The sequence below is a fragment of the Kogia breviceps genome, chromosome 8 (assembly GCF_026419965.1).
Source record: "Kogia breviceps isolate mKogBre1 chromosome 8, mKogBre1 haplotype 1, whole genome shotgun sequence".
Taxonomy (NCBI): Eukaryota; Metazoa; Chordata; class Mammalia; order Artiodactyla; family Physeteridae; genus Kogia; species Kogia breviceps.
The window spans coordinates 71,959,385-72,191,447 of record NC_081317.1 but is presented as its reverse complement, the minus strand read 5'-3'; the positions used below and the strand labels follow the sequence as shown (position 1 = coordinate 72,191,447).

General features: G+C 41.2%; 2 protein-coding genes across 2 annotated transcripts; one reads left to right on the top strand and one right to left on the bottom strand.

Annotated features, from left to right (window-relative positions):
* Nucleotides 1-26,213: 26,213 nt before the first annotated feature.
* TMEM252 (transmembrane protein 252) lies at nucleotides 26,214-29,907 on the top strand. The gene is made up of 2 exons (XM_059072758.1): nucleotides 26,214-26,491; nucleotides 29,670-29,907. The coding sequence occupies exons 1-2, from the start codon at nucleotides 26,214-26,216 to the stop codon at nucleotides 29,905-29,907; spliced, it is 516 nt and encodes a 171-aa protein (XP_058928741.1).
* A 7,494-nt stretch (nucleotides 29,908-37,401) lies between these two features.
* On the bottom strand, nucleotides 37,402-225,097 carry PGM5 (phosphoglucomutase 5). The gene is made up of 11 exons (XM_059072728.2): nucleotides 224,448-225,097; nucleotides 199,879-200,041; nucleotides 192,734-192,880; nucleotides 189,253-189,378; nucleotides 185,099-185,289; nucleotides 184,346-184,500; nucleotides 109,494-109,609; nucleotides 92,682-92,817; nucleotides 88,674-88,857; nucleotides 72,673-72,807; nucleotides 37,402-38,916 (listed from the first exon to the last, which is right to left on the bottom strand). Exons 1-11 carry the CDS (start codon nucleotides 224,706-224,708, stop codon nucleotides 38,827-38,829), a joined length of 1,704 nt encoding a protein of 567 aa, XP_058928711.1. The 5' UTR covers nucleotides 224,709-225,097; the 3' UTR covers nucleotides 37,402-38,826.
* Between the last annotated feature and the right edge of the window lie 6,966 nt (nucleotides 225,098-232,063).

The window sequence follows — 232,063 nt, the reverse complement described above, 5'->3', positions numbered from 1 at the left end:
ACTACTAAATATCTCACACCTGAGAACCCAGGTAAGCTTCATTTCAGTCTCCCATGACCAACACCTCACACCAGCCTTTACTCTCCAAAATTACATGGCAGGTTGTTGAAAGCTAATTCCTGCTGAAACTCTGTGGTAACACTAAAATATGTCCCACGAGCTCTTTTAAAAGTTCAACTCTAGGGGCTTCCCTGGTGGCGCAGTGGTTGAGAATCCGCCTGCCGATGCAGGGGACACGGGTTCGTGCCCCGGTCTGGGAAGATCCCACATGCCGTGGAGCGGCTGGGCCCGTGAGCCATGGCCGCTGAGCCTGCACGTCCGGAGCCTGTGCTCCGCAACGGGAGAGGCCACAACAGTGAGAGGCCCGCCTAGCACCAAAAAAAAAAAAAAAAAGTTCAACTCTACACACAGATTCCACTTTGTATTTCCAGATATTTGCTTGTTTAAGAAGACGCCAAAGTTTGCCCTCATCATAATGATGCTCCATGTGAGTGAAATATGTGCTAAAAGTCCCTGGACTTTTCTTAATAAGCTTAGTACTTGGTAAATGATTACTGAAGCAATCTCCACAGCTTGACGACTGTTCTAAATTTTTCGTGGGTGTGTGGATAAGGGGGGTGGCAGGGGAGCATGTTAAAAATAAAGTGCTTCAAAAGCTGTAAGTTCCTTGGAGTCATAAACACAGCATGAATTTTTAAAAGGTAAATTGCATGCTGATTACAATAAATTACAGTAAAATTTTCCCCACACTCTGCAAAATTTACAGAATAGTGTGGAACTAGGTATGGCTTTTACCAATGAATCTGTGTTTAAAAGTTGGATGTCCCTGGTTGTCATTGCTTTATCTGCCTGCATTTCCTCAGGAGACACACAAGAACCAAATGAAAATCGTCTCTAAATGTCACACATTTGCATTATAATAACACTGGCTATCACTCATGTAGAGTTTACTGTATCCCAGGTGCTGCTTTATGCCCTTGACATAGGTTAACACATTTAATCCTCACAACAACCTTGGGAGGTAGGTGTTATTCATATCCTGGTGAAACTGAGGCACAGAGATGGTCAGAAACATGCAAGGTCATACCCGCATGATATTTGCTACAGCCAATACACCTCAGCTATTAGGTACTGAATTTTTTTTTAACTTGATAAAGTTTTTTTAAAACTTAAGTTTATTTCAAAAGGAAACTTCCTGTCTCTAACTATAGCTGGAAAATCAGTATCACTTGCCATAAATAGCAGGTAACTACGAAAACGGATAGAATTCATGCCAAACAATGTTATTAACTTCTAGCTTGATTCTCCTGCCTGCCGAGATCAGAGATTTGCTTTCTCTTTGTTAAGAAGGAGCAGGGGAGTGGAGAGCAGCAGGTGTTACTGAGGTGTTAAAAATATATTAAAACCAAAACATAAGACAAAACAAATAACAAAAAGTAAAATTTAAAGTATGCATTAATGCCAGAATAAAACTTAACTTGACTTTCTACTTAACATAATTATAATGAATAAAAGACTCTCAAACATCATTTTCTTACTATGTGCTCTGGATTCCAAATCTGATTTTGTCCCTTCCTTGCCCTGTGTCATCTGACTGCCCTGAGCCTCAGGTTTCTACCTGAAAATGAGAACAACCTCAGAGATGTAGACATCACATATACACAAAGCCAGACACACAGTAGGCACTCAATAAGTCACTATGATCAACGGTCACTTCTTAAAAAGACTATAGTTCTGTGCTTGAAATAAAGCACAGGTGTGGGATCTCATTTGTCCTTGCTTCAGCAGAGCAGGGGTGGGCTAAGCGTCAGGTGGGTGTGACAATTCAGCAGAGGCAAGGTAAAGATGCTTGGAGGGCTACTGATCTGAGGAATCTGCTTATCTGCTAGAGGTCCTAAGGAGTAGATGGTAAGGAGAGATGGGAAAGTTCTTTTTTATTTTATTTTTTTGCAGTATGCGGGCCTCTCACTGTTGTGGCCTCTCCCGTTGCGGAGCACAGGCTCCGGACGCGCAGGCTCGGCGGCCATGGCTCACGGGCCCAGCCGCTCCGCGGCATGTGTGATCCTCCCGGACCGGGGCACGAACCCGTGTCCCCTGCATCGGCAGGCGGACCCTCAACCACTGCGCCACAAGGGAAGCCAGAAAGTTCAATTTTGAATATCTTAAAACTGTTGGAAAACAAGGGAGATCACAGAATCCACTCCCCCTTCGGGTCATGGGTCAGGACACCGAGCCTTTGGGTTGCAGGACCCTGCCCATGGAACCTAAGCAGTGAGGGGCAGCCAGACCTAGGCTCCTCCAGACACTGTGCTCTAACCACCTGATGCCCCATCGGCCTCCTTCTCCTGAACCAATCGGTGGCTCCAGGCTCTGAAAGCTGGAAGGTTCTGAAGACCTATGACCCATATTTCCATAGTCTGGGTCGCAGAGTTTTGATTTCCAAAATGATCATTGGCTCCAATGCTATCTACTAATTTGCTAAAACGTTTGTAGCCTTTCTTAGAAAGCCAGAAAAATGTGACTTTTTTGCCAATTCCTGATCACATCAATTTTCAAAATAAACAAAATAAATCCATATCGGGAGGAAATAGTTCCACATGGGGCTTTGGTCCGTCTCAAGACAATTTGGATTCCCTCAAGACAGCATTTGCTGAGTCACATGCTGTGAAAAACAGCCTGGCCTTACAGCTCCTCCTTCAATGGACAAAGACAGTGAGGGAAAACAAAAGGGGAGGGTGAGGGACAGACAGGTTACAAACCCAGTGCTGGGTGGTACAACCAGGTTCCAGAAAAATCAGGACTGGGAAGCCCCCAACCTTCTCTCAGCCAGAGGGGCTGGGTGAGGGTGCCTATGGACTTGGGGAGAAGACAGGGGAGGAGAATTTAGGCCCAGGAAAAACATCATGTAGTGGTACTGGCTGTGATTAATGCATGGAGCATTAAATTCCATGCCCATACTCATTCCTGGAACTCCTCAAGAAGATGTGGATCCTTTGGGGGCAATAGTATTTTCATACAGGGGTAGCAAACAGAAGCCCACAAGGGCCCAGCTGGGAAGGTAAATGAGTGAGACACTGGCCAGGTGGGATCAGTGAACTGGAGGGCACCTCACCTGTCTCTTTAAAATGGCAGCTAAGGGCATTATTCATAATAGCTAGGACATGGAAGCAACCTAAATGTCCATCAACAGATGAATGGATAAAGAAGATGTGGTGTATATATACATACACACACACACACACACACACACACACACACACACACACACACATATACACAATGGAATATTACTCAGGCATAAAAAAGAATGAAATAATGTCATTTGCAGCAACATGGATGGACCTAGAAATAATTGTACGAAGTGAAGTAACCTTCTTTAGAAGGAATCTGGTATATGATACAAATGGACTTATATACAAAATAGAAACAGACTCACAGACATAGAAAACAAACGTATGGTTATCAAAGGGGAAAGGTGGTGGGGAGGGATAAATTAGGAGTTTGGGATTAGCAGATGCAAACGACTATATATAAAATAGAGAAACAGCAAGGTCCTACTGTATAGCACAGGGAACTATATTCAATATTTTGTAATAAGCCATAATGAAAAAGAATATGAAAAATATATATGTATAAAGGAATCACTTTGCTGTACATTGGAAACAACATTTTAAATCAACTATACTTCAGTTTTTTTAAAAAGGCACCTGAGGTGCAGCTCCTTGATTGTTACCATGCAGGACCATGGATGCAGAATCGCCGTGATATGTCGGTTGTTAAGCTATTATCTATTCCTCTACATACAGTTTAGCGATGCTGGGGCCTTTCTCTTTTGTCAACTGCCTTCCTGGTAGGATCTGCCAGCACAGGGCACTAGAGGGAGCCTGGAGATAGGAGGGAGCAAGTCCCTTGTACCTGTTTGCTTGTTGGAACCGCCAGCCTCACTCCAACAGTTACCTTCACGCCAGCAGCAACATCTGATTTCAGATGCCAGCTTTCTTTCCCACTCCCAGAATCAGCCTCTGTCCCCACAAAGGAACCAGCGGCTGCCCCAGGGGCTCCCACCTCCTCACAGGGGGCTCCTCCTCCTCCCCAGCTCCACAGACCCCACTTCTCTGAGCCCATGGGTTTTGATAACCCCTGTTTATTCCCTTCCTTCTGCCAACCCCAGGAGCAGTGGCTCCTTCCTGCAGTTACTACATGCGGTTACCACGATGTCCCCCATTTTTACTCCTCAGCCTCCCCTACACTTGTTTAATGACCCCACTACATTCAATCTCTGTTGAAATACCCAGTGTGGGTTTTGTTTGCCTGACTAGACTCTGACTGATTCACCGGTTCTTTTGACTTTAGGAGAAGCTACGTATCTAGATTATTTTATGGAATCACTCATTTTTTAAAATACTGTGGAAAGAAAAACATGTATCTGAAGACCAAATACAGCCTTGGAGCCAATGCAGTGGTATTCCCTGAGATGAGGGCTGCCGCATCCCTTGCCAGTTGCTGGGATTATCAGCTATGGGCAGCTCACTGCTGTCCCCACCCCCAGGAACTCCCCTCCGCTGAAGGGAACTACCTGACCTGGTCCAAGAATCACCCCTTTCCCAAGGACAGCCTGTGGCCAGTGACCGGCTGATATAGGGAAACAGAGGCCTGGCCCCTAGCTTCCTTTTGGGACACCTCTGGAGGGCCATCCAGCTGCAGAGATCCCTGCAGGATTGGCTAAGGCCTTTGGGTTGCAGTCCCATCGTGGGACAGCTTTTCCCTTTGCCCAATGCTGCCTTTTTCACATCCTTACTTGTACAGCCCCCCTAGAGCACTCCCTAATGAACCTGCATGCAGCTCTCCATCACAGAGCCTATTTCCAGGGAACGCAAACTAAGCCAAGGCTGCATTAGTTTGGTGTACAGAGCATTGCACTCACACAGGAAGCATGTGAAGACAGAAAAACAATCAATTCGCCAAGACATATTCCACTGGAAAGATAGCAAAGTAGAGAGAGAAAATAATTAGAAGAGTCCACATAAAATAAGATGTGGACTCTCACATGAGTGAAGACAAGGTGAATAGTCCCCAGAGGCAGAATGGTCATTAAGAGCGTGATAGGGCTTCCCTGGAGGTGCAGTGGTTGAGAATCCGCCTGCCGATGCAGGGGACACAGGTTCATGCCCCGGTCTGGGAAGATCCCACGTGCCGCGGAGCAGCTGGGCCTGTGAGCCATGGCCGCTGAGCCTGTGCATCTGGAGCCTGCGCTCCGCAACGGGAGAGGCCACAACAGTGAGAGGCCCGCGTACCACAAAAAAAAAAAAAAAAAAAAAAAAAAAAGAAGAGCGTGATAACTTCCCTGGAGCTTCTTTGGGAACCATAGCAGACATCCTTCCCCAAAGCCAAGAAGACACAGCAGCCAACTCAGACTTTTCTGTCTCTGAATGGACAGAGAAGGCAAAACACTGCCAGGGACTTTATTTAAACACAGTTTGAACTCGCTCCACCAGCAGAGGTCTCTCCATAGCCTAATGGGGGAACAAGTGGGTGTTTTGCATCTGGCCAGTGGCTTGGAAAGGTAGGAAAAGGCCTGTGCTTCCTCTTTGTTGAGCAGTGCTGGGGCTACAAGTGATGGAGACACCGGCAGAGTCCCCACACGTGTTCAGGCTCTTCACCAGCAGCGGGAAGGAGCCTCCCCTTTCACAACTCCTGCACTGGTTGATGCAGAAGGGAAGATGGACCCCGAGTGAGGCCTGGCCTTTGTAGTTTCTACAGAATGCAGTATGTGCGCCTCCATGGCCTGTCCCAAGGTAACTTTCTTGGGAACGTGAAATGGCTGTTGTTGTTTTTTTTTAATTAAAGTATAACATGTCCCTTTCCCTGCTAACTCCCTTCTGTAGCTCACCCATGTTTGTCTGATCAGCAGGCTGGTCGGAATCACGTCAAAGGGGAGATGTCGGGAGGCAGGGGTCAACCACACTGTAATATTTAACTATATTACTTAAAGCAACCGGAGAAAACTCATTTTAATTTTCAACTTCAAAGAGAGGCCAAGACCAAGGGGATGATTGTAGTATCCCCTGGGGACAGACTGAGGAATAACATGTTGAAGGGCATGAAAAGTAAAACAAGTGAGGCCCCCGTTATCAGGAGTCAGTGGCCTTGCTGGCTCCTCTCTGTCTGTAGGCCCGAGGTTGGCAGGGGAGCAGAAGAGACAGAAAAAGAATGATAGGCCGTAGAAGGCAGAGAGAGAATCACTCCACTTCAGGTGTCACTAAGTCACATCTCTGAACATGTGTTCTGATCATTAGAGAGACAGAGAAGTCCAATAGGGATGAACGATTTCATTGCAGGGATCTGATTAGCCAACAACTTACTGTCAGATGAGTAGCACAGTCAGACTCCTGGTGAACTCATGCTTCTGTTAGACAGATGAAGTTCAGCTGGAGTTGATAGCCCTTATCTGGAACATCAAAGAAGTCCAAACCTCCCAGAATAGGTCACATGGCAACGTTCCACTTTCAGGCAATCAGGTGTTCTTTTGAGGATGTAACATCACAATTGGCCACCATAATTATTTAAAGAAATGTCTTAAACACAGTCTTCTTCAATCTATTCAAAAAGAATGATTGAGCCACTACTGTATACCAGACCCTGGGCATGGCAGAGTGGTTCCAAGGCGAAGAGGCACAGCAGATGCATTCTTGGCCTTGACGGAGCTTAAGAGTCTCATGGGGAATATAGACCTTAGAACAAGTAAATAATTACAATTGTGCTATGTGTTATGTTGGAAGGAACTAATCTTACTCAGGAGCCAAGGAAGGCCTCCCTAAGGAGGTGACAGCCTTCTGAGACTTCAAGGAATAAGGGAAGGTTGGCTACATTAAGAGATGAGGGGAGAAGAGGGCTCCTGGAAAGAAAAGCATCTCCAGAGACCCAAACATGAGATGGTATGGTACATATGGAAGGCTGAGAGCAGCCCCAGATGGGAAGCTATGAGGGAGAGACAGGGGAGATGGTCAGGGACCAGTTACGGAGCACCTTTCAAGCCAGATTGATTTGTGGCTTTACCCTTCTATCTTAGTAGGGCGATGACACGGCTAATAGATTCCTCTGTCTGCAGAATGAAGAATGGATTGGAAAGCGCCAAGAGATGTTGTGGAGAGGCAAGTTAGGAAGCAAATGCCCTTGTCCAGAAGGGAGATGACAGTAGTTTGCATCAGGATGGTAGCATGTAAGGGAGAGGGGTGAAAGTTATTGCAAAAATACCTTTTTGAAAGGTATACAGGCATGAAATAAAATTTAGAGACAGAGAATGTAGTGTGTGAAGGGCCAAGAATGACTCCCAGGGTTCCAGTTTGCCTAGTGGGTAGATGGCCATGAAAGATGGGTAGATGGCTGCTGAAAGAAACAAGGGAGGTTTGGAGCTGGCAGTGGGGTGGGGATGGGAGCAGGCCTGGAAGGGATGATGGCAAAAGGAGCTTTGACTGTGAATTGCTCTGTGCTTTCTGAGGGGACATGTTAAGCAGGCAGTTGAAGATATGGGTTTGGAATTGATATAAATAGACAGGTAAAAACAAAGGTTTGGGAGTCAAAGAAATAATGAGACCATATACACCTGTGGCTCTCAACCTTTTTTGATGAGGATCTACAATAAGAAATGTATTTTACATCACACACACACACACACACACACACACACACACACACACACACCAGAAACAAATCACCCTGAACAATTCTCACCTCTGCCACGCCTGATGTCCGGTGATTCTCTGTTCTTTTTCCCTGTGCTGGTCAAAACTTCTATGCTGATTTAATGGCCTTACAATGGGTTACTACCCACGTTTTGAATACTCTAATTTAGAGAACATGTGATGAGAAGAAAAGAGGGTCTAAAAAATCCTTCAATGCTTTGAAATCCTTCAAGCTTTTAAAGCTCATCTGTATTCTTCTCTGCAAAGGTTTCTGTAGTCTCACCATTTAAAATTAATCATTCTTTCCTCTGTGTTCCTCTAATGCGATGCTTATACTAGTTTAGAACTTATTTTCCTTTGCCTATGGTTGATTTTTCGTATGTCTCACACTAAATTTTCTAAGGACAAAGACCACGCCTTACTCTCTGTGCTCCCCTCAGCACCGAGGTGCAAACCTGGTAAGAGTTAATGCCACTCACCAAATATTTCTGGCTATTAAGAGTCTTCAGGGTCTATAACAGCTTTTCACTTCTTGGTCCCCTATGGTTGGTTGGGGACATGTGGCCAATTAGCACCAATGAGTTATAAGTAAAGTGACGTGTGACACATCTGGGACAAAATTTAATCACCAATGCAAGAACCTTTAGGTCATCTTTCTTCTTGGCTGTTGTGACTGTTCATGCTCTAGAGAATAGTTCCTCCCTCACCTGGGATAATGTCAATTTATAAGAGAGCCCCAGCTGATCTATGATGGCTCTGGTGAGTGAACAAGAAATAAACTTTTGTTATTGAAAGTCACTGAGATCTGGAGGTTTCCACAAAGCAAAGCCTACCCCATCCTGATTGATACCCTTGTAAATGGTAATACTGTGAGTCTAGAATTTTTACAAAATCCATTAGAAGCAGCAATCAATGTCTATCACTTGTAAATTAATCAAGTAAAACCACCAGACTTAAACGGAGCTGTCAAGAGAGGCACTGTGATATACAATGAAGAGTGTAGGATATAGAGCCCATTAGGGTTTGCAGACAGGCTCTAAATGACCTTGGTCACTGATTCTCTCAGAACTCAGCATCCTCCGATCTCAAATGGAGCTTATGATATTTACCTTGTGGTATTGTTGCAAGAATTAGAAATAGTAAATGAGTGGTACCTGGTACATGGTGGTACTCAACAAATTGTTACCACAATTGTTTTAGGTGTTTTCCATGTTGGACCATAAGATGTGAGAAACTATACATATTTCAATTTAAACCAAGGTATTCACTGCTAACTCTTTCCTATTCATCAGCAGCAAGTTGTCCTCACCAATCTTCTTTCACTCATCTTTCAAAAAAGAAATAAGTTTGGGCCCCTATTGATTTAAAAATCTATGAAACTATTATATGTGAAGAGATGACAATTTACGTATAAACATCACTTCTCATTTAGAGAGAGGAACATTTTAATAAATTATTCAACTTTATGCTTGCTAGACACCAATGACTCATAGCAAATAAACAGATGCATTGAAAAAAGGGAAAGAGGGACTTCCCTGGCAGTCCAGTGGTTAAGACTCCACATTTCCATTGCAGGGGGCACGGGGTCGATCCCTGGTCAGGGAACTAAGATCCCACATGCCTCATGGCATGGTCAAAAAAAAGGGGGGGGGCAGTGGGTGAAAGAGAAAAAAAAATAAGACTGGATTTGCTTTTCAGTTTTTGTGGATAGAAAATCGGACTCATCAGATTTTGAGGCTCCCAGTTATATTTATAAAATTTGAAAAAATAATCTAGGTTTGATGATATGTGAGTATAATGTTGTCTTATGCCTTCTTGGTTTGATTTCCAATACTTGTTCAAGTGTAGTGAACTATTCATTCCAATACGTTTCCATAAAGGTTTCTAACAATCTGAATGTCACAATCCCATGAGAGTTTACAGTTCCTATCATGGCATTTTCACAACTTGATTACACTCCTGGCTGTGAGGAGACGTGACTTCAGCCTCTCAACATAAACAGAATGACTCATCCTTCTGAGGGAGAAAATAGCAACTTGGGTAGATCAACGCCATCTTTATACTTCTTACTACACCTGTAACTTAGCACATCCCTTCTGGAGTATTTTATACATATTGTGATATGTGCTGAAAGAAACATTGTGCTCCAAAGATAAGTTCTTATTTCTAGGGCTTTAGAAAGAGAGAGGAAAATCTCAACATCCATATTTCCCAGTCCAACAAAGGATCAACTTCTTTTTCTTTTATTGAGGTAAAATTGGTGTATAATATTGTGTTAGTTTCAGGTGTACAGCATAATAATTTTTTTTTTTTTTTTTTTTTGGTCGTACGCGGGCCTCTCACTGTTGTGGCCTCTCCCATTGCGGAGCACAGGCTCCGGACATGCAGGCTCAGCGGCCATGGCTCACGGGCCCAGCCGCTCCGCAGCATGTGGGATCCTCCCGGACCGGGGCACGAACCCGTGTCCCCTGCATCCGCAGGCGGACTCTCAACCACTGTGCCACCAGGGAAGCCCCAGCATAATAATTTGATCTCTGTATATACTACAAAGTGATCAACACATAAGTCTAGTTGCCATTCTTCACTATTCAAGTGACACCCTTCACCAATTTTACCCACCCCTTACCCACCCACTTCCCCTGCTCTGATAACTACCAACCTGTTTTCTGTATTTGGGTGTTTGTTTTGTTTTGTTTTTTAGATTCCACATGCAAGTGAAATCACACAGTATTTATCTTTCACTGCCTGACTTATTTCACTTAGCATAATACCCTCAAGGTCCATCCATGTTGTCACAAGATTTCCTTCTTTTTGTGGCTGAGTAGTATTCCACTGCATGTGTGTGTGTGCATGTGTGTGTGTGTGTATATATATGTGTGTGTGTGTATATATATATATATATATATATATCTCTCACATACTCTTTATTCATTCATCCATTAGTGGACACTTAGGTTGCTTCCATATCTTGGCTACAGTAATTAATGCTACAATGAGCCGAGGAGTGCATATATTTCTTCAAATTAGTGGGGGAGGTTTTCCCTTTGGATATATTCCCATTAAGTGGAATAGCTGGATCATATGGTTGTTCTATTTTTAATTTTCTGAGGAATCGCCATACTATTTTCCATAGTGGCTGTACAAGGATCAACTTCTGCAATAGCACAGAAATGTAGGAGAGGGGGAATCAAATAGAAACACAGGAACGCACACATTTAGTGTTCTCTGTTCCCAAATCAACCTTCCTCCCTGCTTTCTCTCTCTCCACCTGCTACCCCAAGTCTCTACATTTGTTCTCACCTGTTCAACTGAAGAAAAAAAAAATCAGATTGAATCAGGAATGCTTATGAACTGCTACATGCCAGACATTTCAATTAGTCTTAAGGATCTACAAAGCTGACATTTTTCTCTCTCCTCAAGGACCTTATGATTTAGTGGTGAAGAAAGAGAAGAAAATTAGTATATATACTCCAGTATGATGAACTATGAAGGCTCATTCATTAAAAATAATGTTTTCGAAAACATATGTTGCTCTACTCATACACTCAGAAAAAATATGGGGATCAAATTGGCAGGCTGAGCACACCTGTCTGCTTTTGCTTCCCCACTAAATTCCACTGAAATACCAAACAAGAAAAGTTACAATCAAAGATCAGATAATGTGAAGTTATTATCCTGGAAAACAGAGCAAAGATAGAATTGGATCGAAAGAGCAATAAAAGGACACTGCAAAGGTAACAGCTATTTTGTGCACTAACTTTCTAGAGGAACTTCAAGCTCAGGGTTAACAGTACAGTGTAGGGAGGGGCCTTGTCAATAATTATCTGGTAAATAAACTAAAAGATTGTATTATGAACTGAGGGGCTTATCATGATCCACACATGTGCATCATATGCTGAAGTTCTGGCACGAATGACGTCTGCTCCTATGTTAAAGCCTCAGCAACTGCTTCAACCAGTGAAGCTGGGTGGTCTCCTATCAGAAGGGCTGACTCTGGACAGAGAAGTAGGGCAGAACTTGATAACTCTACCCGTGTAACAATAAGAATTAGAGTGGGAAGAGGTGACAAGAAAAAGAAACCACAAGATGCTTCTGATATAAGAGGTTCCCAGACCTCGAACGCTGGGGAGAGGCATCTCCCACACGAAGATAATCTACCTGCATATCTGCAACATTCTACTCTACACACCCTAGAAGCTGGCTCTTTAGTCAGAACCTTCATTCACTGGGATGATTATTGCAACCATAAAATAGAAAAGCAGCCTTGTGAAAGAAATACACAGACTTCTGGATTCCTGAAAATAGAATCACCATTACTTAAAATTGGGCTGAATATTCAAACGAGCTGTTGAGCAGCACCCCGCAGGCCTAGAAGGCCTGTACTCACTCAGCTTGAAGACGGAAGAAAGAGCCCGGGGTCAGTGACAGAGACATCAACGGTTTAGCAGATGGGGGAGCTTACTTGTCTGAAGCAAGGTCCTGGAGTGACACCCCACTATGTGCGGTCAATGGCGGGCAGGACAGTATGGCAGGCTTCGCTCCCGCGGCGGGGCGGGGGGCGGGGGAGATTTCCAGTTATAGGGGAACTGACAGCAGGTGCGCTCACTCGTTACCAGGGAAACCGGCAGAGGGCACGCCCCTCACTGCCCTCTTGATAAGAACAATCATCAGCTGGGGCCTGAGGCGAGTATGTAAAAAGGAGGTCAGTCAAGTGAGTAGCAGCGTGTAGGTGAAGCTGGCATCGGTCAGGCAGATGTACAGAGAACGCGAGAACAGCCACCTTGGGTGGCCTGACCATACATGGGCACAGATGAATATTATTTTTTTTTTTTTTTTTTTTTTTTTTTTTTTTTTTTTTTTTTTTTTTTTCTTTTTTTTTTTTTTTGCGGTATGCGGGCCTCTCACCGTTGTGGCCTCTCCCATTGCGGAGCACAGGCTGCGGACGCGCAGGCTCAGCGGCCATGGCTCACGGGCCCAGCCGCTCCGCGGCATGTGGGATCTTCCCGGACCAGGGCACGAACCCGTGTCTCCTGCATCGGCAGGCGGATTCTCAACCACTGCGCCACCAGGGAAGCCCCAGATGAATATTATTTTAATGAACTGCCACATTGGGCCGAGGAGCTCTTTCAAAACAGTGCAAAGATATAAAGATATTTCCAGAAGCTACTACATCTGTCTAGAGAGTTTTGTAATGGAGGGAACAAAGGCAAAGGATGGAATGGCATTCAAAAGTCAGAGAGCACTATTTTTCACAGCTGAAGAATACTATGAAGTCATGGGTTTTTATGTAATTTATTTGTTTCTATTCATTACAGTTTTTGAAACTTTGGGTCCAAGGTTGCCCCATCTTGGGCTAGTGCAGTGGTTCTCAACTAGGGACAATTTTGATCACCAGGAGACATTCACCAATGCCTGGAGACATTTTTGATTGACATGACTGAGTATCTAGTGGATAGAGGTCAGGGCCGCTGTTAAACCTGTGTACAACAGGGCACAGGTAAGCCCCCACTGCAAAGGATTATTTGGTTCAAAATGTCAATATGTAGTGCAGAGGATGAGAAACCCCAGGCTAGTAAGGCCCCCTTCAGGTTTGCTCCTACACCTCTTAGGCATAACTCCTGCAGTTTTTGTTAGTTTCCGTGTTTTGGGGGTCACTGTTATATCTCTTAGGTCTTCTGCCCAAGACCTAGAATCAACCGTTTTTTTACAAAGATGGTTGGTTTTTTTTTGTTTTGTTCTGTTTTGTTTGTTTGTTTTGGTGAGAGACCACAATCTGAGTGCTTTGGATGCTCTTTGCTGTTGGGTTGTCATTGCATCTAAAAGCCTTTTCAGTGCTAGATTATATGCAATTTTCATAAATAGCAAAATAAATCATGAATTCATATGTGCTTTTTCAAGCTAAAATTTAAGACTATGCAGATCTTATTCAACTTTGATTTTTATGTGCATCTTATGCTGAAATTTTTGTCCACACTGACATTAACCTGTTTGGCTTATCCTACCATACACATATAAAAATTTGAAAATAATACTTTATATTCTTACTAACAATAAGAGTACTTAATACATATTAGGATTTATTCCTAGGTTTTGCTTTTGTTTTGTTTTTCATTAAAGTCTTTTCCACTCACTAAGTGAAAATACTGCATTTTAAATTTACTTAAAATAATTATTTTCATTAAGGTTTGTTATCAACTTGATCAGGAGTTAGGTTTATTTGTTTCCTATTTCTTTTTTCTAATTTGTAGCTAAAAAATATGCCCAGATGTATTTGTTTGTTTGTTTGTTGGCATTTTCCTGCTTGGTGTTCTCTGAGCTTCCTGGATCTCTGATTTGGTGTCTGACATTTAGAGAAATTCTCAGTCCTTATTGTTTCAAATATTCCTTCTGTTCCTTTCTCTCTTCTCCTTCTGGTATTCCCATTACACATACCACACCTTTTGTAGTTGTCCCACAGTCCTTAGATAGTCTCTTCTGTTGTTGTTGTTTTTTCCAGTCTTTTGTTCCCTTTACTTTTTTTTTTTTTTTTTGCGGTACGCGGGCCTCTCACTGCTGTGGCCTCTCCCGTTGCGGAGCACAGGCTCCGGACGCGCAGGCTCAGCGGCCATGGCTCACGCGCCCAGCCGCTCCACAGCACGTGGGATCTTCCCGGACCGGGGCACGAACCCACGTCCCCTGCGTCGGCAGGCGGACTCTCAACAACTGTGCCACCAGAGAAGCCCATCCCCTTTACTTTTTTATTTTGAGGATTCTATTGATAGATTCTCTAGCTCAGAGTCTTTCTTCAGCTGTGTCTAGTCTACACAAGCCATCAGTCATTCTTCATTTCTACTTCTGTGTTTCTTATCTCTAGCATTACTTTTTGGTTATTTCTTAGGATTTCTACCTGCTTATATTGTCGACTATTCTTGCATGCTGTCTGCTTTATCCATCAGAGCCCTTAGCATACTAATCATAGTTGTTTTAAATTCCTGGTCTGATAATTCCAACATCCCTACAATGTCCGGTTCTAATGTTTCAAATACTGTTTTTTTGCCCTTTGGTAGGCCTTGTTTTTGCTTGCTTGTTTGTTGACAGCTGGACATGATGTACCAGATAAGAGGAATAGCAGTAAACAGGCCCTTAGTAATGTGGTGGAGAGGTGGTAGGGAGGAGAAGTATTCTGTAGTGCTATGGGATGAGAATGGCTGTGTCTCAGGTTTTTAGTGAGCTTGTGCCCTCTGGACTGTGAACTTCACAAGTATTCTCAGTTTTTTTCTTGTTTGTTTCTCCCCCCCTCAGTGGGACAGGATGGCTAGACGGGATGAATTTGGGTATTTATCTTCCTCCATATCAAAGGCTAGAGCCAGCTAAAGTTGGGTATGTCCATTCTCCCATATTGGTTGGGCTCCTCTTAACTAGTTTCTCCTGAGGGCAGGCCTCATTAAGAAGAACAGAGTGCTCAGGGATATTTCAAAATGGTTCCTTTTCCCCTCCGCCTGCCAGAAGCATGAGGGGATTTCCCCCCAGTATTTACTGTGGGAACTTGATCGAGCTCCTAGAAGTAAATCTCACAATATTGTGCAGGGGTCCACATCTGACGGGGCCCCTCTGGAGTTTTTAACTCTCAGAGCTGTCCACAGGGAGTCTCCAGCAATTTTCAACTACAGTCGTGTCTTCCTGCACTGGCACTAGTCCCTACCATGGTTCCTGGTCTCGAGGGGCTCCAGGAAGCCATGACTCCCTGTATTCACCTGTCAGTCCTTCTAATCTTGGAGGCAGTGGTTTGCCTTGTGTCCTCCCTGCTCTCATGGATCCAAGAAAATTGTTGATTTTTCAGTCTATTTAGCTCCTTACTTGTTAGGATGGTGTGGCAACTTCCAAGTTCCTTACATCAGAACCAGAAACCTTAAGTCCTTCATTAAAAAAAATATTTAGGGATTGCCCTGCCTTTCAGTTTTAATTTAGTTTTGTTTTAATTATATAAAGCGTGTATACAGTTCCAATGTCAAAACTATTTTTAAAAGGCACATTCAGACAAGTCTGTTTTCCAATCTTGTCCCTCCTACACTTTTATCTCCCTCTTCCTAAAGGTAATCATTTTTTAAAAAATTAATTTTGTTTGATACTTTCATTGTTTCTTTTTGAAAATATACAGGCATTGATGCATATATATTTTTATCGCATTCTTTTATAAAAATGACTTTATTTAATAGACTTTATTTTTTTAGAACAATTTTAGGTTCATAGCAAGATTGAACGGAAGTGCAGAGATTTCTCATATATCCCATGCCACACTCACATGCATAGTCTCCTCCATTATCAAACCCCACAACTGATGAACCTATAGTGATAGATTATTATCACCTAGAGCCCATAGTTTATATTAGGATTCAGTCTTGATGTTGTACATTCTATGGGTTTGGACAAATTTATACTGGCATGTATCTACCATTGTTTTATCAACTACTCCTTTTTTTATACTCTAAACTCTGTTGTTTGCTTTGACTTTTTATCCTATCAATATATCCTGGATATCATTCTACAGTAATATAAAAATATTACTCATTCCTTTACAACTGTATAACACTGTATTATGTGGATGTACCTTAGTTTTTTTTCTAACCCATTATTCATAGCCATTTGGGTGTTTCCAGTCTTATGTAATTATAAACAGTGCTGCTGTAATGAGTGGATGTATGCATTTACACTTTTGGGTTTTTGCCAGTGTATCTTTGGAACGAATTTCCAGAAGTGTGATTTCTGGGTCAGAAGAAAAACACAAATGTAATGTTGCTAGATTTTGTGTTCCCACGAGTAACATATGAGAGTGAGTGCCTTTTCTTAAGTCTTACCAACAGAATGTGTTGTCAGACTTTGAGATTTACCAATCTGAAAGGTGAGAAATTGTATTTTAGTGTTTTTCCTATTACAAGTAAGGTTGAATATTTTTTCATTATTTAAGGGCTATTTTCATTTCTTTTTCTATCATTTATATATTTAGATATTTTGCTCATTTTTATATTAGGTTAAATTACTTTTTATTTGGAAATGAGTAACAATATGAGCGTGGCATATAAAAACTTGTGGGATTTAGGCCAAAGTGACACACAGGAGAAAATGTGTAGCCCTTATTACATTGATTAGAAAACAATTAAAAAGGTAAATAAATTAACTAAGCATTCTATGGAAGATACTACAAAAAGAATGACAAAAACAACCATTAAAAGTAGACTAAATAGGGGCTTCCCTGGTGGCGCAGTGGTTGAGAGTCCGCCAACCGACGCAGGGGACGCGGGTTCGTGCGGAGCGGCTGGGTCCGTGAGCCGTGGCCGCTGAGCCTGCGCGTCCGGAGCCTGTGCTCCGCAACGGGAGAGGCCACAACAGTGAGAGTCCCGCGTACTGCAAAAAAAAAAAAAAGTAGACTAAATAACTTACTAAAGATAAAGAGCAGAAATTGATAAAATATGAACCTAATATGATAAATGATAAAAAAGTAAAGAACTGATTTACTGAAGACAAAAGAATGACAAAGAACACTTTAAAAGTATACTAAAGATCTTATTAATGATAAAAGCAGAAAATTATGAAATATAAAACAAAGTCCTTTTTTTTTTCCGGTACGCGGGCCTCTCACTGTCGTGGCCTCTCCCGTTGCGGAGCACAGGCTCTGGACGCGCAGGCCCAGCGGCCATGGCTCACGGGCCCAGGTGCTCCGCAGCACGTGGGATCTTCGCGGACCGGGACACGAACCCGCGTCCCCTGCATCGGCAGGCGGACTCTCAACCACTGCGCCACCAGGGAAGCCCCAAAGTCCTTTTTTAAAAGGCCTGAATAATAAAACCAAATGTGCTGACTCTTGGAAAAGATCAGTACATGAACAAGTATCTTTGAAAAAAAACTAGTAAAATAGCTTTCTTGTCTCATCAAGGAAAAGTGTAAAGACACAAATAGCAATATTAAAGAAATGGAAAGGTGACATACCTACAGAATCAGAGGAGATTTTAAAATTATGAGTGAAACATATATATATATATTCTATGTGCATTTTCTAGGAAACTGTACATTGCAAAAACTGATTCAAGAAAAGGAGATAACCCTATGTTAATCCCTAGGAAACTTTGAAAAAGTAATTAAAATTGACCCATTTAAAAAGATTGTGCCAAGGATGGTCTGCTTCTGCCTAGAATGTGGAAAGCTGGAAAGAGCTTTGTTCTCACTCTCCCAACAAGAAAATGTCTGATAACTTACAAAACCATAATTCTTCCTGAATCCATCAAAGAGCTGAAGTTAGAGGGAAAACAGCCTGAAGACCAAGGAAAGATAGGAGCCTCCAAGGGAAGCTGGGACATGAGCTCACTTGTGGTAGGACACAGGAAGAAGAGACAGAAAGAAGAAGAGACACGGAGTGTCACACAAGCCGGTAGGAAGAATCCAGTTAACATTTTTAGTGAATTGTTAAATGTCAAATGTGGGCTAACTTGAGAGAAAAGAACCACTGGGAGCTGAGGGCACAAGGGGAGTTTGCACCTACTTTTCTAGGTTCTTTTCCGTGGACCTTCACCAAGCTGCTACATGAATGTCAAAACCCCACCTGACTTTGTTAAGCTGCAGCTTGGGGAGAGAAGGGCAGCAGAACCTCTTCCCCCAGGACAGAGCTGAAACCCATGTAGCTGGGGTCAGTGAAAAGGAAAAAAATCCCTCTACCTCAAGAGGAGGGGCAGGGAACCATCCTGAGGCCAGATCTTTAGAGGAGACTAATGTTGGAGAAATCGTGGGACCACTGAGAAAGCCCTCACCCCCAAGACCCAGGACCACAGAGCCTGCCTAAGACTGAGGTGGACAGGATAACAGAGAAAGCCCCTGACCCCACCACCCAGCTAGCAAGCACCAGTCTCAAGCAACAGCAGTCTACTGCTGAGAGAATAGGTGAGTGTGAAGACCCCTTGTGGGCACACAGTGAAGCTCTACAGTTGAGAGCAGAGGAGGAACACTGAAAAAAAACCCTCCAGCAACCCAACCCTCACCCTAAGCACCAGTTAACACATGAGGAATTGGAAACCAGTAATGCACTGAAGGTAACCATAGTGACAGTGATACGCAAACTCAGTTCAAATCTTGACTAGATTCACTCGACCCAGTCCACTGATAGGTGAGCACAGAAGGAGGTGTTCCCATTTCCAGGCATGGCATAAATACTACTTATCTTAGACTCTACTATCATATGCATACCATCTGGCATTCAATTTTAAAAAAACAAAACTGTAAGATATAAAAAAGTAAGAAAAAATATGTCTTGGATCCTGTGGTTTTATGAGTGAGTTCTACCAAATCTTTGAGGAACATATAATTCTGCTATCATTTAAGTTATCCAAGAGTATTAAAAACCAGGGAGGTAGGAAATAGAAGATCAATATTAAAGAAAATTTCATGAGGTGGGATACAGAACCCACTTCATATTTACAAGTCACTGGCCATCACACCAACTGGTGTAACCTAGGCGGTCAAAGCTGCCCTGGCTTGAGGCTTCTGCTCCGATCCAAAGTGGCCACAGAAGTGGCCTCCTTTCAGTTTTCTAAGGATCCATAAAGAAATTGAATCTCTTCTGGCTTGTTTCTGGATTAAATTGGAAGCTGAGCTCTCTCTAGAGCACAATTTGTCTTGTTTGGTCCACAGACATGACCCAATTTCCTCACCAAAACTTTACTTACAGAAACAGGGGGCAGCTCATAAGACATATTTGCCAATTTGATTTTTTAAACATTGTTTGAAATTCTGATTTATCTTGAGTACTGCTTTCTGGTGCCCCCAGAATTCTGTACTGTAGTTGAGTGCCTCATGGGCCTCACCCTGTTCCAGCCTTGCTCAGAGCCCTCTGTCCTAGAGACTCACTAGGTTCATTGCAGGGGGAGTGTGAGACCTGCGTGCTAGTCTAATATCTCCTTACCTCACAACACCACACTTTTTCTCTGAAGCTGTTTGTCCTCTGCTAACCTAAAAACGCCTTCATTTAAATCTTCCTGAGTGAGTGAGGGGAGAAAAGAGAGGTGGGGGAAAGGGTCAGAAGCAAAGAAAACAAGGAGCAGGAGGAGGAAGTGGCCAGTGCCCAGTGAACCCACACGTGTGAAAGGCTAATCCAGAAATCACTCAGTCATCACCACCATGAAATCAGAGCAGGTGACATCGTTCACTGCACAGATGCTCACCTTCCCCACCTCCCACAGAGCCTCACTTCCTAAACCCAAGTGACCTTCTGAAATCTGGCCACTCTGTCCCAGCTCTTGGCCCCATGCCCCTCCTACTCAACACCCTTTACACACCATTAGCTTCTTTCCAAAGTCCCCATCTACTTCTCATCCAGGGCAACATGCCTTTCCGGCTTTCAAGAGAAGGGTGCTGGCCCGTGTGCTCAGTAAATAAAGACGGGAATGCAGAGGGCTGTTAGAAGTTCCAAGACACATCTTAACACTGGAGAGTTTGTAAAAAGGGTGAGGTTTTGGAGGCTCGGACATAGAAGGCAGAACAGTGCTTGGAACTCACCTGCACTCAGTGTTCAGAACAGCACTGGTGGGTCAGTCGTGCTCAAAGGAACAGAGTGTTGAAAGAGTGATTACGTTTTAAGATAGTTTGGCTGTCAACCAAATAACATGTTACTGCCAAGTCAGGCACTACTGTTGATTGGTGAATTTTAATGAATGATAATAATAAATAAACTGGTTTAGAAGGAAGACATCATTTCTTAGGTGAATCTCTTGTGGAGGGGATGGGAATTGAGATGGGGGGATCTTGGCTTCCACTAGGTCCCAGAACGTTTCTTTGTAGAAGGTGGGCCTCTGTCCATACTCCTCCCAGAGTATCCATTTTCAATCCCATGCTGACCATATTAACTTAGATGAGTCATCCATCTCTCCCTCTTGTAGTTTCTCTGCCTGAAATGGAGTCAGTATCATTGGCTTCTTCCCCACACACTCAGTGCTGGCTAAGCGGCAGGGTGGGCGAGCACAGGAAAGGAGGCCTAAGAGTGAAGGCAGAGCCGGAAGACAGGGCCCAGCCTAAGGAAGGCCAGCCAGAGGCCCAAAGGTCTCCTGAAACTGACTCTTTAAGGTGATATTTTGGGTGTTTGGCTCTTTATTGGACTCTTTTCATTTTTCTCCAGTTCTGAGGATCTGGCCTGCTTTTCTTCCTCTCTATTATTACAACTGCTCTTCTGCTGGGGTTTCTGCCCCTTCAAGACTGATGAAGACCAGGAGGCTTCCTCTCCATGTTTGTGCTACTTTATTATCACACAAGCAAGCACACACCTTCTTTCATTTTTCACTTTTCAAAAATGTTTACACTGCTAGTGATTGTGGGGAAAGAGGGCATACCACAGCACAAAGAAACAGGGAAACCACAAGTAATTAGGATTGTTTAAAACTACAAATCACTGGTTTTAGTTATCCTTGGTCATTTCTGAGGTATCAAAGGGGAATAATGCTCATAGAGCAGTGATGCACGTGGTTCAGAACTGAAGCAGAATCACAGTTTTAAAACAATTAATAATTTATATATTTAATTGTAATAATAAACACAATCATGCAAAAATAACTTCCACATAAATCCTTCACTAGTATGTCTCAAGAACCATGAAGGAGACACAGTTCTCAGAAATACTTCATATTTCTTTCTTTCTTTTTTTTTAAAGTTAATTAGTTAATTTATTTATTTTTGACTGTGTTGGGTCTTCGTTGCTGCCTGCAGGCTTTCTCTAGTTGCGGCGAGTGGGGGCTACTCTTCGTTGTGGTACACAGGCTTCTCATTGCGGTGGCTTTTCTTGTTGCAGAGCTCTGGGTCTAGGTGCACGGGCTTCAGTAGTTGTGACACGCGGGCTCAGTACTTATGGCTCACAGGCTTAGTTGCTCTGTGGCATGTGGGATCTTCCCAGACCAGGGATCGAACCCATGTCCCCTGCACTGGCAGCCAGATTCGTAACCACTGCGCCACCAGGGAAGTCCTAATACTTCATATTTCTATACTGATTTTTGCCTCACCTGCCCTTTCTCATCTACTTTCTTCATATGCTACAGATTCTCCTATACTTCCTCCTTGGGGCCCCATCTCATCCCAGATAAACTCCTTAAATACTCTGAGCCCAGGAACTCTTTATTTTATATAAATTTTATGTAAAATAACTAAGATCTTCCACCCTTCTGCCACTTCCTGGATCTTTCTCTTTCCTATTCAATTTCTCACCAAAACAAAGAAGCAAAAAACCAACCACCACAACAAAATACACTGCTCTGAAATGACACACACCTCCTTAAAGGGTGTTGGAGAGGAAGAACCTATCTGACAAACTATAAGGCACTAGTTACCTTTTATTGGAACTAGAGGAGAGAAAACATAGAGATACTTCCTTACTCAGATATTCATGTGATCACAGGAACTAGGCCTGACCTGTCATAATGCCCAGCCTGACTAATCCTCAAGTTTTGGTTTAAAACAAAGAAGCCCAACCCTATGAGCGCTAGGGCAGTTCTCAATGAGAATGTTATCCCTCTTTACTCTAATACTTAATTGTAGCTCGGGGGCTCTACCATTTACCTGTTCTTGGGATCTAAGTCCTAGTGCAGACCTTTCAGTTGGAAATCCTGGGTCTTCCCCACTGTTTTGGATTTACAGCAGTGATGATAGTGATGATTATAGCTGACTTTGATAGGGCACTTTCTATGTGCCCGGTACTGGGTAAACACATAAAACCAATTGTCTCCTCTCCTTTCCAAGTCCTAAAGAACTGTTGTAGTTACCCATTGTTGCCTAACAAATTGCCCTAAAACTTCGCAGCTTAAAACAATACACACTTATCATCTCACAGTTTCTGTGGGTCTGGAATTTGGCCATGATTTAGCTGGGTCCTTCGTTTCAAGTTCTCTCAATCAAGGTGTTGCTTAGGGTCTGGTCATTTCAAGGCTCAACTGGGCAAGGCTTTCATGTCGTTGGCAGGATGCAGTTCCTCACTGGCTGGGGGACTAAGAGCCTCAGTTCTTTACTGACTGTCAGCCAGAAGCTGCCTTGTCATGTGGGCTTCTCCAATACGGTGGCTTCCTTCTCAAAGAGAGCAAGCCATGAGGGCAATAGAGAGAGTCTGCTATCAAGACAGAGGTCACAATCTTTTGTAAACTAATCACAGAAGTACCTTCCCATTGGGCTTCCCTGGTGGCGCAGTGGTTGAGAATCTGCCTGCTAATGCAGGGGACACAGGTTTGAGCCCTGGTCTGGGAAGATTCCACATGATGCAAAGCAACTAGGCCCGTGAGCCACAACTACTGAGCCTGCGCATCTGCAGCCTGTGCTCCGCAACGAGAGGCCACGATAGTGAGAGGCCCGCACACCGTGATGAAGAGTGGCCCCCGCTTGCGACAACTAGAGAAAGCCCTCGCACAGAAACAAAGACCCAACACAGCCAAAAATATAAATAAATAATTTTTTTTTAAAGAAAGTACCATCCCATCACTTTTGCCATAGTCTATTGGTTAGAGTCAGGTCATTATGTCCAGCCCACACTCAAGAGGACATGGATAGCAGGAGGGAGGGATCTCCAGGGGTCATTTTAGAAATCTGTGAACCTCAAGACCAATTGGATCTAAGAACTCCTCTGTAAGCTTAATTGAAAGTGCTCAAAGAATTGCACATTGAGGGATGTACAACATTCTTTATGCTAATAATAAATATATTGGACAAAGGATTAATCTCCAAATATACAAACAGCTCATGGAGCTTAATATAAAAAAGACAACCAATCCACTTAAAAAATGGGCAGAAGACCTAAATAGACATTTCACCCAGGAAGATATACTGATGACCAAGTGGCACATGAAAAGATACTCAACATCACTAATTATTAGAGAAATGCAGATCAAAACTACAATGAGGTAACACCTCACACCAGTCAGAATGGCCATTATCAAAAAAACTAGAAACAATAAATCTTGAAAAAGGGTGCGGTGAAAAGGGAACCCAGCTGCATTGCTGCTGGGAACGTAAATTGATACAACCACTATGGAAAACAATATGGAGGTTCCTTAGAAAACTAAAAATAGAACTACCATATGACCCAGCAATCCCACTACTGGGCATATACCCTGAGAAGACCATAATTCAAAAAGAGACATGCACCACAGTGTTCATTGCAGCTCTATTTACAATAGCCAGGACATGGAAGCAACCTAAGTGTCCATCGACAGATGAATGGATAAAGATGTGGCACATATATACAATGGAATATTACTCAGCCATAAAAATAAACAAAATTGAGTTACTTGTAGTGAGGTGGATGGACCTAGAGTCTGTCCTACAGAGTGACATAAGTCAGAAAGAGAAAAACAAATACCATATGCTAACACATATATATGGAATCTAAAAAAAAAAAATGGTACTGATGAACCTAGTGGCAGGACAGGAATAAAGATGTAGACATAGAGGATGGACTTGAGGACATGGAGTGAGAGGGAGAAGCTGGGGCGAAGTGAGAGTAGCAGCGACATATACACACTACCGAATGTAAAATAGATAGCTAGTGGGAAGCAGCAGCATAGCACAGGGAGATCAGCTCTGTGCTTTGCGATGACCTAGAGTGGTGACCTAGAAGGCAGGGAGCGAGGGAGACACAAGAGGGAGGGGATATGGGGATATACGTATGCATTTGGCTGGTTCACTTTGGTGTACAACAGAAATTAACACAGTATTATGAAGCAATTATATATTTATTTTAAAAAATTAAAAATAAACATATATATAAATTGGCATGTTAGATACTGGAAGTAAACATACATTTCATTAAAATTTTGAATATGGCAAAAAAAAGAAACAATTGGAGAAAAAGGGAGACAGGGTTGCTTTAAGGCTACAAGGATAATATCAAGATTCGAAGATGAAAGTAGGTGAGGATAAGGATTGAAGCTAATAAAGATAGAAGTTACAAGGTGAAATGAGGAAGGACTGTATATTCTTTTTTATCTGGTGACTTTCTCTCTTTCTCTTAGCCCATAACATGAAAGTAGAGCTGAGGAGGAGGTAGGTATGAGGCTATAAAGGGTGTACATGGAACTTCTACTAGGGCACTGCACAAAGAACTGCTTTCTCCATTGCGATAGTAAATGGAAAAGAATAGTAATACAGTAGTGGAGTAGTGGAGTATCAAAGAGGAACTGAAGATAACCTTTCTGGACAAAAGTGATCCAGAGTCCCTCTGGGAGGAGACTTTTGGCAGGGACATGTCAAAGCATCGAATAAAAAAGGAAGGAATCAGAGCATGAACCTGCTCTGGAGTAGGGTGTCTAAACTAAAGACAGACAAGAAACAAATTCCAAACAGAAAACAGAAGGCTGGTTCTGGAAAGATTTTTTTTAAGGCAGTGCTACATAGAGCAATGGTACAGAGGAGAGGACAGGGAACAATTTTTAGCAGCATCTACCGAAACAAATTTCATTTAATATGTATTTTGTGAGGGGAAAAAAATTGTAGGACTTTTCAGATCCTTCAGTATTTTAGTGCGCTCTGTGAAACCCTAAGATATGTTGGGGGGAGGGTAAGGATTGAACAGGCAGCACTTCTCATACGTATTTGTTTTTCATGGAGGTGGAAACATGCTACACATGTTTAGGGAATGCTCTTTTATCAAATACCTGTGGCCTTTTTGAGAGCAGGAACGGTGAGATCTGGTTTAAATACTTCTACTGAGCCAAGTCTGGTGGCCAGTGGTTGAACAATAAGCAAAAAAATTTATCTAACACCTATGTATGAACAAGAAATGACCCTAGGATTATTTCAACATTCGGGCCTGACAATGGGAAAGATACAAAATCAGACTCAGAGCAGGAGTCACCAGATTATTACCATTTACAACCATCCTGAGAAATCCCCTCACATTCCTGAAGATCTGTCGATTACAATCCTTCTCAATAGCACTTTCTTCCCCCTGCGCTGACACTCCTCTTTGAATCAGGAAGTTCACCCCTGGGCTTTTTTCTTGGAATCTTTCCAACATTATAATGTGAGGGCAATAAAGGGAGATTCACTGAGAGAAGCAAGACAAATAAGGTAAGAGCCTTAACAATTTATCTTTTTAGGACAGAAGAAGGAAGAAGCAATTAGGAAAGGACTCCCTGCCAAACCACGAAGAAGAGAGTTCAGCAAGGAATGCTAATTTCTCTAGCATTAGTTTGGAATCACCTGCGATGGGAATCAAGAGACCCTTTTAATCAAAGGATGAGAGACCTTCCCTCAAATAACTGGGGTCTGCCTAGGGTCCCATTCAGCTCAGAAGAGCAAGAGAGCTATGCCCCTCCTTTCTGCAGTACACAATGCTGTGCTTTTAGGTTAATCATCCAAGGATATTACAGTGACTTTCAATGGTTAATGAATAGCTTCTAAGTGCCTGCTTCATTTAATTGTCCAAAGGCCGGTTGGTCCCGGAGCATATAAAGCTGACAGCTGGCTAATGAGAGCATTCTCTCTGAGCAGGAGAAGCAGGGGAGTGGCAGGGTCAGGAAGCTGGGTTCCAAAGGAGCAGGGATGCAGAACAGAACCTGTCTAGTTCTCTGTGCCTTTGCCCTCCTGACGGGCTTCCTGATGATCTGCCTGGGGGCCTTCTTCATTTCCTCGGGCTCCCTGTTCAACTGCCAGGGGAACCTGATCCTGGCCTATTTGCTTCTGCCTCTGGGGTTTGTGATCCTTCTGAGTGGAATTTTCTGGAGCACCTACCATCAGGCCAGTGAAAGCAAAGGGGTGTTCAGCCATGTGCTCAGACAGTACGGTGCTCAGGGAGCTCTGCCCCTGGCCGCAGTGGACAGGTACGTGCTGAGAAGCCAGAGGACTGGGGAGCACTGAGGTGGGGCTGAGTTCCGGAAAAGGTCAATGACTTCTAATCCACTGGGGTGCAACTCACACATCCCATGGGGCTATGTGTCTACAACTGAAGCTTTATTGTCAGGGAACTACTCTGGGCTTAGACATTAGGAAGAATGGTGCTGCCTCTGGGGAAAACTATGAAGTAGAGGGGATTTATGGCAGAGAATAACCACCCTTCTCCCATCGCCACTGAAAAACCCAGCAAAGCCAATTTAAGAGGCCAAACTCATTTTCTTTTGTTGTATCATGGGAGCTGTCCTTAGAGGCGGGTGATGGTTAGTTACTCCTCATAACCTGGCTACTTGTAAGGAAAGCAAGTCCCAGACCAAATTCCGTCACACAACAAACGAGCGAGCAAGCATAAAATCAGCTATATAATCTCTTCATGAACTCAGTGAAGTCCCAGCTTTCTGTACTCTTAGGTGTTCTGATCACACATTGTGTGAAAGATTTCCCTGAGACAAGACACTCATATTCCAGAGCTAATAATTGGTTAACCTTACTACCTCAGACCCATTAGGATGGCTATTATCAAAAAAGCAGAAAACAACAAGGTTAGCAAGGATGTGGAAAAACTGGAAAACTTGTGCACTGCTGGTGGGAATGCAAAATAGTGCAGCTACTCTGTGGTATGGAGGATCCTCAAAACGTTAAATATAGAATTACCACTTGATCTAGCAATTCCACTTCTGGGTATATAGACAAAATAATTGAAAGCAGGGACTTGAACAGATATTTGTACACCAGTATTCATGGCAGCATTCTTCACAATAGCCAAAAGTGGAAATAACCCATATATCCATCAGTGGATGAATGGATAAACAAAATATGGTACGTACAAAAGATGGAATATTATTCATCCTTAAAAGAAAGGAAATACTGATGCAGCTATAACACGAATGAACCTTGAAGACAATACGCTAAGTGATATAGGCCAGAAATAAGCCCTAAAGACAAATATTATATGATTCCACTTATATGAGGTACCTAGAGCAGTCAGATTCATAGACAGAATGTACAGCAGTGGTTACCAGGTGCTGGGGGGAGGAGAGAATGGAGAGTTACTGTTTAATGAGTACAGAGTTTCAGTCTGGAATGATGAAAAAGTTCTGAAGATGGATAATGGTGATGGCTGCAAAACAATGTGAATGTATTTAATACCATTGAACTGTACACTTAAAATTGCTAAAGTGGTAAATTTTATGTTATATGTACTTTACCACAATAAAAAAATTTCAGTTAACCTTATGGTAAGTATCGGACAACCAAGAATCTCCTAATTTTTGGCTGAACACAGAATCACTTAGGGATAAAACCTCAGGCATCATCCTTAAGGTACAGTCTGCAAGACTCCATAAATTCTTTTGTTGTCTTCACCTAAGATATTGGGTCGGCCAAAAAGTTTGTTCAGGTTTTTCTGTAACATCTTATGGAAAACCCCGAATGAACTTATTAGGCCAACAATATTTGAGCTACTCCATGTACCTTGAATATAAGTGATTTTTATCCATGACAGTTGATTTTTGACATGAGTATGCTAATTAATAAGGCACTAATTACAATGACCAAAGCCCATTTCCAATGTTTATTATACTAACTGCAAGGTCTCTGGGTTTGATAAAAAATTAAAGATTAACTGAAGTGATTGTAGAAGATGCTTCTAGAGTGATGGTTTTCTTTCTTGCTTGCTTTCTTTTTTTTGGGTATAAATGTTAGATGATTGCCTCCAGAGTGTAAATTCCTGATAAGAATAACTGATTGCCTTTAGGATGTAGCTTAATTTACTAACACATGCATACTATTTCACAGTCTGTGCCGAAATACTTTAAACTATGGTATCACAACACCTCCCTTTTACTGCCTCTTTCTGTTGCCTCTAATAGATGCCCAGCCCGCTCAGAATGGCTAGTAAGTCAGTAAATGGTTAAGTTACATTTCTCGGAAGCATTTGCATTCAAAATGGGTACCCAAAGGGGTCTGCAATGGTGGAATTCAGAACACTGGGAATGTGAAGCAGTGTGGGGAGGCTGGGGGATGGGAGAAGTGGACGGGACATGGGGGCAGGCAGCAGTCATCCTGGAGCCCCTCAAATCACTCCAGGGAACAGCTCAACTTTCTGTCTTCAATGCCTTTACACATGTGCCCCATGGCACAGCCTTGGCTATTCTGAGTGAAGGCTGAGATTTATGCTGTACAGTAGATAGCTCCTTCAGCTCTTTGGTTTTGGGCCTGGTAACATTGGAATGGAGCTGTGGCTACAAATGGCAGTCCCCGTTCTGTTGTGGTTACCTACCAGAAACACTCCCTGTAGGCACTGGAAGGACTCACTCTATAAATACACAACTAAATCAAGCTCACCCTCTCTCTTCTTCTCCTCCACACCATCCCCAATCCCATTCACGATGGAGAAGCCAGAGGATTTAGCAATCAACAACACTGGGCAAGATTACCAATGAGTACATCAGCTCTGGCATGAATGGCTCCTTTAGCCATTGGCCTTTTGGCATGGAAAGGGCCACTACTGAAATCTACATAAAGTTGTCAGTTGAAATAGTTTGAGAAATAAGTATGGCGGCAGGAGGAGGGGCAGACTAGCTGATTGAAAGAGCAATAGGAAAGAGAGAAGCATCTGATATAGTTCAGGAATCTTCATGGAGCTGGTTTTCATTCACCATTTTGTTGGTTGTGAGGATCTGAGACGGTGAGTGCAATCGAGTAGAAGATGATGTGTGTGAATGGGGACAAAGATGTGAATGAACTAAATAACTGGATAGAGAGATGCTCCACAGTCAAGGCCCCCATGTCCCCCGCCCCTGATAAGGATCTCACACTGAAAGCCCCTGGTTCCAATGAGTAAGAGAGAGGGAATAGTTTGGAATAACCCAATGGGAAAAATATGAGTATAGAGGCACACGTCCAACGGCTGATAAAGAGGGTTTTGCTGGAAGAGCAGCACATTTTTAAAAAACTGGTGATGCCAGGGAAGAAGAACATCTGTTTCAAAATCAATGTTTCTTAACAGTTTAACTTCACACAATGTGATTTGAGAGGCAGACATATGCCTCTTTGGCATTAACCACTTAAATAACACATGTATGTTTGTGGCATTTTGTCCCCCAGGCCAGATTTTTACCCTCCTGCTTATGAAGAGAGTCTTGATGCTGAAAAGCAAGCCTGTCCTGCAGAGCAAGAGACCTCGGGTGTTCCTCCACCTCCGTATACAGAGATGGGCCTCGAATTTGAGGATGAAGGTGATGCCCACCCAGAGGCCCCACCATCCTATGACGAGTCTGTAGCAGACAGGGTGGAGGCAGCAATGCCACTGCAGGATGCTGAAAGGCAAAACCAAGAGTGCTGAAGCAGGGGAAGCTCTCCAGCCCTCATGACGTACCCTCGTGGGATGCAGCTGCTAATAATAAACCCAGGCAGGGACTGTGGGAGGAAAAGCCACATCAGTGATCCCACATGAGAGTTTGCAGAGGGGATGCTGTGTGTGACAGCAATGCTATTCCGCACACGTGCTTGGCCTGCAAGGGCAGAGGGGAGCCCTGGAAGGGTGTGGTCAGCACCAGGCAAACGTTTCAAAGGACCCCAACCCAGGTGAACTTTTGGACTCTGCAAAAGTGTTGTGAGAGCTCTGCTCCATAGAGAGCTTTTCTGCTCTCTCTCAACTCCTCTCCCATCACCTACACCCCCAAAAGGGAGGAACAGATGCTGCTTGGACACCACGTGCCTTCATGTACTGCATTACCAATAATCACAGAGGGAAAGCATGCTGGCAATGAAGGGTCATTATCATTTAAATTGTGGGTTCTGCTGGCTGGCTTTGAAGTTATCCTCATTTACCCGTATTACTAGAGCGACACAGTAATTCACACTGTTAAGAGATTTGCCTCTGGAACCCATGAATGTTATTTTGAATGACTTTAAGTGTGTGTATTTTATTTCTATGTGAAAGGAAAGTGACTTCAATATTTGCTTTCAAAATGGTTCAAGTACAAAATCTTAAATGAGTATTTTAAGAACGAGATGGTTGTACAGGCATATATGATAAGATTTCTTAAAGACTCAAGTTGAATAAAGAGAATACTTAAAAATTCATAATACACAGGATTCAGGAAAAAAAGAATTTGTACTAGCCATAGGTTGTATTAATACAGTATTGGACATAAATCTTGAAAAGTTTTAAAATACACATATATTTCAGTGAACCCCCCTGTAAATCTCTAGGATTTGAAAGAAAGGAGACTATATTGTAGTACCTTAATCATTAACAGAAAATTCTTTGTGTCTCAAGATACAGATCCAGGCACTTTTAGACTTAGGACATCTATTTTAAAGCCCAGTGATTCCTCTTCAGCTTCATTATATCTTATTATAAGTTTTAATACAAGAGGACAAATCAGGTGGCAAAACGGTGGGAGGAGATGCAGCCTGATGCGTTAGAGCTTGAGCAAGAAACTTCATCTCTCTGGGCCTCAGTTTCCTCCCCGATCAAGTGAGGATTTTATGTTGGGATTAATATCTAACAATTGGGGAATGCCTTTTTTTTTTTTTTTTTTTTGCGGCACGCGGGCCTCTCACTGTTGGGGCCTCTCCCGTTGCGGAGCACAGGCTCCGGACGCGCAGGCTCAGTGGCCATGGCTCACGGGCCCAGCAGCTCCGCGGCATGTGGGATCTTCCCGGACCGGGGCACGAACCCGCGTCCCCTGCATCGGCAGGTGGACTCTCCACCACTGCGCCACCAGGGAAGCCCTGGGGAATGCCTTTTATATCACAGGCACTGTGTAATGAACTTTTTACGCTTTTTATTTAGCCCTCATTATAGCCTTCAGAGATAAGTGCTATGGTTATTCCCATCTTACAGATGCATAAATCGAGACTTTGAGAAGTTACGAAACCTTCCCAACATCATACAGTTATTTCCAGGAGGGTGAAGAAAGGTTCCTAGAGGTGCATGGGAAGACATATTGACTTCACCTTTTGTGCTAGGTTGTGCTAATCCTGTCCTACTTCCTCCTCCCAGGGAACAGTTTGGACTTGTCTCCCACTTGAGGAAGTGGAGCCCCAGGGTTGCAGCAGCATTACCTTAAAGAGAGGCAGCAAAGGTTGCTTCAGGGTTAACAGTCTGGCTGCTCTTTTAAAATGTAAATAAGCCCTCCATTTTCTGCCTAGGAGCTTGGCCCTCACCTCCTGGTGTAATTTCCTTTCATCTGATTTTTATACTGATGATGAAAGATGGTTCCTAATGATAACAGACAGCCTTGGTGAATGGGCACAGGAGGAGAGCGGTGGGAAGGATGGAGAGATTTCAAGAGGATAAGGGTTGTAGAGATGGGACGGGGCATCCGTAGCCTCCTCTTCCCTGTTATTGCTGAGTGATCAGATGAAGCATGTCCTGACAAATACACAGGAAGCCATAAAAGGAAATCCTAGTTCCTTTACACAAAGCAGGACTCTGGGCATCTGTGATTTGAATCCTTGACATCAAGAACATAACTGGACATGAAGGTCACTCATGGTTGTCCAACAGGAAGGCGGTCATTTATTAGCAAGGCGATTTATTATTTCTCTCTTGTCATCTCTTTCTAGTCCTCTACTGAGATGGTTATCCTGAAATTTTCCTTGGGGTCTGAGCACATTCACTGACCTGAACAAGCTCTATAACTGGGCTATCGTCCAGAGTTTGAATTTGTAATAGATGGTTTTTCCAACTACTGGTAGTCATGTGAGACAAATGTAATTGTGGTTTACATAAGAAAATTGTTTTAATCTCTTTCCTGCAATAAATTTTATACTTAAACTTTCCCCTTTTTTGCTGTTTTGTATCAGAATAAAAATCAATAGAGGAGCGTAAGTCAAAATTTTATTCTCCATGTGGAACACAGCATCCAGATGAGTTAATCTTTTTGCAGAGCCTAACATCATTGAACATCAACTATTGAGTCAGAAAATGAGCCATGTGCCTTTCATAAAGAAATACGACTAATAGGCATTTATTGCCTTTTTTTAAAAACAAACAAACAAACAAATGTACTCTGAAGCAAGCATCAGAAACATGGTTATTACCCACAACAAATCCTGCCTTTGAGAGGCCTACCAATTAAAACCCACTGGGCGAGTCAGACAAAAGTGTCCTGTTGCCCACAGATTGGGAGAAAATATTTGCAAATGATGTGACCGACAAGGGATTAGTCTCCAAAATCTACAAACAACTCATGTGGCTTAATATCATCAAAACAAACCCAGTCAAAAAATGGGGAGAATACCTAAATAGACATTTTTCCAAGGAAGACATACGGATTGCCAAGAGGCATACGAAAAGGTGTTCAACATTGCTAAGGATTAGAGAAATGCAAATCAAAACTACAATGAGATATAACCTCACACAAGTCAAAATGGCCATCATCAGAAAATCCACAAACGATAAATGCTGGAGAGGGTATGGAGAGAAAGAATCCCTCCTACACTGTTGGTGGGAATGTAGATTGATACAGCCACTATGGAGAACAGTATGGAGCTTCCTTAAAAAACTAAAAATAGAACTACCATATGAACCTGCAATCCCACTGTCGGGCATATATCTGGAGAAAAACATGGTGCGAAAGGATACATGCACCCCAACGTTCATTGCAGCACTGTTTACAACAGCCAAGACATGGAAGCTACCTAATTGTCCATCAATAAAGGAATGGATGAAGAAGAAGTGGTACATATATACAATGGAATATTACTCGACCATAAAAAAGAATGAAATAATGCCATTTGCAGCAACATGGATGGACCTAGAGATGTCATACTGAGTGAAGTAAGTCAGACAGATAAAGAGAAGTATCGTATGATATTGTTTATATTCAGAATCTAAGAAGAAGTGATACAAATGAACGTATGTACAAAAAGAAACGGACTCACAGACTTAGAGAATGAACTTATGTTATGGGGTGGGGGGAAGGGTGGAGGGGAGGGATAGTTAGGGAATTTGGGATTGACATGTACACACTGCTATATTTAAAAAGGATAACCAACAAAGACTTACTATGTAGTACAGGGAACTCTGCTCAATGTTATCTGGCAGCCTGGATGGGAGGGGAATCTGGGGGAGAATGGATACATGTATATGTATGGTGGAGTCGCTTTGCTCTGCACCTGAAACTATCATGACATTGTTAATCGGCTATACAATATAAAATGAAAATTTTTTTAAAAGTGTCCTGTTGTGATTGAGAATTCATTGGCCACCGCTGGAAGATTCACTCAGGGGAAGTAGACATTGTATCCCTTCTTCCTCCTGAAGTTTATGATAAAATTAATGGTGATGAATTGAGAACCATGATTCTGTGAATGGCAGGCAGGGCACTTAGACTGTGAGAAAGTGCAGTCTTTACCCATTACCTCCTCTGAAATGTGAACAGCGGGGTGGGGGGGCTCACATGCCAACAAGGGAAGACAAATTCTCAGAGGTGATGACTCTCCAGTGTTTTAATCTTATCACGTCTAAGGAGCCACCTCCACCCCCCAGAAGATGAGCATGACAAGGTCAGTTATAGAATACACTGTGCTGCATCTTTTGCACATCTGAAATGTAGAGTGTATACTTTTGGCCCCTCCACTCAAAAACTCTCACTCCTATCCATCCTTTAAGATTCTACTTAAGCACACTGTCTTTGGTGAGGTGTCTCCCCAGCCCACCTATTTTGTAAGGCACATACTAGGTGCCGCATCCCTTCGCCATATTCTATGCTCCACGACATTACAACTTAGGCTGACGTACATACCAAGTGGGTCGTCAGCTGCATGAACCATCCACTGATGACGTTTCCAGCTGGTCGGAGTGAAGCAGGCATTCTGCTAAGCTCTGCCGCCTCTGATAATCTCTTGCTGTTTGTAACTTTTGAAGGGCCAAAGACTGATTTACTGGGAGTTACCTCATTTCCAAAGGCATGTGATTTCTCAGCCCCTTCACCACTCAGGAATGGAAATCTCTTCAAGGCAGGTGTCTGGGATATCAGGGTCCACGTGTTTGGCGAGTAGCCGGTGGGTAATCAAGCAATAAAACGGACTCATCTGTTATATCGCTACCAGTTCCCGCAGGTGCATTTCAAATTCCCCACACCGGCCACAGGCCATGGCTGACGGATGTGTTGCCAAGGTAAATCCTGTGCCTGACACTGAGCCACGCTGGCCAATCAGAAGTCACCATGCCATTAACCCCGTCATTGCCTGTATTACCTGCAGAGAACACCGGCTCACTGTGGCCAACTGTCAGCCCGTGTGCCACCATGGGATTGGTCATCAATCTGAAGCTTCCTGTGCAGAAAGCCTTCACGTCTTGTGCAAGCCCTTCAGCCTGCAACGTCACGCAGCACTATTTGCGCCAAGAATGTGGTAGATGCAGGCTGCACCTTGGATCAGTAAGATTGATAAAGGATCTCATTTTAATAATGGCTGTCGGGCTTCCCTGGTGGCGCAGTGGTTGAGAATCCGCCTGCCGATGCAGGAGACACGGGTTCGTGCCCTGGTCCGGGAAGATCCCACATGCTGCGGAGCAACTAAGCCCGTGAGCCATGGCCGCTGAGCCTGTGCGTCCGGAGCCTGTGCTCCGCAACGGGAGAGGCCACAACAGTGAGAGGCCCGCATACCGCAAAAAAAAAAAAAAAAAAAAAAAAAATGGCTGTCTATCCATTTCCAAGGTCAGTCAATAAACTCAAGAATCACAGATGAGGCAAAACAACTTTTTGATCTAGGGGACTGGCTGACACAGCAGCATATTTCACATCCTTGGTCCCCTCCCACTAAGCGCCTCCCTGGCACACATACACACACATTTTCAAACACTCCCTGGGCAGGTAGTGGCACTGCCCTCTTTGGGAATCACTGCATTATATACACTGGTGCTTCTCATTGCTCTGGAAGCACGTGGTGCAGCGAGTGGATACCTCAATCCTAGCCGATCACAGGAGTGGCCTGACAGCTGCCGTACTCTGTCCTGTGGTCCCCACAACATTCGTGGACCTCTCCAGTCATCTACTCCTAAGAGAGGCTGGTGGCTGAAGCTCTGTCTTTAAGAACCAAAGAACATTATGTGCAGAAGGGTGGCTTCCCACCTTTCACTTCTCCTGGGGGTAAGGCAAGAGGATGTGCGTGTATAGCTCAGCAAGAGAAGCTTGAATTTTACGTAAAGCAGAATTCATACCTTGGCAGCGTGATCTGAAGCAGGTTCCAGAGGCAGGCTGTGTCCTGAGCCACAGGAGGACCTTCCATTTTGCAACCTCGCTGAGAAAAAGCTCTGTAAAAATAGATGACTATGCAGCTGCTTCTTTCTGTAGCTGGGCCCAAAAATTTGCTTCGTCTGATATTTATAACGTTGTGTCTGCTTCAGCCCCACTCATGCAAGCCAACTTCTCACTAGACCCAAAGCAAGCCTCTTCTCCAGCCATCCTACCCCTCCACTTCTAGTCTTAGTTCTTGCTACATTCACCCCTGGTGAAATTATAGAAATGGTTACCACTCTTTGGGAAATCCCTTAGGTGCTAGAGCCTTGCATCTCTGAGTCAATCTCTCTGTGTATTCCCACATCTGGTTGCTTGTACCGCTGCTGTAACCTTCATGTCTACCTGATTCGTTGTACATGTTTGCCATAGCCTCCTGTTCCCAAACTACAAACTCACAGGAGCAGGAATAATACTTTATGCATCCGTTTGCTGCACCAAAAAAACCCAGGACTCTGCATAGAGTAGCTGGTGTTTGGTGAATGAATGAATGAATGATATTTGTGTTGAGGGACACACATGACTCCATACTGAAATAAAGAAACAGGATTTTATGGGCTTCCCTGGTGGCGCAGTGGTTGAGAATCCGCCTGCCGATGCAGGGGACACGGGTTCGTGCCCCGGTCCGGGAAGATCCCACATGCCGCGGAGCGGCTGGGCTCGTGAGCCATGGCCACTGAGCCTGCGCGTCCGGAGCCTGTGCTCCGCAAAGGGAGAGACCACAACAGTGGGAGGCCCGCCTACCACAAATAAAAAAAAAAAAAAAAAAGAAACAGGATTTTAAAATGAGGATTAATTTACATTTGAACTTCGAAGTTCGACATGATGAAAAGTTCAGCAACTTGAGAAAAAATATTGAAAAATAGGCTTAGCTGTCTAAGCCTGAGTGTATCTAGTCGTGCTGTCATCAACCTCCACTTTCTTTTTTTTTTTTTTAATAAATTTGTTTATTTTCGGCTGGGTTGGGTCTTCGTTGCTGAACATGGGCTTTCTCTAGTTGCGGCGAGCGGGGGCTACTCTTTGTTGTGGTGCACGGGCTTCTCATTGCGATGGCTTCTCTTGTTGCAGAGCACGGGCTCTAGGTGTGTGGGCTTCAGTAGTTGTGGCACGTGGGCTTAGTAGTTGTGGCGCACGGTCTTAGTTGCTCCGCAGTATGTGGGATCTTCCTGGACCAGGGCTCGAATCCGCACTGGCAGGCAGATTCTCAACCTCTGTGCCACCGGGGAAGTGCCATGGACCTCCACTTTAAAGATGATGAGAACCAAAGCCACAAGGCAAGTTGTATTCCATTGCTGATAAACTTCATAACTAGTTCCTTAGAATCTCAGCTCAAAGCCACCCTACTATTATTTTGAAATGAAGACACTTGTGATGAAAGGTTAGATGCCATGTTCGTTTCTTCTGACGCCCAAAGGCAGTTTTGAGCACTTCGCCTTCTCTGTTCCGTTTATTTACTAAATTCCCAAGATCATACTGATGAAAACCAGCCCTTGCGAGTGTTCTGCAAGGCAGACTTATCAGAAGGGTGACCACTACTGGAGTTTCTCAAATGGCAAGACAAACAAATAAGCAAAAACCCACAATTCTTGTGTAAGGTTGAAATCAGAAATTTCTTTTTTATTAGCTACTAAAGGTCCTAGCAAGTTTCTGACAGAAGCATAGATAGAAAATGGAAACAAATACCTTGCTGAGAATGTCTCCCTGCTTGCCCTAATCTTGACTACAGCAGTAACGCGTTGCTGAACGGTCAAAGCGCACCATGTTATCTGTGCCAATGACATGATAAGTGGGTGCGTTCCCAAGGAAGCAAAACATATGCAAACAGGTCCTGTGCACCCAGGGTTCTGGCTGAGGACTGACGGAGGCTGCCAGGGCCACAGTATCTTTTTTCTGGGCAAATAAAGCCAGCTGTGACCCTCTGCTTTCCAGGAGGGGACCCCACCCTCCCTGCCATCTCGTCAGGCCCATCACTGTGCCACCAGCAAGGTTCCCTTCCAGCATCCACTTCATCTCCTACTTTTACAGCATTTCACTGTCTCCTTTTACAGCCATGACAAGTAAGATCTGAACTGTGTCCAAACAAGTGCATGAAAACAGGCCCTTATTGGGAGATAAGTTAGCAGAGCGAGAAAGTCAGAGAGACAGCCGACATGGTGGTATTTTGCCTTCTTAGCAGGAATTAGTATCAACTCATGTACCAACCCACGTGATATAATCAAGGCAGGGCCGAAAATGTTCCGCATTCATTCTCAGAGTCCTGATAAGAAATGACCTCCCACCTGTGTAATGAATGGCTGAATTTGAAGGAATGCAGCCTGCTTAATAGCTAGTATTGATATTATTTACAAAATAAGAGAGAAAAACACCCTTTGATATGTTTTGTTGAAAGTGTGTCATTGTGGTTTGTAGAAAGCTCTTGAAGATGTGAAGGGGGTGGCATGGGGACTTTGGAGATGGGAAGGAGGGTAAGTGGCCATCAGGGGGTTGGTGGGCATGCAGTGGGCTATTAGGAGTTCTACAACTTTCATCCATGGGAGACCTGACCTGGGATGAAAAGTTAAATTCTCCCCCTGCTGAGGAGAACCTTCTTAGGTCTGTCCAGGAGCACCTGGGGCTTAGGGTCAGCTGACTTCTGGCATTGCACTCTCCTCCGTTATTCCAGAACCTTCTCTCACCTGACACCAATGATGCACAGATGCCCTGACTATTCCCAGCCCACTGATTCTCTCTCAAAAGGGCAGCTTCCCTTGTGTGATAAAGCACAGATATCAGATGACAGTGCAGCTTTCAGAGACAACCTAAGACCCTGTTGCATTTGCAGAAACTGACTAAAACCCAAACAAAACAGACTTTTTTTTTCTTTCCCCACCTACCCCGCCCACCACCAAATCAACCTTTGTTTTTTTTTTCAAAGTCATAAGAGGCACAAACAGGTAGCAAGAAGGCATGAGTGAAGCGTCCCCCGCCGAGCGCGTCCTTTTGGCTGTGGTGAGTGATCTGTCCTCCATTCAGGTGATGACAGTGGGGCCCCTCCGGCCGGTTCTCTCGTGAATCTGGGATATTTTCAGCGCGATGGCTATGAGAGGGCTCAGCACTGCCTGGAAAAGGAGGAAGAAAGTCTGTGAACAACTCGAGTCAGTCACAGGAGGGCCGCAGGGATGGGTTTCTATTCCAAGCATCTGAATTCAGTTCTGATTTGCGGATCCGGACACCTGTTCTCTGGTCCCTGGTTTCCTCTTCCGAAAGAGGAGACTCAGTGGGCTGGGGGTTAGGGGGAGGAGAGGGAGCAGTTGATCTCCAAAGTCTTACCTGGCTCCCAAAAACATTGCTCTAAGGTAGGAACTTGCACAACCCAACTACGAGGGTATTGAAGCATTTCAGGAACAGAGCGCTGTGAATCAAGGAAGTTCAGAAACCACCCCCCCCCAGTCTTCCTCTGCTACATTCCCTCCCCAACACATACCCGGGCCCCCACCACACACACACATGCGTGAACTTGAGGAAAAACACTCATTCTCCATCCTAAGTCCATGGACCTGATGAACCTACTCTCCTGATGTTTTGGAGAAGACAGACCAATCCATCAGCTAGTGCTGCAGAAAATAACTGCTCATTTCTTCCCATCATGTAACACAGTGGCTCATGGGGCACCTCAGCATCCCCTAGAAGGAGGTGGGGAGGTTTGGAAGTCTAGGGAATAGATTCTTGGAAAGGTGAAGGACATGAAGGGGAGTAAGAATCACGTCTTTCCCTTTAGCTGCTCATCATTTCATGAGACTCAGGCAGTGTTTTCCAAAGTGAGGAGCCCACACCACTCAAGATGATTTTAGGTGGTGCATGGGCATGGCACCAGATCACTGAGAAAGTCAGTCTATTTTCCATTCTTCTTCAATCCTCCTGATTTCATCAAAGAGAAAATCCAGTTGCTGCCAATCTTTAACACTTTTACCAGGACAGAGCATGCCTCAGGCAAGAGTTACCTAGATTAAAGGTAATATCATTGTATTTTTTATTGCATTTATTTTTTATGATGAATTTTATTTATCAAGGGATACTGTTTTATTTATCAAGGGAGTTTACCCAGAGATACTGTTTTTTTCCATAGAGAGCACTGATGTAAGCTTTCTATAATAAAAAAATAGATTTAAGTGAAAACAAAGTTAAGTCCATTTAAAGACGAATACTAATATAGGGGTACTGGCAGAAAAGAAGTTTGGGAAATACTGGCCTAAAGGGGGAAAAGATATCATATTGAGGAAAATAAAACCTGTAGTTTTGGAGGGGAGAGGAAGATTCTATTACTTGCAACCTTCACGTATCCCTAACAGATAGAGGGATGGAGGGAATGCATGCATTCTAATCAGACAGCAAGAGCCCAAGCAAACACCCAGGACACCAGAAGCACAAGTAGCCCAGTTGTCCTGAGTGGAGTGTGGACACAGGGCATTCCTGAGTCATAAGTGAGCAAGACTTGTTTGGAGAGATCTAACCACCAGGGCCAAGTGTAAGGTTTTAATTCATTAGGTAAGGGGAGATGTTGGAGGTTTCTGAGCTAAAAGGTGACAGTGTCAGGGCTGTGCTTTGGAAAGAATGCTCTAGCAGCAAGTCTCATAGTTTAATACATTTATGGCTAAATGTATTACATTATCTCACTCTATAAAGATGACGAGATGAAGCGGCGCAGATGTAATCTTGGAAGCCAGAAGAGAGATGAAAATCTAGAGCCTCTTCACAACGACACAAGCAAGTGCTGCTTCCTTCTGGTTCCACGTCCATAAACTTGATACACAGAAACAGAAGCATTTCTTTTCCTTTTAATAACTAACCCAACTGGTGCCCAGAAAAAAATTTCCATTGGCACATTTTGCCAGGCCCTGTTCCACAGGATGCCCATAGGGCAGCATCTGGATTCTTTAAGAGCCAAGCACCCACTTTGTATAGATGTCAGATTATTAGCTTTCCTCCTCTTCCTGTCTTCTCTCCCCTCTTTCCTTCTTCCCCCCTTTTCGGCTATCTAAGTCTACATAACACCTATAAGAGAGGTAAAGTGAGGACAGAGAAAGAGAATAAAGCTAAAATGAATCACTTTGAGGTCCTGGAGGATGAATAAAGCTAAAATATCCTATCAATTTAAGAAAATGCAGTGAAACTGAATTTGAAACCCTAACCCTCACTTTCCTTAAACTGAAAATTAAGACCTATTTTGTTTGACAGCATTGTAAGTTTCAAGATTAAGGATTTTCTACTCTTTACCTTTAAGTGGTGGTACCTATTGGCAAGAGGGTAAGGGAGCACAGTTGTAACCGATACTGTAAACACTGCAGGTGTTCTCTTCACTGATCTCTGCTGAACTCTACAGATGAACCTATGCTGCCCATTTCTTCTGTAAACCATCCTGACTGAGGTCCACTGCACACTGGATGTCTGTGACCAACAGATGACTCTCTAACATGCTCACCTACTTCTGCCTCTAGCAGTTACGTGCTTATTAGGAGTCAGTTACGTTTGTTCCTAAATATGTTAATGCCTGTTGTACTTGTTATTGAAACTATGAATTTATTAAATTATATGTAAACCAGGGATATGTGAGAATAAACAGGAAGAGTTCTTTCTATGAAAATTAAGTTGAATGTTTTGGAAAGAGTTAGATAATGGTGATTAGCCATGCCTGTCCAAATAGATGTTTGTGAGATGCTGTAAAGTACTGGGGAGAATATTTTAAAGTATAGAAAGTTCTTTTTTCAGATTGCCTCACAAGTGGCCTTAAGTTCCCACTGACAATAAAGAAATTAAAGGTGAACATTACAGATGATGAATTATGAGTGGGAATCTTTTGAAGAAAGATAATCACAACACCAAAGAGTATGCTCATATTCAAAGAAAAGGTGTTGGACCAAAATTAAAAGATTGACAAACAAACATACATTTATATGTTTTGTGCTAAAAATAGAATGGTCAAGATATGTGTACATTTAATTACCCCTTTTAACTCTCTTTTTGGAGTAGTGAATTAAGTACTTGTCCCTTATCCTGACCATGTCAGAGAAGAAGGCTTCCATGGTAATTATGCAAACTGAAAGGAAGGAAACACATTTTTGGAAATTCTCTATGAGGAAGACCTTGAACATGGTCTGACCCTGAGCAAAGAGTTCCAGGCCAGCCTGACACAGAAGCTGTGGAACAATCTGCCCTCAAGAGACCGTGAGGGTTTGGGAAGAAAAACATCAGTGATGATCACCATGGACTGACTACTACTGAGGTCCTTTCACACATTTTTCAGGAACCCAGAAAGTCTTTAGATGCTTGTAGGATCCAAGGGAATTCTGGGAGAGATCCCTAAAAGTGCCCAACTTTGAATTTTTTGCCAGCCTTGTGAAATGGGAGCTTCAAGTCATAATTTAAGGATCATAAAGTATTTTTTTTTCTCGCTTGAGTGTGCATGTGAATGTGTGTGTGTACACAGAATGCATGGTCTAGAATGAATGGTTACACCATGAGAGCAGGAGCTTTGTCTAATTTAGGGCTAGAAAGGTGCTGCTACTTCGGAGGCATTGAATAAATATTGGTGGAATAAAAGGATGCTATATCAGTTTGATGAAAAGAAAATGATGAAGCTGATATAGAGACTTCTGTGGCCATTCATGAAGGGCACTCTGTGTAAGCCAGAGGGTCAGTAGTACTGAATTTTTACTGTCATGTTTTTCTTTAGAAATCACAGCTTTGGTACATGTGACTCCCAGATACCTTTTTTTCATTTCATCAACCGTTCATCATGGAAAAGAGAGAGAGGGAGATTCATTTTTCTGAAGCAATTGGAAAGGCCCTCAGACTGGGGAATGAGAAGAGGGGTGAAAAATTAGAAGCCTGCGGATGTGAAATTTCTGAGGAGGAGCTGGACACAGAGCTTAAGAAACAGAGAGGAGCATGGGATGATCTAATTTGATTCTTTCACGTGACAGATGAGGAAACTGAGCCCAGAGAGGAGATGTGATTGGCCCAGGGTCACACATCTGTTTGGTGGCTGAGCTGGGATAAGAACATAGTGATTCTTCCTCTACTGCTCTTTCCATGACACAATTCTGAACATGAGACCCGTAAAGGACAAGGAAAAACAGAGCGGACAAGATGAGCCTAAGAGGAGAGATAAAGAAAAAGTAGGAGCATCATTCCACTGTACTAGACCTGTCCCACATCAGATGAGGGGTCAGATAGGACTGATTAGCCATCCCCACTGACCAAGAACACATGCACAGTGGGGAGAAGAGCATTTCCGGTTTTATGAATGTATTAGACGTTCCAAGATGACTCTTGATGAATGAAGTAAATAAACGAATAGAGACTATAATCTATTAGAAATATAGCATCTTTTTTCTAATTCCAGTGCTTCTTAGAGTGCTTGACATAGCTTTTCTACACTCAAGAGTAGGACAAAGTGAGTGCTCATCCTGCAGCAAATGGCATTGGCAATGCCTCCAGTCGAGGGTACTCACACCAAGGCTCCACACACTCTTGGAGGTTTGGGTGGCTTTTGCTGTCATCTCAAGTTAATCAGCCTAGAGAGGGAAATGGAGTCTGTCTCTATTTAAAATTCTGATACTTAGCTTCTCATGGATTTTTTTGCATTGGTTTTGATATTTTAAAGTATTGCATTACAATATTTACCTTGAGTACTGAATTTTTTGGCACCCCCTTAAATTCTACACCCTGATAACCTCAGCCTCATCCTAGCCCCGTGTTAGGCTTTAACCTGTTCATACCCTGCGGAAGGGAAGAGAGGGTTTCTTCTTTCCCTTTCTTTTTCATCTTCTCTCTTGTTCTATATTGTTGTTGTTTTGATTCACATTCATGTAAATTGGAGCCATAAAAACAAGCCCCTAACAAATGAACTTCTTACCCTGACCGGCAATAGACAGGAGAGGTGTAAATGATCTGAATGTCACAAGACTCAAAGTAAATAGTTAACTGATTTTTTTGGAGAAAAACAAATGCTAACCAGAAACACAATCACTTATTAAGTAAAATTTGTTCGAATCTGTGGAGGGAGCCCAGGGCTTGGCTGGTCCCAATGAGGACTGTGCATTAGGAGAGTCAGAGAAGTATCCATGTGGGAAGGAGAGCATGGGGAAGACAGTTCTTATCCTAGTTCATGGTTTGAGGCAGGTAATAAAACTTGGAGAATGAAGATCATTCAACAACATAAAACACTGACATTCTGACATCCATAAAAATAGGGATTTACAACAAATGCCACATTCACCTGATGCTTAGAGGCAACTTGCATCAACACTCCTTCTTGGGTTAAAGACGAACCACCTTTCTCTCATTTCATTCAAACATTCATTTTTAGTCCGTGTGCAGTCTGCTTAGTCTAAGGCAGTGGTTCTTAAACTTGAATGTGTATCAGAATCACCTGGAGGGCCTGATAAAATGCAGACTGCTGGACTCCTCCCCTGCAGTTGCTCATTTAGGACATCTGGGTTGGGGCCCAAGAATCTGCATGTCTAACAAATTCCAGGTGATGCCGATGCTGCTGGTCCAGGAATCACACTTTGGGAACCACTGTTCTAAGGAACTCCCGTGAATGTGCCTGTCAAATTCCTTGCTCCAGGGGGCTTCCCTGGTGGCGCAGTGGTTGAGAATCCACCTGCCAATGCAGGGGACATGGGTTCGAGCCCTGGTCTGGGAGGATCCCACATGCCACGGAGCAACTGGGCCCGTGAGCCACAACTACTGAGCCTGCGCGTCTGGAGCCTGTGCTCCGCAACAAGAGAGGCCGCGATAGTGAGAGGCCCGTGCACCACGATGAAGAGTGGCCCCCACTTGCCGCAACTAGAGAAAGCCCTCGCACAGAAATAAAGACCCAACACAGCAAAAATAAATAAATAAAATTAATAAATTCCTTGCTCCAGATAGAGACTAGGTTGCCTTGTTTGTTCACATGATCCCACTCCTTGGCCATAGCTGACTGGACCAGCAGTAGGTCCCTGACCTATAGGCAGCTGATCCATAGGCTGGTCAGTGACTGAGCAATAATAGCCTGAGGCAAAACTTGAACCAGCTGATCAGATTTTTTCTGATCAATTTTTTTAAATTGGTAAGTAATGAAAGAATAAGCCAGCCAGCTTATTCTTTAGTGGGAGCTAAATTAACCACGAGGTTATAATTCACTAATCACAAGGGCATAAGGCGCCAGGGTAATCCAGGATTACGAGAAAGCAGAGATTCTGAGAAATATGAAAAATTCTAAGAAATTTAGAAAAGATCTTGGAGAAATAAAAGTTAAACAGAGCAGAAGGAAATAATAAAGAGTTGGTAGAGAGAAAAGGATGGTGTACGTCGCAATAATCTCAAAAGTAAAGATCCACTAACTCCTGCCAGGCGGGCCTGAATCGATAACTTGCTCAAGGTCTAGTGTCTGAGACCTGGCCCTACTCTTGGATTTCTTGTTACCTTTGGTCTGTTTGTGCACTAAAATAAATCAAAATTTTAAAACAAAATCACACGAATAAACAAACCCCGAGTATGTTTTTCTTGGATCATTTGGAGGAAGCATCATTATCCAGCTTTCTATCACCAGTGAGAAAAAGCTTTTTTTCCTCATAAAACTCAACCTCTTGCAAATTGAAATTAACATCCTCACCAAATCAGCTCATGGCACCACCTTCCCCTTTCTGCTACTAGCAGATCCCACCAATCTCTCCATCAGCTGGGCTGGAAGTGCACTTTGGTGAGTCTTTCTCTCTTTTCGCCACATCTAAGCAGTCACCCACTCCTTCTCATCCCATGGCTCCTCCCTGTAACACAGTTCCTTATTACCCCTGGCTTGCAGGAGTCTGCTAACTCTTCTCAGGCTCACCAGAGTGCGCTTTTAGGAACCCTAATGTAAAAGTCCTGGATGGTTTCCTAAGCCTAAGGTCTGCCCTCACAGTATGGCTGTCAGCTTCTGGACAGTTGGGTCTTACCCTCTCTGGTAGGCAGAATACTATGCCTCAACCCACTAAGACATCATGTCCTATCCCCTGCAATCTGTGAATGTGACCTTATATGGAAAAAGGGTCTTTGCAGATGTGGTTAAGTGAAAGATTCTGAGATGACAAGATTATCCTGGATTTTCCAGCTGGGCCCTAAATGCAATCACAAGAGTCCTTATAGGAGAGGGTCAGAGGGAGATCATATGCACACACACACAGGAGAAAGTGATGTGGCGATGGGGACAGAGATGGTGGGTCACCAGCCAAAGAATGCCTGCAGCCACCAGAAGATGGAAGAGTGAGGAAAAGATCCTCTCCCAGAGGCTCCAAAGGTAGGGTGTGCCTGCCGACACCTCGATTTCAGGATTCTGGCCTCTTTAACTCTGAGGGAATAAATTTCTATTGTTTTAAGTAACCCAGTTTGTGGTAATTTGTTACACAGCAGCCGAAGGAAATGAATACACCCTTCCTTTCCACAATCCCTCCCCAGTCTTCTGCCTGCTCCTTGTTTCACCCCACTGCACCCCTTGAACAGTGACCTCTCAGCCCACGCTCTTCTCCACTTGTACATGTGTTCTTTCATTTTGGACCGATGCTGAAATCTCACCCATCCCTCAAGGCCTTTTTCATGAAATCTCTCTGACAGTCCCAGTAAGGATCTCTCCATTCTCTGACCCCTTCACTTGCTTCTCTGATGACTCTTTTTTATCTTGATTTACAGGAATTTGTAAGGGTTTTCTTTTCTTTCCTCTATCACATCTCAACTAAACTCTAAGTTACTAGAAGGCAAAATTTTTCTTAAATGTGTGTTTCCCTCCCTATACTGTGTCTTGCCCATAAGAGATGCTGAAAGAAATGGTGGGCTTGGGATATTGTTTCGAGTGTTTAGTGCAGTGGGCGGTATACTGAGAAACTAACTTGTGCTTTGCACCTCCTTCATCAGGAAGATTCACCAGGACGAGATGAGACTCCTGCCTCTTCCTCAGCCCAAGGGGAAGCCAGGAACTGCTCTGCCTGTGAAGGGTTAGCAGGTGCTTGGGTGGTTCTAATTAGCACTAACTACTAATGTGGAGATAGGGTTGAATGAAACCTTCACAGTCCAGAGTTCAAAGAAAAGGAAAGCTGTCCAATCCAAGAAAGCAAGAAAGGGAAAAGAACTCTGAGAAAAGGATAGCCTGTGGCACTGGAAAGGACTATTAGGGAAAAGACTCTGTGCCCCTGCCCAGAGCAGTGCCCCAGACAGAGGACAGGACAACAGCAGAGGTGAAGGCAACCACAGAGACCTGCACTCTCCCCCAGGACGGCGTGTGCCCTCTCCCTGCTCCATCCCCTCTGAGCTGTTTTGCATGATCTGGAAAAGGGAAGGAGCCCCAAATGGCTACTGCTGAGCTTCTTGCCAATTCAGACGGGAGTTAGAGATCCATACAATACAGAAATGTGACATTTCTTGCATCACAGGAGTTGTGGAAAAATCCATACCTGCTATAATTGTAAACTTGGAGGCATCCTCTGGCTTTGTTTCCAATACATCTCAGCATTGGAGAAAGTTTCTTTCTTTTTTTTTCTGAAGTCTTTTTTTAATTGAAGTATAGCTGATGTACAATGTTGTGTTAGTTTCAGGTGTACAGCAAAGTGACTCAGTTATACATATATAATTCAGTTATTTATATATATATTCTTTTACAGATTCTTTTCCCTTATAAGTTATTACAAAATATTGATTATAGTTCTCTGTGCTATACAGTAGGGAGAAAGTTTCTGATTACATTGCCCTTCAAATCCTGAACACTTACAAAATGTAACAGAGAGAGCCAAGTATAGGAATCTGTAACTAACTGTCAGGGCAAATTTATAAGGCCCCTGCCCAAAGAGGTAAGCAGGGATGGAAATCTATGCCAGATTCTCTCAGCAAGCCAGGCGTCCTGGCAAGGGGCTGCATTTTCCCAGAGGAAGGGTGCCTTTGTCTTTTCACAAAGATGCCATCCCCTAGTCTCACCACCCTGTGCATTCCCACTAAGAGAGCCTTTTTCTAATTTGCACAAAGGGGCCCTAGAGGTGAGATGCTGCCCTGTTTACAGAAGCCCAGATTTTGGGTAACAAAGATGACTAGCTATTTCAAATCCACCTGAGAAGTGTCTAGAAGAGAAATTGTCAAAAAAAAAAAATCAAATACATTTGTTGCTAATAAAAGTTAAGTGAGGGCTTCCCTGGTGGCACAGTGGTTAAGAATGTGCCTGCCAATGCAGGGGACACAGGTTCGAACCCTGGTCCGTAAGATCCCACATGCTGCGGAGCAACTAAGCCCTTGAGCCACAACTACTGAGCCTGCGGAGCCCATGAGCCACAACGACTGAGCCCGTGCACCACAACTACTGAAGCCCGCACGCCCTAGAGCCCATGCTCCACAACAAAGAGTAGCCCCCTCTGGCTGCAACTAGAGAAGCCCTGCGCTCAGCAGTGAAGACCCAATGCAGCCAAAAATAAAAATAAATTAAATAAATAAAATTTTTTTTAAAAAGATTAGTCCTTAAAAAAACAAAAAGTTCAGTGAAAATGCTAAACACTGCAAACATTTTGCTCTTTAATATCATATATACAACCATGGTCCTAACTTTAATTCCCTTTTCACGTAATAAATCTATTTATCCATCTTGATCCACAATGGACCTAAAATTAACCAAAATAGAGAATATGAAAAATGACTGTAGATAAATCTGAATTCCGAGCCCAATCCCGAGGGAACCCATCTATTTTGTGAATGTCAGAAAACAGGCCTCCATAAAAGCTCTCTTCTGAGGGGGAGAAAGCCATTCCAGGATATATGCGATGAGATACTCCCAAAGAAGTTCAATCAAAGCAAAAACTAAGCTAGCGTTCTGGGAATGCAGTGACGATCCTAACAGAAACCACACTGACCAGGCCAGCTGGGCCTCCTTCTCCACAGCCCTCCCCACCTTTGCAACTGACTTGGGACTTCAGGAAGCAAAAGGCAGTGCTTAGGTTGCAAATCCAAAATAAATCAGAGGAGTCATGAAGCCATTTTTACTATTTATTCCTATAAATTGGAGCTGCATTCGGTCCCTACTCAGAAGTACCATGTTGGGCTGAAGAAGGAGAGAAAGCAAACATGCTGGCCAGCATTTGGGGGCACAGCCAAAAGGCACTAAGCAGAATCTTGGGGGTGGCCTTTCATTGTCCTGTCATGCAAACACAGGCCAACCTGCAAGAGTTCACAGCTTCCATTTTATAGAACCACTCCCCTGGTCACTCTTTCCCTTTTCCTCTTTCCTCTCTTCTCTCTTTCTATCCCCTCATCTGCCACCAAAAACATTGCAGAAAGGTGGGAAATGGCTAACTGATTCAGATCGCCACAATTTCTGCCTTCCTCCTCCAATGTCCCTATCGTGTCTTCACGTTTCAACTCCACAGCAGACTTCAAAGGTTTCCCTGATGTAGAATGCACTTTCCAGTTTAGAGGGAACCTAGAGGTGCCCACCTCCCTACCGCCACTTGCAAAACTGTTACCAGAAACATAACTGCAAGACTGAAAGCAGAGGTTTAAAAAAAAAAAGAACCACTCTCCAGTTCAGGTTCTCAAAGGACTCTCCTTGTAGCTATGTGCCTCCTCTTTTGAAGCCAAGGTCTAGGTTATTAGTAGTGATTTTTAAAAAACTAGGTTCCTAGGGTTGGAACAATAATGTGATTCAGCTTGGCTTTCTGCGTATAGATCCCAGAAAGCCTGGCTCCTTAGAGATGGATTAAAAGCGTCAGCAGAAGTCTCCCAAAGATTGGTCAGCAGACTGCTACCTGAGGACGAGGTAAGAATCACCTGGGGATGCTGTTGTGGGCTCCCATTATGGAGATGCTGTTTCAGTGAATCTAGGAACCAGGAAGGGAATGTGTAGCTCTACAAGCTCCCATAGTGATTCTGGTGCATACCCAGGTCTTGAAAGTACACTAGATTCTAGAATCTGCAGTGAAGAATGGTGGCTATAAGCATGGACTCTGAAGCCAAACTGCCTGGCCCTACCCCTTATGAGCTGTGCAAGCTTGGGCACACGCCTTAACCTCCCTGCACCTTCATTCTCTTTCCATGAAATAGGGAACACTTACCTATTGTGATGGGGCTAGACTGGGGCATGCAAACTGGAGATCCATGGCCACCAGATCCACTCAACCATCTCTTATTTTTGCTGGCACAAAATTAATATGTATTTTTAAAAATATGAACTGAATGCCTTTAGATGGCATGCCAATTCTAACTAACAACTTCCTACTGCTCTATGCCCTGCTGCCCTATTCACATTGGTGAGTTATCTGCCTGTCATTTGAATTTCTGACCCCAGGCTTTGCCATGGGGTGCATACGATGTAGTCACCCATCCCTGTCACAGGAAGCTGTCTGCTGTCAGCAATGTGGGTGGTGGGTGTGTTGGTGAGAGGATGGTGCACACCCCCAGGGCTGCTCCTGAGGGTGGCTTCACATGGGGAAGAAGAGACCTAAGGATACAGTACCAAAAAGCTCCTGACTGAGTTTCAAGGTGTCCTGACCCCAGATCTTACACCCTCTCCACCCTGGTAGAGCACCTGCAGCCAACCTGGGTTTAGTGGCTGTACAGCTTGAGGCCCAATATGGAACGTCCATCAGGACTATAGGGTATCCCTGGAGATCTGTGATTCTTAGACATAGGTGGTCAAAGGTTTTTCCTCAAGGTGCACTTTAGGATCATGAAACCAAGCTTGGAACCTCAGCCAGCTTCCCTATATCTTCCTCAATCTGCAGTGTCCACTGGACTTTTGCATTTGGTTCATTTAACAGAAATTGAACACGTTTGTACACTGTTCATATTCGTCCAAACTAACTCACCTTTCCACACTTCCAAAAGACCAGTTACAAATATTTGGTTCCAAAGCCCTCATAGGTCTAGGCTCAGAAAGACTATTCCAAATAATACATTTAAGCTTCCTTTCTTTCATGGCATTACTGGATCACTGTGGTGTCATCAGTGCCACACACCGATACCTAGTGTTTCTCTCCTCTCTGCCACAGAAGGCTGAGCTTCCAGGCCTTCTCATGGTCAGGCAGGGCCCTTTGACGATTTCCAGGCAGTGGGTTAAGAGCAGAGGAGATGTGGTCACTTTCAGCCAAAGCTCTTCCTCTCCTTACGGTAACCAGCTGTTGGGGAGCAAATCTGCCCCTCCAGAGTGTCTCTTTAGCACGTAGGTTATTTCAAGCTGAAAACAATGAAGGCCCAAAAGACTCAGGAAGAAATTTTGACTTTCCCCCTAACTGCCTAAAAAATAAATTAGATAGAGGGCCTGTTTCCAGAATAGAGCTTTCACCAGAGACATCTGCAAAGAATATGGGCTTGCTGTCGGGGGAGAAACAGGGCCTAGAGATGCATCTACTATAAGTCCCATTGTTTCTGCACAGCCCAGAAAACATTTATTTACCAAACATTTGCTTTTCCATCTCCAGGTCAACTGCCTTCCTCCTTTCTGAAGTCCCAAGCCCTTACAACATCTTTGTTTATCTTTAGCTGAAGATGGTATTTAAGGTGAAGGTTTCAGCCATTTGGGCGAGTTACTCAGTTTTTCTGGGTCTCCCCAATTGTAGACATGTTATTAAAATTTTGTTTCATTTTCTCCTGTTAATCTGTCTCACATCAGTTAGACCAGCCAGAAGAACCTAGAGGGTAGAGGACAATTTCTCCCTCCCTAACACAGCGATGTTCTTGACACCTGTTCTGTACACTTGGACCCTGGAGTGAGAACACAGAGGCAAGCACCCAGCCAAGCTGTGGTGAATATATAATAGGAATCAGAAGTAAACCTTATTTTCAGTGGTGGTTTTAAGCCAGTGAGATTTTGGGGTTGTTGGTTACCATGGCACTGGTCTAGCCCATCTGGACTAACGAAAATATTATTCACTAAAACGAAATGGGAAATGCCATTTCAAAACCGTTTTCGAAATCAGAAGGTGTGAAGAAAGAGAATATGTCTTGGAAACTCTATAGTGCTGAACTATTGTTTGCTTTTAGGCATTAGGCCTAAAGGCCTTTATTATATTGGATATTCTGAAGCCAATTAAAAGGATAAGAATGATGTAATAGTTTTCAAACATGGCTGCAAATTCTTTGGGATTCTTTCCATTAAGAGGTGGGTCTAGTCCCTCTCCCCTTGAAACCTGGCAGCCTTATTCAACCAATACAGTTTGACAGAAGTGCTGTTCTGTGACTCGTGAGCCTGGGTCATGTAGCCTGGCAGCTTCCCCACATTGCCCTCAGCAATGTTATATGCAAGAAGAGTCATCTCGAGGCCAAAAAAGGTAAAGAGGCCTCCAGAAGACTCCAGCACCCAGCCATTTGAGTCACTCCCAGTTTTTCTAGTTTTCCCATCAGAGACCCCAGACATCAGGGAGCAGAGGCAAAAGCTATCCCACTGTGCCACGTCCAAATTCCTAGCCTACAGGGTCCATGAGCGGGCAGAAATCATTGTCGTAGGGTGCCACCAAGTGTTAAGGTGATTTGTGAAGCAACAATAGGCAACCAGAGTGGGAAAGGTGAGCCGTCTAAACAGAACTTTAGGCTGATACATTGCTTGACCATTCATGAGGTGGGGAAAGAAGTTAAGGCTTAAGTACAGTGAGAGAACTTAGAGTATGTTGGTTGAATGCATGGATCCATTAGGCTTGGGCTTAATTCCATCTCCAGCACTCACTAGATAAGGTTCTTAATCTCTCTGTGCATCCTTGTATTTTACTGTGCATCAATTCTGAAACTGGGATGCTAATAATTGTTCCTGCTCCACAGGGTGATAAACATGAAATGAGATACAGCATGGCCCTCAGCAGCATCCCCAGCCCTGCACTTGTGACTCTGTCACTGAAGGCTGCCAGGAGGCCTCACCCTGCTAAATATGCAGCTTGCACATATGAACATCAGATAATTCCCGCTCTTGCCTAAGCAGTCTTGGAAGCCAGAAGATGTTATGTTTCCTGGCTGGGTTTAGGTCACAGACAATAGAATTGGCTACACAAGAAGACAGAGAATTGATTTACTGGCTTGCAAAAGTCTTGGGAAAAGGAAATTCCTTTCCTTGCTCTCATCTATAGTTTGTGCCTCGGGTTCTGAAGTTTTAATTCTTCTTCAGCAGTTTTTAATAGCTGACACTGAATATGTACCATGTGCCAAGCACTATTCCAAATTCATGCGTTGAGTTAATCTTTATAATAGATGGTTATATTTTATGTAATCTGTAACAGTTATATCTATCATGTGAGGGAGGTAGTATTAATCCCATTTTACAGATGAGAAAACTGAGGCTCATAGGCATTACATCACTTGCTCAAAGACACACAGCTGGTAGGTGGCAGAGCTGAGCTCTGAACCCAGTTGGTGCCATGATTTTAACAGCGAAGCTGGGCTGTATCTCACTACCCTAGATTGCCCTTCTACTGAGGGAAAAGTTTCCATTTTCAGAATATTTAAAATATTTGTCTTCATGCCTTTACTGTAAAAGGTTTCTCTGTTTCAAGTACGCTATTTGAAAACTACCTTTTTAAGAACTGTGAAATGCAGCAATCACAGGGAAGTGCATAAAAGTTACATACTTGAATTACATGTAAAGCTGATGCTTGTACTTCCGAGGCCTTTGAGCATTTGAGTTCTACATGAACTCATCAAATTTTTTCCCTAGTTAGCATGACATACTGTCAGCACATACAGCCCATGTCCAAGATTTTTCTTTAGCAATGTTCTTTATGAGATTAAGGGACTTCCTTTTGATTTCTGTCTGCAGAGTTTTTATCATGAATAGATGATTTAGGAAAGCATTTTATCAAATGCTTTTCTGTATCCATTTTGTTATTATTGATACTTTCTAACTTAATTGCCCTTGTGATAATACTCTGCATTGTTTCATTGCCTAGTTAATTTTTATACGTAGCTAATTTTTATAGTGAATTTTTATACATGTCCCCTGTGTCATGAAAACAATTTATATGTTGAGATTGTTTGCTGTAGTATCTATATAAGTCAATTAAATAAGGCATGTTAACAATGTTGTTCAAATATTCTATAGCCTTATTAATTTTTCTATCTCCTTGTTCTAATAATTCCTGAGAGGGCTGTTAAAATATTTCAGGGCTATCGTCAGTTTCTCTATTTCTTCTTACAGTTTTACCAATTTTTTGCTTTATAATTTTAAAATTATTAGGTCTTCCTGGGGGGAGTTAAAGTTTTGATCCCTTTGAAGAGTCCCTCTTTATATCAAGCAATACTTTTGACCTTTATCTGAAACTAACAGAGTCAGATTTTTGGTTGTTATTTGTATATATTTTTCCATTTTTTTAACTTTCAAATTTTCTGTATTTTTGTACAAAATGTGTCTCTTATAATGAGCTTATATTTGTCATTTTAAAAAAATCCAAACTTTGTCTTTTCCCTGGAGCACTTAGTTCATCTATATTTAAAGTAATAACAAATACATTTGTGCTTAAATCTACCATCTTATATGCTTTTTATTTGACCAACCTGTTTTTCTTTCTTCTCTTGGATTGATCTTTTAAAGTTATTCTCTGTTTTCCTCTCTTAGATTGGAAGTTATATTCTTTTGATTTTTGTGTGTGTGTCTGTGATGGTCACCTAGAAACTACAACATGAATCCTTGACCTCTCAAAGTCTAATAATGATCCATAAATTTACTTTCTTCCAAAATATCTAAGGATCTTAGTATATCTTAAGTATGATTACTCTCACAGTTCTTAGAGCTATTATGGTTGTATATTTTAATTCTTTATAATATTAATATGATAAAAATTTTCAGCATCATAAGACATTACTATTAATGTTTTATACAGCTAATGTTCACAAAAACCAACCCTTATTTTAAATGTTTATTTGCTTTTTATTCCTTGATGCACCTCTGAGGTTCCATGGGGGATAATTTTCCTCCTAACTGAAGAACATCTTGGAGAATTTCTTGCTGTATGGGGCTGCTGATAGCCCATTCTCTCAGTTTTTGTCTGTCTAAAAACATCTTCATTTTGCTTTCATTTTAGAAAGATCGTTTCTAGACTGTCAGTTATTTTATTTCAGCCTTCTGATTTTCAATGTTGCTGTTGAAAAATTAGTTGTCAATCAAACAACTTGTCTTTGATCTTCTGTAGTTTTAGTCTGATGTGTCTAGATGTGAATTTATTTTTATTTACTCTGCTCAGGCTTCTAGCACCAGTGGATTGCTTTCCTTCATTGGTTCTGGGAAATCCTCAGCTATCATCTTTTCAAGTTTTACCTCTACGCCAGTCTCTCTCCTCTCCTTTTGAGACTCCAATTAAATTATGCTAGACCTCAACGTATCCTCCACGTGTCTTACCCTCTATTCTATATTGTCTATTGATTCTGGTGCACACTGCTTTGTCTCTTCAGGTGCTTTGTAACCTTTTATCGTTTGCTGGCCATTTTGTTTGAAAAAATTATTATAGAAATAACTTGAGACCTAGGATATTTCTAGTGTCCTTCATCGCCTCCTGTGAGATGCCTGAGGGTGCTAGTAGTTCAGAGCCGTGGCTTTATAACCCCTGGATTACAGTCTGTAGTCTACCTTTGGAATGATTCCCTTCAAATTTACAATCTAGAACAGGGGTTACTGTACCAAGATCTCTGCCTTTGGTGAGTTCTTAGCTCTATTTTTCCTTCAGCCACAGAAATGTGCCACACAGGTCTGCCTCTTAGCCTCCTTTGGTTTGGCCTTTGTGTGGCAGAGGCAGGTGGAAATAGACCAGGTTCTGCATTGGACCTGATGCCTGTCACCTACACCTTGAGTAATTTGCCAAAAGCAGCTCTTCTTAGCCCTCCGCTAGGCAGATGCCCTGGGATAGAAAGAGCTCTGGCTCATTTCCCTGAGCCCCAACCTCCTTCCTATTCATGTTGCTATCTTATTAGGTCATTGGTCATTGATGCTTTTCCAAAGATACTTTTATAGATTTCTTTCAGCTTTTCTCTTTTCAGACGGAAGGTTAGTTTGAATCATCTAGCCCACCCATACTAGAAGTCCTTCACACAGACAGGATTTTGTTTTTGTTTTGGTAATCGTTTTCCTGCCAATATTAAATTTCATATGAAATCTAGATTTCTGAAAATTCGGGGGATCTGGCAACCCTGGGCTCACAGATTAACAAGGCAATAACTGGAGAGAGCTGAGTGTCACCAGAGTTCCCACTGTGCTCTATGGTCTTACACTAGCCCCAGTCTAGAATTTGCTGCCTGTCTGGATGGGCATCTGAATTGGCTATCACTGAATAAGCAATAATGAAACAGAGGCAATTAGATGATTTCAATATTAATGAGGATACATCTTACCTGGATAGTTCTATATCCAGGAATCTAGGACATTCTAATTTACATGTTTTTCCTTTTCTGAAATAGGCAGTCTCACTGTGAGGGGCTTGACGACTGTGAGTGAGGGCCGGCAGATTTGCATGAGGAACCCAGAACAGTTTTGGGGAATGAAGGGGCTGAGGTCATCCCCAACCCGCAGTCTCTGAGATTCAGATTCTCCACATGGACTGAGCTGACCATGACTAAGACACAGGACTGGAATCCAGGAACTGTCTCCTCTCAACCCAGCCCTCCCAGGGGCACTCCCGAGGCTGGCAAAGCAGCGTGCAAAGGAAGCCACAGAGAGAGATGAGGAGACTCTGGGTCCATTTTGGCAGGGAGAACTCCTGGCTGAGCACAGTTCTGAGAACATGGGCTCTTTCCCTCTCCCACCTTGAGAAACCACCGAGGCCTAGGGGGATCTTCAGTGGCCTAGCCCACCGTCTCCTTTCAGGTCTACCATCGGGGAGCCCACCCTGGGGTGGTGATACTACTTCTCCAGGGGAAAAGTTAACAGTCTCTTTGCATGTCCCATAACTGCCAACCCCCAGCCCACTTGATGTAACTGGTCACAGGTAGCATTGTGGTATTCTCTAGCCTCTAGAAGGTACAGCCTTCTAAGAGAGGACTAGTTCTTTGGAAAGGATTTGAGGACATAAACAGGGGTAGGAAGTCTAAAGGAGAAACTGGACTTCCCACTGCTCTGGAATTGTGGGGCTCAGGGGTTGCATCTGAGAACACTCTTAGAGGCTTGGGAGCATCAGTGATATGCCAGGCTGAAGACGCGCACCCTGATTACTCAACTCTATTTTTTCATAGCTGGGTGCACATCCCTATATTTTTTGATACCACATAGCACAGCACCCTAGCTAAGACCACGGGCTCTGGGGCCAGAGCTTAGGTTCAAATACCAGCTATATCATTTAGAAATAGTAGGTTATTCAAATCCTCAGGGCCAAAGTTTTATCATTTGCATAACAAGAATGGATGAGTACGTATCCCATTGGACTGTGGTGAGAATGAGATATAACTCACACAAAACACTTCGCATTCTACCCTAACCCAATACAGGCAGGCATATAACACAAGCTAATGAATATATTATTATTGCTGTTGTTGTTGTGGTCCAGGAGGATCCCACATGCCGCGGAGCGGCTGGGCCCGTGAGCCATGGCCGCTGAGCCTGCGCGTCCGGAGCCTGTGCTCCGCAAGGGGAGAGGCCACAGCAGTGAGAGGCCTGCGTACCGGCCAAAAAACAAAAAACAAAAACCAGACGGAACAGACGGGTCTACACTCAGAACACATTCCCTCAGGGTGTGTCTGTGTCTAAAGCAGCAAGTTAGCAAGGACCACCGCAGGGAGCAAGAGGGACAGAAGCAACAGGGAAAGAAAGAGAACTTGTGCCGTGAGGCTGTCGGAGCGGGGGCAGTGCAGCGAGACCCTCAACGCCAGGCTCTAAGGTGGCAGCAGCGAGCCCCCGACTCATGGTCTTGCCTGCGGTATAAAGACCGCGTGTGGAATTTATGGACGCTGAATAGACATTTTGTGAGTGCGGTGACTGGACGTTTCTCCCACTTTTGACAAAAGAATATGTTCTTCCATGGACTTTGCCTCTGTGGTGCGACTGCCATATTGCCCTTAAGTCCCTGAAGTATGTTGTTGGCCTTTTAATCGAAGTAGTGCTAGACTGTCTACCCACAATTTTGGCAAGGCTTCCTATCTTTGTAAAATCAAATCAGAACTTTCTTCATCCCCAGGTTATTTTGAATCTCTCAGTTTGACTAGCGTAATACTGTGAAGAAAACACAGTCTAACACTACAGAGTTGATACTGAGGTAGGGTTTCTATGGTGATGCAAAGTAAAACTGATTTTCTTGTTTGTTGTTTTGTTAAGTTTCTGAGAAGTGGAAACAGGTCTTCAAAGGTCTAGGGACATTTGTCTGGGTTATTTTCTGCACCTTTTGTAATTTTCCAGGAGGAGAGAACAGCAGCGGCCAGTTACCCCTATAAATGCCTCCTAGTGGTTTGGCTTTAGAGGGATTTATCTGGTCTGGAGGGAAAGTCAATCCTGCCAAACAGAGGTGGAAATAAGGATGCTGAAGGTTACCAGAGCAGGAACGCTCAGACCTGAATGTGGACACAGATCCCCTGGGGAGCTTCTTAAAATGCAAAATCTGATTTGGCAGGTCTGGGGTGGGGCCTGAGATTCCGCATCTCAGAAGCAACCAGGTGATGCTGATGTTACTGAACCAAGGACTACTACTCTTTGAGTAGCAAGAGTTTCAGGTACTGATAGAAACAGTATAAATTATATCTGCTTTTAAACTGCTTAGTGAATCGTATTCACTACATGGACGGTGAATTCATCAGGACTGCAAATTCTGAGCGGTATCAAAATGAAATACCCTATGTTGATGTAAGTCTGGGTCAGTAGTTGGATTCACCAACAGAGAAATGCCCAGGTGGTTAAAGACAGTACAAAATGTACAGCTGGAAAATCTTAGTCAGTTATCAAAGCATCTTAGCCTTTGTTGAATACCATACTGCCCATCCTCATTGTAATACCTGAGACTGTAACTAAAAGCAAACCAAGAACAAAAAGCAACAATAGACTTGGCTTCCTAAGCGATGTGGGGCTTCTGTGGGCGGTGGGTTTGAGGGTCACTGAGAAAGCATCTGAAATGCAATCATGCCTTGTTGGCCACTCCTGGGAGCCCCATTCACACCAGAACACAATGTCAGGGCACTCCTGGCTTTGCACAAGTAGAAACGGCCCACACTTGCTGCCCACGCGTTCTAAGTACTGTCCAGGACTCTCTCTCATACCTTTCTTTTCCATACCATTTATCCACAAGTTCCTCCTGAATAGTTCTCCTTTGTCTTCCAACAGAGTTCGAGTACTGCTCATCTGAAAATCATTTGTAAGCAATTGCTTTAAATAGAAAAAAGAAGGAATCCTTCCTATAAGAAACCAAACACCTGAAAAAGGAGTGCGATTTCATGAAACAAACACACTTGAAGACATTTTCCTTTCAGGTTTTCTTGCCATCAGATGCTGGGGATTCAATCTCAGAAGGCCAATTCTGGAGATTTCCAGGAACATTTGATACTTGTTTTGAAAACGTTAAAATTCATCTCTCTATATAAACACACATGTGAATACGAATGCGATTGTACCTTCTACAAAATGTATTGTTGAGCCAAAATTATTCGGATGTACACTTGCCTGAATGTAATCAGAAATTGTGCATAATGTTCAAAAAGGCCAGGGTCAGCAAACTAGAATCCTCGGGCTAAGTCTGGTCTGCCACCTGGTTTTTGGACAGCCTGTGAACTAAGACTTACCTTTACGTTTTTAAATCATTGAAAAAAAAAAAATCAGAAGACTATTTTGTGACATGTGAAAGTTATATGAAATTCAAAGTTTAATACCCATAAATAAATTTACTTATTCATTTATGTATTGTCTGTGGCTGCTTTTATGCTACAGTGGCAGTTGAGAAGTTGCAACACGGACGATATGACTAGTGTTATGGGTTGACTCGTGTCCCCCACTCCCACATTCAGCTGTTCCAGTCCTAATCCCCAGTACCTCAGAATGCGACCTTTGGAGATAAGGTCTTGACAGAGGCAATCTAGTTAAAATGAGGTCATGAGGGTGGGCGCTACTCCAATATGCCTGGTCTGCTTCCAAGGGGGGAAATTTGGACACAGGTACACAAAGAGGGAAGATGATATAAAGAGACAGAGGGAGAAGACAGCTATTTACAAACCAGGGAGAGAGGCCTGGAATACATCCTTCCCTCACAGCTCTGAGAAGGAACCAACTCTGCCAACACCCTGATCTTGAACTTCTAGTCCCCAGAACTGTGAGAGAATACATTTCTGTCGTCGAAGCACCCAGTCTGTCGGACTGTTACATCAGCCCTAGCAAACTAATACAGCGAGCAAAACTTAAAGTATTTACTATCTGGCTTTTACAGAAGAAGCATGCTAACACCTACTCCATGGGACTAATTTTGAAAAAATTTTTATTGGAGTATAGATGATTTACAATGTTGTGTTAGTTTCAGGTGTACAGCAAAGTGAATCAGTTATACTATATCAATACATATATCCACTCTTTCTTATATTCTTTTCCCATGTTGGCCATTACAGAGTATGGAGTAGAGTTCCCTGTGCTATACAGTAGGTCCTTATTAGTTATCTATTTTATATATAATATAAAATAGTATATGTCAATCCCAATCTCCCAACTCATGAGACTAATTTTTTGCATTTAAGGCTTTGAAGCCAGCAAGCACATGCCTCATAACAAGCAACAGAGACCCCAGAAATCCTCTCTTTATCTCACACCTACCCTAGTCTTTAAATACTTTTTCTCTGGCAAATGAATTGGGAACAACCAACCAACGGCACATTATCTTGGATAAAACAGAATTATTGAACAATCCCAACTCAGTACCTCTTGCTTCAAGCCAGGAGGGCAGCAAATTTGTTCCACTAGCTCCATGGATGTGAGAATTGGAGGAGTGAGAGAAGGAAAGGAGAATGCAGAGACAGGAAGAGAATTTCAAATTCATTTTTGAACCTTTCAATACAGTATTATGTAACTAAAACATTGTGTCACAGGGCCCCGGCACCCTCTTATAAGACCAACATCTTTAAAAGCTGCCACTTCTCTTGGGATATCTCCCATAGATCCAGTTGGCCCTCAGATAATTTAATGGAAGATGATAAGACAAGACAGGTTAATTCCATTATTGCTAGTTAGTCTGGGACTTTTTGATCCTCACATGATCAAAACTCTGGTCTACATTGCTATTAATAAAAATAATGGCAAGAACGAAATTATTAATGACAACAAACATTTAGCGAGCATTTTTTATGTACCAGTCATTGTCCAAAACACTTTAAATGAATTATTTCATGTAATCATCACAATAATCCTATGAAATAAGAAGTTTTTTTTTTTTTTTTTGCAGTACGTGGGCCTCTCACCGCTGTGGCCTCTCCCCTTGCGGAGCACAGGCTCTGGACACGCAGGCCCAGTGGCCATGGCTCATGGGCCCAGCCGCTCCACGGCACATGGAATCCTCCCAGACCCGGGCATGAACCCGCGTCCCCTGCATCGGCAGGCGGGCTCTCAACCACTGCGCCACCAGGGAAGCCCAATAAGAAGTATTTTTATCCTCATGTGACTGATAAAGTAACTGAAGTTTACAGAAATTAAGTTGCCCAAGATAACAGAACTGGAAAATGGCAGACCCAGGGCTCAAGACCAAGGATGTGGGATTCCAAAGCCCAACCTTTCAATGTAGGCCATGTGGCCTCAACGGTATATGAAAAAAAGCAAAATCTTGGTGCCTCTACAGTTTTATTCACCTGAAAAAGTCACTGTGTTTTCTTCCTGTTTGTATTAAGCATGTCTTCCATTCTGATGCTTTGACATTTGGGACCTTGCTGACCCTGGAAGGGACTGCTCCTTCAGGATTAGCTGATTTCTAGAAAGAGCAGAGAGCTCCCCTGGGAGCACCCCCCCCCCTTTTATAATTAGAGCAACGAATCCAGAGTTCACTCCCCAACCACCTGCTTTGTTGGGCTCTCACACTCAAGACCACTATCCACCTGCCCTAATCACCCCAGGGCCAGGTACCCGACAACTATGGAAGCCCCTATGCCCCAGAGCCTGCTGAAATTATTCAGACTAGCTAATCCTAAACCTACAAACCCTGCCTCCCTTTTTCCTTTCCATGGAAACCACAATAAAAGCTCTTAGCTACATTTCCCCCTATTTCTTCTGCCTCATAACCAACCCTGGTTCCTCCCCCCGGGGCACTGCGTGGAGTGACTTGTCCCACCTCTTGGGAATGGTGAGTAACAAGCTACCTTTTCAATGACAATCCTCTCCTCACCTACTGGCCTCACCATACCCAAATAATAATAAAACCTACATTTTAAAACACTCTTATAGCCTCATCTACCTCCTGTGCCCCTATAATTAAGTTTCAAATACCTACCAAACAATGCCTAACATGATGACTTCTACCAACAAAAGTGCTTGGAAATGAAACCAAGCAACCAACCACCAGCTCCCCCCCTAAAAAACAAACAACAAAAAACAGTAAAACAAGAGTTTCATAAACCTTTCCTTGTTTTCCCTCCTGCCTAAGGCTGAAGCATTCTGCTATTGATAGGCCGAAGTTTGTGTCATACCTCCCAACTTTTCTGGGAAGCAAAAACAAAGGATGCAGAACTCGCCCGCCTGCATCTTGAATAGGGTTTCTCTTTGGGGGATTAGGGCATCAAACTTAAAATCAGCCAAGAGCCGAGAGGAGAGCTAAAAACAGCCACATTCCTCACCTCAACTGCCCACCTCCTGCATTCATCATGGGAAAAAAGCGTGACCATGGTGGGGAACCCAGGCAATGCCTCCTCCTCCTCAGGCTGCTTCAGTGCATGGTCTCATCCTGAGCCTTCTTCTGAAGGTCACAGGCAATCTCAAGATTCACCATCAGTGTTTATTTGCCAAGGTACACTCTTAACTTATGAGTAAAGCAGAGGATTTACTATCCACCAAAGAAGGGCACTCATTCAAAGAAACCCTGAATCACCGCCAGCCTATAAGCCTTCAGTAGCTTTCTGCTGAAAGGCATGGAAACTTGGTTATGCTGCGCGTCTGGGCTGGAACAAAGAGGATGCTGGGAAAGCCAGATTGTGCTGGCCACAGCTTGTCAAGCCCATTCATCTGGCGAGAAGAGTTATGGCCAGTGACCCTCTGTACTTGTGTGACCAAGGCAAATTCATTCATGCTCCCTTTTCAGGCTGAGTAAACAAGATCCAGCAAGACTCTAGGTTAACCAATAGCTGGTTAAGTATGTGCTTTGGGCACAATAAAGCAGAAGCACCAAAATAAATAGCCATGTAAGGAAAAAACATACCAAAGTTTTGTTAGATTTCCTTACCTTTATTTTTAAAGCTGATTTTGTTTTTATTTTGAATGACACGCAGGGACGTGGGGAGAGGAAATATAACTTTTTTTCAGAGCTTTGGGTCTGTAAACCTTAATTCAAAATTGACCCAGAGCCAGGATCAAGGCATGACTTTTAGCTGTTCTACTTCTTAAGACCACTAGGTTCTTGGGATAAATTAGCAATATCAAGACAGTCTGACAAGATTTGGAGCAACGGTCTTTTTTTTGCATATACTGCAAACAAAGGAGGATTTAAGATGGGCCCTATTTGTGGGATTGACATGAGTGACGGCCAGCTGTCATCAAGGCACACGCTTTCCCACTAGTCCCAAAATGTCCACAGTGTGGGTGGACAGGGTGAGTCTCTGTCCCAGGCCAGCACACACTCAGTACCTTAAAGGGAGTTGTGACCCCAGCAGAGGCCGAGGGAAAGGCCCATTGTCATTAAAACCCTAAACAGCCCTGGACTGCGACAGTCACTAGCCCCTTAGAAACATCTGCCAAATTCCCAGCCCAAGGGAGTTTATCACACACCATCAGATGACCATCCCAGGAAAGGTCCTCAGTTGCAGGCAAAACAATCCACAGTCATAGCAGAGCGTGAGTCCAGATTTCAATATCCAAGTGAGAAAAATAAGAACTGTTTGCCCTGTCTTTTTTTTAAGGGGCAATTCACCTAAATGAGTAGAAATAAAGAAAACCCATATATGTTTGCTTCTTTCTCAATTTTAATTCAGCTCCAAGTGACTCTGATTTGTGAAAACAGTTGTACTAAATACCTTTCTAGGCCACTAGAGGGAAATCTAACCCACCTCACCAGAATTTGTTTCTTTTCTTTCTTTTTTTTTAAAGTTAATAAACACAGAACCAAAATTTTTAGGCTGAAGAATACGTTGAAATGTTATCGTTCTCTGTCCCTTCCACCCTTGCCCATATTTAAAAATTATTTGAATCTTTGTGGTCATGGAGACTTTCTAGAAAAGCCCAAACCAGCCATCTTAAGTTGGGAAATTGTTCTAACAGGCAATCTGAATCACTTCCAGTTCAGCTTGAATTTATTTCCTCAAATTACATATTCATAAGTTATGGAGAACAGCTGGTCATCCCTCTCTGCATCACATTATTCTTTAAATTCCTGAAGACCTCCAGGTCACGCCTCTCTTTCAAGCAAAATGAGCCAGCTCTTCAACTTGGCCATGGGGTTTACATCCCAACCCTTTAACCATGTGCTGCTCTTCTCAGCTCTCTCTACATCACTCCACCCTCCCCCATACCTCCAAACTACAACAATACAGACTAAACTCTGAGGAGAAAAATGAAGTATTTCATGGTTTTCCTTGCATGTATGGCTATTAATATATCTGTGTGCTGGTTTTCTTTTTGAATACGACATACTGTTTTTGATATATATTTATGCAGTATGATTCCAAAACCATGTGTATATATGTGTGTATATGTGTATAAATATACAAACACATACATACATAAACACACACATATGTATACATACATATACATATATATTTTTTCACCTTGTTATGAAAATTGAATGCCTAAATTAATGCCCATTTATGTGTCACTTCTGAATTCCATTCTATTTCCAAGTTTTCCACGTCACGCCCATTATTTCAATATCTAACTTTATTCTCCAACTTTTTAACCATTTACTTTAGATCCCTATTATCTATAAAACATAACTGGTATGTATTTATAACATTATTCTTTTAATAATTTTTAATAACCTATTCGTTGCTAATTCAAATTAAGGAGGAGAAAACTGGTTGTTTTCAAAGCACTCACCGTTATCAACATTTATAAGTGCAGTATAATAAAGAATATATTTGGTCTTTGTCCCTGGTACAGAACTTCCAAAATCCTTTGAATCTCCTGAGCGATAGGAGTGTCAATCGTAATAAGCCCATTTCAACCGTACCTGAGTTTATGTTAAGGAGATGATTCTTGGTGAGCCCCCAGAGAGCATCAGGATGAGGACTGCAGCCCAAGGAACCAACCAGGTGATGAGAGGACTGGAGCCCTCCACCCAACCCCCATGTCCCAGGAAGGGGGAGGGGCTGGAGATTGAGTTCAATCAGGAACACTCAGTGATTTAATCAATTGTGCCTAGGTAATGAAACCTCCAAAAACTCCTAAACAACAGGGTTCAAAGAGCTTCTGAGCTGGCGAAGACCTCAGGGCGCTCCGACAGCAGCCTACCAGAAGAAGGTGTGGAACTCTGAACACCCTTCCCCGTGTACCTAGCCCTGTCTCTTCCATTTGGCTGTCCTCGAGTTGCACCCTTTATAAAAAATCACTGATAGTAAGTAAAGTGCTTTTTTGAGTTCTGTGAGTCATTCTAGCAAATTATCAAGCCTAAGGGGGGAATCATGGGAACCCCTGAATTTGTAGTCAAATGGGCGGAAATGCGGGGGGCCTGGGTGCCCATTTGCAGCTAGTGTCTGAAGTGGGGGCAGTCTTGTGGGACTGAGCCCTTAACCTGCGGGTCTGGGCTAACTCAGCATAGTTAGTCTCAACTGAATTGAATTGTTGGACACCCAGTTGGTGTCTAAGAATCAGAGAATTGGTTGTTGGTGTGAGAAAAAAGTCTCTCAATAAGTAACTCTGAGCCGAGGCTCCAGGTGCAACCTTGGATTCAAGCACAGTTAAGAAGAAATTCTCTCTCCTCAGGACCTCAAGAGTTACCATGGAAAACACGGGTTTTATTGAGACCTAGTATGAATCTCCAATCCAGACCTTACCTGATCCATGGGGCTGAATGTTCCCTGACTCAGTTTACTCACTTGCAAAAGCGGGACGATAATTCTACTCTGGGGGCCACTGGAACCATTAATAAAATAATGGATACATCTAAAATACTGGGTTGGCCAAAAAGTGTGTCCGGGTTTTTCCATACAATGTTTTGCCCTTTTGGCCAACCCAATATGTAGAATGGTGCCTGGCACATTGTAGACCTTAAAAATGACAACTGGTTTTATTCAAACCCTCAATCACAGAAGAAAACCTGATGGTAGCACCAAGGTTCATACTGAGTACAGTTTCCTGTGTGATATAATCAGTGTGAGATATTCCAAAATAAGTAACACTGAATACAGATCTTCCTTGATTTACGATGGGTAACCTCCTGATAAACCCATCTTAAGCTGAAAATACCGTAAGTCAGAAATGCATTTAAGACACCTAACATATGGAACACCTTAGCTTAGCCTAGCCTACCTTAAACATGCTCAGAACACTTACATTAGCTTACAGTGGGGCAAATTCATCTAACACAAAGACTATATATTTTATAATAAAGTGTTGAATGGCTCATGTAATTTATTGAATACTGTACTGAAGTACAGGACAGTATTCTGAAAATCAGAACGGTTGTAGGGTTACAGAGTGGTTGTAAGTTTATCCATTGGTTGTTTTCCTTTGAGATTGTGTGGCTGACTGGGAGCTGTGGCTCAGGGCTGCTGCCCAGCATCACCAGAGAGTATGGGACCACATATCGTTAGCCCAGGAAAAGATCAAAATTAGAAGTACGGTTTCTGCTGAATGCTTATTACTTTCACACCATCAAAAAGTAGAAAAATCAAGTTGAACCATGATACGTCGGGGACTGTTTGTATTTCGTTCATTTGGCAAAATCGTACTGGACATTTGCCGCATGCCAGGTGGTATTCTGTGCATTAGGGACACAGTGAAAAAAAACTAAGTGCTGGCCTCCTGGTGTTTTATTCTACTGGGTGGAGACAGACAATAAAACAAATAAACAAGTAAATATATATGTGATGGGACTATGTACTATGGAGAAAAGTAAAGCAGGGCAAGGGAGCTAAGTCGCACTCGGGTATGAGGGCTATTTTATGTAGAGTGGCCAGAGTAACCCTCATTGAGAAGTGAGGGGGAAGGCCATGTAGCTATCAGAGGGAAAAGCATTCCAGGCAGAGGGAACAGCCACTGATAAGTGCCATGAGGCAGAGTATTCTTGGCATGTTCACCAAACAATGGCTGGAGTGGAGAGAGAAACAGGATGAGAGGTAGGAGATGAAGTCAGAGGGAGAAAAGGGGCCATTTCCAGTTGCGTTTGAGACCACAGTAAGGGTTTCGGCTCTTCTCTGAGTGAGCTGGGGAGCCACTGGAGGATTTTGGAGTCATGAGGTGATCTAACATGTTTTTTCAAAAAAGTCTTCTGGTTGCTGTGCTGAGACTAGGGTGTGGGCAAGGGAGTGGGCAAGAGTGGAAGGAAGGAGGCCAGTGAGGAGAGCACTGCAATCATCTAGAGAGGACAGTAGCTTGGCCCAGGGTAGCAACGGTGGGGATGATAAGACGGGGTCAGACTCTGGTTGTGTTTTGAAGGTCAAGTTGATAGGATTTGCTCTTGGATGTGGGGTAGGAGAGAAAGAAAGGAGTCAAGGATGAATCTTAGATTTCTGGCCGAACCTACTGGAAGGATGAAACTGCCATTTACTGAGATGAAGAAGACACTGAAAGAAGCAGGGTTTGGTGGGGGAGGGGAGCCGAGCGCTGGCAGGCGTCAAGTTGGAGAGCCCTAGAAGACATTCACATGGAGTCCAGTGGGCAACTGGGAAGTCTAGAGGACAGCGGCCCATGCCTGCAAGGGCACTAAAAACAGGTGTTGCCCCTTCTACCATTTTAAAGATTTCAAGGTCAATCAAATATAATATTTTTTTAAAGTTTAATTTCTGAAAATGGAAAAAGTATTTAAATAAAAACCAAATTTCCCCCTTACATTTTTTTTTTCAAGGTCCTGTTTTCAGGGCTTCACAGTTCATCTAACTCTTTGCTGTTCAAAGTGTGGCCCCTGGACCAGCAGCACAATATGCTTCGGGGCTTCTTAGAAATGCAGACTCTCCAGGCTTCCCCAAACCTGAGTCAGAATCTTCATCTTGTACTCCAATAAAGATGTTTAAAAAAAAAAAAAAAAAAATCTTCAACTTGATAAGATCTCCAGGTGATTCATATACACCTTAAAATCTGAGACACACTCGTCTAATTAGAATCACCTGGGTAGCTTTTGCAAACTATAGGTCCAGGCAGAATAATTAAAGTCAATCTCTGAGAGTGGGCCTGGGCGAGTTATACTCACCAAGGCCCCCAAATGGTTCTGACGTGCAGTCTGGGTTAGAACCACTGATCTAACTCTTCCCTTCCTGGCCTGCTCTCTCTGTACTACTGGGTTTATATTGCTGATGCTCTTAGAAACCCACCTCCAAAGAGGTGTGCAGATCTCAGAGAGCAAGAAGGTGTGTAGCTAGAGTAACCATCTGTTTATCTGGGATCAGTGCCCCCTTTCACTCTCAGAAGTATCGTGGTTTAGAAGATAAATTATATGTTCTCCCAGCACAGTGCAAAAGGGCTCTGGGCTTTATATTTCTGGATTATAAAGTCAAAATAAGAACAGCTAGGACAAAACACCAGATGGCCTTTGGTTTGACAGATGAATCCAATGTAGAGAGACTTCTGGTGCTTACATATTAGTTTTTAAGGGGTTCTATGTACAGCTTATCAGAAATACATACATAAAATCCCTCAATTTGTAAGGAGGGTTAGAGAAAATCAGTCTCCTTCCAGGGGCTGGATGGGGTGGAGCGCGGTTACAATCTGCAATTAAAGTTCCAAAGCCAACTGCTGATTAGCAGGGAACTGATTATCAGCCTGTGATTACCCCAGGCCTTAGCAAAACTTCTCCTTCCTTTTCCTTTTGGATCTTTTATTGTTTATTAGCTATTCCACCCTCAGGCTCAAAGGGGCAAGGAAAGAAGGTGAAGGAAAAGTGAATTTAGCAGCCCTGCTAATAAGCTTGGTGGGAAAGAAAATGGAAATAACTGGACTGTTTCTGGTTACCTGTGAATTTAAATTCTTTTGGCTCATTCCTTTTTCCAAATTATTTCCAGCTGGTGTGAGGGCTCATTGAAGGCCTACTGATTGCCAGTAAAATTAAAGTAATCTTGTATTTTGAAAACTATGTAATCTCCCAGAAATAGGCCTTGGAAGCCTTCCTTCCTAATTTACCAAGGACACAGGGTGAGGGCAAGGCAAGCACCTCTGCATCTCATCAGAGCCCTCCCCACCCCCTTCCTCCCCTCACCACCAATTCTTAGGTGCACATGAATAGAATTTTTTAAACAGTACTTTCTGATGTAGATAAGAAATTATTTTACATCAGCTTAAGACAAATAGCATAATCACTGTTAGACAAAAGGACACAAATGGAAAATCTACACTCAGGAGTAGAGACTTATGTGCATATAGATTGTATCACAAGTTTTCCTAGTTGCATCACTAGGATAGTTATGAATACTTCCACAAGGCAACCACAGTATAAATGTTTAAAACATGTTCTGTTCACATGTGTCTAAAATGTCTGGAAAAGAAACTATCCATGTGCAAAGTAGAAGAGCCAGATGCTGATAAGCTAGTTAAAGGGAACTCTTGTTAAATAACAGTAATAAGGGAGTCTTCTTGTTAAATAACTTGTTAGGGTGGGTAAAACATCCAAAAATACCTGTTGAATTAGAATAAGATTATCAATGGAATCTCTATAGACCAGAGAGGTACTTTTATGGGCTTCTGAGTGCAAATGGGAGTGTGTGTGGGGAATCTGTTCTCTGCTTTCTGGGCTCTCAGTCAGAACAAGATAAAAAGGTGGAAGAGGGGCTTCCCTGGTGGCTCAGTGGTTAAGCATCCACCTGCCAATGCAGAGGACACGGGTTCGAGCCCTGGTCCGGGAAGATGCCACATGCCGTGGAGCAACAAAGCCCGTGCACCACAACCACTGAGCCCGTGTTCCTAGAGCCCGTGCTCCACAACAAGAGAAGCCACCGCAATGAGAAGCCCACACGCCCCAACAAAGAGTAGCCCCCGCTTGCCGCAACTAGAGAAAGCCCACGGCGCAGCAACGAAGACCCAGTGCAGCCAAATATAAGTTAATTAATTAATTTTTAAAAATAATAAAAAGGTGGAAGAGGTCTCTGTAGCTAAGAAAGCACCACAAGCTGGTTTTGCCCTGGCAGGCCCTGGACCAATAATAATATTAGCAGCTTGAGCAGAAGGCCTTATCTCTGATCTCTGTTAACAGTTAACCGCAGGCTTTCCCTTCCAGAGCTCTTGGAAGGCAGAAGCAGATGGTCCTGGAAAGCAGTGCTGGAAGGAGGCCCCCCAGTGGTTAAACTTAGATGCCTAGGGACAGTTCAGCAGTAATTGAGACAGGTGGGCCTGTTGAGAGATGCTGCTTCCTTTTCCTTAGGGGTTTAGATGCCTTTTAAAATCTTACTCTAAATTATATCTTGACTAAAATATATTACACAGTACGGCTTAAGATGATGAGTCAATGATGTCTGGTCTTTGAACAAGGAGTTATATTTTAATCTAAAATTTTTAGCTAGATCATAAGCTAAATATTCTGAGGCCCACCTAGCTAGGTCCGGCAAAACCCTCACTTAGGATTACAAAGGGAAGGAATATCAGCTATCAGAAGAAACCGTTCAAAGTGGCAAACTTTTTAAACCAACAGGATGGGAAATACACAGCAATGGCGACTATAACCAGCATTACTCATGGCTTTTGTGAAGTATATACTTACCACACAACCTTCTAGCAGCAGACCTGTGGTGGTTTTCAACTTCAAAGTAAACCTTAAAAAAAAAGTGGTACCACTTGGCCTTTGGGGACCACCTCAGAGAGAGACTCATGTGTACAGGGTATTTTTACATGTGTCTAATGGCCTGGACATCATACTTCTGCAGTTAGTGCAAAGGTAAATAAAAATAAGCAAACATCATAACCACTTAGCCCGTGCAAATAGGGAAAGGAATGTTGAGGAAAAAATAGCCTCGAATCAGAGTGAGTCACAGTTGGTGAGGCCAGGAATATCATTCCTCACCCTGTACGTAGCTCTGGACTTTCAGGCCCTTTTGCTTTAATCTCACTTCCCAACATGAGATGTAGAAGAGTTTTATATGGAAAGACAGTGTTCGCCTCCAATTCTTGCATGATTTGGTACTATCTTGGGTGAAATGTACTCAGTAACAAATTATGTTGGCAGAACATGGCACATCCCTGCATGGAGAGCCTGGGATCCTGAGAAGGAAAGGCCAAAAGTCTCGATGCTGCCTTCGTGCTCTGCCCCTTCACACTCTCAGTGACCCTGACAACAGAAGCCTCCCAGGCCTCTCCTTCCCAATCTGGGGTAATTTTACTCCAGATAGATCCACAGGTTACAGAGTCAGGAGTAAAGTTCTATGGTACCATTTTCATCAAGTTCTTTGAGACCCTCCAAAGAAAGATACCATTAAAAACAAAAACAAAACCCACTAAATTACTTAACAAAGAAAGATAACCCTCCCTGGTATCTTATTCCACCCATGGCACAACTTCGGCAAATTACACCTGAAAATTCTGGGCAACTCTACACTGAAAAGCAGTGAGTTTTTCTTTGTTCTCTACTTCTCCACAAAAGAAGCATTGCAGATGGAACCGATGGTTTCATCTCAAGGAAACATTTCCTCAAGGACTCTGCTTGAAAACCCAGGCTGGGGCTTCCCTTGTGGCGCAGTGGTTGAGAGTCCGCCTGCCGATGCGGGGGATACGGGTTCGTGCCCCGGTCCGGGAAGATCCCACATGCCGCCGAGCGGCTGGGCCCGTGAGCCATGGCCGCTGGGCCTGCGCGTCCGGAGCCTGTGCCCCGCAACGGGAGAGGCCACAACAGTGAGAGGCCCGCATACCACAAAAAAAAAAAAAAAAAAAAAAAAAAAAACCCAGGCTGAACTAGAGACCAAGGCAGGGAGGGGCAGCTAGCAGTGTAGATGGAAGTGCCCAACATTATAATGGGTACTTTCTGGTATTAAATAATGTTGCCTGGAGCTTTAACAAATACGGGGGTGAGGATATGGTTGTGCTGTTGCTTTTCGAAGTGAGTTTTTAATTAGCTCTGTGCTGACAACTTGAGGGGGCTCTGCCATACACAGGCCAGCCCAGCTGTGTCAGTGTCCTCCCTTCACTTTAAATTCAGACAAGCCATGGCCCCTCCTCTCACAGTGGGCCACGCAGCAACCTCAGAGAGGAAGCCCAGGGCAGCATCTATAGTGGCACCTCACGGACATGGTCCAACCCAGAGTTTTCCGAACACTTGGGAACCCATCATTTACATGAGTATAGACAAGGCTCTGAAGAGTTTGACCCGCTTGACTCTAACTAAAAATTTCCTTAACTGGTGTATACAAGTTGCCTCTCTTGAGGTTACCACAATCAACAAACTGCAGAACAGTCAAGAGAGGCAAGTGGTTTCGGAAATGCTGGTCTAAACTCATAGGTGCTTGAGAGCAATTTTTCTGTTTCAAACACAGCAATAAATGAGTTAAATCTGCTTAGAGTCACTCACAGTTTGTCCTTGATAGCTGGAGCTATCAATTCACCTCTCTAGAAAGTAAAATCACCCCCACTAAAGCTCCTTAAGTTTTCCAAGAGCAGTAAGACACACAGTGCTGAGAGCACAGCTCCACTCAGGTACCTGGGGCTCCTGGTCATGACCACTGGGATCCCTCTCATAGCTTTCTGCATACAGTCTGATGGTGGCCCGCACACCACTGGAGGAACTGAGCCGGAAGATGAGCCGAGATGCATCTGAGAAAATGATCCTCAGGCCCTAAGAACAAGAATATCAAAGGATGATCAGTGAACAAATGAATACACAGCTAAAAATGATGAATACTGACCTTAGAGATTAGCGTATTCTTATCATCCAAAGATGCTTGGCTTTGTGACAATTTATAATTGCCTCTCTACACTCACCAAACAGGACAGTGAGGTAAACCTAGAAGCTACTTAAGGTTATCTATTTGTCTCTGTTCTATTTCTGTTGCCTTCTGGTTCATGTTGGGGGAGGGTTAGGAGCAAAACTATGAACAGATGCTCAAGTTCCCTTGGTCTGGTGATGTGGAAATCAGAAAGTGGTAAAGGTAACAAGGATGGGGTGATATTTAATAAATGTCCCCAGGGTAATACCTAGGAATAAACCTACATAAGGAGACAAAAGACATCTATGCAGAAAACTGTAAGACAGTGATGAAAGAAATGAAAGATGATACAAACAGATGGTGAGATATACTATGCTCTTGGATTGGAAGAATCAACATTGTGAAAATGACTATACTACCCAAAGCAATCTACAGATTCGATGCAATCCTTATCAAACTACCACTGGCATTTTTCACAGAACTAGAACAAAAAATTTCACAATTTGTATGGAAACACAAAAGACCCCAAATAGCCAAAGCAATCTTGAGAAAGAAAAACGGAGCTGGAGGAATCAGGCTCCCGGACTTCACACTATACTACAAAGCTACAGTAATCAGGACAGTGTGGTACTGGCACAAAAACAGAAATATAGATCAATGGAACAGGATAGAAAACCCAGAGATAAACCCACGCAGACATGGTCACCTTATCTTTGAAAAAGGAGGCAAGAATATACAATGGAGAAAAGATAGCCTCTTCAATAAGTGGTGCTGGGAAAACTGGACAGCTACATGTAAAAGAATGAAATTAGAACACTCCCTAACACCATACACAAAAATCAACTCAAAATGGATTAAAGACCTAAGTGTAAGGCCAGACACTATCAAACTCTTAGAGGAAAACATAGGCAGAACACTCTATGACATAAATCACAGCAAGATCCTTTTTGACGCACCTCCTAGAGAAATGGAAATAAAAACAAAAATAAACAAATGGGTCCTAATGAAACTTAAAAGCTTTTGCACAGCAAAGGAAACCATAAACAAGACGAAAAGACAACCCTCAGAATGGAAGAAAATATTTGCAAATGAAGCAGCTGACAAAGGATTAATCTCCAAAATATACAAGCAGCTTATGCAGTTCAATAGTAAAAAAAAAAAAAACCCAATCCAGAAATGGGCAGAAGACTTAAATAGACATTTCTCCAAAGAAGATATACAGATTGCCAAAAAACACATGAAAGGATGCTCAACATCACTAATCATTAGAGAAATGCAAATCAAACCTACAATGAGGTATCACCTCACACCAGTCAGAATGGCCATCATCAAAAAATAAATGCTGGAGAGGGTGTGGAGAAAAAGGAACCCTCTTGCACTGTTGGTGGGAATGTAAATTCATACAGCCGCTATGGAGACAGTATGGAGGTTCCCTAAAAAACTAAAAATAGAACTACTATATGACCCAGCAATCCCACTACTGGGCATATACCCTGAGAAAACCATAATTCAAAAAGAGTCACGTACCACAGTGTTCATTGCAGCACTCTTTATGATAGCCAGGACATGGCAGCAACCTAAGTGTCCATCAACAGACGAATGGATAAAGAAGATGTGGCACATATATAAAATGGAATATTACTCAGCCATTAAAAGAAACAAAATTGAGTTATTTGTAGTGAGGTGGATGGACCTAGAGTCTGTCATACTGAGTGAAGTAAGTCAGAAGGAGAAAAACAAATACCATATGCTAACACATATATATGGAATCTTAAAAAAAAAATTAGTTCTGATAAACCTAGGGGCAGGGTAGGAATAAAGATGCAGACGTAGAGAATGGACTTGAGGACATGGGGAGGGAGAAGGGTAAGCTGGGAGGAAGTGAGAGAGTGGCATGGACATATATACACTACCAAATGTAAAATAGAAAGCTAGTGGGAAGCAGCAGCATAGCACAGGGAGATCAGTTTGGTGCTTTGCAACCACCTAGAGGGGTGTGATAGGGAGGGTGGGAGGGATATGTAAGAGGGAAGGGATATTGGGATATACATGTGCATATAGCTGATTCACTTTGTTATACAGCAGAAAGGAACACAACATTGTAAAGCAATTATACTCCAATAAAGATGTTAAAAAAATAAATAAAATAAATGTCCCTGGGGCCAAAGTTTGTCCCCTATGAACCTGCTGGATGCAGTCAGGTAGGCAATTTGTCTATTACAGTATGACAAATTACCCATGTTAAAGCTACCCCCACGGATGTTAGACTTTAAGTTCCTCTCTGTTTCTGTCCTGATTCCCACATTTCCTCTGGTAGCCATGGAAGCCTACAATGAAATGCTCACGGCTGGAGCATCTGCCGGGTTCTGAGGGTTTCTGTGTACGTCCTCATCCTCTTGATTCTCTCCTTCCTTCCTACTGGTAAGACCTGGCCACCAGGGTGGGGTCGGGGCAGAGCTGTGGCAGCACCTCACACTGCTGCCCAGGATCTGATTTTTGGCTCGGAACATCACTATCCTCTATGCATCTCTTCTCATTAGTGGCAGCGACATTTTAAAAAGTATGACTGTAAGATCATGTTGTGACTTCTGTTGAAGGAAATTGGTTTTCTTAAGGCAACTGTTAAAGTTATTGTTATAAATAAGCATACTGGCAGGGGCCAGAAGAAAGAGAGCCAGGAACAAAATAATATGTCTGGTCACTTGTTACTTCTGAAAAAGTAGAAGTCTCAGGCAATTTTGATACCAGTCATTTTCCCTAAGAAATTTATCCTGGAAACGTCTCTGGCCTCAAATCCTGCTTGTTAAGAATAGCATTATTTAAAATATTCATACATGCCACGTGAACTTGATCGCTAATCTTACCCCCTCCCCCATCTGGTGATATCTGCTGGGAAACACTACGATTCCAACTGTGTGGTTTTCTGCTTTTTAAGTTGTGTAGGCATAGTTTGTTCCAATCCCCCCCCCCGCAAAAAAGCTTAGTCTCTTTTGGAGTGTTCAATGTCTGCCACAATTTGTGTAATAAAAAGGATCCATGTCTTTTCCTGGCAGCCCATCACTCTGTGACACTAGCTATGCAAACAGGTTGATTTTGTCTGGGATTCATTCATTAGGCACACATTTTACAGCAACCCTTAGGGATCTGGTATGGGGCTAAGCACTGGGTATATGAAGATAAAGACAGTATTTGCTCTTCATAAGCCTGAAATATTCTATCACAATGAGCAAAATTATTTTCTTAACCACCTTATGCTGCTGGAGAAGTGAATAGTTAGGAAATTCCCAATAGAGCAAACAAACCAATTCCCTGCTATCCAGAAAGTATGGTACCAAATTCTGTTCAGACTGACAATGAAGCCCCAAAGGTTGGTTCTACCATTGTATTCACAGCCATGTTTTTACAGACTTTAAGGCCGAAGCCCTAAAGCACCTGTTGTTGCAGATACTAAATCACCTGAAGCCACCTCTTCTGAGAACTTCCCAGACTTAACCCTTTAAAGTAGCTCCATTACACGATTAACTTCCCAGATTAGTTTATGGCCAGTGGGGGGTACTTAAGAATTCAGGCCATGATAAACCCTCAACATGTATTATATGCTCATAGCTAAGCCCCTTTTACAGTGAAATCATGTTTTGTTTTGCTCTGTTTTTTCACTGAGTGTAGCCATATCTTTGGCTGTACTCATGGAAGGTTGGTTAGAATCCGAATCGGGTAGCCTGGAATAGATTTTGCACTTGAAAAGATGATAAGGGAGTGAATAGCACACATCAGCCTGCTGGAAATAATCCAGTGTCTCCTCTCTTTCCTAAGGAACCATGAGATCTTAATAGAGAATCCATGTTGCTTTGTGAGACCTCCCAGTGAAGAGCATAACAATTTTCCTTCTCCACATGGAACAAAATATGTTTAGACCCCCAGCCCAGCTCTCTGCTGCAACAACCCTAGTTCCATGTCTGCTGAGCGTCACTTGGATGGGTGAATAGTTGTACTGGATTGCTTTGGGGTCTGCATGTTGTTCCAATGAGCTTAATGAGTCTGTAACCTCAACATGAACCATGTTCTCTCCAGCATGTATCATCACCTGCTATCAACTAAATAATAAGGCCAAAGTAACCACTGACCAAGACTTGCCAAGTTTCAAAATGTTCCATAATTCCAACAAAAGAATACCAATAATATACTTGGATTTAGAAAATATTTTAGGTTAAACCAGGGGTTGGCAATATAGTTCGTCAGCCAAATTTGACCTGCCACCTGTTTTTATAAATCAGGTTTTACTGGAACACAGATATGCCCGTTCACTTATGTGTTGTCTGCGGCTGCTTTTGTGTTACAACTGCAGCACCGAATTGTTAGGACATAGATCGTCTGGCCCACAAGGGCTAAAATATTTACTATCTGGCCCTTTACAGAAAATGTTTGTTGACCCCTGGTAAAAACTATTCCATTATCCACAACATGGAACACTTACCCTTCAACTCTACCCCAGAAAATGAAAAATGTAACCATATGCCTATGGAAATCCCAGTAGAGAGAAACTATGAAGCCTGTTATAAGGGTGTCCCCCAGGCACTGCACCCTCCAGTCATAGGTTCATCTGGACATATATTTGGCCCAAATCAACTTACTTCTGATCACCTACTCATGACAGAAATAGATTTATTAAATGGCATTTTAGTTTTATATCCTCACTTTTATTGCAGGGTCTGCAAGGCACTGTTATAAAATCCATTTTTTGCAGTCACTATAGGAGACTGTATGAAGCTCCACATTAGACATCTCCTCAAGAGCCAAGTTGTTAGGAAAGCCTTTCCTTCCCTGAGGAACTGGTATATTTTTTTCTTTCTGACAATAAGAACTTTATAACTAACCATAGTTTCCTTTTTAATATGGCTGCCAGGACACTTAATGCCAAATTTGAGGTTCAGCCCAAGTGGATCCTTATGACTTGCATAATTTAAAATTTTTCTTCTTCTGTTCTTGACTCTCTACTCTTATTTATATTTTCCCTAGTCTTGATTTCTGTTTCTTATTTATATTCTAACAACTTCATTATGTGTGTTTGCTGCCACAAATTCTCTTGAGGAAACAAGGCCCAGTGCAAATGAATAAAATAAGTTCCCTTTACACTCTTAACCCTAAAGTGTTGGAATCACTGAATTATGTCGTTGGGTCCTTCATTAGCTGATAAGCTCTGGGAGGGAAAACCCTTACGTTCCTTGTTCACCATTTATTGATACAGCCTAGGACAAGCCTGGTACACAGTAGGCCCTCCATAGACACTTGTTGAATGAATGTCATTACATGTCCAACAGCTGGTGTGAGCATCACTGGAAGGCCTCCTTCCATATGTAACAAGGCCAAATGGAAACACACTCATATTCTTCACTAATGAACTGGGCTACATATTCACCTTGAAGGGTAATTATGAAAGATACTATGTCTACTCATCCTTCATTTTTAGGGCAAAGGTCGGTTTTAGCTAAAAACAGTGGAGTTGAACCATGGTAAGTTCCTGTCCCCAGCTGTGTGATCTTGGACAAATCATTAGCTAGCCTATTAATTGCAAAATTTACTGCACACTGAAATCAGCTAGGGGTCTTTAAAAAAATAGTGGTACCTGGCTCTCACTCCAGACATTGTGATCTAATTTGTATGGGGTGTGACTTGGGTACTGGGATTGTGGAAGCTCTCCAGGTGATTCTAACGTGTAGCCAAATGTGCACAGCACTGTCGTAGCCTTTTTTTTCTAGGTCACCTCCCTCATGAACCGAGTGACTGACTATACCACATGTCAGTCTTAAGGAAGATGCCTTTAAGAGCTGAGGTTTCTTGCATATACTACCATCAGACTGGGATCTTAGGAGGCCATAACACAGGGGCCTAATAAAACATCATGTTGCTGCTGAGTCCTGAAAGCCTCCTCCTAGTGCCTTGTCAGCAGCAGAACCACTAGAAGCATCTCCTCTTGAGCATCTGACATTAATTGTTTCTAGCACAATCTCCTAAGGAATTCCTGAAGCAACAGTGAAGGAATCCATGATACCACTATAACCATAGCAGCAATAGGAGCGGGAATTTCCAGGATGACACAACAGCCCCAAGCTCAAAGAAGGGATGAAGATGCCCTCCTCCATTAGAAGATAATGTTAAGTATGGGGTGGGGTTCACAAAGGGCACTGCACTTCCAGCCCAGGGGAAACCCTTTGAGTGTCCATAGTTGTATGCCTCAGTGACCAGGGTAGGGTTTTGCCCACCTTAGCTCCGTCCCAATGAGAAAGAATTGTTAAAGAACTGCTCCACACAAAAATCCTGCAATCTGCGTCCAGTTATCTCTGTAGCATTTCTTTTCTTCCCCAGATTTGCCCCCTCTTTGGTTTGCCGTTTGTGGAGTTTGGAAACAATATAGGAATAACTAGAGAACTGGGCTAAAATTCTGGCTTGGCTTGTTAGCTGGCGGTCTTGAGTAAGTCATTTAAGCTCTCTAAGCCTTAGTTTCCTAAAAAGCAGATGAAAAATAATACACCCTGGTTTACTGGATTATTGTGAGCATCAGATCAGAAAATGTATGTGAAAAGTACTTTGAAAATTATAAATCACTATATAAATAGAATTATTTTTCTTATGTTAAAACTTTTAGTGAAAATGGTACTATGCTCTAACTTGTCTAACTTTCCAGATTTTGCAAAAGATTGCTATATAAAGCCTAAATGGCGATGGTTTCTGGTACAATGCTACATGCATATTTTTAAATTAGGCAGAATTAAGATTAATTTTATTTTTAAAAATTTGCCATGTCCTCTGAAATCACTACTAAACACAAAGATCTGTTACCATTTATCTTCTCCATATCTCCCACTGAACTGGCTTCCTGGCAATAAAATTCTCCTTCCTGGCTGGTCAATTTACAATCTTCAGGTCTTGAAAGGAGGACCTTAGGGTCATCCAGGCCATCTCCTCCTTTTACTGAAAAGAACAGGGAGGTCAGAAAACCTGCTCAAGGTAACACAACCAGTAAATGGAGAAGCCAGGGTTTCAGCCTACGTCTTCTCACTGCAGGCTTATAATTTTAGGTTGAACCATATGAAACCTCTGATAGCCATACATTGCTTCTCATGTGAAATATTTGAACAATATCTCATATGTTTTGTATGGTCCTGCAAACTGGCACAGAGCCTTTTGTAGAGTAGGTATCTGATAAACATTTGATAAATGAATCTTGGGTTGTGTTTTTTCTTCTTTTTTTTTTAAGGCCTTGTGTAAATCAACGCAGGGAAATCTGCAAGTTGCTAAGTACAAGCAGAGCTGCCAGATGTGAGTTTGGAGACTATAGGACATGTTGCAGCCAGGCGGGGAAGGAGGAACTGTACATTACCAACAGTTATTTGGCAGCATCTGACCTAGTTGAATACCGACTTAGGAAGAGTTCCAGGGGAAAACAGCATATGGCTCTGAAATCTGGTACAATGTCACATATACAGTCAGTTGGCCACCCCAGGCATATGAACCTGGAGACAGGACAGGCTTGGAAGAGAGAGACTCTGAGATTAACTCAGATGTTATCTCCCACAGGAAATCCCAAGGATTTATCTGGAACGCTTCAAGGTGAAAATATCGCTGTGTAACATCTGAACCATATTTTGTAGAAGAAAGCATGCAGCTTATAAAGCAGAAGATTTGGATTGGACAGACATTTCTTGCCACGAAAAAAATCACCTAGAATTACCCCATTTTTCTTTGTGTAAGTCACAGAGTTAGCTGTGAGCATGAGTTCACAAGTGGCTGAGCTGGGCAGCTGCTAGTCCATACCATGCCCTCATATAAATGATAAGCAATGCCCTCTCTGGGTGGACAAATTACAGAAAAGCATCTTTCCTCTTGGCTGGTCTGGATTTCAGCTTCTGCTCCAGCATTAGGCCCGTGCCTTTGTGCAGTGCACTGACTACACAGCCATACCCAGCTGCCTTACCCTTGGGAGCAATTCTCATCTAGCCTTTTTTACAACCAATCAGCACTCTTGGGAGCCAACAGTTGCAAATAATTATCTGGGGAAATCAAGGTCAAATGGCTTCTTAAGTGCACTTTTACAACACATATCCAGCAAAAACCACATTAGGTGATGAGAAGTGAAGTGGGAAGTGAAGACATAAACAAGTCCTCATCCAGATTCCAACTATCAAGTCTGGAACAATGGAACTAGGTCACACATGTTCCATTTCCCTGTGTCTTTGGCCAAAATGACCAAAATGGCTGCTGATGCCTGTTCACTCAACATCAGGCCCGGTTCTGGGATATTTTGGATTCAGACATACTTTACCCAGACAACAGGGGTAGTTTCCTCCCTCAGTTCCTGTGATAGTTTGCAGCTTTTTCCTTTAATATTTATGTTTCCTGGTGATGGTTGCCCTCCTGACTACACATAGACATCAGTATTTCAGTAGGAAGTAATTGGGATGCCATTCCAGAATGCTTAGATTCTTACCACACATCTTATCAGGATTCTACTACCAACATTTTAGAAGATAGCCCTAAAGCAATCTATTATGTCAGGAGAAGGTAATTCATTATAACAAAACTCCAACAAATCAGAAGCAGGGGAATCAGAACTTCCCAACTAACCAAAAACAGTGTCTCCCTCTCTCTGTTTCCAAATCAGCCAACAGGTCATTACAAAGCACTGAAAATATGTTTGGTCCTTGGAAGGCAAATAGGCAAAATCATAGGAAAAGTAGCTATTAGGAAAAAAAAAATTAATCCATAGTTTTCAAGGTATCCTACTAAGAGGCCCAATTGCCTCTATTTCCCACAACTACAAGTGTTGTAGAATGAGCACTGGAGTTGAGAATCATAATCACAGCTATTGTAACATCCCATGGGGAATGCAATTGCCCTTAGGAAACCCAGCTCTTTCTCTGGAAAGCTAAACAACTGTATAAGTACATATGATGGAAGAAAAGCATGTAGTCTGATAAGACAGTTTCGCCGGAGCCAGCTTCCAACCATTCTTCAGGACCCAGCTTAAGTATCATCTCCCCATGGAGAGCTTTCCAGAGCCCTAGTCTAGGTTTGTTCCTTCTGCTATGCACTTCCAAATAAGTGATTTCTCTGTAATATTGTTAAACAAACTCTGTAGTCATTACAAGTTTAATGTCAGTCTGCCTTCCCTGCTAGCCTGTCCTGTGTGCTGTTTTATCCTCAGTGCCCAGGAAGCTGACTGCATGTGGTAGGTGTTTGGAAAATAGTCATTAAATGGATGCAGACATGAATAAATCAAACTTCTACTACCTTCACCATGTTGTACTAAGGTGGGAAAGGAAGGTGTATTTATTAAGGGAAATTTTTTTAGACATCACAACTTGCAACGTAAAAAGGATTTTTTAACCCAGTTTGATCACGGTATACATTTAATGATTACACCTCACTCCCTAAACATTTCTGTTACTCAACACAGGAGAACTGTTAATAGGTACTAACATTCAGATTTAGCTAAATTCCGTAGGTGGGATAACCAGTCTGACTGAAGTGATTTCTTAAATTCTACTTCTAGATGCCCAAAGCACACTCTAGCAAATGGCATATTACAGGACAAGGATTGTTAATATGACAGTCTCTCAGTTGGTTCATTGATTGGAATGTAATAAAAGTTGAAGCTTGAAGTTAAAGGATGACCAGTTAACTCTGAGTAGAGAGCTCCTCTGGGGCCCCAGATTTTCCAGCTAAGACTATTCAGTTGCCTTCATGTGAGGCCACCAGAGACGAGGCCTCAGTAAACTTCTCTATATCTGTTGACCAGGAGTTGGCAACACCACAGTATGTATTGAAGCGCCACATGTCAGACTGAAATGTGATTTCAAGATTGCCAATTCACTTTCTTTATTATTTCTAAATACCAAAATTAAGAAGTACAGACACCTTCTTGTATATTAAAATAACAACACTAAAAGCAAATGGACTTCAGAATCAGTCTTCAAAGTGTGCTTTTTCTCTGAACTAATTTCAAATGGTTCTTTTTTCCAGGTTAAGGACAACATCAAAATGTTTCCACACAGCCTGCATAACTTGAAGAGGTATTAATAAGCTCAAAGTTAGTCTGACATAATCAAATTGGATTTGGTTTTCCACATCAGCTAACTGGTATGCATTTATTTACATCAGTTTTTTTTTTAATATCAGCTGAAGGCTTTTACTTGCAAATGACTTCAGCACTCATAGAATTTAATGATTTTTGATCTTATTAAATAGAAATAAAGGACTTGGATGAGACATAAAGAGAGACTTGTTTGGTTAAATATTGCTCCTGAAGTATCAAGGTTTCTCATTTCAAAGCTAATTTTCAAAATACAGGTCATAGTTCTGGACTGATGCCCACCCTGGTGGCAATACACCATCACTCAGTGCTGGTACCATTTGTGAAGTTGTCTTTCTTTCACAGCACCAGCACTGGAGCATCCCTTCTCCCAAAGCCAGGAGAGTCTCATAGTCAGGGCTAGAAGGATAAGATGGGGAGGACAACACTAACAGATGATCTGGGAATCGATAATGTTCCCGGGGAAAGTGATAGCTGAGGGAAGAGAGAGCGCACCAAGCACCATGGAAGATCTTGATATTTGCACAATGAATCCATCCTTGAGGAAAGATGGGGCCACCCTTCATGCCTTAGGAGCTGTCTAACCTTTCCTCATCTCTCCCATCTCTTTGTAAGGCATAAATCAAGAACCTCTTAAATTACTCAGCAGTTTGATCCAACTGCTCCCCTACTCTCACAGTAGCTACTGGCTATTTTTCCCACTCGTATTTGAAGAAACCATCATCATTCATTCATGTGACTAGATTTTACCAGAAAATAACAAGTGACATATCCTCATGGGGACCACAGAAGGACGAGCTGCAATTGTTGAACCACGCCTCTCAATTGCTATTTCTAAATCAGAGCCTCTCTTGGGCTCTGTTTAATGGAAGGCACACATCAACTTTTCTCCTGGCACCCAAGGTCACAAAAATATCAGACACTTGGAGGCAGCCATGGTAAATTCCATGAGACCTGACAGGCCACAGTGAGGCCAGTGAGGTCCCTGGGAATTCACATCAGGGGATGAGTACTTCAGGGAGTTCCTTCTTGCTCTTTGAATGACCTCCACAGGATCTCACAGGCAGGATAGATTTTGCTGACCATTTCCATAGGAGTGGAGTAGATGGTGGGTGCGGGTGGGAGGGATGGCTTATCACCAGAACAGAATTTTCATTTCATTTTGGATGGAGAAGCATTTCTTCTTTATCTCTAGAGATACATGTAAAAAAGCTCCCCCCCCACGCCCCCCCCCACGCCCCGTCTATTTCCTGACTCTGACCTCAAATCAAGGACAAAAAGGGGACAGAGCTGCCTTAAAAAACCTTTTTCTTTCTGAAGCAAAATGTATGTGTGATGGAGGGTGGGGGGCTGTGGGGGGAGGCAGAGAAATTGAGTTTGAATCAATTCACAGATAGCTCAGAAACTGACGGGGCCTTCCTGTATCTTTGTGTGACACCCTGCAAAGTTGTTGTGTGCTCTTCCCCCCTGCTTTGCTTATCATTTATGGTTCATTAAATGCCAAAATCTTTCTTTCCCAAGGATGCTCTTTTAACCTAACTTATTTTAGTTAACCAGTTATTAATGTTTATTAGGTACTAGGACTTTATATACATTATCTGATTGAAGTCTCCCAATGGCCGTATGAGTTAGCCACAATTACTATTCCTATTTCCACAGACAGGAGACAAAGTCACAGGGAGGTTGAGTAACTTGCCTAAAATCACCCAGCCAGGAGGTGGCACAGCTGAAGCTCAAATCCAAGACAATCTGACTTTCAGACTATACACTAAAATACCACTCACGCCTTTTCCTCAGACTGATATGCAGTCAAGTTAAGGATTCTGATAAGGGGGAAGGAACTGATATTTCTTGAGCATCAAATGAGTACTAGCTACTGTGCCTGGGGGCTTTGTAAGTCTTTCTCCTAAAACCTTCTCCATAACCCTATATGGTAATTATCAGCATGCCCTCCCCCTCCCCTTCACTGTGTTGAGGTTCAAAGAAGTTAAGTAACATGCCTAAAGTCACAAATCTAGGCAGTGACAAAGTCAGCCTTCAAACCTATGTCTGTCTGACTCCAACATGACAGAACACTGGAGAAACCATAGCAATCAGCTTCCGACAGCAAACAGAGATGGTACATTATTATGTTTCCTTTCAGTTTTGCTAGGTGAAGCATACTTCTGTTTCTCCTTGTGGAGGTTAAGCCTCCTTGTATCTTACTTTTGAAATAACCCATAATATAGTAGACTATTTTTAAATTACAGTGGGATTCTATAATTCTATAATTGAAAAAACATAATAACAAGGGTTGGTGAAAGTGTGCAGAAATTGGAACCCGCCAGTAGGAGTATAAAATAGTACAAGTGTGTTTGGAGACTATCTGGCAGCTTTAAGGTTTAAACATAGAGTTAACCATTTGATCCAGTAATTCCACCCCTAGGTATGTACCCAAGAGAATTGAAAACCTACGTCTACACAAAAACTTACATGAATATTCACAGCAGCATTATTCATATCAGTAAAAAAGTAGAGGGCTTCCCTGGTGGCGCAGTGGTTGAGAATCCGCCTGCCGATGCAGGAGACACGGGTTCGTGCCCTGGTCCGGGAAGATCCCACATGCCGCGGAGCAACTAAGCCCATGAGCCATGGCCGCTGAGCCTGTGCGTCCGGAGCCTGTGCTCCGCAACGGGAGAGGCCACAGCAGTGAGAGGCCCGCATACCGCAAAAAAAAAAAAAAAAAAAAAAAAGGAGAAACATCTCACATGTCCATCAACTGAGTGGATAAACAAAGTGTAGTTTATCTACACAGTGGAATTATTATTTGGCAATAAAAATGAATGAAGTAGTGATATATGGTGTAGCACGGATATACCCTGAAGACATTGTGCTAGGTGAAAGCAGCCAGTCATAACGGACCACATATTATATGATTCCACTTATGTGAAATGTCCAGAATAGGAAGACCTATAGAGACAGAAAGTAGATCATTGGTTCCCAGGGGTTAGAAGGGAGATGATAGCTAAAGAGTAGATGGTTTATTTGGGGGGAGCTTGATAAAAAAATGTGTTAAAATTGATTGTGGTAACAATTGCACAACTTTCTCTATGTACTACAAACCATTGAATGGTACACTTTAAATAGGTGAACCGTATGTTATGTGAATTATATCTCAATAGAGCAGTTATATATTTATATTAAAAAACTGCACCATGTAAAAAACCAATATTATGCATTTGATAGGCTCTCAAGAAATACCTATTGAATGAATAAACCAAAGCACTTTATGACTATTTAAAAATAATACTAGTTTATTTAAATTCAAATATGTCTTTTAGGAATGGATAGTTTATTTTGCAACAACGTTGCATAAACTATGCCCCAGACTCAACTGTGCCCGGAGGTGAATGCTGATGATACTGACATCCCACGAGTGCTGAAACATGGTCTTCAGTGGTGAACGTTTAGCAATGGCCACACCTGTGGAGGAATTTCCCCTCGGTTCCAACAGGACCAACTGTGGTGAAAGAACCATCTGTGGCTTGCTGACAATAGGGATGCCACTGAGTGTTAACTGATCTCCCAAAACCCTCACTGAGCCAAACCCAGACCAGCAAGAATCTCTAGTGTGACTCAGGGCCACCAGCTAATGAAGGTATCACTTGGGTCCTGGAATCCAGGAAGATGAACAACTACCCTTCCTTTGTTACTTGAGAAACTCCCAAGAGCAGGTCCTGGTAGCACTTATCTATTTATGGTCAGCTTTGAGGACAGATGAAAAAGTATGGGGAAAATATCAATAAATTCCAGAGTAAAAATAGAAACCAATATTCAGGGTTGAAGGGGAGGAACACAGAATAAATCAAAGTCCAAACTTGAGATCCAGTTGAGGAATTAGCCTGGTGTGAATGATTGAAGAAAAGCCAAGAAAAAAAAAGCACCCAAATGCTGAATGCATTGAAGAAGAAACAAGGTAGAGTATTAGTAGACTTAACGGCAAAACAAATGAGCTCAACAAACAAGCTCTGCATGAGTTGATATGGTCCAGAACCTACCAATGACTAGACATTCCCTTCAAGGAATAGTTTTCAAGCCTTCCTCATCAGGGAACAAAAAACCTCTCAGGGATACTTTAGAAAGCATGTATTTTATGACTCTTAAATTCTACACTAACAACAACAAAATAAGTCTTGGATTAGGGAAGTTTGTTCTGAGGACCCTGTGTGAAACAGAACTGAAAATATGGTACCAAACTGGAATAGATTATCTGAGACATGGAGGCTCAAAGATGCACATGTGCTGTGTGCTGGCTTCACATCTCCAGGGATTCACTGGTACTATTTTGGAGAGAATTCAATCCAGTCTACAAGAAAGCATCCTTGTGCAAAACAAATCACAACTACAAAGCCTTGCATAAAAGCTAGGAGTTTTTATATATTCTATTTCATTCTATTTCTAAAACAACTCTGTGAGATAGATGTTTCACAGATGAGGAAGAAACTGTGGCTCAAAGAAATCCAACAACCTTCCCAGCTAATAAGTGGCAGGGATAGGATTCAATTCTGGGTCTTCAAACTTCTTAACCACTATTTTCTCCACTACCCTACACCTTTCCAAAGTAAGACTGTAAGGAATTTGTCCAGCCATGGAAGGCCTTCTAGAATGAAAGACTGACATTTTGATAGAGATGAAAGATCACTACAAAACTAAGCAGACCAGAGGGAGAATATCGCAAGAGTAACAGGAGGGTACTGGGCTTTGGAACATCGGCAAGTCAGGGGACCCTAGGGCAAGGACTATGTATGAAACACTAGTCAAAATAAAAATAGCAATATCTACCGTTACATCTAGTCTTCTAAAGCCTAGTTTCTGATTTATTTTGTTGTCTGTACTTGGTGAAGCATGTATAAGAAGATAAGAATTTGGGGATTTTAGAATGGAATTTCTCTTAACATTACTCAGAGTGTCTTATTTAGACTATAAATTTTAAAATGTGCTCCCAGAGTGGCCAACATTGCCATAGCCAATAAATAAACAAAATCGAGAAGAAAAATAATGGTAATAGCTTTCAACATGTCTTATACAATTCACAGAGATGAGATCATAATAAAAGTTGTGGTTGATTTTGCCACTCATCTTGCATTTAATATAATGCTCAACCATAAATCTTGCTTTTGGGTTTCTGGGGCAAAATTTCCAATTGTTTCTTCCCCTACCAGGAGTAACAAACCCATCTGGCTACGCTCCTATCATTGACATAAGTTAATGACATAAGGTAATAAAAGGTGAAACATCCCTGTACCTAGGGGTCCCAAGGAAAGGGATCCCTTGCTCTTGGAAACCTTTCTGAATCTGTCACCAGTCATGGCCACTATATAGAGGGACTGCAGGCTGCAAACATTTCAGAAAGAAATGTTGGGTCTAAATCTATTTGTGGTGTTGGCCCATCAGTTACCAAGCGGAAAGAATACTGGACAGAGAGCCAGGACCCTGTATTCTAATCCACTCTCTGCCATTAAGTAGGTAGGTAACCTTCACCGAGGGCTTTCCTCTCTCCTGGCCACAGGGCTCTCATCTGTAAAATGAAGGGCTCAGAGTAGAGCATCGCTGAAGATCTCTCCAGTTGTAGGATATTCTGCATCCCCACCGCACACCACCCCTCCTCTGCTTGATAACCTGTTCTGGCGATTTCATAGCAAGTACCTGTTTCTTGGTCACAGTGCCATCCACGGGGTCCACATATTCAAAGCTGTCTGTCTTCGCCACACTGTAGACATGGCTCCCCACAGCAAACTGCTGGCCGATGAAGGACTTGTCTGTGACCAAGGCCTCCAGGTCCCTCATGATGTAATAGGTCGTCTTGGTCTCTAACCCCTCATAATCAAACCTGGTGAGGGAGGAAAAGGACACAGGATAAACACAAATCTAATCAGAGAACCAGCACGTGGGTGGGCCTCTCAAGGTCATTTAATCATTGGTTTTGTTTAAAGAAGAACAGCACTTGGAAGAACATGGAAGAAACATGGAAGAATAGCACAGAGAAGCATCTGCAGCTGGTCTCCCCTCTTCCCCCTGCCAGACCTCCATTCATTCCTCACACAGCAGCCAGCATCATCTTGTAAACATCAAATCGTGCCAATCCTTTCCTTTAAATCCCTCCAAAAATGCCTGTCATGTTGAGAGCAAGAGTCAAAACCCTAACCACAGCCTATGAGGCACTGTGGGATCTGACCTGCCCACATCCTTGATTTGACTTTGTCCCACTCTCACTCTTGTTCAATATGCTCCAGCCACATGGGCCCCCTCCTCTCCAGTCCTCAGACACACTTTGCCCTTTCCCTTCGTTAGGCCTTTGCTCTTGCTATCTGTTTCCTTTCCCTGGTACAATCTTCCCCAGGCCACTCAAATAGCTGACACATTCCCTTCCTTCAGCTTTCAAATTTACTGTTACCTCTAGAAGGTGACCTTCTCTGACCAGTCATCTAAGGCAGCTTCCCTCTATCTCTCCCCACCTCTTATCATCCTTTATTTCTTCTGTTGGTAGTTATCCCAATCTATATTTACTTTGTTTAAATATTTGTTTCCTTATTTCTTGTCTTTGCCCTTGAGTACTGTAAGCTCCAGGAGGGCAGAGCTCTTACCTGTTTTGTTCTCTGTTGCTTCTGACAAGTAGTGTTTTTTGTAAGTAATGGAATGAAAGATGGGAGGAAGTGAAGGAAGAAAGGAAGGAGAGAGAGGAATCAAGGCAGGGGAAGAGAGAAGGAGGAAGGGAATTCAATGTACCATAAAACTCTCTTGGAAACTTGGAAGAAATATCACAATTGTTCCATTAAAAAGAGGGTCCCCCTAGCCAAGAACATCAAATATAACAATGGGGCTGGGAGGTGATTAGGGAAAAAAAAAAAAAAGACTAAAAATAACCCTTATCTCATTTGTTGTCGTGGAGTTTAAATATGATAACGCATACCAAGTAGTTGGCACAATGCCCGACACCAGTGCTTAAAACTATTAATTACTTTTATTCTTAGTCACTACCATAAGGAAACTGTAGGGTCTTTCCCGATGTCAGATGGTTTTGACCAAGTCCTTATGGCACACGCAGGGGGCTCTGTTTAATAAGGAAGCCCTAGGTGGGGCAGCTGTGCTCAAGCAGCTGTGGTGGGATCTCTGTAAACAGGAAAGAAGGTGAGTTCTCAGAGTGAACTAAAGAAGGAAGATCTGAATAGTTGTTACTACTTTTTTCCACCCAAGATCTTTTGTGACTTCAGCAGACAACAGGGTATTAGCCAAAAGGAATGATACCATGGCTAACAATAGGTCCCCTGCACCCTTCATCCCCCCTCTCTTCTGTTCTCTCTTACACAAGGTATGTCCTCCCAGCCTCAGAAACAAAACAAAAGGGAACTCTCTCAGAACATTCCTTCTCAGTAGTGTATGTGTTCTAATCCTAGATTCTCTTTAAAGATAACTTTTGGGGGGCTTCCCTGGTGGCGCAGTGGTTAAGAGTCTGCCTGCCGATGCAGGGGACGCGGGTTCGTGTCCCAGTCCGGGAAGATCCCACATGCCGCGGAGCTGCTGGGCCCGTGAGCCATGGCTGCTGAGCCTGCGCGTCCGGAGCCTGTGCTCCACAACTGGAGAGGCCACAACAGTGAGAGGCCCGCGTAACGCAAAAAAAAGATAACTTTTTGGGAAGGTAAAACCCAGCCAAGCAGAAAGGGGCAGGAGGTTGGGATAAGAGGGTGTAGCAGGAGAGAGAGGCACTGAAAGAGATTTAGAAGTTGAGAAAATACACTAATGTGACAGGTCACATCCAGTCTATGGCTGAGATCATCAGACCAGCTGCCCAAATGCTCATCTATGAAGACACATGCCGATTCTAGTACTACCTTCCCCTCGCTACCCCAAAAAACGCCCTCTGACCATCACCACCACCAACACACTTTTGAGGAAAGAAATTTCAAAATGGAGAATTCCTTCTGGCGTCCACTCATACAAGGAAAATCATCTGGGTTCTCAGGTACAACTTCAGGCTCACTATTAGTTAAACCAAAACTGTTTAACTATCTCCTCCCCACCAAGAAAACAATCAGGCTAGAAATCATTTTCTTTCACAAGCACTTTTAACCTACCTTTCCCAGAGGCTGAAGGAAATGTTTATGTTCATTCTACCTTTTCCCTCCTCCCTTTTTCTTTACCTCTGTGATCTCCTTGTACAGAAATCTGAAACATAACTCAAAGTCCTACAAGAATTTATATATCCACTGCATTATATTCTCTAATATGGTATTTGTTATGAAAAAAGTAATTGTCATATAACCTCTTGGCCATAAAAAAAATGAACTAGATTATAAATACACTTATCATATAATACCATGTCTTCAAAATGCTGGAAGAAAGCTAGATAATCATTCCACAAATAATGAGGAACACATCCCTGACTCAAAGCGGTCTCATTAAGCCAGAGGTTGGCAGTCATAATATATTTTGTCAGGTTGGATGTTTTGGAGCAGTTTCAGGCAATAAAAGGATTTGCTGTGCCAACTGGTCCCTTTGGTATGCCAAAAAAGCCCACAAGAATCAGGATTTTTGGCAATTGTTAGAAATACTAGTGAATAAAACAAGTTCCCACCTGCCTCGAGAGTCCTTATTTTATAACACAATGAATAATTTGAGGTGATTTCCTGGCTGTCACATCCTCAGTCTTCCTAACTGAACAGGAATCAAGAATATGATGGCGCTGTCTACATTTCCCAGAGCACTGCAGTCTCTTTGATTTTACTGAAAACTATCACAGGCTTCCTTATTCTCTGGTATTTATCTAAGTAAATGACCTCTTAAGAGAAGAAACAATCACCTTATAAGGGAAGTCTAAAGCTTTCTTTCTGTCCCTTAAGCTCTTGAAACGCAACCAAACATCCAAAGTAGTTAACTATTCATAAGCAAAGCAAATGAGGCACCATCTCTGTTTTTAATACACAGAGAGCCGCTGAGACTACCCAAGGATCCCCTGCCCTAGTCCCACATTCTCCGCAGTTAACATCCTTTCCGACCACTGCTCCCCCTAAACCATGGCTTGGTACTAGCATATCTAGCAGGCAGCCACACAGCCAGAAGACTCTGCCCCCATCACTTGCTTCAACAACAGGAAAGCAGTAGAAACCCCCAACCCTAAGCTCTTTGCCACTGACCTTTCCCCTCCCTCCTTCCCAGGGTAATATTTCTTTTTTCTGTAACTCCTTTCATGCGGACAAGACTTGAGCAAAATCTGGGGCTCCTGAGCCATGTGGTCCCTTCAGAGGATGCCAGCTCAGGCATCTTGGTCACGGTTTGGACCATTAGTGGGAGCTTCTGTCTTTGCCTCCCTTTCCTTGATAATTATGGGTGGAAAGCCAACAAGGAAAGCCCCCGGTCTGACTGTGCAACTTTCATGGCCACCAAAGGACCTTTCAAGGTTCTGCAGTGCAGATTCCGTCTGCGGATGGTCGCCCACCGTACAGACAGGATGAAAAGATGACAGAGGGGTGTCACCAGGGGAGGGGTACTCTTGATACCACTCCTACCACCTCTCAGGGTTATCTGGCTCTAGCGTCTGTGCTCCTCAGATCTTCCTGAAAGATGCCTCCCCCCTAAGGTTCTAGCCCACTTTAAAAAAAAAAACTTTCTCTAAGAGCAGTTTCCCAGGGTCCATACGGAGACCCTTGCCCTTCTCACCTGCAGTAGTAGTGGCGGCCAAATTTGGCCCAGTGATCTCGGACAATTTCCTCCACACTCTGCTTCCGGGCAGCGATAATGGAGAGCCAGACCAAGACAGCCCAGAGGCCATCTTTCTCCCGGAGGTGATCAGAGCCTATGGGAGAAAGGAATAGTCTGCTGAAGATTTGTTCATGGGGGAAAAGTTAAAGCTAAATGAACTATGAAGACCAGTTAGCACTTGAGTGTTACACTGAAATGGTAGGATATATTTATCTATTGTGTTAAAAACATGTCCCATAATAAACTTGCATTTCTAAAAATATGCAACCGAAATTCAAATAACATAAAACAATTTCAAAAAGTAAAATAAAATCCTGGAAGTTGTTGAAAGTATCCAAGAGCCAAGTTGACATCACATTTGACTAATGGTATCGTTCATTCACTAAATATTTGGTGATCCTGACAGTACAGCAAGCACCGGTCTAGGTACTAGGGATATGGCAGTGAACAAGATAGCTCTTTATTCATCAAGTTTGAATTCAAGTAGGCGGGGAGGCAACAGAAAAGTAGATGAAAGAACAACATGTGTCAAATAAGGACAAGAGCTATGAAAAAAATTAAACTGGGTGATAATGTCACAGAGTATGATATCAGCAAAGACTTCTTTACTAGAGCAGCACAGCTTACCTAGAGTGGGGTTGAATGGTACTCCCCAACCCCACTCCACCCGCCGAAGATATGGCCACCCAGAACCTGTAAGTGTGACCTTATCTGGGGAAACAGTCCTGAAGATATAATTAAGTTAAGGATGTTGGGGTGAAATCAGTCTGGATTATCCAGGTGGGCCCAAAATCCAATGACAAGTATTCGGAGAAGAGAAGACACAGAGAGGAGAAATCCAAAGGAGCAGGTTATGTGAAGACAGAAGTGGAGATCAGAATTATGCTGCCACAAGCCAAGGAAGGCAGAGAGATGCCAGAAATTGAAAGAGACAAGGAAGGATTCTCCCCTAAAGACTTCAGAGGAAACAGGGCTCTGCCAACACCTTCAGTTTAAACTTCTGGCCTCCACAACTAGAAGAAAGTTAATTTCTGTTGTTTTAAGCCACCCAGTTCTTGGTAATCTGTTATAGCAGCATTAGGAAACGAATACAGGTAGTCAGGGTCAGCCCCACTGAAGTGATGATATGTGAGCGGATACCTGAGAAGAAGGAGTCAGCCATGCAGAGATCTGGGGACAAAGCACAAAGTCCCTGAGGCAGGAAGGAACTGGGAAGCTTATTCCTCTAGCTATTTACATAGAAAGAGAGGCAGCTCATATTGTGGCATTTACACGATAAAGTGTGCAGGCTAAACAGGTAGCTTCCTGTGCAAAAAGAACCCAGAGGAATATGTTGGAGGCTCATTTAAGCATCTGTCTATTGGCCAACTGTAAGCTCTGTCCTGAATACAAAGGAATGTGTTGTAGTGTAAGAAAGGTGATATAATGGAAGAAGCATGGGGAAGGCTTTGGAATTAGGGTTTAAAACTAAACTCTTCTACTTCCCTGGAATGTGAGAAGTTATCGCAAAGTTGTTAACCTTTCTGAGTCTCAGCTTCGCATCTGTATAATGGGGACACCATCACCCATCTTGTTGGGCTGACATATGAATTTAATCACACTCAGTGGATAGGCTCTGGAGTCAGATTGTTCACATTCAAATTCTGGCTCAGCCACTGACCTTTGCGTGACTTGTTGTCCTCATCTGTAACATAGGGAAATAATAGCCCCTACCTCATGGGTTACTATCATGATGAAGTAACTAAATATGCCCAGGTATTTAGATCAATGACTGGGATATCACAAGTGGTTGTCTTGTTGTTGATCTTATTGGTAATTCACATAAAGTACCAACCTGGTGCTGATTCCTCAGTACGTACTTTGAGGCAAACTGTTCTCAGTCATTCATTTAATTTTATCCTCTGACTCTAGCTACGGCAATGTCTTAAGACCAGGAGACTGGGACCAGGGGTTGGATCATTTCTTCTTGCAATAGAGCAATAAGAATGGACAACAGTACTTGGGTTTCAGGGCTATGAAACATAGAAACTCAGAAAGGAAGACCCAATGACACAGAGCTGTTTAAACTTTGAAAATGGACTGAAACAATACCTTAGTTAAGTTAGGCAACTTTGAGAACTTCTCACCAAAGCTATGGACCATTTATACTTCTTGGTACATTTGCAGTGTTAAAATGTTAAATGTTTTTCCTCAAAAAGGAAAACATACAACCTTGAGAGGACAGTGAAGATACTTAAAAGGAGAAATGATAAAGTCTGGCTCCTCCATACACTGGTCAATGGTCTGCTGATGACACTTTTAGATGTCTGGTTGTGGCTGTCTCTAGCCTGAGAAGACCCTGGGCTTTTAATCATCACAGCATGGAGTGACTCTAGTCCCATCCAAGGAACTCTGCACACTGCTACAAAAATGGAAGAAATTTGCAAGATGCTGGGTTGGCTCCATGGCCTAGTGCAAAAAAACAAGTCTAGGAAGCCCTGCCCAGTGGGATAATTTCAAAATCCTTTGTCCTTTTACAGCTGAAAAAAATCACTTTTATTTATTGGCTGGAGAGAAATACCTTTTTGTTTTAAAACATAGGCTTTGCATACCTTGAATCTCCAGCTGGATTACATTACCTAGAGATAGACCCATTAGATGATAAGTCTGACATCTGATAAGATGTCATAATTTAGGGGAGAGAGACATAAAGTTATTTTAGCAGAATCAAAAAAAAAAAAAAAAAAACCCACACGAACCCACCTCAATCTGTTGTCGCCAACCACATAGTAAATTGTGAACTGGCTTGGATATTCTCACCTACAAGTTAAACATTGCCCAGACTCATAAGGGGCCAATGATCAAGTAAAATTCACTGTGCTCCAACAGTGAGAGGCCGCATACTGCAAAAAAAAAAAAAAAAAAAAAAAAAAAAATTCACTGTGCTCTTTACTGCTGTTTGAGGTGGGGATAGAGACACTGATGACTTGCAATTACACACACATGATTCCACTGAATTCTCATAATGTGCTTTAGAGGGGGCTTTGGGGAAACAACTCTCCTTTTAATAACTTTAAGGCAAATGAACTATAATGCTGTATCCGTGACAGATAAATTGAACAGGAAATGCAGAAAATACAAAGGCATCAAATGGTTTCCTAAAACCCCACTATAAACAGAGTGAAAATGGATGTGAGAAATGCTGACACTATATATGACAGGACTAATAGACTTTATATTTAAGATGTTTTTATAAGTTAATCAGAAAAAGAGGAACCCCAATAGATAACTGGGTGGATAGGCACAAATGAGCAATTTTCAAGAGAAAAATATTAAGTCAAAAACATCTGAAAAAATGTTCAATCTCACCTCAGTCAAAGAAAAGTTCATAAAATGGAATCCCATTTGGGGACTTTCAAATTAGCAAGCGTTCATTAGGGGCAGGGGAACACCTAGTACTAGCAAAGTACCAGTGTAAATGTGTACAGTTTGGTGGAATAATTTGGCAACAATAATCAACAGCCTTAAAATAGCAACCAGCTTTGGACCCAGCTATTCTATTTCTTAAATTTTAGTCAAAAGGACATTCACTAAAGCAGCTTAAAGAAGAGGGAAAGTTGAAGAAATAATAAAAAGGAAAATAAATTGTTTTTAAAAGAAGAGGGAAGGTTGAAAAATGAATACTAATTGTTAAAGAATAGGAAATTGTGGAAAATACATACAAAAATTTGCGTAGATAAAATATTGAATAAGAATCTTTGGTAACACATGGAATGATGTTCATCCAATTTTAATAAATGTTAAAAAATCAGGTTACCAAAAAAGAGTATTCGGTATTTTTTTTGTAGAAAAACACATTTAGATATGTATTTATGTGTGTGCACAGGTTATCAACAGGATACACACCCAGCTGTTAACAGTGTTATCTCTGAAGCAGTAGAATTGCAGATGTTTTGCTTCTTTTTCCTTTGCAGTATTTCCACAATAAATGTATATTATTTTCATTATAAGAAAAAAATAAAAATTTTAAAGTTGTCAAAGGTGTGTACAAATTCACATTTGAAAACATGAAATCCCATCTACCAAGGGTTAGCTGGGATATTAAAGGGATCAACACTGCTGATGAACAAGTGATGAATTTTGAACCTATTGCTCATCCCATTTCTTAGATTGAGAAACAGCTATTTAGAGCATAGAGACTGAATATGACTCCCTCATGGGGCTCACAGGTTTGGGGATTAGGATCAGGATGTCCTGTAAGGCTTTAGGACTTGACAGAAAATGAGAACAGGGAAGGCAGTGCACTGCTGAGCTGTCAACATTAGCCTTGGGGGAAGCTGGGTTTAGGGGATGTGTTTTGTTCACCTCACAGGGAGACTCCACTAGCAAGGACAAAGCTTCAGATTCATCCCAATAACCCCTAGGGCATTTCTACTATTGCTGACCGGGCACGAAGAGGGGCTCACTCAGCCTGTGTTTCACCCCCTATCTTCCCAGGCAAAAATCCCTACACTCTGTGAACAGTTAAACAGTTGTTTGGGAAAAAACAAATAAAATAGCTCTTTCACTTCCTCATTTCATATATTCACAGCTGCTCCATCTTTAGAACATGAGATTCCAGAAAAAAATTCTTCGACACTAATATTTATACCTGCATACTATTGCCTGTACAATTTTTAACAGATTTTATTTTTTAGAGCAGTTTTAGCTTCATAGCAAAATTGAATGAAAAGAACAGAGAGTTCCCATAAGAGTCCCTGTCTTCACACAAATGCAATCTCCCCACCATCAATATCCTGCACCAGAGTGGGATGTTTGTTACCAATGATGAACCTACACTGACACATCATCACCCAAAGTCCATAGTTCACGTTAGGGTTCACTGACGGTGTTGTACATTCTATGGGTTTTGACAAACATATACCCACCATTACAGTATCATACAGAACAGTTTCACTGCCCTAAGGCTCCTCTGTGTTCTGACTATTCATCCTTCCCTCCCTCATAGCCCCTGGCAACCACTAATCCTTTTATTATCTTTATTGTTTTGCCTTTTCCAGATTATCATATAATTGGACTTTTTAGTTTGGCTTCTTTCACTTAGTAATATGCACTTAAGGTTCCTCCATGTCTTTTCATGTCTTAATAGCTCATTTCTCCTTAGCATTGAATAATACAGTACAATTTTTGAAGTTTGCTTCCTCTGGACTTCTGGCTAGTGGTGCAGCCAGAGCTTGCCACCTGGTTCCGAACATTACAAGAAGCTTTAACCCATGTTTCCAAAGCCTGTAAGTACCACTCAACTGTCCTTCCTCTATCCAGGCTAGCCCAGCCCAAAGCCTACTCAGACTTGTTTTGACCAGCCTGGAAAAGCAGTCATCCCCACCCAGATACCAGAAGAAAGGGGCTCAGCTCTCCCTGCCACAACTCCAGGAAAAACTGACACCAAAAACAGGTCTATTTTTTTCTTATCAGAAACATCCATACTCTTCTATTCCCCAAAACTAGACTTTGAATTTTCTCAAGCTTTAAAACCATATTACTTTGAGCTAGGCAGTACACCAGTAAGTATACTGACATAAAAGAAATGGGGAGAAAAAAGTGAGTACTCAATCTCAAAGGAATTTTCCTCAAATGGAAATGCCAGCACGGGCAAATCAACTCAATAAAACACCACACATGTTACTAAAAGATCAAGTCATCTCAGCTGAAACTCAGATCAGGAAAGTCTGAATTTGTCATTTGGGGAAATATAAGTCATTATGCACCTGTTGCCAACTCCAAGAAAGAAATAAGTTAGTGGTTCTCAACCCAGGCTGCCCATTAGAATCTCCTAAAGAACTTATTAAAAATACCAATGCTCAGGCGCACCCCCCCCGCCCCCGGACCAATAAAATCAGAGTTTTTGGCAATGGGACCCAGGCATCAGTATATACATATTTTAATTCCTTGGGTAATTTTTATGAGCAGCCAGAGTTGAGAACCACTGTTTTAAGAGAAGCCTACTCAAAACAGTCCCATATCAGGGGCAGATTACTTAGGGGTAGTGAATTAGGCCTCTTCCTCTATTTGCTCAAATTTGGCACTAAAGGAAAGTGGTCATTGGTCTCTATTTCGATGGATGCCCCTGGCCCTAGTCGGGGGGGCCCTCTCACTGGAGCCAGCTTCAATATCATGGTTTTCCCCCACCCCTTTTGTCTGGAAATCTTGCGAGGGTCTTGCCAAATTTGGGGTAACCAACTCATCCTGGTGTGCCTGGGACTTTCCCCATTTTAGCAGGAAATGAACAATATCCCAGGAAACCTCTCCATCCCATGCATACCAAGGTGGCTGGCCAGCTGATAAGGAAGGCCACTTGCTCAAAGAGGTTCCTGACAGTTTTCAGGATATGTGCATATACAGCACATACCTAAGCACACATATTTCCTAGAGCCAGAAACGACAGGAAATATATCTATATACTTGCTCTTGATGCAGAATTACACAGCAAGATAAATTCCATTTTTGGAAGAATAACAGCAAGGCACCAGGCACTTCACTCAGTACTTTATACATCTATTATCTAATTTGGACAATTTGATAGCTTCTCTTTACAGATAAGAGATTGAGGTTAGGTCATTTGTATGAAGTCACATGGCCACTAAGGGGTGAAAAGAGGATTCACACCTGGGCAGTTGACACAATAATGCAGCAGGGCTCTTGGCTAATATCCTGACCGTTGCAACACCCTGTAAACTCCACGAGGGAAGGACCTGTATCTGAAATGACTCCTCATTCTATCCTGGCCCTGGCTCATAGAAGGTGCACAGTAAACCTTCACTGAATGAGTAAATGAATGATTAGGTGAAACTCTAGTACGTAGTGTGAGTCATCAGATTCACTCCTCACTAAAAGCTAGAAGCAACCTGAAAAGATATATGGGAAAAAACTTTATAGATGATCCCACTGAACAGATTCAGCTTATAAATGAGGAAACTGAGGCCCAGAGAAGTGATCTGTGTAAGGAAGTTCAATGACAGAGAGGGAGAGTCAAGGTCTAACTGGGTCTAACTGGGACTGTCATCTCCTGGTGCTGTGCTGCTTACATGACACCATTCTCCCACGTCCCCGGCATGCATCCCATCCCCATCTAAAAGAATTAACCAGATGGGAGAAAAGGACACCTTTGGCATGTCCTTAAACAGGAGCAGCAGAGGAGGACTGGGTTTGAATCCTGGCTCTGCCATGTGAACTTGGCCAGTGGCTCGACTTTCCTCTCTAAGCCTCAATTACCTTATCTGTGGTCATTATGGTCCCTAGTTCATTTTAGAGTCAAGAAGTCTCAGTGAAATGACATATAGGAGGCCCTAAGAATGTACTTATCACTCAAGAGATGCTCAATAAATAACAAGTATTAGCACTGTTTCATTAACACAGGCCCTACAGCAGCCAGGCCATCTATCCCATCTATCCCAGAGGAGGAGAAAGCGTTAACTGCGTCAGGGCTGGCCAGCTGACGCTCGTCCCTCACAGGAGCAAGCCAAGGTACGGGACAGTGGGCCCTCCTGACTCGTATGTCCCATGCCATTTCTTTGTCTCCGGTGCTGATGGGAACAACACAACTCTCTAAGAATTGTTCCTTGCTTGGTCATAAGCTGAACCAGAAATCTCTCCAGCAGGTTTAAAGCCTGCACCACAGGGTTGAGGACCTGTCACTCTTTGGGCATTGTACTTTGTTCTCAGTGGGGCTACAGGGTACCTGGGAGAGAGCAGCAGGGGAAGCCTCAAAGCACAACTTTAGGGACTGCATCTTAAATACTAAGGGATGGGCCCCCTTGCTAAAAGTCCCCTAGTAGACACTGTGAAAGGAAAGCCTTAGTCTGTTTGGAATTCTTCAATCCGTGAAGATTGAAGAATGATTTCCCAGGATTCCCAGTCCCAGGATGCACTGGTAAGGGTGGACACAGCCTCAGAGGGAGGCCCCATTCCTTTCTTTCTGCTCCACACTTTGGTGTCACACAACACGCCCTCTTGCCACTTTTCATCATTGAAAGGGTCAGTGGAACTGGAACTGTGGCGACCCCAGGAAAAGGTTTTGTTTTGTTTTGTTTTTGATGGAGACATTCTTTCCACTCCAGGTGGGAGCTCTCTTTCCCAGCACAGGGGTTGAGAGTTTGTAGAGGGTCCAAAAGAGAGTTTCAGTTTTCAGAGTTTACAAGGAGGCTCCTGGGGAGTGTCAATCACAGCACCTCTGTGCTCTGGCCCAGCCTAGATTGAATTGCACATGTGCACACAGCCTGTTTCAACTTGCCCAGCAGAGAAATTGCTCTCCTAGTGCTGATAATGCTGTCATCACAGCCTCCTCACGTCACATCTGCTACCCAGCCAAATTTACAAAAATCAGCCAGAAATAAGAGATAGAAATGTGGTAGAACCTCAAAAATCTGAAATTCACAGATATATGGGCCTCCTTCTCTGGCCTAGAGACTGGACAGATGTGAAAACTGCCAAATGTAGAGTTAACGATTATCTAAATAGGGAATGAACTAAAGCTTTCCTTTATTGTACCTTAAAAAAATCTGGTATTAAATAAAAATAACTGTATAAATAAGAGACAGTTAAACCTATTCAATATTCAACAGCACTCCTATGAACCTAATCTTGAGTGAGGATGTACATAGTTCATGTGTGAAATACAGATGAAGAAGCAGGTATGGAACTTTAAAGTGTTATATACTGTTTAACTGTTAGGGAAAATAAAATGTCCATTCACAAAGCAGCCAGAGAGTAAGTCAGTAATATAAACCATAAGACAATAGAGCAGAGAATGTCTCTGCTAAAGGCTGTAAGAAGATCTTTATATACAAAAGATCACTAAAGCTGTAACCTACCCGCTATTGAACACGGCTATTTACAGGTAATTGTCAGCAGCCTCCACTCCCCCCCAGGAAATAAATATGTTAATAAAATGAATTATAAATATTTAACAGGATTTAAATTTTTTAATCTGTTCATTAACACAGGTCTTGGGAATGAATTTTCCTAGAAGCACTTTGTTAGCTATTAATTTGTGCTAATAATGATGTGATGATTGAAAGTACCAAAAGTTTATTTCAAAATTTCATATAATTCCAATTTTAATATCATTCATAAAATCCTTCCTCACCACCTTCCAACTGGTCTATATTTATGTGGTTTTGTTTTTATGAATTCTTCCAAATCTTGGGATACTCTAATGCCCAGATTTCGAGAAATACAGCCACTCAAGAATGATAAAAATATAACTACTAACAATGCAAAGAAGAAATACCAAAATGGAAATTCTTTGTTTCTTCCTCCCTTCTTTCCTTCCATCCATCTACCTTCCATCCATCTTTCCAGCCTTCCTCCCTTCCTCTCTCCCTTCCTCCCTCCTCCCTTCCTTCCTTCCTTCCTTCCTTCTATCTTTCCATCCAACCCACAATCACTCAAAGCCTATCATATATATAAGAAATAGAGCTGAGCAAGAGAGACATGGCCCCTGTCCTCAGGGCATTTACAGTTGCATGGCAAGCAAAGGGATACAGAAAAATCTCAAAAGACTGGAAAGATACTTGAGACTTCCTGTGAATGAAACACATACATACTCTGGGCCTCTTCCTTTTGTGCTAGAGACTGGAGAGATATAAAAATAGCCAATGTCAAGAGCACCAGACTGTACTCCAGAGTTCACAGTGAAAAAATTTGGTGTGACAATGAGGGACAAGCCATGTTGGTGCCAGGACACCTGGATTCAATTCCAAATTTGCAGAAAGAGACGGATGTATACAAAAGGCTTAGCAATGCCCCCAGCACATACTAAGTGCTCATTTAAAAAGATAATTGTTATTATTGTGAAGAACTCAACAGAGAGCACTGTCTTGGAAAGAGAAAACATTGTTGTATTGCCTGATTTTATTTGGCAAATTTGTAGGGCTATTGACATTAACCTTTTAAAAATACATAACAAAAGTAATAGTAATACTCAAGATGGTGGTCAGCTTGGAGGTCTTCCAGGCATTCACAAACAGAGCAATTCTTTATGTTACCTGTAAAGGGACAAGCTTTGGTGTGATAATTCATACATTCCCCAGATGGTATGACTTTTTACAAAACTGATGACAATGATGGCAACCAATAGAGCATCATCAACAAATTGCCCCCAAACCTCAAAGTTTTTGGTTTTTTAGCTCTTAGTTTTAGTATTTTAGTAATCCCCTTTTATGTATGGGAACAAGTCCAGATTCCTTCCAATTTGAAACTTGAGAAAATTAGCCAGAATGCCATTTAGATGAATAGTTTTCTTCTGTTGAAGGATTTGTAAAATGTTCTCCTTTCTTTCGGAAAAGAGTTTTTCAAAGTCCTTCCCAGGAAGTGGATGAATATCTGGTTCTAGCACAAAAGATGATTTGGCTTCTGAAATGACCTTGGTTCTTTGACAGAGCAATAAATATAGGCTTCCTATTGTCCAGGACATGCACCTTTCCACAGGAGAGAAGCCTGAACTCTGATCCTATCACCAGCTTGTTACCTTGAAAAGTTCTCGGAGCTCAAGATGCAGGCAAGGGAAATTTCCACTCAGGGTATATCCTTCTCTTGGGCAAAAAGCTTGGCATTCCTGAGCCTGAGGCAGATCCATATTTTCAAGGTTTCTTGGCACTAAAGTATGCTCTCCTAGTTGGTAAACAGCTCCATGCCCCAGGGGCACTGAAAAAGGCCTCCACTAGAGAAAGCTTTGATAAGTTTTAGAAGTGTCTCCCTAGTCTCAGGTCTAAACTCTTTCCATCTCTCTGCTTTCTCCTTCCTTAATTAGCTCACTTGATTTTGAGAACTATATCCCGAGGTAGATGGGGAGCTCCTGTGATCAGCTGACTTTTACAGGCTGGAATTGTAAGGGGTCAGAGAGACCATGTGGCTTGTCTGTAGGTGTCAGGTGAGGGTCTTGAACGTAATCATCAGCCTCACATACCAGGCCTCTAGACTTCCTGAACCGAACTTGGTGTGGCATCTCAGACACACTCTTTCTACCATTCCTGATGAAAAACAAATACTGGTTTTCACTAGAGCAATGTTTCCTACTCCTGACTGCACATCAGAATTACATGAGGATATTTATTTAAAATGCAGACTCTCAGGCTCCACCTTGCCAGGGACTCCAAGCAAGGGTAGGATAGAAAATCTATATTTTTAGCAAGCTTCCCAGGTGATTCTTACATATTCAGCTCAGTGCCTCTCCAAGAACTGGCATTAATAAGGAACAGCACAAGGGCTTCCCTGGTGGCGCAGTGGTTGAGAATCCGCCTGCCGATGCAGGGGACACGGGTTCGTGCCCCGGTCTGGGAAGATCCCACATGCCGCGGAGCGGCTGGGCCCGTGAGCCATGGCCGCTGAGCCTGCGCGTCCGGAGCCTGTGCTCCGCAATGGGAGAGGCCACAACAGTGAGAGGCCCGCGTATCACCAAAAAAAAAAAAAAAAAAAAAAAAAAAAAAAAAAGGAACAGCATGAATCCACTTTTTCCTTCCAAGACTGAGTGGTCCAGTTCCTCAGGCCTTCTAACAGTCATTCACTGTCGGGTGCTGGAGAGATGGAATTAGCCATTGCTTTCATCGGAAAGACTGATCAGCACAGTGGAAAGCAGCATACACCGCAGGGCAGGAGACCTGTCTTTTAGTTCAACTGTAATTTAATTCAAGTGGAGGCCTTTTCCAGGCTCTAGGGCCCTGGGTGAGTCACTTAACTACTTCTTGGGTTCAAGAGCTTCATCTGGCAAATCAAGCCAATGTCACCAGAACCTGAAGAATAGCGGGGGTGGGCAATACCTTTAGAGCTCTACACATTGAAAAATCTCTTGTGCTCCTTGAAAGGAAAATGGCAAGCAAATATAACAGTGACAGGCTTTTAAAAGTCCCTTCTAGGGCTTCCCTAGTGGCGCAGTGGTTGAGAGTCTGCCTGCCGATGCAGGAGACATGGGTTCGTGCCCCGGTCCGGGAGGATCCCACATGCTGCGGAACGGCTGGGCCCGTGAGCCATGGCCGCTGAGCCTGCGCGTCCGGAGCCTGTGCTCCGCAACGGGAGAGGCCACAGCAGTGAGAGGCCCGCGTACCACAAAAAAAAAAAAAAAAAAAAAAAAAAAAGTCCCTTCTAGTCCAGCCTACATGTTGCAATCAGCATAACAGTCTGAAAGCAAAGCTTGCTGTAAAGTAGCTGCAAGCAGACCTCCCCACTGTGAAGACCATGGTTTCCTACTTCCAGTTGAGTCAAGTCTCAATGTCTAAGCTAGGCAGGCAAAGGGCTTCAGAAATGAGCCCCTCCCCACTGGTATTTCCAAGACTGTTTCTTGATACTCCCTTCTCTACCCTACGCTATATGTCAGAGGTTAGTGAACTACAGGCCATGGGCCAAATTTGGACTTAGGCCTATTTTTGTAAGTAAACTTTTATTGGCACACAGCCATACTCATTTATGCACTGTCTATGGCTGCTTTTGTGTTACAATTACTGAGCTGAGTAATTGTGGAAGAGGCTGTAATAGCCTCTCAGTTCACAAAGCCTAAAATATTCACTACCTGGCCCTTTACAGAAAAAGTTTGCCAACCCCGGATATAGACCAGTCTTTTTCAGACTTTTGGCCATGACCCACAATAAATACATTTTACTGTGAGATCTAGCAAACACATAGATACCTGTGCACATATTTACATATAAATATTTCTCAAAATAACATTTACCTTTCCTAAATACAATGCATCCTGATAGTTTCTAGCCTATTATATTTTCTTTAAAAGCTGTTCATGACTATACCAACCTAATGACCCCAAATTAGTCTTGATTCATATTTGGAAAATACTTCTCTAGACAAACTGAGCAGCTGGCTACTTACAACACATGGCCCCTACTCTCCCACTTCTATCCCTTTCTTGACATTGCTGCCCCCATCTGACAAGGCTCTGTCCTTTCATCTTTATGTGTGCAAATCCTTACCATTCTTTAAGAACTACCCCAATTCCACCTCTTCCAGGAAGTCTGCTTTGAGCCTCGAGTTCCAAACCACTTTCTCCTTTTCTCATCTCCCACAGCACTTTTTCTATTCCTCTATTGTGGAACTTTAAAGTTTCTGCTTTGTAGAAAACTCACCTGTGCATCTTTCTAACTATGTACCCTAAAGATCTTGAATTTCTTAAGGGTATGGTCTTTTTTGTATTCTGCGTACCATCCAATACAGTGCCTTGTACTCTGTAAGTACTGAATAAATGTTTATTAAATTGAAGTCAGCAAACATTTGTTATTAATGGTATAATATGGTTTATACATATAATATTTTATCCTTTAATTTTAAAGACTATAAATTTATGGTCTATTGTAAGCACTATTATTATATGCAATATACAATCCCTGATTTTTTGAGTCACAGTCACTGGTTTAGACACACAGAACACCAAAAAGGATACACAGAACACCTATTTTTAGGGCCTCAGGAGGGAAAAAGTATAACGGTTTCAACTATCCCAAGCAGACCTGCCATCCATAAGTTCTGAGATCAAACAGTAGTAATTGAGAGAGCTTGATATGATCTCTCTTTTTCCAAGGAGAAACAGGTGCCTGCCAACCCTTCTGCACCATTAATGCTATTAGAATCTAGCTGATCTCGGTAAAAGGAGAAAATTTCCCAGGAGAAAATTCCTTCAGGAACCCTGACATAGCCTGAAAAACTGTCATTATGACTAGTTAGAGTGGTTTTACTGCAATCTGTTTAAGCATGACCAAATAAGACTTATTCATAGGAATTCAAGGATGGTTTGGTATCAGCAAATCAATCATATTTCATTACATTAACATAATAAAGGAGAAGAAACATTAATATATCACTTGATTCTGAAAGGGCACCTTCCATCAGCCATTTATAATATGATTCTAAGAAATATTAGAATAGGAAAAAAAACTACATAAGCATGATAGGGATTTTACCAATATTAAAAAGCAATCATCAAAATAGATGGCAAAATAATGACTTGATTTCCATTAAAATCATGAACTATCACAATTGTTATTTAATATTATTTTGAAGATTGCAGCCACTGCCATAAGAATATGAAATAAAAGATCTAAATATTAGAAAACACAAAAAATCTTTAGTCATAAATTATATGACTGTATACCTAAAAATATAGACTTTTTTTTTTTAATGTAGACTTTTTAGAAAAGAAAATGTCATAATTAATGATAGAATCTGTTAAGGTGGTTGTGAACCAGAGAAAAGGCATATTAATCAAGAGCTTTTCTTTATCTGTTATATGTTATGTAAACAAATTAGAAAGGAAAATGAAGATATTAAAATCAAATCTGTTAAAAGCTCTATAGGACATATGACACAGTTTCTTCAATGAATAAATTAGAAAGAGAAAATGTAGAGGGGAGAAATGCAGATTAAAAGAGACTTAAGAGATATCAACGAGTTATGATGTAAGATCTTTTGGATCCTAACTGTAAAAATTTATCAAGGAGAGGAATGTTGAGAATAGGAGAAATTATTAAGAAATTACTTTTGGAGTTTCACTTCTGCACTTCTGTTTAGGATGTGGAAATCTATAAGAGAATGTCACTCCCATCCCAGTAATAAGAAAAGGCCAGGAAACTACAACATAACTTAAAAAAAAAAAAAAAGATCTAAGGTCACAGGAAATAAAGTGAATTCCAAAGAGTCTCAAGGCAAGACAGGACACAAACCATCTCACCTTCAGCAGAGCACAGGAGAAAGAGGATGCTTCCATACAAGTGAATAATAAGAAGTCACATAAGAGTTTTAAACATTCTTAAAGGCCAACTATAGCCTATTATGACAGTTTTAAATTGCCTGGAGTCCCAGATATGAAGGGCACATTCCAAGTTATCTCCCATAGGCTCCACTGGGTACTCACAAGAAAGACTGGAAAAAGAGAGAGAGAGACTTGGTGGTGCTGACATGCAGGAAATGATCAACTCCTGCCAAGAGATAAGCCTGAAAACCTTCTAGCTCCCCAAAAATTTCTTTCATAGGAAACAAAAGCCTTAAGCTCCTGGATGAATGAACTTCAAACCTTCTCATCCCTAGGATCCAGGCAGAGGTCCACTGCTTCTGAAATAGGGGTTGAAGTAAAAACTCTCTGTCCCTGGACAAAGAGTAGGAAACCTTGGGCCCAGAATCCTACACCAATACTAAACAGACAACTGCTGCCACTAGAAAAGGGTCAAGTACCTAATAATAGAGGTCTATTTTGTCTCACAGACATGTAGTAACTGCTGAAACCTGTGAATGCAACAGAAACACTGAAAAATCTCCTCCATCTCCCCATCATCACTTTCAGTACATAGTAAAAATATACCACTACCGGAAGAATTTGAAGCCTGTGATACATTGATATACTAAAGATTATAACAGAAACAATAAAATACAAACCCAGCTCAACTCCTGACTATATCTAATGTAACCTTGCACACTAATGCCCTGAGAGAAGAACAGGTATGCCCATTTCTGTGTATTTTACCTGAGTCTCTACTGTTCTTATATACATACAGTCGAGCATTCAATGAAAAATTATGACATGCAAAATCAAGAAAGAATAAACCATTGCTTTATCAAGAGACAAAGCAATCAACAGAACTAGAGTTAGAAAATAACCAGTTATTGGAACTATCAGACAGAAAGTTTATAATAACTATGTTTAATATGTTAAATGATCTAATGGAAAAGATAAACAACAGACATAAACAGATCAGGAATTTCATCAAAGAGATGAAAATTATTTAAAAAGAGTCAAAGAGAAACACTAGAAATAAAAACTACAATATCAGAGATGAAGAAATCCTTCACCAGGCTCAGTAAAAGACTGGACACAGCTCAGGAAAGAATTCATGATATGCCAATAGAGATTATCTTGACTGAAACACAAAAAGAATAAAGAGTAAACAAAACCTAATAGTGCATGTAAGAGCTCTGAGACAACATATGGTAACAAATTATCTAACATTATGTAATTAGAGTCTCAGAGGAGAGGAGAGAATAAGGAAAGAGAGATATTTGAGGAGATAATGGCAGAGAATTTTCTAAAATTAATGAAAAACAACAAACAACAGATCCAAGAATCCCAAAGAACCCTAAGCAGGGTTTAAAAAAAAATACATGTACCTATACATATTATTAAACTGTTAAAAACAAAAGATAAAAAGAAAATGTTGAAGCCAGCCAGAGGTGGGAAGTAGGCGAAATTTAAATACAGAGCAATGGTGGTAAGAATGAGCCGACTTCTTGGAAACTATGCAAGCCAGAAGACAATGGTGTGACATATTTAAAATAGTGAAAGAAGAAATTATTTTTTAACATTTTAGGTGTGATAATGGTACTATGGTTTTATATATATATATATATATATATATATATTTTTTTTTTTCCCTCAGTACCCCTTATACTTAAATATTTACACTAAGGATTGCTTCACAACAATCAGAGGGGAGGGCTCCTCTTGTGGATGAAGGTAGAGATACAGTAAGATTGACCAGGAGTTGATGATGGTTGAAACTATGTGATGAACACATGAGAATTTGATATATTTCCTCTCTCCCTCTCTAAAAAGAAGAAGAAATGGGCAGAAGACGTGAAGGTGTCATAGCACATATCCCACTAGGTTTCTCTGATTTTTTTTTTTTTTGCCTCTAACTCTTTCACCAGCCTTTGATTCACAGTGGACTCACAGGTCCCCAAACTAGGGTCACAGAGTTCTGCAGCCACCCTCTCCAGTAACACCAACCCAATAAAGCCTACCAGTGCCAAAGCTCTCTTCTCCACACAGAGAGCACCGGCCTGAGTCCATCAAATTTGAGAAGAATCTCCATCCAGCTGGGGTCTCATACACAGGGACCTTCATTGATTTGGCCACTCTGAAAAATGAAATTCGAGGCAACAGTTAATTCATAGTTCTCGTTTCCTTTCTTTTTTCTCAGCACATAAGGAAGTCTTTAACATCTGTTAGTGCCATAACTAGATTTTAGAACATCCTGAACAATGTGGACAGTTTTCAAGATGTCAAGCCGTAAGGTAGAGAATGATAAATAGCCTATTCCAATGGTACTCAATTTTGCTTGCCCCTTAATATAGAAGATGTTCAGTTAATGTATAGCATATTCTCACATTTATGTTTCACTTCTATATATATTCCTTTATCTTGGTGCTAAGATCCCAGTTGGGGAATCTCAGAATCTAAATTAAGGTGATATTTGGGTGCAAACATTTTGGAATATTGTTTGACAGTATCTACTAAAGATGAATATACACATATCCTATGACCCAGCAATTCAACTCCTAGAAATTAATACTAACAATGTAGTAGACACTGTGGTGCACTGCTCAGCTTCACCTTCAACACGCGCGCACACACACACACACACACACACACACACACACACACATTTTAGGACTTTTAGGACTGGAACACTCACTCTACCAGCTTCTAGGAATGTTGATGGCTTCTAGGAATGGTCCCTTCCTTGGGTCAATCCACAACCAATGCCTGGCAAATGAGAGATGTATTAAGGGTCTAGGCTGCTTGCCCCTATTTGGCACAACTCTGTAGGGCCATTTCAGCTCCAACTTCTCTGTCTGATCCTCCTTCCTCACTCCCCCATAGGTATTGCTCTTGAAGGAAACTTTGATCTTGATGGCAGAAAGGAATAAAGTTTCTGCAAGTGAGTCTCTCTCAGAGCTGCTTCCTGGGGAACCCAGCATGTGACATTACTCAACAGAGTATGTACACAAGATTTTTTTTAAATGATCATAGAATCACAATTGGTAATAACTGAAACAAAAGTCCATCAAAGTATAAGGGACAAATGATTTGCAATATATAATGCAATAACATCAATTTCATTGAACAAACTAGTGCTACATGCAACCACTTGAATGAATCTCACAAACATAATATCACGTGAAGGAAACCAGTATCAAAGGAATATACACTATACAGTTCCATTTAGATAGAATTTAAAAACAGCTAAAACTAAGCTCTACCGTCAAAATTCAGGCTCAGAGGACCCAGAAGGTCAAGTATTTTGTTCAAGATCTCACAGAGATAAGAGGCAAAGCTAGATTCTGGACCCAAGTCTGCTTAATTTCTGTCCATGTTCCATTTCTCTACACCATGCTGTATCCCCAAATGTTTTAGTGCTTCAAGACATATACAAACCTCAAAGTTGGCTGGGGAATGAGCTGCTGCCACAGACACTGGCCTGAAGAGTTTCATCAGCCCCACATGGAAGCAACGCAAAGAGAAAAACATCAAATGCCTGCCACCAGCAAGGTTTAGTTCTTTGATGACTGTACGTGCAGAAGGTGACTATGGAGAGGAACCAGTGAGGGTATCTCGATGAAGAAGAGGAAGAAAAATACACATAGGACAAAGGACACAATGTAATAGTGATTTCTTTAGGTTTGTTTTGTGGCCACCTAGAGGAAAAAATATCTAGAACTTTTGCCAGAGGAACATAACACTTCTCTTTCCATTGAACCCAAATGTAATTAATGTGCTCACAATCTTGATAAAACTGTGTGCCAAGTCTCTTTCAAGTTTGCTTTGAGGGACTTCCCTGGTGGTGCACCGGTTAAGAATCCACCTGCCAATGCAGGGTACACGTGTTCCATCCCTGGTCTGAGAAGATCCCACATGCCGTGGAGCAAATAAGCCCATATGCCACAACTACTGAGCCTGCACTCTAGAGCCCGCGAGCCACAACTACTGAGCCCGCGTGCTGCAGCTACTGAAGCCTGCATGCCTAGAGCCCACAGAGCCCACAAGAGAAGCCACTGCAATGAGAAGCCCGTGCACCACAACAAAGAGTAGCCCCCGCTCGCTGCAACTAGAGAAAGCCCACACGCAGCAATGAAGACCCAACGCAGTCAATAAATAAATAAATAAATAAAGGTTCAACTTTAAAAAATATATATGTCTTTAAAAAAAAGTTTGCTTTGAAAACAAGCACCTTTTGGATGCTTGGGTGTTACATCAAAGGTTCTCTTTTCCCCAGTAGTCTAAGAAAGATAAACAATCATGTTTACATCCTGGTAGGAATAATGAAATAAATCCTCTCCAAACTGGAGAGCAAAGGTAAGCTTTCACAGCCATTAATTTATGGTCAGAAGCTCAAGGAAGGAGAAATCATTCACACAGAAGCCTTCTAGGGCAGCGCATACTAAAGCAGGGGTCAAAATTAATTTAGCCAAAGTGAATGCATAAGATTATGAAATAGAATATGCAACATGGGGCAGAGGTGAGGGTAAGAGAGAGGCTAGAGCGTGTGGGCCAAACATTCTTGTTGGTTCAAAGCCAAGTTGGCAGAACTGAAAGGAGGGGAGAGGATTTCCCCAGCTCCACCCTTCTCAGCTGATCACTCTCAGGAGGTCATCAGGCTGAAGGCTGAGGCTGGATTTTAAAGGACTGGATACTTTTATAACTATGAGCCACATTTGCAGCTGTACAAGCTAAGATAACAATATGGGTAATTAAATTCCAGGATCCTGAGCATGAGTTGATATGTCCTAGAGTCAGAAAGGAATGCCCCTCCCTTCTCCTTCTACTGAACTTGGGATCCATCCCAACCATAGCATTCAGCAGATACCAGGCTCTAGACTGGTTTTTGGCAGGAGGCCCCAGTGGAGTCTCTGGTACAAAAGCTAAAAATGAAGCTGCTCATGTTGAGGGTCTGCACCCCTCTCCTTGACTACCACCACCATGTGTCAGAGACAAACAAAACTCACTTTCTAGGAAAGACCAGCATATGAAGGAAGAGAAAGAAAATGAATCTGGGCCACAATTTTCCTGCAAATGGGAGTGAGCCTTGGTAGTCAAAACAAAACAACAACAACAACAAAAACCATGGTGGATATAGGCTTCTTAGTGTGGATTTTAAAACCTCTAAAAATGTGGCTTCAAGTTGGAAATAGCCTCAACCTATTTTGTCAATACTTTCTCCCATGATACTCCCCATATGCCCCTAAAAACTGAACCATCTCTTATTTTCTAAATATGCTCTTGCACTTTTGTTGTTGTTTTTTACTAGTCCTTCTTTATGCTTTTCATATTACCTGGATTAATCCTCCTTTCCAATCTCTCTCAAAATACTTCATTTTGCTTCAAAACCTGTCTTAAATGCCCTGCCATCATGAATCCTGTGGCAAAGGCTGCTAGTGGTCAACAAAAGTATCTTTTCCTGGACACACAGCTGGACTACACTTCCCAACCTCCCACGAGGTTCACTGTGGCCACATGCTGAGTTCTAGCCAACGGAACTCTGGTGGAGACAATGCACACGCTTTTCAAATCTGGTTACTACAATTTCCCATCCTCCATGTTCTTTCTCCTTCTGCCAGCCTAATGTGGACAAGCCCAGCAATCCTAGAAGCCACATGTTGAAGATGGGGGACCTACAAGTTGGAAGGATCTGGATCTCTGAATCACCATTTGGAGCAGAATTAGTCACCAATCAGGAACACTTGTTTTTAACTTCTGATGACTGAGAAATAACCTCTTGCCATGTTTGAGCCATTGTACACTTTGGGATTAGTTCTGTAGCACCAGCTCCATTATCGTAACAAATACAATTCTTTTTTCATTGCCGTTATCAATCCAAAGTAAGCCTTCCTACCCTAGGCTTCCTTTCTTGGTAGGGGGTTTTTATGTTCACATTGTCATTGTATATGTTGTTACCTTCTTAACACTCTCCCTCCACACACAGATACTACCACTACAACCACCAGTGTGTTAGTTCTTTGAGGGCAGGGGCTGTATCTTATATACCTTGATAGCTCTTCAATGTCTAGGATAACATAATACCTTGTCAGACTTGCCCTCAATAAATTCTGTATGATTTCAGTTGACTAATATCTATTATTTAAGGAGTATTGTTGAATAGCAAGGGGAAAAGTATCTCTATTTTATGGTCTTTTCTCATTGTAGGTTCCTTATATTATATTAAGAAATAATTAAGTAATTTCTGCATGTTTTATTTAAATTAGTCATTTTGAGCAAAGAGAATTTCTCCAGGTATTAATTGGTGGGGCTATCAGGATAAGACAAAGGCATTTCTTGAGAATAAAGATTTTACAGAATTAGGGCAGTGAATATATGAGAGTCAAAAGTCTGAGAAGAAGAAGGACAAATTATTTCTATTTTACCAGTCTGGTGGTCGCCTTACCCTCATGTGCTCAAACAAGATGACAGATACAAAAGCATCCTGAAACATTCCTAAAAGCTCACTACACGTAGAGGTGCTAGCACACCCACCTTTGCACCTCCTGCATCCAGCGCCGTGCATGCCCACAGTAGGTATTAAAATATATACTAACTTAATTATACAGTACTACATCATTGTATGCGACAATATTCTACTGGAATGCCAACGGTTACTAATGACTCTCTTTTACCTTGCAAGAGTACAGCCAAATACAAAATGACTAATTATATCGAGTACATGAGGCAGCATCAGCTACTCTTGGAATTCTACTTTAAGAAAGTTCCAATAGATGTTAAAAGGACAAGATCCAGGTCGCTCTTCCTTCAATTTATCTTCAAACATCCACTTTCTTAAGAGCTGAGCACACCTCTTGGTTCTATTTTCTACATACTGAACTCTCAGTCCCTTTTTAAAAAGCCTCCATCTACATAGATTAGGAGATATCTGCATGACATATATCCAAAAAAAGACTTATACGTAGTTTATATGTAAAAACTCCAACAAATCAATAAAAAAGGCAGATAGCCTTTAAAACATGGGCAAAAATCTTGATTAGGCACTTTATGAAAGAGAATATTCACAACCCACAAAATGAAAAGACAACCTATGGAATGGGAAAAAATATTTGTAAACCCTATATCCAATAAGGGGTTATATCCAAAATATATAAGGAATAGCAAGAAAAAAAACAATCTAACTTTTTTTAAATGGTTAAAGGGTCTAAATAGGACAATAAATTTTTCTGAAGAAGACACACAAATGACCAAGAGATAGATGAAAAGATGCTCAACGTCACCAATCATCAGAGAAGTGCAAATCAAAACCACAATGAGATATCACCTCACACCTATTATTGGGTTTTTAGCCAACCTGACAGAATGGCTATTATCAAAAGACAAGAGATAAGAGAGCCAGTGTGGATGTGGAGAAAAGGGAACACTTGTGCACTGTTGGTGGGAATGTACACTGGTACAGTCACTATGGAAAATAACATGGAGGTCCTCTCCTCAAAAAATTAAAAAAGAACTATCATATCATCCAGTAATCACACTTCTAGATATTTATCCAAAGGAAATGAAAACAGGATCTTGAAAGGATATCTGTACTCCTATGTTCATTGCATCATTATACACAATAGCCAAGATACAGAACCAACCTATGTATCCAATGACAGATAAATGGATAAAGAAGATGTGGTATATAAATACAATGAATATTACTCAGCCATAAAAAAGAAGAAAATTCTGCTATTTGCAACAACATGAATGAAACTGGAGGGCATTCTGCTAAGTGAAATAAGCCAGACAGAGAAAACCAAATACTATAAGGTATCACTTAAATGTGGAATCTAAAAAAAAATAAATAAAGCTGAACTCATAGAAATGAAGAGTAGATTGGTGGTTGCCAGGGACTGAGGTGGAATGGGGAGATGGTGGTCAAAGGGTACCAATCTCCATTTATAAAATAAACAAGTTCTAAAGATGTCTGTATGTGTATAACTGAGTCACTTTGCTGTACAGCAGAGATTGGCACAGCATTGTAAACCAACTATTCTTCAATAAAAAATTAAAAGATAAATAAGTTCTGAAGATCTAATGTACATCACAGTGACTATAGTTATTAACATGTACTGTGTACTTGAAATTTGCTGAAAGCAGAATTCTCACTAAAAAAACTATGTGAGGTGATGAATGAGTTAATTAACTTGACTGTGATAATCATTTCACAATGTCTATCAATATCAAATCATCACGTTGTATATTTTAAATATATTATAGTTTTATCTGTCAATTATACCTCAGTAAAGCTGGAAAAAAGTAACCAAAAAAGCTAGTCACTGGTGACAGAAGTCAGGATAGAGGTTATCTCTGGGGAGGAGGGGGAGGTAGTGATTGGAATGAGGATCGAGGGAGCTTCAGGAATGCTGTTCTGTTTCTTGATATACAATGGTATTTACATGGGTGTGTGCACTTTGTAAAAAGTCCTTGAGCTGCGCATGAGATGTGCCTTGTTAAATATAAATTATGCTTCATTTAACATTTATTTATTTATTTTTAAATAGACGTTTACTGGAGTATAGTTGCTTCACAATACTGTGTTAGTTTCTGTTGCACAACAAAGCGAATCAGCCACATGCATACACATGTCCACATACCTCCTCCCTCTTGAGCCTCCCTCCCATCCACCCTATCCCACCCCTCTAGGTCATCGCAAAGCACCGAGCCGATTAACCTGTGCTATGCGGCTGCTTCCCACCAGCTATCTATTTTACACTCGGCAGTGTATATATGTCGATGTTACTACTCTCACTTCGCCCCTGCTTCGCCCTCCCACCCCATGTCCTCAAGTCCATTCTCTATATCTACCTCTTTATTCCTGCCCTGCAACTAGGTTCATCAGTACCATTTTTTTTTTTAGATTCCATATATATGCATTAACATACGGTATTTGTTTTTCTCTTTCTGACTTACTCCACTCTGTATGACAGACTCTAGGTCCATCCACCTCACTACAAATAACTCAATTTCGTTTCTTTTTATGGCTGAGTAATATTCCATTGTATATATGTGCCACATCTTCTTTATCCATTCACCTGTCAATGGACATTTAGGTTGGTTCTATGTCCTGGTTATTGTCAATAGTTCTGCAATGAACACTGTGGTACATGTCTCTTTTTGAATTATGGTTTTCTCAGGGTATATGCCCAGTACTGGGATTGCTGGGTCATATGGTAGTTCTATTTTTAGTTTTTTAAGGAACCTCCATACTGTTTTCCATAGTGGTTGTATAAATTTATATTCCCACCAACAGTGCAGGAGGGTTCCCTTTTTACCACACCCTTTTCAGCATTTATTGTTTCTAGATTTTTTGATAATGGCCATTCTGACCAGCATGAGGTGATACCTCATTGTAGTTTTTTGTTTTTGTTTTGTTTTGCTTTGTTTTTGCGTACGTGGGCCTCTCACTGTTGTGGCCTCTCCCGTTGCGGAGCACAGGCTCCAGACACGCAGGCTCAGAGGCCATGGCTCATGGGCCCAGCCGCTCTGCGGCATGTGGGATCCTCCTGGACCGGGGCACGAACCCGTGTCCCATGCACCGGCAGGCGGACTCTCAACCACTGCGCCACCAGGGAAGCCCTCATTGTAGTTTTGATTTGCACTTCTCTAATAATTAGTGATGTTAAGCATCTTTGCATGTGCCTCTTGGCCATCTATGTCTTCCTTGGTGAAATGCCTATTTAGGTCTTCCACCCATTTTTTAACTGGATTGTTTCTTTTTTTGATATTGAGCTCCATAAGCTGTTTTATTTAAAAGAAAAAAACCCTGTAGTATTTATGACTGAGTACATGTTTAAATTAGCCTTATTTACATCATCCCAAGAAATAAACTACTGGAGATGGAGTTTAATAGCATTCTGGACATGCTGGTTAAGGTCTGGTAGACATGGAACAAAACTGCCTGCAAGTTTGTCCCCTAGTATTTTCACATGGATGAGTTCACTCCCAGATCCCTTCTTTGATATCTGGCACTGCTGGCGGGAGCTGCTCTGAGGTAAAAGGCTTATGTGAGTTTGCATTTTAAATGCATTTCTAAGGCAGCCTACTCAGCTCACCAATAAGAATTAAGCAGAGTTCAACTAGGCCTTGTTTTCTAATACCAATCTCAAAGTTCACTCTTTCCTCATCCTTTGAATGGAGCAACTCACACTTTCGGGTAAAATAAATATAAAACATGAGGCTGTCACAATAAGATGACCACAAAAGTTTTTCAACCGTATATATAAATGTTAATATATGTCAACTTCAGCAGCGAGCTGCTTGTTCCTGGGGCCTATAGTATCTCAGCCTGGTCTAAACCTCAAAACTCACATACTAAATAACACCTCCCTTGCCTGTCTTATCAGGGAAGTCATAAGGATCAAATGAGATGGTATAAAAGGAAAAGAAAGTGCTCTAACAACTATGAAATGTCCTACGGTATTACAACACTATTACTGTTTTGGGTATTGGCACTTTCACTTAATCCAAAGGGAAATGGACATATCATTTAAAGAATATTTATTTTTTGAAAAAAGCAAAATATAACTGTATGTTTCATGCTCCCTAAAAAATTCTAGATTTGGGACAATTGTAAAACAAACAAAGGTGGACCCCAAACCCAGGGGCTTTTGCTGCTCTATCTAAAAGCTTCTGTACTTTCATTTTAGGTAAGTGTTACAGAGGAAAATAGGATCCTTCCCAATTAGATTTTAAGTTTTGTTAGGAAACATAAGGCAGGCATATTTCTGAGGATGTTCACTTAAAAGAAAAAATTTGGCTTTGGACTTGGACCAAAGGTCCAAGAGAAAAATACGTAAAATTGAAAGAATCACAGGTTCACTCTCTTAAGCTAGCAAATACTTGGGAATCCTATGTCTGGGAATCAACAAGTGCCTATGTTTACCATCTTGATGCTTGAGAACTTTGATGTAAATTGTTCCTGGTTCTAATTATTTTCAAAGAAGAAAAACTGTTGAGGGGCTAGGGCTGGCAAATATTAAGCCCCGAGTGTTCCAGTTAAGCTGAGACATAAAGAGAAGGCTGACTGTCAGCTGTCCTTCAGATTCCCATGAGATTGCTCCCTGAAGAGCAAAAAGTGAAGCTTCTTGTCTTTTTGTTTTGAATTTTAAAGTATGTTGACACCTTACTGAAGTTTTTTTAAAAGCCTATATAATACCCTTGGAAGATTTATTTATTTATTTATTTATTTATTTATTTTATTTTTTTGTGGTACGCGGGCCTCTCACTGTCGTGGCCTCTCCTGTTGCGCCGCTCCGCGGCATGTGGGATCTTCCCGGACCGGGGCACGAACCCGTGTCCCCTGCATCGGCAGGCAGACCCTCAACCACTGCGCCACCAGGGAAGCCCTACCCTTGGAAGATTTAGAATCAATTCCTTTACAACTATAGACAAAAAGTAGTAAATACTAACTGATGTGACAGCTCTAATCCAGGAGATAAAACATCTCACTAAACAAAGCTTCTCTTTCTTAAAACCTTCTGTGTTTCCTCTTCTGGATTCAATCAGCATCTTTTCCTGGATGGTATTAAAGAATCTTATTGCTCCTATGTCATAAAACAGGAGAAACGGGACATCTGGGCATGGAACATTAAATAAATATACAGCGGCTGTAAAATGATACTCGTTTTAAAGGAAGAACAAAACCCAGAGAAAAGAAGTATTTGTGTAATGCTGCATCACCATTCTATGGGTAATTCCATGAGGAGAGGTAAACATTAAAATATCATGTCATTATCAGTTTTCTCAAAGATCTGTGGCTTAATGTATGACCCAGTTCGCTGTTTCCTGGGAAGTCAGGTCAAGTCATCAGGCAGTCATCCCTAAATGGGCTCTGAGAAAATGAGTATTTATCAAGGGACACAGAAGCACCCACCTCAACTGAAAGATATCACATATTCAAGGCTGCACTTAACCTTCCAGGATGTCCATCCTTACTCAGGATTGGGTTTAATTTTGCTGATAAATATAAAGAAAGCTCGTGCCACATTAATTTATCTTTTTAAAAAGTTTTGACTTAATAAGACATAGTTATGTGGAAAGAAACTATTGGAGAAGTTGTTGTCCTTTTGTGGGAAATGATGTTTACAGCACAAGGTAAAGCTGAGTGGACAGGAAAGGTAGGCAGACGTGCACTGCTGTGGAATCAAGTCCAAACACCTTTGCGCGGACGAGAGGATGGACTCTGAATTCTGACTGCCTGAGTCCCCACCCAGCTCCACCCCTTCTTGGCTGAGTGACCTTGGCCAAGTTATTTAAACTCAATAAGCCCAGCTCTTTCACCTGTGAAATGTAATAACACTGAATATTCTTATTCAGGGAGGACTAAATGGGGTGATCCTTGGGAAGCCCCAAACATTCAGAGAAGTGCACGGACAGCAGCAACAGCTGTTAGCATTGTTGCCTCTCCAGCTGCTGCTTCCTGCATTTCCCTCTATCCTCCTGCCAGAACACACTGCTATTTTGGTAGAGCCTCCTTAAAGCACCATGCAGCTTCAGATCCTGGCACACATAGTTCACATAGATGGGGATACTCTTCATATTAATTAGGGTCCCAACAGGAATAGATGACACACTCAAATTGAGCAATTTGAGGAGAGTTTAACACAGGTGCTGGGCTTTCCTGGTGGTGCAGTGGTTAAGAGTCCACATGCCAATGCAGGGGACACAGGTTCGATCCCTGGTTCAGGAAGATCCCACATGCCGCAGAGCAACTAAGCCCATGTGCTACAACTACTGAGCCTGCGCTCTAGAGCCCACGATCCACGACTACTGAGCCCCACACGCTGCAGCTACTGAAGCCCATGCACCTAGAGCCCGTGCTCCACAACAAGAGAAGCCACCGCAATGAGAAGCCCGCGTACCGCAACCAAGAGTAGCCCCCGCTCGCTGCAACTAGAGAAAGCCTGTGTGCAGCAACGAAGACTCAACACAGCCAAAAATAAATAAATAAATACATTTTAAAAACCAAAACACGGGTACTATTTACGTAGGTGTGGGCAGTGGAGAAGGGGAGCACAATGGATAGTACAGTACCCCAGGGCAAGTAACATCAGGGCGAGCATTACCCGACCCCCAGACTCATTCCTGGAACCAGAGACAGAGCTGGGTGGAGAGGGCTGCCTGGCAGGAGCCATGACCTTCAGAAGAGACACGCTGCCAGCCCATAGGAACCCATCAAGGAGAGAAATCAATTCCTGACCCCATTCTCCTCCAGCTGCCTGATATCTGTAGTGCTCCCAATTGTCCAACCCCAAATGAAATCAGGAGGGAAGATGAGCCAGTTGATACAGTCCATAGAGGTCAGCCTGAGGGACAGAGTGTAGGGAGAGAGTGGAGAGGCATCCTGGGGAAAATGGAATATACCCAGCACTTTTTTCATCCAGCCCCCTACGCTCGGGCTATTTCGACTATCCAGGTCAATGTGTCCAGTCCCTTCTTTGCGCTGCCACAGGAAACCCTACCAATTACACACTCAGCACAGGTTATTGCATTAGATGTTGGGACAGCTGACTGCCTCTAATCTGTGAGCCCCCGGAGGGCAAGGGCTCTGACCGGCACAAAGCAAGTACTTAACGACATTTGTTAATTCCATGCAAACACTGTGGGCTCTATCAGAACACAGACTTCTACATGGGTACAAACGTCGTTTAGATTCCAGAACTAAGTCCTTCAAATACCAGAGGGAGCAAGTACATGAGACCATTGAAAGCTCAGGATAAAATTAAGTTACGGTGGATGAACTTCCACGTGGAATTACGTACAAAGAGTTGGCTGAAAAGGTTGATAACCTTACTTCTAAATAAGTGTATGTTAGTTTACCAAGTCCACTGCTGTAAGTTTATTGTGAAAAGGTAGGAGATTACGGTAAAACTGGTCTCTCTACCTTTGCGGCATTTCTCAGAACTAAATGCTCATTTCACTGTAAAACTTTAAAGACAGGGAAGGGTGCATATTTCTCATGTTTATAAGTAGCACCTCGTGGGGCTGACGTTTCAGGCAGCACATGCTGGAAAACACTGGTTAAGATAAACCAAGAAATATATCCCTTATATGACTATAGCAGGGGTGCGCTTCAAAGGACTTTACTCCCACTGAACACTTTTAAGAGCAAGGGAGAAGGAAGATGTCAAATAGTCTGGAATCACATCAAGGATTCTCAGGAGGATGCCCTTCCCAAAGGGGCTTGAGAGACGAGTTAACTGGAAGGGCATCCCCGGGAGGAAGGGCATCCCCGGAAGCGGATACCCTCCTCCAGGTCCTGGACAGCATGAAGCTCTGGGCTCAGCAGAGAGAGGCAGCCCAGGGGCAGGGCCAGTGAGGGTGATTGACAGCAGGGCTCTTCGCTATCTAAATCTGGTCCTGGGGTTCGGTCCCTAGGGAGGCAGTAGGGGAAGAGGAAGGAGATGGGGAAAGCAGCTGTTTGCATTCAGGGTGACCCATGCAGTGGGATAGACTCTCTCTCAGAGGGCCTAGTGGTCTCTGGAGGACGGGGACCAAAATAGCTTTGTGAGAACACACAGTTCCTGAAATTAATTGAAGTAGAGTCTCCGTGGGGAATTAGAATGCCTCTCAACCGTTCTTTCCCCCTTTTCAGAGACTGAGGCACAGAAATGTTTCTCTGTGTGGATCCATTCCATGTTTTCGGCTGATTGCTGGGCCTAACTGGGGACCCACAGAGGAGGGACAGGGTCAGCAGAGGACACGATGGCTTCTGGGCATTGAGAACCACTGCAGGGGCACAGTCTCCTGTGAGAGGAACTGTTCTCTTCAGGTCAAGACACCACTTCCTACGGTGAAGGGATGATACAGATGAGTGGAGAGGTTAGGAGCACTGCCTTTTCCATCAGCCCAGGCTGCAGCTCAAGCAGTGCCCTGGTGCTAAAGGTACTACATCATCTTTGAGACCCAATAATTTCCAGCTTTCAAAAAAGTGTGGTAGCACACTGCTTTTCTTAGAAGAGAGAACTTTAATGCCACCTGTGAAAACACTGTCATAATAAATATTTAAATGTAGGTGTCCTCAGTATGAACATTGCCCCCTTGGAATGCGGGGCCCTTACACAATGCACAGCCTGCAGAAGCTCTCCATCAGTTTCACCTGCATGTAGCCAGAGCAGAAGTTATGGCTCTCAAGTCCCTTAAACACATTCCTGGTGTAGCAAGGGGTGGATCACACCCTCCCCAATGGTCCTATGACTAAGGGTGGACCCTAAAGCCTTTTGCAGTCTTTGGATTATTGAAGAAACAGCACATTTTCTTTTTCTCCAACCATATGCCCTACCCAATAGCATTCAGAAGTGGTGAACTCTGTGAGTGTGCATGTGTGGGTGAGGCCTCCACCCATATCATACCAACCATATTAAAATATATCTACATCTCACATAAAAACTGACTTCTTGCTTTAAAAGAATCTTGAAAGGATTTTTATAATTTTGTTTTTGAAATGAGGCTACAAGTCACTCAGTTAACTATTGACAAGATTTCTCACCTATCATGCACAGTTGGGAATCCTTTCAAAATGAGAAAATACATACTACAAATTATTTTCAAGTGTTGACTACTTGGATACTAAATTTAATAATAAAGTGACAAAATGTTACATTTTTACATTAAACTAAGCAGTTGCTCATGTTGATGTTGCAGTTTTCTTCATTTTGGAGTTAATACAGTTGACCCTTGGACAATACAGGGGTTAGGGCCACCTACCACCTGTGCAGCTGAAAATCCTCAAAGAACTTTACAGTCGGGCCTCTGGATCCATGGCTCTGCACCTGCAGATTCAACCCATCTCAGATCATGTACTACTGTAGTAGGTATTTAGTGAAAGAAATCTGTATATAAGTAGACCCGTTCAGTTGAAACCCATGTTGCTCAAGGATCAACTGTAATTGTTTTCAGGTCTCTACTTTTAAGGCTATGAATATCAAAGGCCCTAGGTAAGAAGCTGAGGACGCCAATAAGGGATAAAATGACCCAAATGCATGTGGGCATGTGTGTGTGTGTGTGTGTGGACATGTGGGGGGGGGCATGTGTATGCGTGTGTATTGTGTGTATGAGTGTGTGTGTGTGTGTGTGTGTGTGTGTGTGTGTGTGTGTGTTGGGGGCAAGGGAAAGTGGTGTAACTCTTGTCAGAATCTTAGGTAGTTTCTTGCACAATAAGGTTTTGGGGAGAATGCTTCATCTTCTCCTTCACTTTATCCGCACCACATTCTGCATATACTATACTTATTTTCAGCAGGTCCTACAAATTTATTTCTGAACATTCCACCCCAGAATTCTCTCAGCCAGCTCCCATTTTCTCTGCCAATATCCAATGCAGTTAATAATGCCCATCTGGAAAGCCAGATATGGATGCATGCAACCCCAGCACACTAACCTGGCACTAGGCTACTGATTGAGTTTCTTGGAAAAATCTCAAGGCAATGCTCCAAAGGTCAGAAAACAAATATGGTCATTCACTTGTAACAGACTTTCTAGCTGGATGAAATATGACAGTTGGGGTTTTTTCCCCTCGTGAAACCAAATGTGCATATTCAACTCAAATAAAAGTAGCAAAATGACTTCCTATGATGTAAACTTTTATAAACTTAGAGTAAGATGACATCTATGGGGTACCCAGATAGTGTTTTTAAAGGCCTCACCTGGCACACAGCTTGGATGAGTTTCCCTCTTCTTTTGTCTAGCTGGTGGTGCTTAATCACTCAGTTTCACAGAAGAAGCCAGTGCTTCCCACACTTTCTTGATAATAACAATCATCTGGGGTACTTATTAAAGATACAGATTGCTAGGCCCCTCCACAAGTATATCTTGAATTAGTAGGTCCTGGTGTCTATACTTATAACAAGTAGTGTTTCTTATTTCTAGAAGATTCTTATTCTAGAAGGGTTTATAAAAAGCTGTGAGTGAAGACAAACTATATGCAAATGATGGTGATCAATTAAGCAATGCAACCATATATATATATATATATATATATATATGTATATATATATATAGACTTTGGGCAAGATAAAAACCTTTATTTACAAACATTCTATTACTTTAAAGATATATACAGAGTAAAGGATTTGGATTAAATATGACAAATATATATATATGATATATATACATATATATATGTGTGTATTCAAAATGCTAATAACCAAATTTTGATGTACATATTGCACAATGTTTAAGGAGTCCTCAGAAGATATTATTTGATTGGGAGTCCAGACTCAGATTGGCATTGAACATCAGGGTTAGCCTAGATGTGAGTCTGTCTCAAGAGAATACGGAAGATGGCAATCAAACCCTGGCAGGCTGGGCTTCCCTGGTGGCGCAGTGGTTGAGAATCCGCCTGCCGATGCAGGAGACACGGGTTCGTGCCCTGGTCCGGGAAGATCCCACATGCCGCGGAGCAACTAAGCCCGTGAGCCATGGCCGCTAGGCCTGCGCGTCCGGAGCCTGTGCTCCGCAACGGGAGAGGCCACAACAGTGAGAGGCCCGCATACCACAAAAAAAAAAAAAAAAAAAAAAAAAAAAAAAAAAAAAAAACCCTGGCAGGCTGAGGTTCAGCTCTCGCCGCACCATGGCACTTTTCCGCAAATGTGAACAGGACAACCAGCCCCCTAGCCTATACGTACCGCACTCTTTGAAATCTGACAAGCCTGGGTTCAAAGTGCAGCTCATACTTTTCATCCTGTGACCCTCATAGGCCACTTATCCTCTTTTATCTGCAGTTCACATCCAAGAAACTGGAATAATAACAATACCTGCTACTGAGGGCAGTGGGTTTACTTCCCCACTCACTTCTCCTGTAGTGCTCTAGCAGCAGTTCCCAACCTTTTTGGCACCAGGAACCGGTTTTTTGGAAGACAATTTTTCCATGGACCAGGGGTGGGGTGATGGTTTGGGGGTGATTCAAGCTCATTATATTTATTGTGCACTTTATTTCTATTATAGAAAGGCCTCAGATCCTCAGGCATTAGACCCCGGAGGTTGGGGACCCCTGCTCTAGGGACACTGGGCAGCAGAGTGGAACCAGCTTGGGCTTCTTGGGTGGACCAACCTGGATTAAAATCCTGACTCCATCTTTCACTAACTTTTGTTGGTAAGTCGCTGCATTTCTGTGAGTCTCAGTGTCCTCACAGGAAGAGAGGGGGTGTTCATGACACAGTAAACATACCAGAGAAGCAGCACAATTTAACAGGCAGAAATCCTCACCCTCCTTGGGGTAAGTGGGTCTTTTGAAGGCTTCAAAGAAAAGTGACTCATCCATTGGCGATAGCCTGCAAGGAAACAGGGGCTGCCAGAGGGGTTTGAACCTGAGAGATGGCTGTGTGGGATTGGGACCTGCCACCACCCCACTTCCCTCCACTATGGACTGGCACAGAGTGTTTCCTGGGAAGGTGCTGCATGGGAACTAAAAGGGCTATGACCTTGGGGGCCCCAGGGCACTCCCAGCCAAGCTTGACATCAAGGGAAAGAGTCTGTCCTCCCTTGAAGAAATACTCTCCAATTTTACCTTCCAGGGACTCCAAAAACTTGCAGTTTCCAGATAAGCCATGCATTCTGTCCCCCAGGACTCAGGAATACAGCTTCTCTCACTTCAGCTAGCTAACTCTTAAATGTCCTTTAAGTCTCAGTTTCTGGAAAGAACCTCCAGACCCGCAGAGGTTCCTTGAAGGCAACAAGATCACCCCATCACAGGTGTCTCTTCTGCTTTCCCATAGCCTCATGCAAAACATCATTGTCCTGGTCCATCTCCTCCAGCAGCTTCGGGAGGACAAGGGCTGTGTCCTTCTCTGAAGACCAACTCCTAGCACAGGGCCAGGTACTGAACAGGGGCTTGAGGGATGTCTATTGATTGAAAAACAACCTCTGGGCTACATTCTAACAGGGTCAGGGGGGATTATCAGAAGCTCAGAGGTGGGGAGATTCTACCAGGCAGAGCTCCAACTGCTTGAGAATCACTGCAGGGAGGAACAGGTGCTTCTGATGGGAGCGGGTTATGCCCGTGAACAGAAAAGCAGTTTGAGAACCTCTGACCTAACCCAAGAAGAGAAGTGAGGTTTGTTAATGAAATTGGCAGGGGCCCCTGGGGTACTGGATAGAAGTCTCTGGATGGGACCAGGGCTCTGCCTTGAAGGTTCGGGGGCATCAAGGGATGTCCCGTGCAGGCTTCCCTAAGTGTTCTCCCCAACACCCCCCTGGCCTGCATGATGTAGCTACCTGGTTGTCCTGGCAGTGTGGCTGACGCTGGACCTGCCTGAACAGAGGGGCAGGAGTTTGAAGGAGACCCACAGTCGTGTTACTGTTCTTTTGACCTATCCTGAAGGACTGTTTCCTGTGAAATGTAGCTCAAGCGGGTGGAATTCAAAGAAGGAAGTGAGTGTGATTAGCTGCACCAGAGGAGACAATCTATGTACCTCCAAGTGGAAGTTCCCCCTCCTCTCAAGGCCTCTCTTTCTCTTCGCCAAACTTAGCTATCTCTTTCCCTTTGAATTCTAACCCAGAAGTGACATCAGTGCTCTTTCCTCTCCCCATCTTTGGTACTATGGCTCTAGGAGTGGAGTGCCTACTCTTGGGGAAGGGAGTTAGGGATGCAGTGGGACAGAGCGAACACTTAGTGAGCGTTGACTAGTACCAGGCACCACGGGTGCTTCCTTACGGTAATGCATTGACTCCTCCCAGCAATCCCACGAGGCATTATTATCCTCCTCCTTGTGCTTCATTACTTGCTGCCTCTTCCAGAGAAAGTGCCCCCAGCCCAGAGGTCCTGTGGCTGGGGTGATCTGAGCTGATGGGACCAAGGCTGAACTGGGTGTCCACCAGGTGGACAGAGCCCGAAGAGACCTGAAGGAGCAGAAGGGCCTCCACCTCGCTCACTGTTGGCTCTTTTTTTTTCTTTTTTTTTTTGGCTGTGCGGCATGTGGGATCTTAGTTCTCTGACCAGGGTTCGAACCCGTGCCCCCTGCATTGGAAGCACAGCACCTTAACCACTAGACCGCCACGGAAGTCCATCCACCTTGCTAACTCTCAGGACTGAAGAGCCCTCCAAACTGCAATTTATTTCCGTGAAATCTCTAGGATTGCTATCAACCCTCTTTGTCCTGGTTCTATACTTGATTCATTTCTGCCCGTGGCAACCAAAATACCTGGATTTAAACAACCATTACTACCAGACTACAGACAACAAAACTGAGGTACCAAGAGATTAAGTCATTTGTCCAATGCTGTAACAGATAAGTGGCTGGGCAGGGTTTCAGGCCCTGGCCTGCCTGATTCCAGAGCCTATTCTCTGTACAATGAATTGTGCCAAGACATTCTTCAGGGCTGCTAAGAAGACTTCTGGATGTGTTTTGAATTCACAGAAAATGTTGGTAGAAAGAGTGCTGTATCAGAGCAGCGGGCGCTATAGGAAATTCTTGCTGCAAAGAGTGGAACTATAGCTCTCTTCTGGCAGCAATAGTTTTTTGTTGGGTTTTTTTGTGGTACGCGGGTCTCTCACCATTGTGGCCTCTCCCGTTGCGGAGCACAGGCTCCGGACGCGCAGGCTCAGCTGCCATGGCTCACGGGCCCAGCCGCTCCGCGGCATGTGGGATCTTCCCGGACTGGGGCACGAACCCGTGTCCCCTACATCGGCAGGCGGACTTTCAACCACTGCGTCACCAGGGAAGCCCATGGCAGCAATAGTAATAATAGTAACAGCTAACAGGTATCAAGCATTTACTTACTATGCACCAGGCACTGTGCTAAACACTTTAAAATATATTTTACTGCCTTTATCTTCCCCATTTTTAGATAAGGACGTTGGGCCTCATAGAGGTTATGTAACGCGTCCGAGTTCTCAGAGCTAGGAAGAGGAAGCTCTGTGGTTCAAGGTCAGCCTCTCTGAAGTTGAGACCTCATGCTACACGGAGACAAATGCTACAGTGCAGACAAGACTCATCTGAAATCTTAAGGAAGCCGTGGTCACCTCACTGCAGCCATCATAATAATTTGTAACAGGGAGTGGGGTGAGGGGTATCCAAACGAACATCAGGATGTATAAGTTGTGAAGTTCTCACTACAAGTCAGAAGGCCAAGTGGTGAGATAGGCTTTTAGTAAAAATGAAGAGGCCAACAGCACTAGGCAGCGAGCGTGGTCCTCCAAGGTTTTCGTCCCCTGAGCTCAGTGCCAGCAACCCCCTGTGATTTATGCTTCCAAGTGACACAGAGCTTGCCGGCACCAGCCCTGCAGTAGCGAGGAAAATGGATGGACTGCCTGGGGATGTTTCCCCTGCACGCACCATGTTCCCTTAAAAGGCCTTGAGTGTATATACAGTTCTGACATGAGGGCAGAACCAAATAACATGGGGCCTCTCTTTCCCTTATATGGTCAAGTATGACAATAGCACCCTCCCTCCTAATTTATGAAGCGTACAAGTGGAGGAATGTCGATCAGGAGACATGGGGAAGTTTCACCAGAGAGAAGATATAAAGCTCATCTCGCTGGCAAAGGACTTCCAAGACCAAGTGGAACAGAATGCATACTTGCTGAGGTTTTTTTTTTTTTTTTAACTCTGAAGAATAAACACTTTCATTCCTCTTTCAAATATCATTTCTTGAAGCCAAAGAATATGCTGAACTCCCCTCAGAATCAGATAGAGAGAAAAACAAAGCAAGAATTAAAACTTGTAAAATGTATCCTTTATGCATATACCCCCTCCTGCCCTAGCCTTTGTTTCTCCATGCAACACACACACACACACACACACACACACACACACACACACACGGCATATACACAACCAATCAAGTATCTGAAAAGAAAGGACAATTTCATTTGAAACATAACACAGAAATGGGACACAGTCCTATTTAGGAACAGTCAGCTGCAAATACAGAGAGTTCTTATCTATAAAGGGCCTTAGCCATTTTGTTAGAAGTTACAGACCAAGTTTTCCCATCCAATCTCTGTCCTAAGATAGGAACCAATGAAGACAAGAGGATGTATCAAGTGGGAATTATGGGAAAGTGCTTTGTACATCATAAATCATATGATACCCACAGTTAAATACTGTGTTAATGTCCTCATAGCGTTGTTATTTTAAAATCACTATTATTTTGTGTATTACACAAGTAGGTTTCTTGGATATAACCAAGAATAAGTTATATCACAACTTAAACTACTTTCACCTTGGCTATACTTCACTTTCATTTGGCCAGGACTCTGAATCTACTTGGAGTACAGTCTGGTCCACATGACCAAATTCTTCTGCCTCAAAAAGCCAAGAAACCCTTGGATGTCCACTATAGATTTTAATGACACACTGTACAAGCTAGTAGAGAAGGATTCAGGCATTTTATACACATAAAGCATATTCCTTCACCATTTACAAATGACATGTATGCATGGAGCACCTTGAGTGAAATATTCTTAAAAAGCACTTGGAGATCCCCAGACAGAGGGTGCAGTACAAATTATAAGACTCAAGAAAACAGTGGACTGTGCATCCTTCAACATAACTCCCCACATGAGATGTGTTTAATGTGAAAGTGTAGCCTGGAGGTTCAACTTCTGAAAACAGAAATTTAGAAATCAGACTCTGCTGACCCCAAAACACATGTCCTCAACTAGAAAGGTCTATTTAAGAGCCTCGTACAATAAGGAAAACTCTCAAGGTACTCATGGCCAACTCTCTACCCCACAGCTTTATTACATGGCTACACTGGAGGCAAACAGAGTGAGAGGCCTGAGGACAAAATGCAGGAGCCCTGGGTGGTTGTGACTCTTGTGCTCCAATGCAGAGGCAGTAGAGTCCCTGGCTACCCTGATGTCCACTGTCTTCCCAGCATCTTCACACTATCTAGGGGGCTTAACAAGGGAGCTTTCAGGGCCTTGCCTGTTGCCCTACTTCGAATATTTTGTAATACCTGCAGCTCCAACTGAGAAGGTTCCCGTTTGTTTCACTGAAAACCAACCAGTAGGTATGCAAGTCTGCAGGCTTGATCAACTGCATCAGAACTACCTGACCATTTCGTTTAAAATGTAGATGCCCGGGCTCCACTCAGCATGGCTGAATCCGAATCTCTGGGGACAAGGCTTTGGAATATGCATTGGAATAAGGACATCTCCACCCACCCAACCTCCACAAAGATTCTTATGCATGCTAACATTTAAGAACCACTGTTAGGGGCTTCCCTGGTGGCGCAGTAGTTGAGAGTCCGCCTGCCGATGTAGGGGACACGGGTTCGTGCCCCGGTCTGGGAAGATCCCACATGCGGCAGAGCGGCTAGGCCCGTGAGCCATGGCCGCTGAACCTGTGCATCCGGAGCCTGTGCTCCGCAATGGGAGAGGCCACAACAGTGAGAGGCCCGCGTACCGCAAAAAAAAAAAAAAAAGAAAAAAAAAAGAAAAAAAGAACCACTGTTATAAGCACTCAAAATTTCCTGTTGAATTTAACACAGTCTTATACCCAGCTAAGGAATAGTCATGGCCCTGGCCCCAAAATATACCTCTCAATATTTGTAGCAAAAAGAGATCTTAGGGAACAGCAAATCCAACCTCTTCATTCTTTAAATAAGGAAAGCAGAAGTCCACGAAGAGTAACTAACTTGCCATGGCATCTTATTGCCACCTTACGGCAGAGTCCTTTGGGAGTTCTGATCCTGGTCCAGTTCCTAGACTACTGCTTGCTCTGCCGTAACACCCAACACCTTCCCCACCCCTCCCTGCACCATACCCACACTCAGTCACACACTCTCCAGAGCTGTTTAGTTTAAAATGTAGAATGCCCGTACTCCAATAAAAATTAATTTTTAAAAATGTAGAATACCCCACCATGGTGATCTGGAACCTGTTGTTTCTGTCTGTCCAATATCCAACCCCGTCTCAAGGAAACACCTTTGGTAGACCTACCCCCTTCCCCACTGCATGTCACTCAAGGTGACCCCCTCTTCCCTGGCCAAAGAGCAAGCATGTGACTCAACCTAGACTGAGCTCTGAGTGAAGTGAAATGGGGAAAATGTATAAGGTTTCTTCCTTGATCTGGAAGGCAATCCTCTAACAAGACTGTCCATATATAACTCCTGGCACCCAGGTTCCTATTATTTTTTGTTGTTGTTGTTCTTTAATCTGTAGATTTTTTTCTTTTCCATCATAGTTTATTACAAGATATTGAATATAGTTCCCTATGCTATACAGTAAATTCTTGTTGTTTATTTTATATATGGTAGTGTGCACCTGTTAATCCCATACCCCCAATTTATCCCTTCCCCCTTCCCCTTCAGTAACTATAAATTTGTTTTCTATGTCTGTGAGGCTGTTTCTGTTTTGCAAATAAGTTCATTTGTATTGTTTTTTAGATTCCACATATAAGTGATATCATATGATATTTGTCTCTCTGACTTCATTTAGTATGATAATCTCTAGGTCCATTCATGTTGCTGCAGATGGCATTATTTCATTCTATTTTATAACTGAGTAGTATTCCATTGTATATATGTACCACAACTTCTCTATCCTTTCATCTCTCTCTTTTTTTTTTAATGAAAGCTTATTTATCTATTTATTTTTGGCTGTGTTAGGTCTTCGTTTCTGTGCGAGGGCTTTCTCTAGTTGTGGCGAGCGGGGGCCACTCTTCATCACGGTGCATGGGCCTCTCTTGTTGTGGAGCAAAAGCTCCAGACGCACAGGCTCAGTAGTTGTGGCTCGCGGGCCTAATTGCTCTGCGGCATGTGGGATCTTCCCAGACCAGGGCTCGAACCCATGTCCCCTGCATTGGCAGGCAGATTCTCAACCACTGCGCCACCAGGGAAGCCCATATCCTTTCATCTCTTGATGGACACTTAGGTTGCTTTCACATCTTGGCTATTGTAAACAGTGCTGCTATGAACATTGGGGTGCATGTATCTTTTCAAATTAGAGCTTTTGTCTTTCTAGATATATGCTCAGGTGTGGGACTGCTGGATCATATGGGAACTTTATTCCTAGTTTTTTAAAGGAATCTTCATACTGTTTTCCATAGTGGCTGTACCAATTTACATTCCCACCAAACGGTTCCCTTTTCTCCATACTCTTTCCAGCATTTATTATTTGTAGACTTTGTAATGATGGTCATACTGACCTCAGGTTCCTATTATTTTTGAGACCAGATTTTCCTTTGATTCTGAGAGTTACCCCTTATTCTTCCATTGCATTCCTTTTAAGTTGGTCTGTCACTAATATGCCAAGAACCCTACTTGACCCCTGCTTCCTTAACCCAAAACCATAAATGGGCAAGCATCTGATTCAATTCTATGGAAAGGGAAGTTGGTGTTAAATATCTCTTTGTTGGAAACAGAAAGGATATGAGACTTTGCAGTTGGATGAGTGGGGATGCAATACTGAAAACCTCTGTCTCCATCAATAACCACCACTCTACTCTTTCAAAAAAGCCTAGTCTTTTGCCTTTGATCCTCAAACACTCCATCTAAACTAAAGGGCTTAAGATACTATCTGTACAGCTGAAAATAGAAATAGTCATGAACCCACAACTGCAAAGTGATTCAAATGACCCTGCTAAGTAGTGCACTCAATCTCAAGATCCAGTGCCAAGAAGTTATTGGGCTCACCGCATCTACACAAGTAGATTCTCCTCCTTGTCAGTCTGGGTTTTATCTTTAATGTCCTCTCCCCAGGGCAGCACTATGGTCCCTGACATGCAGCACATTTGCGTGCAATTTCCACATAATAGGAGCAAGGCTTGTTATTTTAAAGCCGTAAGTGCCATTAAGAGGTCTTTCTGCCAAAACCCTTATGGCACTTTTGTTACAAAGCTATACAAATATTTGTGTTTTCCTTTTGACTTGGCAGCAAGGCAAACTTTCAGATTCTTTACTGCTCTTACGTTGAAATGTCTTCTTGTCTCCTTTTGCAGGTTATTTACTATTTACTGTGATTCTCTAAAATAAGTTCTAAGTTTTTGAAGGAGAGTTCCAAAACTGTTGTTTAAGAGGTCCATCATTGGGTAGTTGCTCCAGAGAAGTACTGTTCAACCCAGACAGCAATTTAGCATTAGGAGGAAAGATTTTTAAATATATTTTAATTTTTTAAATTAACCCACAATAACATGGACTTTCTGGTGTGTTTTGATTTTTGACATGTGTATAGATTCATGTAACTGGCACCACAATCAGGAGACAAAACATTTCCATCACCTTCAAGAAACACCCTCATACAGTCACACCTATCACCCACCCTGGCCCCTGGTAACCACTGCTCTGGGTTCATCTCTTTAGTTTTGTCTTTTTGAGTACCATATAAATGGATTCACACAGTATATGACATTTTGAATCAGGCTCCTTTTACTCAGCATAATCATCTGACAGTCATCCAAGTTGTGTGTACCAGTAGTTCCATTTTATTGCCAAGTGGTATTCCACTGTATGGATATATCACAATTTGTTTATCCATTCACCTGTTGAAGGACTTTGGGTTATTTCCATTTGGAGAATATTATGAATAGAACTGCTATAAATATTTGTGTCCAGGTTTCTGTGTGAACCTAAAGTTTCAATTCTCTAGAATAAATACACAGGAGTAAGATTACAGTCATACGATAATCATCTGTTTAACTTTATAAGCAACTGACAAACTGTTTTCCAGAGTAGCTGTTATGTCCCATTTTGCATTCCTACCAACACTGTATGAGAGCTCCAGATGTGCATCCTCATTAGCACTTAGTATTAGCAGGACTTTTTATTTAGCCTTTTTAATCATTACGTAGTGCTATCTCACCCTGGTTTTAATTTGCATCTCCTAAAGGCTAATGATGTTGAATATCTTTTAATGTGCTTATTTGGCATCTATACATTCTCTGTGGATCAAATTTTTTGCCCATTTTTAATTGGACTGACATTCTAATTCTTCCAATGTGTTTTAAAAATTATACTTTCTTCTATGGATTGCTTTAGCGCTTTGGTCAAAAATCAACTGGCCATATTTGTTAGGGTCTCTTTCTGGACTCTCTATCATGTCTCATTGATCTATATGTCTGTCACTTTGCCAATGCCATGTTGCTTTATGCTAATTAGAAAATGTGATTCCTCCAGCTTCATCCTTCTTTTTCAAAATTGTTTTGCTTGTTTTAGTTCCTTTGCCTTTCAATATAAATTTTAGAATTGATCTGTTTATATCTACCAAAATCCTATGGGAACATTTATTGGAATTTCATTAAATCTAGATATTAATTTGAAAATAAATGACACCTTTGCTGTGTTGAGTTTTCCAATCCATGGACATGGTATGTCCCTCCAATTTAGGTATTTTTTCACCAATGTTTTGTAGTTTTTAGCATATAGATCCTTATGTGCTTTATTAAATTTGTAACTAGGTATTTTATGTTCTGAGCATTGTAAATAGTACTGCTTTTTTTCATTTCGGTTTCCAACTGAACATTGATAGTATAAGGAAATATGACTGATTTTTGAGCAATGACTTTGCATCCTACGATCTTCCTTTATTAGTTCTGGGACTATTTTGTGGCTTCCTTGGGATTTTCTATGTAGACAATCATGTCACCTGTGAATAGGAATAGCCTTATTTATTCATTTCCACTCTCTATATGCCTTTTAATTCCTTTTCATGTCTTATCACATTGGCTAGGACTGCCCGTACAATGTTGATTAGTAGTAGTGAGGGTGGACAACTGTGTCTTGTTCCTGATCTTGAGGGGGGAAGCATTCAGTTTTTCACCATTAACTATAGTTTTAGCTGTAGGTTATAATGTAGATGCCCTTTATTAGATTGAAGAAATTTACTAGACTGAAGATTATCAATTTTATTCATCTTTTCAAAGAACCAGCTTTTGGATATTGATTTCTTAAATTGTTTTACTGTTTTCAATATCATTAATTTCAGCTCTAATCTTTATGATTTCCTGTCTTTTACTTGATTTGTATTTATTTTGCTCCCTTTTTTCCCAGATTGTTAAGGTGAAAGCATAGATTATTGATTTAAAAACTGTCTAATTTATCTGCATCCCACAAATTTTTGTGTTGTGTTTATTTTCATTTAGTTCACAATGCTTTAAATTTGCCTTGAAACTTTCTCTTTGATCCACAGATTATTTAGAAGCATATTGTTTAAATTCCAAATATTTACAGATTTTCCACTTACCATTCTGTTGCCAATTTTTAGTCTAATTCCTTGACGGTCAGGGAACACACAATTCTTTTACATTTTATTATTTTTGTTTGTTTTAATGTACCAGGATATGGTCTACCTTGGTGAATGTTCCATGCACTTGAAAAGAATACATATTCTGCTGATGGTAAGAGTGTTCTATAAATGTCAATAACACATAGTTGATGGATAGTGTTGAACAGTATTTCCATACCCTTGTAGATTTTCTGTCTAATCTATCTGGTTTTGTCTGTTCTATCAGTTTCTGGGAGAAAATTGTTGATTTCTCCAACTAGAATTTTGAATTTCTCTATTTCCCCATCTTGTTCTGTCCATTTTTGCATCATATACTTTGAAGTTCTGTTATAGGAGCATATACACTTAGGATTATATGTCTTTTTAGTAAATTGGTCTAACATAATTTCAGTTTTCAAAAACTCTGCAGTACTGCTGAGTTCTCAAAGCCAATGTGTACAGTTTAGGGTCAGATCCATGCATGCTCAGCTCAGAAGTGAACCCAGGAGTTCATACACATAAATTGAGGGTCATTTTTCCTGACTCCACCCTCTTTTTGATCTCCCTGATACTTTCCAGCTTTTCTGGAGCTCTTTTTGGTATTCTGACCAGAAAGTTGGCACTTTATTTACTCCATTGTGCCACACACTTCCCACGTCTGCCCCTGTTTCTGGGGATAGGGAGAGTCAAGAAGTGGGAAGACAGAGAAGAAAAACAAAGCAATGGTGTTTCTCTCTACTCTCTTGGAACTACTTCTCCAAGTGAGAGGAATGTTTCTTTCCCCCTAAGCTTTAGGTTCCTGCTGGTCACCTTACTACTATTGCTACTGTTACCCCTGAACTTCTTGGGAGCTATGGCATGAGAGAATGGAAAAAAGAGAGGAAAAAAAGAAAAACGGGGAAATTCCTCACACAAACTCTTTGCATATTAGGCTCCTTGAGCCAGAAGAAGAGGACTTTTCCTGGAGTTCTGTCTGTGCTGATGTTCACTTCCAGGTTTTAGACTGCAATGAGTTCAAGCTGGAGGATACTAGATGCACACAAAAGGTAAACTCATTACCAGTTTGGTGGTACTTTAAGTTCTGGTCTTCCTCAATCTGTCTGCTACTATTTACTTTTCTGAGTCCTCAAACAGCAATTCCATACTCCTGTCCAGATTTTATAAGCTGCTTTCTGTGGAAGACAGGGTGTATAAAATGTGCTTACTCCATCTTACTTAAAATCAGAAACAAGAGGAAAGCTTTTTAAACCTTCAGATTCCCTGGCTTCACACCAGACCTAAAGGCTCTTAAAGGGGAACTGGGAAGTGGGGGACAAAATGTAGATTTTTGGAAAGCTCCACAGGAGATGTTGATGCACAACTGCTGTGGAGAGCCATTTCTCAGAATATGGTCAACCAGCTACAGATAACCTGCAGCTGCTCAGATTCTACTCCAGATCACTCTGATAATGGCTAAAGTTTAAGAACTCTGGGTCCTTAATCAAAGATTACAAACTCAAATGCCTCCACAGGCCACACAGGTTAAGAAACCAGTTGGACCTATGATACCAGAGAATTATGGGGACCGTGGTGAACTAGAAAGTCCATGTCTGGCTAGGGGTAGCCTCCAGTAAGCTCCAAACAACTACTCCTAAGGGGGAATGAAGGCCCAGTAGCACCAGAATTGCAATTATTCAATAAAACAATAACAATCTGGATTTTTATACAAAATCTACCAATTTTTAAATGGTAGCAAAATAATTCAAAAATGTAACTGCAGGGCATCCATTTGCTCTTTTTGGTCTAGAGAGAAACTGGTAGCATTTCTATAAAGTAATTTGGTTGTGCATTATATAGTATATGTGTGTGTGCATGTGCGTATGTGTGTGTGTGTGTGTGTATTCCTTTGAAAAATTTGATGTCTGTCCTTGAATACCTGGAGATCCCCTACATGTAGCCAAACTATTCATTGTTTGGAAACTTTGTGGTGCAGCCACATGTGTAAAGTATAACACTCTTTGGAAAGAGATATTTACCAATTTATAGACTGCTGCCCATGAACTGGGCTCCCTGGGGTATTACTAAGAATTCCTTTTTCTTTAAGGCATATCATTTAATGGAACTTGCCAAGCTTCCTTTTCCCCCATTAAGAATATTTTTTAGCAAAGCCTCTTCTTTCAACAAGAACCTGGAGTACATGAAGCAATGGGAGGAAATTAGTAAAAGAAAGAAAAATCTCAAAAATTATTGAATTTATGTTGCCAAGAATTTTTAATTTGCAAGTTACTGAAGGGTATGTGACATGTCTCATTTGATTTTAATTTCAAAGTGATGTGACCTGACAGAGATAATGAAGTGAAATGTATGCTACAAACATTTTTGTATACAAACCAGTTCTCAGTTATTGTCACTACTAGAAAATCAGGAGTTAGTTATGCATAAATATGACACCATATTTAATTTTAGTGAATAAATTCATTAATAAAGATGAATTTATACCTAGTTCCAAGCTGGTTCACTTAACTGGTGAAAGCATATTGCTATCCAAACTGAAGTTAAACACCTGAATGTCAGGAAATATATGTGAGTACACAGTGTGGAGTAAAAAGATTGGGGCTTGGAGTCAAATAAAACACAATCTAAATTCCAGCCCCTTAACCTACTAGAATATGACCTTGAGCCTTGGTTTCTTCATCTGTAAAATGCAGTTAATAATGAAAGTTTTTAACTTGCTTTTCTGGTTTCAAGGAACAAAGTCTCAATTCAAGTTAACCTCAAATAATAGGGTAGGATTCTATGAGATGAAGTTGTTTATATACATTGCAGAATGAGAACACAGATATTTTGACCATGAGGCCAAGCTTTAAAAGAAATCCAGGAAACACTGAATAACCAGGCTTCACAAACATAACATTGTTCAAAAGCCAAGGAGGAGATATGGCTTGTCATGTGGCTTGTCACCACCCTGACCCAGCTATTCCTTCTCACTGGCAGCATCATCTTCCATTCTATATGTTTTTTGTTTCTTGTTTTACTTTATCTTCTAGGTTCTGTTTTCTCATTACTCTGGGTCTGGCTTACCTCTAACTTCCACTCACTCATGACTGTCATAGCCCCACCAGGTTCCTCTACCTTATGACCTAAAAGATTCTGCTCCTAATTAAGGAGGATTCCTACCTGGTTTAGTCACATTCACAAGACTAAATTCAAGATTACTAAAAAAAAGAATCTGATCGTGTTATAATTTCCTGTTTATGAAGACCTTTTTCTCTATTTCAAGGGACACTGACCAATCTGTGAATAGGCCACATTTGAGCTGATCAGCCATCCTTGGCCTAATCTGTTATGGTTCAAATTCATTTAAAAATCAAGGTAATACCACTCTTTGGCAAAATTTGTGATTCTCGCTCACCCTGGTTAGGTTCCAACATCACAGAGAAATCAAAAATTCTAACACTAGGTTTCAGACCTTTGGCTAACTAGCACATGGATTACTACAAACAATCTCCCGCAGAGTAGGCATAAATGTATCCCACCAACGCAAATTCTAACCCATACCTGTGTTGGTTTGAACAGATTTCAAATCCACTTTGATATCCGCGGTATTAAACCAGGACTGTTTCCTTGAGGGACTCCTAAGAACCGGTGAGTAATATATTTTACAGAGGATGGTTCCAAACATCTGCAGACTTGTTCAGTTAAGTAAATAAAGAGTAAAATCCCCATCGTTCTACCTTTCCCCTTCTTTTGGCTCTGAGCCCTCAAAAAGCAGAAGGTTAAAAGAAACCAAAATAACATTTTTCCCAACCTCCTCATTTTATTTATGTATTTGATTTTTACAAGGTTCAGTGAGCAAAACGTGGCCTTTAAACAAAAGATTACCATCACATGAGTGCTATATCTGACTTGGAACTTGATTAAAACCAAATCTGTTCATCGACCAACAGGTCAAATGTGCCCGGTCCAAGTACTGGGGAATGTTTAAGAGCACACATAAACACACAGCCATCAAACTGATTTGAATTGGACAAAATAAACAAAATCTAGCCTAAATAGGAGTTTTTTCAGTACTGTCTCTCAGCTTTCAAAAAGCCCTGAAAGAAAAATTCACAGCTTGAATGTCTCAAAAGAATCCTCCAGCGGGTTAATGGATTTGTTTGCTAATCAAAGCCAGTTCAGAAGGAACTTAAATTACCTTTGCTCTCAGCAATCTTTTAAAGAGGAGATTTTCATATTGGCTTGGGACTGTCCTAAATAATTCTCTGAAATTAGGGAACATCAATTTATAAATGTAAAGGTTCATGGGTTACTGGAACTCAGAGATCGTCATGTGGTCCTCTTCCCTCACTTCACTGAGAGGAAGCCAACACAGAGGAGGGAAGAAGCAACTTGCTCAAAGTGCACGAATAGGGAATAGCAGAATTCAGATTAGAACCCATGCCTTTGGGGGCAAGTTTTTTCTTTGGAGAGGAGTGTTAATTCTGCAGCAGCAAGTACAATTTTGAAAGCGTACTCTCTTTGACCTAGAAATGACACTTTTAGGAGCCAACAGTATAGAAATACTAGTAAAATGTACAATATATATATTGGTGCAGGATATGGTGCAGGATATCCACTGCACCATTGTTTGTAGAATGAAAAACTGAAAGCAACCTACATGTCCAACAATGGGTGAATTATTGAGTATAAGATTTCATTATCATGCAATGGAATAAAACAGCTGTTAAAAACTGTACAGTATATTTAAATGTTCTGCCATGGATATTTGTGAAAAACTGTAAAGTGAAAAGGCAATTTTCAGATCAAAGAGCAAGTATGACCTCATTTTTTTGTTTGTTTAAAAAACAAATTAAAACTGTATGTGCATATGTGCGTTTGTGTGTGTGTATGTGTGCATGTGTGTGTGTACAATGTCTGGAAAGCCACACACCACAGTTTAAAGTGGTTATGTATAGAGAGAGGAATTTTAAAAAACAAAAAGCAACACAACACAAAGGCTCCAACAAGAACAACAGAATAATCTAAAAATATGTTAGTAACCTGAGGCATACTGCATTCAGGAAAGACTGCTGGGCTGCAAACAGCTCACACATGAGCAGTAGGAACTCCTAGGGGTGGACTGGATGGCAGGGGTGGGACATGGGGTACGCAGCTTTGGCACTGCATTGATCTTCAGTAGCCACCACCACCCCTGCATTCTTTGATGTGAAAAATGTCGTTCTCTCCATTTTGTATAAAGTGCTTTTCAAACCTAAGTTTCATTCTCCCCAACACTCACCTTCCAACCAGCTGCCTCCTTTACCTATTCCTAGAGGGAAATTCTGGAAAACCACAGCACAGAATCCTAGAAAATCCACCCTCCTTATGAGATGGAATAGACTCAGACTCTTAATAGTGCATTTCGCCTCCATATCTGTTACAGTTCTAGAAGAAGACTGTAAATGTATTATCAGGGGTTTCTCTGAGCACACACTCCATTGCCACAGGATTGAGAACTGTGGACAAGTTGCCTGTTATGGAAAGCTTAACCTAAGCTAAGTAAAGCAAGAGCTTTAATAGCTATATTAAATCCTTGTGTCCTTTTTTAAAATGCTTTTGAGACAGAGACAAAATTTATTATTATGTGAGTATTCCTAGCCTCACTCTGAACCCTGGAGGCCTCTGCTCCCCAGTAAAGATAACATTGTCTCTGCCTGCTTAGTGTCTCCTCTTTGCCTAGCCTCTAAAGAGATTTTTTTCTTATCTTACCAACTTAATTGCTGGGTTCCTGTGACACAGACTAAGAAGAATGGGAAGAAAGAGGTAGGACTAGAAAGACAGAATCCAAGAGGTAAAAAAAAAAAAAAAGAGTGGAGAGCACTGGGGAGTCATGGAAAAGAGAAAGTAGAGAAGAAGGCTCCAGGCGGTCTACAACAATAAGGAAATGGAAGAACAGGGTTATGAGAATCTTAGGCAAGATCTGTACATTGGACCCCCTTTACCATGTTCTGAGAACTGCAAGCAAAATTTAGAACCCATTTGCTTTTGGTTGTTTCTTTGAATGTCACACTGCTCTGAGATTTAGCCACATAAGGCCAGAATTTATTCAGGATATAATACATTCCAGGGAAACAGGCAGGTATGATATTCATAGAACTGTATTTAAAAGAACCATGGTGAGAACCAATAAGGAAACAGTGGATTGAAACCATACTATAGAGCAAATGCACTTAACAGACATATATAGAACATTCCATCCAACATCAGCAGAATACACGTTCTACTCAAGTGCACATGGAACATTTTCTAGGCAAGATCATATGTTAGGCCACAAAACAATCCTAAACAAATTTAAGAAGACAGAAATTACATCAAGTATCTTTTCTGACCGCAATGGTATGAAATTAGAAATCAATAACAGGAGGAAAACTGAAAAATTCACAAATCCATGGAAATTAAACAACACACTTCTGACAAACATTAAATCCAAGAAGAAATGAAAAAGGAAATTTAAAAGTTATCTTGAGATAAATGAAAATGGAAGCAGAAAAAGCATTTTTAAGAAGAAAGTTTATAAATGCATACACTAAGAAAAAAGAAAGTTCTCAAATAAACAACCTAACATTATACTCCAAAGAATTAGGAAAAAAAAAAGCAGCCCAAAGCTAGCAGAAGGAGGGAAATGATAAAGATTAGAGCAGAAATAAATGAAATAGAGAAAAGGAAAACAATAGAAAAGATTAACAAAACTAAGAGTTGATTATCTGAAAAGATCAACAAAATTGATAAACCTTTAGCTAGACTCACCAAGAAAAAAGAGAGAGGAATCAAATAAATAAAATTATAAATGAAAGAGGAGACATTATCAGTTGATACCACAGAAATACAAAGGATCATAAGAGACTACTAGAAACAATTATTTGCCAGCAAATTGGACAAATTAGAAGAAGTGGATAAATTCCTAGAAGCATACAAACTACTGAGACTAAATCATGAAGAAACTGAAAACCTGAACAGACCAATGAGTAAGGAGATTAAATCAGTAATCAAAAACCTCCCAACAAAGAAAAGCCCAGGACCAGATGGTTTCACTGGTGAATTCCACCAAACATTTAAAGAATTAATGTCAATCCTTTTCACATTCTTTCAAAAAGTTGAAGAGAAGGGAACACATCCAAACTCATTTTATGAGATCAGCATTACTCTGACATCAAAGCCAGATAAGGACACTACAAGAAAAGAAAACCACAAGCCAATATCCCTGATGAATATAGATGCAAAAATTCTCAACAAAACAGTAGCAAACCAAATTCAACAGCACATTAAAAGGATCATGCACTTGATCAAGTGGGATTCATCCCTGGGACACAAGTATAGTTCAACACATGCAAATCAATGTGATACATCCATTAATACAATGAAAGACAAAAATAATATGAACATCTCAGTTAGATGCAGAAAAAGCACTTGACAAAATTTAGCATCCATTCATGGCAAAAACTGTTAACGAACTGGGTACAGAAAAAACGCACCTCAAAGTAATAAAGGTCGCATATGCAAAGCCCACAATTAACATCACACTCAACAGTGAAAGGTTGAAAGCTTTTCCTCTAAGACAAGGAACAAGACAAGGGTGCCCATTCTCACAACTCTAATTCAGCAGAGTAGCTGAAGTCTTATCCAGAGCAGTTGGGCAAAAAAAAGAAATAAAAGGCATCCAAATTAGAAAGGAAGAAGTAAAATTGTCTCTGTTTGCAGATGACATTATCTTAAATATAGGAAACTTTAAAGATTCCACCAAGAGTGTATGAACTAATCAATGAATTCAATAAATTTGCAGGATACAAAATCAACAAACAAAAATCAGTTGTGTTTCTAAACACTAACAATAAATTATCTGAAAAAAAATAAAGAAAACAATCCCATTTGCAATAGCATCAAAAAGAAAAAACATCCTTATTTGTCAAACCTTAAAAGAAGAAACCATTGAAAGAGAGGTAGATTGGTGGTTCCAGGGGTGCGTGGAGGGTTGAGGGAAATGGGTGATGATAATCAAAGGGTACAAACATCCAGTTAAATATAAGTAAGATAAATAAGTTCCAAGGATGTAATGTACAGCATGGTGACTATAGTTAACAATACTGTGTTGTAGACTTATAAGTTGCTAAGAGAATAGATCTTACAAGTTCTCAGCATAAAAAAAAGGTAACTACATGTGGTGATGGATGTGTTAACTAACCTTATTGTGGTAATTATTTCTCAATATATCTGTCTATCAAATCATCACATTTTGCACCTTAAACTTACACAATGTTATATGTCAAATATATCTCTATAAAGCTGGAGGGGGAAAAAAAAGAGCCATGGAGTAAAATCCATTGCAAAAACTATTTACTGAGAAAATTTAAATATCTGATGCTTATGTGCATATTATGATTGATTATCCTAATTTCAAAAGACAAAGGACATGAATTCAAGGAAAGAATTAAGTGAGAAAATAATATTCTAATTAGAAAAGAACAATAACCTAGAAGTTTTCAAACTTTCTGGCTGTCTTTATTTCTGACCATAAAAGAGACAAGATATGGAGAACTCAAGTATATACACATACAGGTATGGGAAAGGAAATCTGAGATTTCCCTTAAAATGAGAAAGTTGAAGCCATTTTTACATCTGGAAACAAGGGTTAAAAGTCCTCAAATTAGAAATAACATCCAAGGAAATTTGATTCCTGAGAAGTTGATGGATGAATTTAATGTCATTGGGTCTTGAGAAAATCAGGACTAAATAAGGACATAAGAATATGTGAAGGTCAGTGAGGAAGGTATATAAATGCTCTCCTAATTTTGCTCTAAATTATTTACCTCTTATATTAAGGATATGCTAGAAGAGATTAAAAACAATGAAAATATCTGTAAGTAGAATTTATTTTAATAGAGTAAACATTCTGGAAAGGAAAAGCATGAAATGTATTAATTTGATTATCCATGAGACATGGAGCAGTGCAGGCCCAGCTCAGGGCTATTGCTCATGCACATCCACTGCAAGCACAAGAACTGGAATATGAAACAAAACTGTAACAGCCACTCTAATCTGGGCTGGAAAATTCAACCTGTAGAATGATGACAAATATCTCAAGGTTAAATTTCAAAACTGTAGAGAAGACAAAAGGAAACTGTATATTTCCAAAAGTATTAATTTTTGAGAGCTATTTCAATAATGTATGCTTATTTTGCAGAGTATTTCTACATTTCAAATGATATATCTCAAGATAACAACAGAAGTTTTTCAATTGGGTTTTGCCTTTCAAATAAAGCCGAAGGGTGTTAAGAGAATAAAGCAAATAATAACCAACCTCAAGTACCCAGATACTGCTCCTCCTCCCAGCAATAACAACACTGAGTCCTATTCTAGATCACTGGCATTCTTCCCTGTGTAACAGGATCATGATGTTCAAGTCCATCCCTGGCTGTTGTTCAAAGGATGAGTGTGGAAGATAGGATAAAAAGAAACTGTCTTCAATTGCAACAACATAGATTATCTCTCAGAAAAAATTCAGAACTGTGATAGCCATTAAACTCTGGGATGGAGGCCTGAGTACAACTGTGGCCTGTCCTTCTCCAGATGCTGAGACAAATAAGATGAGTGCTCTTTAATCCAAGACTGTGTAATTCCTAGGAACCAATGAAAAATTGTATTTTGGGGAAACTTTTCACCACATTTCATTCCAAATATATTTTATACTATTTCATTCCAAAATATACTTGTTTCATTTAACTTCCAAAAACACTGACAATGAACATTGTCAGGCAGTGAGTTTTGTCTTTCGTGGGATATAAGAGCAACAAATACTTCTTGAAGGGAGAGTATTAACTGGCAATTTGGATAAACTCTTTGAGGTAAGACTGTGTTTTAAGAAACTTGTGTTAGCAGGAAGTGCAGTTAAGTGTCACTCTACTGCTTTAAAATCTGAATTGATTGGTTTTATTGGTTTTGTTGGTTGGTTTTGTTAGCTAGTTGGTTGATTATTTTTAACAATTGATTGTATTTACTCTTGCAGAAATTAAGAAAATGTAAACTCCGCACAGCAGGCATGCATTTAGTTTAATTAGAGTTCTGTCTCATTTCAGAGGCAGAGCATTAATATTTTCTTGAGACCCTTAAGGTGACAATGGAAACTAATGCATACTAAAAGCCTATCATGTGCTAGGAACTATTCTAAATGTGTTTTTTTTTAACATCTTTATTGGAGTATAATTGCTTTACATTGTTATGTTAGTTGCTGTTGTATAACAAAGTGAATCAGCTATATGTATACATATATCCCCATATCCCCTCCCTCTTGCGTCTCCCTCCCAATCTCCCTATCCCACCACTCTAGGTGGTCACAAAGCACCGAGCTTATCTCCACGAGCGAAGTAGCTGCTTCCCATTAGCTATCTAGTTTACATTTGGTAGTGTATATACGTCCATGCCACTCTCTCACTTCCTCTCAGCCTATCCTTCCCCCTCCCTGTGTCCTCAAGTGCATTCTCTACATCTGTGTCTTTATTCCTGTCCTGCCGCTAGGTTCTCCAGAACCTTTTTTTTTCTTTTAGATTCCTAATATATGTGTTAGCATACAGTATTTGTTTTTCTCTTTCTGACTTATTTCACTCTGTGTGACAGACTCTGGGTCGATCCACCTCACTACAAATAACTCAATTTCACTTCTTTTTATGGCTGAGTAATATTCCATTGTATATATGTGCCACATCTTCTTTATCTATTCATCTGTTGATGGACAATTAGGTTGCTTCCATGTCCTGGCTATTGTAAATAGAGCTGCAATGAGTGGTACATTACTCTTTTTGAATTATCGTTTTCTCAGGGTATATACCCAGTAGTGGGATTGCTGGGTCATATGGTAGTTCTATTTTTAGTCTCTTAAGGAACCTCCATACTGTTCTCCACAGTGGCTGTATCAATTTACATTCCCACCAACAGTGCAAGAGGGTTCCCTTTTCTCCACACCCTCTCCAGTATTTATTGTTTGCAGATTTTTTGATGATCGCCATTCTGACAGTGTGAGGTGATATCTTGTAGTTCTGATTTGCATTTCTCTAATGATTAGTGATGTTGAGCATCCTTTCCTGTGTTTGTTGGCAATCTGTATATCTTCTTTGGAGAACTGTCTATTTAGGTCTTCTGTCCATTTTTGGATTGGGTTGTTTATTTTTTTGATATTGAGCTGCATGAGCTGCTTGTATATTTTGGAGATTAACCCTCTGTCAGTTGCTTCGTTTGCAAACATTTTCTCCCATTCTGAGGGTTGTCTTTTCATCTTGCTTATAGTTTCCTTGGCTGTGCAAAAGTTTTTAAGTTTCATTACGTCTCATCTGTTTATTTTTGTTTTTATTTCCATATCTCTAGGAGGTGGGTCAAAAAAGATCTTTCTGCGCTTTATGTCATAGAGTGTCTGCCTACATTTTCCTCTAAGAGTTTCATAGTGTCTGGCCTTACATTTAGGTCTTTAATCCATTTTGAGCTCATTTTTGTGTATGGTGTTAGGGAGTCTTCTAATTTCATTCCTTTACATGTAGCTGTCCAGTTTTCCTAGCACCGCTTATTGAAGAGGCTGTCTTTTCTCCATTGTATATTCTTGACTTTGTTATCAAACATAAGGTGACCATATGAAACTGTGATCATAATCACAGTTTCAACTTCAGTGCTTGTGATTGGGCTGTTTATATTTTCTATTTCCTCCTGATTCAGTCTCAGAAGATTGTGCTTTTCTAAGAAATTGTCCATTTCTTCCAGGTTGTCCATTTAATTAGCATATAGTTGCTTGTAGTAATCTTTCATGATCCTTTGTATATCTGCAGTGTCAGTTGTTACTTCTTTTTCATTTCTAATTCTATTGATTTGAGTCTTCTCCCTTTTTTTCTTGATGAGTCTGGCTAATGGTTTATCAATTTTATCTTCTCAAAGAACTAGCTTTTAGTTTTATTGATCTTTGTTATAGTTTCCTTCATTTCTTTTACATTTATTTCTGACCTGATCTTTATGATTTCTTTCTTCTGCTAACTTTGGGGGTTTTTTGTTCATCTTTCTCTAATTGCTTTAGGTAGTTTATTTGAGATTTTTCTTGTTCCTTGAGGTAGGACTGTATTGCTATAAACTTCCCTCTTAGAACTGCTTTTGCTGCATCCCATAGGTTTTGGGTCATCATGTATCCATTGTCATTTGTTTCTAGGTATTTTTTTATTTCCTCTTGATTTCTTCAGTGATCTCTTGGTTATTTAGAATCATATTGTTTAGCCTCCATGTGTTTGTATTTTTTACCATTTTTTTCCTGCAATTGATATCTAGTCTCATAGCACTGTGGTCAGAATAGATACTTGATACGATTTCAATTTTCTTAAATTTACCAAAGCTTGATTTGTGACCCAAGATATGATCTATCCTGGAGAATCTTCCATGAGCACTTGAGAAGAAAGTGTATTCTGTTGTTTTTGGATGGAATGTCCTATAACTATCAATTAAGTTCATCGTGTTTATGTGTCATTTAAAGCTTGTGTTTTCTTATTTATTTTCATTTTGGATGATGTGTCCATTGGTGAAAGTGGGGTGTTAAAGTCCCCTACTATGATTGTGTTACTGTCAATTTCCCCTTTTATGGCTGTTAGCATTTGCCTTATGTATTGAGGTGCTCCTATGTTGGGTGCATAAATATTTACAATTGTTATATCTTCTTCATGGATCGATCCCTTGATCATTATGTAGTGTCCTTCTTTGTTTCTTGTAATAGTTTTTATTTTAAAGTCTATTTTGTCTGATATGAGAATTGCTACTCCAGCTTTCTTCTGATTTCCATTTGCATGGAATATCTTTTTCCATCCCCTCACTTTCAGTCTGTAAGTGTCCCTAGGTCTGAAGTGGGGCTCCTGTAGACAGCATATATATGGGTCCTGTTTTTGTATCCATTCAGCCCATCTGTGTCTTTTGGTTGGAGCATTTAATCCATTTACATTTAAGGTAATTATTGATATGTGTGTTCCTATTACCATTTACTTAATTGTTTCAGGTTGTTCTTGTAGGTCTTTTCCTTCTCTTGTGTTTCTTGCTTAGAGAATTTCCTTTAGTATTTTTTGTAAAGCTGGTTTGGTGCTGCTGAATTCTCTTAGCTTTTGCTTGTCTGTAAAGGTTTTAATTTCTCCATCAAATCTGAATGAGATCCCTGCTGGGTAGAGTAATCTTGGTTGTAGATTTTTCCCTTTCACCACTTTAAATATGTCCTGCCACACCCTTCCGGCTTGCAGAGTTTCTGCTGAAAGATCAGCTGTTAACCTTAGGGGGATTCCCTTGTATGTTACTTGTTGCTTTTTCCTTGCTGCTTTTAATATTTTTTCTTTGTATTTAATTTTTGATATTTTGATTAATATGTGTCTTGGCATGTTTCTCCTTGGATTTATCCTGTATGGGACTCCCTGTGCTTCCAGGACTTGATTGACTATTTCCTTTCCCATATTAGGAACGTTTCCAACTATAATCTCTTCAAATATTTTCTCAGTCCCTTTCTTTCTCTCTTCTTCTCTGGGACCCCTATAATTCGAATGTTGGTACACTTAGTGTTGTCCCAGAGGTCTCTGAGACCGTCCTCAATTCTTTTCATTCTTATTTCTTTATTCTCCTCTGCGGTAGTTATTTCTACTGTTTTATCTTCCAGGTCCCTTATCCGTTCTTCTGCCTCAGTTGTTCTGCTATTGATTCCTTCTAGAGAATTTTTAATTTCATTTATTGTGTTGTTCACCACTGTTTGTTTGCTCTTTAGTTCTTCTAGGTCCTTGTTAAACGTTGCTTGTATTTTCTCCATTCTATTTCCAAGATTTTGGATCATCTTTACTATCATTACTCTGAATTCTTTTTCAGGTAGACTGCCTATTTCCTCTTCATTTGCTTGGTCTGGTGGGTTTTTACCTTTCTCCTTCATCTGCTGCATATCTCTCTGTCTTCTCATTTTGCTTAACTTACTGTGTTTGGGGTCTCCTTTTTGCAGGCTGCAGGTTCGTAGTTCCCATTGTTTTTGGTGTCTGCCCCCAGTAGCTAAGGTTGGTTCAGTGTCTGTGTAGGCTTCCTGGTTAAGGGGACTGGTGCCTGTGTTGTGGTGGATGAGGTTGGATCTTGTCTTTCTCGTTGACAGGACCACGCCTGTTGGTGTGTTTTGGGGTGTCTGTGACCTTATGATGATTTTAGGCAGCCTCTCTGCTAATGGGTGGGGTTGTGTTCCTGTCTTGCTAGTCATTTGGCATGGGGTGTCCAGCACTGGAGCTTGCTGGTCATTGAGCGGAGTTGGGTCTTAGCATTGAGATGGAGATCTCTGGGAGAACTCCCGCTGATTGATATTATGTGGCGCCGGGAGGTCTCTGGTGGTCCAATATACTGAACTCGGCTCTCCCACCTCGGAGGCTCAGGCCTGACACCCAGCCAGAGCACTAAGACCCTGTCAGCTACACGGCTGGAGTGCCTTCAGAGTTGGAGAAGCTGCCCTGCAGTGGCTGTCCTTCTGCGCTACACATTAGAATCACCTGCTTCTTCCTTGTTTTGCTGCAAAGGCAGGGTTCCACAGAGAAAAACAGTAGCCTTGAAAATAGTCACAGCCCTGAGATGGCTGCCTTTTTTCCTTTGTGCTTAGTTGGGTTTCTCTTGCTCATAGGAGGGCTATGTGCAGAGGCCTCGTGCCTGGCTCTTCAGACCCTAAATGTTTTAGATTATCATTTCATATAATACTTGCAGCAAGACTGATATAATCCTTGCAATAGAACAATTACTGAAGCAGACCCTAGAGTGTTTTATCCGTATACCTTGAACCACTGGATAAGCCTAAACCAGGACAATGTTCATCTTCATTTTGCAGATGAGGAAAGCAAAGGACAGAATAGTTAGAAGATTTGTCCAAGACTACGCAGCTAGTAAGCAATGGAGTTGGCATTTGAACCCAGCCCTGCACCGTGGATTCCACCTCCCCAGTTATGTGACAATGAGTGTATGCAGGAAATCTGAATTGTGGGGATCGTTCTCCAAAACACAAATACTCAGAGAAATTCCACCAGTTGCATCGGATTTCTGTGCATGTAAGGTTGCAGAATGTGAAAGACAGAGACAGCAACCTCCAGGGGAAATTGGGTCTCCGGCAGCTGCTTTGAATTAACATTAAGAGCCAACATTAAGAAATGAGAAGCACAGCGCAGAGTGTCCTCTAACAGACACTCCTGGAAATCCTGATTCCATACATAATCACAAACTCCAGATCTATATTTCCATACTCCTGACAGGTTGTTAGCTTGCAGCCGAAACACAAGATGTGATCCTTGCTCAGGGGAAACAGGAATTAGCACGCCTGCCTGAAAGCTAGTCAACAGGGGCAAAGCAAAGAATACGCACAGGTACTTTTGAAATAGGAGCTGAAATCAAAACGTTTGAAAGCATTTGCTCATGAACATAAATTTGGGATAAAGAAATCATCTATGGGTGGTCAAAAGTAAATCAAACACCTACCAAACCTCTAACTACATCTGCACGTATGAAATTGCCACCCATACCCCACGCAAGACAACTGTGCTAGATCCATCTCCCTTTTGACTTTTAAAACTGGCAGATCGTTAATACTCTGTCTGAAACATAGAAAAACTGTTTAGTCCCAATTGGTTAAGTGACAATCTTGGGCAAATAACATCTTCCTGGTCAAATGAGAACATTAATAAATATTGCCAAATTGAGTTTCATCTGTATGTGAGGTCCAGTGCATTTATTTTTACCAAACTCTACAGATGACTGTACTACAAAGCATAATAAAGTGTATAATTTTTAGCCAAATTTGGGGAGCTCTTTAACAGAATATTGTAAAAGGAAAGCCCCAATGTTCTATCTCATAAAGAGAACTCCAAGTCATTCCTCAATAGTGCGATGTCCAACATGAAACAATCTGTGGTCTGAAAACTGTATCAGAGTTCCCTGAGGGTTTCCACAGAAAACAACAGTAATTAGAATTCTGGAGCAGAGCTGCTGTCTTTGACAATCTCTGCCCTCAGAGTTCAAGCTGAGCCAACACTACAAGAGGCTTAAGAGTAGACCCAAGATTGGCTTTCAGCCAGCCTTCAATAAATTACAGAGACTCCGGAGGAATCAGTTGCAAAACAACCCAGAGTCTGAGGCCAAGGCAAACTTTTCCGAACTGTTTATCAATTTCTACTCCCCTTATCAAAGTTCTCCAGCAATAAGCAAGTGGTATACACATGATATTTAGACATGGACTTATTCATATACAAGTCAAAAGCTCCGCACTCTGATCCTCCCTGAATTGGCCAGAGACCCCCAGCATCCCTGCCCACAGCAGGTGGCCGTATGATGCTCAATAGGATCAAACAGGGATTTTCTGCTCCAGTGGGGATTTGGAAACCCTCCCTAGCCCTGCTGTGTCAAGGAACTCTGTTTTCACAGCCTGGCTCTTACAGCGCAGTCTGGAGTTCTCGGACACAAGATATGGTTATCAAGCAACACAGCAGAGGCTCCTTCTGTCATCTCAACCTCTGTAACAAGATCTTGCTTACAGAATGACGGATATTAGGGGGAGATGATTAAAATATTTGACCAGAGCAAGAGCCTTCCCTGAAATCATGTTACATGGGTCAGGCCAGCTCCACCCTTTAACCCCTTCTTGGGGAATTCGCAGACTGAAGACCAAAGTCTTCCACTCCCACCGGGAATTCTGCTCTTAGGGCAATAAGGCCACCTGTGCTACATTTGCCTCTCTAGCTCCAGTTTCTAGCACCAGTGTCTGGCATTTTTAACAACTCTTTGATGAATGAATGTTTTGGCAAGTCAGGTGACTGTAAGGAGCCTATCCTGCATTAGCCACCTGCTCAGTTTATCTCCACTGAACAGTCACTCATTGAGATCTTATGACAGGCCAGGCCACGCTAGGATGCAAAGATGATTAAGGCACAGTCCTGCCCCGGAGGACCAAGTAGTCTAGGGGAAGACCTTATAGTTGAATCGTTTTGATAGAGTTTGAATATGGAAATACGGCCACCAAATGCAGATTCTGAATCCTGCTGGCTGCTTTCAAGAGGGCATTTAAGCAGTCTGACATTCTAGGAAAGTTACCAAAGGGAGGGGTATTTGGATGAAGGGAAAAGCTCAAAAGACAGGATAGATTAAAAAATGTTCATTCACTTTGACTCCATAATCCCTCCTCTGGAACTAGTCCCAGAGCAATTGGTCAGAAAAAAAGCTTATATGTACAAAGATGTTTTTCACCATATTATTATAATAGGGAACAACTGTAAACCATTTAAATGTCCATCACTAGAAGAAAAGCCAGTAAATTACAGCACAACATAATGTTAGATTTAAAAAGTAGAACACAAATTTGTATAAGGTACTGTGACTGGAACCATTTACACATAAACAAAGACCAGAAAGGAACTAAAAGTGATTACACAGATGTGTAAGGAACCTGAAAATTGCAAGCTGCTTTTACATATTCTCTTACTGGATACTCCCAACAACCCTGGGAAACAAGTAGTATGATTATGAAGCCACTTTTTTTTTTAATGCCTAAGGAATGGAGATCCGGAGGATAAGTGACTTGTCCAAGGTCAGAACAGAAAACTTAAAACACTAGAAAGACATCTACTCTCAAAGTCTTTCTTTCCATTATATTACTCTGTTGCTGGAAAATGCAAATCATTGTTGGGCTAGTATAGGTGAAATATGTGCTAGTTTTTAATTACCAATATACATCTTTAAATAATTTAATGTGCTTTCAGTAGTAAATTTAATTTTAAAAATATATCTAGAGTAGCATAGCGGGGTTTCACACATCAAACAACAGCAATAAACAACTTTGTTAAGAACCAGGAGGTGTTTCTTTTTTTTAATCTAAAACTGGAAATCAGGAAAATTAGAATCCTAGTCTTCTTTCAATACAATTCATCTTGATCCCAGTTGTAGAAAGCCACTTTGGGCATCCCTTGTCATTTTTTGTGTCCTGGTTTTACTGCAGTGAAAGTTAAAACTTTGCTTTAATTTATAAGTCAATAAAAGTTGCTAAGGTTTTATCTTACTGTTTGACCAAGGAATACAATTGCTTCAAGATGGTTTCCCTCCCACATGCCAAGCAGACAATCTTTTAACCTGAATGTCCAGCACTGAGCTGAACTCTATATTAAAAATATTTCTGCAATTTAGTTATCTTAACTGCAAAATAGGACAATGTTTAGGATAGGATTTGATTCAACCCCAACATTCTCTGAGAGTATGCTCTTGATTTTCTCTCTCCATTATGTATATTAAGGAGTGTAATATCAAATATACATTTGCAAAATTCCAAGCCCACTTCCCTCTAAGATACACACACAATTGAAAGCTTCCACAACTCCTGTTACCAGCAGAGTACCTTGGAATCTGCTTTACTCTACACTTCACCTCTCCCCATTTCATGGTGGATTGGATTGTTATGACATCATTAACCATATGGGACACTGTCACCATGAGCCTTGCCTGTCATCTTTTGAAAATAATGTAGCTATTTGGATGTTTCTACCACGTCATCAAGGGAGTTGCCTCTCTTGCCTTCCTCTTGCTCTTTTTTTTTCCCACTGCTGTAGAAGTTCTGATACTCTGGATTGTTCCTAAGCTTGTCCTTTGCCTGCCAAGGGCAGAAAACAGGATGAGGTGACCTTAACTACACAGAGCATACAGAAAAATCTGCAAAAAACAGATCTCTCATTAAAATTTAATTACTTATTTGGAATAAGAAACTTCATTTTTTTAATGAACAGCAAATTAAATGAGATTTATATCAAATTTGCCTTGCTAGAAATATGTTTAATCACATAATAACATTAATTTCAGATAAAGAGAGAAGAAGGTCAATTTTGGACATCAGAAGACATGTCTGAGTAGGGAGGGCAACTTGAAATCAGAGTGTCAGATTATGGAAGGGATCTTTAAAATTAAATATTTCAACCTCCCTCCTGTAAAATCTATGACAATGGAGCTGACTAGCTTCTGTGGGTTTCAGAGCTTCCATTTCAAGCATGTCCATTTAACTCCTTTGCAGAGCAGAATTAATAATTAAAGTTTCCCTTATATTGAGTTAAATTTTGTCTCTCCCTAAAACTTCTACCAGCATCTCCCCTCTGATTAAATACAGAATAAACCCATTGCTTTTCCACTTAGTGGCTTAGGTTAAGATTTCTCCCAAGTGGTTCCCAAGGAACCCTAGTTCCTAAGAGATGTTAATAGGTACACCTGGGTTGGGGGTTCTTTTCTCAAATAAGTTTGGGAAAAACTGCATTCTTTACCCCTCTACTGGAGAATCACAGCAGCCTGTTAAAGGCTGTGAAAAGTTTTTCTAAAAACAAACAAAAAACTCTATTCTATCTTTATTTCCTCCCTTTTCAAACTTATTTTGTCTGTGGAACCCCTCTGCCTTGCTTTGGAACACCAATTAACACTTCTCAGGAGCAGTGTTGTTGAGAAACACTGTGGGAATTACAAGGCTGAGTCTTGTCTTTGCTGAACATCTCTGGTTTTGTCAAGAGCTCCACATGGGAAAAATTTGAGACACTTCGCCCTCCTTGTTCATCATGAGGTCAGCGGTGCCTGAAGGGCAGATCTGGGGAGGGAGGAGTGAGGAGTTCTGAAATGTTAGTAGAGAAACGGCCACAAACTGCATCTCCTTCTAATTTTGTCAAGGGACATGGTGGCAGTGATATCTGGATGAGTTTGAAAATAAAACTCAGCCTCCTCAAATTCAGCCCCATCTTCCCTATCTGGGTTAATTCTGTCTCCCCAGTGCTGTCCTGTTTCCCTATCCACTTCCTGCTCCTCCCATGGCAAGGAGAGAAGAAAGAGAAGGAAGTAGGATTATGTATCTGCACACCACACTTCGCCCACTCCAAGTGTAGTGTAGAATTATTAATTAATTCATGGAATGCTAATGGATCTCCAAGGACCTCAGCCCCTGAAGAAAAGGGAGAGTGAGAGAAATGGCCTGCCTGAAACTGTTAGCATTCCCATATTATTCCTGATTCAAATCGTAACTGTGCAAAGCTTTGCAGTCCTGCTCCTTAAAGCCCTCTCCCTTCAAAGGACCTTTGCCACCCTAAGAGCTTTGCTACCCTTAAATTCAAATTATTGTGCATGTTTTTAAAATAGTTTTACCTTTGCAGAATGTTTTTATCCTATTACTGATTGTCCTATTAGTATGCTAATTTATTTTATTTCCTTTAATTACCTCATCTACATGTTTACCTTTTTTACTCTCCTAAATGGGGAAAAGGGAGCAACAGGGCATACAGAGAAGCTTGAGGATCAGTGTGTTACCAAGAGGGGAGGGGGGGGAATTTTGCCCCACTCTCATTATCTCCTTCAATCCCTCCCAATAATTTAACAAAACGTGAACAAAAACTGAGTTCTTACTGTGCCAATGGAGTTTCAAGACAATTCCTCTAGACCCCTTCCGAAAAGATTATGATGACTAAAACCCTCCTATACAGACATACTGGAACCAATTGATGTTATTAAATACCTTGTCAAGTCATCAAATCATTATTTTATTGTTGTTGGGGATTCTTCCTCTTACTTATTCTGTCAAAAGTTAGGAGAATTACAGTAAGTTTTCTCACTTCCATAGAGTTTCTAAAAAAAATTATTGCATATTTAAGATATTTATATATTCTGATGCTGATATTTAATACATAAATATTTATGAAAGCTATTTTAAAACAATAAAAATGATCTTCATTACTTGATCATTTTCTTACCTTGCTTTTTGTTTTTCTTTCTTTTTTTCTCCTAATTTTTTTATATATCTTTGCCTAACAATTTACTTTCAACCATTTAAACTCCATTCTGAGAGTCTTTGTCCTTTAAAAAGATATATTAATTCATTTACATTTACAATCCATACATGGACACAAATCAGGGACTTCCTTCTGTCATCTTGCTCTGTACTTTCTGTACTTCATACTGGTTTGCTAATTCTGTCTACTGCTATAGTGACTCAATTTTACTGCTTTATATTTTCTTCAGTGATTTGGCAGGAGTATATCCCATCCTTAATTCTATTTGTGGTTTATTCACTCAACACATATTTGTTGAGTACTTACAGTATGAAGGTACTGGACAACCTGCTTTAAACTTCAAAAACATTATAATCAGTGTGCAATGTTTTGGTTTGTTTTGTTTTTTAGCGGTACACAGGCCTCTCACTGTTGTGGCCTCTCCCGTTGCGGAGCATAGGCTCTGGACGCACAGGCTCAGCGGCCATGACTCACAGGCCCAGCCGCTCCGCGTCATGTGGGATCTTCCCGGACCAGGTCACGAACCCGCATCCCCTGCATCGGCAGGTGGACTCTCAACCACGGCGCCACCAAGGAAACCCATTGTACAATGTTTTAAAATAAGGTTAGGAGTAATTTCTTTTACACACTTATACTTTAAAAGTTTGGTGTTTTGATCATTTAATCACAGCCTTTAATTGCTCATTTTCATTCCTAATATGGATAATGTAAACTAAGTTAAAACACATCATTTGACTCTCATACTTGTTCTGAACCTCAATACAGATGTTTAAGTCTTTTCCCAGATGTATCTGAAATGTTAAGATCTGAGGGACAAAAAAAAAATGTAGAACTGTCTAACTTTCTAAGATTCAAAGAATTCTTTACATGCTTTTTCAACTGCCTTTTGAAATCGGAAAGCCCATTAATCACACAGTACAACACAGTCATTTAAAATCATCCCCAATCCCTCCATGACTAAGAACTTGGGAAATTATATCCTATCCTTAATTTTATACAGACACAATGACTCAAATATATAGGATAACATATAAGCGGAACTCAGAATTAATCATATGTAAATGCAATATTGATGAACCCAGATTTAGATTACAACCTATCTCAGCATGGTTTCTGTAAAATCAAGCTTGAGTTTTTATTTCATTCATGTTTATTACATGATGATATAGCTCTTATCCCAATTTATAGACCCAAGCTGAGATCTGGCAAACTCAGGCACCATAAAATATCTGGTTGATTACTCTAAGTTTTAAAAAAAGATTTTAAGGGAAAAAACTTTTGTTAACTAAATTTTCAAAAACTCTGCTCCAGAATATTAGATCCCAAACTTTGCTAAACTGCTTATTTTAATTGTCTTCAACCAGATTCAGGGTACACTCAACACAGTACCCTGTTTTAAAATAGGGTAACCAAATTTACAGACCTATAAGTTTGCTAAATATTCATTTAAAATTCTATATAATCTTTCTTCACTACAAATTGCTGGTACCCATGTCTTAATCTAATATCCACCTGTGAAGCGAATATCTTGTATCAGCCAGGGTCCAATCAGGAAAGTAGAATCAACTCTAGGTATTTCAAGCAGTAGGAACTTAATATGGAGAATCAGCTACCCAGGAGCTAGAGGAGTAAGCAGCCAAAGAGAAGAGAGTGAGACCACCAGAGATTTGCAATATCAGGAAATGGTCACAACCTTCAGGGCTACAGAGGCAACAAGAGGAGCCCAGATGCTGCAGCCATTCAAAAGGAACTAGCTCCTCACCTCTGGGGTGAGGTAGGAAGCTGGCAGTAGTCAGAAACCTAGGGAAACGTAGCTCCCTGAGATGTAGGGCCAAAGAGGGGAAAAGCAGTGAATGGATTTAATGCAAAAGTGAAGATGACCAGGACACAGGCACCCACGTGTGTACATGTATGCACACACACACACACACACACACACACATTATTCATTCATCTATCTTTCCTCAGCTTTGCCTTCCAGAGAAGAAACCATCCATGACCAAAGCAGGAATCCCAAGTTAATATAACTTCTTTCAAAGCTTCTATGATCATCATAATACCTTACACTTCTATAACACTCCACTGCTTCATAGCACATTCAAAACCATCCATGCATTTTTATTTTAGTTTTCACAACCACCACATGAGGCAATTCATGTATTAACAGCCTCATTTTACAAATGAGGAAATTTAGAGAGATTAGGGTATCTAACTAGTACACTGCAGAATTAGATCTAAGTCCTGGATTCTCCAGGCACCAAGAGCAGGCTCTTTATCTTCTGCCTACTGATGAGTGCCTGAAGGTCACAGGTGAGCAAAGTAAAATCTCTAGGCTTTAAGTCACCACATCTGGCCACACACTAATAAACGAGACTATATTAAGTTAATCACAGGCAACAGCCTCTCTTAATCAACTTTATGCTTCAAGTTACCCATTTTAAGAAAAATTCATCATGGCAATAATTTGTATAGTGCATGACTGCTTATAAAGTGCTCCCCATTTCCCCATGTGATATAATAATATTCATGAAATACATCATGGTACCTAACTCATATCTAATCTGCAGGCATTGTAAGTGAATAAGCTCAAGGTCAGTGAGGTGGTTTTTTTTCCTCATAGATAATATGAATCTTGTGACCTACTGCATGAATTCAAAGAGATCCATTTCCTTCATTTGTACTCAAAATCACAGTTAGAGGACTTTTCTTCAGATGTGACCTATTTCTAACTATTTCCCTGACCCACAAAATCACAGACAACAAAGCAGCTCTGTCTCTGTTTGGAACACACCACACCTCAGAGGTTTGCTTCTGGGAGTAACAGAGTTTCAGGGTCTTCAGAGTCCCAGAGTCCCAGAGGGCTGGGCTATGCCTGCCACCAGTAAGGCAGGAATGGCCAATCCCATTAGATATCTGGGATTCCTCCTGGTGTACCTTTGCACAAAGTGCTGGATGGTAACTTGATCGAGTCTGCAAGGAGTGACAGCTCCAAATACCTGAATCAAGGCACTTTCCATGCATTTGGCAACTATCCTTAGCCAGGACTACAGATGAAAAGCAGCCGCACCGTTCAGTACAGAGCATCACAACCTGATTGGAATCTGATTGTTAACAGCAGGGCTAGCACTCAGCAGAACAAGGATTTCCAAACAATGTCAGACCCTGACAGAATTCTCACAAGAGGGGAAAGGGCCATCTCAAAAAAGACACAAAGCCTACCCTAGTTGTGACACCAAAAATTCTCTCATTTCTACCATGGAAGTGTTCTGTTTGGGCTCTGAGAATATGCAGAGGGCATGGTTCCCTATGGGTGACTGACATTTCCAGACCGGGAGCATTTAAATGCTACATAAAAAGAGCAGTGTATACTGGTTCCCAAGAAATGCTTCTAAACAAACCTAAGCATTGGAGGAGGAGATGGTTTGCAGAGGCGCTGTGGGAGCCTCTTGGATCCCATGTCCTCTCCCAGATCCTCTCAAGTATGGCTTAATCCACCTCAGCTTCACAATGCCCAGCTGCGTCAGAAGCAATACCCACTCTGGCCGTGGCGGAGGCCAAAGCACCCCAGGCAGGGCTCCACCTACAACCACTCTTCCCAAGCAGGGCGCCCTCCTCTGTCTGGACGCCTGGCTGGTGGTAGAAATGGAGGAGTAGGAACAGAGCTGAGGTCTGAGAGCTGATCATTAAATCTACGTGTGTTCTCAGACACAGAAAACAAACTTACGGTTACCAAAGGTGGGTGGAGGCAAGGGGTAAATTAGGAGTTTGGGATTAACATACACACACTACTGTATATAAAATAGATAACCAACAAGGACCTACTGTATAGCACAGGGAACTCTACGCACTACTGTATATAAAACAGATAAGCAACAGGGACCTACTGTAGAGCACAGGGAACTCTACTCAATATTCTGTAATAACCTATAAGGGAAAAGAATCTGAAAAAGCATAGATATATGTATATGTATGTGAATCACTTTGCTGTACCCCCGAAACTAACACAACATTGCAAATCAACTATACTTCAATAAAAAATAAAATAAAATGTAAAGATAAATTAAATTTAATTTAAAAATTAAAATATACTAATTAAGTAAAAAAAAAATCTATGTGTATTTTGCTGTTTTGCCCATAAAATGTCCAGTGATGGGTGCTCCACATATTTATGGAAAACTATGAGCAGCCACAAAGCTTTAAAACTTTAACAAAAGCCCTCAAGACATTATCTTCAGTTCATCTTCTTCTCTCTCAGACAATTGAAAGTACACGTCATAGTGCCTGTATCTTCCTCCTAATTAAAGAAATTATAATATGCTATGGAACTGAGATCAATTGCATGTTACATTAAATCATATTAATTTCTTAAGTCTTCTTTAATATGATTCTTTTCTGTCAAAATCCCAAAGCGGAGGTTTATTTCTACATACACCGTGGGAGGTGGGGGGAGATGCCTGGTAAAGTATTAAGTAAAAGTTACAGACATTTTAAAACAGGCCACCAAATCCTTACCACATTTTCTTTTTTCAGTCGACTCTAAGCTCACATAAGCCTGGTTCCTCAGGCTGTATCAACCTCCCTTCTGAACTTCCATCTCCCCCACACCTCCTTCCTCCCTCGGACTCTGACACCCAAATCAAGAGGCTGTGGGCTGGCAAGAGGGGTCCAGGCACACGACCTGGAGGGAGGGGTCCTGAAGGCAAAGAGAAGAGGACCCTGACAGGGGTGCCAGCCATGCCCCCCTCCCACCAGCCAGTTGATAAAACCGACTCCCATGGGCTCGGACGGGATTAGGTGAGATGCCATCCAAGGCGCAGCACCTCGCAGGGCAGGCGCGTCAGGAGCAGTGAGTCATCTGGATAAAGAGCGGCGGCAAGGCGAGAGAAACAGAAGCAGCCTGCAGTGGCCACGCAGAGCCCAGTTCTCTTCTTTCCTGAACACAAGGTATCCTTTCTTTTATCGCCCTTTCAGTTCAGGACAAGCTATCAGTGACAGGGTCTGATTTCCAAAGCACTTCTCTCTCACACCCTCAATGCGACAGGATGCCAACTAAAAGGTCTGTAAGCTAAAAATAAGACCACTTGTCTGTCAAGTCAAGCACAGAGCCGAGTGGGTTCAGAGCCTAGGAGGCCTTTGTCTAAGCCGAGGCAGAGTGGGAGGCGGCAGAGACCTCATGGGGCAAATTCTCAGGGGACTCCTTCCTCTGAGTTCACAGAGGTAAATATAAAAGGCTTCCAGTAGGTTTTCCCAGTGGAATGGGGCACTGGGGTTTGGCAGGCAGATCTGACCTCTGGAGTTCATATAAGCCTGAGATGCCTTTGGTCAAACTCAGCAAACAAAACGTGGGACCCTGCAAGCAGGTGAGTGTGAGAAGACCATAAGACAGGGACGTGACAGAGAGAAGAACAAAGCAGAGAGGCCCTCTGTGACCCTAAGAAAAACAGCTCTGGCTCTTGTCAGAACAGAAACAGAGCAAAAAAGGAGAGACCAAAGATGGGAGAATTAATTCCCTCTCTCCAGTGGTATCAGAGAGGGCTTTGGTAACTGTCTCAAATGAAGTGTAAAATCCCACTACTGGGCATATACCCAGAGAAAACCATAATTCAAAAAAAGACAAGCACCCCAAGTGTTCACTGCAGCACTATTTACAATAGCCAGGTCATGGAAGCAACCTAAATGCCCATCGACAGACGAATGGATAAACAAGATGTGGTACATATATACAGTGGAATATTACTCAGCCATAAAAAGGGATGAAATTGGGTCATTTGTAGAGACGTAGATGGACCCAGAGACTGTCATACAGAGTGAAGTAAGTCAGAAAGAGAAAAACAAATATAGTTTATTAACGCATATTTGTGAAATCTAGAAAAGTGGTACAGAGGAACCTGTTTGCAAAGCAGAAATAGAGACAGAGACATAAAGAACAAATGCATGGATACCAAGGGGGAAAGGGGTGGGGTGGGAGGAATTCGGAGACTGGGATTGACACATATATATTATTCATACTATGTATAAAATAGACAACTGATGGGAACATACTGTATAGCACAGGGAACTCTACTTAATGCTCTGTGGTAACCTAAATGGAAAGGAAGTCCAAAAGGGAGGGGATATCTCTATGTGTATGGCTAATTCATTCTGTTGTGCAGTGGAGGCTAACACAGCATTGTCAAGAAACCATAGTCCAATAAAAGTTAATTTTAAAAAAAAGAAGTGTAACAGGCAGGGAGCAGTTACTGCCAGAGGTTCCATAACACAGAAAGTGAAATTCAAGTCCCTGAGAAGCCAGGGGCAGTGGAGAGACATGGTTCAACTGAGGCAGAGCTAAGAGGCTTCCCCTGGCTTCCTCCAAAGTCTGGCAGATACCATCAAATCCCGGGAAATGTGGATGTTAACACTGAAAAAAAATCTTTCTTGATGGCCAGGGAAAGAAGGCAGGCCTCAGTGGCTACAGCTGAAGTCAATAGGTTTTGAAGACAGATTTTGACCCCGAATTTAGCAGCATCTATATGCTTTCAGCCTCTTCTTGCCTGATTAGGCATATAATGTACCTTTTCCAGAATTCATTTCATTTCTCAATACACCTTTGTGGTTAAAAATGCCTATCCTCTATTTTGGATATTGCCCTGAATGATGGAAATGAGAGGATGTGTGACCATGAAAAAAGTCATCCAGGTACTTGATCAAAATTCTCCACAAATGGAGATGCAGCACAAGCATTTCACTCTCCCGCCAGGGCCCAGGAGAGTACACTCCCTCGTTCTTTGACTCTCACTGCTTCTTCCCAGAGGTCCCCCAGGTTTGGTAGAAATCTTGGAGTGAGTGAAGAGCTATCACATACGCTTCTCAGCAGAAGTAGCCTGAAAGGCATAACCCACTGTCAAAGAAGGGATTCCAAATATAGTCTGTCACTATGTCTCACTGTTTTCTGACAAGGAAATCCTATTTCACGGGAACCTTCTGCTAAACCTAATTTAAAAGCTGTATCTACTTTATCCATCTTTGCAGCAGACACTATAAAGACACCAGCAGGCCTGTATCCCATCAAGCGGGTGGTTATCTTATCAGGATGGAGGACCTAGCAAGAGGATGGCTACTCATGGGACCCGAGCTTGCCCAGTCTTCACACCTCCCGTTGGTATTTGATCCTGGCTTTCCAGCCAACCTGTTGAACCCCATGAGGAAAGAAAGAATCTGTCAACATTCAGAGCTGAGGAGGAAATAGCATTTTTGAGATAAAATTCCCTTTGTGGCAGATGTATATTTTTCTAGCTTTATCTAGTGTCTTTCCTCAACAGAGTCGCACAGCAGATTTCATAAAATAACAAAATCATACATAATCATGAAAGCTAGAAGTACCCCCCTTTGAGATTTCCTGCTTAGAGGGGCCTGAGATAAAGTTCTAGAGCTGGGCACATTTCTGAGTTATCTCACCATAATTGTGTAAGGTTTCTCTGTGTGCCTTAATTTTCTCATTACCTGCTTTTCATAAGCCAGGCACAAATAATTGGATCTGCATATTCGGGGAAAATTTAGGGCTTTAAAATATATCAATACCAAAAGAGAAGAAAGAGAATAAATATTCCTGACGTCCTAGTTTGGGTACCCCAGGAGCAGGCTCGAATCCTGAAGCAAGGATTAAAGTGCACACATTGATCTGTGGGGGAAGGAAGGAAGTGGAAAGAGCACAGGTCGGGAGAAGGGAAGTAAGACACAGGAGGGAAGAAAGTTAATAAAGGTTGGGTTCTCAAGCCAGTTATCACAGTAGGTGACTGAAACTTAATCCTGCAAAGATGCTCTAGGAACCTGTGAAAACACATGCCTCAGGATCCTGCTGAGGGGCAGGGGAGCTGTGGTATTTATACACCAACTCTCTTTGGGCACTAGTGCAGCAATCCTAACAGAGCCATCCATAACTCCTTGTGTGGACTCCCTTGGACTCAAAGTACGTCACCTAATATTTAATTTTTTCTTACTATTTCAGTGTGGGGTTTTTCAAAGATAGCGCAGAGTCATTGGCTAACCAATAATCAGATAGGCAGAGCATTTGTAGAAGGAATTCCTCAGATCTTAACATCTTCCTAGAAGCATGCACAATTTATTTCAGACCTGATGGCAATTCCACTCTCTTTGAACTCTCCAGAGACAAACACCAACTTTACTCTTTTGAATAATGTCAGTTATTTTTGAACAGTGTCAGATACCAACTTTACTCTTTTGGATATTGAAAAATGAGGCAGTTTTCTCTGCAAACCAATTCGAATGCTACAGTAACAGCATCTTTATTAGTTAATTCTAGGTAGTAATCCTGAAGGTGGGGGAGTGGAGGCAGATATATCTTAAGGGGTAGATGACAATCTCTAAAATTTTGTGAGTGTGAGTGGATGTGAGTGTGTGTGTTTGCATTCTTGTTTCTGAGATATTTTGATACGTTTGGGGAGAATCTTCCTCCACAGGGAGCCATTCTTACTTCTGAGAGAGAATGTGGTGTAGAATGAAGGTTGAAAAGTGTACACTCAGCACTGAAACCCAGAATAGAAATGTAATGAGGGAGAGAAAACATAAAAAAAAAGAAAGAGGGCTTCCCTGGTGGCGCAGTGGTTGAGAATCCGCCTGCCGATGCAGGGGACACGGGTTCGTGCCCCGGTCCAGGAGGATCCCGCGTGCCGTGGAGCGGCTGGGCCCGTGAGCCATGGCCGCTGAGCCTGCGCGTCCGGAGCCTGTGCTCCGCAACAGGAGAGGCCACAACAGTGAGGCCCGCATACCACAAAAAAAAAAAAAAAAAAAAAAAGAGAGAGAGAGTGACATGAAGAGAGAGCCAGACAGGTTAGAAATGGTTTGCTTTAAATAAGAAATAGTCTCAGGATTCTCTCAAATAATGTCGCTTGTTACGACCATATTTTGACAAATGGAGCCACGTTGTGCTGCCTGTCCAAACAGTCCTGATCTCAGGCCCAGCCCTGGCTTGAGAAATGGAACCCACACAGTCACGACAGGTTTCCTACCACATCACTCATGTTGATGTTGGAGCAGATGAAGGCAGATGTTTCCTGTCAAACTGTGAATCTCTCCCCAAAGAACACATCAGTGTCCTCCATCTCTTCAAGCCACACATAAGACCAGGGGCCTGCATGCAACTGGATTTCTCCTTAACCTCACTGTTCCATTTCCTAGATCAGTTATCCCTAAACAACATGCTCTGGAATTCTGTGTTCTTCTCATAAATGGAACACGGCACCAAGTTTTATAAAAGGGAGAAACTATTAAGAGAATAGCCCCCAGAGCCAATTAGAGGAAATATAGTCTCTGACATGCAGCTGCCATGACTAGTTGACACTCTTGGCTTAAAAATACCTAACACCTTTAGGGGATGGAGGGGGCACCCAGAGCATGAGCCCTGAGATCTAGAAATTCCTGTGGAAATGGGTCCAATCAACAAAGTGTGATTTCATCAGTTAAGGAAAACCCAGCCACTTGCGGAGAAAATTTGGCAACTCTTCAGCAGTGCACCCTTTCCTATTTTAGGAAATAGAGAACGCTGAATAAACAGAACGTAGGAAATACTAGCATGTGATATTTGTCAGAATCACACTATAAATGTCTGTTAACTCTATGACTCTCAACTAAAGTATCAGGAAGCATAATATGCGTAAGGCTCACTTTCAGTTGCCAGAAACATTCTGATTGAGGGAAAGAATTTTCTTCAACAAACAATTCAGTGAAACTGAAGATTTAGATGAGGGAGGAAAAATAAGGTAGAAATAAGGTAGACTATGTTACTAAGTAATAATAACAGCAATATCCACTGAGTGCTTATTCTCTGCTGATCACTTTACATGTATTATCCCATCTGAGTTGCACAACAACCTAACAAGGTTAAGTACTCTATTTTTTTTTTTTTTTTTTTTCAGTTCCCTGACCAGGGATTGAACCGGCGCACCTTGCAGTGGAAGTGCGGAGTCTTAACCCCTGGACCGCCAAGGAAGTCCCAGTACTCTAATTTTCATTTAACAGATGAGAAAACAAGCACAGAGAGGTTAGGTAACTTCCCTACATTTACACAGCTAAGTCACAGTAGATATCTCACACTTGAATTCAGGTCTTCGTGAAACTAAAGCTCTTACTCTTTATAGCCACACTGTAACACCTTTTTTGCTCACAGTGGATGGTTTGCTCCAGAATATTTTCTGTTTTCCAGATCTGACTCATCCCTGCTTACCACCATGAGCGACTACTATGGTCAAAGCATTATACTCAGACTTTAAAAGAAAGATAAAGAATAAAATGTGGTCCCTGTTCTCAAGGAGGTCATTCAAGGGCTTCCCACTAGAGACATTCATAACCTAAGAGAAGAAAGTTCTATTACAGCCACAAGTCTTGATCCTGGTCCAGGCCAGCGTAAATGGTTTCCTCTCACCACTTTCATGGCTCCTAGTATGGCATTCCTCACGTTGCATTGTAAGTGCTACTCAGGATATCTGTCTCTCTCACTAAGTCATGAATTTTTTGAAGGTAAGCACGAATTGTATTCACTTCTAACACCATCTCACCCGGAGAAGGTATTCAATAAATGTTATTGATAAGTAAGTGAACAAACTGTAATAAGCAAGTGAAATCAAAAGCAATGGCATTTTCAGGAAACATCCATAATTCTACAATGTCTTTTGACACTGGGGAAACACTTTAAATGAATTAGCAGCTACTGACAGTTGCCCACCCAAAGTCATTCACACCGATTTACTCATTAACAGAACAATGACTTTATTATTTACCCTCAGCAAAAGTGAATGCACTATAAAAAAGAAAAAATACAGCACTGGATGGTTTCCAGAAAAGTTTCCTTGACTTTCAAAAGACACATAAATAAAAGGCAGTCCCTTTTCTTCCATGAGACCACATCATATGTAGGGGAAATATCTAGACTTGCTGGAGCTGATCCATGAGGAAAGCTCACCAAGAACAAAGACCACACCCTGAGGATGACAGAACCTAGCTCCTTAATGATGAGACCAAGGCAATGAGTTAGCCCCCTCCCCCTTGGAGTAGTTCCTTCTAGACATTTTAATATGTGAGCTACACCTTTCCCTTACTGTTTGTCATTTAGAGTTCAGGTTTCTGTTACTTACAACTAAAAATCACCTTGTTTCCTTCCCCAAAACCTTGCTTCCCAATCTTTGTTGTTATATCGTAATTCCACAGGTAAGGATCAGTGTTAGTGGGCTTCTTCCATTCTGAGCATCAATTTACTTATTTATAAAATTAGGGAAATAAGACTTTTCTCATTCAGTTGTCCTTTCGGTTTATCTTTTCTTTGGTAGATAAGGAATATCATATCCTCTTCCTCCTCATCATCATTCATATCACCATTTATGTCATCATACTAACTTCTTTAGTAAAGAAAAGAATAAAAGATTTTCACCATGTCAAAGATTAGAGAAAATATTTTATAACTGCATAGATTACAATATTCCATACAGAATGTTTAGAACATCACCTAGATTAAACCCATGGCAGAGACTGCTAGTTGTCCCGCTATAACTATTCTCCCCTTCCTTATTGATAGAAAACCTTTGATTTTGAGCTGTGAACATGGCCATTCAGAGTGAAGACTCCATGTCCCAGCTTCCCTTGCAGCTAGGTGTTGCCATATCATTAAGTTCTGGCAAGTAGGATATAAGCAAAAGCATCAAATATCTACGCTGTGAAACTCTTTAAAAAGATCGTGTATCAGGGCTTCCCTGGTGGCACAGTGGTTGAGAGTCCACCTGCTGATGCAGGGGATGCGGGTTCATGCCCTGTCCCGCGGGCCATGGCCGCTGAGCCTGCACATCCGGAGCCTGTGCTCTGCAACGGGAGAAGCCACAACAGTGAGAGGCCCGCGTACCACAAAAAAAAAAAAAAAAAAAAAAAGATTGTGTATCTATCTTTGCTCTTCTTTATTCTGTACTCCAGTAGCTGCATAAAATACAGACATGGTAGTGGGAGCTCCTGCAATCTTGAAACATGAGGGCACAAGCTACACCCACACGAGGCAGAGCAATGAGCTAGAAGGAGTGTGAGTCCCTGGGAGCTCTGTGGAGAAGGGCCACTATACCAGCCCTGACTACTTCCCTTCTAGAAGGGGAGAGCCAGGCTTTGAGAAATGATAAGAATCAGTAGTAAAGTCAGAAGTACCAACATGCTCACACACATATCTCCTTTTCTGTTTGATTCTACCATATCTCCGTGAGAGCTCCCTCTAGTCACCCCACCCTGGCTCGATGTCATGCCCACCCAGAGCCACAACACAGCCCCTGATCTCTGACCTACTTTAGGAGTTCGTCCTCAGATGGAAATTTCCACCAAAAATCCAAACAGCCTTGTCCAAATCAACTCTCATTCTCAAATTTCTCATGCTCCTGGCACCCACCTGCTTTGATAATATTCACGTAAATATACCTCATTTGAGGGGGAATATTTACCCTTCCAACCCCCCAAGCCTCTCCTTAGTGCACCAGAGGTCTTGGCTAATGAGTCTGCAAATAAATGGACTACAGAGGAGCTTCTAAACTTTTTAAAAGCCATTATAAAAGCAGGAAACAACCATTACAACAATAAATTGGGATTGAGATGCTAACTGTTAAGAAAGGAAGTAGCTAGTGGTATATTAATAACAAAGAAAGCCACTTTCACAAATCTCTCCTCTGTCCTCTCCGCCCCACACATGGGTATATCACAGAGCAATTCATTTGGTCATAATGTTTCTCTTATTTTACCTTTTTAGCTCTTGGCTGAATACTGAACAGATTGTGAAATGGGCAAGTGCTTACATTACACACACAAACCACATTATATATTTTAATGGGATGTATATATAAAACAACACCAAAATCCTAGCATCAGAATTAGCAGTAGGAAAAAAACTTTGAACTCTGTATGGGGGCTTAATGGTTCTGGCCAAAATACAGACAGACACAGGTGTGTTTTAAAAGAAAAAAAGAAACCCTATGTTTTCCCATAAAGACAGCTTTTCTAAAGAGATGGGATTTCCAGGGTCCAACAGTCCGGGGTCCAAGTGCTTCTATGAACAAAGAACTTTTCATCTGTAACAATTTTAAAGGATATTAATAAAAAGGCAAAGGATCAATTGGCAATGGGTCTAATCCTGGATCCCTAGTTGAAAGGTTCCATTTACACACAGAGAAGAGCTAAAGAAAATTAACAATCATTACTTAAAAAGTAATCTGAAAAACTACCAAATGCAGATATTTGAGGGTCACACAGCAGTCTTCTAAAAGCTTGTTGTATTGTCAAAGGTGAGGGACCCATAGAAGGAACACCACTCAGTAACTGTTAGCTACATGGGGGATATAGGCTCTAAGTTTAGTCCCAGTTCCTTAGTGTGGAAGAACTGCAGACTAGTTATTAGAATCCACTGCCCATTCTTGAGTTTGTTATCTTTAAAATTCCATCATCATGATAATAACAGCTAACCTTCCTGGAGCTCTTACTGTGAATGGCACTCCTCTAAGCACTGTCCATACATTACCTCATTTATTCCCAATGAGAATGATGCTGTTATTATCTCGTTTAGCAGGGAAGACCCTGATTAGGGAACCAGCCCAAAGTCACAGAGCCAGAGAGCAGAGGATCCAAACCCAGGTAGTCTGAATGCAGAGGCCAATGAAAGTCAAAGAGTACCACGTCCCACTCCATGCATGAACACATTTGGGTACCCCGGCAGGCAGAAATATTTGCACTCCTTAACCTATGTCCTCTTTTTCTAGCACACATACTCTCTTTTCTCTCCCACTCCTAAAGTTAGTAGAATCTGTGTAAGGCAATCTGCAGGATACAACGTCATGATTTGGAAACACTCTCCAAGTCTATCATTAACATTCAGATTGAAGTCATGAGCCTTTGTGAACCTAGTAGAATACCTTCCATGGAGAATATTAATAAATTTTGTTGATGGTGATGTTTGACAAAGGAAGAAAGGGTGTGGAAGAGGATATGAATTTCAGCAGTGTATCCAGCACCTAGCAGTGTGCCTGGCACACAGCAGCTGTTAAAAATGGGTTTTGAAGAATGACAAAGTGGAAGGTAGGTAAGGAGACAGGGAGGGAATAAAGGAGGGAGAAAAGAAGGAAGCAAGGAAGGAAAGAGGGAAAGAGCAAGAGAGATGGAGGAAGGGAAACAGAAAGGAAGGAAGCATAGAGAGAAGAGGATGGGAAAGAAGGACAGATGAATCCTTGAGCATATTAGAGGGGTGGCAAGCACCACCCCTCTAATTCTAACACTGTTGTCAGTTACGTAAGTAGCAGAGGATCGGCTGGGGTATGAGGAGGTAACAAGAAAAAGGGCCTCTTGAGTTCTTAACTAGGTCCTGAATTCTCCCTCCAGAACTGCACCCCAGTGCACTCACCCAGCTCACATCCCCTTGCCATCTATTGGGTCCCAAATTGCTAATACTACTCCTTCTGGAAAGAGAAAGAAAAGATCTTGCTTTGGAGGAAAACTGCATCCATTCTCTGTCATTTGGTATGGGAAGGAATGACTCTCCTCCCAGCTCCACTTAATAAGGGGAAAAGGCTTAAAACTTTCAGCTTCTCCCACCCTTCATGGCCTCAGTGAACCGATGGATCAGAGATGATAAACCCCAACCAAAGTCAAAACTCAAGGACATGTTCTTAGTTGCTTCTTTCTAGAAAAGCTTTATCACACACACATACACACACACACACACACACACACACATACACACACACAGAGTTTTATCCTCCTAGTTTGGGATTAACATATACACAATACTATACATAAAATAGATAACCAACAAGGACAGGACCTACTGTATAACACAGGGAACTATACTCAATATTTTATAATAACCTATAAGAGAAAAGAATTGAAATATATATATATATATATATATATGAATCACTGTGCTGTACAGATGAAACTAACACAACATTGTCAATCAACTATACTTCAATTAAAAAAACAACTCTTGTAGTGAGGTGGATGGACCTAGAAACTGTGATACAGAGTGAAGTAAGTCAGAAAGAGAAAAATAAATACAGTATGCTAACACATAGATATGGAACCTAAAAAAAAAAAAAGGTTCTGAAGAACCTAGAGGCAGGACAGGAATAAAGACACAGACATAGAGAATGGACTTGAGGACACGAGGAAGGGGAAGGATAAGCTGGGACGAAGTGAGAGAGTGGCATGGACATATATACACTACCAAATATAAAATAGATAGCTAGTGGGAAGCAGCCGCATAGCACAGGGAGATCAGCTTGGTGCTTTGTGACCACCTAGAAGGGTGAGATAGGGAGGGTGGGAGGGAGACACAAGAGGGAGGAGATATGGGGATGTATGTATATGTATAGCTGATTCACTTTGTTATACAGCAGAAACTAACACACTATTGTAAACCAATTATACTCCAATAAAAATGTTAAAAAAAATTAAAAATTAAAAAAATTTTTTAAACTCCTCTTAGACAAGGTAGTGTAAGAGCATGAGGCCTAGAAATCCTGCAGACATTTGCTCCACCAAAGGAAGAGCCTGGAGAGCGAAAGGCAGGGAACACCTGAGGATGAAAGTAATACCTCCTAGGCAAAGCAGGGAGAAGGGAATATTCAGGTATCACTAAGCTGCTGGATCAAGGTTCATCTGAGGCCAAATCTACTTTCAGTTAATGTGGACCAAAACATTCCCTTTATTATTTAGGTCCCATTTCAGCTAGTTTTCTCTCATTTGCAGCACAAAGATCCTGACTGATACAATCTCTCTGTGAGTCCTGGATGGAGAACTTGCATTCTTAAATACAGGCAACAACTTACCAAACAATTTTCCTCCATGCTAGGGTATAAACCACTGATGCAATCGGGGACTGTAAAAGAACTTGGAATTCCAAATAACAAACTTAAACCTCAGATAGAAACCTGATCAGAGATGAGATGAGTGGACTCCCAGGTCTGAATTCTATCCTCACCTGTTTAGGGCATACAGACAGGAGCTGACACCATTTCTTTTTCTTTTCATTTTCTAAGCATCGATATCTTATATACAACTGCCAGCACATTATTTACTAAAAGATCCCATTGTATTTAATTGGTATCTTTTATGTTTCTGCTCATCAGTGTTGTTTGCCTAAGATTAAAAACTCTTAGAAGGAATCGTATCAGCTTCACCCACTTTACACAGAATGTTATGGAGAAAGGCTGCCGAAACCTGATAAAGGGTTTTTCGTAGAGCCACTGCTGATCTTACTACTGAAAGCAAATCCTGAGGTAAGGGTATAAAATTCAAATGCTGCCTTGAACTCCAGTCAACATTTTCCTGGAAGTCTTAAATTAATGCCAAGAACTGCTTCTTCCAGAGCTTTACTAAACAGTAGTGATGTTCAAGGTCAAATTACAAGACATCTTGGGGTTGAAATTAATTATGCTTGTCTGATGTCATCCACCACACACATAGGTCCCCCAACACAGACACACCCACCAACAGACACAAATGACATTCTGATATAATCAGAAAGCTCTCCTGCTCTCAACAATAAGGAACAGCAAAGAAATTATGAGGCTTAAATTAGACAATCTGGCACCAGTCTTGACTGCTTCCTTCTTGATGGGCAACTGTAGGCAAGTTACTTAATCTCCAAATATTATATTTTTTCTAGAAATAAAATTGATAATAGCACTTGATACAAATACTTCTGAGGGTTTGTGTGAATATCAAACAAGATACTGTAATGGAATCCACTGTAAATAAAAATGCATTCCCTCTTACTCTGTGTTGAGCAGGCAAAACTTAGGGGCAGTTTCTTGATTCCCCTGTGCATGTTTTTTCGATACTATTCTTCCCTCAGCCTGATGGGTAAGTGAAATTGATGATATTTAGCAATTTAAGCAGTGTTCCAACAGGTTCAGCTTAACACTACCCTAACAGGTTGAGGTTTAAAATCCATTAGAAAACATTTTTTGGCGAGAGTTACAAAATTCATTTCAAAATATAAAGCAAATACAAAAAGTCCATTTTTTTTGTACAAAAAGCTCTTTCACTCCAGGAGGATCTTCAGGTCTGAGATGATTTATCATTACCTTCCATCATTTAAAAGCACTGTCAGGTGCCAAGCTTCTCTGGCTGCTTGACAAAGCATACCAGTTACACTGACCAAGCAAGAGTTACGCTGGGCTATCCTGTCTTCCTTACATATTTACGTCACTAAGAAATTTGACTAATGACCTTGAAATCTTAGAACTTTCAACTCTAAATGGAAGTCTTTTGCAAGACAAGCCTGCAGGTAGGACACTGATGTTCTGGCTCACCACAGAGAAGGAGACAGTGTACAGCGATTCCAAAGACCACTGGACTCACCTGAACCAGCCAGTGTTTACTGACGGTCTGGTAAATGCAAGCCTTGATGCTGGGATGTGGGGTCATTCAAACAGAGTCATGATCCATGACCCCAATCATAAAGGAAGACCCAAGACAAGTTCTTTGTTTTGCTTTCAAATAAATAGGGTTTGATTATTTTTATCACTTTGATCAAGGTATAACTGATATAAAATAAAATTCACCAATGTTAAGAGTATATAGTTCCATGAGTCTTGACAGATAGGTAGATAGAGTTGTATTACTACCACCATAATAATGATATAGAACATTCTTATCAGCCCCAAAAATTACCTCACGCCCCTTTGCAATAACGAGTGGGATTGATTTTTAAAGTGTATAAATATTTTAAGTCACCAAAAAGAAAGGGGGATATTAACCAAATGCACCCGCCAAAAACCAAAATTGAGATAATAAATAAAAGCAGGTCATGAAGTCAACATTCCCATTGGAGACCAACTGCATTCCACTTAGCTCTAGACCGAATGGCATTGAAACCCCTGCTTAAAATGATCTTTAACCCCCAATCCCCAATCAGAGTGGTGTAAAGGAACTTCTTTCAGTACTGGCAGAACCCACCAATGGTCAAAATTACTTGCCAAATGCCAACAAGTGCCAAGTCAGTGGAAGGGCTGAGAAAAGGACGCTGGACACCATTAACAATGACTATGCCTTTCTAGAAACAGAACCAGACAGTGGCAAAGAGTCCTTGCAAATATAGCAGGCCAGAGAAAGCTGATTTCTAAAAATGGTTTGTCTGCGTTCACATGGAAGGGTGATGATGATTACATATTTTGGGACTCAAGTCACTTAATGCGCATCCAAAATTGTTTTTCTGATCAACACAGAGAGCAAAACCCCAAGACAGCTCTGAACAACTGACAAAAGATGGTTTATCCAACATCTCCAAAGCTCCTGCAGCCTCTAGTCTTAAATGTTACCAATTTATTCCTCTCACTTTAGCTAATTAATTTATAACTGCCCTCTACTAGACATAAGCATGAAATTGCTTTCTTATCTGACACCAGCTCTCAGAAATACTGACAAGCAGGCTTGAATCATTGCCAGCATCCCCTCCAATAGGTGAACACAAAAAGCATAGAGGAAGGCAATGCTAGCCATCCTCAAACTGTCCTACGTAGCTCCTCACTCCTCACCCTACTTAGCAGGGCAAAGAATTAAAAAACCTGAGCTTAAGTTCAGGCTGTGGTTTTTAGTTATTGACTAGGAAATGACTGCTGTGTCGTTGCTTCCTTTTATCTCATTTTTATTGTTATAATCAACACCCACATATCATTACTAAAATCCAACTCACTACAAACTTACTTAAATGTAAATTAAAACCATAAGTCAGGCACAGTTTTATTAGACCCAAAACAAAGACTGTGCAATTATACATCATTCATTTCCTTCTTATCATTCAGTATACTTACTTTCCTGTGCAACCAGGTGATAGCATCGACAAATTTAATTTGTAAAAATGTCCAAAGGGGCTTCCCTGGTGGCGCAGTGGTTGAGAGTCCGCCTGCCGATGCAGGGGACACGGGTTCGTGCCCCGGTCTGGGAGGATCCCACATGCTGCAGAGCGGCTAGGCCCGTGAGCCGTGGCCGACGGGAGAGGCCACAACAGTGAGAGGCCCGCATACAGAAAAAAAAAAAAAAAAAAAAAAAATGTCCAAAGAAGCATGTTTGTTCGTAGACCTGTGGCATTCTAGTTACTTTTTCTCCCAAATAAAAAGTATCCAAAACAGGAAAAAAATCTCATTCATTCATTTAATAAGCGCATACTGAGAACCTATTCTATGCCAAGCACTGGCTAAAACCTTCAACTTTGGGGGATTTACAGGACATTAGGAAACAGACAAGTACATGTTTTCAATGTCTGTGACAATTGTGATAAAAGGATCTCTAAAGAGCAAGTTCTATGTATTGCTTTGGGGTAGAGAAACATGACATCAAAGGAGTACTTACTAAGAAGGTGATGCTGATTCAAGTCTTGAAAGATCAGGAAGAACATAGTGGGGTGGGATGGGGCAAAGGGAACACATTTCAAGGAAAGAGAGCAGGATATGCAAAGGCACATTAGTGTGAGAGGCCATCAAATTTGGGAAACTGTAAGCAGCATAACACGTCTAGAGGGCAGGATAAAAATGGTAGGCAAGAGTGACATGTAAGTAATCCAGAGATTATGTATGTTTTAGAATCAGGAGATAGGATCTCATTCTGCAGGCTTTTGAAGCCACCAAGACATTTTAAGCAAGGGAGGGATGTGCATGGCTCTCTGCCTTAGAACAACCGCTCTTGAGGTGTTCTAGAATATGGAATAAAGAAGAGGATGTCTGGGGCCAAGGAGACCAGTTCCCTGACTATTGTGATAGTCTAAGCAAAAGATTATGAGAACCTGAACTAGGAAAGTAAAAAATAGGGATGGAGAGGAAAGAATGATTCAGGAACTATTTAAGGGATTTTTCTAACAGAACCCAGTGACTAATGGTGTGTTGGGAATAAGGAAGAAGTAGAAATCTAGGATTATGATAGGTAAGTCACTCAGATAATAAACATAAAAAAGAACAATTTTAGGGAATAATTTTTAAAAATTGCTATTTACACATAATAAATTTGAGTTGTATATAGCAGAGCTGTCTAATGACAGCAATTTGGATATAGAACACAGGGGTTCATTTCTGTCTGAAGAAAAAAGATGAAAATTAGAAGTGCCTAAAATTAACAAGGGCCTAATATCCAGAATATACAATGAACTCATGCAAATCCATCAAAAAGGGGAGAAAACCCTAAATAGAAAAATAGGCAAAGGACAAGAAGAGACAATTGATAGAAAGGAAATCCCCAAGTATCTCAAGCATCTGAACAGATGCTCATTAGTAATATGAGAAATGAAAATTTAATACAGCAACAGTATACTACTCTCTATCTATTCTACTGGGGGAAAATTAGAAAGCTAGGCAATAAAAGTATTGGCCTGGTCTTGAAGATGCAGGAACTGGTGGGCAAAGCAGGCTAGTGAAGCCATTCTAGAGTACAATCTAACACAGGATTTGGTCAAATTAAGTATACACACTGCCTCTGACCCAAAAATTCTGCTCTTGGATACACATGTCAAAGAAATTCTCACATAAGTCCCAAGGGGCTATTCATTGTAATGGGAGGTAAGAGGCATCCTGCGTGTTCAGAGCTGAGGAAACAGAGGTGACCTGTGGATACACAATGGACTACTATGCAGCAGTTAGAAGCAACACACTAGATGCACACAGAGCCACTGAGAGGATCTTAACATTAAGTCTTTAGTGGAAAAAAGAAACCAAATACAATCTATTATACAGTACTAGTCACAATCATTTAAAATACATGCAAATAAAACAACATACACAAACAAAAGGACACCCAATAAACACACATTTGTGGTTGTCTCTGGGGGGAGAGGTAGTCAAAGAAAAGAGAAATATATTAATTTTTTAATAATAAGAAATGTCTCCCGTTGGACAAATTACAAAAGGATTATTCAATGATGAGCATGATTAACTCAACTCACTATGCCCGAGTTCCAAAAAACTAGGACAAGGATAAGACTGGGAGACAAGCAGGTAGAGATTACCAGAAAGACTGGCCATTGTGCTGGCTATGCTGCTTATTCTTTGTTTGCCCCCTTCCACCTTAAGAGTCCCCATTACATTCTATGACCATCTCTGCCCTATTCACTTCCCTAGGAGGCTGAGCTCCACAGGTTACCCTCTGTCTTCCAGTTGGGTTTGGTCAAGAGGAGGTACCAGCAGGAAATCAGAGGGTGGGAAAAGAGAGAAGTTGGGGTATTTATACCTCCCTGACAAGCTCAGTCCCTGACAACTCCAAACCTCACCAGGCTATGGTTACCCTGATCCCTCCCTTGACCCTTTAGTCCTGGGAGAATTAATAGCTTTTTGATACTGTGAGTCCTGGGATACCTCTCCATCACTTCTTGATTTTTTTGGTTTCCTTCATTATCTTCACCCATACCTCTGTGAACCAGGTCATTAAGCTACTATTACTAAATTCTTTTTAGCAAACCCTTTTGAGGGTGCCATCTCTTTTCTCCCTTGACCCTGACCTAGATAGCTATGGAGAGTTTTAGGGCAATAAGTACTCCAATAGATGTTTTTTTCTCTCATAATTCCTATCACTCTATAGCACAAGGGATGTATGGGAGACTGAGTAATTACATTTTAGCTCACAACACTATCTCTCCCCTTACTGCCGTGTATCCCAACTGATCTTGGAGACAAAATAGCACAGATCTAGAGGATGTAGCAAGGACCAAGGTCATCGTAGATCAGTAGATACTCGCATACTTTCAGGATTACACTGTTTGGATTCCAATGACCACCTGAATATGTTTAAGATAAAGCTACAGTACATATTTCACATTGGGGATTGGCAACAAATAGCTGTAGACTACATTCTGAAAACATAAGTATTTTCACATGTGTTATGGGCCATTTCTAATCTCAGCATCAAAGCCAGGTCCATCTGCACATTTCCAATCTTTGATCCTACCCATAACCTCCTCAGAAAGTCCTTCCCTGGCTACCTTATCTTAGTAGGATGTTCCACACCTGCCCATTATTACTACACCAAGTTCATTTCCCCTGAACATGCGTTACAATTTGTGCTTATATTTTTTTCTTTACTTGTTATTACTCAAATTCTCCATTAGATTGTAAGTTCCATCAGGGCAAGGGACAGTTTTCTAGGACCTAGAAGGCCCTTAATAAATATTTCTTGAGTGAATAAATGGTGAACAACAGGAGTGACACAAAATGCAAAAAGAGAGTAGAAGAGCACTAATTCCCTGCAGCATCATGTTTATGGGTGGTGGACCTTATATGGTGGACTTTGTAGTCAAAACTTACTTTTCAGATCTTGCTCCCTTGTAGTGTATACAAGGATGCTTGCTGTGTTTGAGGCTCTAAATATCTAAGTATCTAAATATCTCTAATGAGGAGACTTCAAGTCTGAGTGTGTTTACCTTGCTTAAAACAGCATTCAGCACAGCCCCAAACACAGACGGGCACTTCATAAATATTACTGAAGAATGATGACACCGAGGATTATTTAATACCTCCTCATGGGGTGGAGACAGACCTTGAGCCATAAATATTCCTTGAATGTGCTTTACTTCTCAAATTATTTGAAGCAAAATGATTTCAACAACACAGATTCATCGGCAACCACAAATCAGACACATTCAGAATGACAAAGCCCCAAAAGAATGCCATTTTCAAGACTGAAACTGTATTATTCTGGGGTAAATGGAATCCTTGTTTCAGTGATACTGTAAGAGCAGAAATTAAAGATACTGAAAGTCTTCCCTCAGGGAACAACAGTTATCTGTGAACAATGAAAGTCTGTCTGAATAATTCATCAGCTTCAACTATGCAGGCCCCCCTTATTCAGGAATTCCAGGAGTTTGGGCAAGTGCATCATTGAATGTGTCTCAGCCACTCCGTTAACATTCTGCCAGGGACTGGCATTTATGGGTACATTCCTATGATTTTATTAATTTAAAAAAATAACCTATATGGGAAACCACTCTCAAGATAGAATTTTGAGGGTGCATTTATTTTACTAAGAAGATAGAAGCTTATAAAGTGTCCATCATGAGAATCCACCTGGGACTCCACAAGAGATCACATACCCAAAACAAATCACCACGTCAGAGCCCCACAGAATTCTGAATCCCAACCAGCAAGCATGAATAATCCTTTTAAATGGTCACTTACATATCAGAACAGGTCCTTTGTGAAATTTCTAAGCAAGGCCTCTGGTTTCTGACCGAAACAGAGATTTATTGGGAAGGGGGGATGAAGTGAAATCAAGAACTACTGGGAAATTTCCACGAGAAAAGAGGACAAATGGTTTTTGTTGTCAGAATAAAACCAGCCTCTCCTGGCCAGGGTTCAGAAAGCTGCTGACTACCCCACAGGAGAGTTGAGCAATATTTTCAACTGGTTTCTCAGGGACCATCTTGATTAAGTTGTAGTTATGGGGCAGATGCAATAGTTTCAAATCCTGGGTCACTGTCTTATTAGCTGTGTAACCTTGTACAAGTCACTTAACCTCTCTGATAACTGGTTCAACATCTTTAATATGTAGAGAGTTAATGCCTACCCAATTACCTTACTAAATTATTGCAAAAGTCAAGTGAGTTCAAATTTCTGAAAGTTCTTTCTAAATTATAAGATTCTGTATAAGTGGAAGGTGTTATTAAATATGCTCGCACAATATTAAATACCCCAGATAGGACTCCGAAGCCTCTATGACTCTGGGTTCTCCATTTCTAGAGATGGTCTGGTTTTTGCTTTGCTCTCTACAGTTTCACTGATTCCTTTTTTTTTTTTTTTTTTTTAAAGAAAGATATAAACAAAGGCAAAGGGGAAAAAAATGGAATCATACGTCCTACTTTTTGGTGCTGCTAGGCAAGAATTTTAGGCTGAGGCTTGGTTCATTACCATGACTTGATATCAATATCACCTGAGGGATAGAAGTAAAATAGGGAGCATCCAAAAGGCATGTGATTCATCTCCCCACTGATGGAAGAATAAAACATCAATTTACAGGAATCAGTTATATTTCTAATTACTAGCAGTAAACAACTGGAAAACTAAATTTATAAAACTATTCCATTTATAATAGCATGAAAATATATAAAATACTCATGAATCAATTTAACAAAAATTGTGTAAGACTTCCACACTAAACTACAAAACATACGTAAGAGAAATTAACCTAAAAAGTATGCAAAAGAAATTAAAGAAAACTAAATAAATTGAGAGATATATCACATTCACAGACTAGAAATCTCAATATTATTAAAATGCAATTCTTCCTAAATTGCTCTATGGATTCAACACAATCTCAATCAAAATCTCAACAGGCTCTCAATGACAAGTTGACTCTAAAATGTATATAGAAATGCAAAGGACCTAAGATACATAACTTTGTCTATATGGAGAAAAAGAAAATAGAGTTGGAGGAGTCACCTGATTTAAATATCTACTTTAAAACATCAATAATCAAGACAATGTAATATTGGCATAGGGATAGACAACAGATTAATGGGACAGAAGGGAGAATCTTGAAATAGACCCACATATATATGGTCAACTGATTTTTAACAAACGCATCAAGGGAAAAGTAAATTATTTTCAATAACAACTGGATATGGGGAAAAAGTGAACCTCACACAAAAATTAATTCAAAATCAGGACTTGCCTGGTGGCACAGTGGTTAAGAATCTGCCTGCCAATGCAGGGGACACGGGTTCAAGCCCTGGTCCAGGAATATCCCACATGCTGTGGAGCAGCTAAGCCCGTGTGCCAACTACTGGGCCTGTGCTCTGGAGCCTGCTAGTCACAACTACTGAAGCCCGTGCACCTAGAGCCCATGCTCCACAGCAGAGAAGCCACCACAATGAGAAGCCCACACACCACAACAAAGAGTAGCCCCCACTCACCACAACTAGAGAGAAAGCCTGCACGCAGCAACGAAGACCCAATGTAGCCAAAATTTAATTAATTAATTTTCAAAAATTAATTCAAAATCATCATAGACTTAAATGTAAAAATTAAAACTACAATGATTCTAGAAGAAAACATAGGAAAAACATCTTTTTGACCTTTGGGTAAGCAAAGATTTCCTACAGAGAATAAAAACAGTATATACTAACTAGGTAAGAAAAAAAATTAGCCATCATCAAAATTGAAAACTTATGCTCATCAAAATACACCATTAAGAGAAAAAAAAATGGTTCTTAAGAACCTAGGGGCAGGACAGGAATAAAGACACAGACATAGAGCATGGACTTGAGGGGGAAGGGTAAGCTGGGACGAAGTGAGAGAGTGGCATGGACTTATATCTACTACCAAATGTAAAATAGATAGCTAGTGAGAAGCCGCCACATAGCACAGGGAGATCAGCTTGGTGCTTTGTGACCACCTAGAGGGGTGGGATAGGGAGGGTAGGAGGGAGACGCAAGAGGGAGGAGATATGGGGATATATGTATATGTATATGTATAGCTGATTCACTTTGTTATAAAGCAGCAACTAACACACTATTGTAAAGCAATTATACTCCAATAAAGATGTTAAAAAAATAAAGAATTTGAAAAGGAAAGTGACAGACAGGGAGAAAATGTTTATAATACACATATCTGACAAAAGACTTATTATCCAGGGAAATCCCTGGTGGTCCAGTGGTTAGGACTCTGCACTCTCACTGCCAAGGGCCTCCTTTCAGTCTCTGGTCAGGGAACTAAGAAAGATCCCACAAGCCAGCAATGTGGCCAAAAGAAAAAAAAAGACGTATTATCCAGAATATATAAAGAACTTCTATAAATCAATAACAAAAAGACAAACAGTGCATTTTTAATTGAGCAAATACATTTTGAACAGGTACATAACAAAAGAGCTCTCAAATGGACAATAAGCATATGAAAATGAGCTAAACATCACTAGAACGATGTAAATCTAAACCAAAATAAGATAATATTTTGCACTCACTAGAATGGTTAAAATAAAAAAGACTGATGACACCAAATGTTGTTGAGTATATGAAGCAACTAGAACTCTCACACATTGCAAATAGGAGTACACGATGGAAGATAGTTTGGCAGTTTCTTGTAAAATTAAACATGCATCTACCCTACAATCAGGATTCTACTCCTAGATATTAACTAAAGAAATGTAGATGTGTCCACAAAAAGACGTGTAAGAATGCTTATAATGGCATGATTCATGGTAGCTAATAAATGGAAACAACCCAAATGTTCATCAACAGGAGATTGGAAAAGTAAACTATGATATATTCATCATACATTGGCATACTACACTGCAACAAAGGAGAATGAACTAGTGACAGATGCAATGGATGTGGATGAATCAAAAAATATATATTAAATGAAAAAACCAGTAACAAATGAGTACATAGTATATGACTCTATTTATGTGAAGTTCAAGAACAGGCAAAACCTAAATATGGCAGCAGAAATTATGACAATGGTTGCCTAAGGGGCATTGCAAGGAGGATGGGGGAACTATAGGGGGTGATGGGAATGTTCTATATCTTATTCTGGATGGTTGTTACCCAGATGTATACATTTTTCAAAACTCATTGAATTGTAGCCTTAAGATTATTAATTTCACTGCAAATAAAATTTACTTAATGAATGATTGAATGAATGGTAACACCATGCGGAGATAACCACACAAATCCAGAAGGTGGGATTCTGCAGGACAACTGGGCAGGTCTCTTCAAAAATTACTGTCATTAAGTAAAAGATAAAGGGATTGTGGTAGATTATAAAAGACTTAAGAGACGTAACAACCAGATGTAATATGGTGTTAGACAGGATGCTGCTTCAGGCAAACCCTCTATTAAAGACATTCTGGGGACACTCGGAGGAAATTTTAATATGATCTTGGTTTTAGATGACATAAAAATGTATTAATACAAAGTGGGAGATTGCTGATAGAAGAAAAAAATAAGTTACAAGGCAGTATGCCCTTTCAGATCTCCTTTTGGTTTTTACAAAAAGGTAAATATATATTATATATTGTGTATATTATATATGATTTAGAACTATGTGTGTATATTATATATGTATATAAAGAGATCCAATAAGGAATATACATTTCTCAATTAACATAAGTAAGTCAGGCAGAGATATGATGTTTACATTTTCTTATTTTTCTGTGTTTTCTAACTTTCCACCATAAACAAATACTGCTTCCACAATAATATACGTTGCTTGAAAATATCAGTCTCTGAAATTCACTGTTTTGTAAGACAAAGTAAAAGATGGATGGATAGGGCCAGGAGAAAGAAACCTCAGACTGTTCTATCTACTAAGTGAGTCTCCTATTGGGCATTTTCCATGCGTATCTCATTTCATTCTCACAACAAAACTATGATGTATCTTCCCTGTTTTTACATAACTAATGATGATACAAACGAGCATTTTAACATAATATTACCTGACCTCAAGACTCATGCTCTTTCCACCTCACTTACATATTTAGTAAGTTTTCTTACTAAACATTTGTGAAGTATTTACTATGAACCAGGCATTCTGTTACATGTTTTACAAGAATCACCTCAATCCTACCTCATAATAATCCATGTAAGGATGATACTATTATAATCCTCATTTTAAAAATAAGAAAACAGAGGCACAGAAATCAAATAAGTCCCCCAAAGAGGCACAGAAATCAAATAAGTCCCCCAAGTTCCCAACAGCTAAAAAGTAGCAGAACCAAGAATCAAGTTCAGGCCATCTGATTCTTCACACGCCTACCCAGTATACTATAGCATGTCTCTAAGTTCCCATGCTTTCAACAAGTTCCCAGTGGAGTAGGGGAGTATGAGTGACAGCTACCAGCAAAGGGAACACTGATATCAGAGGCCTGCCATGAAGGCTTTCATGGTGACATCCTTGCTTACCTGTCCAGGGCTGTGCTGGTGGGCATACTCCTCCCAAACCCTCGGACCCCCATCTGACGGAAATACGGAATGCAAGAGAGGTTGGCAGCAATGATGGCCAGGGAGTCAGAAGGGCTCACGAAGAAGCCATTTTGGCCTAGGATCATATAACGGTCCTGTGGGAAAGAATGTGTGAAAATGTTCAGGCAAAGGCATCTGCCGCCAGCAGCCCATTCCCATCATCATTACAAGCCACTTTACTGCCATTCCACATTTAAACAACATAAAACAACTTGAATGAGGCCAAAGAGGGCATGGGAAACCAAAATCTCTGAATATTATAGGGCCTACGATCTTGACACGACTAGGAATATATCCCACCTGTCGAAATGTGGATGACTTCCTCAGGCTTCAGTAGCCTCTATATTCTTAATTCACACTTTCCCCCAAACATAATGGAGAACAGAGAGTATAGCTAAAATAGCTCGCTTCTTAACATGGTGATTTCAACAAAACCAGCCATAATAAAGATGTATTGCATGAATTTTTTTTAAAAAGAAATAACCTCTTTATAACATAAGCTTACTTGAAAAAAGAAAAGTAATGGCTATCTAAGTGCAATTCTTGGCCATTAGATAGAAGGGCAGATGCAGAGCCAGTTAGGGTTCACATGCCCCATTAATGTCAGCCCCAGAGGTATCCAATACTCTGGTTTCCAGTGCTTGGCTCATTATATAGCAAAAGGATCAGTATGTAGAAAACTTTCCTACTTACCCCATCAGCATCAAATGCAGCTCCAAACCCATATTCCCCTCCTTTCATAGCTTCCAGAAGGGTCGTTGCATATGTCAGGTTGGGGTCAGGATGCTGCCCTCCAAAATCTTCCAGGGGAACACAGTTGATTGCAGAATTGGCTGGGGCTCCCAGCTCATCACACAGGACTTTTCTCACATAGGGTCCCATAACTGAAAAAGATACACAGCAATATGAGATCTTTGCAGAACCTCTGCCCCCGCCTCCGCAACCAAGGGTGTTTTGCTCTGCTTAGAACAAGAAGGTTACTTAATAGCACAAGAAAGAAAAAAGATAAATTCTACAAGTTTTCTCAAGACACAACACAGAATAATATTTATTTCAACTACTACTCATTGAGCATCTGCTATGTGCCAGTGACTGTGTTAGGCATATAGAAGTTGTATTCAATAATCCAGTTCCATGAAATTTCTCTCCAAAACTTACCTAAATATTGCCAGAAATAAATCAACTACCTAATAATGATTTATTGACTGTTACTTTTTATGTATGAAAAGCTTTAGCTGAATATATGCAAAAGCACTAATAGGCTCTAGCAACATTCTTTGTCTCTACACTTGTTTTAACTCTGCCAAGTGTATAATTAAACACTGTAAAACACTAAAGCATATAAAACTAAGCACATTTTACAAAATAAATGTTAAGGAGTTGTGTTTTCCAGTTCAACACACATTCGTGGAGTGCCTAACACAGAACTCCTATGTGATTAATGGAGGGCATCGAGGGACGCAAAGCACCCAATTCCAACATTACTGGGCTCTCAATCTAGCAGTGGATGAGTCAAATCTACAGGTGAGTGACTGCAATGGTAAGACTAGTTCTGTTCAATGTATATTTATGAAATAATATGATCCAATAGCTTGAAAGAAGAAATGACCACAGGCAAGGCTTCAAGAAGAAGGCAGCATTTCTGGGAGGACTTGGAAGAATATAAATTTGACAGGAGTGAGGACGCCATCCAAATGGAAAGAACACTATAAGCAAGGGAATGGAGCCTGTGGTAGAACATACAGCAAGCACATTTGGGGATCAGCACATAATCCTGTTGGCTGAAATATATCAAAGTACTGCTTTCCATTTATTTTCCACTAATACAATTCAAACCTCAAATAGTGAACATCTTTTGATTTTTCCTGCCCAGCACCCATTTCCCCTTCCTCCAGTAGCAGCATCTTGGGTTTCCTTTGGAGATCCAATTCTTTTCCCATCTCAGTTCATGTGATCAGGATATGGCTAAATCCTACTTACCCTAAGGCTGGGGAGGTGACCTAGGTCTGCCAGTCAGTATCCTCCATCCCTCAACCAGAGTGACTGATTCAGAGATGAACACACAGTACAAGCTAGGCAATGAGGCTCAAATCCAAAACATTGCTCAAACTATTTGGAAAGAGAAGCTGTCTTCCCTCTAGGCCAGATAAAGCTAAGGTAAGAAACTGAAAGAGGCTTTTCTGGGGAAAAGAACCAGCCCAATAGGAAAAAGCAAAACAGCCCAGCCAGAAGACCTCAGAGTGAAGCCCTTGGAAGATAAGTTCCACACATGGGCTCAGAGCTCCCAACAAAATTTTTAGTACCTCACTCTTAAACATGCCAGGCAGCCAAGGACCACCAAACTTTTAAGGAATACATTTAACATGAGACCAAAACAAAGAGAGTAAAGAGCAACCTGGAGAAAGGAGAAACTACACAGAGAGAAAAAATATTTTAAAGTATATTTCAGTCATATCCTAATAGAGATCAACAAGATGTGACAGAATGGCTAAAATTGAAGAGACTGACAATACCAAGTATTGGTGAGGACATGGAGAAACTGAAGCCTTCATACTCTGCTGGTATTGCAAACAGTACACTTTGGAAAACAGTTTGGCAGTTTCTTATTAAGTTAAACATATACATCATATGACCCAGCATTCCCACTCCTAGGTATTTATCCATCCAAGACAAAGGAAATCACATATCCCCATAAAGAACTTGTTCATAAATCTTTATAGCAGCTTTGTTTTGTAGTAGCCAAAACGTTAAAATAACCCTAATTGTATCAACTGGTGAATGGATAAACAATATGTAGTACATCCTTACTATAGAATACTACTCAATAGTAACAAGAAATAACTACTGATATATAAACGCCATGAAGGCATCTCTAAAACATTTATGGTGAGTGAAAGAAGCCTGAAGAAAAGGGCTACATATTGTATGCTTCCATTTATATGGCTTTCTGGAAAAGGCAAAACTGGGGCAGTTGGGGGGTTGTGGTGGACAAAAAGCAGATGAGTGATTGCCAGGGACTAGGGGAAGGAGGAGGGGTATGACTATAAAGAGCCGCAAAATAACATGTGGAAGTGAGAGAAATATTCTATATCTTGATTGTCAGAGTGGTTACATGACTATATATGTTTGTCAATCCTCATGAAACTGTATACCAACAAGGTATCAGTTTTACTACATATAAATTATATACCTCAGTAAACCTGACTTATTAAAAAAAGATATGGCATTCATGAAAGATGAATAGGAAGCTATTTTTAAAAATATGATACTGGAATGAAAAACTTAATGGAAGGACTTGGAGATAAAGCTGAGGAAATCTCCCAGAAAGTAGCAAAAAACAAAGAGAAGGAAAATGGGTGGTAGGGGAAAGAATAGGATAATTAAAGGATCAGTCAAGTAGGGCCAATATCTAAACAATAGCCATTCTTGAAAGAAAGGAAAGAGAAAATAATGGAGGAAATCAACCAAGAAGTAATGCAAGAAAATTTCCCAGAATTAAAGGACACAAGTTTTTAGATTAGGAGGATCCTCCAAGTTCTCAGCACAATAGAGGAAAACAGTCTCACACTAAGATTCATCATTGTGAAAAGAAGGAACACTGAAGATAGTAAAAGGCCCTAAAAGCCTCCAGAAAAGAACAAAGAAAGATTTCATACCATAGATTAAAAATCAGAACAGCATCAGATTTCTCGAGTTCAGTAGTAATAGCTAGAAGACAATGGAGCAATGCCCTCAAACTTCTGAAGAAAAATAATATCCAACCTAGATTTCTATATCCAGATAAATAGCAATTCAGAGTGAGCACAGAAAAAAGGCATTTTCAGATATGGAATGACTCAAAACATTTACCTTCCATGAGCTTTCTCTCACAGAGTTCCTGGAGAACCTGTTCCTCCAAAATGTAGGAGTAAATCAAGAAAGTGGAAGACAAAGGATCCAGAAATAGGAGAGTCAGCATAAGAAAGGGGTAAAGGGAATTACAGGATGATGCTAAGTGGAGATTCCAGGACAACAGCAGCTCACAGAGCAACCAGTGCAGAGCAGAGGAGATCCCAGGTCTCCAGGAAAATGAAGTGAGAGAAGATTTAGACACTGGGAGAATATGAGGGTTAAGAGTTGTAAATACACTTCACAAAACCTAACAGTGAGAAAACAGGACAATTACTAATTCCACAGAAGAAGTTGTTCTGTTAGGAAAATATAATTACAGTATTTTTCATGGCTCAGCAGTGTTATGATAATGTAGACAGTAGATACTGATCTTCCCAAAATGATGATATAATTAGTTTAAGGAAGTGTGCTTGGATTTAGTGACTGGAGAGGGTGAAAAAGAGCTACAAACTCATCTTCCATGGTATGAAGTCAGTAATGCCCCAAACTGAAAAATCAACAAGGAGCATTATATTCATAGTATTTAGTAACAGGAAGATCAATACTTTAAAAAAATAAACAAAAAAAAAACCACTGAAAGAGTTTAAAAAGGTAGCCTCTGAAAAGTAGGAAATTGGGGGAAGCAGTTGGGAATGGATTTTTTCACAATAAACTTTGAACTATTTGACCTTTTAAACTGTGTATGTATCAAAAACAATTTTAATAACTACAGTTTTGCTATCTCCACTCTAACAGGCATAGCCTCAAAACCTTTTGTTCAAGCTTTGTTTTCATTTGCATCAAAAGAGAGAAATTAGAGCCCTGAAGTTTTCCAGAGCATCCCAAATACCTGAACACACACACACTGTATGAATATCTATAAGTCCAGCCTTCCTCTTAATCCCAGAAACCCAACACACATTGAGGTCTACTTTACCATTTCTTGCCCACCACTTCGTAGGAGAACACGCATTTACCTCCGTGCATGGCATCAATTCGGATCTTCAGTTGGCTGGGCCCAGTCAGCAAACTCTTGATGGCATTAAAGTCAAAGATGGTCCGAAGGAGGTTGAGATAGATATCCACTGGGTCCACTATCTCCACTAAGGATAGGAAAGCAAAAGGAGACACCAGTGACTACCCATGAAGGATACTTGGAAGCACAAAAAAGCATGAAATTAGGATCACAATCACATCATAACCCCACACATTTACGTGGGAAGCGAAGTATCCATTTGCAGACAAAATCACAAATTAAAGCACAATCAAGATGCTGCAAAGTTTGCATGTGATCAAAAGGTGTAAAAAATCTCAAGTTATAAATTCTTCTTTGCAAGTGAAAAAATCAACCACAAGAATAAAGTAGTTAAGATAAAACTATGCCTATTGTCGCTACTCCCACATCCTTTCCCTCCCCCAAACTGCAACACCTCAATGCTAAGAGGCATCTTGGCACACCTGGTTGCCTTTCCTGTGGGGAATGGCCAAAGAATGACTCAACTGGCCTGAAACAAATCAAGAAGTGACCTCTGCAATGACCCCTACTTTCCAAATGCCATGGTGCCAACCAGATCCAGGTTCTGAATTGGTGATGAAGGATATTTTTCTGAGTCTGTGTGAAGTCTCCTGCATGCCCAATCTAGTACCAGTTTCAGGGTTAGTGCCAGATATTTAGAAATCCTCATTAAACACAAATGTTCTCCAGTGTCCTGCACCACCCAATGACCAGGCATCCAAAACAAGTCTTTTCCACTTATTTCACAGATTCATAAAGCCCAGAATACATCACATTTTTCAACCTTGGCAATCAGTACATAATTAATACTCAGAAAGTACTTTTCCTAGAAGTAATAAATATTTTATTTTAGCACTAAAATTTGTCCACGAATGCTGCTTTTTAAATTTGTAGTTAAATTTTGAAACTTATGTATGCTGTTTCTCAAATTTTTCAAAAACATACTACTTTAGAATCCTGAAATACTTAAACCTGCACTAAAGATATTACCAATCCACCTTTAATAATTTTTAGTAAATCCAGGTGCAATATTTGATGGATGAAATTTTATATGTAATATGAAACTGTCCCTTTGTCTAGTCAAATACACGTCTAAAAATATTTTTTCTTGCACTTAAATCAAGGTAGTATGTGTGTCCATTCAAATATAATGTAATTACCATATATAGAACACAGATAGTTTTTAATCATTTTTTGATATTTGGAGGATATTAATCTATAAAATAAATTTAAAGTTAATCTATATGAACTGTACATCTAAAAATGATTAACATGATATACTTTACGTTACATATGTTTTACCACAATAAAAAATTAATCTATAAAATAAAAGGTTATGGCCTGAATATGTTTGAAGTTTTACTCACTCTACAATTTAGGATAATATTTTTGGCAATTATTTCATTCTGGTTCTTTTCAGAAATTCCTGAACCACTTGTCTAAATACATTTGGTATTTATAGCAGATAACACATAGTACCAAACAGAAATGTAAAAAACAAGGAAGCAAGTAGAATTCCATGAAAATGGAAAGTTCACATCACATAGTTCATGCTCTTCATCCTTTAAGGTGAAATGTCAAAGACTGATTTGTTTCCAATTAACTCAAGCCTTGCTCAACATTTAAAACAGCAAGAACACAGTACATAAATTATCCCAAATAATTATCTCCAAATTCTTCCTGGGAGCCAGGGAATGTCTCTATCTACCTCGTGGTATCTGTAGCATTGTAGAAAACTCATCAAGCTAGCAATGTGGCTGGAGCAGTGGGCCTGAATCTGAGCTCACCAAAGAACTGGGTCTCTTGGACAACATATACAATTGTGAAGATACCATAAATAAATAAATAAAATTTCTTCCTGATGGTAATACCTGCTTTTTCTTAGTCATCTTATTTGCCAGTCCTTCTAAACATATGTAATCAAGTACATTTAAATCATTTGTTTAACATAAAGTATCCCTTGTGGACTTCACTGGTGGTGCAGTGGTTAAGAATCCTCCTGCCAATGCAGGGGACACGGGTTCAAGCCCTGGTGCGGGAAGATCCCACATGCCACAGAGCAACTAAGCCTGTGCGCCACAACTACTGAGCCTGCACTCTAGAACCCGCGAGCCACAACTACTGAAGCCCGTGCACCTAGAGCGCGTGTTCCGCAACAAGAGAAGCCACCGCAATGAGAAGCCTGCGCACCACAATGAAGAGTGAAGAGTAGCCCCCGCTCGCCGCAACTAGAGAAAGCCTGCGTGCAGCAACGAAGACTCAACACAGACATACATACATACATACATAAAATTTGAAAATAAATAAATAAATAAAATATCCCTTGCTTTTAGTTGTCAAGCGATTGTGCAAGCATGTGTGTGTGTGCAAACTCCCAACTAGATTAATAAAATCAGGAACTGTTGCTTCCAATAAATATCACATGGTTTTCAATTAATTTCTGCTCACTAGCTAAGCAAGCAATTGACTCAAAATCTTCCAAGACAAATGCGGTAGAGTTGGCCCAACACTGTGACTCCAAACAGTCCATTTCAAGCTCTTTTCTGTCCCTAAAATACCATGTGGCCATGAGCCAGGTATTTCACCTTTTTAACTAAATTAAATTACTTGTAAAATAAGGATACCATCTTAACACAAACTGGATTTAAGCTAATGGGGCACTGAAGGAGTAAAAAAGTATTAGTTTTATTGCTACTTATATGCCTTCTAGGAAAAAACAATAGGATAATATAAAGGGTGAAAAAATGATATGCATATACATGGCATTAATGTTGTTATATGGTTCAATATTAATCTACAACTTGAAAGGTTATAATGGAGGACTTAGAAGCTTTATTCATTCTACAATACAGGATAATATTTTTTGACAACTTCATCCCAGATTTTTAATTCTTGAACCATTTTCCTAAATCCATTTGGTACTTTGTAAATTCCTTTGTAAAATCTCCTAACACGGAGTGTAATATAGAGCAGGTGATCAACAATTGTGCATTGAATCAACATGAACTGCGTGGTTCCGGCTTGGAAAAGAAATGCCTAACTTCCATGGAAAATTTTAATAACCCCACTACCTTCTAAGGTCTCTTCTTAATTATCTGAAGTATTTCAGTATGTTCACCTTAATTGCTTAGAAAAGCAAAAACACGTTTTGGCTTCACAGCCTATTCCTGGAACACTGTAAAAGAGCCAGCCATGAAATGTTCCCTATGTCAAAAATGATAGAGAATTTGGAAAGTCGTTTTTGAAAGTTTGCCAGTTCTAAATATCTTGGCTGCTCTCATTTCCCTCTGCACCACACTCAGATTACATCTACTTATCAAGTGCCACTCCTGAGATTGATAATTCCATCACTTTTGTGTGTGCTTTTCCCTGAAGAAAAAAACCAGCGTCACCCACATCCACACAGCTATTCTGATTTCTTCAAAATACAGTTTCTCTGTTACCTCTAAATGGTTTGAATTTGTTCTCCAGGTCAAACTCTTGTCTTCCTAGTCGAGACAGGTCGATTCGTAAATCAGGGCATATGGCGTATTCCTCGATTGTTTTGCTGATCTGATAGATTTTGTCTGAGACGACATCTGGCGCAGGACCTAAAATTTGAAAATAATGCACCACCAAAAATAAATCTGCTTAAAAATTCAATCAAAGAAATGTTAGCTCCTCCTCCACCAAGCAGGAGAAAGATTCATTTGTGCTCTAGACAACAGTCAACAGTTCACAGTTCGACGTGCCTCAATATTTCTTATCCTTCCACTCTGGAGGAAACGTGGCAGCCTCACCTGTTCCATGTAGGCCAATAACCCACATGTTTGTTTGTTTTAATCCACTTCTAAACAACGATATGTCTTCACTAAAAATAGCTGCACACCTGCCAGGGAGATCTGGTTATGTCATCAGCTTTATTCAGGATATGAGACACCAACAGGATATGCATTTGACAGAACTGAGGGATTCCAGATTTTAACTGCAGCTTCCCAAGTGCACCTAGAGAAAGAAAATACGATTTCTACTCCCAGATCTGCTGCCTATTTGATGCATAAGCTGACCAGGGTACATTATTTTCCCCAACTCACACTCTCTAGTGACTCCCAAGTTTTTAAAGTGAGGTTTAAAATATCTGATGCACTTCCTCACAGGTCAAGCTGACAGTTAAGGTCAAGTGATAGGCTTTAAATGAACTGAACATGAAATCAATGGTTGTCCTCCTTTAATTTTTCTTTTCTTTTAAATTTTTATATCTTCATGCAAGCAACTTCAGGTTTTTTACAACGAGTTTTGGAATCAAATAAATAAGTAGATTGAAAGATCTAAAACATAAATAACTGATAACTTTGTGTATTGATCTCACTCACCAGCTATATTATAACTTTCTACTGAACAGAAATTATTTCTTGATTTCTTTTATATCCCAGCGCTTAGAGTGACACTGTCCAATTCAATAGCTTCTAGCCACATGTGGCTTTTGAACACTCGAAATGTGACTAGTCAAATTGACATGTGCTGCAGTTATAAAATACACATCAAACTTTGAAGAGTTAATAGAAAAATAGAATACAATACACTAATAATTTTTATAGTAACATGTTGAAGTGATAATATTTTGGATATATTAAGTTAAATAAAATATATTCATTTCACCTGCTTCTTTTTACTTTTTTAGGTAGCTACTAGAAACTTTTTAATTACAAATGTGGCTCACAATATATTTCTTTCTTTTTTTAACATCTTTATTGGAGTATAATTGCTTTACAATGGTGTGTTAGTTTCTGCTTTATAACAAAGTGAATCAACTATACATATACATATATCCCCATATCCCCTCTTGCGTCTCCCTCCCACCCTCCCTATCCCACCCCTCTAGGTGGTCACAGAGCTCCGAGCTGATCCCCCTGAGCTATGTGGCTGCTTCCCACTAGCTAGCTATTTTACAGTTGATAGTATATATATGTCCATGCCACTCTCTTCGTCCCAGCTTACCCTTCCACTTCCCCGGGTCCTCAAGTCCATTCTCTAATGTCTGTGTCTTTACCCCTGTCCTGCCCCTAGGTTCTTCAGAACCTTTTTTTTTATTCCATATATATATGTGTTAGCATATGGTGTTTGTTTTTCTCTTTCTGACTTACTTCACTCTGTATGACAGACTCCAGGTCCACCCACCTCACTACAAATAACTCAATTTCATTTCTTTTTATGGCTGAGTAATATTCCATTGTATATATGTGCCACATCTTCTTTATCCATTCATCTGTTGATGGACACTTAGGTTGCTTCCATGCCCTGGCTATTGTACATAGAGCTGCAATGAACATTGTGGTACATGACTCTTTTTGAATTATGGTTTTCTCAGGGTATATGCCCAGTAGTGGGATTGCTGGGTTGTATGGTAGCTCTAGTTTTAGTTTCTTAAGGAACTTCCATACTGTTCTCCACAGTGGCTGTATCAATTTACATTCCCACCAACAGTGCAAGAGGGTTCCCTTTTCACCACATCCTCTCCAGCATTTATTGTTTGTAGATTTGTTGATGATGGCCATTCTGACCAGTGTGAGGTGATACCTCATTGTGGTTTTGATTTGCATTTCTCTAATGATTAATGATGTTGCACATTCTTTCATGTGTTTGTTGGCAATCTGTATATCTTCTTTGGAGAAATGTCTATTTAGGTCTTCTGCCCATTTTTGGATTGGGTTGTTTGTTTTATTGATGTTGAGCTGCATGAGCTTCTTCACAATATATTTCTATTGGACAGTGCTGCCTTAGAGCATAGCACTGTTGCTGTCTCCCAAAAAAGGTCCACTGAACATATAAAAAGGAATAATGACCAAACTCATCAAGTTGCATACATTAAATATGTGCCGATTTTTTATATATCAATTACCTCTCAATAAAGCGGGGGGAGGGGGGGGAAAGGAATAGCAATAGCACCATTTCAGTGGATGAAAAAAGAGCCTAGTAGATTTTACCCACATTTTCTCGTATAGGAAAAGTGAAGACCACAAAGAAGTAAACATAGCCCTTCTCAACTTCACTCCTTACCATTTTTTATTCTTTTGCAAAACTTAAGAAGTAAATAGTGTTATTTAGTTTTTGCAGTTTTTTATGCTTGCCAGATGATACATGTCTATCCCTCTGCCTCCCAGGCACCACACTATGTTCTTGGGATGTTTCCATCACATTTTAAAAGTCTCCATCTGAGTTTGTTTGCCAAAGCACACTGATTTCCAAAAGCAACACTGATAACCTCTGAGTTCATCAACATCCTCTGCATCCCTTCACATCTTCCCAGTTCTTGACATCTTCCACTCCAGTGACTTCCCTCTTCATTTTAGTCAATTCCTAGTACAGTCATACCATAAGTATTATTGTCTTTTGATACACTTCTTGCAAAAATATCAAATTTGAGTATCTTAATCCCACAAATTCCTAATCTTTCATCTACCCTACTTTGTACCCTTGTGAACCTGTTCCTCATTCCCATACTGATGCCCAACATCACTTGATTACTCCCAGGCCATCGGTCCATTTCATTTCACTGGTCTCTTATCCCAGAAGGACCCTGTGGTCTAGCATCTGAGCCTTGCCTTTGTTAGTATAATAAGACAAGCCCAACATTTGTTGAAACTTACACATACCACATTTCACATCGTACGTGGAATTCAGCATTCACAAAAAGCGGATGAAGTAAGAATTATTAGTATCCTCATTTTCCAAATAAGGAAACTGAAATTGGAAGAGGTGACCTTAACGAAGGTCACATCACTCGTGTGACAGAGGCTGGGTTTGACTCCTAATAGTCTGATGTCAGCTCAGACACTCTTAACAACTACCAGCCCACCTTATGCTCTGCCGTGCCCACACCGCCAGTCCCCAGTCGTGGGACATCACCATCATTTCCTCCATTGCTGCTATTCCCATACTCCCCCCGTGCATTGCTGAAGGCAGTCATAAAATCACACCAACTAGCTCCCCCGAAGAATGAGACTGCTTAACTTCAACTCGGTCCTCACAACCCCTCAGGAATCCTCAACAAATTTCCCAGAGGACCTTTTAGAAAACATCTCCATTTATCCCCTTCTCTATCTTTTCCCCATGATCTTAGCAAGTTACATTTCCTCTTCTTTTTTTCAACAGATATAGGCAACTATTTCCCAAAACTTCCACTCTGCACCCTCAAAGTGCTTCTTTCCCTCATCTCTGCCTTCTTACTCAGAAGTTCTACCTACTTCTTGGAATCTAGGTTCCAAAGGAGCTCCACAGCTTATGAGTTCTGTGACCCTGGGCAAGTTTATTAAACCATGAGGATTAAATGAGAACACGTATGTAAAGTTCTGACGATGAAGCTTGGCACACTGTAATTATTCAAAAAAATCTGTATTTTTATTACTGATTCCTTTTGTCCTCTAGCACCTTCTCCCCTATTTAAAAACATGCTCAGAAAGGTCCTGTCCTCTGAACAATTTAAAAGCAACATAGCATTAGATGTGTCCTATTTCCCTGGATGTGCCTACTAATTCTACAGACACTTCGCTTTTAACTTATGCCATAAGATGTATTTGTATGACACCCAATAGAAGAGATGAATGTCTGCAACTTCAGATGAAGGATAACATGGTAAAACTCACTCTAAGTGGGAAGAAACCAACTGAATCTCTCTATGCCATCAGGAATGTTAGTCTCATTAATGATGCCAAGACATGTAAACATGAAGAATTAAATGTAAGAGGAAGGACTTTCAACAGAGTTAAAGGCTAAACGATAAGTTCAACCCCCTCCCCCTATTCAGGATATGACTGAACAGGTCTCATAACCTCCTGTAATTCGGTCTACGAAATGGTTATTTAAATAATATCTTCCCCTTTTATGCCTCACAAGTTATCATAGAGATGACTGAGATTCTCTTGCAAGATACGAAGTCAGACATTAATTTAAATGCTTAAATACATTATTTAGTTTGGCAACTTATATACTACATTGCTCTACAAAATTGCCATTTTCTGAGCTCATGAAATGTCCCGTGTTATCAGTGTACAGAACACCTACGCATTGCATATTTTTTCCTGAAATATTCAGTAGTTGCTACAAGACTAGATGTTGGCCCTAGGTGTGCTTCTTAGTGAAACAGGGTTTCTTGAATCACACTTTCAAGAATGAGGCTCTTCATAAGGTGTTTTTTTTTAACACTTGATGTGAGTAATGTTCTTTCTTTAGATAATGTCCAAAATGGCTGCAAGGAGGGGGCAATCATGTACTTCCCCTTCAGGATGTGCTATTTTGCCTGGGCCAGGAATGCTTCATAATGGCAACAGTTGTGGGTTAAAATTCAGCTCCCACCCACATATACACGAAGACTCAGTATTCTAGATTAAAAGAGATTTAAGAAACTTAAAAACCAAATGCAGGGGGTGGGATGAGTTGGGAGATTGGGATCGACACATTTACACTACTATGTATAAAATAGGTAACTAATGAGAACCTACTACATAGCACAGGTAACTCTATTCAGTGCTCTGTGGTGACCTAAATGGGAAGGAAGTCTTAAAAAGAGGGGATATATGTATACGTATAACTAATTCACTTTGCTGTACAGCAGAAAGTAACACAACATTGTAAAGCAACTATACTGCAATAAAAATTAATTTTAAAAATAAATAAATAAAATTAAAATTTAAAAAGACAAATGAAATGCATGGCTCTGGGATAAATCTTGGTTTGAACAAAACATATGTAATAACATCTGAGGGATACTTGGAAAATTCTGAATACAGATTAGGTTTTAGATGATATTAGAGAATTAGTATTATTTTTGTTAGGTGTGATCATGTAGTTATATAGGAATACGTATTTATTTTAAAGAGATGTCAGAAATATTTAGGTGCAAAATATCTTCATGCTGTAATTTACCTTAAAAGTCTTCAGAGGAAAAAGATAAGCAAAATGGAAAAACAAAGTAATGGATACATGGTATCCATTTATTATCCTTCCTACATTTACATATGTTCAAAAAACATTTTAAATCACCCCTATACATGTATCCCACCCCACTAGGACTTCTAAACTATAAATTTCTATAAATATAAGAAAAAGTGAAATAATTCTAGGCATGTCAGTGAGAGAAAGTCAACACTATAGGAAAGAGAGAATGTAGGACTTATGCTAAGGAGTCATCTGTCTGACCATGTGACCTTGAGCAAACTGCCTCTCAGGGCTTTGATTTGTTCACCTATAAAATGACAGGAATGATCTAAATGATTTTGAGGGTCTGTTCCAACTTTAAAATCCAGAGTCCTTCCATGTCAGATAAGCATCAACATTCAACCGTTTCACTGTGCTGAGGAGTACAGAGGACCAAGAGGGGTTTGAGACCGCGTTATGCCATTTCCTCGTCATGTCACCCTGGGCAACATGATGCTTAATTTTACGTGTCAACTTGCTTTGGCCACAGAGAGCCCAGATGTTCATTTAAATGTTATTCTGGGTATGTCTGTGAGGGTGTTTCTGGATAAGATTAACAATTGAATCAGTAGACTGAGTAAAGCAGATTGCCCTCCCCAGTGTGGCTGGGCCTCATCCAACCCACTGAAGGCCTGGACAGAACAAAAAACTGAGAAAGGGAGAATCCACTCTCCACCTGACTGTTTCCAGCTGACACACTGGCCCCTCCTGACTCAGACTGGACCTTACACTCTGCTGCTTCTCAGGCCTTCGGACTCAGATCAGTACCATACCATCCATTGGCTCTCCTGGGCCTCCAGCTCGCTGACCAAAGCTCTTGGGACTTCACAGCCTCCATAATCACATGAGCCAATTCCTTATAATAAATCTCTATACAGAGATTATTATATTATTATTTTATATTATTATATTATTATATTATTATTATTATATATTATTATATTATATTATTATATTAATATTATTATATTCCTCAACTTACAATGGAGTTAAAGTCCGATCAACCCATTGTAAATTGAAAATATAATAAGTTGAAAATGCATTTAATACACCTAACACCATGGCTTAGCCTAGCCTACCTTAAGAGTGCTCAGGACACCGACGTTAGTCAACACTTTTACAAAATCATCTATCACAAAGCCTATTTTATAGTAAAGTGCTGAATATCTCATATAATTTATTGAATACTTACTGAAACTAAAAAACAGAAATGATTGAATGGGTACAGAATGGTTGTAAGTGTATTGGCTGTTTACCCTTGTGATTGGGTGGGAGCTGCATTTGCTGCCCCTGCCCATGATCACGAGAGAGAATCATACCACACACACATTGCTAGCCCAGGAAAAGATCAAATTTCAAAATTCAAATGAAGTAGTTTCTATTGAATGCATATTGCTTTTACACCATTGTAAAAGCAAAAAATCTCTAAATCAAGCCATCATAGGTTGGAGCCTGTCTATGTGTCCTATTGGTTCTGCTTCTCTGGAAAACCCTGACTAATACAGGCACCTCACTAGATTTTTCTGAGCCATTTTCTCTCTGCCTTGCTTGCCCACCATCAGTGGGTCACTGTAAGACTATGACAATATAAGAAGAAAGAAATCATGACAATTAAGGCATATTCTGAACCACATACCTCCATTGGCAACATTAAATTTCACTCCAAACTCTCCCCCTGGTCCTCCAGGGCAGTGGCTGGCTGTCAGGATGATTCCACCAGCTGCCTTGATCTTTCTGATAATGCAGGAAACAGCAGGTGTCGACAAGATGCCATTCTGTCCAATAATCAGCCGACCAATCTAGATTAGCCAAGGAAAAAAAATCAATCCATTTACATGGGATTGAAGTGCATTTCAATGAGAAAGTGTCCCAGGCTCTGTTAGCACACACTAATCATTTGGCAAAAAGAACTGAGTGGGTTTAAGGTGGGGGGCATGTGTAGGAGGGTGGGGGGAAGGGTAGCTCAGGCGTTGCCTTTCCTTCCCCATGTCTTCAAGACCATTTGGGACACCCACATCTCACAGTCAGTTATAAACCTGTAAATGGGATCTGCCTCATTGATTTTCAGTAGTTTAAAACACCCGCTTTTGCTGTACACCTGAAACTAACGACATTGTTAATCACCTATGCTCCAATATAAAATAAAATTTTTTTTAATATATTAAAAAAAACACCCACTTCTGATGACCAAAGGGTTAGCTTGAATCACACGAGAAGTTCTTAGTTTGTTACTGGCTTAGAAACCGCACGTGTACATGCTGGAAATTACAAGAAAAAAAAACAGAGCACTTCTCTACTTCACATTCCTTCTCTGCCTCAGCACAAGCTCACACAGTAGGGACCTGATTTGCTACATCCTCATCGTCTACAAGTGTATTTCAACTGCACTTGGAAGGCCCAGTCTCCTGAAGGCAGAAGTCCTATTTTGGCAGCATGTGCTAGGGACATTGGAGAAATCCAGCCATGCTAGGCAGAGATCTGGAGGTCATCCATCAGTGTGGCCAGACTCTCTATAGCTACAAAACTGATTTTTTTTTAAAGAAAGAAAACAGCATAGCCCTGCAGAGCATTACTCCAATATGCTTTGATTTAAAATAGGGCCCAATGTCATCCAATACAGTGGTTCTCAAATGTTGCTACAAATCAGAATCATTAGTGAAGCCTAGAAAATTCTAGTACTAAGTAGTCTAGTAGTCTAGTAGTAGTAGTAGTCTAGTGGTCTACTAGTACTGACTAAGACTGCATTCCAGACCAATTATATTGGAAACTCGGGGTGGGATCCTGAGCTCCACAGTTGTTTCCAGCATTCAGCCAAGTTTGGTGATAAAACCCCCTAGCTACTCAAAGGGCCAGAAGCACAGGCATTACCTTCGAGGCTGGGAGAAATGCAAAACCTCAAGCCCTACACCACACCTACTGAATAAGAATCAGTATTTAGCAAGATCCCCACCCCTTCTCCACATAATTCATTTGTCTATTAACATTTGAGAAGTACCGACACAGCCCAGCAACCAAAACCAGCTCCCATGTCCAGCTCAACAGCAGTTACCCTGGCACCAACGATAGCATTGCTGGAAGTAGGTCACTGACCAGATATGACAATGAGAAAATATTAAAAAAAAAAAAAAATTTTTTTAAGGGCAAACACAAGAGCTCCAAAAACAAAGCAGTCTTGCGATAATTTAGTAGAGAAAGACCCACACTACATAACATCCCCAGAGTACATATTTTCAAGTGGATGAGGCAGATTATAAACAAATAAGCCTAATAGTAGTAGTGGTAGTAGTAATTACTAGTTGAATACGTATTGGAAAAAATCAGCAGGTTTCTGTGATAGAGAATAATGGGGTGTTAATTTTATTAATAACAGTAACAATTACAGTAATAATAGCTAAGGGAGCTTGGATTTTATTCTAAGTACAAGGGGAATCCATAGAAGGGTTTTAAGCAGTAGTAGTGAACTGATATCAGTTACATTTTTTAAAGATCATAGGCTGAGCAATCCAAAAGATCGTATTAAAAAGCAAGTCATTCACATCAGCAAAGCGTTCCAATGACTGTCCTTGTCTCCCACCAACCCCACGTAAAGTCAAAGGCTTCATAGTGTACCAGGCCCTACATGATCTGACCACCATCACCTGCCATTCTCCACTTCCCTCCCTCCCTCTGCTCCGGCCACACTGGCCGGTTTGCTGTTCCTCACACACATCAAGCGTGCTCAGTGACTTTCCATTTGCTCTTTCCTCTCCTTAGAGCACTCTTATCCAGGTATTCATAAGCCCGCCCCACCTCATCCTTTGGGTTACTGTTTCAACGTCAACTAATCAAAGATAGTACCCTTGACAGCCCTATACAGTACGGCAGCCATAAGTCCCTAATTTCTCTATTGTCCTCTATTTTCTTTACCCTGTTTAGTCTTCTGTATTACACATATTACCCCTTAATATTTTCCATTTTATTTGTTTAGGGTTTTTTCACTGCCATACTCTGAGTATCTAAAACAAACTTAGCATATACTAAGTACATAATAAATATATGTTGAATTAATTAATTGAAAAAATGAATGAATGATGAGTGGCTGCCAATATGAAAAATGCATTAGAGACTGACAAGAGCAAAAGGAGAAAGATCAGATGGAAGGCTCTCATGGCAGAGCTGAGTGTGGACAGCATCTTGGACTAGACCAGAGGCAGCAGAAGTGAAGAGAAGTGATTACATTTGAATATATTTTTGGAAGGAGAATGAACGGAACATGTGGGTGGAATGAAATATGGAAGAGAGGTGCTATAGTAGCCAGCCTCTAAGATGGCCCCCAATGATCTGTGCGTTCTGGCATTCATGCCTCGGTGCAGTCCCCTCCCACAGCGAATAAGGCAGATATGAGTGATTAGTAGAACACTGCAGAAGTGAAGGTGTGTAACTTCCAATAAATGACATTGCTGCTTCTGCCTTGCTCTCTTGGATTGTTCACTCCAAGAGAGCAAGCCACCATGTCACCAGGACACTCAAGGAGCCCAGTGTAGTCACCTGAATGGAGAGGACCTGAAGCCTCCCACCAACAGCCAGTACCCACTTGCCAGCCATGCAGGTGAGCCACCTTGCACTAGATCCTCCAGCACTTCAAGCCTTCATATGACAAAGCCCCCAACAATATGCAACTGTGACCAAGTAAGAACAACCTACCTCCTGTCCCACAGAAACTGTAATAGTAAATATTTGCTTATTTTAAGCCACTAAGTTTTGTCATAATTTCTTACACAGAAATAAATAACTAAAACAGGGGCAGTGAGGAAAGGAGCCAACTCACAGCTTCTACCTTTAATAACTTGATGGATGGTGGTGCCATTGATTGAGATGGGAAAGACAAAGGACAAAAATTACACTCATATTTTATCCAGAGCCAAGATAAATCATGTTCCACATGCTTTTGTTAAAATTTATTTAGTCATTCAACTTATTTTGTTGAGTATTACCATGAAACAGGCAATGTAGAAGACCCTGCCGGTACAGTAATGAATACAAATTAATCACTACCATCAAGGAGTAAACCTGCAGATTCAAGAATGTGAAAAATATTTGTAACTTTTGTTCATAATTTTCTCTCTCTCCCATTTTTCAGGATTATTCTTAAAGAAATAATGTTTAAAGGGGAAAAAGGTATGTATCTGTAGACATTTCCTACAGTGGTATTCATTAGAGGTAAAAATTTTTTTACAATCATCATAAATGTCTAATAATGAAGAACCTGTAAAATAAAGTGTGATGTATCAACTTATGGAATATTCTTCAGCCATCTAAAAGGATTATTATGAAGACTGAGCACCTGTGGCAGACTTAGTGAGCAGTCCACAAAAAGTTATGCTCCCCTTTCACAGGGCAGAACTGTTGCTGGGCAGCAGCTGCCCAGCCAGGGGCTACATTTTCCAGACCACCCTTGCATCTAGGTGTGGCCACATGACCAGTTCTCGCAATGAGTGATAAACTATTATGAGAATAAGAACAGAAGTAATGTGTGTTTCTTCTGGGCTAAGGATGTTAGGAGTAGATACATCTTCTCCTCACTGCTTATTTCCCCTTACACAGACTTAACACAGGTGACTACACAGCTCAAGGAGATGCCAGAGCAAGAAGATGGAAAGAACCTGGGTGCCAAACTCACAGGACGGACAAGAGACCTTGTTCACCAGCAAAATCCCCATTGGACTATTACGTGAGTGAGAAATAATTTTCTATTGTTTTTAAGGGAATAAAAATTGCCGAGGAGACCTTCAAGTCTACTGGTGGAGGAGTAAGAAATGGAGATCACCTTCCTCCCCACAAATACAACAGAAATACATCTACATGTGGAACAACTTCTACAGAACACCTACTGAATGCTGGCAGAAGACCTGACTTCCCAAAAGCCGTGTGGCTGACAGGGTCTTGGTGCTCCGGCCGGGTGTCAGGCCTGTGCCTCTGAGGTGGGAGAGCCGAGTTCAGGACATTGGTCCACCAGAGACCTCCTGGCTCCACATAATATCAAATGGCAAAAGCTCTCCCAGAGATCACCATCTCAACTCTAAGACCCAACTCCATTCAATGACCAGCAAGCTACAGTGCTGGATATCCAAAGCCAAACAATTAGCAAGACAGGAACACAACTGCACCCATCAGCAGAGAGGCTGCCTAAAATCATAATAAGGTCACAGACACCACAAAACACACCACCAGACATGGTCCTGCCGACCAGAAAGACAAGATCCATCCTCATCCACCAAAACACAGGTACCAGTCCCCTCCACCAGGAAAGCGACATAACCCACTGAACCAACCTTAGCCACTGGGGGCAGACAACAAAAACAACGGGAACCACAAACCTGCAGCGTGCAAAAAGGAGACCCGAAACACAGTAAGTTAAGCAAAATGAGAAGACAGAGAAACACACAGGAGATGAAGGAGCAAGGAAAACCCACCAGATCAAACAAATGAAGAGGAAATAGGCATTCTACCTGAAAAAGAATTCAGAGTAATGATAGTAAAGATGATCCAAAATCTTGGAAACAGAATGGAGAAAATATAAGAAACATTTAACAAGGACCTAGAAGAACTAAAGAGCAAACAAACGATGAACAACACAATAAATGAAATTTAAAATTCTCTAGAAGGAATCAATAGCAGAATAACTGAGGCAGAAGAATGGATAAGTGACCTGGAAGATAAAATAGTGGAAATAACTGCCACAGAGGAAAATAAAGAAAAAAGAATGAAAAGAATTAAGGACAATCTCAGAGACCTCTGGGACAACATTAAATGCACCAACATTCGAATTATAGGGGTTCCAGAAGAAGTAGAGAAAAAGAAAGGGACTGAGAAAATATTTGAAGAGATTATAGTTCAAAACTTCCCTAATCTGGGAAAGGAAATAGTCAATCAAGTCCAGGAAGTGCAGAGAGTCCCACACAGGATAAATCCAAGGAGATACACACCAAGACACATGCTAATCAAACTATCAAAAATTAAATACAAAGAAAAAATATTAAAGGCAGCAAGGGAAAAACAACAACATACAAGGGAATCCCCCTAAGGTTAACAGCTGATCTTTCAGCAGAAACTCTGCAAGCCAGAAGGGAGCAGCAGGACATATTTAAAGTGATAAAACGGAAAAACCTACAACAAAGATTACACTACCCAGCAGGGATCTCATTCAGATTTGATGGAGAAATTAAAACCTTTACAGACAAGCAAAAGCTAAGAGAATTCAGTACCACCAAACCAGCTGTACAACAAATGCTAAAGGAACTTCTCTAGCAGGAAACACAAGAGAAGGAAAAGAACTACAAAAACAAACCCAAAACAATTAAGAAAATGGTAATAGGAACATACATATCAATAACTACCTTTAATGTAAATGGATTAAATACTTCAACCAAAAGACATAGACTGGCTGAATGGATACAACAACAAGACCCGTATATATGCTGCCTACAAGAGACCCACTTCAGACCTAGGGACACATACACACTGAAAGTGAGGGGATGGAAAAAGATATTCCATGCAAATGGAAATCAAAATAAAACTAGAGTAGAAATTCTCATATCAGACAAAATAGACTTTAAAATAAATATTACAAGAGACAAAGAAGGACACTACATAATGATCAAGGAATCAATCCAAGAAGATATAACAATTGTAATTATTTATGCACGCAACATAGGAGCACCTCAATACATAAGGCAAATGCTAACAGCCATAAAACGGGAAATTGATAGTAATTCAGTCATACTAGTGTACTTTAACACCCCACTTTCACCAATGGACAGACCATCCAAAATGAAAATAAATAAGGAAACACAACCTTTAAATGATACATTAAACAACATGGACTTAATTGATATTTATAGGACACTCCATCCAAAAAAACAGAATATATTTTCTTCTCAAGTGCTCATGGAACATTCTCCAGGATAGATCATATCTTGGATAACAAATCAAGCCTTGATAAATTTAAGAAAACTGAAATTGTATCAAGTATCTCTTCCTACCACAATGCTATAAGACTAGATATCAATTACAGGAAAAAACCTGTAAAAAATACAAACGCATGGAGGCTAAACAATACACTACATAATAACTAAGAGATCACTGAAGAAATCAAAGAGAAAATCAAAAAATATCTAGAAACAAATGACAATGAAATCACGACGACCCAAAACCTATGGGATGAAGCAAAAGCAGTTCTAAGAGGGAAGTTTATAGCAATAGAATCCTACCTAAAGAAACAAGAAACATCTCAAACAACCTAACCTTACACCTAAAGCAATTAGAGAAAGAAGAACAAAAAAAAAAACCAAAGTTAGCAGAAGGAAAGAAATCATAAAGAAGAGATCAGAAATAAATGAAAAAGAAATAAAGGAAACAATAGCAAAGATCAGTAAAACTAAAAGCTGTTTCTTTGAGAAGATAAACGAAATTGATAAACCATTAGCCATATGCCTCAAGAAAAAAGGAGAGAAGACTCAAATCAATGGAATTAGAAATGAAGAAGGAGAATTAACAACTGACACTGCAGAAATACAAAGGATCGTGAGAGATTACTACAAGCAACTATATGCCAATAAAATGGACAACCTGGAAGAAATGGACAAATTCTTAAAAAAGCACAACCTTCCAAGACTGAACCAGGAAGAACTAGAAAATATAAACAGACCAATCATAAGCACTGAAATTGAGACTGTGATTAAAAATCTTCCAACAAACAAAAGCCCAGGACCAAATGGCTTCACAGGCGAATTCTATCAAACATTTAGAGACGTGTTAACACATATCCTTCTCAAACTATTCCAAAATATAGCAGAGAGAGGAACACTCCAAACTCATTCTACAACGCCACCATCACCCTGATACCAAGACCAGATAAAGATGTCACAAGGAAAGAAAACTACAGGCCAATATCACTGATGAACATAGATGCAAAAATCCTCAACAAAATACTAGAAAACTGAATCCAACAGCACATTAAAGGGATCATACACATGATCAAGTGGCGTTTATCCCAAGAATGCAAGGATTTTTCAATAAACGCAAATCAATTAATGTGATACACCATATTAACAAATTGAAGGAGAAAAACCATATGATCATCTCAATAGATGCAGAAAAAGCTTTTGACAAAATTCAACACCCATTTATGATAAAAGCCCTCCAGAAAGTAGGAATAGAGGGAATTACCTCAACATAATAAAGGCCATATATGACAAATCCACAGCCAACATCATTCTCAATGGTGAAAAACTGAAACCATTTCCACTAAGATCAGGAACAAGACAAGGTTGTCCATTCTCACCACTATTATTCAACATAGTTTTGGAAGTTTTAGCCGCAGCAGTCAGAGAAGAAAAAGAAATAAAAGGAATCCAAATCAGAAAAGAAGAAGCAAAGCTGTCACTGTTCACAGATGACATGATACTATATATAGATAATCCTAAAGATGCTACCAGAAAACTATGAGAGCTAATCCATGAATTTCGTAAAGTAGCAGGATACAAAATTAATGCACAGAAATCTCTGCATTCCTATACACTAATGATGAAAAATCTGAAAGAGAAATTAAGGAAGCACTCCCATTTACCACTGCAACAAAAAGAATAAAATACCTAGGGATAAACCTACATAAGGAAACAAAAGACCTGTATGCAGAAAACTATAAGACATTGATGAAAGAAATTAAACATGTAACAAACAGATGGAGAGATATACCATATTCTTGGATTGGAAGATCAACATTGTGAAAATGACTATACTACCCAAAGTAATCTACAGATTCAATGCAATCCCTATCAACTACCAGTGGCATTTTTCACAGAACTAGAACAAAAAAAAATTCACAACTTGTATGGAAACAGAAAAGACCCCGAATAGACAAAGCAATCTTGAGAAAGAAAAATGGAGCTGGAGGAATCAGGCTCCCTGACTTCAGACTATACTACAAAGCTACAGTAATCAAGACAGTATGGTACTGGCACAAAAACAGAAATCTAGATCAAGGGAACAGAATTGAAAGCCCAGAGATAAACCCATGCACCTATGGTCAACTAATCTATGACAAAGGAGGCAAGGATATACAATGGAGAAAAGACAGACTCTTCAATAGTGGTGCTGGGAAAACTGGACAGCTACATGTAAAAGAATGAAATTAGAACACTCCCTAATACCATACACAAAAATAAACTCAAAATGGATTAAAGACCTAAATGTAAGGCCAGACACTATCAAACTCTTAGAGGAAAACGTAGGCAGAACACTCTATGACATAAATCACAGCAAGATCCTTTTTGACCCACCTCCTAGAGAAATGGAAATAAAAATAAACAAATGGGACCTAATGAAACTTAAAAGCTTTTGCATAGCAAAGGAAACCATAAACAAGATGAAAAGACAACCCTCAGAATGGGAGAAAATATTTGCAAATGAAGCAACTGTCAAACAATTAATCTCCAAAATATATAAGCAGCTCATGCAGCTCAATATCAAAAAAACAAACAACCCAATCCAGAAATGGGCAGAAGACCTAAATAGACATTTCTCCAAAGAAGACATACAGATTACCAACAAACACATGAAAGAATGCTCAACATCATTAATCATTAGAGAAATGCAAATCAAAACTACAATGAGATATCATCTCACCAGTCAGAATGGCCAATATCAAAAAATTTACAAACAATAAATGCTGGAGAGGGTGTGGAGGAAAGGGAACCCTCTTGCACTGTTGGTGGGAATGTAAACTGATACAGCCACTATGGAGAACAGTATGGAGGTGCCTTAAAAAACTACACAAATAGAACTACCATATGACTCAGCAATCCCACTACTGGGCATATATCCTGAGAAAACCATAAATCAAAAAGAGTCATGTACCAAAATGTTCATTGCAGCTCTATTTACGATAGCCAGGAGATGGAAGCAACCTAAGTGTCCAACAACAGATGAATGGATAAAGAAGATGTGGCACATATATACATTAGAATATTACTCAGCCATAAAAAGAAATGAAATTGAGTTATTTGTAGTGAGGTGGATGGACCTAGAGTCTGTCATACAGACTGAAGTAAGTCAGAAATATAAAAACAAATACTGTATGCTAACACATATAAATGGAATCTAAAAAAAAATAAAAAAACGTTCTGGAGAACCTAGCGGCAGGACAGGAATAAAGACGCAGATGTAGAGAATGGACTTGAGGACACAGGGAGGAGGAAGGGTAAGCTGGGATGAAGTGAGAGAGTGGCATGGACATATATACACTACCAAACGTAAAACAGATAGCTAGTTGGAAGCAGCTGCATCGCACAGGGAGAACAGCTCAGGGCTCTGAGACCACCTAGAGGGGTGGGATAAGGAGGATGGGAGGGAGGGAGGAGATATGGGGATATATGTACGCATATAGCTGATTCATTTTCAAATAAAGCAGAAACTAATACACCATTGTAAAGCAAGTATACTCCAATAAAGATTTTTTTTTTAATCAAGTTTTTTTGCTATGACAAAACATTTAAATTTTGTTAAAACATTTAAACATTCAAATTTATTTGCTATAAAGACTTACACTTTCTTAAGTAGTAGAGAAGGAACATAGACAATGCTTTAATGCAGAAATCTTAATAACTTTTAAGCTATTACAACAATGTACAATTATGTACACTTTGGGGCTAGCACTTAGAAAAATACAGAAATAAATATGTACGGTTTATTTGTTAAATAGGAGAGATTATAGATACATTTTTATCTTATTAAATTTGAATTTTTTTAAAAGGTAGTATCTTCTCTGTTTAACATTAAAGTGGGAAAATACACTTGAATACAATTTCAACCTGAAACATTTTAGTTGTCAGTGGAGGATTAATAGGAGATTAAATTCTAGTTATCTGGAAGTTTTAGCTCTGTGGATCTGCTCATTAACCCACCAATACCAAAAAAAAAAAAAATGAGGTCATGCTGGACACTGTATATAACTCTAGTTGAGGGACTTCTGAGAGGAGACAAGTGCTGGAGGGGATGCAGGAGAGCGGGTGATGAGGCTTCTAAGAAAGACATGGAAAATCGTGAAGATATTTGTGTCCCGTGGGAATGCTCACCAAAAAGTGACCTCAGCAAAGAAGGATTAAATAATCAAGTGGCTAGAAGGACCAGCTCTGTCAAACCAGTCTGCCTCTTTCCCCAGCCACTCCTGTCATTGCCCAATGGGCTCATGAACAGGGTGGCCGACGGCTACAGGGAGGGAGGTCAAGCGTGGGCTCAGCACATGGACCTCCACTCACCTGGCTGCGGCCACCTCTGAGGGCCCTATGTGCCCCCAGCAGAGACCAGCCCTCAGTCCAATCTCCACCTCTGTGTTCACATTACCCTCTCTGTGTGTCTGTTTTCTCCTTTTCTGTAAATTCTCCCTCTAATTAGCCCAAGGCAAATGTCATCAGAAAAGCTATGACTTTCAAGATCTAGTCATTGATCAAAGAAATATAACCTTTGGAAGCCCTGTTGTATAAAGAAAAAGCAACTGGCAACTTAAAGTTAAAAGATCTAGATATGAGTCTTTGCTCCACCCCTGACCTAAGGCAAATTGCGTCACTTGCCTGAGGCACCTTGTCTTCATCTACAAAGTTGAGAGGGTTCAGGGTCATGAAAATTCATGTAAGATGAGATTATATAAACTCTTCATGAAATTCAACATGACCCAAATCATGCTATTGCCTTCCCGAAGCCCCTCCCCTCCCCCAAACATTCAAAATTCAATTTTAGACCTTAAATTAACCCTTAAACTACCATTTCCCTTTCTGAAAAAGTCTTAGAAGTACTATTCTCTGCCAATGTTGCAGACTGCTACCTTGCAAGAAAAAGATGGTCTACTGACATCACTGGCTTCGGTTTTGTTTACAGCATTGAAGCAGGCAACATCTGACTTCTATTCCTGAGTGAAACCCAGACCACAGCCTGGGGAGGTCTGAGCCATGGTACTCTGACGCTCTCTCGTTGACCCTCCCAAAGAGGCACTGGAGGAACTGTCACGCCCATACCATACAGTCTGTCTTTGACTGGAGGAAAGGAGACCCCACCTAGCCCTGCAGATGGTGCACCAACCTGGGTGGGCTTTACTGCTACTGAGAAACATGTCCTTCCGTTCCCACTAGGAAAGGGGGGCAAAGTAGACCCCAGTTCAGTGTTGCTTACACACACACACAGAAGGCACACAGATATAGACAGATACCAGGACCCACAGGTAGCCATGAGAACACTGTCACACCAGCGCCTGCAGACACATACGTGAGGCACACACTTTCCCAGACACCCAGATACACAGACCCAGCATGAACTTGTTCTTATCCAGTCATGACTGCTAAATGCTAGGGAAAGGGAGGATGTAGCAGGTAGCCATGTGCAATTACCATCAATCGTTTCCCTCGGTGCAGTTACTTATAATCCCTCTGAGTCTATTCTTCTAACTAGATGCTGGCGTCTTCCACCAACTCTTACGCCTCACCTAGATTGCATCACCATTTACTCCACCCATGAACGGGCACAAGTGCCTCAGGAATCGATATGCCCTTCTACATATCACAGACCAGTGTCCTGAAATAGAGAAAATTTTATTTCATGAAGCTTTCTCCCAGCACATCCATACTTTACACCATGTGCCATATACAACGAATTTTTTTTTAAGATTTTATTTCTGATGGCTCCCTCTTTTCAGAACACTAACAACTAGTCTTCTAACTTAGATTTAGCATGAGTTCAGTTTCTAATTAGCTCAGATTAAAGTCCCGGAGAGCAGCAATATACAACTTAAACCCTCAGGCTAGAATCTCAGGGTAGATGTGGAATTTTGATACCAAATGATTTTTCCCCAGTAACATAACACTAAAGAAAGCAGGATTGTTTTCATGTGTGAAGTCCCTTAAATAAGATTTCCACTTTATGGTTTCCTTTTAACTTAAAATAAGTCATAAAAAAAGAGTCCCACAGAGAGAAAAGAAAAAGTAAGCATGACGTTCTTCAATAACCTCTGGTCACTGTGTCACATCCCTCTAATTCCCAGAGTGAATCAGAGAGTAAAGAGGGCACTAAACAGAAACTTCCCTGATGGTTCGCAGACAGAGTGCTGTACAGGACCACACAGCCACCACCATGTCCACCTACAAAGTGCATGGAAAGCCATAAACACAAAGATGCCTGTTTCTCATCTTCTTGGTTAAACAAAAAACAAAAGCCATGATGGAAACCCAGAGCTACACTGCTGTGGATGGCCAGGCTTCAGTCTCTCATCCCTGCTGTCAGAGAGGAGCAGCAGCCCCTGACCACTGTGGCACATGAGTAAGCAGGAGATGGCTAAGTGGAATTTTGAGAAATAACAAACTCAAGTCATGGATGTAGTTATCCAAACATCAAGGGACTTCTCCATTTGCACATGGATAATTGTGCAGTTATACGCTTTGTTACACGGAGACCAGATGGGAGCAACTGAGCTCATCCTCAGATGCGTGTTCCCCTGGAAGCCTTGACACACATACCCAGGGGCTGGAGGGTGAGATGAGAGTCCATTAGAACCAAATCAAGCTGTATTTCACATTAGATTCCCAACATCTGAACAGGTGCAGAAAAGTCACAGGCATCTGGAAGTTTGGCCCAAGTTCTATTCCTCAATCAGCCCACCAATTCTCAAGGTCTCACTGAGAAGATCAGGCACTCTAGCTTTCCTTGGGTGCAAAATGGGGGCAATGAAATTGGAACTTATGTTCCTACTGGTAATTCAGTGCTTGGAAGATACTGAAATCTTTACCTTAAGATATAGAACTCGGCTCACTGAAAGAAGAAAGGGCTCTATCTGCTGCCATTTTATGAGGTGATCAACCCAACCAGATACCAGGATAAGAATTATTGGATCCATCTGGGTCAAGAAAGCAGGGCTGAGTGCCCTGAGATAAGCTGAGATTGTTTTTTTGTGTGTGTGGTACGCTGGCCTCTCACTGTTGTGGCCTCTCCCTTTGCGGAGCACAGGCTCCGGACGCACAGGCTCAGCGGCCACGGCTCACGGGCCCAGCCGCTCCACAGCATGTGGGACCTTCCCGCACCAGGGAACGAACCCGTGTCCCCTGCATCAGCAGGCGGACTCTCAACCACTGCGCCACCAGGGAAGCCCATAAGCTGAGATTTTGGCATTCAATGGGAAATGATGCAAAAATAAACTTGCCACCTGACGGCTATACGACTTCGGACAAGATCCTGAATCCTTTGTATTTCAGTTTTGTTACCTAAAAGATGGAGGGTGAAAGAAAGTAACACAGACAAGCTCCAGTTCAGCATCTGACACCCAATAAATCTTTGATATATTTCCCTTGCCTTCCTTGCTGGTGTCATTTCTTTTCTTTTTTTTTTTTTTTTTTTTTTTTTTTTGTGGTACGCTGGCCTCTCACTGTTGTGGCCTCTCCCGTTGCGGAGCACAGGCTCCGGACGCGCAGGCTCAGCGGCCATGGCTCACGGGCCCAGCCGTTCCGCGGCATGTGGGATCCTCCCGGACCGGGGCACGAACCCGTGTCCCCCGCATTGGCAGGCAGACTCTCAACCACTGTGCCACCAGGGAAGCCCTGGTGTCATTTCTTGATTCTTAATTATGAATTTCTAATTCATAGTAATTGAACGCATTTGTTGTTTCACCAACCTGAGATGGTTTTCTAATTACAAATATATATACGACTTTTATATATATGACAAATATATGTATATATAGTATATATATGACATTTAGAAAGTACTCATAAGCAAGAAGAAAGTAAAACTCATCTGTAAACCTAAAAGTGACCACAGTAAACATTTCAGTGTCTAACCTTTGTCTATGTGTCTTGGGATATCTCTCTCTCTCTCATTTACATATTTATATTTTTACAAAAGGGACTGTCGTGTAGTCTACATCTTTCACTTAACATATCTACCCCTTCCATGGAGTCGATCTTTCTGTGTCACTGACTATTTTTCCACAACATGATTTTAGTGGCTGTATAGTCTTCTATTATTTAAATGTACCATGGTTTACTGACCAATATAAAAGTGTTCTTTTACCTAGTTTTTATATGTGAAACTAAAATTGTTTGAGGACTAAACCCATCCTACGTAATAAATTTAACTCAAAGTAGCTTGCCACCAATTAAATAGAAAATTAGTTGTAACACACCTACGTAAGTGCAATGTCTTCTTTCTTCTTTAACCACCAGACCTGCTCATTAAGAAACTGCTGAAGTCCATGGTGATTAGTGACAGGACCTCATGTCTGTATCCTCACCTTGGCCAGGATCTTCCTATTTTCATTGCCCCATCTATGCCTCTGACTTGCACCGTCCACTGGTATGTCCCATGCCAGACTGCTAACTTACCCACATTACTGAGCTCACAGCAGAGAGCTGTCTGTACAAGATCCTGCCTGGAATGCAGGATTTATACTACTTATATTTCTTACTATTGGTCCATCCAACTCCAGCACAAGTTCTATTTATTATCATAGAAACATAGGTCATTTGGGAACATTTAGTCACCTCCTTCAACTCTATGCTGTCTTCAGATATTTCTGACATCTGGGACTCTGCTCTACTCTCTTTTTGAACATATCCAGGGAAGATGTATCTTCGGGAAGGGGGTGTCCTGGGCACATGTGCACACACATATGCTATTTGATAAACTATCTAAATGCTTAAGAACACTTTCCATCTGGAACCTTTATAAGTAGACAGTATACACACACACTCACACACACACACATATAAAAACTCAAAAGAAAAAACTCACTATCTTTGGCTCTTTTATAGATAGAATATATATATATATATAGATTCATATACTATTCCTCTATATATGTGTGTGTGTATTTTTTCCCGGAAAAATCTGTCTCTCTTTATAGCTATGTGTTTTTCCCTGAGTAGTTATCACAGTCAGTTAAAATACATATATGTGGATCTTAAATAAATTCCATCAGACCAATATCTGTCTGGTTGGGAAATAATTACTGTCCATTTGCTAAGTGCCACCAACCCTTATACTATGTTTCAGTGAACTAAAGACCTCTGGCAATCACAGATTTACAACTCAGCAAGATTAAACAATTTACTGTTATTTATGACAGCAAAGCTAGGTCTTCTGTATTATATTCCACGTTAGCATCTGTCACTTTACATTTGGGAGATCCTGTCCAAAAAAAGATTATGCCTCCTAACCAAACATTCAGCAGGGCTGCAGGAACAGGCACCCTGACAAACAACCTGACAAAATGCTTTAAAGCATCACTAGAGCTTGCAGCTGTGCATTTTCAGACTACTCAGCTGATGAGGGTGGAGTCTCTTAGCCTCTGCTTGGTCTGTTCCTCTCAGTAATCCCTCACATGGCCCAGTCCATTAGGCTTGAAAATCTGCATGAAATGAGCAGATTAAGATCTGGCCTCAGTTGGGGGCAGTAGAGCAGGTATAGAAGGGTGGGTCTGCTCTTAACGTAGCCTGAGCCTCAGAAAGGTTTAAGATCGAAAAGCATGGCATTGACTCAGCTGATTCATAATAGGAAATAATGCACAGACCATGCAAAAAGAAGTTCTTTATGTTGAGTTAAAGTCTACGCCAGAGCAGCTGCTGCCACCTCAAGTACCATGACAGGGTGTGCATACATGTGTGTTTGTGTGTGCATGAGTGAGTGTGTGTGTGTGTGTGTGTGTGTGTGTGTGTGAGCGTTCATGCTGGGAGAGGGGAGAGGATCATGACTTCAGCAGTCGCCACCCAAGCCTTAGCCAGCAGCCTGCAGAAATGCCGAAAGTCTCACTAAAGCAACTGTGATCACCACATCGACGTGCACCTTCTATCAGTAAGGCTACTGAGAATAAAAAGCATATATGCACATGTCCTTTTATTTTAATCAGAGAAAAATAGTTTGGTAGTAATGGTGCTATATGAATCAATAAAATAATTGACAATAATCCATTACCTCATTCAAAACCCCTGGAAGATGTGGGAGGCAAGTATTATGACAGTGCCTATTTTCATAAATGAGGAAACAAACCCCAGAAAACTAGGTGACTTCCCCACAGTCATACACGTTGCAAATGATAGTATAATGATTCAAATTCAGAGCTTCTCCTTTTTTTCCTAACTACTCTCTAGTGATGTGTTTAATTATGAAAGCAAGGCATATATACATGTGTAATTTCTTAATAAAGAGAAGTATATGTGTAGAAAGGGAAAGGATTCCCCTCCCCCACCAAACACACCCACATACCCCAGATATATTCACCGTTAACCGTCTGGACTATGTTCCTCCAACCCTATTTTCTATGCCTAATTATATACACAAAAGTGGGATCATGCTACTACACATGACCCTCTACTAATTGCTTTGTTTCACTTTAACAAACTGTCATCCACATCTTTCTCAGGTCACATACAGATCCACCTCCTTCATTTATAGATATTAATGCATTCCTGGTGTGGTTGTGTCATAAATTATGTACTGAACATATAAATTGTTTCCAAGTTTTTTTTAAAATAAAGCTGGGGTTTTTTTTAAGTTTTTTTTTTGCGGGGGGGGCGGGGTGGGCCCGAGCCGAGCAGCATGTGGGATCTTAGTTCCCCAGACCAGGGATCGAACCCACACCCCCTGCCTTGGAAGTGTGGAGTCTTAACCACTGAACGACCAGGGTAGTCCCTCCAAGTTTTTCTTTAGCAAAATGCTGCAGTGAGTATTCTTGTACATAAATGTTTCCACATTTGTATTAGAAAATTTATAGGATATATTCTTAGAGTAAGGGATTCTTCGATTATTGGACAAGTACTCTATTAATTTAGATACATACTGCCAAATTGCCTGATCAAAAAGTTGTATCAATTTAACTTCCACCAACAGTGTGCAAACATGACAATTTTCCAACACCTATGCCAGCTCTGAGTATTTCCCATTATTTTCAAATTAATGGATCATTTTTATTTGTATTTCTTTGGTTGCTAATGAGGCTGATCACCTTTTCATGCATTTGTGGTTGCTGTTGACAATATTTCTTTTAAACTGTTTGAATTTTCTTATTGATTTGGGAAAGCTTTTCATATATTGTAGATATTAACCATCTGCTGTAAAACTCTCCTCCTAGTATTTTGTGAGGTCTTTTGTCAAGCTGGATAAACTCTGGTCCCATGATTTCAAATTCTTTTCTCTTTTTTATTATAAATGTCTAAATATAAAACTACATAACCCTAGCTACCAAGCCGGACTCTTATTAGAGGAAAACAATAGAAAGGCAGCAATTATTCTATTTGTACAAAGCATCTATTAGTAGAGACTTGGAAAGGGAAAGAAAATTGTCTGTGACTTTATGCCAAGAAAAAGAATTTCTTTGGGGATTCAATGTTCCTAAAAATTTTTTTTCTTCAGACAAATACAGGCATTACTCCAAAATTTGACGTCACTAACAATGCAGGAGATGAAAGGTATTGAAAGACTCAGAAAATGTGGATTTTAACAAGTCTTGTGTATATCCCAGATATCCTCTTATTCATAAGTAATGAGAGTCAAGTCAGATGAAAGAACCGAAAACTTTCCCTTTGGCTATGCAAGTATAAACAGTAAAGGCATACTGGCCAAATCTTGAGTGTTTGCAATTAGCTGTCAAGGCTGTAGGCTAACAAAGGACATTGCAGCCCTAGCTTTTACCTTCAATTTAAAAACCCCTGGGAAATTCAGACCTTTTTTTTTTTGTTCTGCTGCCTATTATTCCCAAATAATCCTATTACAGTGTTCATTCATGTCACTGTTGTCTAACAGAAGAGTGGCCAGAGCCCAAAAGATGAGGGTAAGGTTGGTAAAGCCAATACCTCTCCTTAGATTCCCCCAAAATAGGTTCCAACTTCTATTCCTCAAGGCTGTACAGAAACTAGCAAACTTCCAGAGTTCACAAAGGGAACAGATGTTTTATAGAAAATTCTTAGGGCAAGTTTCAGACATAATGTTGCTGATGGGTATCTGTCTTTTCAATAAACATCATTATACTTTATCACAAGATTTAATAAAGCAGCTTAGTTAAAAATGCCATCTGGGTCTCTGGACACATTAAACAAAGCTTAAAATAACCCACCCCAGCAACTGGGAGGGCCCAGCTGTTCTCAAAACCTCTCCCACTCCTTTTACTTCCTCATAAAAAAGTGAATGAGGACTTGAGGCTAAAAGAGTCAAGAATGAACAGACCCAAACAAGGAGAAGGGTGGAACCAAGGGCTCCCTAAAATTTGCTATTGCTCATATAATAGAATTTCCATTTCCACAATTCAGGGGATGAGGATTTGGGAAGGGAAGCAAGATAAAGTTATGGGAGGCTCTTTAGGGTTTTCTAACATATTACAAACCAGACCTTCCTAACATCTGGGCCATAGTAGCCCATTCCATTCACCTATTCTGTTGTGAACACCCATAGAAAATACAGAGCAATCACCACCCAGTTCTTTTCCCTTCTAGAGATACACCCAGATCCCCAGATCCATTCCAGGAAAGAAGCCTTAGTGTTACAGTACATGTTTCCCTCTCTTGCTTCCTTCTTCTTTCATCCCTACTGGCCACCCACCACCATATCCCACTCTGCTTCTCTTCCAAATATATGTTCCTTGTCTTTGGGACCAAACCAAAATTTGTTGCCCAGATAGTTCTCATAAATGCCAAGCCAAGTGTATTCTCATTCTTTGGAAACAGACACCTCTTTATGACCTGTTGAAATCAAATACAACCTGTGTCAGCATCTATCCGGAGGGCGCGCCCAAATCCCTCACTGATCTAGCATTCCTCATATCATTTCGCTACATTTTCTACCTCTAAAAGATTTCACAAGCCATTGAGGAGCTCTTGAATTCTGTAAGCTGCACTGTATGCCAATATTATTATCATTAATGCTGATCATCATATGGCCAGTACAGTGCATGGCTAATTGACAAATGGATTTTCTCTTGGCTAAAACTTGTTACAGAGCTCTAAGTTAGTCCATACATGCAGACAAATCATTATTATCTGAGATGTATTCAGCTGACCATAGTAATACTCCCTTGCATTTCTTAGTACTGTGGCTGTTACAAAATGCTTTCATATGCAGTGCTTCATTTGATTCTCAGGATAATTCAGAAATGTTATCATTCCCAATTTATAGATGAGAAAACAAGTGGTTTCTAGGTATGTCAAGAGGCGAAAGCATTTGCACTGCAACTTGTATGTCTGAGCTAGGAAAATAAGGCAAGCCCTCCAGCTGCTGTACAGTGCTTTTTCTACCATACCTCATTGCCTCCTGGGCTAAAGTTAAAAGAGAGTGTGGTTATCGTATGAAGAAATCTGGTTTGGGTTTGCCAGTTATGTATTTGTAGTATTTGTCGACCTCCCTTTATTTAACCGATAGTTGCTTTTGATTGTAACAGTCTGGCTCCGTTAAACACACACACACACACACACACACACACACACACACACACATTTTAAATGTTAAATTATAGAACTGTGCTGTCCAGTATGGTACCTACTAAGCACTTGTGGCTATCTAAGTTTCAATCTTAATTAATTAAAATTAAATAAAATGTAAAATTCAGTTCTTCAGCAGCATCAGCTACATTTCAAGTATTCAACAGTCAAGTGTCCTAATTGGCTAGGACAGTGCAGATTACAGAACATTCCCATCATCACAATAAGTTCTGTTAGACAGTGCTGATATACAATGTCAGCTCAGAAAAAGAAGACTTTAGAAAAAGTCAGAAACATCTTCAGGCAGATACAGTTCTGTCACCTGTCCAATATTAAAGGTAGTTTAGGACGAAAAAAGAAGATATTAACAAAGAGGAGGAAGAAAGACAGATGCCCTTAGCCACAAATGGATCTACCCAGAGAAGGGCAAAGGCATTCCTGTAGCCATTATGATGCATTTAGCTTTTCAGTTCTTTAAGACATTAGAATAAATTGATACATAGAGGATCTAAACCCCTGAGGAGGATCTAAAGCAGATGGAAATAGAAATAGGATAAAAAAAAATCAATTAGTTTCAAACTAAGTCTGATCTCAATTCATTTAAATGACACTATTTACTTCATATACTTAGTTTTTTGTTGTTTGTTTGTTTGTTGCTCTATATAGCATGATATAGTTTGTATCTTTAAAGGGGGATTAAAATACTTCTGGGGTTTTTTAGATAAATTCACATAGCCCCCTATAAACTACTAAAAAAAAAAGGTAGTTTCTTTCATTCTTCAATAATCTATTCAAATTGATTATATAAAAATCCAGGAATCCATAGTGATATTCGAAAAAGTGAAAGCAAAACAAAACAAAATTCATGTGTCAACAATGGAGGTGGCTATCTCACCAAATTCTTACTCTGCAAATTGATAATTAAAAAAGAGAGAGGGGCTTCCCTGGGGGCGCAGTGGTTGAGAGTACGCCTGCCGATGCAGGGGACATGGGTTCGTGCCCCGGTCCGGGAAGATCCCACATGCCGCGGAGCGGCTGGGTCCGTGAGCCATGGCCGCTGAGCCTGTGCTCCCCAACGGGAGAGGCCACAGCAGTGAGAGGCCCGCGTACTGAAAAAAAAAAAAAAAAGAGAGAGAGAGAGAGAGAGAAATAAACACATATTCTGTCTTTCCAGAAGGAACTATACTACAGAATAATCAAATAGCCTAGTAGTGAGGAAAATACCCAGTTTATAGAAAAATGCCAGCTAAAACATGTAGATGGAATTAGAGAATTTGAAAATCATCATTTTGAAACCCCTAATGAAATAATCAACTCAAGCCAGTATCATTAATGGATGCTAAAACAATTGGGTGAAAATTGATAAGGAACTGAATATTCACATGGTACAAAGTTCACCCCATAGCTTACTGCTAGTCCCAAAGGGGAAAATAATGGACCATACCACCATAGCTCTATAATTATCTCAGCATCACGGATGATGGAACAACCAGAGATTATGTTTCCTTGTATTATGCAACTGAATACACACCATCACCTGTGAAATAATCTTATAAAAAAATATCGAACCTGATTCTAAGCCTTTAGACTGATTTCTAGTTCAAACACACACACAGGGAACAGAGTGAAAAGTTAAATGACACCATAAAGAAGTAATCAGAAAATTCCAGAAAGGAGGTGGAGGCGACATTCTATAGAAAAACCAACCGACCTAGTCTCAGCAACAAGTCAATTTTGTTAACAAAATAAAAATAAAAAGGGAGGGACTTTCTAGGTTAAAAGAGACTTAAGACAAATGTAATGTGTGTTCCTTGATTAGAAGAAACAAGTTTGAACAAATTAGGTATAAAAGACATTTCAGAATGACTGAAGAAATCTGAATGTGGACTGGGTCATAAATAATGTAAAGAAATAATTTTTTATTTTGCTTGGGATGTTAATGATACTGTCACTATCAAGGAAAATGTTCTTCTTTTTTAGAGATACATTCTGAAGAATTTAGGGTAAAATGTCATGTTCTTTAATATACTTTAATATACTTTAGCCCCTCGAAAAGATGAATCAAACATAGAAAAATGTCAACAATCTAGGACAAGGGCATATGGATGTCGTTAATCTATTCTCTCCACTTTTCTGAAAGCTTGAAAGTTTTATAACTTTATGAGAAAGTTTTTTAAAATCTCAAATTGTACAGGTATTTGTGTAGGAATCTATTTCAAACTTTATGAGATATTAAAATATTAATAGTGTAGTTTATTGTTTTAGAAATTCCAAACTTCTGTTTACCTCCAGCAATTACATAATCGAAGAGCAACTATCATTTTTTATAGAAAAACTGCTTTGTAAAATTAACTTTTTCAATCAAAACCAAGGTTTTTCAGAGAGAGAATGCAGCCCACCTGGTCAGATTCAAGACAGTTCAAAGAGAATAAATTCTATCTTCTAGTATTTTCTTTTTTTTTTTTTACTATGAATATCCAACGGGAAATCAAAAAAGGCCAAAGCATTTGGAAGTGAAGTTCCCCATTCCTGAGTATAATCAGCAGGCCAAGTCAGGAGGCAAGTGCATCTCCATCAGTTTGCAATCATGCAAGACCAATTTTGCCTATGGTGGTCCCTTTTAAACCACCTCTCTCCTGAAGTCAGCCTTCTGATTATTCTTTGCTTTAGCAAAAGCTCCCACGAAGGTGAACAAAACGAGGAAAAGATTGGTGAAAACTGGCTGTTTTAAATCTTTATAAGAGTCAACCATCCCTTTCCCCCATGCCCATCCATCTTAGAATTAATACTTTCAGATTATTTAAAAGACGGTGCTTCTGTGTGGACTTTAGTTTGTCATTCTGTCCTTCATAACAACTGGTAGATTAAATTTGACTCTATTTTAGGTATATATTAACATATGCTAACTATCTCCTAAAAGAAACTCCACTCTTAAAGTCAATAAAATGTGTTTACAGAGAAGACCCACTGAAGTTAAGAGATTGAAGAGTCCTTAGGGTAAAGTATGCCAAGAAATAATAAAGCATAATAATAATAATGTGTCCATGCAAATCAACAACTGTAACTCCAAAACTATCCTGACCCGCAATAAATATTGGACAGGCTACGTTTTTCTCACTCCTTGGAAAAACTGGCCCAGGAAGGAGTATGAAAGCTGCCACAGCTCTCCCAAGGCTCATTGTTCTCCATCATTCCACGGTAATGGCTTTGTCAGACAAGAGTAAAAGACCATTTGTTAACCTCTCTCCAAATCCCTGATTCAGGCCAACTTTCATCAGTCCCAAGTGAGGAGCCAGAGAGAAATACAAGTCTTATATCTCCAGCAGCATCATCTGCTGGGGCTGGAGATCACAGTTCCACCACCCAGCTCACCCTCACCCCAGCCAGGCCCTGTTTCACCCAACTGCTTTTTGGTTAGTAAAAAAAAAATCCTCTTCCCCTATTCCTGAAACACTGAGAAAGGGGAGTTATAGTAGACAAATGTGTAGCATGGACAACCTCAAAGCTGTTTTTATAAGCAAGAAATGAGAAAATTTAAAAGGATAGGGTTGGAAAGGAGGGACAAAAGCCAGAGCATTGTTTAGTTTCGCTTTTTTAAATGTTCACACTCATTTATACATCTGCAGAGGTTTCACTTAAAGGAAAGTTCTATGTGTGTGGATCTGACTGCATTAATAAGGCTTAAGTTCCTCTTTTAGACAATGTTTCCCACAGAGAATTCAGGGACCCCTGAAGTCATTATCCCTCTTGAGACGCTGCTGGCTTTGGAAAGGAGGAAATCAGGGTATGGGGATATGTGAAAAGGTGCGTCTAGTTGTAGGATAGGGAGAAAGGAAGGAGAAAGAGAAAAACTCAAGGTCTGAGAATTCACATTGCAAAAGAAGACTACTTAAGTGGTGCGAGAAGGGAGAGGAAAGGAGGATGAAAACTGCACGGGAGAAGAGGCATGAAATGTTGTCAGCTGCCAAAGGGCATCTTGGAGAGAAGTTGGGAACTGCTTTAAGAAAATCATTGCAAATCTCATTTCTGACCACTTAGAGATTTGCCTCCCCGGAACCGAGAGCCCAGTCTGTACAGCTTGAAATTGATCCCCGTCCCATCCTTTCCCTAATCAAATCAATTATGAAATATAACTCCACGAACCAATGATATTAAAAACCTTCAGGGTCCACGCTTGCTAAATATGTCAGTAACCAACACTGGTGTGTGTGTGTGCGCGCGCGTCTTCGGAGCCAACACTACTGTTAAATTTGGCAGAGCCAAGATGTGGAGTAGAAGAAGACTGCAAATAGGATACAGGAGTTGGTGGGGGGACAACTATCAATATATTATTGGTAGCGGGAGGGTAGTGAAAACGGTCAGAACAAATATTTTTAAAGGGCTGGGGAAGAGAAAGTCGAGAACAGCGAGCAGGTGCAGGACATGGTCAGAGTCCAGAGAGAGTTCAGGGCGATGTGGCAGGTCGGTCGGGATGCCCGGCTGGGCTCAAAGAAGGGCGAGGAACCCTTAAGGCCCTTCCGAGCGGCGGGCGCGACACAGCCCGGGAGTCCCGGGTGCACCGGGGAGGCTGCGGGGAGCTGCGGTGGCGGGACGCAGGCGGAGGGGACCTGGGGGAGCGGCCGAGCCCGGGAGCAGGGTGGGGGTCTGGGCTGGGCCTGGGGCGGGCCGGCGGAGGAGGCAGGGTGAGGAGGGGGACTGCGGACGCGAGGGGCGGCATGTCACTCACCCCGTTGGCCGCGGCCATCTGCACCACGATCTCCGTGGCCGTCTTGCTGAAGTACCTGCCGTCGCTGCCGACCACCATGGTGCAGCCCTGGCGGTCGCGCAGGTCGATGGACGACAGCACGCTCTGGATGAAGTTGGGCAGGTAGTTGCGCTGACCCTCGAAGAGCCCGGTGGGCCGTCGCAGCCCCCCGCCGCCGGCCGGCCGCTGGTCCTCGTAGGGCGCCGTCGGCACCGTCAGCACAGGGATGGGGCTCCCCTCCATGGCGCCTCCTGGCCGGTCCTGCCGCGGCTCCGGCAGCCGGAGGGAATCTGCAGCCCGACGGGGCCCCCACCAGCTTGGCGGAGCGCCCGGGCTCCGCCTCGCGCCGCGGCCCCCTCTGCGGCCGGCCCGCGCCCCGCGCCCTCGTGCCGCGCCAACCGCTCCTCCCTCTGCGCGCGGCCCCTAGCTGCTCCCGCAGTTTGGCCTCTACCTTCCAAGAAAAGTTCGCACCCGCCCAACTTCCTCTCCGGCCGGAGCGCCCGACGTGCCCGCAGCTTCTTCTACCAGCTGGACTCACTTTCGGGGTGTCCCAAAAGCCCCTTCCCAGTGCCAACTACCCCGATCCCGGGGACGCCTCCTCGCGCGCCTAGCCGGAGCCTTCCCCGGTGATCCCGTCTCCCCTGGCACACCCTCCGCTAGAAATCAGCCGGGGAGGGGGTGGTGAGAACTTGACCAGGATTGGGGGTCCTCTCCCCGTACCCGCGGCCCCTCTCCCCTCCAACCGGCAGCCCTGCCTCCCGGCCTCCCAGGGACTGAGCGGTTTACAAGCACCAGTTTCTCTTTTGAACAAGGACAGGGGTGGAGTTGGGAGGGGGCTGAAACCTTTTGCCATCAGAGAACAGCCCCAGCCAAAAATAACCCTGGAAGAGCGAGCTGAGAATTGTTATCTTCCGCCAGCGCTGAAATTGGAGGCTGGGCGCTGCGAGTGTGTCTGCGTGTGTACACACACCCCCCACCACTACCATTTGTTGCAGGGAATCACATACTGTCAGGCCCTTCAATCCAGCAGGATCCACCCAGCCATCCACACTTTTCCCCAGGCTCTCTGAAGGCAGCACACTTCTCAGGAAGGAAACTTTTTTTTTTTTTTTTTGCTTGTTTGTTGTGGTGGTGGCAATAGCAGCAACACAGATGCGTGGACACATATTTCCTTATTCTTCTTGCCCTTTCACCCTCCCTGGCCCAGCTCCTGCTTAGAAACAGCCTGTCCCACACTGTACGTGTCCACACTGCGGAGCTCTTACCAGGATTCATCGCTTTCACTAGGAGGAGGGTAAAGCCCTTTGTAAGGTCCTACCAGGAATGAATGAACAAACCCAAATTAAACAAGGACAGGGTACCAAGAACTGGGCTTGCTCCTTTCACAAGCTTTCTGGCATTTGGGGGTGGGGTGGGGAGGGGAGGGTCAGAGATGTTCTGCCTTCTCTCCAAAAATCCCAAATCAAGAAATTCCCCATAGAAAATCAACAGGCAAAAAGGATAAAGCCCCAACATGGAAGAAACAATTCTCATTTTTGCTTCTATCTCCTTTAACCCTCAAAGCATTTTTACACCCACTTAAGTCACTGAAATCTCCTGCTTCTTCTCCTCCTCCAAATATTGTCCACTTCCTGGGACTAAGCTGGATTTGCTGCAGCATTATAAAGTGTTTGATCATAGTAAGATGACTGTGAATAACAGCGCACACTTATATGTTGTTTTGCAGTTGACAAAAGGCTTTGCATCTGTTTTCTCTTTGGAGGCTCAAAACAACTAAAAGAAGTAGTAATGGCATTCATATCATTCCCATTTTACAGATGAGAAAAAGGAGGCTTTCTGTGAGGTTGAAGGAAGTGGCCAAGATGGCACCAACATTCAGTACAAATTCTTATGTGGCTCCTCCCCTTTTTATTAATATCATTAAAGTGTGAAGTCATCAACTGAATCCTATTGAGACTCTTTAGCTTATCTCTTCAACAGGGAAGTTTGTGTGTGTGTATGTGTTATTGTTGTTGTTTTGCCTCTACTCTCTCCATTCCCCTGTAAAGTTCCTGACTTTATGGTTGAGGGAGCCTTGTCTTAGCACCAAATAGAATGTCAACACTTCTAAGGACCTGTGCACATCTCTGTGATGGGGGATTTTTTTTAACCACTTTCTAATAACATTTCATTTTGCAAGGAAGGACAGTATCATTCCCAGAAGAAGAGAGGGTGGTAAGTCCTCTGTCCCAAACAAGAAGAAAAGGATGCAGCCTCCAAGCCTCAGAGATAACCAGAAGGTCTCCAGGACTCCATCTCTGCACTTCTAGGACCTGCCTCTCTCTTGACATCACCATCATACTCTCCTAACATAACCCAGCTCCTTCCCCAGGGCTGAGGACAAGTCAGGCACATCTCAGATAAGATTTTACATCTTTACCAGCCAAAAGGAAAGTCTCTTCCCTTGGTTCTAATCCCCAAATTCCCAAAGACTCTGGTCCAGTTTCAGGCAATGCAGCCAACCACAAAGCAGGAACCCCACAGTGAAAGGGACAAAGTTCCTCCAAAGTCAGGGGGTGCTGGTCCCCAAAGGTAGGAGAGATGGGCAAACAAACTGTAATTGTCCACCACATAATTGACACTTTCACTGATAAAGTCTTTTGAAAATTATTTTTCTGTTCTCTGAATTCACATAGCACTTTGTACCACTCATAAGGAATGTTTCATGCACTGCTACACCTTTCTATATGTCTTCTCTCCTCCAGCTGTATGTAGCCTTGGAATAGTTCCTTACCTTCTCTTCACCTCAGTATCATCACTGTGAAATGGGGATTATTATAATCACAACCTCATAAATTGTTGGGAGGATGAAAATATTAGTACAGTGCCTGACAAACAGAAAGGCATTCAATAAATGTTAGATATTCATATTATTGCCATCTCTACAGTATTTGTCATTATTATCAATGTCTTATATACTAAGAACTACATTTTATATCTTTGTAGACCACCACTGTATGTAAACATCTTTGGGCAAAGGTAATATTATATAAAGTTTGGCTGAATTAATCTGTGGCTTTTGACAATGGAAACTCAAGGTATACAGAGTAATTTGCCCTTGAAACATACAAAAAAGGCTTATGAACTAAAGAAATCTCTTCAAAGCTGCCCCCAATTTTGATCAAGTTAAGTCCAACAAATGTGTCACAGTGATGGAGGAAAAGGAACCTGAGAGGGCTCCACAGGTAAGAAATGCCTGCCCAGAGTCGCTCACTGGTAAAATGAGAAGGTCGGATTAGATCAGTGTTTCCCAAAGGGTTTTCCTTGTAACACAAGTGCCTCCCAAATGCTGCATAAGCATTTCATAGTCAAGTAACTTTTTTTTTTTTAATTTTTTTTTGTGGTACGCGGGCCTCTCACTGCTGTGCCCTCTCCCGTTGTGGAGCACAGGCTCCGGACGCACAGGCTCAGCGACCGTGGCTCACGGGCCCAGCCGCTCCGCAGCATGTGGGATCTTCCCGGATCAGGGCACGAACCCGTGTCCCCTGCATCGGCAGGCGGAGTCTCAACCACAGCGCCACCAGGGAAGCCCCAAGTAACTTTTTAAAATCCTGCATGCTCTATCCCTTTCTTGGAGTTTCATGATACACGTTTTCACACTGACACCTCTGAAAGGGCATCAGTTTAATGTCTTCTTGAACCAGTGCTTCCCAACCTAAACTCACACAACTAGTTTGCTTAGGGAAAGGGACTCAGACTAGCTTTGGAACTACAGCTATCACAGTCCCCTCCCCACTTCATGTGTCCTCAGTGGGCTAGGTCAGGAATAAATACATTTTCCTGATTCTAAGGGGCTGGTCATCCTTCTGTGCTGAGTTCAGAGCTTCTCTATAGCGTGGGTCACAATGAAGTGGGCCCTGTTCACCTACAGATGCCTTCCAGCCTTCTCTGGGCCTCCAAGGAAAGGCCTCTCACTGAGAATTCTTGGCATGAAACAGGGGCAACTGATATATCCTTCCTCCCCCTTGGGATTTCCTTGCTCTTAGAAAGGTGTCAGCTGCTATCATCATGTAGAGACTACACTAGCTGGCTCACCTAGACCAGCATTTCTCAAAAAGAGAATTTGGCGTCAAATAAATCTTGAAACACTTCAGACTTTATCCACCCTCTTGGAGATTCACAAAGCACATTAGCATATGAAAGACTCCGTGAAGTTCCACAGGAAAAATACCTATTTAACTTTAACCCAGCATTCCCAAATTTTATTTGACCATGGGGCCCATTTCCAAAACACCTATTAAGAGATCAAGGACATTAATATTCCATGAAACACTTTAGATCTCTAGGGTCCCTTCGAGCCATATCATTCTATGATTTGCTTTTTTACTTATGAGTCATTAAAAGATTAATTTCTATCAGGTTTTCATTTAGGAACTTATCAGAATGTGCAAGCGGGAGCACTGGTAAAATTGCCCAGTTAAAAAAAATACCCTTGAGTGATTATGAGACTTAAAATGAATTTCATACACACACACACACACACACACATATATACATTTACATATAATTTTATTCTCTATGCTCTGTTCTTCCACACTGCCCTGCCCCCGATCCCCTGGCTGGTAGGAAAGGCTGGCACAGGTCTGGCCCATGGTAGTTTTATATTTCTGCTGAGTCGGAGTCCACTTCTGTGCACACAGGGCATGCTAAAAACATGCTGTTGACTCACTGACTCTTAAGAGCAGAAGAAATGCCAAAAGTACAGGACGGGAGGCAGAAAAGCAGGTGGAAAATATCATGGGGCAGTCCTCGAAGGAAGCGCTAGTTCCCTTTTTAATCTGCCCAAACACATTCTGGTGGTACGGAAAGTCAGTTATATATTTCTCCTAAAACGCCACCTTTCACTAAGCCTTCTGTTCCCCAACAAATGAAATAACATATAGTAATTCCAACAGAACTTTGTTTCTCTACTCCCTTCAATGTAAGGCCACAAAAGTGAATGTTCAAGTGATGGAAATGTGCATGTCACATGTGTATCTTATAAATGGTTGTGAACTTGTCTCTGTGCTCTCACATCTAGGCTTCAAAACTTTGTTGCCCACCTTCATCAGTGACTACCCAGTCGGCCTTGGACAAGTCGCTTACCCCTCTCTAAAGCTCAATTTCTGCATCTGTAAAATGGGCATAATGCTACCTATCTCCTAGGGTTGATGATCATATTCAGAGACCTAATATGTGAAAACTGCTTAGCACAGGGCCTGGAACATAATAAGGGCTTAATAAGTGCTTGCTGTAATTATTATGATTATTATTATTACTATCACTAAAATAGTTATTATTGTTATTATAATCATTACTATAATAATTATTACTATAATAATTCTTAATCTTTGTATCAAATAGTATTGTCTTTGAGGTATCAATGGACTATGTCTGATTAACTGCCAGCATAATATCTAGCATAAGATCACATGCAAATTAGGGAATAGTGTTAAGGATGAAAAAAATTATTTATTTTTATTGACCCTTAAAGACTTCATAAGTAACTGGGCAAAAAGAGCCGACCATCTCACACATGGAAACTCCAGTTCCTCTCTAGTTTGTTTTTGGAGGTAATTACAGGGTGCCTAGAAACATTGAAATGCTGTTTGTAAATCTCCTGAGACCAGCACAGGTGACGGGCACAACCAATGCACATGTGGTCCCCTGACTGCTGCATGCGCTGGCGTCAACTGTGAAAAGCACTTGATGTTAACTCACTTGTAAAAACTGTGGTTTGGGGAAACCAAAAGTTTCATTTTAATTCAGTTTTACCTAAACATAATAGGCCTCTGATCTGCCAAGAATGAAGATTTGATTTCCCTGTGTCCCCCACAGTATCTAGAAATATCAGTGATATACAGTAACAGATCATTTAAAACTTTAGAGTCTTATCAAAGTTCTTTATTCTATAAAAGGCAAATAAAGTTTACTTTTCCAAAGGAATCTCAATACTTTTTAACAGAAGTATTTTTGTTCTAAAGGCTTCAAAAAGGAACACAATTTAGATCTTTATTAAAAAGGAAATGTATTTTCCATGTTTTACTTAAATTATATTGCATTAGTCATTTGCAATCATAGTCTAATATGGAATTTTCCTTTGGTGGTTTTTATGTTTGGGTTTTAGGAAGGGACCCCCAACATATGGCTAATCTCTGAATAAATATTTTAACATTCCTATGTAAAGTCATTTTTAAAAAGCTATTTTACATCCATCTATGTCATGGAGCTAAATAACATGGCTTGCCGTACAAGCCAGTATTCCTGCCTTATGAATGGGTGTTTTTCAACCATGAAGTCCGGGTGAATTTGCATGACTGGTAGTGAAATACTGTGTTATCAGACCCAGCCAGTTTGATGCCATCCTCAAGTCCCTCTAGCCCAGGTCCAGCTCAGGTTTTACTCACACACTTAACCAGGAACTACTCTCCCCAACAATTCTATGCACCCTGCCGGGGCAATTTTCTCTGTGAGATTCTTCCAACCTTTCCCCCATTCCCTCACAGTACATCTACAGAGGACACACACATTTGAAAAGTAACTCAAGCAAACAGAGAAACAATGCACACAACCACTGCATTTTAACCTAGGATTTTCTGGACATGCTGTTTTAACCCAAAAATGACGCCAGTGGTTGGAGTTTCATAGACTAAACTATGGCTCCCAACTTCACAGCCATGCCCATGGGTACCTTCACTGTTTTGGCATTTTTCTTCCCCCTGTTTCTAGTGTTTTCTTGGAAGCCAGAAAGTAGTCAATTTTCATTTATCATAGAATTGATTTTTTCCAACTTTAGGTAGGAGCCAAAATCAACCTGGAGATTTGTATCCAACAACAGTTCTGTTTGTGCATCTGAGATCCCCAACAAGTGTGAGTGACTCAGGGACGTCGGTCATGACAGCAGCTCAGAGCTCAACAATAACGTTTTATCATTGACCCTGCCAGATGTCCAACACAGGGTGTTATTCCCTTTTACTGTGTCCAAACTTCTGATAGATATTAATCATTGGGATTAAAGAATGAGGAAATGGACTTTCTGAGAATTCTCAGCAATTCCAGAATTCATGTTAGTATTCTGTTATTTTCATAACACTTGTACTTACATGTTTTTGAAAAATAATAAGTGACCATAATAATAAGTAGAAAATCATTTTTCTGTGATAGGATTATATGAAAAGTTTTCATGGTCTTTTGTTTAACAAGATATAATACCAAATATATGGTTTATTATTATAATTAACCAACAAATTGTGACAAGATTATTGAATCCAATAACCTGTAAAAATGATCTCTACCTGATAGACACAGGATAATAGAAAACATTAAAAAGAAATGAATGTTAACACAAAATAAATGCTAAATAAAACTAATTTTTAAATTGGAAGATAATTCCACAAATATTTAAAGATTCTCGTGCTTTAAATGAAATTTTTAACCCCACAAAGCATCAGTTGTTCTAATAGAATTCAAATAATGCAATATTTGGATCTCCTGGCAAGGTGAAGAGCACTACAGAGAAGTAATTGTCAGAATAGCCAATTTAAGGACATATTTTGCTTCCAAAACCTGGTATGTCTTTG

Excerpts from the sequence above, each read along its gene's own strand:
- PGM5 (XM_059072728.2), bottom strand. The coding sequence starts at position 224,708 with ATGGAGGGGAGCCCCATCCCTGTGCTGACGGTGCCGACGGCGCCCTAC. Across the intron at positions 109,610-184,345 it reads ACCAGCACAGCCCTGGACAG|AGTGGCCAAATCAATGAAGG; the intron begins GTAAGCAAGGAT and ends TTCATTTTTCAG. Across the intron at positions 92,818-109,493 it reads AGAAGAGAGCTTTGGCACTG|GCTCTGATCACCTCCGGGAG; the intron begins GTAGGCTTTATT and ends TTTCTCCCATAG.
- TMEM252 (XM_059072758.1), top strand. The coding sequence starts at position 26,214 with ATGCAGAACAGAACCTGTCTAGTTCTCTGTGCCTTTGCCCTCCTGACG. Across the intron at positions 26,492-29,669 it reads CCCCTGGCCGCAGTGGACAG|GCCAGATTTTTACCCTCCTG; the intron begins GTACGTGCTGAG and ends TTTGTCCCCCAG.